Genomic DNA, 288,358 nt, shown 5'->3' on the forward strand with positions numbered 1-288,358 from the left:
GGTTACTTCAATAAACGCTAACCTAAGTGTTGCTATAAAAGTATTTTGTAGGTGTGATTAAAATCCAAAGTCCGTCACATTAAGCAATATCCCAGGTACTCTGGGGTGCCTCATCTCATCGCCAGAAAGGCCTGAAGAGCAAACTGGGACTTCCAGGAAAGAAAAGAAATTCCACCTGTGAATGGCCAGCTTCAACCCGAACCAGAGAGTTCCAGCCTCCCCTTCCTAATGGCCTGCACTACAGAGTTTAGACTGGCCTAGCCAGCCCCCACAAGCCCTCCAATAAATCCCTTCACATATGTCCCTACTGGTTTTTGTTTCTCTAGTTGAGAGCTGACTGAGGCAACATACTTTTTTCATTTTGCCTTTATAATTCAGCAGGACAGGCAATCACTCCAGGCCCACTGATAGGGCTCCACTTTTTTCTTTTTAATGCCTGCATCCTGTTCTATGAGGTGGATGTACCACTACGCTTTGACCGTTTCCAAGCCCAAGGCAGACGCTTTAACCCACTGAGCCATCCAGGTGCCCCTGATATTTTCTTATTAGCCTTTGTCTATTTTACCATTAGTTGTTTACCTCTTTGTTTTCTGTATAGCAAAAATATGATGTATTGTTTATTGACTTGTTATGGTATATACAGCGCCAAAGTTTTTATTTACAAGTAATTAAAATATGTCTTCATTTTAGCTCCCCCCCCCATTGCAGCTTCTTGGTTTCTAATCTTGGTTAAGAAATTCACCAATGTGGGGCGCCTGGGTGGCTGGGTGGGTTACTTTGGCTTGGGTCATGGTCCCGGAGTCCTGAGATGGAGCCCCGCATCAGGCTCTCTGCTTAGCAGGGAGCCTGCTTCTTCCTCTCTCTCTGCCTGCCTCTCTGCCTAGTTGTGATCTCTCTCTCTGTCAAATAAATAAAATCTTAAAAAAAAAAAAAAAGAAATTCACCAATGTTCCTAAAAGAGATGGTAGATGGTATCCTAGATTATCTTAGATTTTTTTAAAGTATTTTATTTATTTGACAGAGAGAAACACAGCAAGAGAGGGAACACAAGCAGAAGTGGAAGAGGGAGAAGCAGTCCTCCTGCCAAGGAGGGAGCCCGATGTGGGGCTGGATCCCAGGACTCTGAGATCATGACCTGAGCCAAAGGCAGAGGCTTAAAGACTGAGCCACCCAGGTGCCCCAAGATTTTTATTTTTATATTTAGGTCTCTTAATATTTTTTTATATCATGTTTACATTAAAAAACCAAGAGACTTTGGTAAATCCTAATCATAAACAAATGAAGACTAATTTGTCCTTAGCAAATTCTTACCCAGTTAAAAATTTTTCTTGATTATAATTATTAGAAACTCCAAAAACAATCTTAAAAGCTTTATTGAGGTGTAAATGACATACATTAAAATGCAGATGTTTAGGGACACCTGTCTGGCTCAGGCAGCAGAGCGCGTGATTCTTGATACTGGGGTTGTGAATTTGAACTCCACATAGAGCAATAAGGGGCCCCTAGGTGGCTCAGTGGGTTAAGCCTCTGCCTTTGCCTCAGGTCATGATCCCAGGGTCCTGGGATCGAGCCCTGGGATCGAGCCCTGGGATGGAGCCCTGCATTGGGCTCTCTGCTCAGCAGGGAGCCTGCCTTCCCCTCTCTCTCTGCCTGCCTCTTTGCCTACTTGTGATCTCTGTCTGTCAAATAAATAAAATCTTAAAAAAAAAAAGAAGAAGTAAAATAAGATATACCTGGCTGTCTCCGTCAGAAGTATGTGCAGCTTTTAGTCTCTGGTTTTGAGTTCAAGCTCCATGGTGGGTGTGGAGAGTACTTAAATAGATAAAACTTAAAAAATAAAATAAAATAAAAATAAAATGCACACACACACACAAAATAAAAATAAAATAAAGTGTACATGTTTAAAGTGAGCAACTATAATAAGCTTTGCAACATGTACACATTCATGAATCCATCACTGCAATCAAAGTGAACATATTCATCATTTTCCAAAGTTTCCTTTTGAACCTTTGCAATTGCTTCCCAAGCCTCCCAGCCTCCCTGCCCCCCAACTACCCCCCACCGCCAGGCAATCATTAATCTGCTTCCTATCACTACTAATTAATTTGTGTTTTTTTTTTTTAATTTTTATTTCTTTGACAGAGAGAAATCACAACTAGGCAGAGAGGCAGGCAGAGAGAGAGGAGGAAGCAGGCTCCCTGCCAAGCAGAGAGCCCGATGCGGGGTTCGATCCCAGGACCTTGGGACCATGACCTGAGCTGAAGGCAGAGGCTTTAACCCACTGAGCCACCCAGGCGCCCCTAATTTGTGTTTTCTACAATTTTATACAAGTGGAATCATGAAATATGTACTCTCTCTCTTTCTAGGTTTGGCTTATTTTACTCAGCACAATTACTTTGATATTAATTTATGCTTTTTAAAAGATTTTATTGATTTATTTGAGAGAGAGGGAGTGAGAGAGAGAGAGATCATGAATAGGGGCGAAGGGTAGAAGGAGAAGCAGACTCCCTGCTGAGCAGGGAGCCTGATGCAGGACTCCATCCCAGGACCCTGAGACCATAACCTGAGCCAAAGGCAGACACTTAACTAACTGAGGCACCCAGGTGTCCCTTAATTTATGCTTTTGCATGTATCAATAGTTTATTTCTTTTTCTTGCTGAATAGCACTCCATTGTATGGATATACCACAATATTTTTACCCATTCATCTGTTAACCGAAAGTCATTTTTTTAAAAGATTTAATTTATTTATTCGACAGAGAGAGATACAGTGAGAGAGAAAACACAAGCAGGGAGAGTGGGAGAAGAAGAAGCAGGCTCCCCACTGAGCAAGGACCCCGATGTGGAGCTCGATGCAGGGCTCTATCCAAGGACACTGGGTTCATGACACTGGGATCAAAGGCAGACACTTTTTTTTTTTTTTTTAAAGGCAGACACTTAATGACTGAGCCACCCAGGCACCCCTGTTAACAGAAATTCTATTCAGTGTTGTTTCTCATATGCAGACCGTTGTTTGAAAGTTGAGAGTAGGCTTTTCTACATATTTTACATTTGTGTTTATTAGCTGTATCGGTTCTTGCATATACAGTAAACAGTGTGATTTGAGAGAAGGCTTTTCCACCCAGAGTACGTTCCTAGGGTCTCTCTCCTATATGAATGTTGCAACATTTCATAAGGGACAGCTTCTACTGAAGATTTTTGCATGTGCACTGTACTTAGGTGTCTCTCAAAAATGAATTTTCATTTGCTATTGAATGTTTTCTCACCTTCCTTACACGAATAAGGTTTATCTGCAAGTATGACTTCTCTATTGTCTAATGAGGCTTGACTTCTGAATAAAAGCATTCTCATACCTACTACATGCATAAGGTTTCTTTTGTACAGATTATTTGATAAATAACGATGTCTCTCGTTTTGGATGAAGATTTTCCACATTTATTACAATCGTAGAGTTTGTTTCCAGTAAGAATGTTTTGATCTTAATGCAGTATTACCTCTAGGCTAAAGACACTTCCACATTGATTACATTCAGGGATTTCTTTCCAGTACAAATCTTCTCAGGCTCTGAGATTTTTTTCACTACTGGAGGCTTTCCCACTTTCTTTATAGCCATAGGCTTTCTCTCCAGTACACCTTCTTTGGTCTCTAATGAGTCTTAGCCTTTGAAGAGAAGCGTTTCCACATTCATAAGCTTTCTCCTTAGAATGATGAGTATGAAGTTTTTCTATTACAGCTGAAGGATTTTCCGCATTTATCGCTTTTATGGGATTTCCTCCCTCTATAGATTCTTAAACGTAAACTGAGGGATGAGATTCGAGAAAACACTTGGAAATAAAAAGGGAGAACACTTGACTACGTTCAGCACACGCATGAATGCACTGTCTCCAGTGTGTATCTTCTCATGATCTCTGAGTCATTGCTTCAGGCTAAAGGTTTTCCACATTCATTATATTCGGGAATTTTTTTTCCATTATGATTTTTTTTTTAATATGTAAGTAGATTTGCGTTGGCTGGAGGCTTTCCAATATCCCTTACATGCTGTAGTTTCTCTTTTGGATTATTCTCAGGTATCTGTTGACATTATATTTCTGAGAGAAGACTTTTCGTACAATGATTACATACATGAGATTACTATTGAGTGATCTTAAATGAGATTACTACAACTAAGCTGAACCATAGCATCCTCATCATATTTATAATAATTCTTGCTTACACAGCTTCCCTCATATCAAAATTTAAGTTATGGCCCCAATTTTTTAGGCTAAGTCTCATTCATAAAGGTGTTTTCTTGAAATAACAATGTTTGATGGAAAGTACATTTCCATTTCATGTATTTCCTGCTTTTTACTGTGACTGTGTGTCAGGGGAAAAGATGCTACTTGACTTAAAGCCTTCATAATGCTTCTCTCCCTGCTTATTAAACTTCCCAGAAGCTTCTTCTGTATATCACCTCCCTTCCAGTTCTCTCTGAACATCCATGACTCTGGCCGTTTCAACTGAAGACAAAATCCAGTTTCGTGACAAGATCTCTGGTAGTCTGGGGCACCTGACTGGCTCCATCAGAAAGGCATACAACTCTTAATCTTGGGGTTGTAAGCTTGAGCCCCACATTGGGTGTAGAGATTACTTAAATTAATAAAACTTAAAAAAAAAGTCTCTAGGAGTCTGGGCCACAAACAAAAGCAGATACTCCATGATAGCAACTTCTTTTGGAGTCATTATTTTTTATTTCGTTTTTTTAATTTAAATAATCTCTAAACCAAATGTGGGGCTTGAAATCATGACCCTGAGATCAAGATTTGCATGCTCCACCAACTGAGCTAGTCAGGGGTGACTTTTTTTTTTTTCCCTTAACATTTATTTATTTTTTTGGGGTAGGGAGGAGCAAGGGAAGAGGGAGAGAAATCCTCAAGCAGATTCCCTACCACAGGGGCTTGATCCCAGGACCCTGGGGTCATGCCTTGAACCAAAATCAAGAGTTGGATGCTTAACCCACTTAGCCACCTAGGTGCCCCAGCCCCTGTTTTTTTTTTCTTTTATTTTCTACTCCATAATAAGTATATTTAATTTTATATAGAATAACATCAGAAAATATTTTCCTGTTCAATTCCTTAGACTTTTCCTTTCAAATCTGACAAATAAACAAACAAAAGTAAGCCCGATATAGCTGCTATTTCATAAATGTTTATAATTCCTGCCATCCACATTCCAGTACGTACCTCACCCCAACACACAGTCTTGTACCCGCCCGGCTTCCCACTCGCTTTATACTCAGTTTCCTATGGCTGCCATAACAGAGTACCACCAACTCGGTGGGTGCTTAAAACAATAGAAATTTATTATCTCACAGTTCTGAAGCCTAGATGTCCAAAATAAAGGTGTGGGCAGGGCAATATTCTCTCTCTAAAGACTTTAGGGAAGAATCCTTCTTTAAACTGTTGGCGGTTGCTGGAAGTCTTCGGTTTTCTTTGGCCTAAAGATACGTCATAATCCATCTTTGCCTTTAAAAATTTTTTTTTTTTTTTTAATTTTTAAGTAATCCCTGTACCCAGTGTGGGGCTTAAACTTACAACCCAATGATCAAGAGCCACATGCTCTACTGACTGAACCAGCCAGGGGCTCCTCTGCCTCTGTCTTTATGTATCTTTCTCTGTGCAGTGTGCATCTATTTTCTCTTCTTATAAGAACACCCATCATTTTGTTAGGGCCTGACCTACAGAGTATGACATTATCTTAACTAATTATATCTGCAAAGACCCGATTTCCAAAATAAGATCTCTGTCACAGGTTTCAGATATGAACTTTGGAGGAGACTATCCAACACAATATAAATTTCACTCGGTTGGGGGGATGGGGTAATGGGGGGGTGGACATTAAGGAGGGCCCTTGGTGTAATGAGCCCTGGGGGTTATATGAATTGATGAATCACTAAATTCTACCTCTGAAACTAATAATACACTATATGTTCATCGAAGTGAAATTTTTTTTAAAGATTTTATTTACTTATTTGACAGACAGAGACCACAAGTTGGCAGAGAGGCAGGCAGAGTGAAAGGGGGAAGCAGGCTCCCTGCTGAGCAGAGAGCCAGATGCGGTGCTCTATCCCAGGACTCTGGGATCCTGACGGAGCTGAAGCCAGAGGCTTTAACCCACTGAGCCACCCAGGCACCCCCTAAAGTGAATTTTTATTTGAGGGGCGCCTGGGTGGCTCAATGGGTTAAGCCTCCGCCTTCAGCTCAAGTCATGATCTCAGGGTCCTGGGATCAAGCCCCGCATTGGGCTCTCTGCTCGGCAGGTAGCCTGCTTCCTCTTCTCTCTGCTTGCTGCTCTGCCTCCTTGTGATCTCTCTCTCTCTCTCTCTGTTAAATAGATAAGTAAAATCTTTAAAGAAAAAAAGATTTTATTTGGGAGAGAGAGACAGAGACAGAGCATGAGTGGGGGGGAGGGGCAGAGGGAGAGGGAGAGGCCGACTCCCAGCCAAGCTGGGAACCTAATACAGGGTTCAGTTGAGATCAAGACTGAGCCACCCAGTTGCCCCCATTAATATGATTTTAAATAAACATTTTTAAAATTTAAAATAATAAATTTCAAACATTCAGTTACACTCACGGTCACCCACAACTGAACCCTGTTGGTTTTTTTTCTGAACAAGATTGAAGCTCGGGGCGCCTGGGTGGCTCATTCGGTTAAGGATCTGCCTTCAGCTCAGGTCATGATCCCAGGGACCTGGAATAGAGCACCAAATGGGACTCCCTGCTCTGGGGGGAGCCTGCTTCTCTCTCCCCCTCTGTCTGCCCTTCCCCCTGCTGGTGCTTGCTCTCTCTCTCTCTCTGTCTAATAAATAAATAAAATCGTTAAAAAAAAAAAAAAAGAGTGAGGGTCTGAACAGCTCTGACCTGGTCACAAACTCCTTGATCCTTTCTCTGAAGTCCACCTAGTTCCATGTCAGTCATCCTCTCTCCTCACAGTGCAGACCTGAAGCCAAATGACTGGCTTATTTATTTTTTTGGACTATCATCTTGTTTAATTATTTTGAACTTACAGAAAAGTTGCAAAAATAGTACAAGAATTACCATATACCTATCATGCAGGTTCTCCATATGTTAACATTTTAGTCACATGTAAATGGAATTTTGTTTCTTTTGCTGAAGTGTTTGAGAATAAACTGCAGATACATTTCCCCTTCACCTGGTGTTTATTTCCTAAAAGTAAGAAAATACTTTCATATATCCATAATACAATGCTCAAAATCAAGAAATTCACATTTATATGATATTATTATCTAATCTACAAAGTTTATGCCAATGTGACCAATTGTTCTCTATACATGTAAAAAAAGTTTTTTCCTGCTTCAGGATTCAAATGTGGGACATTTAGTTGTTCTGTCCTTTTAGTCTCCTTTAGTGTGGAATGGTTCCTCAGACTTTGTTTTTCATGATATTAATTTTTTTTTTTTTAAAGTAGGTTCCATGCCCAAAGTGGACCTTGAACTCAAGACCTTGAGATCAAGAGTCACCTGCTCAACCGGTTAAACTAGCCATAGAGTCCCATGATGTTAATATATCTAAGGTGAATATAGGCCAGTTATCTTGCAGAATGTCACTCGGTGTGGGTTTGCCTATTGTTTCCTTATAATCAGATTCAGGTTATTAATTTTTGGCAGCCACATTGCAGAAGTGAAGCTGTATCTGTCAATGTATCCATGTCCTATTCCTGTGGAAAGTAACTTTACTTTTTTTTTTTTCCAAGTATTTTACTTATTTGAGAGAGAGAAAGAAAGAGAGCACATAGGCAAGCATGAGGGGAGAGGTGGAGAGAGAAGCAGACTCCCCACTAAGTAGGGAGCCCGATTTGGGACTTTGATCCCAGAACCCTGTGATCATGACCTGAGTCAAAGGTAGATAGAACCTTAACTGACTGAGCCACCCAGGTGCCCCCTGAGGATAGTAACTTTGATCACTATGATAGTATCTCTAAATTTCTCCATTATATAATTATCCTTTTCCTTGTAATTATTAAGTATCTTTTGTGGAGATATTTCAAGACTGTGTTGACATCATGCTATCAAATATTCATCTATTGATTTCAGTCTACACCTATAATTCTTGTTTGAGAAATGTTAATAATTGTTCCGGGTGCTGTTAAATGACAGTTTTTCTTTTTCCAGCATTCCTTCTCTTTTGTTCATTTGCTTTCCTTTTTACTCACTTTGTTGTTAACCTTTGTAAACTCCTCACTCTGTTGCCAGCTCTGTGATACATTTAAGAAAGGTCTTTTACGAACTGCATATACAGCATTTTAGATGTTTTTGTTGGCCTAATTATCTGCTACACTGTTGGCAACAGGTGTCAGTCTTCACCTCCCATTCTTTTTTCAGGCAACTCCTGCTCTGTTTCCTAACCCTCCCCCGAAACTGCTGTTGACAATTTATCAGCTACTTCCACTCCATCTTTCCAGATCCACAGGTTATCTGACTGATCTTTCTCTCTTTCTTTTTTTTTTTAAATTTCTTTATTTGAGAGAGAGGGAGAAAACATGAGCAGGGAGAGGGGCAGAGGGAGAAGCAGTCTCCCCATTGAGCAGGGAGCCCGATGTGGGGTTTGATCCCGGGACCTTAGGATCATGACCTCAGCTGAAGGCAGATGCCCAGCTCACTAGCCACCCAGGCATCCCTGACTTTATCTTTCTTTACCTCTCAGTAATAATTAGCGGCAGCTGACTACTACACCCTTCTGGAAACACTTCCTTCTTGAGGCTTCTCAGATACCATCTTCTTCTGTTCTCCTGTTTTAGTGGCCTTAACAATCACTTTTGTTGACTCTTCTTCCTTCCTCCATCTCTAAATTCAGCAGCTCCCAACCGCTTAATCCTGGACCCTCTTGTCTTCTCCATACACATTCTCTCCCTCCCCCAAGCCTTATCAGATGAACTTATCCAATTAGATTTCATTTAACTTTATGTGTTTTTCTTTTTAGTAGGTACTATGCCCAACATGGGGGTTGAACTCACAACCCCGAGGTCAAGAGTCTCATGTTCCACCGACTAAGCCAGCGAAGCACCCCAACCATATGTATTTAAATACAATTCATAGTCTGAATTTGTATCATAGCCTGATAATTGTAATTGTAATTGTAAAGCCTGATAATCCTGAAATTGTATCATAGCTCTGATCTCTCCTTGAATGCTAACTGCCAGTATATTATGTCCAATTGGATTTCTAAAATATATACTTCAAACTTAGCATGACCACAATGGAACACTTATTTTTCTAACCATTTCTCTCCCAATCTTCCCAATTTCAGTGGAGTCATCAACATTCACTTGGTCACACGAGACTCAATTTTTCTTTCTTTTTTTTTTTTAAAGTCTCAATTTTTCAAGTCATTCTCCATCCTCTCCTGTCATCACTAGAAACCCCCACTCCTTTCCATTATCTTATCAATTTGCAAGTTCTGTGGCTTTACCTCCAAAACATATCTGGTATCCACACACTTCTTTCCATTTACACTACTCCTCTTTTAGTCAAGATCACCAATTTCTTGCTTAGAGTATATTGCAACAGACTTCTAACTCCTCATCTCTTATTTCTCCTCCTCTCACCCAACAAGATAAGCACCCTAGAGCAGCCAGGATCGTCTTAAAAAACAAAAAACATTATACTCCTGCTTAAAACGTCCAACTACTTTTTTTTTTTTTTAAGATTTTATTTATTTATTTGACAGCGATCACAAGTAGGCAGAGAGGCAGGCAGAGAGAGAGGAGAAAGCAGGCTCCCTGCTGAGCAGAGAGCCCGATTCGATTCGGGGCTTGATCCCAGGACCCTGGGATCATAACCTGAGCTGAAAGCAGAGGCTTTAACCCACTGAGCCACCCAGGTGCCCCATGTCCAACTACTTTAAATCACACTTAAAGTAAAATAACAACTCTAATACTAGAACATTCCAAACCTTGTGTGATCTGGTTGTATGATCTTACTATCTCTTCTAGTTTTCTTGTATCACTATACTCCTTGCCCTATATTCTAGTAACTCAGGCTTTCTTATTGTTTTTAGTGTGAAAAAAAAATTCAGCACAAAAATCCTTGCCTTAATGAGCTTCCACTCCAAAAATGGTAAGATTTCATTCTTTTTTTATGACCAAGTAGTATTCCTGCATGTGTGTGTGTGTGTGTGTGTGTATCACATATTCTTTATCCCTTCATCAGTGGAAGGACATTTGGGCTCTTAACATAATTTAGCTATTGTTGATAATGCTGCTATAAACATAGGTGTGCAGGTATCCCTCCAAGTCAGTATTTTGTATCCTTTGGGTAAATTACCTAGTAGTGCAATTGCTGGGTCATAGGGTAGTTCTATTTCTAACTTTTTGAGGACCTGCCATACTGTTTCCAGAGTGGCTGCACCAGTTTGCATTCCCACCAGCAGTGCAGGAGGGTTCCGCTTTCTCCACATCCTCACCAGTATCTGTAGTATCCTGTGTTGTTAATTTTAATGGGTGCATTTTTAAAAAAAATTATTCAAGTCTCAAGCCTCAGCTCAAATGTTAGTATTTTAGAAAAGACTTTTTTGGGGATGCCTGGGTGACTCAGTTGGTTAAGTCGCTGCCTTTGGCTCAAGTCATGATCTCAGGGTCCTGAAATCAAGCCTCTTGGCAGGCTCCCTACTCAGTGGGAAGTCTGCTTCTCCCTCTCCCTCTGTTGCTCTCCCTGCTTGCGCTCTCTCGCTCGTGTTCTCTGTTTCTCAAATAAATAAATATGACCGTAAAAAAAAGGGGGTACCTGGGTGGCTCAGTTAGTTAAGCATCTGCCTTGAGCTCGTCATGATCCAGAAGCTCGTCATGCTTCTCCCTGTTCTCCGTGCCTGTGCTCTCTGTTGTCATCTCTGTCTCTTTTTCAAATAAATAAATAAATAAATAAACAATCTTTGACACTCGCATTTTCCTGCTTTACTTTTATTTATTTATTTAAGATTTATATGAGGGGCACCTGGGTGGCTCAGTCAGTTAAGCATCTGCCTTCAGCTCAGGTCATGATCCCAGGGTCCTGTGACAGAGCCTGCTTTTCCCTCTCCCCTTGGCTCCTCCCCCTGCTCGGTCTCTCTCTCTCAAATAAATAAATAAAATCTTTTAAAAAGTTTATTTATTTGAGTGAGAGCTTGCAAGAGTGGGGGGAGGAGCAGTTGGAGCCAGAGGGAAGAGGGAGGGGGAAAAGCAAACTCCCTGCTGAGCAGAGAGTGCCATGTGGGTTTGATCCTAGGATTGTGGGATCCTGACCTAAGCCAAAGGCAGAAGCTTAAACGACTGAGTCACCCAGGTGCCTCTGCTTTACTTTCTTCATAGCACTTATCACCTGGAATTATCTCATTTTCTTCTGTTGGCTCTACTACATACAGTACATATTCAATAAATACCAGTATACCAGAGGAGTGAATTTTACTGAGTATAAATTTAAAAATAAAAATTTATATGAGGGGCACCTGGCAGGCTAAGTCAGTAGAGAGTGCACCTCTTGATCTCCGAGTCATGAGTTTGAGCCCAACGTTGGGTATAGAGATAACTTAAAAAACAATATTAAAAAAATTATGTGAAATGCATATGACTGAGGCTCACTCAAGGCCTTCTGAATAAAAAAATATCATTGGGCTGGGGTCCAACTGTAATATGTGTGCACTCTGAAGTTTCAGACCATTTCTCAGAGTCCATGAGGGTATCTTGTACTCTGCAGTCCAGCTAGCCCCATTTCTCATGTCAATTTCCCCTTTTGGTTTCCTTGACATTTCTGGTCTAGCTGACCTCATTTGGGACCATCCTAATCCATCAGAGAGCATGATATGTCAAATCTCAAAATGGGGAACGTTTTCTCTAGAGGTCAAAGGCTGTAGGAGTGGACCTGTCCAGCCTCTGGCATTGTTTGTGCAAGCACGGGGCTAAAGGGGAACATTGGAATGACTTTCTTAAACAATATAGTCTTTCCTAAGGCAACTGACTTCCGTTCAGTGATGTTACTTACATGTGCCTCATCAGGTCCATTTTGCCTTCTCAATTAAATTCAAGTGTTTCTATGGAGTATTATGCCTCTATCAGAAAGGATGAATACCCACCTTTTGTAGCAACATGGACAGGACTGGAAGAGATTATGCTGAGTGAAATAAGTCAAGCAGAGAGAGTCAATTATCATATGGTTTCACTTATTTGTGGAGCATAACAAATAACATGGAGGACATGGAGAGATGGAGAGGAGAAGGGAGTTGAGGGAAATTGGAAGGGGAGGTGAACCATGAGAGACTATGGACTCTGAAAAACAATCTGAGGGTCTTGAAGGGGCGGTGGGTGGGAGGTTGGGGAACCAGGTGGTGGGTAATAGGGAGGGCACGAATTGCATGGAGCATTGGGTGTGGTGCAAAAACAATGAATACTGTTAGGCTGAAAAGAAAAAAAAATTTCAAGTGTTTATGGATCACTTAATTCTAAGTCCTGTGGCATCTCCCTCCCTGTGGAGGAACAAGAATTGGTCTAGTTATCAAATTGCTTACTACAAAGTAATCAACTGTCTTGAAGTTTTAAAAAGCCAATGTTCTCCTCTTCTTTCCACTTTGTTTCCAGTTTATTTAAATAAACAAAACAGTAAGGAGGACATTGTAGAATGGATTACACCAATTCCCCTCCCACCCTTGGATGTTTTCTGTTCTCAAGTCCTCTGCTTAGTTGGGCTTTCTTCCACTTTTTCTTGGTTAGCCAATTAGTTCAGCAGTTTTATCTCCTTTATCACCATTAACACTGCGTTTTAAGTTGCAAGGTGGGAGGTATTTTTACATGTAAATCTCACTTAATCTTCAAAACAATGTAGCAAGGTAGATGTTTTGGATGGAAAAACTGCTCTCGGGAAGGTCCAAGGGTTCAAGGTCTCTTTCAGATCTAGTTGCCATTCATTCATATTAGGGGTGGCTATCTAGGGTTGGGGATCTTGCTCCAAAGCTTGGGTTCATTTCTGTGCACCTGACTACCCTTTGGGAAGGGAATTTTACGGGATGGTAGGAAGTAGAAGCCTGAGGTTAAGAAATGAGTGCCTGAGTCACTGGTTAATCACTGTTGAATAATGCTTTGTGTTTCTGGAAAAACCTTTCCTTTTCCAGAATGGGAAAAGGGTCGAGGAGCGATGCCGTGAGGCGCTCCAGGGTTTGGCAAGGACTGAGCACGGACAGAGTCGCGGGGTCAGAGGTGGAGGCACCGTCAGCAGCAGGAGGGCGCGGCGGGCGCTGGACACCCAGAAGCCTGGAACCCGAGGCCCAGGAAGACGCGTGCCGACCGGCCGAGGCCCGCGCTGCTCTCGGGTTGGCGCGTAGCATCGGTTCAGCCGAGACTCCGCAGGCAGGTCGGCTTCAGGTGCAAGTCTGTGAAGGCGCCAAGCCGGAGCACGCCCGTAAGCCTGCGGCGCGCTCGTCCCGCCACGTCCCTGGCTCGGCGTCTCAGGACACAGGGCCTCTCGGGTGTGGGGTACTGGCTTGGGCCCCATAAGCACTCCATCCCTGCTACCTGGGCCACCGAGGCCGGCCGTTCCCCACGTCCGCTGCCACCGGACCCTTGGGGCAGGCTTGACCCTGAACGAAGAGTCGGCTTTTCTGATTGGCTTAGAGTACAAACGCAGGCGAGCGCTGCCTGAGACCCGCTCTTTGATTGGGTTTTAAATGAACAGCAGAGCACGAAATAAAGAGGCCTTCAGTCATTGGGCCATTGTGTGAATCTCCTTTTGGCTTTCTCTGCCGCCTGAATAAGCGTCTCAGGATCTTCGTCATGAGTCTTAAATCTGGGCCTGTCAGTTCGCCCCAGCGTTACTCGTCTCTAGGCAGGGCACGGGGTTTACAGAGTTCAACCAATCACATAACGTCGAGATCAGGTTGCCAGGCAGATTATGCTAATAAGGCCCCGCCTTTTATGCTGCTCCCACTCTGCGGCGGGAAGAACCACCTGGAGGTGGCGGGGGGGGTTTGATTTCCATCACCCCTAGGGAGAGAGGATCGGGGACCCGCTGATCTTCCAGCTCCCCTCACCCAACGTCGTGTAAGTACCTAAAGGATTAAGGGAACCGGATAAGCCAGCGTCCAGAGTACCCCATCGACTGGGAGGGTGTTTCGTCTTTGCTTAGTCCCACCCAAAATGGCGCCAAGCTCTTTCCGCGTCTCAGAGCCCGGTCGGGGCCAACCGACCGCGGACCCGGGTGGGGGGGGGGAAAACTGATGGTGGTGGTGGGGGGGAGAAATCCCGGCGGCACCGCCCGATGGTACAGTCCAGCCGGGGCTGGGACAAGGCACCTCACTCGGGGTGGGGGGTCAAACCATCTGCACCTTCTAAGGGGAAAGGGGCAAAACCCCCTAAAGGAGCCCCTTCTGGCGCCGCGTTCAGCGATGGCTTCGGCGCCTCTTGGCCCCTGCCTTCCCCGCGCGCAGCCTCCCCCCTGCGACCCCCGAGTGGCTCACACGCTCCGCCGGCCGCGCGCACCTCTCCTCCCCTGCCCGCGTTGGTTGGGCCGGGACGGCAGTTGGGCGCCCTGCGCGCTCCTGCCGCGGCGGTTGGGCCGGCGCTCGGGGTGCGGCGGGCGGTCTCCGCCGGCCGGGTACCCGGGGGGCGGCGCGGGGGTGGCGGCGCGGCCCGGGGCTCAGGGCCAGGCGTGCCCGCGCGATGGAGGGCTCCCTCGGATGGGGCGCCCTGCTTTGTCTCCTGAGGCCGCGCTGCCCATCTGCCATTGATTGCCCGTTCCCCCAGTCCCATGTTTACAAGTTGGCGTCGGCGGGACCCGGGGAGGCCCGGCTTGGAGGGGCGCGGGGATGGCACTTTTGGGTCAGTCTTGGTAAACAGCGGCCCGGGGTGGGCAGGGCGGAGGCCGAGGCCAACCTGTGCTCGGTGTTGCGTGCAAAGGCGTGAGCCAGAGGCCCTTTGGGGCAGGTTGATGGTGTGCAGGTTCCAGGCGATCCTCAGCTTTCGTTAGCATTTTTTAGTCAGTAGCCAGGTGTTAGGTACTCGACCAAGGAAAATGAACGCAGCGCTCTTGAATTTTGTGTGCGTGCGTGTTTACCCTTGCTTGGCGGTTTTGTTGGATTTCAGTCATTTCAGTCGATGTTTGTGTATGCTTAAGCACAGGAAGGGCTGGTTTTGGTGCTGTCATCGAGGATTAAGTGTGCGACGAGTCCACGCAGCTCAGCCATGTGCCTAATTCTGCACCGTCATCTGTTCAAATCTTGTCCCACGAAGTTTTAACCTCAACAGTACTTACCTTAACAAAAGCCCTCACGACTGTTTTGGGGCCTCTTTGCACGACCCGTTCCTTTGTTATCACTCTACCTTTTGGGATAAGGTCTTTGAAGGCCGGAAGGTACTCTGTTTTTGGTACTGTTCTACCCAGTCTATCCCCAATACCACAATAGTTTCCACGTTGATGAACCATTATTAACATGTTGCTCTAGAACTGAGAAAATTGCCTTTGTTGGGGGGCAAACCCCCGTTTTAAAGCAGTGCTGATTGTATGTTTAGAAGTAACTTCTACATTACTTTTTTCATGAGTTGAGGTGAGATAGTTTTACAAAAGGGGCCGTTTTAAAGTGAATAATATAGGGTTGCCTGGGTGGCTCAGTCTCTTAAGCCTCTTGCCTTTGGCTCAGATCGTGATCCCGTGTGCTGGGATCCAGTCCCTAGGGTGGCTCAGTATCTTAAGCCTCTTGCCTTTGGCTCAGATCGTGATCCCATGTGCTGGGATCCAGTCCCTTACTGAGCTCCTTGCTCAGTGGGGAGCTTGCTTCTCCCTCTGGGCTCCCTCTGCGTGTGCTCTCTCTGTGACAAGTAAATAAATAAAATCTTTAAAAAAGAAATAAAGTGAACAACTTGTAGTAGATGTACATTTTAAAATTTTGGAACAAGACATTCCCACCTTGTGACTCCCCTTAACTGATTTATTCCTTGGCCATCCCACTCTTGACTCTTCGTATTGCAAGGGTGCTTACCTGCGGTCTGTTTTCCTAAATGAATCATTTTTAGTTTCCTAATGTTTTGTAGCACAAGTATCAATGTGCACATCATGTATTGTACATGTGAATATAATCAAGTATGTATGATAGATAAGGCAAAGTTCATGTCTCCAAGGGCCCTGAATGTTTTTTGCTTAGAATATGATGGTATAAGAGATAGCCTATCAATCCAATACAATCCTAAATTGATTGGTACTGCCTGAGTTTCCACTTGTTTAAATTTACTTTTTCTTCCTAGTTTTAACAATAATACATGATCATAGAAAAACAGAAAATATGGAAACAGTATAAAATAAAAATTACCTAAAATTACCAGAGATAATCCTTGCTTATATTTTAGTGTGATTCAGATCTTAGTGTGAATGTGTGTATGAAACATTTTTACAAACTTGGCATCATGATATTTGGTGTTTTTGTTTCTGGTCTTGTTTTTCATGCAGATAGGTACCCTCATTACTTCACTGATAATTGGGTACTGTCTGTACTTTCCTCCATTACTTGAGGGGGTGCATCATGAAATCCTCTGAACTGACTCATTTTATTTTTAAAAACGTGTCCTAATGGGATAGGTTTCTGAGTAACAAGCAGAATTGATCAGATCTGAAAATTATTGAGCTATAATTATAGTTTCCTTAATTTTACATTTCAAGCACTAGTAAACACATCATGACTACATGCTTTCTTTTGGTAAAAGACAAACTATTAAACATGCTGTCATTGCAGTGTTTGAATTGTTTAGTCAGAGTTTGTTTTAAAATTGAATGCTGATGTACTTTGACCTATTACCACCTACAATACATAATCTTCCTCTGCCCCACCTCTTTCCCCAAAGAGTGTCGACACACCCCTCCAGCAATTTGTATGTTTTTTACAAGCAGAGTTTATTGATGATTGTTTAAATTTGTCATAGGTATTTTAGTAGATTAGCAAATGAGAATTTGGTCTGGTATCCAGAAAGAGCCAGTGAGCTAAGAAAAAAGAAGTGTTTGCTATAAGCAAATCTTTGCAGAATGGTGCCTCTAGATAGAATTCTCCTGGAGTACTGTGTAGGGGGAGGAAGGTGAGAGGGGAGCTGCTGACTTCATTGTTTTGGTCATTCTACCTTGAAGCCTTCTTCTCCTTCTGGCATTAAACCGTTTACCTGATTTACTTGAATCACTGCTAAATCTGGCCTCTGTCCTTTTTTTGTTCTCAAGGCTACAACACTATTTCAAGATTTCTGTGGAACATTCTGGACTGGTGCCTTCTCATTTTATTTCCTCCAGCTCCTTCTATGACATTGATACTTCACTCTCAGTACTGAAACATTATTTCCATTCATTTTCCCAGATCCTTTCGTGGTTTACACATTATCTGTGTAGATTTTAAATTTGTTCAAGTTGTGGAAAACATCTGGAAGTAGGTTTTGTTATGTTTTGTTTTTTGATAACTTTGAAATAGTTAGAAAATTCCTTGGCGGTGGTGGTGGTGGGGGTTGGTGGGGGGTGGTGGTGAGGAAATGGAGAGGCGGTGGGGAGATGATGGATAATCTCAAATCATAATTATAGCAAGACTAGTTACAATGTGGAGAAAACAAACATTATAGAAGCAATACTGTGCAATATTTTAAGAACCCCAAGTAGATTGCTGAAAGGTCATTATCTGGTAAAATGGTCCATTATTGTTATTTATTTCCTAGTTGAACTCTTATTTCAACGTTAGAATATTGGAGCTACATGCTCCTTTCTTGACCCCTGTCTTGCACTTTCTAGGTCTCACTCAATGGTTGCAATCCACAGCTTTTTAACTCTTTTGATCTTTAGAAGAGCTATCCCTTAGATCTGTGCAGTCCAAAATAGTAGGCAGTAGCCACATGTGGCTATGGAGCACTTGAAATTTGGCCAGTGCTGTAGGTGTAAAATACTTTTATGCCAGATTTCGAGATTCAGTATGAAGAAACAATTGATAAAATGTTAATTATAAAGTTTATTTATTTAGGTTTTTTGTTGTTGTTGTTGTTAAAGATTTTATTTATTTACTTGACAGAGATCACAGAGAGGCAGGCAGAGAGAGGAGGAAGCAGGCTCCCCGCTGAGCAGAGAGCCCGATGCGGGGCTCGATCTGAGGACCCTGGGATCATGACCTGAGCCGAAGGCAGAGGCTTTAACCCACTGAGCCACCCAGGCGCCCCTTATTTATTTAGTTTTCAAAAAAGATTTATTTATTTGTCAGAGAGAGTGAAAGATCAAGTGAGCACAAGCAGGGAGAACAGCAGGCAGAGGGAGAAGCAGGCTCCCCGCCAAGCTGGGAGCCAGGCTTTAACCCACTGAGCCACCCAGGCGCCCCTTATTTATTTAGTTTTCGAAAAAGATTTATTTATTTGTCAGAGAGAGTGAAAGATCAAGTGAGCACAAGCAGGGAGAACAGCAGGCAGAGGGAGAAGCAGGCTCCCCACCAAGCTGGGAGCCAGATGTGGGACTTGATTCCAGGACCCTGGGATCGTGAGCTGAGCTGAAGGCAGCTGCTTAACCGACTGAGCCCCCAGGCGCCCCAGTTTATTTATTTTTAAGTGATCTCTATATCCAATGTTAGGCTCAAACTCATAACCCTGAGTTCGAGTCACATGCTCTTCCCACTGAGCCAGCCAGGTGCTCTTGAGATATTGATTATGTTGAAATGATAATATGTTACATATACTGGGTTAAATAAATATGTTATTGCAATTTCACCTGTTTCAACTTTTAAAAAACAGAGGTACTGGAAGATTTAAAATTACATGTGTAGCCTGCCTATGTGGCTTGCATGATATTTCTGTTGAACTTGCAGTCTTAGTTTAATAGGAGTGGGGTTTCCAAGTAGCAGTAAGTCCTCATACAATGTATTATCTTTTGGTTCTATAGTTTCATCTAATAGATACGCTAATATGTAGGTGTGTCTGATTTTTTTCTTAGCGCTTATGATTTCACAGAAGCATTATTCTTTTGAAGAAAACCTTAAAGCAACTTCCAGATAATTGAGTTAACTGTTATTGAATTAATATACTCAATCATTTGAACTTAAAATAATAAAATGAAAATTTATCGAACACATAATCCATTAAAAAAAAGTTGAGCTAAGCATAATCAGCTGAATTTTCCCAAACTGGGTCTGCTTACTCATTGATTTTTATAATGTATCATTTTTTCAGAGCTTTAAGGAATACTTCTGGGAGAAAGTTCAAACTGAGAAAATCAAGCTCACTTTTTTTTTTTTTTCCTCCTATGATAGTTTGATTCCAAGTTAGAACATTTTGGACCAGCTCAGGGGACAACTGTCCTTTTAAACACACAAGAGTCATAGCTTACAGATAAAATCATGTTCTTTTTATGTCTGTATTTGAAAACAAATATTTCCTTTTACTACCCTGTATGGAGGTTTGATATGTTGTAGCATTGAACAGCATGGGCTCTGTGGGCAAAGGAACCTAGATTCATAGACTAGACTCAATCGACTCATCTTGGGCCCACTACATAAAGTCTGTAAGCTTATTCTTCCTTCCTTCCTTCTTTCCTCCCTTCCTTTCTTTTTTAAGATTTTATTTATTTGTTTGACAGAGAGCACACAAGCCATAATCAAGGAGAGGGGGCAGAGGGAGAGGGAGAAGTAGACCCCCTGCTGAGCAAGGAGCCCAACGCAGGGCTTGATTTCAGCACCCTAGGGTCATGACCTGAGCCAAAGGCAGATGCTTAACTGATTGAGCCACTCATGTGCCGCCCCCCCACCTATTAAAGATCATATTTATATGGCAGAGAAAGGGTAGTTTCTTTATTAAATCATATAGCTAGTTTTTTTTTTTTTTAAGATGTATTTATTTATATTTTAGGGAGTGAGAGAGACAGAGAGCCGGTGTGGAAGGGCAGAGGGAGAGGGAGAGAGTCTCAAGAAGACTGCACTGTGCTGCAGGCTGAGCACAGAGCCCGGACTCACAACCCTTCAGCGGAAGCCAAGAGTCAGCTGCTCCATGGACTGTGCCACCCAAGCACCTGTCGTTTAACTAATTCTTAATTATTATCATTTTTTAAAAAGATTTTATTTATTTGACAGAGAGACAGTGGGAGAGGGAACACAAGGAGGGGGCATGGGAGAGGGAGAAGCAGGCTTCCTGCCAAGCAGGGAGCCCGATGTGGGGCTAGATCCCAGGACCCTGGGATCACGACCTGAGCTGAAGGCAGCTGCTTAACAGACTTAGCCACCCAGGCACTCTGACTAGTTCTTAATTATTAATGGGGATAATAATAGTACCAGTCTCATTGTCCTGGTATGAAAATGCTTGTTATCAGTGACCACAGTAATGTAGCTGTCTCAGGAACAAAGCACATAGGGATCAGTGGCTCAGTTAACTACCGATTTTGGACCCTCTGCTTTAGCCAAACCAGTCTTCCCACTGTCCCTGTGGTATTCTGGAGTTTTCCGTCATGTTTTCACACCTTCATTTCTCAAATGGAATGTTTGTGTCATCCCCCTGCCCCCACCTCCTCTTCTAGTTCAGTCCAGCAAAATCCCGCCCATCTTTCTCCAGCAGTTGGCTGGTAAACTTTTTTCCGTAAAGAACCAGGGAGTAAATAGTTGTGGTTTTGTGGGCCATATGGTCCCTGTTACAACTGATCCTTCACATCCGTCATGTGAAGCATGGTTGTGTTCCAATTAAACTTTATTTATGAACCCTGAAGTGTGATGTACTGTAATTTTCATGTGTTATGAAATACTCTTTTTTTGGAGTCTTTTCAACTATTTAAAATGTAAAAACCAATCTTAGCTCACAGGCTATACCCAAAACAGGCGTTGAGCCACCCTTGGGCTGTGATCTGCCAGGCCCTGTATTAGAGCAGACTGAAAGCACACATTCTTCATGGCGGTCCCGTTGATCATCGTACTTGAAATTGCTCCCTCTTGTCTCTGAATGTCCTACAGGGCTTTTGTACTGTTCTGTAATAATAGTAGCACTTATTGGGTACTTAATTCATATCATATAGCAATTATTTGTGCTTATTTCTTGTTTCCTAAATATGTTGTAAATTTCTAGAAGTGTTGGATACATTTTAGCCTCCTCATACAGAAATGCAGTACAAGAATGTCTACTGGATTCTAAGATGTTTGGAGGCATAAAGGAGTGAAGGTAATTAATTTTAAGATACTCAAAGTGGTTTCTGAGGTTTTCTTCTCTTCAAAATTTTTATTTTTTGTGTGCAAATCTCTTCTTGCTTGAAGATTTTGAGGTTAGTGTTTTGGGTGTTATTTTCGGAGTTACTACAAACTATGATTATGGGCAACATTATTATGTCCTCTGATGGTGGCATAGCTCTAATACCTTTAGCTAATTGTTGCTTTGTGTTTGACTTAACTTTTTAGTGTTTTCGAAGGCATCTGTTTACATTTCTTCCTTAATGTGTGACATTGACAGAACGGTATTGTAACTACAGATGACAACAAGGAGACAATTTTAGCAAATGATGTAAGAGTGGTGGGAGCTAGGCTAGGAGCAAGGTGTGTGGGTTCTCAATCTCAGGCGATGGTGTGTGTATTAATCAGATTTTAGTCTCTTACTCATTTATCCATCTTCTCTTGAAGTTGATGAATGAAATTATTCAGGATTTTAATTAAGTACTTCATACATTAATAAATATAAGGACCTACAGCCAGTCGGTGTTTAGGACACTTGTTTATGTGACGTGTAAGTTTTCTCAAGTACGTTAAAGCTGTTGAAGTAAGATATGACATAACTATAAAATGTTAATTCTAGAATTAAAACTAAATCATGGGGGGACACCTGGGTGACTCCATTGCTTGAGAGTCCGACTCTTGGTTTCAGCTCAAGTCATGATCTCCTGGTGGTGGGATCTAGCCCCACTTTGGGCTCTGTGCTCAGCACTGAGTGTGCTTCAAATTCTTTCTTCCTCTCCTTTCCCCTCTGCCCTTCCCTGCTCACTCATTCACTCTCTCTAAAATAAATAAATAAATAAATTCTTAAAAAAAAATCTTAAATAAACAACAACAATTCCCCACCCCCTAAATTATGGAGAGCCTGACTGCCTCAGTCAGTGAGGCATGTCACTCTTGATCTTGGGGTTGTGAATATGAGCCCCAGGTTGGGGGTAGAGATTACTTAAAAATATACCCCAAACTGGGGTGCTTGGGTGGCTTAGTGGGTTGGAGCCTCTGCCTTCGGCTCGGGTCATGGTCTCAGGGTCCTGGGATGGGGCCCTGCATTGGGCTCTCTGCTCAGCGGGGAGCCTGTTTCCCCTTCTCTCTCTGCCTACTTGTGATCTCTCTCTGTCAAAATAAATAAATAAAGTTTTAAAAATATATACCCAAAACTAAATTAAATTATGCAGCAGAAATTGTACTTTGAAGAACTTTGTTCCATTAAAAATTTTAAGAACACTTATATTCATATTTATATATGAGTTATCCCAAAGTCTGGTGTCTCATCAAAAAATGTATCTTTTTTTTGAGGGGTGCCTGGGTGGCTCAGTCAGTTAAGCTTCTGACTTTTGGTTTCAGCTCAGGTCATGATCCCGGGGTGGTGAGATTGAGCTCTGTGTTGGGCTCTGTGCTCAGCTGGGAATGTGCTTGAAATTCTTTCTCCCTGTCTGTCTGCTTCTCCCGCTGCTTGTGCTCTCTCATTTCTTTCTTTCTTTTTTTTTTTTTTAAGATTTTATTTATTTATTTGACAGACAGAGATCACAAGTAGGCAGAGAGGCAGGCACAGAGAGTGGGGGGGAAGCAGACTCCCAGCTGAGCAGAGAGCCCGATTCGGGGCTTGATCCCAGTACCCTGAGATCATGACCTGAGCTGAAGACAGAGGCTTAATTCACTGAGCCACCCAGGTGCCCCATCATTTCTTAAAAATGGTATCTTTTTATACATCATTAAAAAATATATATCTTTTTGGGGTACCTGATTGGCTCAGTCAATGGAACATGTGACTCTTGATCTCAGGGTTGTGAGTTTGAGTCCCACCACGTTGGATGTAGAGATTACTTAAAAATTAAAAAAAAATTAGAAATAGGCACCTGGGTGGCTCAGTCATTAAGCCTCTGGCTTCAGCTCAGGTCATGATCCCAGTGTCCTGGAATCAAGCCCCCACATTGGGCTCCCTGCTCAGTGGGGAGCCTGCTTCTCCCTCTTCCACCTGCGCCCCCAGCTTGTGTTCCCTCTCTCACTGTGTCTCTCTGTCAAATGAATAAATAAAATCTTAAAAAAAATAGAAACAATCTTATCTTTTTTCAGATCCATGTTTTTTCACCACTTATAAATTTTAGGACATATGGGACACCTGGCTGGCTCAGCTGGTAGAGCATGTAACCCCATCTTGGAGTTGTGGGTTTGAGTATCATATTGAGTGTAGAGATTGCTTAAAAACAGTATCTTTGAAAAAAAAACTATTGGACTTTTTTTTTTTTTTTTAATTTCACACAGAGAGAGATCACAAGTAGGCAGAGAGGCAGGCAGAGAGAGAGGGGGAAGCAGGCTCTCCGCTGAGCAGAGAGCCCGATGCGGGGCTCGATCCCAGGACCCTGAGATCACGACCCGAGCCGAAGGCAGAGGCTTAACCCACTGAGCCACGCAGGTGCCCCGGACATATATTTTAAGTCTAAGAGAATATGTATAAAAAATACATGTCTAAGAAAGACCTTTACAGAAAAAAAATTCTAAGATTTTATTGAGTGACTCTAAGTGAAACCTAAATAAATGAAGAAGATACACTGGTTCAAGGATTGGAGTTGATATTGCAAGGTGTTATGTAATCCCAGCAAGTTTAAAAAAAATAACAAGGTGATACTAAATTTTTTGCTAATGCCCAAGAAAAGACAAGAGACTCTTGAAAAAGAAAAAATAAATTGGAAAAACATCTCTACTGGAGATCAAGAAGAGCGTCGTAATTAAGACAGTGTGTATTGGCACCAGGATAGGCTAATTGATCAGTAGAACACCATGAGGAGTACAGAAATAGATTCACATGAATTCAGACACTTAATTTATGACCCAAGAGGCATGGCAGATGAAAGACAAAGCAATAAAGCCTTCAGAAGCTAATATAGGAGAATATTCATGACCTCAGTATAGGTCTTAGATATGGAATCTTAAATAAGATGTTGCTTCCATTAATAGAATAATGGGGGGAAGTCTTCAATAGGCATTTCAGAAAAGGAGATAGCCAAACGTCTATTAAATATTTGCATAGTAAGGTGTTCAAGCTTGTTAATAATCAAAGAGATGCAAATTTCAACCACAGTGCCATATTACTGTATACCTAAATTACAGTTGGCAATACCGAATCCTAATGCTCTTGAGCAACAGGAATATTCATATCTGGCTGATAGGAATATAACTTGGTATGACTACTTTGGAAGGCAGTTTGGAATTATCTAGAAAGTCAAAGATATGCAGACTCTGAAGCCCAGCAATTCCCTTGCTAGAGAAATGCATATACATGAGATAAGCAGAAAAGATATTTGAAGCAATTAATTTTCCTGATATGAGTTGATTCAGTTAATGTTTGAGGGCTGCTATGTTCTGTTCTGTACACCCAGGTAGCTTTTGTTTTGTTACAACAGTGAATTAATATTCTTTATATTTCCCTCTCTGCTGAAAATTTTAATACAAATCTCTCATCCAGTCTGTTCTTCAGTTCCTAAAACAATGCTGGCCATAGAATAGGCATTTAATAAATACTATTGTGTTTTTATTTTTTATTTTTTTATTTTTATTATTTTTTTTTTTATATTTTATTTATTTGACAGAGAGAGAGAAGTCACAAGTAGTCAGAGAGGCAGGCAGAGAGAGAGGGAGAAACAGGCTCCTCACTGAACCGAGAGCCCGATGCGGGGCTCGATCCCAGGACCCTGAGATCATGACCTGAGCCGAAGGCAGAGGCTTAAACCACTGAGCCACCCAGGCGCCCCTATTGTGTTTTTAAAAGTTATTTCATTTTTATAATGGGTGCTCTTCACTATGCTTTGTAGTTACCTCAGCTAATCTGGCTATAGACTGATTTGCCTATTTAAATCTCTTTGTGGGTTTGGTAAATTACAACCTCCCCGGGTTCCTTTGGGATCTAAGCCTAACCTAGTGATTGCATCATCCGGTGGGAGGCCAGGGCAACAGGAGCAGATCCAAGCCACGCCTGCGTTCTGGCAGTTTTGCCCAGAAGAAAGCTGTGCAGCGGAGAGGGAAATGATCAAGCTCTGGTAGTGAAAGGGATATCCGTTCAATCCCACTTACGAGCATTATGACCTTGGACAAATACAAATTTCTGGTTGTTGTGAAGATTGAAATTGAGTATTTAAAGGCCATCTCACAATGCCTGGCATGTAAACGGCATAGTTAAAATTGTTCCTATTCCAGTGGTGCTTACTTAAGTACCATTGGATTTCCACAGTACACATTTTCCTTAAGATGGACCGTGCTTATGATGCATTTTAAAATAAAAAACTGCATCCATTAGGGGACTCCAATTTTGTGATCTCCCTTAACCACTTCATCAGTGGATTTGCAAATGAATCTAACATGTGCTCTGAAGGTAGTGTTTGCAGAGAGGTGTGGCTGGATGCCACTGTTTGTGGCTCTGTGGAAGAAAGTGCTAACCGCAGAGTTTGAAGAGTCCACCCATTTTAATTGGAAATATACATATTTTTAGTGTCATATGTCAGATGCGAGAACCCTTGCTTATAGTTATGAGGTATTTATTCCCAAATCAACTGTTTAGTAATGAAAATGTATTAAAATACCTTTTAATTGGAAGTAAGACTTTTCTGGATAAGATACCTTCATGATCTGATGCTTAGCCTGTGGTGATCGTAATCTAGTTATTAACATTTGTAATATACTCTATACTGTTATACTCTATTATAACAAACATCCCACTCTATCTTAACAGCAAGCCTGCGAATTAGCTAAGTCAGATGATGTTATTTCAGTTGTTAAGATAGAGAACTTTTTATTTGCCTCCACATTCAATATTTTTACACTGCACTGTACTTTAAGAAATGTCCTAGCTCGTAGAAGGCAATTCTGTATACTAGACCAGTGGATGCTGGCCTCCTATAGTTAGTTTCATTAAGATGGAGGAACTTGACATTTGAAGAAGGTTGAATTTAGATTATAAGTCTTCTTTTTTTTTTTTTTTTTTTAATTTACTTGACAGAGCACAAGTAGGCAGATGAGAGGGAGAAGGAGACACCCCACCCAGCAAGGAGCCTGATGCGGGGCTGGGTCCCAGAACCCTGGGATCACAACCGGAGCTGAAGGCAGATGCCTAACGACTGAGCCACCCAGGCGCCCCTAGATTATAAGTCTTAATTAATTGCCAGTAAGATGGAATTTTTATGAAGGCAATGACTGCCTCATTATGTCATCTGTCTGGGCTCACCATCTGGTTAATCAAATGCTTGTCTTTGACCATTCTGTGTTTTTTTTTTTTTTCTTTTTTAAAAGATTTTATTTATTCATTTGTCAGAGAGAGAGAGAGAGAGAGATCACAAGTAGGCAGAGAGACTGGCAGAGAGAGAGGAGGAAGCAGGCTCCCTGCTGAGCAGAGAGCCCGAGGCGGGGCTCGATCCCAGGACCCTGAGATCATGACCTGAGCTGAAGGCAGAGGCTTAATCCACTGAGCCACCCAGGTGCCCCCATTCCGTGTTTTATATTTAAATTTGCAAAAGGGGACTTGAGGTGGAAGAAGGAGAACTTGAAAATGAACAGCAGGTGAGACCCTCATTAACCTGTTCACAGAGGAAGTGAATTGGATACAAAAGGAACTACTTTAAACCAGTATCAGTTTGCTGCTTAGCGCTGGGCCAACGCAGTGGCTCAGCCTATTTGAACAACAACAAAAAAGGCTGTGTAGTGTTTCAGGAGTTGAGGTATCGCGAACAGGTAGTTACACTGTTTTCTCTTGTGTTAAATGCATAGTGTTAAGTAAGGAAAAGTTGGGTTGTACAATAATTGCCTGTAACCTATTTTAATATTTTTTTCTCAGTTAAAACAGTAAAGCGCACGAACTTAAAGAAACAGCTTGGTACTTAAAAGTGTGCCTCTTTCCATTCTCCAGTATTTTATCCTAACAAGTTGGGATTGTGATTGTTGAGTCATAGTTACCACCCAGAACCATCTGTAAGAAAGGCTTTCAGGGCTCCAGAACACCCACCTGCCAGTCTCCTACTCACTTGCTGCAATTGCTAATTCAACAAAAGAGCTTGAGATATTTGGGCCAGATAGCTTTCTGTTCAGGTGTGCCAGGGGCCACAGCTAGTATTTGTACCCCGGCCAGCTGTCTTGGGAAACAAGGCCACCGTTCACAAAGGGAGCTAGGGTAGTGTGCTTACAGCTATTTGGAGTTGAAACACAGGGGCGCTCAATGTTACTTGATGAGTCATTTGAAAATCAATCGTTCAGTCTTCACATGTTCCTCATAAATCCATATTTACATCCAAAGTTTATTTCAAATATTCCTCATAAGTGGATGGAACAGATTTGCTTGTTAGCGTGTGGCGAAGAGAAGCTGGAAAATCAAAGACTCGTGAGAGTGATGTGGTTGGCAAGGAAGACCACCTAAATTAACAATCATCTCAGCCTTTTCAGAATTCTGACATAAATACCACAAGCATATTAGGGAGGCTGGTAAGTTGTATATTTTGAGCAAAGGTGTCAGGATTCTTGCTAAGGTTTTGTTCAGTGATAAAGTCTTTTTTTTTTAAAGGTGATGATTTTGAGCACTGAAAGTTTGTGTATGTATGTCTATTAATATCACTAAGTCCCAGTAAGAATTCAGAGCTCTGACTCTTGCTTATTAAAAGGCAGGTCTTGGCCTCATTATAAGCAGTCTCTCATATTACTTCTAGAATGATTTTCTGAATAGTTTTATTGCCATGATAAAAGATTTTTCTTCCCTTGTTGTCCAAGAGTTGGCCTGATCTGGGTGACATCAGAATCACCTGGGGATACTTGATTTTTTTTTTTTTTTTAATAAGGAATGCTTCATGAAGGTGCATGTCATCCTTGTGCGGGGCCATGCCCATCTTCTCCGTATCTTTCCAATTTTAGTACTTGTGCTGCAGAAGGGAGCACCACCTGGGGACATTTAAAAACAAAGACGCCTGCTCTTCCCCTCTGTATCTGCAGCTGATTGAATCAAAATTCTCAGGGGGGTTCCTGGCTGGCTCAGTCTGTACAGCTTTCCACCCTTGATCTCAGGGCCATGAGCTCAAGCTTCACATTGAGTGTAGAGCTTACTTAAAAAAAAAAAAAAAAAAAGATTCCTCAGAGGTAAGGCTCCGGAATTTGTCTTTTTTGCCTAGCTTCCTAGGTGATTCTGATAAAACCAGTTCATAAACTTTGGGCATTGTAATTCTTTTACTTGAAGCCTTTAACAGGCTCATCCTGTTTGAGACTTTTCTCTCTCAGTCACTAGACCCTGAAAATTCCTCAATTCCTCTTGAGTCTGGAACTTTCTCAAGTTGTTTAAATATATATAGAGAGTATTTATATGCTTATACTATATATATATATGTGTGTGTGTATATATATACATACCCCATAATTGTATAATAATATAATATAAATATTATACAATATGCATACTGAAAAGTTCTTGATGTTTATTGCCAGCTTGCTTCCTAGATGTTCTGCATTGATTTAAATGTCCATTTTTTTCTTTTAAAAAAAATGCCTGTATTGAGGCATCATGCACATACCATAAATTCACTCATTTGAAGAGCTTTAGTGTATTTTATAGAGTTCTGCAACAGTCACCAGAGTCAGTTCTAGAATATATTCATAACCCCCAAAAGAGACTCCGTATCTCTTGTCTTAATTCCCCATCTGTGTTCTGCTTCCTGTCTCTATTCATGTGCCATTCTGCAGATTTCATATAAGTGAAATCACTCGATATTCGGTCCTTCTTGACCAGCATCTTTGACTTAGCAGAGTACCTTGCCCCTTGCCCCGTCAGGCCTGCTTTCCTTACCAGGGCCTAAACAAAAACAGAGAGGTCTGAGAGGCCGAGAATCCTGCAGGGCTTTAGGTAATCTCTTGGGACTGAAGAGACAGAGATCCCAGTGGAAGGCAGTCAGAATAGGAGGGCCAACATCCCAGAAGCAAAGAAGACAGAGAGGTGAGCCCGAGATTAGCCCTGGTGTTCCTCTTGAGGCATTTGCTGCTAAACTGTGCTGGTCAAGAGGATAAGGAGGCAAAAGTAACTGAAGAGAAGAGCGGGGACTTTGGTAGCCTCACAGTGCTGGGGAGACAAAAACTGGAATCCAGGGCCCACCAAGGAGGAAGCTCCCCAGGAAAGACCTCAAAGTCTGTTGCGACTTCTAGAAGGTCAGACCAAGGAGCAGACCCAATCTGCAAACCAGGCTGGAGTAGCCCCATGGGATTGAGTGCCCTGTCCTTCTGCAGCCTGTCAGAGGGTAGGTGGATGTGGGGGAAGCTGGCCATTCCCTGTGGGAGAGGACACTATGAGGCTTTCAGGCACCGGTGGTGTTCTGTGCTTTGACCCACCATATTTACTCTGTGACCATCCCTGGAGCTGGATGCTAATGATTTGCGCTCTTTTCCATAGGCTTGTGATACAGTCTGCTGCTTTGAGGTTTCCCTCTAAAATCTTGTGAGAGGAGAACAGAGGACTCCTGACAGATTCTCTTTGAAATTGCCCTCTGATTTTACCAGCCAACCAGCTATTCTTTGTAAAAAGGAAAAGGCAAACATCAAGGTTTCTCATTCTTCAGAACTCACATTGAGTGGTGGTTCCTTTTGAACTCTCAAGGATTTTAATGTAGAATTGTCCGGCTGAGACCCCCAACAAGACTCTTACCCTAGGTTTTACTTTTCTTTGAGGAAGGAGGAGGACTTGGTGCCTGGTGGGAGTAGAAGGGCAAAGGGACGTATAAATGGAGTGGGAAAAGAAGGCCAAAGGGCCCTTTTCAGATCTGCTTGCACCAACTTCATTCCTTGCTTGTTTTTGTGGTCCTCTTTTCTAATTTTTTTTTTTTTTTTTTTTTTTTTTTTTTTTTTTTTTACTTTAGTTCAGTTCTCTTCTGGTTACATAGTATTGTCTTTGGTGATAGCCAGCAATGAATTAGGAAAATTTCTTTTCTTTTTTTTTTTTTTTTTAAAGATTTTATTTATTTGATAGAGAGAAGCACAGTGAGAGAGGGAACACAAACAGAGGGAATGGAAGAGGGAGAAGCAGGATCCCCACTAGCAAGGAGCCTGATATGGGGCTTGATCCCACAACCCTGGGATTGTGACCTGAGCTTAAGGCAGATGCTTAATGACTGAGCCTCCCAGGCGCCCCAGGAAAATTTCTTTAGGATGTATTCTGCAATAGTTTTTAGTCTGTAACACGTCAGTCCTCTCATATTAAAAGTGCTGCTTATTCTGAAAATTTTCTGCCATTGTCTGCTCACTTGCTGAGTTTCTAAAGTTTTTTCTGTTTGCTTTTTTTCCCCAGTGGCTTAAAGTGTTATCTGGTGAGGTGCCTGGCCAGCTCAGTCAGTACGGGATGTGACTCTTAATTTCAGGGTAGTAAGTTCAAGCCCTGTGTTGGGCATGGATCCTACTTAAAATCAATCAACCAACCAACCAAACAATTAAACAATTTTTTATCTGGGGGAATTTTTCTGCAATCTTGAACATTTCATTGTTTGCTTCACTGTTAACACATAGCGAATGTTGGGGTGGCTGGATGACTCAGTGGGGTAATAAGCCTCTGCCTTGGGCTCAGGTCGTGAGCTCAAGGTCCTGGCATCGAGCCCTGCACTGGGCTCTCTGCTCAGCAGGGAGCCTGCTTCCCCCTCTCTCTGCCTGCTTCTCTGCCTACTTCTGATCTCTCTCTCTCTGTCAAATAAATAAACAAAATCTTAAAAAAACAAACAAACAAAAACCACATAGGGGCGCCTGGGTGGCTCAGTGGGTTAAAGCCTCTGCCTTCGGCTCAGGTCATGATCCCAGGGTCCCGGGATCAAGCCCCGTGTCAGGCTCTCTACTCAGCAGGGAGCCTGCTTCTCCATCTCTCTCTCTGCCTGCCTCTCTGTCTACTTGTGATCTCTGTCTGTCAAATAAATAAATAAAACCTTAAAAAAAACAAACAAGCCACATAGCAAATTTTAACTGAACGACATCAGTAGAAATACCTGGAGGACTCTATTGTTATCACTTTCTCATTTTTTTATCATTACCCTGACACCTCTCTGTTTATATGGAAATATTCCGAATCCATAACAGCTTAATGAAAAGCACTTTTTAAATTTGGAAACTAGTCAAAGGCTTATTGTTATTATTTTATAAATTCGTTGAAAGCTTTTATGAAAGTCTGGTTTCCCTGACGATTTACTCTCTCAGAAACCTTTAGTTTCATAGGCGTATTTTCCCCAATTAAAACTGTGTTTATTTTACTTGTAGAGTTAAAAATAATATTTTCATCCTCTGACTCCGCCCTCACTTGTGGGTTTCCAGTAGCTCTTTAGCCTGGGGCAGAGGGACACGCTAGGATGGTGCCCAGGGTTGGCCAATGGAGGGAGTTCAGGCTGGGCAGACCCACACCTGGGCAGGTTACATCTACCTTGTGAAATGGAGGGCAACGCTGCCTTCGCCTCCTCACAGTTGAGATGGAGAGCAAATCAATGGCATCTGCCAGGGCACTTGGATCACCTTGCTAGGCAAGGTTGTAGTATTATTTAAGCGTCTCATTTCCAGTTTTTCTCAGTGTTACCAATTTGTTGTGAATTTTCAAAATTGAGAAACTTACGTGACGGATTATTTAGGCTTCCTCTTTTCAGCAAGAATTGGGAATTTGTGCTGAAATTTCTAGAATTTTGTTATTCGTCCATTGCTACTTCTGCCACCAATTCCTGTTCATCTTTAAGAGCTGAGTCCAGTGTTTTTTTGTCCTTTCTTCTGAGTTCGAAAACTGTTTTGTCCAGAAATCAGTTAAATGTGAAATTTCTACTTGCCATTGCAAATGAGTGAGCATAATAGGAGCCCTTTATTTTTATTTCACTGGCCTAATTTTGTAGCTTTCAAATTTTGTATTACATCTCAGTCATGAAGTGGTTAGCTGCTGTTTGGGACACTCCTTTGTGATTCTGTACTATTGTTTTCTGAATTGTGAGGATACACGTTTTATTTATTTTGAGAGGGAGAAAGAGAGCATGCGTGTGAGTGGGGGCAGGGACAGAGGGAGAGAGAGAGAGCTAAGGCAGGCTCCACGCTGGAGCAGAATCTAACATGGGGCTCGATCTTACAACTCTGAGATCATGACTTGAGCTGAAATCAAGAGACGGATGCTTATCTAACTGAGCCACCCAGGTGCCCCAAAGATATAGGTTTTAGACAACTTCATTTGGGGGCGCATGGGTGGCTCAGTGGGTTAAAGCCTCTGCCTTCACTCAGGTCATGATCCCAGCGTCCTGGGATTGAGCCCCGCATCGGACTCTCTGCTCAGTGGGCTCGGTGGGGAGCCTGCTTCCTCTTCTCTCTCTCTGCCTACTTGTGATCTTTGTCTGTCAAATAAATAAATAAAATCTTAAAAAAAAAAACAAAACCAACTTCATTTGGTTGTTGTGACAGTAAATGAATGTGCATTTCTAAGTGTTAATTGCTTAGACCAGTGACTGGCACATGGAAGGCATTCAACACGTGTAGCTGTCCATATAGCTTGTCCCCATGATTGGCCCCATGCACACTGCTGTTCCTTGGCCACACCCAAGGGGGCTGTGGCAGAACCAGAAGGCAGTGGTTAACTGTAGACACCCATGTGGCTGGTGGGATAGGGGATTTCCCAGTCCTTGCATTAAAAAATACGGTGTAAGACCCAAGACAAATCCGGTCAGGAGTCAGAGATCCAAGAGATAAATCCAGAACCAGAGCCTGGGAGTTTATGAGCTAGGAAATTAGGAGATGGGGCAAAAAGGAGCAGTTCAAATAGGTCCACGGAGTGACTTGTGCTGACGGGCCGTTGACAGGAAACTGAACTGGACTAAGGTCTTCCTTTGTACCCTCTCACCTGGCCACCCTGCTCTCCCTGAAAAAACAGTCCTGGAGGTCCCTTATGTCAGGCAGGTTATTTGTACCAAAGTGGCAAGAATGAGACTGAGGTTTGACTGGACATGGGCAGGAATAGCATCACTGCTAGGACGCCTGGGGGGCTCAGTTGGTTAAGCGTCTGCCTCCGGCTCAGGTCATGATCTCTGGGTGCTGGGCACGGGTGGTAAGGTCAGGAGCGGACGGCCAAGAAAGAATTCTTAAGACATCTCCGGTGCAGAAAGGTGATTTTATTACAGCTCAGAACAGGATCTCTGGGCAGAAAGAAAACCTTTGCTGGGGTTGTGAGCTTTAAGGGCTGATTATATACTGTGGGGCTAGGGTAGGAAAGGACGAAGGGAGGTGTCCAAAGGGACTTTCATATGCTAAAGAAGTACTGGAGGACTGGCTTTTATCAAGCTGTGGTTGTTTTTCCCTCTAGGGAAGCGCTCACAGAAAGATAGTTGAAAGTTTCCCGGAGGAGTATCACGGATCCCACCCTGGAGCAGCGGCTGGGGGCGGGGCCGGGGGTGGGAGTCAGCTGGTGCTTTCTTTCGCCTCTGCTTGCCTTCTGCTCCCTCATCACTGGGCTCGAAACCCAGGTCTCCTCGGCTCTCTGCCCAGTGGGGCGTCTGCTTCTCCCTCTCCCTTTGCCGCTTCCCCCTGCTCCTGTGCTCGCTCGCGCTCTCTCTCTCTTGCTCTGTCAAATCTTAGACCAGTCAGTTGGTCAGTCTTTGGGGAGAGAAAAAAGCAATCGCGGCTGTTTATTGTTCACCTGCCGTGGGCCAGAGACTTTGATAGGCGCTGTACGGGTAGCAGCCTTGGGCAGACTGGCTGTCAGGGATTCCCGACAGGGGTGAGTTGGAGGTCAGCCCCTTTGACCTGAGCTGGGAGTGATTGCTACGCTCGCTCAGGGGCAGGTTCACTGCTGGCTGGGCAGAGGCAGGCCCGGTCGGTGGAGGGCCCAGGGCAGGGTTCATTTTGAAAGGGAGGAGTAGGGGCCCTGAGTGATGGGCTTTCTTCATGGTCTGCGTGGAAAAGGGCACCAGCCAAGTTCCAGGTCCACCCCGGCAGCACTGCATTTCCACTGTGGCCATCTATGCCATATTTTAATTTTAATTTTTTACTTGTTTTTGTGGTAAAATATAATAAAATAAGATCTACCGTTTAACCATTTTAAGCGTACCATTCAATGTTAATAAGTACATTCACAGTGTTGTACAACCATCACCATTATTGATTTTCAGAACTTTTTCATCATTCAATTAATACTTTACGCATTAAACAATAACGGCGCCCAGGCCCCGGGAACCTCTGTTCTACTTCCTCTGTCTATGCGTAGGATTACTCTAGGTTTCTTACGGAAGCGGAGGACTACAATAGCTGTCCTTTTGTGCCTGGTTTATTTCACGTAGCTTCATGTTTTTAAGGTCCCTCAGGTCTCTCTTGAGAGCATCTGCCAGAATTTACTTACTTTTCATTTTTTAAAAAAAATTTATTATTTTTTAAATATTTTATTTATTTGACAGAGAGAGAGATGGTAAGAGAGGGAACACACGTAGGGGGAGTAGGAGAGGGAGAAGCAGGCTTCCTGCTGAGCAGGGAGCCCAATGCCGGGATGGATTCCAGGACCCTTGGGATCATGACCTGAGCGGAAGGCAGATGCTTAACGACTGCCTCTATTTTATTTTTATTTCAATTTCCTTCCTTTTTAAAGCCAAGTAATATTTCATTCTTTGTATAGACCACATTGCATTTATCTTTTCATCTGTTGATGGCATCTCTGGCATTTTTTAGAGCAGTGTTCTGGGCACCTAATCAGGATCTCATTTGTCTGTAAAGGTCATTGTCCCAACTAGACGGAGAATGGTGGGAGCCTATCATGTGTCTCCTCCCCCAACCCAACTGTAAATGCTATGTTTCTTTTACCTTAGGAAATCTTTATCAGGGAATAATCTCCTGTTCTGCTTTCACTACAAATTCTTATCCTGTTACCTCAGAACAATCAGATTCTTTTTTTTTCCTCCTGGACTTTTTTATCTGTCTTCTCTGCCCCACTCCCCTGTCTACTTTGTTGTTTACTTATTCTTAGACTTCTCTTCACCTCCACCCTGTTATTTCCTTTGCTGCTCCTGCCTCCTTTCCACCCAGTCTCTTCTGGGATACTTTGATTTTCTTCTGCATCCTTGTTGCTTTCCTCTTGTCTTTTTTTCTGGCCTTTCTTATTCCCTTCCCTCTTTCCCCTAGTTAATGTCTTCTTGCTGTACCATTTTCAATTTATGGCTCAAAATTCACTCCAATGATTATTTCTCTTATTTAACTTCTAAAGTGTTTACTGTAGTCAAGTGTTCTAAGCATTTTGCAAATATTAACTCACTTAATCCTCTTTACACCTCTATGAAGAAGATCCTATTCCTGTTGCCATGTTACACTGGATGACACTGAGCCAGAGAGAGGTTAGGTCATTTGTACAGGGTTAACCGTTTGTGAAGGGTGGAGCCAGGACTGGAAGCCAGAGGTGTGGCTTCGGCTTCTGGGCCTTGACCTGCTGCCTTGGCCTGAGTGCCTCTCTTTCTAGCTCAAGGGCAGAGGGGGTGTTGTAGTTCAGGGTCAAGTTAAACATAAAAAATGCTTGTCCCGGGGCGCCTGGGTGGCTCAGTGGGTTAAAGCCTCTGCCTTTCGCTCAGGTCATGATCCTAGGGTCCTGGGATTGAGTTCCACATTGGGCTCTCTGCTTGGCAGGGAGCCTGCTTCCTCCTCTCTCTCTATGCCTGCCTCTCTCCCTACTTGTGATCTCTATCTGTCAAATAAATAAATAAAATCTTTAAAAAAAAAAATGCTTGTCCCACCAAGCTCTAAACGTTTAGAAGTGCTATATCTGGATGTCTCATTGTAGCTGGTGCCTAGGGCTATAGAGCAGCTGGGTCTGGGGGTCCCAGACAGACGGGTTTCCACTGCTGGCTGCTGACAAAATCCAAAGGCAGAGAAGCAAGTGGTGGGGAAACAAAGGAATTTATTTCAGTGAGTCCAACACGGGGAAGATGGCAGACTAGCATCTCAAACACTGTCTCCAAAGTGCTGAAATAGTTCAGGTTTATATAAGGAAGATGTGAGGCAAAGGTGAGTGGCTAAGTGGGGGTGGGCAGTGACGGTCAGGTCAGTCATTGTCTTGGGGTCAGTCCTGTGGGGTCTTGCTGGCTCAGGGTAGTCCTTATTGCTTGAGGGGGTAATTTTGCCTGCAGGGTCTTCTGCCTGAGCCCAGAGACTTGCTGGAATGAAGAACCCAACAGAAAGCTTAAGGTCAAAATGGAGGCAGCCTAAGTCCTTTTTCATTGTCTTATATATTCACAGGTGTCTTTATTTAACTTCTATTTTATTCTCTTTAAATCTGTATTTTTTTCAAGTACCATGATTTTAAAAATATCATTTAATCTTAATTGTAGATTAAGAACTGAAAAGATATATAAAATTGAATTATAGAACTGAAAAGCAGTTTGATGAAGTTATTATGTAAAGAGGTCACTGATTTTCCTTAAAACATTTAGTTTTATTTTCTAGCTTTGTTTAATCACTGACTCATAACAGATGGTTCCTTAAGTTTTTATTTCAGCTAAATTTATTTTATTTTAATTGAATTATTAGTAAAATATACTTTTTTATTATCCAGGGAATCAAAATATCGTGTGCAACATAACTTTAAAGGAAATATACAAAGCATTATCCACCAATTTAAATTCTTAGCGTTTGGAGTATAATCCATCCTTAAATTGCTTTCTGTCTTGTACTCCTCTTTACTGTACTGGGATGGTTTAGCTGGGAAGTCAAGGACAATAAACTTAAGGGAAAAAGAGGAAAGCTAAGACAAACAGCTTTAGGCAATGTAAGAAATTCTGCTTTAAAGCCTGTAAATCCTTCCCACTGTCCTCCCAGTGTGGTGGAGGGGTGAGAGCGCTGACAAGTCTCAGGCCTGACTTCTGTGCTGTCTGTACTTGCTGCGTGACTTGAAGTGATTCGCTTTCTCTCTCTGGTTGGTGACTTTGTCATGTATAAAATAGAACTTGCTCCAGATGACTGGTTCTCAACCGCACACCCCCCCCCCCCATAGTGTTCTACAGCCACACCAAGGTGTTCTTTTATTTAAATAAAAATAAAGTATAGGGCGCCTGGGTGGCTCAGTGGATTAAGCCACTGCCTTTGGCTCAGGTCGTGATCTCAGGGTCCTGGGATCGAGCCCCGCATCGGGCTCTCTGCTCTGCAGGGAGCCTGCTTCCTCCTCTCTCTCTGCCTGCCTCTTTGCCTACTTGTGATCTCTCTCTCTGTCAAATAAATAAATAAAATCTTTAAAAATAAATAAATAAAGTATAGAATTTTCTTACATTTGACTTTTACCACCTGAAATGTCATTAACCCTTTGTTGCTATTGCTGCCAATCATCTTAGCCAGCGCCAGGAGGTGGCAACTGAACAAGTGGCCAGAAAAAAAAAAAAAAGTGGAAAGCTTGGGAATATCTAGTCTGCTCAGTTTGATAGTTTTTGAGAAAATTATAAAGTGAGGTTGGATGTGATTTTTTTATATAGCTCACATAATGGAATTATTGGTGCCGAATCATAACACAGGGGAAGTGTTTGCAGTTTGCGGGATGAGAAGCAGTGTAGAATAGTGGCCAAACACACGGACTCGGCAGCCCCACCCTCAGGCTGGGACCGCAGCTCTGTGACTGACTGACGAGCTCAGTTCCCCGGACAAGTCACCGAACCTCCCCCTCTCTCTGTTCCTCACCTGTGCAGTGCAGGTAATGAGTAACAAAACTACTTCATAGGTTATCGTGGGCATGAAATGAATCAGTGCATCCAAAAGTATTTAGAATATGCCTAGCACATAGTAAGGACTTTACAAATATCAGCTATCATTATTCTGTGGTATGAACGAATCTAAGAACATTGATTTCTGGAGCTGTCTCCGACACATATTTGGGACCACGGGCCTGGAATTTCTCTTCTTGTTCTGAAATTTTGTTATTCCATGTCCTAGAATTGGATTCCCTATAATCTTTTTTTTTTTTTTGAGATTTTATTTATTTATGTGAGAGAGAAAGTGAGAGAGAGAGCATGAGTGGTGATGAAGGGCAGAGGAAAATGGAGATGCAGACTCTATCACTGAGTGGGGAGCCAGACATGGGCTCGATCCCAGGATCCTGGGATCATGACCTGAGCCGAAGGCAGACATTTAACCGAATGAGCCACCCAGTTGCCCCTATAACAGCATTTTATAGGGAAATTATATTTATAGCTCAAACTGTTTTCTGGGGTACGCATCTACCTTTGAAGGCAGGTCTGGGCCTTGTTTTCCACCTCTACGTGCAGGTGATGACGGAAGAGCTTGTCAACGTTGAATCCTGGGTGGTTTTAGAGGAGTGGCTTCCTTCAGCACTGTAGGCCCAGGGCTGGTGGGAACCAGGCTGGTGGATGATGAGGGCTATGGCTCAGAGGTGGGCAGTGTGTTGGGAACTGCAGGAACCAGGAGGAGGGCAGGCATTTGGGGAGTCTGGGTGCACAGGGACACTCCATTGTTCTGTGTAGAGCGAACCGGATTGGTGAACTGGCTGGAAAAGTCTGCATTTATCTTTCCTTCTTCCTTCCTCTTACTTTCCAGCTCTGTCACTCTTCTCATGCAGGTGTCACCTGGAGTGACCTGGGAAGTGGGCTGTCCATCTCCCCAACCAGACTGCGAGTTCTGCAGGCGCAGGGTTTTTACTCACCTTTTTGTGTATCTGATGTTCTCACAAAGCCTGAAAAAAATGGCTACCATTTCTTGAATATTCGTCATTATGCTATGTATCCCAAGTATTACCAGGTTTTACTGAATCTGAGATAGTGGTAAGATACATAATTGCTTTATGTATTGTTACAAAAGAAAAGGCCTTGCCAGTTAAACTCTGATACAAGTGCTTTGCCACTTAGAATTTTTATTATATACTTCTTGAAAGAGCTCTTTTAGATTTATTTAGACATAGATTTTTATCACATCACTCTATGCACACATAAAAGGGAAAATGTAAGTGAAATAAATCAATTAAGGTATTTCCCAAATTTTATCACTTTCAGAGTCTGACTCTTCAGAATCACTTTTGACTTATTTCTGTGCCACCAAGAGTGTTGGTGATGCAGTGTTTCTTGGGGCACCTGGGTGGCTTCAGTCGGTCTTTGGCCCAGGTCATGATCTCAGGGTCTTGGGATCAAGCCCCACACTGGGCTTCTTGCTCAGTGGGAAGTCTGCTTCTCCCCTCTCCCTTTACCCTTCCCTACGCCTCCCTAATGCTCTCTCTCTGTCTCAAATAAATGAATCTTTAAAAAACAAACAAAAAAGAGTGTTGGTGTTTCAGTGTCTCTTAAAAGAGGTCATGTTGCTGTCTCCAGGAATCTCCGCCAAGCAGCTAGTACCTATTCTGGGAGTTTTGATCCTGATGTTTTTTCACTCGACCTGTGGCAGGCTAATCTTTCCTTGTATCTCGTTAATGACAGTACATATGGCAGCTTCCTCTGTATCACCGTCTTCCATACCCAGGTCCTTTGCTTGTTAAGGTTATTTTCCCAGTGATGGATATTTGCTTCCCTAATCAGATTTATGCTCAACTGCTGTTCCCATGACTTTCACTTCTAATGCCAAATTATAGTGTAATCTCCTTGAAGACGTTTAAAATGGCAGTTAGACTCAGGGTGTCCAGTGTTGACAATATGCATGACTCAGTGAAGCAAGGACAAAACTAATAAATGGCTGTGCTCAAGGTCACACACAACGGGCAGTGGCATCCACGTCCTGACTGACACCTTGAGGACAGTAACCACAGGACACCACAGTTATAAAATAGATCCCTAGTTCAGAAATGTTTAAAATGTGAAAAAAGAATGCATTATAGGCCTGACAAAATACAGATTGTTAATTCCAACGGCATCCGTGCTGGGCCGATAATTTGGATTTTCACAAGGAGACTGGAGTTTAGTGTGTTTCTTACTAACATCATAGCTATGAAGCACATGGTAGATTTGGGAGAGTAGAATCCAGATTTGTCTGCTTCTAAAGGTCATACTTCCATCTATACAACATTATCCCAGAAAAAATAGACTAGAAGCTTCAAGGAAGCAAGGATTTTTTTTTTTTTTTTATATATACTGATTTTTTTAGGACCTAGAACAGCATGGCATATACTAAGTACTTAATAAATATTTGTTGAATAAAGCCCTTAAAGAGAAGATAGAAAAGCAGTCATGTCCTTCTTTTCCTAGAAGTGGAGTCTGTAACATTTTGGACACGGGATAGAAGCAGGGAGGATGGGTGAGCATTTTCTAGACAAGCTGCAGTTTGTGGTTCACGGTGGAAGAGGCAAAGCTGTAGGAGTTGAAGGACGGTAGGAGTTGAAGGACGGTAGGAGTTGAAGGACGGTAGGAGTTGAAGGACGTCTGTCCGTAGCCGAGAGAGTGTGTCAGCACCAGCCTGTTGGACAACTCTAGGGTGGTTTCTGGACTCATTTTCCTCATCCCCTGTAAATCAAGATCAGCAGGACTCTGTGAATTGTGCAGTTAAAAATAAACAAAAAAGGAAGCCAATGTGATAAGCCTTACTATAAAGGAAGCTTGTGTACAGGGCATTTATATGTGATCAATATGAAATGTTTCGAAAATTGTGATGTGCAGATAGCTCATCTGTAAAATACAAAAGTTGACATATTTGAATACTACTTCGTGTTAGATCTTGTGCCTAGAATTTCTCCATATATCAGGTAATCCCTACAGTAACTCTGGGAGGTAATTACTGTCTCCATTTTCTATGATGATGTTGAGGACTCAGAGAATAAGTGATTTGGCCAAAGTTATACACTAGTGAGCGGTGGAGCCCATCTGGGAGCCGGGGTGTTTAGCTGAGATTCTGCAGATTTGCTTCTGTTCTCTGCAGCTTCCTCTCTAGGCTTAAGGCAGAACTAGACTTTAGAAACCACTTTACACTCTCTCTCTCTCTTTTTTTTTTTTTTTTAATTTATTTATTTGAGAGAGCACAGAGAGGGACAGAGAGGGAGAGAAAGGGAGAGAATCCCAAGCAGACTGTGCAAGGAGCTGGACAGGGGGCTCGATCTCACAACCTGAGTTCACGACCTGAGCTGAAACCAGGGGATGGACGCTTAACTGACTGAACCACCCAGGCACCCACCACTCTACCCTCTTATTTTACAACAGGGATACCGATGCTGGAGGATATAAAGTGACTTATTTAGGAGTGCCTGGGTGGCATAGTTGGTTGTGGGGGTGGGGGTAGAGAGAGAGGGAGACCGCAGACTCCCCGCTGAGTGCAGAGTCCTCGTGCGGAGCTCTATCTCATGATCTTGAGATCATGTCCTGAGCTGAAATCAAGAGTCTTACCTTACTGCGCCACCCAGGCACCCCAGTAAGGATTTCATTTTTAAGCAACTTCTATACCCATTGGGGGGGATGGTCAAACTCACAACCCCAAGATCAAGAGTCATATTCTCTACTGACTGAACCAGCCAGGTGGCCCTTAGACTTGAGTTTTCTTGAGCAATTTATTAAATAAATAATTGCGGAATGTCACACTGGTGTTTTAAGTAGTTTCTTTTTTTTTTTTTTTAAGATTTTATTTATTTATTTGACAGAAAGAGCGATCACAAGTAGGCAGAGAGGCAGGCAGAGAGAGAGGAGGAAGCAGGCTCGCTGCGGAGCAGAGAACCCAATGCGGGGCTCGATCCCAGGACCCTGAGATCATGACCTGAGCCAAAGGCAGCGGCTTAATCCACTGAGCCACCCAGGCGCCCCTGTTTTAAGTAGTTTCATAGGGAGAGAAACTCAATAGGTTTTATAACTATATCTTCAAGAACTACCAAGTGGATAATCGGTAGCACTGCTTTGGATCCCAGACACTATCCAAATTAAAGAAATTAAATTTTCTTTTAATTTTAAATTAAAGAAAACCATCTTGGGTTTCTTTATTTGCTAATGGTATTCTAAAAAAAATTTTTTTTAAAGATTTTATTTATTTGATAGAGACAACCAGAGAGGGAACACAAGCAGGGGGAGGGGCAGAGGGAGAAGCAAGCTTCCCGATGGGCAAGGAACCTGGGCTCGATCCCAGGACTCCAGGACCATGAGCTGAGCCAAAGGCAGATGCTTAACATCTGAGCCACCCAGGCACCCCAGTATTCTAGAATTTTTGAGAGCTGTGACTGGGCGGTATTTCACATCCTGATTCTTAAACGTTTCTTGCAAACTTTCCTATGTGTAGATTAACGTTCTGTTGTTTTGTTCCACATCTGCTAAGTAGTTATCTCCTTTTTTCTTCTCTTTAATCTTGTCTTCTATGGTTTACTGGTATTTTATGCCAGATGTAGTGTCTATGTCCTTATTTGGGAAAGATTAGAAACAGGGTATTTCAGTCTGGAGGCAAATGTCCCATTCCTTCCTGTTTCTACTTACTCGCTCCTACCTTCCTTCAGGTGTCCTCCTCTCGGAGACCAGCCCTGAGCATCCAGTTGGCATTAGGTGTCCTCTTTTACCTTGGCTACTGTGATAGCTTTTTTTTTCTTTTTAAGATTTTATTTTTTTATTTGAGAGAAAGAGTTTGAGAGAGTGAGCGGGTTCAGGGGCAGAGGGAGGGGCAGACTCCCGGTGGATCAGGGATCCTGATGTGAGACTCATCTGAGAACCCTGGGATCATGACCTGAGCCAAAGGCAGACACTTCACTGACTGAGCCACCCGGGCACCCCTGTGATAGCTTTTTAAACACTCCCTACAAGTTACTGAGTACTTGCCACGTGCCGGATCTAGAGTTACTTTTGTGAGCACACACATTCCTTGGCCTGTAGGAACTTAGAGTTGAGATGGAGAGCCAATTTGACACAAAAATGCAATGTGATTGATACCTTTTTTAAAAAGCTAATATGTGAGTGTTTGTTACGTAACAGCCGTTGTACTAAGCACCTCACATGCATTATTTCATGCCAGTCTCTCAATAAGCTTATGATCCCCATTTTCTAGAGAAGGAACAGGAATTTAGAGAACATCTGTGTTTTGCGCGAGGCCAGTTATATTTCAGAATTGCTACCCAAATCCAGGTCCAGAGACCAAACTCTTTTTGTTTTTTCTTTTTTTTAAGGTTTTATTTATTCACTTGAGAGAGAGGGGGACAGAGCGAGCACAAGCCGGGGGTGAGACAGAGTGAGGGAGAAGAAGAGGCCCCGCTGAGCTGGGAGCCCAAGGCAGGGCTTCATCCCAGGACCTGGAGATCATGACCTGAGCTGAAGACAGACACTTAACAAAGACTGAGCTGCCCAGGCACCCCCAGAGCCCAAGCTCTTAACCACTGTGCTTTGGACTGACTGCTGTGTTTTCACAGGTCAGAACACTTCTCCCTGTGTATCCCCTATGCCCTCATGCACTAGGCACAGGGAGGTGGGTGCCGCTGTTGGAGTTTGAGAACTAATAATGACCCACCAGTCAGATGGTGGCTCTAAGTGATTTGACATCTTCCCTTAGAGACTTCAAAAGAATTCAAGATACTAACATGTAAAATGGCCTCCAAGTTATTCATCACAGTGTTGCTTGTAATAGGAAAAGACTAGAAATAACCTAAATGTTTATCCACAGGAGATTAAATAAATTAGTGTGTATGTATACACAGTGAAATGATGCTGTGGGAGGAAATGAAATACAGATAGGGAACAATGTAGAAGGTATGGTGTTTTGTAGAATAAACATGGCTCAGCAGAGATGTTACTTTGTATAGAATTGATAATATGCTGCCATTTGTGGTGGGAGAGACAGAGTATTTATGTATGTATGTATATATTATGTATGTATATATGCATGCAAATTCTGCGCCCAGGCTGGGGTTCGAACTCATGACCCAGGGATCCAGAGTCATGTGTTCTACCAATTGAGCCAGCCACATGGCCCTGTATTTTTGCATGTATATGCGTAGCATATCTCTGGAAGTGTAGACAAGAAATTGATAATATAGGTTGCTTCTGAAGGGTGGTTAAGGGATTCCAGGTACAGAGATTGTCCATACTTTTTTATGCCTTTTGAATTTGAATTTGAAATAATAAGCACCTTCCTAGAAATGAAAATAAATACAAGTGACACTCAGAGCTGTGTATGTTACATGAATGTGTGGGATAAGCCTGCCTTGGTCCTTGTCCCATTCCAGTGCCTGGCATAGTATGCAGTATTTATGCACTTGATGCAATCAGTGAACCAAGTTGAAAAAACAATCTCAAATTCCTATATAGGAAAGATATAACATCTCTTTTGTGGTATTCCTGCTAAAAAAAACATCCTGAATCTAACCATGAAGAAATATCAGACAAATTCAAATTGAGGAATAGTCTGAAAAATAAATGGCTTGTGTATTTTAAAAATGTCAAGGTCGAGGATGACTAAGAAAGACTAGGAGACTATTCCAGAGCAGAGGGGATGGAGGGACATGACAACTGGATGCACTGCATGAAATGCCAGACTGGATCCAGGACCAGAAAAAAAGTTGAGGGGTGCCTGGGTGGCTCAGCTGTTAAGCGTCTGCCTTTGGCTCAGGTCATGGGATCAAGCCCTGCATCCGGCACCTTGATCAGGGGAAGCCTGCTTCTCCCTCTGCCACTCCCCCTGCTTGGGTTCCCTCTCTCGCTGTGTCTCTCTCTGTCAAATAAATAAATAAAACCTTAAAAAAAAAAGTTGTTTCTTTCTCTATGAAGAATATTAATTAGATAGCTGGCAAAATATGAACAAGGTCTGTAAATTAGGTAATAGCACCGTTTCATTGTAACTTTCTGGTTTTGTTCCTAGTAATTTGAGGAAAAGTACTGTTCTTAGGAAATAGGTACTTAGGAATTTAGTAATAAAGGGGCACATGTCTGCAACTTACTCTCAAATAGCAAAAGAGGGAGAAAGAGAAGACAATAATAAAGTAAACATGTAGAATGCTAACATTTGGTAAATTTGAAGAAATACAGGTATTATTTCTACCATTTTCTAGCTATTTTCTCAAACTATTTCAAAATTAAAAACAAAACAAAACCACTTCCTATATGGAACATCTTGTGATTTCATAATATTGAAACTTTTATGTCCTGTTGTACAATTTTGTAGTTTTCTTCATGCGTATCTTAATATTTTTGGTGGCATTTATTCCTAGATTTCTTAATATATTTGTTCCTCTAAAAAAAAAGAATAGCTTTGTTCACGTATAATTCACATACTATGCAACTCGCCCTGAATATCTTTTTATACATGCTTGAATAGTACTCTTATGTAAGGAAGGTATCCTTTTTTAAAAATAACCAACTTCATTAGGGTGTAATTAACACATAATTAATTAATTTTAAAAAGCTTTATTTTATTTTTTAAAAGATTTTATTTATTATTTGGCAGAGAGAGACACAGTGAGAGAGGGAACGCTGGTGGGGGAGTGGGAGAGGGAGAAGCAGGCTTCCCACCGAGCAGAGAGCTGGATGCGGGGCCCCATCCCAGGACCCTGAGATCATGACCCAAGCCGAAGGCAGACGTCCAAGGACTGAGCCACCCAGGCACCCCAAAAAGCTTTATTTATTTTAGAGAGCACACATGCATGTGACATGGAAGTGAAGGGAGGGACAGAGGGAGAGGGAGAGAGAATCTCAGGCACTCAGACACTCTCCACTGAGCATGGGTTCCTGACAGGGGGCTGTATCCCAGGACCTTGAGATCTCAACCCAAGCCGAAATCAAGAGCCTGCTGCTCAATACACTGAGCCACCCAGGTTCCCCTAATTTACGCATATTTTAATTGAATAGCTTGATGAATACATGTATTCCCCATGTAACCACAGCCCCAGTCTGGATACAAGGTATAAAACACTACCACTTATCCAGAAATTTCCCCCATAACTCTCTGTTTATGCATTCACCTGTTGGTAGGCGTGGGCTTTGTTTTCAGCATCCTCTGACGGAGAGGAGAAGAGTCAGTTGTATGTATGCAGGGTGAGTGTATGTGGGGGTGATTTTGTAAGGATTTTGTAAGGTAAGGATGACAATGCTGAGGTGAAGCGGGGACAGGCTCCTCAGCGGCTCAGGAGAGTCTCCCAGGCAGCATGATGTGGCAGTTCCTGTTTTCCAGAGTAAGGGCCAGACATTGGATATTATAGTCTTTTCTTTTATTACAGTCTTTTCTTTCTTTTTTTATGAAGGATTTTATGTATTTTAGAGCGAGAGGAGGGGCAGAGGGGGCAGGGAGAAAGAATCCCCAGCAGACTCCACACTGAGCACTGAGCCCAGTGCAGGGTTCCGTCCCATAGCCCTGAGATCACGACCTGAGCCAGAACCGAGAGTTGGTTACTTAACTGCCCACCCTACTCAGGAGCCCCTCCAGTCTTTCTTTCTTTCTTTCTTTCTTCTTCTTCTTCTTTTTTTTTAAAGATTTTAAAGATTTTTTAAAAAAGATTTTATTCATTTATTTGACAGAGAGAGATATCAAAAGTAGGGACAGAGGCAGGCAGACGGAGAGGGGGAAGCAGGCTCCCCACTGAGCAGAGAGCCCTATGCGGGGCTCGATCCCAGGACCCAGAGATCATGACCTGAGCTGAAGGCAGAGGCTTTAACCCACTGAGCCACCCAAGCGCCCCTCCTTTCTTTCTTCTTTGAGTCTTATTCTGGTTCAGACATTGGAGCATGTGCAGTCTAAGAATATGTTTCTTGGCTTATTTCCATTAATAATGGGGAAAATTCTGACTGGATCTGGGCCAGTGGTCTTCCTTACCTTTGGTGTTCTGAGAGGTTTTACTTTTCCTGTTTATTACGCACGCTGCTTTAATGGGATGGCGGGAGGAGGTATATCAGGCATAGTTCCTCCATTAAACAGCAGATCTCACATGAGTCTTAACATGTCCATGTTTTATCATCATCAGAAGGGAAGATTGATTTCCTTAAAACACCTGTTTTGGAAAAATTTTAAAAAATTTAAAAAATGGAAAAAAAACCCACCTATTTTGGAAAAGATTTCAAGATGTAGATTTAGTGCAGGTTGATGTTTATTAAGGTTTGTGATTTGTTCATTAATTGATCCTGCATTAACCAAATGGGAAACAGAATCTACATTTATATTCACCAGATTGTGGCCCCAAAAATTCAGTCTTCTCTGCCTGCCGTTTTCCTGTTTTTGTGACTTTTATTATTCTGCTGTTCATTTCGCGTAGGTGGTGTAGGAAGTCAGTGTCTAAGCAAGTGTGCACAGGAGAGCTGAGCTGGGCTGTGTCACAGTCAGGCTTGGGTATGAACCTATCACTTACCTGCATTTACTGTCTAGAAACCTTGTTCTCCTCATCAGCAGAACTCAGAGATATACCTGCAGCATTTTTTTTTCTATTTTAGTCTATGTTGTTGACCTTCAGTATTTATTCATTCATCTACTTTTTAAGTAAACTTTACCCCCAACATGAGGCTTGAACTCATGACCCTGAGAACAATAGTCACGTGCTCTATGGACTGACCCAGCCAGGAGCCCCAGACCTTTAGTATTTTTAGTGAGGGTTACACCTACCTGATGAGTGTCTAGAACATAGCAAGCATGCAATACATTGTATTACCATTACAAATAATTTCTCCATTTCACCTTTTTGTCCAGATGTGTTATTTTTTTCCCTTTGTGGTTGAAACTGTAATTTATTAAAATGTATTCCTCTATTAAAGAACTTGGTTCACTTTCTCTTTTTCTTCAGGCACGTTGCAGAGAGGTCTTTCTGTCCTTCATGAACCTGCACGTGGTAGACAGATGACTGTCCTCTGCCCGGTGCTGCTCTAGGTGCCCCGGACGAACGCGGAGCTGTCCAGCAGGGGGAAGGATGGATTCCAAAGATGAGAGCTCACACGTGTGGCCCACATCTGCAGAGCATGAAGAGAATGCACAGGTGAAGAGTGGTCTTTCAGCTTGGGGCTGGTAGCAGTATTTCAGTTGGGTTGGTTTGCTGACAGCTAAAGAAATACCAGCTTCCCTGCAGTGAGAGTAGCCGGGCGGGAGGGGACGTGCAGGACCAGCACAGGTGGAATACGGAGGGTTTTGGCACTTTGAGTGCTCCACCAGTATGGGTCACTATGATTTACAAGGGCTGGGGAACCACCCACAGGCTTCTCTGCCACTTCCGCAACTTACTGTCATGTTTGTTTCACCACCCGGTTTTATTTTATATTCTTAGCGCTGAAAGACTCCAACTGGAGTGTTTCTTTCATGTTACCTAGTATAAGGTTTTGATTCTTCGTGTGTAATGAAGTACAAAGTATGTCTACCGAGTGGCTTTTTCTTTTCTTTCAAATTCAGAATGTAAAGGTCTAATGGCAAGCTGTCCCATCGAGTCAGCCACCTGGAAGGCCAGTCACTTATCCAAATGCTGCTGTGATGGATGATCACGGCCTTTTGGGCTGTGATCACAACCAGCAGCATGTTGTTTTGACTATTCTTAGCAAAGGCAAATGTCTGCTTTTTTGATGTGGATTTGAATTCTGGGAACAGTCCACAGTCATATGGAATCCTGTGTGGCCAAAGTATAAAACTTAATTTTTTTTTCCATTTTATTTATTTTTTCAGCGTAACAGTATTCATTCTTTTTGCACAACACCCAGTGCTCCATGCAAAACGTGCCCTCCCCATAAAACTTAATTTTTAAGCATTGTAATAAATATGCAATTTTAAGTTAGTTTTTCATTAACTTACATAATCTTAGTATTATTATCAAAATCAGGATGTTAACACTAAACACTTAAATATACACATTTATTTAAGTAATATGGCAAATACTGCAATAAATAAAATTAGTTTTCTGGTATGATTTAAAGTCTGAGTCTGAATACTTAAAAAAAAAACGTTCTTGTGATGCTTCCAGCAGGATAACTGAGAATGCTGTTCTGATTCTCATAGAAACCATTTTGAAGACAACTTTCATGTAGCTGCGTATTTTGGTGTATTTTGTTTATGAGCGAAAATGTGGTCCATTGAAAAAACAGGGTCACCATTTCGTAGGTAATCGGATAGTAAACAGCAGAGCTCAACACCCCTCATTGCTCTCCCTCTTCCCAGTTGTTTCTTTTCCTAGCCAGGAACTCTGATTTAGCAAGATACTGTGTGACGGAGCCCAAGTTTCAATGTTAATGCACAAATCTAAAGCCAAAATGTTATCTCGCAGCACTTCAAGCTGTGCCGATTGTTAGAAGTCCAATTCTTGCAGCATACAAACTGTATCTTCACGGACAAATCAAATTTGTGTCGAAGTTGGACAATAGACTTATTTTTAAAAGTTATTTTTAAGTTTAAAAGTAAGTTTAAACTTATTTTTAAGTTTAAAAGTGGAAGTTTGTTTTATTTCTGTTTGATTGCATTTGGTCTCCAGGTTTCTTTCTGGGGATTAAATTTCCTCATATCGTCTTTGGAATCTACTGCTCCCTGCTGGAAAAAACTGAAATAAAAAAAGTTAGGTCCAAAGCCAGGATAGCATAAGAGTAAAGATTCCAACTAACGTTGATATCAGCACATAAATTATTTCTCTCCCAAATGTGTGCTTTGGCCATCTGCTTCCATACCTTCAATATCAGGTATCAGGCTGTGTGCCAAGCTCTAGCCTTCAAGAACTCAAACCTCCTAAGCTGACTATCCAGAAAGCATTTTATAGAATTCAGTTTCTGCTTTCATTCTTGGTAGGTAGAAAATTATTTACCCTGGTGACAACTGAAATAGTTTTCCAAAACCCTTTAAAAGTACTAGTCTAGAATTTTCTGTGTCTTTATCTTGCTGGCAAGGAAGAGTTCTGTAACATTCATTCACTCAGCATATGCTTACCGCCATGCCTCCAGTATAGCCTTGGAGTGTGAAAAAAACATGTAGGAAAGAAAGTGACCTTGTTTTAACATGTCTGAAGAAAGGCACTATTAATTATAAAGCAAGATATTTATCATGTGTTGAGGGCAATTGGCTTTTGAGTTGGCATTGTTTTACATTGCAGAATAATTTGTATTTCTTATTTTGGTAATGTGGTCAACAAGGAATCTTCAGTCACATTTCCAGGATCAGGTGACTGCCCCCTGATGATTCCCCAAAAGAGATGTCTGCATTGGACATTTGGGGCCAAGAAGAGTTTATATCAGTTGCCTGATATTAACTAGCATTTAATCAGTGACAAGGATTCCTTCCTTGGATCCTGTCCCCAAGTCACTAACAGTGTAGATGACTAGGGTGTATCAGTTCTCATTCTCTTTTCACTGGGAATATTTTAGAGATACAGTTGTGGACTGTGCTTGGTCAGCCAGGTATCTTTGTGAGATTGGTTTTGTTCTACAAGGACACTTGCTATATACTTGCTGCTTTCTGCCCCAGGTGCACTTTGTTCCTGATGCTGGAACTGTGGCTCAGATTGTCTACACCGATGACCAGGTTCGTCCGCCCCAGCAGGTGGTGTACACGGCAGATGGTGCCTCCTACACTTCAGTGGACGGGCCTGAGCACACACTGGTGTACATCCATCCTGTGGAAGCCGCACAGGCATGTGAAGGGTTACTGTTTCTAGTTTGTTTGTTAATTGGTTAACTCCCCACTGACTTATGTTTATTTTCTGTCCTCCCTGGGCTAGGTGCTGGTGATGCAAGATATGATTCAGATACAATCTGTGCTTTTCAGGAGCTTATAACTAACTTGGCAGAGGAAGATACCGCTTTATATAAATTAAATATAGTAGGAGGTTAGAGCACTAGCCTCCTCTGAGTTCTTGTCCCAGCAACCATGGACTAGCTTACCAACTTGTTACTTTTCTGAAGTATCAAGAACCAAGTCAAAAATGGCATTTAGTTCTGTATAGCTTAATCACAGATGGATCAATAAAAACATACAGATTATTTCAATGAAAGGTGTAAGCAAAAAGTCCTATTGGCTTATTAATTGCTCCTTATTAATAATTGACTGATTTGTAGGACTATAATAGAAGCAAAGGTAAAAGCTGTGCAGTTAGAACTGCTTTCTCTTATTTTTTTTCTCAGTGACTTGGCGTGTTAGTTTCCAAATGCATGACACAAATAAATATGTAAATGTTAGTTTGCATGTTAGCACTTTAGAATGTAGAGAGAGCTTTTAAATATACTAAAAAAAAAAAAATCCATGCTTTTGTAGTGGAACCTTGGTAATAAAAATTTGCCCTCATGCAATATTTAATCAAGGGGCTCAAATCACTCCCGAGAAGAAATGGGGCCCACCTAATTGAAAACTTCTAAATCTGTATAAATGAAAGTCACCAAGTAGTCAGATGGTACTTTTAGGATGTCTCTACTTAGTTTTAATCCCCTGACTATATTAAAATAAGTTTGGATAGTTTATGTAAAGAATGTCCTGTAGGCAACTTATTATTGTGTTACTGAATGTCTGATTTTTGATAATTTTAAAATTTATTTTATTTTAATAATCTGTGCCCAATGTGGGGCTCAAACTTGCAACCCCAAGATCAAGAGTCACATGCTCTTTTGACTTTTAATAATTTTTAAATAGCAAGTCTAAGAAATCATACAACTGGCTGAAATTCCTAGATGTACCTCTGGAATCAGAACTGAATGATAATTCTTATTCCTCTGGGTTTGCTAAAGGTTTGGGCAGAATATTTTCTGGATTGGTGATTTTCTGTGGTACCTTGATTAAAATGATTTCGAAGATTTTCCTTCTTTAGTTAATTCTGCTGTATCATGACCCAAATTATGTATTTTAATGAGACCTTTTAAGGGATTTTACTGACTTTATGCAGAAATGAATCTATGGAACATTAAATTCAGTTTATTTCCCTTCTACTTTTTTTGGTAATGAGCACGCATTTATATAAATTTGAAAGCTATCTTTGTGTATATGTTAGTCTTCTGTGTGTCTGTACGTCTCCACCCATTTTCACTTAATCCCAAGTCTACTCCTGTGGTACACAGTGTGATGTGTGGACGTATGTGCCCTTGTTCATGCCATGTCTTACATTTTTGTGACATACCTTTTTTAATTAGCTGTGACATTCAACCTCGAGAGATTTTGCTTAAGGGTAAAATTGTCTAGTATGTTAACCAGTTGAGATGGTTAACTTATATAATCTCTTTGGAACCATCTGAATGAAAGGTTTTAGCTAAAAGTAAGATTACTGTCTTTATCTTCTTTATTAATGAAGGATTATTACTAGCTATATGGAAATTAAGTCTGCCAAGAATTGGTGCTTAGCAGTGGGATAATTTTTCCTGTGTAGGCAAACTGTCTAAAGATTTATTGATAGGTTTTTTTCCTGTTGTTGTTTCTTTTGTCTAGACTCTGTTTACAGACCCAGGGCAGGTAGCTTATGTCCAACAGGATGCTACAGCTCAGCAGGTAATGAGTCGCTTTTTTGCCTTTTTATTGTTTTCCATTCCCTGGAATGCACTGCCCCCCTCCAACCACCCCAACCCTCTACACTCTGCGTCCTCTGGTTGTCTACTTCTTATGTATTAAGAATGGTCTTTATTTCCTTTAATGAAAACAAAGCAAAACAATGCTAACGCATTACAATCAGTACATACTGAAATAGTCTGGTAATAAAAAAATGATTTGTCATGGAAATTTAAAAAACAAGTATATTAATAGGATATTGGTTCAAATTCTAAAGAATAATCCTGAAGTTATAAGTGTCTCTTTTTGGAAATTTGGTAACATTTGGGTAGTTTGTCTATTTTAAATGTTGAGGAAAAAATTTCTGCTTAAATGACATACAAATTTGATAGCAATCTTCCTCATTTTAGCTTCTTGAAAAATTGAGATTTTTCTTAGTTTTCTTTTATTTTTAAAAATTTTTAGAAGATTTTATTTATTGATTTAGGGAGAGTGCGAGTGATCTATGGAGGTGGGGGGAGGCGGGCAAGAGGAAGAGAGAGAGAAAATCTCCAGTGGACTCCATGTGGAGCCTGACATGGGACTTGATCTTATGACCCTGAGATCATGACCTGAGCTGAAATCAAGAGTTGGAGGCTTAACTGACTGAGCTACCCAGGCGCCTCCTTTTCGGTTTTCTTTTAAAATGCTTCTTTCCTTTTCTCCATATTCCTAATATATCCTATTTGACTTAGAGGGATTTCTTCCTTGTTTTTTGTCTGGATTGTGAAAGTGATAAGATATAGAAGCTAGATGCCCCTGGTCTTACTCTAAAGGGAGTATGGATCCAAATAAGTTTGATTTCCCTGCTGGCTAGTATGACTGCTATTTAGCTGTACCACTGAGTGTCATGAGTGATTATCAAGAAAATTCCCATTAGCAAGCACTTTGTGCCTTTAAATCTTTTTTGGTAGATGATTCAGATACTTCCATTTTAAAATTTGAAAAGTGGACAGTAGTTCTGTTAATATTATTTATGAAACTAGAGAGAATTCTGAGGAGTCTTTGGCATGTAAGTTACGGTTGAATTTATTCCTGATTGATAGTAATCTGCAATCTTGTGGCGTTTGTGAACTTGAATGAGCATTTGTCTTAATCTGTTTAGGCTGCTGTAATAGAATACAATATGCTGGATGGCTTATGAACAACAGAATTTATTTCTCCAAGTTCTGGAGGGGTGGGGGGTGTCCAGGATCGAGGGGCTGACAGATTCTGGTGAGGGGTTACTTCCTGGATCACAGTCAGCAGGCTTCTTGCTCAGGCCTCATATGACTGAAGGGGCGAGTGAGCTCTGTGGGCTTCTTTTTTTCCTTTTTTAAAAATTAATTTTATTTTTTTTTCTAGTTTTAAGTAGGCTCCACACCCTACATGGTGTCTGAGGACTCCACCTTCAATACCTAATCGCCTCTCAGAGGCCCCACATAATACCGTCACACTGAGAATTAGCTTGCTTTTGCTTTCTTTTCTTTTTTCTTTCTTTTCTTTTTTTAAAGACTTTATTTATTTATTTGGGAGAGAGAGAAGGAACTGGGAGGAGAGGGAGATGCAGACTGTCCACTGAGCAGGGAGCCTGACTGGAGGCTGGATCCCCCGGTCCTGGGATCGTGACCTGAGCCAAAGCAGACACTCAACCCACTGAGCCACCCAAGTGCCCTGAAGATTTCTTTATATTAATTTTAATTTTTCTTTAATTCTCTGTATAGCTAACATATGGTGTTATATTAGTTTCAGCTTTGGGGATTAGCTTCCAAAATGTAAATTTTGGGGAGAGACAGTCTATAGGAATGTTATTTTATTTTAATAATTTTGTAATCATTAGGTATATGCTTAAAAAAGCAAATCATGTACATTTCTGTGAATACTTATTGATCCTATCACCAAGTGATGGATGGGTTTAATTAGTTTTGATAATTTGGCAAGAAAAAATAAAAGGAAATCCCTTTGTCTGTCTTTCATAGATGATTAGTTCATTCACTCATTTTTGGAGTAAATTTTTTTCATAAAAAGTTGAAGGAATACAGAAAAAAAAAGTACGTAACATAGATCCCAAACAAATTCTGCCCAGAAATATCCTCATTAAGTTAATAGCTGGTAACTATTATTCCAGACATAGAACTAAAGATAAGCATGGGGGAAATGGCATTGTGCTCTAAATGCTGTTATTAATCAAAATACGTTGAAATTTACTTGAGTAGAAGAAAGAGAAATTGAGATGAAAGTGAAGGAGGTCGGAGTCATCATGTCCTCTAAACAGCACTGGAGATGGGTCCTGTGTTGTCTTTGGCTCCTGCTGTGATGACAAGGGCATCAGCACCTGGACAGTTCCTCCCACCGTCCTCTTCACTGTTCCGTTGTTAGGTGCATTATTATTGTGACTAATAAATTCATGTCCTGTCCAGTAACCACAGTTATTTAGAGTTTTGCTCCATTCTCTGCTGGCATTTAATTTGTAGAAATCTTGAGTTTAATTTATTTTCCTCATTCCTTTTCTACCTTAGCACCTGCTTGGTACTCTCTTTATCCTTGAAGTTTTACTTTGAAGTCTGATGACTTCACTTGCATATGAATCAGAATTTCCTAGGACAGTATGTGTCCTTCAAACGTATAGGTTAAGACTTTATTTCGGCAAAGTTTTCATCTATCAGATCTTTGAAAATCTTTTCAGTTTCATTTGGTATGTTCACTTTTCAGGAACATCAGTTCCAAGTATATTGACTCTTGGCATTCCATACCTAACCTGTTCTCAATAATCATTTCTTTTTTTTAAAGATTCATTTGTTTTAGAGAGAGAATGAGTGAGAGAGAGAATGAGTGCTGGCAAATGCATGAGTAGGGTGAGGGACAAAGGGAGAGGGAGAGAGAGCATCTCAAGCAGACTCCCCTCTGAGGCCCGAGCCTGATGAGGGGCTCCATCCCAGGACACATGACCTGGGCCGAAGGCAGATGCTTAACAGACTGAACCACACAGGCACCCCATAATCATTTTTTAAAAGATTTTATTTTTCTTTCTTTCTTTATTTTTTCTTTATTTAAATATTTTATTTATTTATTTATTTATTTATTTATTTATTTATTTATTTTATTTATTTATTTGTCAGAGAGAGAAAGAGAGAGAACAAGCAGGGGGAGAGGCAGGCAGAGGGAGAAGCAGGTTTCTGGCTGAGCAAGGACCCAGGTGCAGAACTTGATCCCGGGATGGTGGGATCATAACCTGAACCAAAGGCAGGCACTTAACTAACTGAGCCACCTAGGTGTCTCCCCAGCAGTCTTTTTTATAGCTATTTTTTTTCATGTTATTTGTGTAGTTTCCTTTATGTTCACCGTATTTCTTACTGTTTTTCACTTTTTAATTAACTTATACATACAGAAAAGTGCAAAAGATTGTAAGCATATAGTGCAATGATGTATCTCAGTGAGCATGCAGTAAACATTCCCAGTTCCTGAAAGCCAACCTCAATCACTTCTCCCCAATCACTTCTTCCTTTCTCCTCAAAGAGAACTGCTCTCCTGCTTGCTAACATGATAGATTAATTTTCCGTGGTTTTGAACCATCTGTAAATAGAAATACTTTCCATTTCCTTTCTTCATGGCTTCTCTTGTTCAATATGATGCTGGCTAGGGAAGACCCCTTCCCGTTGTTGGGTGTAGCTGTGGGGTTTTGTTTCCTTCTAGTGTAACTGATATCTAGTATTCAGTTTTATGAATGTACCACAATATACATTCAAGACTGTGATCCTTTCTCCACTTTGTTCTTTGAGAGTTTCTTGGTCCATTGCTTTTCCATAAATACGTTAGAATCAACCTGGAAGTTTCCACAAACGTCCTACAGGATTTCCACTAGAATTTCACTGTATATATGAATCAGATTGTGAAAAACTGTTTATAATTTTGAGACCTCCATTCTGTGAACATGATATATCCATAAATTTAAAATAAAAGTTAAAAAATTGTCTCTAGGTAGAGTCTTACAACATCTTTCAATAGATTTATTCCTAGATATTTGGTGTGTTTTGATGGTATTATAAATGGTATACTTTTTTAAAATTTTCATCTTCTAACTTTTATTTTGAATTTTCTTGATAATTAGTCATGTTGTCTGTGAATACTGACAATTTTTTTTTGTTTTCAATCCTTCCCAAACCTTATATCTTTTAATTTTATGTCTTTTTTGTTCTCTCTTTGGTCTTGTAGCTGGGATCTCTAATACATTGTTGGGCAGAAGTGGTGCTAGTAGGTTTCTTTTTTTTTTTCCTTCTTGCTCTTCGAGGATTTTCACTATTAAGAATGATGTGCAATATAGGATTTTTATAAAAAGAATACCCTTAATCAGCTGAAGAAAGTTCTCTTTATTTCTACCTTTTTTTTTTTTTTAAGATTTTACTTATTTATTTGACAGACAGAGATCACAAGTAGGCAGAGAGGCAGGCAGAGAGAGAGGAGGAAGCAGGCTCCCTGCTGAGCAGAGAGCCAGATGCGGGACTCAATCAGGACCCTGAGATCATGACCTGAGCCGAAGGCAGAGGCTTAACCCATTGAGGCATTCAGGAGCCCCAAGGATTTTCCCTATTAAGAATGATGTGCAATATAGGATTTTTATAAAAAGAATACCCTTAATCAGCTGAAGAAAGTTCTCTTTATTTCTACTTTTTTTTTTTTAAGATTTTATTTATTTATTTGACAGAGAGAGATCACAAGTAGGCAGAGAGGCAGGCAGAGAGGCAGGCAGAGAGAGTGAGAGGGAAGCAGGCTCCCTGCCGAGCAGAGAGCCCGATGCGGGACTCGATCCCAGGACCCCGAGATCATGACCTGAGCCGAAGGCAGCGGCTTAAACCACTGAGCCACCCAGGCGCCCCTATTTCTACTTTTTTTTTAAAGACTTTATTTGTTTATTTGACAGAGATCATAAGTACGCAGAGAGGCAGGCAGAGAGAAGGGGAAGCAGGCTCCCTGTTGATGAGCAGGGCTCCATCCCAGGACCCTGGGATCATGACTTGAGCCAAAGGCAGAAGCTTTAACCCACTGAGCCACCCAGGTGCCCCATGTCTACTTTTTAATGAGTGTTGATTGTTAATGATATTATTATTCATGCATATTGATTTTTGTCAAATTTTTTTCTGAATCTGTTGAGCTTTTTCTCCCCTTTTCTGTTAATAGAGTGAATTATAGTCATTGATATTTATAAATTAAGCCAGCCATGCACTGGAATAAGCACTGCTTGCTCCTTTTCATATGTGTCTGAATTTGGATTTGATGTGCTAATATTTTGTTTAGGGTTTTGCATATTTATTCAGTAGTCCATTGCGTTTTCTGCCAAAGTATTAGATTTCTTTTCTTTTTTTGATTTTTTTCTCTTAGAGTAGCTTCCAAATATCAAATCATTATATTGTATACCAGAGCTAATATAACATGTCAGTTATATCTCATTTAAAACAAAACAAACAAAACAAAGGTAGCTTTCATCTGATTGATTTTTTCTTTTAATGGCACCCTGAAAAGCTATATTATCATCATTGACTGTCTAGTATTCTATTTTAAGAGCTTACTATTGTTTATATTCTGTTTATTGTTTTATATGTATGTTACTTCCTTTTTATTCCTGCTACTGTATAGAACATTGCCATAGATGTCGTATCAGCTTATTCCTTAGAATAAATCCCCAAGAAGAAATGATGGAGACTAGAGGTATTCATATTTAAATTTATTTAAGAGCCAAGATTTTTTATCAAAGTGAAAAAAGATACAACTGTTAAAATCAGGGCGCCTGGGTGGCTCAGTTGTTAAGTGTCTGCCTTCTGCTCTAGTTATGATCCTGGGGTTCTGGGATCTAGCCCCGCATCAGGCTCCCTGCTTAGCAGGAAGCCTGCTTCTCCCTTTCCCACTTCCCCCGGCTTGTGTTCCCTCTCCAACTGTCTCTCTCTCTCTGTCAAATAAATAAATAAAATCTTAACCGTTCCCCCCCCCCCCGTACAAAAAGAAGTGTTAAAATCGAACAGGTTAAATAAAAATCCAGAATCTTAAATCTGAATTAGAATATTAGCATGAACTCATAATATATTTTCTCTTAAAACATATATTTTCTAGTTTGGGCCTCTAAAAATGTTTAGCCAGAGTCATCAGTCCAGTAGCAATGAGCCAGTGTGGTCTCTAGCACAATTTTCCAGTGAAAGAGATCAGGGCTGCTTAGGGAAATGGCAGATTCTAGCTCTGGGGCAGGAAGGCTGCAAGATGTGCCTGAAATGTCATGTCTTATCAGAATGCAAGGAAGTTAGTGAAAATTTCTGGGGTCCTATGGAAAGAACTCATGATCCAGCTTGAAAGGGCCAAAATGAGGCATTTGACCTGTAAAAACAGGAAAATATCTACAATATATTGAAATGCATTAAATATAATTTAAAATTCATACGTTTTTACTAATATTAAGAGAAATAACTCTGTCGATCTTTGAGGATGCTGAGGTACCACCACATTATTAAAAAAACTGGTAAATGATGGGAAGGAATCCAGCCTTTCTCTCTGAATGTTACTCAGGTAAACAATTACTTGATGAGGGAAATTTCTTTATAGAAGCATTCCAACTAATAAATAAAGAGGGGATGACTGGCTTGGAAAATCGCCATTTTTCATTTCCTAATGAAATGGGGATCTAGGCAATGATCATCAACCACAGCCTTAAAACCATCAGGAAAAAGCTGATGAGGCACTTTATAATGGATGGATCAGCCCAACCCTTGGGACGTTGTTAATATCACTAAGAAGAGAGAGCCATTCATTATAGGCCTCCTGGTATTGTGGACCTCCTGGTGTTGTGGACCTCCTCTTGCATTTTTACCACATATGAAGTATTCCTCCCAAAAAACTGAACCTGAATCTGATTGAGTCTCCAGATTCCACTTCCAGCTTGCAGGAAGCCCAGTACACAGAGTGGAACAAGTAAGAGACCCACAAGGATGCAATCAGCAAAGTCTGACTGTGGGAAGGTCTGTAGGACAAATGGCTTATTTCTTCCACATGTAAATTGTGAAGGAAAAGAAGGGGAATGGGAATTTACAGATTCAAGGAGATTTCACAGACATGTCAGTCAGATGCAGTATGTGAACCTTGTTTGGGTCCTGATTTCAACAAACTAACTGTTGAAACAGCAGTATGAGACAGTTGGGGGAAATTCTAACATCTACTAGATATTTGATGATACTAAGGAGTGACTGGGTTTTTAGATACGATGATACATAAAATATGTGAGTTCTTTTCCTTTCAAGATGTCTACGAAGTCATTTATGGATGAAAATACAGGTCAGAGGTTTGTTTCAAGACAACCTAGTGAGGGGGGACATGGGTGGGAGAATAGTTGACATAAGGTTAGCCAAGAGTTGATAATTGTCGAAGCTGAGTGATGCGTGAAATTTATCGGTGCTAGTCTCTCGGGTTGATACATGTTTGAAATTTGTTTTTGTAAATGGGAAAGTTATTTTGATAAGACTTTCTAAATGGCTTTTCAGATGCTGGAAAAATTTACATTCCCACCAACAATACATGAGAATGCCTGCTTCCACTCACCCTTGCCACACTAAGTGTTTGCATTCTTTTAAAACTTTGCCAATCTGATAGGCATTTTGGTGTTTTAATATTAAGGCATGGTTTTAATTAGAACTTTTGCTGCCACTGGCACCTCAAAGAGCCCTTCATCTTCTTTAATCTCTGGAAACAATCTGCTCGTTTCACATTTTGTAGTCAGATAGCTCTGTGAACCCTGGCATTACAAGGCAGTGTAACTATTAGCTTCATACCTTGCCGTACTGCTGTTTCCTTTCAACCAGCACGGTTTTTATTTCTGGTTGCAATAAATACCTCCAAGATTGTCAGTTTATTCTGTGACCTGGAAAAATTCTGGATAGAAAGTTAGAGTGAGAGTTCAACACAGTTGATGGGTACTACTCCCCCACCCCAGCCACTCTCTCCCTGCCTGCCCCCCGTCCCCCCTTAGCTAAAAGTTTCCTATCTTCAATTGCTTACAGTGGTAGCAAAATTCACTTGAAGCCTTTTTCCTATATGCATTCCCTTGTCCTTAAGAAAGGTACTGGCAGTCTCTAGACCTAGAAGCACAGTCTCCCCTTTGTTTGTGAAAGTGAACATGTGTGACTCCCCACACACTGAGAAGGAAATATGCTACACTGGTAATTGGTCTCAGTAGGAATCCAGAAGCATTCTGTGTGTTTGCTGCTGTCCAATGTAGTTTCATATTCCACTTCTCAGATAAATCGTATCCTGAAATGCATTATGTAATTTCAGAAATAATTACAGAGAGTGATATTAAGTGGGAAGGAGAAAGTATACCATAAATTTAACAAACTCATTTTCCCTTTTACCGTGTTTTATTGTGCATGACAAAGTGCACAGGATTAAGGTTGTTGTTGCTTCTTCCCTTCCTCTAAGTGAAATTGGCACACACAGCTCACCTCCTTCCCACCGGGCTGGTGCCTCAGGGGCAGGTGTGGTCACCTTGTTGCTCTGGTATTCAAGGCCTGTGTGATGTTTACCTCCTCCCAGTGCCCTCCTAGACCAGAACGGACTTAACTCCACAGGGCCGTTGTGATGTAGAGGAAAAGGCAGGGCAGAGTCAGAATTTGAATTCATCTCTGTCACTTAGGAGCCGTCTGGCAATCTTGCCTGGCTTCAAAGGAATTTACATACAGGCCTCGCTCTCCAGAAATGTCAGTTGAATTGGATTTATTCATTAAACAAATGCACAAGGCATGCCTACTGTGTGTTAATAAGGTTCAAGCTACCTAGAAATACACAGCGGCAACCTAGACGTGATTATCATGAGCCCCTTTGTCCCTTTCTAACCGCAGCTCACGTGATTTTGGTCTACAGGCAACCTGTGTTTCGCATCAGTTTTTGAACATAATGCTGAAGTGTTCAAGCCTTGTCTTTGCGACAGCCTTTTAGGGGAGTTCCAGCCGGGGTGTGTCAGGGGGAGGTTGTTGGTAGTGTTTTCATGTCAGCTTTCTCAGCAGTGGCGAGAAGCCAGCAGTAACCCTGTCTAACTGCAGTATTTCTAGCAGCATCTGTTGGGGAAAAAAATACATCACAGCTTCCCTGGGATGACTCTGGATTCCTGAATTCCTTCTTTCCCGTTGGCTCTGCAGAGAGATAATGAGTGTGTGTGGAGTCCAGGTGGATATATATGCTTTAGCTTGTTGATGGTGTGGTGACATTCATCACCAACGCTGGCCTGAAATTTAAGTGGCTTAGAATTGAGGGATGAGAACGGAACGGTGCTCTGAGACAGCAGGATAGCTTGGGAGCAGGATCAGGTGGGGGTTCGGGGGCGGGGGGTGCGGTGGCACCCGCGGTTTCATTGCCAGAAGTCTCCTGCTCTTTTCCTTGTTGAGTCTCACTTCCGTGGGTATTCTATTCTGTTTTTATTGACGTTGCAGCGTCTCCCAGAATTGTGTCCTCGTATATAAAGCCTCTAAAAGGCCCCGAGCCAGAGACAGAGAGTCACATGGAAGTCTGGCGCTTGGGTAAAATGGATGCGTGTTTAAACACGTGCACGCTGTTTTGAGGTAACTGGTTCTAGCCGCGCTCCCGGGAGCCCAAGTGTTTCCGATGCCTGGCAGGGGTCCTCAGCTGCTGGCAGGTCCGATTCTGTAAAAACACACAATGCTCTTTCTTCATGGAGCTTAAGAAGCTCTCAGAAGCACAACTGTAAAAGGATTTTCTGTGAATGCAGTAGAGTTCCTTTACACATCTGAAAGGACTGATGTCATTTCCTAAAGGGTCAAATGTATTTCTAGAATGAATCTTCGTCGAGTCCCTGCCAAATGCTCAGCCATCTTGTAAGGTTGTGGAGGACATTTGTGATATCTTGGTCCTTCAAGAACTTATGATAATAATCATCGATTCTTACTAACATTGCTCACTTCCTAAATGCCAGACACTCTACTACTGGCCTCACGTTCGTACTGTATCACTTATTCTTCAGAGCAGCTGATACTGTATGCATTACTGTGTCCATTTTACAGATAAAGAAACTGAGGTTCAGAGCTTCAAAAACTGAGGTTTATCCCCCGCCCCTACCCAAGTGGTGGGGCCAGGATTTTGATTCAAGTTTGTGTGGCTCCAAAGCCCGGTCTACTTCCCTGAGGTGCTGTTGGAGAGGCAAGAAGGGCTCACAGGAAAATCCATACTAATTGAAATCTAGATGGTGATTGGCAATGGATACAAAGCTATGAGGGCCAGATAATACGTGATATGTCGGAATCAAGATGCTAAAAAATCTTGGCAGATTGGAAGAATAGAAAAAGTGATAAAATGAAATACACTGGTGATAAATGAAACCCCCCCCCCACCACACACGCACACATTTAAGTAAAAAATCAGCTATTTAAATCATGAGGAGGAGTAAAATGGTGTGAGAGGAAAAAGGACTCAGGGATTTTAGTGATTTGCCAGTTCAAACTGGGTCAGCAGTAGAACAATGGCTGTCATAAATGCTAATGTAATCTGAAGCCATATTCATTAAGAAATGTGGAATCCATTAAGGAATGAATGAAGACAACAGGATGATGGGGGGGTCTGGAAACTGGGCCATGCGAACATGATTGAATGAATTAGGGGTTTTGGTCTTGAACTATTTGGAGACCTTCGTGTCTTCATGGATTCTGTCTCCCTAGAGGGGGAAGATGCAGGTCCCCCCCACTGATGCACACGGGGAGACCTTGGCCCCGCAGAACTGTCCCTGAACCATCCCAAATGATTCAGGCTGTCCGGTGAGGTGATGAAATGTTGGAGCAGAGGCTGAATGATGTTGTGGATCGGGATTCCAGCCTCTAGATGCTGCAGGGGTCAGAGCAGAGGAGAGTTGGGGAGGCCTGGAGTGGTCACGAATAGTGCGTGGAGAAACTGGACCACCGCCGGGTTTGGAAGATTGAAAAGGGAAGAACATTCTAGGAGAGGGCAACAACATAGGGGAAGATAAAAAAGAATGGAGTAGGCATTTTAAAAACTTGCTTTATTCATTGAACAGGAAAGGGACATGTCTTGAGTATAATTTATGGTACTAATTGGCAGGAGAAATAAGATTAAATAAATGAATCTGAGATCCCATGGAACCCCAAGCCACTTATTCGGGCAGGGAACTTTTTAAGGTGCCATTTATTTTTTTTGCTAATATATTTGGTAAGGTAGTAGTAACCCAATACATGCCCCACACCTTCTCTTATTCCTAAAAGACTAACTTTAGCCTGAAACAAATAAACATCTCTTTCACTTACTTAAAAACTTCAACCTTTCTGAAGTGTGTGAAAGGAGGCTGTTAACCACTCTGGGTGTTGTACCATGTGTTTAGTTTTAAACGCGAAGTGGTTGAAGATAGATCAGATCAATACATACACGGTGTCGTGGTTACCCTGAAAAGGCAGGAGGGACCCCCCGACTTAAAATTAGGTTCAGATGTTGAGACACAATACCACACATGCACTGAGAGGGTGTGGAAAGGTTTTAGAAGCCTCTGGGGAGACAGGGCACACCCCAAAGGATGGAGTACCCGGGTTTTCCTAACAGCTTTCCCAGAGGTGGGGCCGAAACAGCAAAAATGAAGGCGATCCGTTACAGCCTAGAGATGGAAATAATGTCTTCTTCAAGGTCTTGAAGGGAGCTGATGTGAAGACTATCTTCCAACCTTGGGGTGTGTGTGCACGTGTGTGTGTGTGTGTGTGTGCGCGTGTGCGCTGACCGAGAGCAAACGTGTGCTAACTTTATGGTTACTGTTTGTCCAGGCCTCATTACCAGTGCATAACCAGGTGTTACCTTCCATTGAGGGTGTGGATGGTTCAGACCCTTTGGCAACTCTGCAGAACTCTATGGGCAGACTGGAGGCCAAAGAGGAAGAAGATGAGGATGAGGATGAAGATACAGAGGAAGATGAGGAAGAAGATGGTGAAGACACGGACCTGGATGATTGGGAACCAGATCCCCCGCGGCCCTTCGACCCGCATGACTTATGTAAGTATGAGCTGTTCCTGGGAGGGTGTGTGAGTACGGGAACACGGTCAGTGTCGGCTGGGGGCTTCCTGTGTGCAGACACGGTGCTCCTTGTTCTGCACGCACCATCTCCCTCGTCCTCACAACAGCCTGGGAGGGAGGCACCGATGCCCTCGGGAGGGTTCTGATTAGACTGATGAATGAACGGAGGGTGGGAAGAGGCCGAGCGGCCTGCTCTGCTTCACACACACTCACAACAGGGGTGAGTGGTGGCTCAGGCACGGAGCCTGTCTCTGACACCAGCCCTGAGCCAGGGTGGTCAGTTTGTCTGGTCCTCAGATATTCCTGGAATGTTCTCGAATATCCCTGGAATGTCCTGCTGTTTCAGCTTTAACAAGTTGGCTCTGCTGCCTCACCTCTCTCTTCACAGTAACCTTTTAAACAGGCCTGTTATGTTCCACGCATCTGTGCTTTACATTTTCTACATTGTTTAATGCTTTCCAGAGTCTTAGGATGGGGTTGGTAGTGCTCAGTTGTTGTGAGAGTCAGGGTCCAAACACAGGTGTTCTGGCTCCCGTGTGCCCCTGATTAGCCACAACACTTACTGCCTCTCTGTACTGCTGCTTCGGGAGAGGGTGGAGGGTTCCTGCTTCCACCTGCCAAATTATTGCTTCTTTCCATCCATTTTCATGCTTATATGGCAAAGTTTTTATCTCATTTATTTGAGTTACTGACGCTGTTCAGAGCTTCGCAGTTTCCCCGTATATCCGGGACCTTCTGTGTGGTGATGGTGAAGCCTCTTTGCATGGGGCCAGCGCTCACCTCCATATCTAGTAGAGACATTATTAGATTTTTATTTTTTCCTTGAATTCATGAGTTTTCAAGGCAACTCCTTAGTCAAACACCCATACAGTGACTTTATCTTTACATTTTTGGAGAGTTGTAGAAATTGGAAGTACCTGTTTCCCAAGCCAAGTCATCACTCAGCTGGGTAAAATACAGTTGGCTAATTAAGTGTGTGAAAGGTCATGAGTATGATGCCTCTGGGGTCCAGGCACTTCTCTCTGTTTTGTGGCCATTTTTCATCTAGTTCTGGTGGTTAATTTACAGATGGGTGCCCCTGAGAAAGAGGCAGTGAGTGTGGATGCTTAGTGCTCAGGGATTGCTCTGAGAAGGAGCTGAAAATGAGCTCTGTCTGGGCTAGGCTAAGTGTGTCCCTCAAGACAATGAAGGATAGAATGCTAAATTCGTTCATTTTAGCATTACCTTCACACGATATGCATTGAAGTCTCAAATTGTACAGTGCTTTTTCTGTTTGAGTTAGACATGCCTAGACAATGAGGCTTCAGTGACTCTCTGAAGAAACTGGTTAAATGGTATTGTCAGGGTTTTTTAAAAATAGCTTTACTGAGATATAATTTACATACTCTAAAATTCAACTATCTGTCTTATCAGATTTTGTAGCATTTATCCTAATAAGCTCTTCTTTTTCCTTTTTTTCTTTTCAGATCTGTTATAATTGATTTGTAAATTTACTGGGCTACTATTTGACTTAATCTCCAGCAGAGAAATAAGTCACTGCCTGTGTATTATTTTTGGCAGGCACAAGCTAATTCTGCCTGATTTTAGAGGAGCAGGACAGGATTTTTTTTTTTAAGATTTTATTTATTTATTTGTCAGAGTGAGAGAGAGTGAGCACAAGCAGTCAGAGTGGCAGGCAGAGGCAGAGGGAGAAGTGGGCTCCCCGCTGTGCAAGGAGCCTCATGTAGGACTCGGTCCCAGGACCCTGGGATCTTGACCTGAGCTGAAGGCAGACACTTAACCAACTGAGCCACCCAGGCATCCCTTTTTTTTTTTTTTTTTTTAAGATTTTATTTATTTATTTGACAGAGAGATAACAAGTAGGTTGAGAGGCAGGCAGAGAGGGGAAAGCAGGCTCCCTGCTGAGCAGAGAGCCCAATGTGGGGCTCAATCCCAGGACCCTGAAATCATGGCCTGAGCTGAAGGCAGAGGCTTAACCCCCTGAGCCACCTAGGTACCCCTCCCCACTTTTCTTTAAATAAAGATTTTATTTATTTACTTATTTGACAGGGAGAGTGGCGGCAGAGGGAGAGGGAGAAGCAGGCTCCCCAGTGAGTAAGGACCCTCATGCAGTACTCCATCTTAGGACTCTGGAATCAGGGCCTGAGCTGAAGGCAGATGCTTAACTGACTGAGCCACTCAAGCACCTCACAGGACAGGATTTTATTGGTCTATGAAAGCTAGCATATTACAACTGAATGAGTAGTATAATTGTAGGAGTTAATTGAATTTTGGAGTTTGGGGATTTTTCAGGTTAGAACTTTGTCCCCGAGATTAAGTAATGTTGAGAAATTTGACTTTAAGATTTTCTTTCTTTTACAGGGTGTGAGGAGTGTAATAATGCACATTCCTCAGTGTGCCCGAAGCACGGCCCTTTGCATCCCATCCCTAACCGGCCTGTGCTCACTAGAGCCAGAGCGAGCCTCCCCCTGGTCCTCTACATTGACAGGTTCCTCGGAGGAGTGTTCTCCAAAAGGCGCATCCCCAAGCGCACCCAGTTTGGCCCTGTGGAGGGTCCCCTCGTCAGAGAGTCTGAGCTGAAAGACTGTTACATTCATCTGAAGGTAATTTATGCTTTATTGTATAGTTCACTCTTGTTCTTAATAACTTTTAAAAGAGCTTGTGTTTTCCTATGGGTTCTCTTAATTTAATTCTATAACCATTGTTTGCTAGTATTTTTCTTTCTCTGCTTTGTTCTATTTTTTATTTTTGTTTTTTTCTGTTTAACTTGTTTTGAATGGAAACATTCTCTCTCTCACCAATAAATTGGAGGTCAGCAGTCTCATTCCCCTAAGGCATTCTGTGAGTCATTCTGAGAGGTGTTGTTCTTAGGGGCTGTGTTAGCCTGCTAGAGTTGCTGTAACAAATACCATAGACTGGGAGAGCTTAAAGAACAGGAATTTATTTTCTCACAGCGCTGGAGGCTGGAAAGCCAACATCCAGGTGTCAGCAGGGTTGGTTTCCCCTGAGGCTTCTTTCCTCAGCTTGTCAACAGTCTCCTCTCTGTGTCCTCATGCCTTTACTCTGTGTGTGCAGAAGTCCCTGGTGTCTTTCCCTGTGTCCTGATCTCTTTTTCTTGTAAGAACACCAGTCAGATTGGGTTGGGACTCACACTAATGACTTAGTCACCTCTTTTTAACTTAGTTCATGCTTTAAAAGCCTCATCTCCAAATGTGGTCACATACTGAGTGGTTAGGACTTTAGCATATTAATTTGGTGAGGGCACAATTCAGTCCATAATAGGAACTTTGACAACTTTTTCTTTCCTTCTTTAAATTAACTTGACGTAGACTTATGTAATCTGCCGAGTACCAAAAAATTTTTCAGGAAAACCCCTTGTTAATTTTTGAAACAGATCTGTCCTATTGAGTCTTTTGCTAAAGAATAGTTCCCTGTATTGTAAAATATATTTATACCGATCTCTGTTCTTTCCATTTGATGCTTTAGCAGCCCTTGCGCTGTCTGCTTCTTGAAGAGCTACCCTGGAGAACCAAGAAAGGGCAGCAGGAAGGGAGAATCTTTGGGGTGTGTTTTTTGAGAAGTCATTTGCTGTCATGGGGAGGTTTTCCTTAGCTCAAGATCTTCAAGAAGGAATATTACTTTGGGGGCGCCTGGGTGGCTCAGTGGGTTAAGCTGCTGCCTTCGGCTCAGGTCATGATCTCAGGGTCCTGGGATCGAGTCCCACATCAGCCTCTCTGCTCAGCGGGGAGCCTGCTTCCCCCTCCTCTCTGCCTGCCTCTCTGCCTACTTGTGATCTCTCTCTCTCTGTCAAAAAATAAATAAAATCTTTAAAAAAAAAAAAAGAAGGAATATTACTTTGGAAAGAGAAATACGTATCACTAGGCTACTCCTTATTAATGAATGCAGTTGAATCTCTGAAGTAAGCAACTTGTAAGGAACCAGAGAGTATTTTGCTTGCATTTCCTGGCTTATTTATAGTATTTTTTGATGATTAATTAATGAGGAGGATCAGCTGAATCTATATGATGAGATTGGTAACTGGAACATTTTGCCAGGTGATTTTGCTCCAAGTGAGTCTTCAAAGAGTGGCCTTTTCCTTTTACATCTGGCAAGACACAATTCCTGGATCTTTCTAGATGCAAAAGGAAGAATCAGGATATACGGTTAATTTCAGGAGTGGTGTTTCGTATATTATTATATTAATGTATATCATATCAAAAGTTAGGCTTGTTTTTATTTTTTATTTTTGTTTTTTTGGTGTGGCTTTTTACTTTCTCTTTGGTTGCAGGTTTCTCTTGATAAAGGGGACAGAAAAGACCGAGATTTGCATGAAGACCTGTGGTTTGAATTATCTGATGAGACCCTGTGTAACTGGATGATGTTTGTACGTCCAGCCCAGAACCACCTGGAGCAGAACCTGGTGGCTTACCAATATGGCCACCATGTGTATTACACCACGATAAAGAACGTAGAGCCCAAACAAGAGCTGAAGGTACAGTGCTGGGTCAGTGGTACCTTTGTTAGGAATAGTCACCATTTAATGCTTTTCCTCTTCTTCTTTTCTTTTTCTCTGAAGGGGGATTCTTACAAAAATGGTCCTTTCCTTCTAATTCACTTCCTTGTTGAGTACCTGCTATGTACAGTACATTTACAATAATCCCATAAAAAAGTAATGAAAAGTACATGACTTTTGGGTCTGTCAAAGGCCTACATGAAGGCATTCAGCCCAGAAGTAAAGAAGTGGTTGTGTTTGGGAAGCAGACTGGTATTTATGATGGAGTTTGGGATTAAAGTTGGGGTCACTTAATGTTATTTCCATACTCTGAAGAAGAATTAGTTGGAAACAGGAGATCTTATAACATGGAATTTAGAGGTACCAGCTAGATTTCTTTACCTACATGCTTCATTTTACCCTAGGAATTTGATGAACTGACTTCTGATTTCAGGAATATATTCTTTGGGGATAACTCTGTAGAAATTTGTCTAAATATTAACTTTTGATGACATAATGAAAATCCTGTTGTGATTCTAAGGGAAAATTCCTGATATAGTTGAAAAAGAGGCAGGAAATGATTTTATCAGTACATGAACACTGAATTGCACAATGCTGCGATGTGGTGAAAGTGGCAGATAAATACCTCTTTGGGGGAGAACAAAGACCTAGACTTTGTTCAAAAGCTACACAAAACCTGTGTCTTTTTTTTTTTTTTAAAGATTTTATTTATTTATTTGACAGACAGAGATCATAAGTAGGCAGAGAGGCAGGCAGAGAAAGAGGAGGAAGCAGGCTCCCCGCTGAGCAGAGAGCCCAATATGGGGTTTGATCCCAGGACCCTGGGATCATGACCTGAGCCGAAGGCAGAGGCTTAACCCACTGAGCCTCCCAGGCGCCCCAACCTGTGTCTTTATAAAAGGAGAGTCACACCTCACATCATCTGTCCCAATAAATTCTTGATACCGAAGTGAATACTTCTCAGCTGTGGAGGGGAGATTATTTTCTCTCTTAAAAACTATAGAGGTAAAGACAGGTAGAAACAATTAAAGAAGAATGTAACAGTTGAGTGTAATGAACAACCAAAACACTACATGAGAAGGAAGCAACAGAGTGGGATAAATCTTTGTAATACACATTAAAAGGTTTAAAAATAAAAACTGAGTGGTGCCTGGATGACTCAGTCAGTTGAGCCTCCAACTCTTGATGTCAGCTCAGGATATGATCTCTGGGTCCTGAGATCAAGTCTCGTGTCAGGCTCCACGTTCAGCATGGAGTCTGCCCTTACTCCTGCTTGCTCTCTCTTTCTCAAAAACATGACTAAAATCTTTAAAAAAAAAAAAAAAGGAAAGAAAGAATAAAATCTGAGATGATTGGGTTGGGTATCTGACTTTGGCTCAAGTTGTGATCTAGGGGTCATGGGATCAAGACCCATGTCGGGCTCTGCACTCAGTGGGGAGTCTGCTTGAGATTCTCTCTCTCCCTCTGCCCCTCCCTCCCTCAAATAAGTAAATATTTGATATTTATAATAATATCTTTAAAAAGAAAGAATGAAAACTGGGAAAAGACACCTCTAACCTCTCTGGTATCCACATGGACACATGAATACTGGGAATAGGCTTTATTTGGAGGAGAAATCACTAATAAAGAAAGGTTAAAAATTGTTTTAATATTAATAATTTTAAAACCCTTAAAACAACTATGAGTTACTATTTTTTGTTAATTTAAGTTAACAAAAATAAATGGATATAGTACAGTGAATGTGAGGGGTTAAAAAATAGGGACATTTATCACAGAACTGCAATATTTTGTAGAATATTTCTGGCAGTATATAGTAAAAATGTTCTTGGCTGAATAAAACTAATCCTTGAAAATTAGTCTGAGGAAATAATTATAAACAAAGATAGAGCTAGATACATTCTAATTTTGTAATGCTGTGTTTCACTGATCCAAACACCAGTGACTTTAAGATGCACCATTATTTTATACATCATTAAGAGAAAATGTGCTGCTATTTAAGCTAGGTTATAGTGCTTATTTTTATCACCAAAAAGAGTAATTTTCTACTTACTCCAGGAGCTGTGTTAGACTTATTTAGAGATAATTTTGAAACCTTATTGCATTTCTGCATATTTAAAAAGGCACATACAAGCAAAATAAATTGGTTAACATATAAGCTGCCCTGTGTACAGTCTACCTTTTTAAAAACTAAATCACTTTTACTTTGTCGCAGATGTTTGTATTTTGTATATCTGTTGTCTTCTGTGCCATCAAGGTGTTGCTGTTGCTGTAGTATTTTTAAAATAAGTGAACCACTGTTGCCTTTGGGATATTTTTCCAGATGACTGATGGCGTTTCTGCACACGTTTTGACCCTGTGTTTTTCCCACTGACTGAACCCATATGTGTCTTTTTCCTCAATTAAAACACGTCTTTGGAAGTTCAGGGACTTTTGATCAAGTCATTAGGAAGGTTCCTGACAATTTGATGTTTGATGTATTAACAGAGGACCTGCAAGGTGATCGCACCAGCCTTGTATTGCTTAGACATTTGTTTTATTTATTCTGAGGGAGATGGTTTTTTTTTTTTAATCTTCTTTTGCACTGCTTGCCAAGTGTTAACAAGTCATGGAGTGCCAGAGGGGCACCTAACTGCATGAGATGAGAACAATGCAAAGAGCTTGGCCAGGTTTGTGCAGGAGCAATGAGCAATGAGTGAAAGAGAGCCACATCACAGTGATTGCAGAATGCCATGGAGATGGTTTTTGAGGTGTTAAGATATTAAAAATATACATTTTGGAATTGATGGACTAGGGTAGAATTTATAAGAGCAAACTGATAAACTATCTCAAAATCCAGCTATAGGTCACAGTCAATTAGAACTTAGACTCTGTCATAGAATATTATTCCACGCTGAAAAATGAACTCTCCATATAAATATTTCCTCATTGTTAAAATAGTGTTCCATAATAATTATACATGATTAATTCATTTAGTGATTAATATATTGAACTCCTACTGTGTTTCAGACACTTGGAAAAGATAGACCGGTGTCTATGTTCAGGGAACACGTATTCTAGAGGGGAAGTGGGCAGAAGGATGTAAGTGAACAAATACAGATGGCTGAATAAAACAGACTGGGGACACCGACCCCTTGGGCAGTTGAAAATCTACATGTGACTATTGACTCTTCAAAATGTAACTGTTAATAGCCACCATTAACTGAAAGCCTTACCAAAAACATAATAGTTGATTAACACATATTTCGTATGTTGTATGCATTATATACTGTATTCTTACAGTAAAGTAAGCCAGAATAAAGAACATGCTATTAAGACAATCATAAGGAAGAGAAGGTGCATTTATGGTACTGTGCTAAAAAAAAAATCTGCGTATAAGTGGACCCATGCAGTTCAAACCCCTGTTGTTCAAGGGTCAAATGTAATATCAAGTAGTGGTTAAGTGCTCTGAAGGAAGCAGATGGTACAAGAGGAGCAGATAGCAGGAAAGGGACCAGTTTACACATGCTGGGGAAGGGAGACGATAATGAGGCTGGAACAGGATGGGAGGGGCCGGCACTGTAGAAGGGTTGGGGAGGCAAAGGGGAAGAACCCAATAGTCTTAATGGTGGGACAGCTAGGACAAAGGTTGGTGTGGGAAAGCCCTGCGTCTGTTGGAGGAACTGCAAGCAGGCCCTCTTGTTGAAAGGTAGTGAAGGAGAGTGGTAAGAGCTAGAAGAGATCGTGAAGCCCTTTGGAGCCCATCATTGAGCACTGCAGGTTTTTTAGGAGTGAGAAGCTGTTTAAGCATGAGAATGATGAAATCTGATCGTGTTGTAAGAAGCCCTCTATGCTCCTGTGTGAAGAATGGAGGGAGCAAGAGTGGAAAGGGGGAATCTTACTAGGAAACCAACCAGGCAAGAGCTCGTCTTGGCATGGATCTTCGTGGGAGAAGCAGAGATGAAGAAAATCTGAGCACCTCTTGCTGAAGGATGACAGAACACTGAGAAGTCTGAGAAAACTTGTAGTTGTCACGTTTGAGCAGCTGGGGGAAAGGCAGGGTATTTACTGAGATGAGGAAGATGGGCAGGGGTGGGCGTGCAATAGGGAAGCATTTAGAATTCAGTTCTGGACATGTAAAGCTTGAAGTGTGTGAAACACACAGAATACCAGGTAGGCAGTAGAAGGTATGTGGAGGGAACAGATAGGGAAAGCCTGGGACGGAGATACTCATTTAGAATTGGTTGGAAATGGATGTGATCACTTTAGGGAAATATAAGAAGGCCCTGGACTTGGGTTAAGTTTTGAGGAAACTTACAGAGGAAGAAGAGCCAGACGAGACGGAGCAGAAGTAGTCAGTGGGGTAGGAGGGAGGAAGAGACTCAGGAGGGCACCGTTGCATTTGAAATCATCCTCAGGGATCCCAGCAACAGCCGTTGGGTGGAAGCCATGACGATGCCAGCTGTGTAAAAACCCGTGTTTACATACAGATAAAATAACCAGAAGAGGCTATGTTTTACTTTGATGAAGCGACTATTCGTAATTATCTCTTGTGAAGTTGTTCGAATAACAAAAACATTTTTTTTAAACAAAAACAATTTTTTTAAAAAGGAGAAAGAAAACACACGGTGAGTGTGTCTTGGCAAACACACTTCCTGACTGACCATCTGGTGTTAAAGAGATCGGCTCACGGTGCGATTTTGTTGTTTTGTTGTTTGTTTTTCGTGGGTTGTGGGAAGGCTGGGATTGTTTTGTGTAAGCGGGAGAAAGACTGCAAACGCGGGAGGAAGGTGTGCTGGTGCCCTCTAGTTCTTCATGCTGTACTTGGTTTTTGCAGGTGTGGTATGCTGCGTCCTATGCTGAGTTTGTGAACCAGAAAATCCACGACATTTCTGAGGAAGAAAGGAAAGGTGGTTGGGCTTTTTTTCTATTTTCCATTTCTATATGAATTCTAAATTGTATATATTATATCAGTATGCAACCTCCAGTTTTCCTATCTCAATATATTTAAAAGATATCCCAGTAGGTTTGGTTTGGTTTGGTTTTGAGCTACACATCCCTGTCTGATTTGGGGATCAAATGACAGGGACATATTTACATTTTGTTCCTGGGTGGCTGGAAAGTAGTATTTAATGTAATGAAAACCTCCAAATACTAAATTAGAATCTAGACCTGAGGATGATCTCTATCTAGATTTAATCATCTCTGAGGACATTGACAAGGCAGGCATTGACTTTTATTTTTAATGTAAATGTTACTGAAGTATAATTTATGTACAGAAAATGCACATATTGTAAGCATGCAGTCAGATAAATTTTCACAAAGGGAACACACCTATATAACGTGTACCCGGATGAAGAAACAGAATGTGACCAGTGCTCTGGAAGTCCCTCGTGCCTTCTTCACTCTTGGGTGTAACTAACATCCTGACTTCTAATACCATGGATATGGTATGCTCATATCAGACTTCATATAACTAGAATTCTGTATGTTCTGGGAATCTTTGGCTTGACATGTTTGTGAGATTTATCCACATTGTGTGTTATTGTAAAGCGTTCATCCTCATTGCTATTTTGGTAGTCTAGAGTATGGCTAGACCATAATTAATGCATCTCTTTCACTGTAGATGAAAATCTGGGTTGTACAGTGCAATTCTGACACTTACCTGGATTAGGTCACATTGTGCAGGTTCAGGGCTGAGTCTTTCAGAAGACTCTCTTCACTTCAGATACTCAGCCGCAAGCTCTGGCGTTCCCATGCCACATGCATTTCTGACCAACTAACTACAATTTAGGGAGCTAGAACCTCCTGAGGCTTGCTAATTTTCTAGAATGACTCACGGAACTCCGAAAAGTGCTATGCTTATGATTACAGTTTTATTATAAAGGACACATATCAGGACTAGCCAGATGAAGAAGTGCTTAGGGCAAGGTTTGTGTGGGCCCCAAATAGAAAGCTCCCATGTCCCATGTCACCTCTGTGGCACACTGATGTATGGTTACCAGCTCACCTGAGCTGCAGTGTCCAGAGTTTTTATTGAGGTGTCATGAAATAGGCGTGGTTCATAGAACCATTGGCTGCATGATTGAACTTGCCCTCCAGCTCTCGCTCCCTGGCTCAAGGCTCCAACCCTATAATCAGACGGTTTGACTTCCTGGCACAAGGAGCCCCCATCTTGAGTCATTTTAGGAGAAACTCACGTATGGTCAAAGACTACCACGATTGACAAAAAAAGGCACTCCTGTTATGTGAGCTATTCCAAAGACTCAGAGGTTTTTTGCCAGGAACCAGGGACAAAGGCCAGCTGAATTCTTTTTTATACAACAGGGTTGTTTCTAGTTTGGGACTATTTTGAAGAGTGCCACTGTGAACATTCTTACATAGGTTTTTCTTTTAGTGGGCCTATGTGCGTACTTCTGTTGGTGCACATTCAGGAGTGGCATTGCTAGGATTGGGTGTGCTAATAATCAACTTCAGTAGCTACTTTAACATTTTGTTAAAGTAATTATATTGGGCATTGACTTTTAAGTCTTTTTATTATAAAAGAGGCCTTCAGCTTTTGAACCCTGGTTCAGAATCCCTAAGTCATCTGGATGCAGATTTCCACGGTAGCACTTTTTGTCTTTCCAGTGTGGTGAGGCTGTGTGGGCATGTGTGTTGGGGAGATGGGAAACGGTAGTAGGACAGAGTTCAGTTCTTTGATGTCTTACATGAATATAGAAGAAAATAAGATCCTAGAAACTACTCTTGTCAAAGTCTAGCCTTTGATTTTCCTAACAAAAGAGTAATGCAGATAGCAGACACTATGTTTGTGAGCACCGGGCTTCATGAGATGAGAATGGTTGGGACACTGGGCATTTGAGGTCTATTGCTGTCTCTTGGTCATCAGCCATTATGATTTCTCTCCTGTGACTCCAGTTCTTCGTGAGCAAGAGAAGAACTGGCCCTGCTACGAATGTAACCGCCGATTTATAAGCTCGGAGCAGTTGCAACAGCATCTCAATTCCCACGATGAAAAACTGGATGTGTTTAGCAGGTATCAGAACATTTTGCAAAATTGGGTGTTAAAGGTCCAGATTCATTTCCATATTGTCGGTCACCTGAGTGTTTGTTTCTGGGTGTTTCTGTGTGTAGACAGGTAATCAGGTGGGCCGCAGAGGGGAAGTTCTTGTATGTCATTTCCCTTTGCCTGCCCCCATCCTCATCTACTGTTGGTTTCTTTTCTAGCATAATCAGAGTACCCAGCAGTAGGAGATCCTTCCCCCTTAGTTGCCTCCTCTAAGAGATTCTGGGATGGGAATTCTTGAGATAGCACACAGTCTGCATGTCTGATGTGCAAACTTTTTTCAGAAGTAGGATTCCTTCATCACACTAAATCATAGGTTTCATTCCATAGTACAATAAAAATAGATAAGTGAGAATCCTGTAAGTTGGGGTAGGCAGGGGCCAGATCAGGTAGGCCTTATGGGTCATGGTAAGAAATTTGGATTTTATTCTAGGTATGATAAGTCTTTAAAGGGTTCTGATCAGGGTGTATCTGTGATGTGAATTTATGTCGAAATGTCATGCTGGATGAAAATTAAAATGTTACTTGTGCTTTCTTTGGATCAAGAGTGAAGACAGGGAGTCCAGTTGGAAGCTATTTTAATAGTTCAAGTGAAGAATGTGTATTTTGGAATGCGGTGGCACCAATGGGACACCATCAGGGTTGCCATCTTTTACAGGATTCGAAAAGAGAGGAGATGGAATGACACGGTGTTTAGGAAAGTGGGAAAATCCATGTTCTAGGGAAGGACGTATGACTTCCTCCAGTCATACCGTTGAGAGCTCTCCGGAGGTTCATGGTTCATGACGCTAAAGTGAGACCACTAGCATGGCTCTTTGTCGTTGTCCAGTATCATTTGCTGCAATGATGCTGGTGCTGAGCAGCCGGGGAACAGGACGGCACACTGTGGTGGCTTTGCCAACACAGCAGGAGTGATGGGGCAGCAGTAGAGATGGCAATCGAGAGGGAGCGGTTATAGCGGTTACAGTGAATGACTTCGGGGTTTATGTGTGCAAGAAGGGAGAGAAAACATCAAGAGGTTGTAGGACTGCAAACAGGTGACAGAAGGACTACACTGGAGGTGGTGGTGAGATGCAAGGATTGTTGAGTCCAGGGATTTGAGGGTGTGAGCTGGAAAGCGAGAGATAACGTTGGAGTGGCAATGCATGGAACTGAGGTAAGGGGGCGGGGCTCTATACTTACGGAGGGTAACCGGTCTAGGATATGACTATGGGAGCCATAGGAGGAAATGTCTGAGGTGGGTGGAGGGCATAGTGAGAGGGAAATCACTCCCTGTCAGGTGTCTCTAGAACTCTGTTCATGGCTCTGTTATAGCACTTTCTATACTGTGATTTTTTTTTTTAAAGATTTTATTTATTTATTTGACAGAGAGAAATCACAAGAGAGGCAGGCAGAGAGAGAGGAAGGGAAGCAGGCTCTCCGCTGAGCAGAGAGCCCGATGCGGGACTCGATCCCAGGACCCTGAGATCATGACCTGAGCCGAAGGCAGCGGCTTAACCCACTGAGCCACCCAGGCGCCCTCTATACTGTGATTTTTTGGTTTGTGTGCCTGCTGTCTCTATTAGACTTCTGAGGGCAAAAACTGTCACATATAACTTGTCTTTATTGCCTAGTGTGGGGCGTGACACATGGTATATAAAGACATTTGTTGGATGCCTATTAAAAAGAAATTGGAGACCATTAGGAAAATTTGGAACTTTGACTAGATTTAATAATACTGAGCAACTATCAATTTTTTTAAAAGATTTTATTTATTTGACAGAGAGAGAGAGAGATATCACAAGTAGACAGAGAGGCAGGCAGAGAGAGAGGGGGGGAAACAGGCTCCATGTTGAGCAGAGAGCCCAGTGAAGGGCTCTATCCTAGAACCCTGAGATCATGACCTGAGCCAAAGGCAGAGCCTTAACCCACTGAGCCACCCAGATGCCCCACAACTATCAGATTTTTAAGGTGTGATGATGGTATTGTGGAATATACATGTGTATATCTATCTATCTATCTATATGGAATATAGAAAAAAGAGTCCTTGTATTGTAGAGACATATTTGTGGAAATATTTGCAGTTGAAATGATGTCTGGAACTTAGTTCAGAATAATCTAATGGGTAAGTGTGTGGGGGAAATAGTGGGGGTGGGGTGGGGTACAGTGGAATAAAATTAGCCATGAGTAGCTAAGTATTGAAATCAGGTAATGGGCACATAGGGTTCATTGTGTTCATTGGGTTATACATTTATCTACGTTCAGAATTTTTTATAACAAAGAGTCTTTTAAAAATTCTGGAACAACACATAATTTTTGTTAAATTGCTAAATAGATAAGTGGAGAAATAAAACATGATCTGGTCAATTTTACACATACCTCTCACACACATCTTTTTTCTTTTCTTCTCCCTTCCCTGCCCTCTCCTCCCCTTCCCTTCCCTTCCCTTCCCTTCCCTTCCCTTCCCTTCCCAGTATAGTTAACATACAGTATTAGGTTAGTTTCAGATGTACAGTATAGAGGTTCAGCAGTTCCATACAATACTCAGTGTTCATCAAGTAAGTGTACTCTTAATCCTCTCACTCATTTATCTTCTAAAAGAGATTTTAGGGGCACACTTCCTGAATTCCTTTATTGAGGAATTTTTATATGCTAGGAATCTATTAAAGAAGATAAAATTTACTTGGTGTTTACAAGGCATGTTATGGAACAGTTGACTTAGAAATTTGTTTTGACCTGCCAGAAGCTTATAGCAAAACAAGAAAGTTCTTTTGAATCTAGCCACATTTCTTGGAAGGAACAGGAAGTGAAGCACGGGGGAAAGAGGGAAAGAACGGAATCTTTTCTCTAGGAACGCACTGTAAGGCTTTGCGTGTTCTGTCCTGTCTGCATTTCTCACATCATTTCAGAGATATGTTTGTGCTTTCTAAATTTTCAGTAACAAAATGGTTGTCAGTGCTCTGAGTTTTCAGTAGCTCCTTTTTTCTGAATAATTTAAGATATGTCTGGGGTATATAGATGGCAGGGATGAGATATTTAGAAAGTGTATATTACCGGGACGCCTAGATGCCTCAGTCAGTTAAGCAGTCTACTCTTGATCTCGGGCGGTATAATTGAGCCCTACGTTGGACCCTGCATTCAGTGCCTGGAGTCTGCCTGTCCCTCTCTCTGCCCCTCCCCTGCTCATGCACAGGCATGAGCATGCTCTCTAAAATAAATTTAAAAATCTTAAAAAAAAACTTAAAAAAAAAGAAAGTGCCTATTATCAAAATGATTGTTGCCAGTAGAAAAAAGAATCAGGAAAAGTAATAAAATGGAAGGAAATCAAGATTTGGGGCTCATCAGCACCGTCGAGGGAAAATACTTGTTAGGGAGTACTGTGTAACCATGATTGTTTATAACCTAATCTTCTGTCCCCAGAACAAGAGGCAGAGGAAGGGGACGAGGCAAGAGGCGATTTGGCCCTGGTCGACGACCAGGACGCCCTCCAAAATTTATCCGCTTGGAAATAACCAGTGAAAATGGGGACAAGTGTGACGACGGGACACAGGTACTGGGGGGACGAAGAACTCTGTGTTAGATGCCTGCTCCGGGGATTTGGAACTATTACCAGGCTTCAGTACAGATACCTCCTGGAGGCTAATGGTCCTGCCATGTCAGAGCTTGGTGGCTTGTTGATTAGGGGTTGACTGGGAGAAGGCGAGAAGAATGCATTCTCAAAAAACCCAGAACGTATTCTTGAATGTTACAACAAAAATCCCACTTTGTTGCCATCAAGATTTGAAATTGGGGGCGCTTGGGTGGCTCAGTCAGTTAAGTGTCTGACTCTTGATTTTGCTCAGGTCACGATCTTGGATCAAGTCATGATCTCAGGGTCGTGAGATCCAGCCCCATCTTGGGATCTGTGCTGGACATGGAGCCTGCTTAAGATTCTGTCTCTCCCTCTCCCTCTGTCGTCACCACCCCCCACCCCCCGCCACCAAAAAAAGGAGTTGAAATTGCTCAGATATTGTTGGGGGATGCTGTTTAATTAGTTTCAGTAGTTAAAATGGTCTTATTCCAGATGAGTTCTCCTGTCAGAGTCTTTTCCTCATGGAGCAATCTGGAATACCTCTTAGTTTTACATCCTGTGGATAGTTACCTAATCTTGGATAGTTTTCCCAGAAAGAGAATATTTTTTTCTGAGCATTAGGACTCTAGAGATTTAAAAAATATGCAGCAGTTCTAAATCCTAGCTGGCTCTCTAGCATGAGTCTCTAGCTGGGGAAATAATTCCTGGTTATTGCAATTTCAGGACTTGCTACATTTTTCCACTAAGGAACAGTTCGATGAGGCTGAGTCAGCTACTCTGAATGGGCTAGATGAACCAGAACAGACCACCCTCCCCATCCCTCAGCTGCCACAGGAAACCCAGCCTTCTCTGGAGCACGAGCCAGAAACTCATAGCCTACACCTGCAGCCCCAGCACGAGGAGAGCGTGCTGCCCACCCAGAGCACTCTGACGGCCGATGACATGCGCAGAGCCAAGCGTATCCGAGTAAGTGGGAAGCAGAGCTCCTCCTTCATGAGGTGCTACCCTTTCTCCAGTCGACTGGCTTTCTAGGTGCCATGTTTTCCCAACTCACTCACCATCCACTCTGAAATCTTGCATCTAGCCAGCCACACACTGGATCCCCTTATCTAGGAAGAATGTATTAACTACTTCTCCGTGTCTTTGTGTCCTGTGACAGCCTGGAATGGCTGGTCCTAGATTCCATCAATTTAGTGAAGGAATCACTTTGGCTTTTGGCAGCTTCTGGATTAGTATAGTTCGAGTAGGATAGCTCTCCAGATCCCTAACCTCACAGATTGGAAATGGGGAAATAAGTAGGTTTAATTATAATAATTATTTACACTGAAGCCACTCTACTCTGTGCCTAATGATAGCTCTCAGATTAATTTTGGGTACATGAATTTGGTTGTCTACAGTTTCCACGGGAAGACTGGCAAATGTCATTACTCATCATCGCAAAGGGACCCGTGTCCACATTGCTGTGGCAGGTAGAGTTTATACAACCGGGACAGCCTGAAGTTAAGTACCAGGTTCGGGAGTTGGTCCTTGTTACACTTCTGTGGCCTGTGTCTCAACTGTAGACCGTGCGGCCACCCAGCCTCCATGGCCTCCAGGTCAGATGTGTGTTACTCTTACCTCACAGAGAGCACTGGAGCCTGAGTTAGTTCCTGGAGGAGAGGCATGTGGAGAACAATAGGGTTTTGTGGGATAAGCGCATGTGTTGGCCAGTTTTCATCCAGAAAACGATGACTTATACCACTGTCTATGGCAGTGGTATATACTTTTATTGTACTTTATGTGTGGCTAGAAAGTGTTTTTTTGGTATAACTTTCTAGGCCTTACAGTTTAGAGAGATGTGGTTGTTTTGGCTCATGTTTCTTTTGGTCTTCTCACTTGCCTACATGTAGCTTATATTTCTCTTGGTCTTCTTGCTTGCCTGTAGACTGGAAGAGACCTTGAAAAATAGTCTACTCCATGCCTTCCTGTAAAAATACATTTAAACATTTATAGCAATATAATAATGTTGAAAGGTTGTCAGCCCTCTGAGGCTAAGTAGTCTTTATTAGGGTCCTATGATGGAAATATAATGCTTTTGGCTCCATGTATATTCTTTCCAAAGGCTGTGGAAACATATGTAAGTATAGACCAGAAAGGCAAAAAGGTATGAATTAATACCTTCCTAATCCCTCATTCTATAGTATTTCCCAATCTGCATTTTACTCTTGCTCCATGACTGTCTTTTCTGCTTTGGCCGTTCTGGTTTTTCACCAAGTCTGGAGAAATGCTTACAAGATTTAATTTTTTACAGGAAAAAACCCCCATAAAAACAATCCAAAATGAAAGCCCACACATGTAGTGAAGTCGTGGTTGTACGAGCCTAGTGTAGCTCTAACTGTGTTCGTATCCTTCAGTGCATTGGGTGGCTGGTTTGGGTACGAGGTTCCTTGAGTCAAAGCAAAAGCCATGTGCACTTGGCTTTTGGAGGTCAGTCTTAGTTGAGCTCTTGTGTTTCTTCCTCTCACACCTTCTAAAAATTAGGGCTATGTATTTTTTCATCTTTTCTCTCCAGATTGGTAATGACCAACTGAAGGGAAGTCTTCCAATCTCATTGGTAATGTAACTATTTTTCTCTCCTCTAATGCTGCCTGCTCAGTTGGAGCTGCAGGTAGGTTCGTTTCCTGTGTTCCACGTAACAGAACGTTATTGACGTGTTTGCTGACCTGCTGTTCTTTGCAACCTGTACTTGCTAAAACCTGGTGGAATCTACCGTAATTGCAAATCAGTCGATGAATAACTATTTATTTTCAGATAGACCGATGCATACATTGTGGGTAGCAGATTCCTCCTACCCCAAATGAAGGGTAGGACTAAGTGATCTCCAGAATCCCATCCAGTTCTACAACAATTTGGATGGCTTAGGGAATGGTAGTGAGATCTGACTGCATACTCTGCCCTGGCTAGGGACACCATGCAATCTTCCCATGAGTCCTCTCCGCTAGGAGCTTACTGTCTAATTAGGGAGAGAGTGCTCATGTAATGGATCTTAGAGTCAAGGGCTAAATTTGAAAGCATAGCTTGTAATTGCTATAGGAACTGGGAAGTGAGAAAGGCCAAAGAAATATGAGAAGGGGTCAGGGAGTAGTTTGTGGAAGAAGTGAGCCTTAAATGTTCTGGGAGAGAGACAGGAAGAAGTGGGCTGTTTCCAGGGCTCTTGGCCATAGGATCAAAGGCCAACACATAGGCATGTGCTTGGAATGGTTTTGGGACACTGTACATTGTAGCTTGACCCTAGCATGGGGTGCCAGTTGAAGGACGGCGGAGAGTGAGGTCCATTGGTAGGGCTAGCCCACTAAAGGCTTTGAAAGTCTGGTAGAAATAGGCAGAGGAGTGTTAAAACAAACAAACAAACAAGAGCCAAAAAACAAACAGGATTGATTGTTTTCTTTTTGGTATCAAGATCAAAATAATATGAGAAGTGATCAAGAATGAATTTCCTTTAGCTATTAATATCAAACTTCAGAAACATTATAGGTCTTTGTCTACAAAGTATCCATTGTCTTAGAATTCACGTCAATGTGAGTTGAACCCCCACTGCAGATGGCAGCAATCATAGCATTTTGGCACCCAGAATATCTTCTGGACCATATAGTGTCGTGTGCCTGGCTGATGGCAACTCAGGGGTCAGAAGATCTTTTTTTTTTTTTTTAAGATTTTATTTATTTATTTGACAGAGAGAGATCACAAGTAGGCAGAAAGGCAAGCAGAGAGAGTGAGAGGGAAGCAGGCTCCCTGCCGAGCAGAGAGCCCGATGCGGGACTCGATCCCAGGACCCTGAGATCATGACCTGAGCCGAAGGCAGTGGCTTAAACCACTGAGCCACCCAGGCGCCCCAGGGGTCAGAAGATCTGTAATGGATCCATTTGTGCTTTTTCTGCCACTTCTCATGGTTTCTTCTAGCAATGTGTGCCAGCAGAGCTCTGAGCTACACTGCAATGTAGAATTCGAGTAGAAATGGCCTGCAAGTGGGTCAAGGGGTGGGGACAGTTTCAGCGCTTTCTCTGCCTTGTACTGTGTAGATTACAGGAGGATCAGAGGGATATGGTCTTCAGGACTCCATGGGAATTAAAAGGACAACAAGAACAAGGTCTGTGGACAGAACTAAGACTGAGGAGCCCAGTGGCTGCTCAGTGATCAAGTGTCTGAGGATATTCAAACTAATCAGAAATGACAGAAGCCTTACTAGCATAATAGTCCAAAACAAAACCAGGTTCTAGATTTGGCACCCCAAGAAGAGTGGAATCCCCAGTGGGACCAAGAGCAATTGTACATTGTGTCTGCCCTTGGAAACCGTATCGAACTTGGATAAAGGAAATGATTCTTACATGCTGAAAGCACTCTAAATCTTGCATGTCTGAATCTCGGGATAGTATTTGTTTGTTTGCAATATTTCCATTAAGTTTTCAAAGTTGCCCGAATAGTGAGAGCTCTTCTGTGCAATAAATGTTTGTTCAGATAGAGTAAAAAGATTGGATACCTGTCGAACAGGATGATAAAGCACAAGCAGACTCTGTGGCTGACGTGAGGATGGTCTGCTCCTGCAGATCTCTGCAGGTGCTGTAGAAGGATCTTGAAAGAATTCTTTCTGCTTCTTTTTTTTTTTTTTTAAAAGATTTTATTTATTTATTTGACAGACAGAGATCACAAGTAGGCAGAGAGGCAGGCAGAGAGAGAGAGAGAGAGAAAGGAGGAAGCAGGCTCCGTGCAGAGAAGAGAGCCGGATGCGGGACTTGATCCCAGGACCCTGAGATCATGACCTGAGCCGAAGGCAGAGGCTTAACCCACTGAGCCACCCAGGCGCCCTCTTTCTGCTTCTCATATGAAATGCATTTCATTAATTCTGGAGTTTTTATTGAACACTTCCTATGAGCTAAGCTATATGTGAAGGGATCTAGATACAAAGGAGAATATGATAAAATGCAGTCCTGAAGCAGCCTCCATCCACTGGGGAACACAACAGAATTTCTAAGTATTGCCTCAAGATAAATGAGTAGGTAAAATCTCTCTCCTGGCCCCGTGAGAGAACCCGGAGGAGGAAGTTTTCTGTCATATAGTAACTGTGTTCAGAATTTTCACTAAAGAAAAAAAATGATTATTCTGCTTTTTTCTGAATGATTATTTCCCACTAAATTTAGTTTAGAAGCTGCTTCTTGTTGGGGGTTAGGCATTCATTGTATTTTTTTCATTGCACCAATAACGTATCAAGGTCTCCATTAATGCTACAGTTACTATTTCCTTGGTTACGTAGGCATACCCTTTCACAGATACATTTTTTTGAGGAAATTCCCCTCCTCCCCAGAGCTCTTTAGAGCTTTCCCTCTGGTCTTTTGAGGAACCTATGAGTGAGTCTTCATTATAGTATAGCTAAAATATTGATTCTGTATTCCTGTGTGAAAGATGATTCTGTTGATCTGCTCTCAGTAGAGCATGAGTTGTTTTTCCAGTGGTAGTGATGAATTTGCACTGAATATCCATATTTTCTCACTTGGATTCCCTATAACAAGTGCATGAATTTACAATAAGATGGCTAATCAGCATTAGAAGCGCAATCTGTGACTGCAAAAAAAAAAAAAACAAAAACAAAAACGAAAAACACCAAAAAAAAAAAAAAAAGGGAAAATTGAGTAGTCTAGACAGGGAACAAAAAGATAGTCTTAACTATGTTATCATGGCCTTTTAACCAGGGGAACTAACTAGCTACACCAAGAACTTGCCTTCTGCATTTTCTAAGTAGGAAGTGGTCAAATATACACATTCCATTTATAATGTGTGCTCATATATCTTATCTCATGAATGAACATATTCATATAAACCTGTATCCTTCATTTCTCTTTCAAGTTCTCTTTCTTAAATTGAGATATAATTCATGGACCATAAAATTCACCCTTTTACAAGCGGTGTTTAGAATATTCTCAGTTGTGTAACCATCACCACTATAATTCCAGAACATTTTCATCATTCTCAAAGAAACCTTGTCTCCATTGCCTCCTTCCCCAGCCCCTGGCAAGCACTACTCTTCCGTTTTTTTGTTTTTTTTTTATATCTTTTTTTTTTCCTAAACATTTTAATCAAGCTTTGAATTCTTTTTCTCAAGAACTTCAGCGAGTCACATTTGGCTGACTTGCTCCAACCTCATTCAAGCATGTGTGACTCATCCCACGTCACCTCTTCTAAATCTCCAGTCCTTGCTCTGCTCAACTCTGGAATTTGCTTTATCAAACAGATCTTTTATTGCGAATGCTATTTTGGCTGTGACTGACTTAAATTCTTAAAAAAAAAAAAAAAAAGAACCCAAACAAACCCATACATCCATAAATATAGTAAGACATAGAAAAGGTTTGCTTTTCAGAGGGATCTTCTCTGGGGATGGGTTTAATTTTTACGTCTTCTCCAGAAAAATCTTCTTTCCACCGTGTGTCCTGGAGCTTAATGTCTATGAAAAGTCTGACTGCAGAGACAATCTTCTTTCTCTGTAGGTGTGCAAGCCGCCTGCCCGCTTGCCTTCCTCGCTGAATGATCCCGTTTGTGTGTGTCTTTCAGAATGCAGCTCTTCAGCATCTGTTTATTCGAAAGTCCTTCCGGCCTTTTAAGTGTTTGCAATGTGGGAAGGCCTTCCGGGAAAAGGACAAACTGGACCAACATTTGCGTTTCCACGGGCGGGAGGGGAACTGCCCGCTGACCTGTGATCTCTGTAACAAGGGCTTCATCAGCAGTGCGTCCCTGGAGAGCCACATGAAGCTCCATTCAGACCAGAAGACTTATTCTTGCATTTTTTGCCCAGAATCCTTTGACCGCCTTGATCTGTTGAAGGATCACGTGGCCATTCATATCCATGATGGCTGCTTCACATGCCCAACTTGTAAGAAACGATTCCCAGATTTTATCCAGGTGAGTGTCTATTCCTGAGACCCCCCGTACGCTTTTCTTCTTTGGTAAAAGAAACTTGGATGTTTGGAAAATTGAGACTGCCTACCGCCCGCATTTTCATCCCATCCTTGAAACAACTTTCCGGTTGAGAACGGTATTTCTTCAATCAAGCTACTTTTGATAAGCGAAACATCATCATAACCCTTAATTGTCCAAATCAGACTTTGGCATTGAAACATTTAAGTTGTATTACAAGGAACAAATACCCAGATCTGATTATCATTTTTACAAAGTCTTTCTTAATCTTTGCCAGTGCGCTCTACTCATAAAATATAGAGAGCCTGTAGAAGACATGCTCCCATTTCTTGGCCTGGAAACATTTTCTCTCTACTACTGTGGTATCCTGTCTTGCTTTACTAAGGTCATGCATTTTGGAAGGAAACAGAAAGAGTTGGTATATAATATACTTTTGTATCAAGCACTGACCTCCTTCCCTGGACTATATTCTGGAGCAAAATAGGTGAGGATAAATTCCAGAATATTCGTGATTTCATTTGAACGTCAAGTGATGATCTGCTAGTTCTATGTTAGTCAATGAATACTTAAATATAAATATCTAGTAAAAATATTTTCTCTTTAAAAAAAAAAATTACCTAGACAAAAGGAGCTCATGGTTCTGCAGTATGGGGAGCCTTGGTAATTTTGTCACTCCACAACAATTAGAAAAGTGGCTTATGGCAGAATCTAATGGCAAAAGAGACTCAAAAAACAATGAAGCAAAATGTCTTATAGGAATAGTTTGCTACAACTCACTACTTAGCTGTCATTCACGCCTCTCCTTCACGGGTATTTATGGCTAAGGAAAATCAGAGGTCATATTCCTTTATTTAAATTATCCAAAAGTACGGGGAATAAGTCCTGATTAAAGAGAAATGATACTCGTATTGTGTTGTTCTCATAAAAGGGTAATGTATTTTATATCATCAAATTCATGTCTTTATTCTTCAGAACCTGATTTGTTTATTTATTCCAAGATTTTATTTATTTGTTTGAAAGAGTACACGAGCAAGGGGAGTAGGAGAGGGAAAGGCAGATTCCCCTCTGAGCAGGGATCATGATACAGGGCTCCAGCCTAGGACCCTGGGATCATGATCTGAGCTGAAGGCAGAGGCTTAAGCAACTGAGTCACCCAGACACCCCTTTCAGAACCTGATTTGATGGAAAGATGTAAAAGGACCAATTACTGAAAGGGGCTAAATTGCTTCTATACATGTTGGAGGCAGGAAAGAGTGAGAAAGAATCATTTTTTTTATCTTTCTGTGGATAATTTTTTACCAAGATTTATTTAAATCCAGAGGAATTCTGCTTTTAATCTTAAAAAAGGAGAGAAAGAAAAATGGGTCTCATGTGATCAGGGCTTTAATTGAGCAAGTACTCTTTGTTCCTCTTCTTCAAGTTATATGGGAGGTTAAGATTTATAAGGCTTTCTGGCTAGTTGTTTTGTTTCTTTGTGACAGGCGTGCTGTGAATGATTGAGATCAATTATCAGTCACATCTGATTGGGTTACGCCGCAGGGGCCGATGAAAATCCATGGGAATGCGTTTGGCTCCCTCTAGTGTTCATAAGCCGCCATTTGTCCTTTCCTTGGGTCCTCTGACTGACTCGTGTCTTCAACTGCCAGGTGAAAAAACACGTGCGAAGCTTCCACTCAGAAAAGATCTACCAGTGTACAGAGTGCGACAAGGCGTTCTGCCGGCCTGACAAACTGCGCCTGCACATGCTCCGACATTCGGACCGCAAAGATTTCCTGTGTTCCACGTGCGGGAAGCAATTTAAGGTACAGAAGCAGCCAACGGCCTAATGTTCGCAAGGTCACCGAAATTTCGCGGGGCTAAGGATAGGTGCCTGGTCATTCTATCAGTTAATCACCTCCTTACAAAGAGCTGAACTTGGGATGCATTCTGCGTCTCACGTTTGACTGGTTATTATAATAAAATGAGAGGGAAAGCTCACCTTAATGTCCCCAAATAATTAATATAATTGCTAAATAGAGTGATAACCCATCTCCTTAAAAGAATCCAAATGTACAATAAGTGGAACTACATTGCTGTTGAATTCCCAAGAGAACAATACGTTTAGTTACCAAATCGAGAGATTTTTACTAAAAATCTGAGGGACCTATTACGTATCAGAGCCTGGCGATCGAGCCCTGAAAGTCTCAGAACTGTCATCTAAGGAAGGCAGGAGATCTGTGGGATGCCGAACGGCTTGGGCAACTTTGGGGAAGGGTCATGACTCCAGAATTAAAAGAAGACATCATAAGTATTGGTTCCCTGCCTAGACTTTAGAAGAAGCAAGGGGCAAACCCACAGGAGACTCAGGGATAAGAGTTAAACAAGGAAATAGGGAAAGTAGTAAAATATACTTCATTGGGAAATCAGATGGCTCACATTGAATAGAGAAACACTAGTGAGTGTGATTATAGATCATGCTGTCATAGAAACTGGAAAAGAATCAGAAACGGATGCAGAAGGGAGAAACTAATTTTATTTTTTTAAGATTTTATTTATTTATTTGACAGAGAGAAATCACAAGTAGGCAGAGAGATAGGCAGAGAGAGAGAGGAGGAAGCAGGCTCCCCACTGAGCAGAGAGCCTGATATGGGGCTTGATCCTAGGACCCTGAGATCATGACCCGAGCCGAAGGCAGAGGCTTTACCCACTGAGCAACTGAGGTGCCCCTCTTTTTCGTTTGTTTCTTAATTAAAAAACACCACCACCAATCTATCTAAAAGGATCCCTGTCTTATGATGTTAACAGATTGTTCATCCATCCATCCTACCATTTGATATTTGATATTTTTTTATTCTCTCTTTTGTGCCTGATCTCATTTTAGCACCAGGCATGTGAAAAACCTTGCTCCTTTCACTTTCTCTTTCACTCTCACCGGATGTACTAGGATAGGGTTCAAACAGAAACGCATCTAGTTATATAACTAGAGTTATGCAGCAAGAGAGTTTCTTATAGGAATAAGGACATCATAGAAGAAGATAGAGAAGCAAGGATTTGGCAGGAGAGGTTGGAGGATTGGTGAGAAGTCACTAATGCACCCTTCTGCAGCCCTAGTCTGGGCGCACAATGGGCACTTTCCCTGGGAATCTGGGGACCCAGGCACCTTCAGCACGCTCATGAAAGAGAGCCGGTGCTGGCCACGGAGGAATCTTCCTGCCTGTGGCGGTGGACAGGGAGTTGCCCGCGGTGCCTGCTCTCAGCAGTAGGAGCCAGTGAGGGTGAGCGGGGCCATCCGAGCAACTCATCTCCAGCTCCTGGAGCATCCTGGCCCCTGCTTCCCTCCCGTCTTCCAGTCTGGTGTGAGCTTGTCTCCTCGAGAAGACTGAGAACCATGCTAGGAAGGGGATCCGTGTCAATACAGTTAGTTCTCCTTAGCCGAATTGACACAGTATAAAAGCACAACCTATCTACAATTCATTTTTCAGACTATAATGAGTTATTTTTCTAGAGAACAAATTGGATGTCATGTGCCTTCAGAAAAACCCTTTAATTTTAATAGCCTCTTAGATAGATTTCAAAGTGCTTATCCCTTAGAAGTCACCCCAAGGGGCACCTGGCTGTTTCAGTCAGTAGAGCATGCAACTCTTGCTCTTGGGTCACCCGACATTGGGCATAAAGGCTTACTTAAAAAAAAAAAAAAAAGCCACCACAAGATCTGGCTTCCATAATAGAATATATAGAGAGAGTTGTTAACTCACTGTGTTGTACACCTGGAACTGATATAATATTGTGTGTCACCCAAACTCTAGTTAAAAACAGGACCTCCCAGTTACCTGTGCAGTGCTTCCCTCCCCTTTATACTCTGCTCTGCTCAACTATGGGGTTTACTGCAGTGTGGCATGCCGTCTGACTCTCCTGGGGGCTTTGCATCTGTTCTCCTTCTCAACCCACTGCTTGAAATACACTTTCAGACTCTCTCATCCTTCCACCTGGCTGATGTCACTTCATACAGAGGCATTTCTTGATGCCCCCCTCCCCGGATTAAGTGCTTCTCCTCTGTATTCCCATAGAACCCTTAACTTGTGAGCCTGTTGTACTTCTACTGAATTGTAATTGTCCTACTACAAGCTCCAAAAGGTAGGACCTCTTGACTTTCAGGTGCTCTCACTTTAAAGAGGAAATCTGACATGTGCATTGAAAATTGTTACTGCTCCTGGGGGGCCTGGCTGGCGCAGTCGGAAGGACAATTGACTCTTGATCTCAGGGTCATGAGCTCGAGACCCAGGTTGGGTGTAGAAATTACTTAAGTAAATAAAACTTCAAAGAAAATTATTTCTGCTATGTAATAGAGGAAAAAAAAAATGCCATGAGAAGGAGTTGATCTGATTTGGGGTGTAGGTGACACTTGAATTCCCTGAAGGGTGGGGAAGAGTGAGCCTGCTAGAGAAAGGGACGGGAGGAGGACAGGGAGAGGGTAAAGACACTCCAGGGGCATTTTACAGCTGGGCTGAACTAAGGCCCAGGGAATGGGCGTGGAGAAGAGGGCCCATATTCAAGACAAACATCTGAGGGAGAATTGGTAGGACTTTGTGTCTGGATGCCAGGCTGATGGGTGGACAGAGAGAAATTGGGCTTTGCAGCTTGGGAGGCTAGATCCAGCAGCAGATTTGGGCAGGAGGAGAGAGTGGGGCATAATGGATTGGTTTTAGGGCCGTTAGGATGGAAAATGCTGAGAAATGGCCTTCAGCGAATGTGTATGCAGAGCTGGGTATAGGAGGAGGAGGCGGCTTTCAGGCTTATGTAATGATCAGTTACAATAAGTGGGTCCTTTAAAGAGAATGGGTGGGGGGAGATTAGTGAAGACCAGTGCTGGGGAAAAAGTAGAAATGTAACAGAAGTCTGAGGTGTTGAGCTTTATCTAAAGACACTCAGAAATACTGTTATTTAGGACAGGGTTTGTAATCCAGACTTCGCTGCAGAGTAGGAGACCATGAAATTCTCTGATGGGCTTCCTGGGAACAAGGTGGGTGTGGGAGGAGAGAGTGGTCGTGTTCTGTCCATGGCAGCAGCAGAAGGAGGGAAGTGAGGGATCCTAGCGTTGAACTCTGAACTTCGAATGGTTCCCAGTACTCGGTGGGCACTCGGGAAATACTTGTCAGATGAACGTGCTGAAAAAAGGCAGCGGTTAAATAAAAGTCCTTATACCAAATTGTGGGGAGAACTGTTCTGGGGGAAAGGCTCAGAATCTTTATCAGGCCCATAAGAGTTTAATCATGTCCAAGAGAAGAAAGAAATGCTGAAGAAGGGAGCTGGCATGTTTCTGAATTTTTTCCCCCTTGGGATAGGCTCTGCCTGATTTTCTCTCTATGGACTCGTATAAACATGTAGCACTAGATTAGGTCATCAGACTAAGACCTGTGACCTAGACCGTATGCTCCATCCATAGTAGGCAGTGTGATTGTTTACATGGACTTCTAAATCCATAAGATGAGAAATACTTAAATTTATGTGGGATTTGGAAGAGCATCATAATGTTTGTTAAAATGTGTGGGAACTGAGCATACACATGGCTTTGTAAATACAGTATTACCTATCGTTTATTATCAATTTATCTTGTAATTTTTTTTTTTTTTCTTGAAGATCTTGTTTGATGGGAGCAGCAGGCAGAGGCAGAGGGAGAAGCAGGCTTCCCACTGAGCAGGGAGCCCGATGCGGGGCTTGATCCCCAGGGCCTTGGGGTCATGACCTGAGCCTAAGGCAGATGCTTAACCGACTGAAGCACCCAGGCGCCCCTGTCTTGTAATTCTTAATATCAAGTTTATTCCATTATCCTTTGATCTTCTCCATAATACACATAATTTCTTCCTTCCCAAAAGGCAAGGCTCAGTGGAACACACTTATTTGCTAGCAGACAGAGTTTTGCCATGTCCTTGTCTGTTCTAGCACCCTAGCAACTTGGATGCCTCTTGGTAGGCTGTGCTTACTGGTAACTTGTATCGTTTTTTAATCCCTTCAATTAAAAATTTTCTGCCCTCGCTCCCCCATCCCCTGCCTTTTCAAACATTCTCTCTAACTAGAGGAAAGACAAGCTACGGGAACATATGCAGAGAATGCACAACCCTGAGAGGGAGGCCAAGAAAGCTGACCGCATCAGCCGCTCCAAGACGTTCAAGCCTCGCATCACGTCCACGGACTACGACAGCTTCACGTTCAAGTGCCGTCTGTGTATGATGGGCTTCCGGAGACGAGGCATGCTGGTCAGTGCCAAGCGGCTCCCAGACCCACCCGCTTCTGTTTATGGTGATGGCTTCTGTGCAGGATTTTGTGCGAAATTCTCAGTGGGTTTTGTCAGGGGCTAGGGGAAAAGCCAGAAGCACGTGACGCCCAATTTGGAGTTCTTCCCAGTCTCCCTTTGCCCTCCTGTGGCACAGCTCATTTCTCCTGACCTCTTGGGACGAGTCTTTCTCTATCACTTCTTATTACGAGTTTTCTTTTGCTTTACCCTGCTCAGTCTCTGCTCTTCTATTTCATTTCCTTCTCTCTTGTGTTCCTGAACATCCTTTCTGGTGGGGTTTGTCCTTCTCCCCAGTGGCTCCCTTAATGCCTCCCCTTTCCAGATGCGAAAGAGCAGTAGTAGGAAACTGCCCTTCAAAGCAGGGTATGTGCACCGGGTTTGTGCTATCCCCTTTCCCATCATGGAATCCACAGTGACCCTTCAGTGATTTGCTGAATGACTGGTAACTCCTGCTAACCGTGACTGTTAAGGCTTCGTGTCAGATGGGCCTGGAAATGCTGGATCTGGCCACATGCCTTATTGTTTTGGGGCATGGCTTCAGAGGATTCCATCTTCTAGCAGTCAAGACCAGAGCATTTGGTTCGCTTCTCTTTGTAATGGGTTCTCTTTTTCTCATTTGCTTTTTTCCCCTTTAGGTAAATCACTTATCAAAGAGGCACCCAGACATGAAGATAGAGGAGGTGCCGGAGCTAACCCTTCCCATCATAAAGCCCAACCGCGACTACTTTTGTCAGTATTGTGATAAGGTAAAAGGAAGCTATCCACGCTGGAATGCGTCTCCGGGAGCCCTTTGTCTGCATGTACAAATATACTGGGATCTTACAGTTACTCTTAACAGATGGTCCCGTGGCTCTCAGTAGTTTTCCATTCAGATGAGCAAGGGCTACGAGTGCAGTCTCATTTTAAGCCAAATTTTTTTTCCTAAGCATTAGTTGACTTTGTGTTTAACATTTTTCCTTCTCTCTGTGGTTTTGTTTTAAAAAGTAGAGGCTTACCAAGGGCTTAGTATATAAATTCATTTTAAATTCCTAGGCTCCAAAGCGAAATTATTTATCATTCTACTTGTAAAATATATACAGTGGGTTTAGGATTTCTAGAAGATTGAGTAGGATGTGGACAAGTTTTGCAATGGAAGACTGTACTATTTCATCCTTACTTTTGTGCAGTTACAAAAAAACCAAATATACACCTATTGTTTCATTGTAATATTGTTTCCTTACACGATGTAGTTGTGTTAGCTTAAAACTGGGAAACGTTTTAAAGCATAGATTTACCATTGGAGCTACTAGTCACTTATAGACTTGCCATTTTGGAAGATTCTTTGGCATCTAGTAAACATATGAGAGCTTTTGTAGAAAGGCTAAGTGGGATGATCTGGGCTTCGAAACAATTCTTTTTCTGTGACTTTGTATCTACCTCTTAAACTTCAGGGTAAGGGGTATTTTTTATTGTGACTATCTTAGATGTATAAATTCTAGAGAGATGCCTAGTCTATCTACATTATGTTCTTATTTTATATATCCTTCAGTATAGCTGTTCATGTATTTTATTTTGGGCTACCTGAATACCTTTTCTCATTTCTCCTAACAATGGAATTGTTAGAGAGTGTGCTTTAAAGTAAGAATGTGGAACCGTATGCTGCTTTCGTGACAAAGCATTGAATTTGCAGGTTTACAAAAGTGCCAGCAAGCGAAAAGCCCATATTCTGAAGAACCATCCAGGGGCTGAGCTCCCACCGAGCATTCGCAAACTCCGTCCAGCTGGCCCAGGAGAGCCAGACCCCATGCTGAGCACCCACACCCAGCTCACGGGCACAATAGCCACCCCTCCTGTCTGCTGCCCTCACTGCTCCAAACAGTACAGCAGCAAGGTATGGGAAGGGCTTTGAATGCATCTGAATCAAGGTCATTATTGAAGGAATCTCCTAAGAGAAGGTGGCAGTTGGCTTCTTCTGGATTGATGGGGGCTGTCAGAGGTGTTTTCCTAGTTCAGATGGCTAAGGAGCTACTTCCCGAGAATAGGAACTGTAAATCCAGAATGGGAAGAGGATATGTGGAATTTCCCCAGAGTTAGCGTATCTCATACATAACCTGAGCATTCAGTTGGCTTCCTTTTCCCTCAGTCTGCTGAAGGTTTCGTGTTAGAGTAGTTTATGCTCCTGCTTTATGAGCTCAGGTTTACTTCTGTAGGAACTTCTACAGGTTTACTTCTTCTATAGGTTTACTTCTATAGGCTTACTGCTAGGAACTTCCTACTTCTGTAGGAACTATGTAAGAACTTACATGATAGATCTTGAAAAGGGGTTCATTCTTGGTTGTGGGGGGCGGGGAGCTTGTGACTGGTTGCTGCAGGTACTGGGGGGATGAGGGGTTACCATGAGTGAGGTGTGCTGCCCTTGCCTGATGGTGTGGGTCCCATGGGTGTTCAGTTTCTTCTCCTCCTCTTCTTTTTCTCTTGCAAACCCTGTGCTGCTTTGGGAGGAGCACCATACCTTCTTTCTTTCAAGGCAAATCCGGAAAGACTTTAGGACTCTTGGCAGGGTATGGGTTTGAGAAAAAATGGCAAGTAACTAACTCTAATAATGCTTTTTGGTTTTGTCGTAATCTTCCAGACCAAGATGGTACAGCACATTCGAAAGAAGCATCCAGAGTATGCCCAGCTCCCTAACACCTTACAGCCACCACTGACAACAGCTGTGATCAGTGCTACCCCAGCTGTGTTAACCACAGACAGTGCTACCGGGGAGACCGTGGTGGTAAGTGTGTGGTTGGTCAGGGCACCTCATCCCCTTCGGCACCCGTCACGGCTTCCGATGCCAAAGCCATGTCTTACTTGCTCTGTAATCGCCTGCAAAGGTAGCCCAGTATCCCTCAGTTTTCTGCCCAGGGCATTATGCTTACGGCTGGTCTCCTGGTTGGTGCTTTCCAAAACTCTCCGTAGAAGGGGCAGCAAGAAATGTTAGTGCTGCTCCTGTGGTGGGAGACTGTCAGAACCTCTCTGGTAGCTCCACTGGGGCTGACACAGACAGGCAGATGCAGATACATGGGTAATCTTCCAGTATCTTCTCACCTTCGCATTTCTCCTGCCCGAGCTCAGGGCTAATTTGTACAAGCAGTCGTGTCACCAGCTAGTGTGTTTTTTGTGACTTTTCTAGACAACAGACCTTCTAACCCAAGCCATGACAGAGCTGTCCCAGACCTTAACCACAGATTACCGAACGTCACAGGGGGACTACCAGAGAATTCAGTACATTCCTGTGTCTCAGTCGACATCCGGTCTTCAGCAGCCTCAGCACATACAGCTTCAAGTGGTTCAAGTGGCTCCGGTAACATGTTTCTCTTCACCTTCACCAATGTCATATGGCCACTAGCCAATATGGCGGGGCTGGGGCGGGCGGTGGTCAACAAAAGCATCCAGTTCTCAGACCTAGAGCTGGATTCCACGTCACGTGCGTTGCGTCTAAGGTCTGAGTCTAAGGCTTTTGTTGTAAAGCTCTCCTGCCCTCCAGGCTGTACAGGGCTGTGGAATTAGCGGTGTAAGAGATTTCTCTCAAGAGCAGCCTAGCGGTTTCGGGCTGCCATGTATCCTGTCCTCCTGTGCTACCGGGAACAGTCCCCCATGATCTTTCAGAGCCTCTTCTGAGTCTTTGAGTTCCAAAGTTGACTACTTGGTGGGGAACCAGTTTGGTACGTTCCGACTTGGGCATCGAAAGGGAGGTTGTAAAGAATGATCTTCAGTTTTGAGTATCAGCACGTGATTAGTACAGAGGTGTAATTCCGTTCTTTCTACCAGATAATTGGTAGCTCATTCTCACTGATGAGGGAGCTAAAAGAAGAAATCCTCCCAGAACTATTGTTTCATTTAATTACGCTGAGGAAGTGTCTTCAAGGCACAAATGATCAAACCTGTTGCTTTGAACTAATTTGGTCTGAAAATTTTGGATGAATACCAGAGCAGGAAAGGAGGAGTTGCTCCTGTCATTGACTGTCTTTCTCTTCTTTTTCCTATGGGATATTTCTTAACTTCAGGCTTTGGAGGAACCTATGAATCCCTGGGATTGCCTGTGAAGTGTGATGTATATGTTCATTATTCTGGAAAAAGGGACTATACTTTAGCCAGATTTTCAGAGATGTCTGGGGTACCTAAAAAGGGATGGGGACCACTCTTCTAGTGGGTCAGTAGCTGAAAGCAAATTCTCTTGTCAAGGGTATGGCATTAAATTAAATGAAACTTAAGGGAAAAGGACTTTCGATTCCTGAGAGAACTTCTCATTCATCTTACGATGAGGAGCTGTATTTCCCTTTCTGCCCTTTTCTTTCAGAATTAAATAGCATTAGTGGCTTACGTGTTTTAAGTGTAACTTTTAAAAACACTCGTCTTTGCTAACACTAACCAGTGTGGCTTAGGTGTGGGCTCTCTGGGAGCGAAGCCCCGGATGTGAAGTTCATCTGCTCTCCTGCTGGGGTATTGGGGCAGCTGAAGGTTTTCTCTGGAAGGATTTCCCTTCCCCTTAATCAGTATGCTTTTGGTCTTCCTGCCCCCCAGGCCACTTCCCCACACCAGTCTCAGCAGTCCACTGTGGACGTTGGCCAGCTCCACGACCCTCAGACCTACACCCAGCATGCCATCCAGGTGCAACACATCCAGGTCACGGAGCCCACTCCCTCCACCCCCTCATCATCCCAGGTACGTCCTCCGACTGTTCGCCGAGGGCAGTATGGTCCTGGGGATCCGGGAACATTCGTATGAGTGAAGAGACATCATCTTCAGACCTAGGTACCTTGGCTATTGAAATGATACCGTTTATTTTTGGGCCTTCATTAAAGGTCCTGCCTTTGCCTCTGGGTTTTATATTGGCATTATGGGCACACTTGCATTAAGTGATGAGCTTCCCCTGAGCAGAAGGAGCCCTGTCCTTTCAAGGGACAGCCTTGGCCTTTGCTTCCTGTTCTAAGTGGTTCTCTGATAGGATGCAGTTGCTAAGTTGTTCCTTGAATTTTGGAACCGTGACTTTGTGGTGTATTATTGTGTTTGTATGATAGAGACAGCATTGCTACATCCATTCAAATAATATTTCTTACAACCTTACCCTTCGCATGAAACGTTTCTAGGTCTTGCCCTCCAAGCTTGGAGTCTAGTACGGGTATGACGTATATACAGAAGCAAACAGGATGTGAAGCGAAGGTATTTGAACCAGAAAGGACACATGTAGGCCCACTTCTGGTATTCACAGGTTCCAGAACAAGAGGACAAACGAAAGCCTGCATGCTGTGTGTCGAGGCAGTTTAAAGTTTCAAATCAAGCTAACAAACTGTTAAATAAAATATGTTCTTTGCAACTACATGGATGGAGCTAGAGACTATTATGCTAAGTGAAATAAGTCTGTCAGAGAAAGACAGATACCGTATGATTTCACTCATATCTGTAATTTAAGCATCAAAACACATGAGCAAAGGGAAAAAAAAGAGAGGGGGGCAACCCAAGAAAGAGACTCTCTTTTTTAAAGATTTTATTTATTTATTTGAGAGAGAGAGAGAGAGAGAGCAAGCATGAGCAGGTTAAAGGGCAGAAGGAGAGGGAGAAGCAGACTCCCCACTGAGGAGGGAGCCCAACAGGGGGCTCGATCTCACCACCCTGAGATCACAACCTGAACCGAAATCAAGAGTCTTAACTGACTGAGCCACCCAGGAGACCCAACTAACTAGAATTTAAAGAAAAACTTTTAAAAAAGGTATGTTCTGCCTTCTTACTTGATACGTATATTTTCATAATAACAAAATTGAAAAATATATGCTAAGTAACAGTTGATACTAAGTAACATGGTTAGTGCCGATTGGAAATTACTTGCCTTCCTGCCAAATGTATGGGCGGTGCTGGCAGCTGCCAGGCTGGGGCGGGAAGGAGAGAGAGAAGGATTTCTCCCTCCCTTGCTGGCTCTGTGCCCTTCATGCTGCTGTGGAAATCCATAGGATAAACATGCACTTTCTCTGCCTTCCTGTTTACTGGGGGACATTGGGGATGGGAGGCTCTGCTGCTTGCCATCTGATGGCCGCTCTTCTCCTTCTAATGTGAGGTTCAGCAGCTGTGAGGTTTCTGGCACTTTTTCTCGTCCCAGACAGTCACCTCTGTCAACAAGGGGCACTTCTTTCCCACCACCACAGGTATCACACTTTTAAGTTTCTCAAAGGAACCCTCTCAGAAGGTGGTGGCTCAGGGACAGCGTTCCCCAAGACTGCTCTCCATTTCTTCTCACCCAGCCTGCATCCTGTACCTCACAGGGTCTTCTGTGTACCCATGTGGACACCCCAACCCACGTGTCTCAGCTACTTCCACATCCCTGCAAAGGTGATCCCACAGCTACCCCCTTGGTCCCCTGTGGCCAAATACCCTTAGAGGAGCCCACATCCAAGAGAGAGGACCCCTGCAAGATGACAGGCCCAGGCAAGAGACTTGTGCAGGCCCTGAAAGTGGGTGCAGGGCCATTTCCACAGGGAATGGGGGACTCTGGTTCCCAAGTGTCACCTAGAAGGGGACACATATTCCAGGACCATGGTCTAAGGATGGGTCTTGCCTGGGTCTGAGGATGATGTGGCTATATAGATAAGTTCTGGGCTTTCAGAAGAAGGAAAGATTACGTTTAGCAGGGAATCAAGGAGGTTTCTGTGGAAGTGGTGTCTGAGTTAGGTCCGGAAGGAAGGGTATGATTTTGACATGGTAGTTGGGCAAGGCATTGGGATCTGAATACGCTCTCATTGTGAGTAAAGGCGCAGAGGTGGGAAACTGGTACGTTTATGGAAAACTGTTTAGTTTACTAACAGGAAATGATGTTTGGGAGAGACGTTGGGAAGGTCGTTTGGAGCTGGAATCTGGAGACCTTGCAGGACAAACTATGGAGCTTGGGCTCTATCCTGTGGACAGGAATAAGCCTCTCTCTGGATGTCTGCCTCCACACCTGTGTTTATCTCCACTAAGTGGGTGGGATTTCCCAGTGTACTCAGTGGAAATGATGATTTCTGGGCTCTGCTTCAGTTTGTGTTACAGATTCGCTCTGTGACATAGGCAAACTCTTTAGCTCCTCAATTTTTAAAAATCTTAATGTAATTAAGATAATTAGACATTCATTCATTTATCTTTCTAATGAGCTTAGTGAAATTAATTTTTTGGATATTCTTGTAGATAATCCTTGGAAAATGAATTGGGTTTTGATAGTTATGATTCCTTTTCATTAATCCTCTTCTTATTTAAAATATTATTATTTTAGCAACCACACTTTCAGTGTTATCATTCATGCTAGCCAGATTTACTTCCTTCAGTTATTTGTGAGTCTTAACTATATTGGAAGTGATTCATTTTCTACTTGTGCCTTGTCTTTCCCTCTAGGTAGCTGGGCAGCCCTTGAGCCCTGCCTCCCAGCAATCCCAGCAAGGGCTCAGCCCCTCCCATATCCAAGGCGGTGCCTCCACGCCCGGCCAGGCTCTCCAGCAGCAGCAGCAGGGTTCCTCTGTACAACACACCTACCTGCCCAACACTTGGAATTCCTTCCGTGGCTACTGTAAGTCAGCTAGGGATGGGGGTCTAGCTCATGGGTGGGAAATCTACAGTCAAGGGTCATAATTTTATCAGCTTTATAATAAATTTTCTGGGTTAAAGTATCATTAGCCATTTTCTACATTCTGTGGTGCATATCCTTGAACAAGTTTCATGACCAAATGCAAGGCAGCGTTCTGATCTCAGAGAACAACCCATTTCAGAGCCATCAGGAGTACTGCCGGAGAAGGTGTAGGCAGAGGGACTCGATAGTAGAATAGATGAATCTGGGGTACACGGATGGTGGTGAGTCATCTCTTCCATCAACGTTTGTTGAATAGAATCTTTGTATAAGTGGATGTGCTAGACCCTGGATATACAAAAAATTAACATTGACATTCCCGTCAGTAACACCACACAGTAGTAATGTTAGCCAGCTTTCACTAAGCTCTCACTAGGTGCTAGGAATGGTTCTAAACCATGTATATACTACATTCAGTATTCACAACAATCTGTAAATACAGTTGTTATTTGCACTTTACAGATAGGGAAACTCAGACACAAAGTAATTTGGCCAAGGAACCCAGCTAGAGGCTTGGAACTCCAAACCACCACACAGTGTTGCCTCTCCTTATAAGATAGTCTTTCACTCAAAGAGATCATTATCCAGTAGAGAGAGAGAGAGATGAGTGGATGGCTTTCAAAACCCTGAGATTAGTGCTACAGAAGCAGCACTAATGGATCCACAGAATGGATGATGAAGGTCCTAGTAGTTAACAGTTTTGGTGGGAATGGCAGCCTTGGATATGAGCTGGAAGGCACGAGATCTTTATGATGAAGATCTAGAACAGAGGAATAGCTAGATGTTGATAGTAGCAACTAGGAGCAGTAGGGGCTGAGAAGTTGGGAAGGCCAGTGCTGGCCTTCCTCCTACTATTGATTTCTTTCTTTGAGTCTGTCTCCATTGACCTTGATCTTTGGCTGTGTTAAGTGGATTTGGTATGGAATCAGGCTCAAACTCTACCTCCTTGTTATTTTTACAATCTGTTCTCTTAAATTTTGGTCGTCACAATGCGGGCTGAGTCTTGTTTCTAGTTGGGGAAAGACTCCTACTCATGGTAACTACCAGGAGAACCCTGGTAAGTAGACATTTATACTAAGTTTAATTCCTGTGAAAGAAAGGTGAAATGATTGCCATGGGAATAATAGAAAACCTGGAGAAAAGATTCTGGAATTGAAGTTGTTTATTAGGGGAAACATTAAAAATACACAAAAATAGAATAGTATAATGAATGCCTTTGTGCCCATTATCTAACTTCAGTTACCAACTCAGGGCCAATCCTGTCTCATCTGTACTCCCATCATTCTCTTCTAATCCCCCAACTGTATAATAATCTGTATTATTTCATCCATAAATATTTTTAAAAAGATTTTATTTATTTATTTATTTATGTAGAGTGCTCTCAACCAGATTCCTTACCAAGCATGGAGCCTGATGCAGGGCTCGATCTGACAACCCTGAGATCATGACCGGAGCCAAAACCAAGAGTCTCATGTTCAACTGACTGACCCACCTAGGTGCCCACATAAATATTTTTTACAGTGCAACTCCAGTACAGTTATCAAACCTAAAAATACATGACAGTAATTCTTTAATAACCATCAAATATCCACTGTTCGTATTTCTGTGATTGTCTCATAAATTTTTTTTAAAGATTTTATTTATTTATTTGACAGAGACAGAGAGCACAAGCAGGGGAGGGGGAGAGGAAGAGGGAGACAGAGATCACAAGTAGGCAGAGAGAGAGGAAGGGAAGCAGGCTCCCTGCCGAGCAGAGAGCCTGATGTGGGGCTCAATCCCAGGACCCTGGGATCATGACCTGAGCCGAAGGCAGAGGCTTTAACCCACTGAGCCACCCAGGCGCCCTCACCACCAGTGTTATTAAAGCAAATTAAAAACAAAGCTCACCCTACCATCCAGCTGGTCTTTATATAATATTTTATATATATAATATATATGGTCTTTATATAATATTTCCTTCTAAAAGGAACCAGAGCTTCTGGCTTCTGTCTGATTCCAAAGCTGGTGTAGGAAACATTACAGGATGAGCCTACGTCATAAGATGAGCTGGGATCATACCAGCATGCAAGCTGCTGTAAGAGACAAGGGGTCATGTAGAAGAGACACAGAGGCCAATGTGAAGATGCTTCCATTGGCCAACGACAGGATAATCTGAGCATCAGTAAGGGTAACGACCACAACGGCCTGAAATAGATTTACTATGATGCCATTCATGATACTACAGTGATAGTAAGACACACACACATACTGTCATTGGTCACCTTGGATAATATTAGGAAAGAACTCATTATTTCGAAAACTGGTAAATAAAAGAGATGAACTGGGTATTTAAAGCATTTATCCTGCCCTTCTGTGCAAAATGTACCTCAGAGTAATCTATTAGTCAAGGTAAAGATTTTTTCTTTTTTTTTTAAATTTATTTGACAGACAGAGATCACAAGCAGGCAGAGAGAGGAGGAAGCAGGCTCCCCGCTGAGCTGAGAGCCCGACACGGAGCTTGATCCCAGGACCTTGGGATCATGACCCGAGCTGAAGGCAGAGGTTTAAACCACTGAGCCACCCAGGCACCCCAAGATTTTTTCTTTATAGGAGTTTTCTGGGGGCACCTGGCTGGCCCAGTTGGTGGAGTGCATGACTCTTGATCTTGGGGTTGTGAGTTTTGAGCCCCATGTTGGGTGTAGAGATCACGTAAAAATAAAATCTAAAAAAAAAAAAAAAGAAGAAGTTTTCTAAATGATAAGTGAAGAATGATAGAATCAGACTACGACAGCTCTGCAATCCGTAACGAAGCAGAGGAGTAGAGGGAGAAGGCAGACGCCGAACGTCATGTGCCTCCCGCAGAAGTCCACACCACCAGCCAGAAGTATCTTGGAGGGGGAAAAAAAAATGAACCTAAATTTGGTCAAGTCTCCAGGCTACAGGAAAGAAAAGGGATAAAAGAAAGCATCTTAAATGATAATATAGGGATGACAACAGCAAAAACCAAAACATGAGAAATTCTACAGAACAAATGACCCAGTTTCTTCAATACATAAACTGCAATTTAAAAGAGAGAGTATATAGTAAATAAATAAATAAATGTGTCAATAGGATCTAATTAACTTTCATTAATCACTAACAAATATCACTATATTCCTAAAAAAGTAATAAAAGAGAGAGAATACATATAAAAAACAAAAACAAACCCTCAAGGGCTGTCTGGTCAGTGGAGCATGTGACTCTTGATCTCGGGGTCATGGGTTTGAGCCCCATATTGGATGTAAAGATTACTTAAAAAAATAAAATCTTAAAAAAAAAATCCCTCAAAAGACATAACTAATTGTAATGCATGAGCCTTATTTAGAACTCAATTTGAAAAAACCAACCATTAAAAAAAAATTTAAGAGGGGAGCCTGGGTGGATCAGTCAGTTAAGTGACTGCCTTTCGCTCAGGTCATGATCCCAGGTCCTGGGATTGAGCCCTGCATCGGGCTCCCTGCTTAGCAGGGAGCCTGCTTCCCTTCCTCTCTCTCTGCCTACTTGTGATCTCTGTCTGTCTAGTAAATAAATAAAATCTTTAAAAAAAAAATAACACTGGTGGTGAAATAAAAATTCAAGTTAGATTACATTGTGATTAGTAGGCAATAGTGGGTACATTGTCAGTGATTCAAATCCCAAATTAAAGGATAAAAATATTGAGCTAATAGGTAAACCTTTGTAACTTATTCCAAGGTTTTAAAAAAATTATTAAATATTTGTCTTATGGATATTCAGAAGTCATGTTCAGGGGAGATGCATTGATTGTTTCTGATATTTGCTAACTCTGGGCTAACTTCCTATGATCATTCTCATCAGAGTATGGGGAAGTCATATCATAAGACTAACGGCAAGCAAATCTATGGAAAATGTCTCAAAGAGGGATGTGGTCCCTTGCTAGGTATTTGTTTCTACAACTTGTATTAAAATCTGAAACCACTGAAGTATGGATATTTCCTGTTTTTCAGCATCGGAGATTCAAATGATGACACTTCCCCCTGGTCAGTTCGTGATTACAGACAGTGGTGTGGCCACTCCTGTCACCACTGGCCAAGTAAAGGCGGTTACGCCGGTAAGTGACCTGCTCCGGAGGACTTTCCTGTCTGTTATACTATACCAGTCTCCACAAATCCCCATTTCCTACTCCTCAGCTCTCCTTACCTGAGTTAGAAGTACCTCCTCTGTACTCCCTTATTATAGTGTATATTAATCACTGGTTTCCGGTCTGTCTTTTCCCAGCAGACGGTGAATTCCTTGAAAGCTGGGTCTTGGTCTTTACCTCTTGATTCTCAGTGCCTTGCCCAGGAGGCTGGCGTATAGCAAATGGTCAATAAATACCTATGCAATTAATGACTGTAATGAACCTCCTAGATCCATACGTGTACAGAGTCGTAGTTGATCACCCTTTTTACGTGCTTTGTGGGAAGTATTCATGACTATTGGTCCTCAGCTGGGTTGGGAGAGAATAGTAGAATGAATCTGTTATGGAGCTCTTTTAAGCTATTTTAAATAGTCAGCATAGTCCCCCCCCCCCCCACCTTGGGGGAAAAACATTGGCATGAATTATCTTGTTCTATTTAGATTAGGCAGGTCAGTGTTGATTGTATCTGCTACCTGTGTTTTTATCTTCACTGGTTTGTGCTGGCCTGCCTCTAAGTAATTAGAAAATAGTATGTAAATTTAATTAAGAAACATACTCATAAGTGGCTAGGGATATTGGGATGTTCCCAGGGGAAGACTCTTTCCCAAGATGTCTCAAAGAGCAGCAGGGTAGTCTGGTGGCCCCCAAACCTGATTTTTTGCGTCACCTGGGTGGCTTTGCCTCCGGTCATGATCCCATGGTCCTGGGATCAAGTCCCACATCGGGGTCCTTGCTCAGCAGGGAGCCTGTTTCTCCCTCTGCCTACTGCTCCCCCTGTTGTGCTCACGCTCTCTCTTTCTGACAAATAAATAAATTAAAAAAACAAAACAAAAAAACCTGATTTTTTTTCTGCAAAGCATACTGAGAGCTTACCCATTTCTTAGCACACAAACTCACATTAACTAGACTTAGGAGAGATGTGTAAATCCAGAGTAACACTATTGTCTGTGAAAACAATGACTAATGTGAAATGGAAGAGTCTCATAGGCATAATCAGTGAAATTTTTACTCCCTGTGGGACCCATTGATTCTTTACCTTTTTTGGGCCAGGAACTCATTTGAAAACCTGATTATAGGGGCGCCTGGGTGGCTCAGTGGGTTAAAGCCTCTGCCTTCAGCTCAGGTCATGATCTCAGGATCCTGGGATCAAGCCCCGAGTCCGGCTCTCTGCTCAGCAGGGAGCCTGCTTCTCCTGCCTCCTTGGCCTGCCTCTCTGCTTACTTGTGGTCTCTGTCAAATAAATAAATAAAAAATCTTTAAAAAAAAAAAACACAAAACCTGATTATAGCCAAGGATGTTTCCCTCCTCCTGCCATAACACACACACACACACACACACACACACACACACACACATTTAATGTACATTTTCCAGGGTTCATAGAATCGCTCAAGCCTACCTGTGCACCACCTAGTAGTCCATGGACCCCAGGCTGAGAACCTGGCCTCCTCCTGCTTGAGAAAGACCCACATGGGAAACTAAATCATAATCAGAGATTGGTGAGTGTGGACTCTGAGCGCGTGGCCCTAGATAAATCAAATGGGTATTTGTCTCTGACTTTTTTTTCTGGACAGTGCTTGAAAAGGCCACCGCCTGGGTTTTCCTCCGTGACTTCTTTTTTCTTAGCCTATATAGCAGACCGATCACCCTGCCAAGGGACACATTCTTGCTTTAAAAACATTAATTTAAGGAAATAGCTCCACGTCTGTGAAGTTTTCATGATCGGAGGAAAAATAATGATGATGCATGTTTTCATAAAGCTAAATTGATTCAGGGTAAGGGACTTTGTTCTAAGATTGTGTTCTTCTTATACTTTTGAGTGTTAAAATTTCTCTGATTTGATAGTAGCATCTTAAAAATGACTTTTCTTGGCAAAATAAAATTTTGGAATACTTATTATTACTTTTAATTTGCTGGTCTGTGAAATTCTGAAGTCTAGGAACCACTGATCTTGACTCCCTGTCTTGGGAGCCATTCTGCCTCTTTTTTTTTTTTTTTTAAAGATTTTATTTATTTATTTGAGTGAGAGAGAGCATGAGAGGGAGAGGGTCAGAGGTAGAGGCAGACTCCCGGCTGAGCAGGGACCCTGATGGGGGACTCGATCCCAGGGTTCCAGGATCAGGACTCGAGCTAAAGGCAATTGGTTAACCATGCAGGTGCCCCGCCATTCTGTCTCTTTAAGGAAACTTTAAATATCTCTTCTGTGGGGATGCCTGGGTGGCTCAGTTGGTTGGGCGTCTGCCTTTGGCTCGGGTCATGGTCCCCGCATCTTGGGATCGAGTCCCACATCGGGCTCCTTGCTTGGCGGGGATCCTGTTTCACTTTCTGCCTGTGTTCACTCTCTCTCTCTTTCTGACTAATAAATAAATAAAATCTTAAAAAAAAAAATCTCTTCTGTGATCTCTTTTGTATTACTCTTAAATCGTAATAGACAGCAATCTTTATGAATATCTAAATTCTTTTTTTTTTTAATTTTTATTTATCTATTTGACAGACAGATCACAAGTAGGCAGAGGCAGGCAGAGAGAGAGGAGGAAGCAGGCTCCCCGCCAAGCAGAAAGCCAGGTGCAGGGCTTGATCCCAGGACCCTGAGATCATGACCTGAGCCAAAGACAGAGACTTTAACCCACTGAGCCACCCAAGTGCCCCTGAATATCTAAATTCTTAAGAGCGGTACAATAGCCCACGTTTCTTTTGCCACATAGGTCATGATTGTGATGCAAATTTCTGTACCTGGAGCTCTTCACTGTATCATTTGGTAGAACACCTAAGGCGGTCCCTTAAAATACCTTCTCAGTCTATTAACTCTGATTCATTCCCTCCAAAGTACTCACATAGGCGCCTATTTTGGTGTTACCTTGTAACATTTCCTTTCATATTCCTTCTTTTTCTCTCCACCTAGAACCTCCCCCACTCCTTCAAGATTTCACATTTCTAAAGATCTTTTTTTATTCTAGGGTCATTATGTGTTATCAGAAAGTCAACCAGAATTGGAGGAAAAGCAAGCTTCTGCTCTCTCGGCGGGCGTCCAGGTTCAGCCAGCTACACACAGTGACTTGGACCCCCAGACCACCAGCCAGCAGCAGTCCACACAGTATATCATTACAACCACCACCAACGGGAATGGGAGCAGTGAAGTGCATATCACTAAACCTTAACGTCTACCCTTGAGCTTGAATCCAGCAGTCACATCATGTCTTTTCTCATCCATAAGTCTGAAAACTTCCCCAACACTTGGAACTCTTTTTTTTTAAGATTTATCATTCGCACAAGAATTTGGAAACCGTAGTTTTGACACTCTACACACACTGGGGCTCCTTTTATCAAGGTCATCTTTACCAAATTGACTCTTCAAACCCAGGAGCTTCTGTCATGGAATGGAGATCTTTCAGGGGGAAGTGGATTTCAAGGTGGAGAAACTTCGCCTTACTCTTGAGTTGGTTTTTTAACACATTGATAGGCCTTACTTTTCCTTTGTGGAAACATTAAGTGGTGTATCACATTAGTACCAAAGGTGGAGAAAGGATGTGCCAAGTCCATGGCCACTGGACTTCTTCATTCCAAGCCATGGCGCTGAAGGAGAGGGCATTTTATTCAGTCAGAACTACTTCATCTTCTGAGTTTGCATTTTCAGTAATTTAACAAGGGAAGCCTATTGAATATGAAAATAAAGATGATGAAACAGAGGTTTGACAGTGATGTTCTGAAGGAAAAACCGTCGTCTAGATTTTTCTTATTGCTAATTTAAAACAACCACAACAACAACTTGCCTCTTTGGGAAAACTGTTGTTGGGCTACTATTGGTAGTGCTTTGCACAGGCGCCGGCCTTCAGCCACTGAGGCAAGAACCTCCTGTTCTGGTAGGTCTTACCTTATTACTCCACCACGGTAGACACCCCGTAGGAGAAAAGGTTTGTTTGATGTCAGCGGAATTTAAACTCCCACATTAAAGCTTTGCCTCCCATTCTCTGGTTGTGGTGTATTAAGAAGGAGGTGTTTGAGATCTCGGTACCAGGAAAAATTACTAAGATAATTACATATCGATAAAGTGAAAAGCACCAAAACCTTGTCCTGCCTTGCAGGATCCATTTACCGTTCATTGGTACAGGATTAATTCCTTGTTCTTATCAGGTGTACATCCGACTCTCACATCATTCAGTGTATTTTAGTACTTCTCATGCTGTCTTAAAATGAACATTCTTTAAGTTGGGGTGGAAAGGTGGCCCTCATTTTTTTTTTTAACACTTTTAACTTAGACATATTGTAACTCACCTGGACCTTTTGGAAAGATGACCAACTTCACACTTAGGGGAAAAATAAGAATGTGGGGACCATTTATATATCAAGGTAATTATAAGGGATATGAAAGAAATCCAATCTTTATGCTTTTTATACTGTCACTTGGGAGGAAAAAAATCTGCCTCAGCGATAGCTTTTCTTATATGTGTTCCTGTTTGCTGTCTTGTTGGCTATGAATTCAATGGGGAAAATACTTCCCTCCTTTTTACTATGCGTTCCAATTGTACACATAAAACATTGAAGAAATCGGTATGTATTTTAACAATTTTTTGTGACATACTAACACATTTTTAGAGCAATTATCCTGTGATGGAACTTATTACTCCTGAACAGAGAGACCTAATTTCAATTTCAAATGAAGTTAGCTAATCTGTTTTATTTACATTTCTGGGTAAAAACTGGTTCTATAAACTAAGAAAGTATAGTAGCTTCTTTATGGTAAAGACACCTTTTGGAAAAAGAAACGATTCTGTCGAAATAACTTTACTAATATGTAGATTTTGCACTTTATTTTTGAGACCTCATTTACTTAGTTATCCCTGAAAATCTGGGCACTAAGGGAGCTTGAGAAAGTTACTTGGTAAATGTGTAGAAACTAAGGATGGACTCTTATCTTTGGTAACAAAGATGTAATGTTGATGTTTTCCATAGAAAATATTGACCCTGAGTCACAAAACAGCGCCTCTGGGTTCCATAGTCCTGCAGTATAATAACTGTAAATATCCCAGTGTCCAGTCTAGAAAGACTTGCTAGGTGAAGAGTATTAGACTTTGCTAAAGGTCCAGTTTAATTTTTATACCTTAAATCTGGCCCTATTGGGTCCTTTTTAATTTGAACGAGCAAGGTACTTCCCCTTCCCTCAGGAATAACTTATTGATTACAAGAGAAAACTATCACTGAACGGAATGTTCATTTTATGCCAGTTATTTCAAGTTGTAAAATACACAGAAGAAAATAGTTTGGAAGGACTCTGTTTCTTTCTCATCTAAGTTTTTTCTTTTTCTCTTTTTGTACTTATGTGGAATAAACAAAAGATCTAAAACCAATTTGTATATTATCAACCAGAGATGCAGGCGGCCGTCAAGCCAAACAACACTTCTCTAAGATCAGGTATTCTGCACGTCCATTCCAAGTTAATAGATTTTTCAAAAGGACTTGGATTTGAAGAGGTGGTGGATTATAAGCCATCCGAAGACCAATACGAAAAAAAAAAGTATGTAGCCAGTGTTTACATTGTGGCCTCTCTTAGGACATACTGGCACTCTAAACGTCAATCAGTCCAGTGTGAAAGTTTTGGCGTCGGTTACATACAGATTTTACATTTTTATTGTTTGATTTGTGCTCACATAAATAGACATTTCATCATGTAAAATTCCTATTATTCTGGAAAAACCTATTGCTTTGATCTTCTTGAATTGTTTTCTGATTTGGAATTATCCTTTCAAAAACCCTCAAGATATCTAGGGCTAAAAAGCACTTCATGAGATGCTAAGGTTGACCCACAGGTTGAAAATATTGACCCTGTCCTGTTATTTAAATGTGAACATTTAATGTACATTCAGTGAGTTATAGTGTTAATAGTCTTGTGCTACTCAGCAGGTGTAAAAATTAATAAATATTTTTTTTTAATAAACATCTTCCTTGTTCGTATGTGTGAAGCTACAAGAACTACTGGGATTGTTAATTTAAGAAAAAAGATTTTTATTTATTTTAGAGAGATAGAGAACGTGCCTGAGTGAGCTGGGAAGGGGAAGGGGCAGCTGGCTCGGGTCTGAGCCAGGAGGCCTAGTGCAGCTCTATCTCAGAGCCCTGAGATCTGACCTGACCCGAAATCGAGAGTTATCTCTCAACTAACTTTGTTCATTACAATTTATAATGTTTTGACTCACTCTTCGGTTGATGCTGGTCTGGTCAGAGACATAATGTAAGGGAACTCAGGGATGACAACTATGGAATGGTGTTCCCCTGTCCTTCTAGTTGGTGTTTTCTAATTGAAGAACCTCCGGATGGTCTAACAGGTAGGAACTGAGGGCTGGTGGGCACTGTTTTCCAACAAGGGAGGAACATTAGTTTGACCTATCAGCTTCCCCGACACATTTCCATCCAATCGAGAGACCTGAGGACGGTCTCTGCACGACCTGGTGGGAGAAGCTGTGGATTAAGTAGTCTGAAGCTGTTCTAAATAAGACCCAGAGAATAAGAAAGGGACCTAGATTCTTTTTTTTTTTCCTTAAAGATTTTATTTATTTATTTAAGAGAGAGATTGAGAGAGAGCACGAGAGGAGGGAGGGTCAGAGGGAGCATCAGACTATGAGAGGAGCAGGGAGCCCCATGCGGCACTTAATCCCAGGACTCAGGGGCGCGACCTGAGCGGAAGACAGATGCTTAACCGACTGAGACACCCAGGATGCCCGGGGCCTAGATTCTTTTTATTTATTTATTTATTTGATAGAGATCACAAGTAGGCAGAGAGGCAGGCAGAGGAGAGGAGAAAGCAAGCTCCCTGCTGCAAGTTCCCTGTTGAGCAGCCCAATGCGGGGCTCGATCCCAAGACCCTGAGGTCATGACCTGAGCTGAAGGCAGAGGCTTAATCCACTGAGCCACCCAGGTGCCCCCTAGGGCCTAGATTCTTAACAGAGGTATGTTATCGAGTTTAATTTTAAATGTATTTCTTCGACGTGTTTATACTTTCTTTCCGAAGGTCATGGGCCCAGGGACAGGAGGAAGATACGGGGATACGCAGGGGCACAGGCTCCTGTGTTTTCCTTCCTCCCTGAAACTCAAGAAACTGCAGTTTCCGTAACTGTAAAATGGGAATAGTGCATAAGAGCAGACAGCTGTAGTACAAAGATAGGGGCTAGAAAGTGCTTAGCATAGTGCCTGGTACAGAGTATACTCTCTGCAAACGCTGGCGAAAAAAATTGCATTCACCATTCATGGGCCTCAGTTCGCGTCCAGGTAAAGACTACCGACACTGTTCTTTCTGAAAAAGCTTCTACGGCAGGTGAGACCATGGGCCGCGTGAAAACTGCAACTCAAACCCCGCAGCGCGGGCTCGCACCGCCCCAGGCCCCGCCCCGCGAAGCTCCGCCCCCGGCACCCTCCAGGTCCCGCCCCGCGCAACCCCGCCCCTTCCGCCGCCGAGCCCGGAGCGTGCACGCACCGAGACGCCTTGCGGGAGCGAGCGCGTCCGGGAGCCCGCGGGCCGAGAAGCGCTGCGGGTTGGGAGACCCGCGCCTGCGACTCAGGTGAGGGCGGGCCCAGGACGGCGAAAGGGTTAAAGTGTAGCTGGGGAGCGGAGGGAGGGAGCGGCTGGGTCTCGGAGGATCGCTGCTCCTGTGGGCCTGGGGCAGGGGAGCGGGCGCTTTGGGAGCTGGGCTGTCGGGTGGGTGGGGGTTAGGGTTAGGCACGGTGTGGGGGAGGGGCCGTGGGGCAGAGGTGCAGTTTAGAGGGGCGGTACCCCGGGCTTGGTCAGGGCGGGGTTGGCTGGGGAGGGGTTTAGTTGCTGGGGCGGCGGATTTGGAGCGGGCGTTTGCTCCGGAAGCAGCCCAGGGTTTAGCTTTTGCGTTGGGGAGGGTCCAAGAGGCAAGGCTAGCCCAGGTGCAGAGGAAGGGCCATCGCGAGACACCCTCCCGGTCCGATACGGAGGTTCAGGACGCCGCAAGACTCAGAAATCCTTGGCTTCCGGGGTTTCAGTCCTCTGGCAGCTCCCTGCTTTTTGTGTTTTGAGATCCTATTCAGAATAGTAGGGCAGAGGTTGCCACTCGAATAGATTAAATTTAGCTACACATCCATCATAGTTGAAGAAACTTGTGAACAAGTTGTGAAACAGGGGTGATCCTCCTAAGAGGCAGAACACTGGCTTTGCGGTTACTGCCCTGTTCTATGTCAATTCTGTGAAGAGTGCCTTGCTCTAAGCATCAGGTTGCTTCTGCCAATTTTTCTCTTTTAAAGTTTTGTTAAACTCATGCGCCATGTGCTTTCTCACCTGCTTCAGTTACTTAGGCACCAGCAACATTCAGGATGTTGTCATTCCCCATGTACTGAAAGGTGATGGGGCACAATTGTTTGGAGACAGTCTGGTTTGTCCAACACGAATCTTCCTGCAGTATCTGTACATACATCTGAAATCTCTAAAAGATAACTTGAGATAATTTGTGGGAAGATGCTTATTTTAGTAGTGGTATTACAGCTCTGCTTTTTATCATTTAAGAGTTTTGGGATCAGAAGTTGTTACATTACTGTGTTTCTGTGACTGCATTAAGTCATATAAACTGTCATCCACCTGGAGATTATTTATTGTAGGATTCCAAGATTGGAAATAACTGTACAGAGGACCTGGTACAACTCCCCTTTGTCTTACAGATAAGGAAATTGACACCTGGCAAGGTAAGAATTTTGCCTAAAGTCACCGAGATTAGGCTAGAAGTTTGGCATTTTGACTGTTAAGTCGGTTTTGTTTTTTCTTTCCATTTTATTGTGCTTCTTAGTCCATTTGGTAGGAATAGGAGATAGAATTGGTTTAGCAAATGTTTGTAGAGTGATTGAGTTCATACTCCTTGTGGTCCTGTTAGTTTAGTTCAGTCCTATGGCCTCAGCTTCACAGCTGATTCAGGCCATTAGCCTAATGAGATGCTTTCTGAAGATTTTTTTTTTCTTTTTTAAAGACTTATTTGAGAGAGAGAGCGTAAGTGGGAGGAGCAGTAGGAGAGGGAGAATCCAAGTGGATTCCCCGCTGAGCATGGAGCCGGACACAGAGCTTGATCTCACGACCCTGAGATTACAGCCTGAGCAAAACCAAGAAGAGTTGGACCCTTATCCGATTGTGCCCCCCAGACAACCCTCTGAAGATGTGTTGATACGTACATTTAAGACCAGCAGTGTTCATTTATTACAGGAGGGAAAAAAATAGCATTATATTTACATGGTTACAAATACCAGATGGACCTTTAGTTGGCAGATTAGCTACTAAGTTTACTGGTGGTGTGGTCAAATGCTTGGAGACTCCAAGTTGTTTTGTTTTTGTTTTTTTTAAGATTTTATTTATTTGTCTCTGAGACAGCGAGTGAGGGAGAGCACAAGCAGGGAGGGCAGGCAGAGGGAGAAGCAGGCTCCCTCCTGAGCAAGGAGCCTGCTGTGGGACTCATCCCAGGAGCCTGGGATCATGACCTGAGCTGAAGGCAGATGCTTAGACAGCCACCCGAGACCCCAGAGTTTATGTGGACTAAAGTCATATTAACATGCTCCCCTTTCAAAATTGCAATCGACAGTTTATATCGGAGGTGTAGTGTTAAGAATGTGTGTTTGTAGTCAGGCAGACCTGAGTTTCATTCATTCATTACTGCTGAGATTGGGCAAGTTATTTATCTACTTTGATCCTCAGTTTTAGTATCTGTAGAATAGATCTGATGACCCTGTGTTGCACAGTTGTAGGAATTAAATGAGATGCACGAAAGGCCAGGCACTTAATAGGCCCTCATTAAATAATTTATTGTTAGTGTCTGAGCTTTACTAGTCTATATGGTTGATTTTTTTCTTCATGAAAGCACAACAAAGAATTACTAAAAAAAAAAAAGCAATAATTGTTCAAGAAATTATTTTTTAATTATTATCTTTTAAAGATTTTATCTATTTATTTGAGGGAGGGAGAGAGAGAGCGAGCGTGAGCAGGGGGAGGGAAAGAGGGAGAGGGAGAAGTGAGCAGAGAGCTTGATGCAGGGCTAGATCTCAGGACCTGGGGATCATGCCCTGAGCCGAAGGAAGATGCGTAACCGACTGAACCATCCAGGCACCCCAAGAAATTATCTTATGGTAGAGAGATTATTGTCCTGAGAAGTTTTAAGTTATGAACTCTGATCTGTTTATCAGTTATCTGTTTAATCTCTAAGTCTCACTTTGCTCAAGTGTAAAATGAAGGTATCAGAAATTCTGCAGATTTGGGAGTTACTGTAGAAGCATTCTGAGCAGCAGGAGACCTACTAGAAAAGGTTTGAAGATTGAGATGCGAATGCAGTGGTAGAAGAGAGAAGAGGCGTGTAGCTGTACTTAAGGCAGGAGGATAAATTATTAAAACTGGACTTGAGTTTGACTATTTTCTGGGCCAGAATATTTTTTGAAGGAGTGGATCCCAGACCCCTGGGATTCCTACTTTTCTATCTGGAGGTATGACTGCATATATTTGTCTAGATTTTCTTTGGAACATAAACAATGGACTCCTTGGACCATATGCTGACCGATCCCCTGGAACTGGGTCCATGTGGAGATGGCCATGGCACTCGTATTATGGAAGATTGCCTCCTGGGGGGCACCAGGGTTAGTCTGCCCGAGGACCTTCTGGAGGACGTAAGTAGTAGCAGCACCACCATCTTCTTTCTGTCACCTTGCCCGTAACCGCTCTCCTAAACCTTTTCCACACACTGAAGGTTTTCAGTCTTTTGTGTACCCTTTGGTTTCATTTTCAACAATGCAGCCAGAGTGATCTCTCTCACTTCTTTAATGTAAAGTCTTTAATAACGTGTTCAGAGAAGAAAGTATAAGCTGTATACTGAAGCCCTATTTTTAACCAGATAATTCTGAGCAGTTAACAAGAAATTAGGTATTTTAAGGATAGAATTATGGATGTGTTTACATTGAATTTGTTACCCACATTGCAGATCGTGAAACAAAATCCAGGCATACTGTATCTGTCCATCAAGCAAGTAACCTCTAGTCAGTTAGTAGTACATGTCCTGGGATGGGATATCCTTGTGCTTTTGGCCCCTTTCACAGGCAGGCTATGTAATCATCATCATCATTAAGGCGGCTCCCACTTACTAAGTGCTCATTATGTGTAAAGGCATTGTGTATGCCAAAAAGTGTATTTATTTACCTCCTTTCTTTTGCCATTATCACATATACAGACAGGTGTAGGGTATCATATCAAGCATTCATTTGTACATCATTCAGGTTTAGGAGATAATTGCATTTAGTCCTCTACGGTTCAGATTTTTTCTTTCCTAATATGTCAGACATTATAGATAAAATAATGCCGCTATTTATTCTCTCTGCCACCTGAAGTAACAACTACTGAAGTGACATATATATCCTTCCCATCCATGTTTTCTTTGCACACTCTTTCAGTTAAATCTCTTTCTGTTACTCATTTCGTCAGCAAACACTTATTTTATTACATACCTACTTGGGCAGAATTGAGACACAGGAATAAAGTGGTGTGCGAAAATAGACTTGCAGGGGGACAGTTTGGACACTGAGGTGCTCTCAGTACATGTATACAAGAGATGCCTAGTAGGTGGTTAGAATTCTGGGTTGTCTCCTGCTTAAGCCCTTTGGTGGCTCTCCATTGTCCTTAGGATAATGTCACAAGTACTTAACATGTTTTTAGGTCCCTTGCTCCTCTTCTGTCTGCTGCTCCCTCTCTCTGCGTCCTTGCGCTAGCTGTGCATTGCCTCAGCTCTCTTCATTATTTAAAAAAGTGGACTGTATCATATAGAAGAAGAGTATATAAAATCCATATAAATAAAACACCAATAAAACAACCATGTAGCTACAAGAAGTAGAACGTTGCCAATACCATTCAGGCCCCCACAGGTAATTGGGATCCTTTCTTTTATATTAGTTATTCTTCTGTTTTTATGGTTTTGCTCTGGATTTTAAAATTTTGCTTATTTATCTTTAATCTCTGTGCCCAGCGTGAAGTTTGAACTCATGATCCACATGCTCTGCTGACTGAGCCAGCTGGGTGCCCCTGCTCTGTTGGATTTTTAACGCTCCAGCACTTTTTTTTCTTTTCTTTTTTTTTTTTTTTTTATCCTTTAACTATCTTAAATGGCACTTTTTCTGGTAGGTGTTCTCTGACACCTTGGGTCTGGGACAGGGGCTTCTTCTGTAGGCGTCTGTGCACTTCAGCTCTTCTTAAGTTACACTGTAATCGCTTGTCTTCCCCCCCGCCCCGGGAAATAAACCGTCTAGCTTAGTACTCAGCACATAGAAGGTACACAGTATATAACTGAGCTGAGATTGAACTCCGTCCCGCCGCTTGTCACTCTTCGCAGGTGACTCAACTGCTCTTCCTCTCCTCCTGTGTTAACTTTTTCCTGCCCCTCATCTTAAGCTGAATTCAGATAGAAATGGTTTCCAAATGAGATTCTCTCCACTGAGGTTGTTTTTCCTTTGGGTTATTATTTACTGTTGGGTATAAGATAGTGGTTTAAATGTTGTTGTTAATCTCTAAGATTTGAGAATTGAATAAAGATTGATGACTTTTTTTGTTGCTGTTAAGATTTTATTTATTTGTTAGAGAGTGCGTACACACAAGTAGGGGAGCGGCAGGCAGACGAGAAGTAGGCTTCCCACTGAGTAGGGAACCCAAGGCAGGACTCGATCCCAGGACCCTGGGATCATGACCTGAGCCCAAGGCAGGTGCTTAACTAACTGAGCCACCCAGGCATCCCAATAACATTTTGGTTTAAACAAACTTAAAAACTTGGGTATAGTGATGGTTGCACAACAATGTAAATGTACTTAATATCACGTACACTTAAAAATGGATAGAATGGTAAATTTTATGTCATGTATATTTTACCACTCAGGGAAAAACTTAAAAGTTTTTGTTTTTCTCTTGCTTACTTGTCTGCTTTTCCTCATTGTCCTAGCCTGAGATATTCTTTGATGTAGTCAGCCTCTCAACATGGCAAGAAGTATTGAGTGACTCTCAACGTGAACACCTCCAGCAGTTTCTGCCTCGTTTTCCTGAAGACAGTTTTGAGCAGCAAAATCAGCTCATCCTAGCCCTATTCAGTGGGGAGAACTTCCGCTTTGGGAACCCTCTGCACATTGCCCAGAAGCTTTTCCGAGGTACGTAGGTTGGCATTCTTTTTTTTGAGAGGAGTGAAAGAGAAGGAACACGTTCACTTATGTGAATACTGCTTTCTTCATTTGTTGTATTTATTTTCATGTACTGATACTGACTCAGAACCCAATTGTGTGCAACACTTTGCATAGGCAATTCTTTTTTTTTTTTTAAAGGTTTTATTTATTTATTTGATAGATCACAAGTAGGCAGAGAGGCATGCAGAGAGAGATGGGGAGGGGAAGCAGGCTCCCTGCTGAGCCACCCAGGTGCCCCAATTCTTTTTTTAATAAAAATTTTTAATTTACACAGGAAATACATCAATCATAAGTGATCTGTTGTAAAATGAACTTAACTGTGTAACCACCACCTGGATCAAGAAATAAAATATTACTGGTGTCATATGGGCACCTTTTTTGAGTAGTCTTTAAAAAAATTTCGAAACAGTTTATCATTTGCTTTTCCCTGCATACAGATTTGTGTATGTGTTTGTGTGTCACACATACATACACTTCTTCTGCAGAAAATGTGATACTTCACTGTCAGGCACTTCAGCATGCATGTATCTCTTAACAAGGATGTGCTGCCATGTAATCACAGTCCTGTTCTCACACCCAAGAAAATTTATACTGCACAAATACCATAGAATATCTCATATTCAGATGTTGTCAGTGGTTTCCTAAATCTCCTTTATGGTGGCCTTTTTTATTTTTTTTCTTTTAAGTTCAGATCTATTCAAGTTTATGCATTGTGTTTGGATTTCATGTCTCTTGGCTTCCTGAACCTAAGGCCCTCTGGCTTTTTTTGTCTTTCAAAAAACAATTTCTTTTTTTTAAGTGTGACTGACATGAAATATTATATTTTTTTCAGGTGTACCTCTTGATTCTCTATTCTTTTTTTTTTTTTTTTTAAGATTTTATTTATTTACTTATTTGACAGACAGAGATCACAAGTAGGCAGAGAGGCAGGTAGAGAGAGAGGAAGGGAAGCAGGCTCCCTGCTGAGCAGAGAGCCTGATGTGGGGCTTCATCCCAGGACCCCGGGACCATGACCTGAGCCAAAGGCAGAGGCTTCAACCCACTGAGCCACCCGGGCGCCCCAATTCTCTGTATATTCTGAAGTGATCCCCATGATACATCTAGCTACCACCTGTCGTCATACAATTTGTTACATATTATTAACTATTTTCTGTATGCTGTACATTGTATCCTTTTGTCTTATTTATAACTGGATATTTGTAGCTTTTAATCCCCTTCTCCTATTTTGCTTATACCAACTCCCACCCCCCAAACACAAGGCAGTCATCACATTGTTCTCTGTATCTGCTGAGTCTGTTTGTTTTTTTGGTTGTTCATTTGTTTTTCAGATTTTATATACAAATAAAACTATGATGCTTGTTTTTCTCTGACTTAGTTCAGTAAGCTCAATACTCTCTGGGTCCACCCATGTTGTCTCAAATGACAAGATTCCATTCTTTTTTTAGGCTGAATAGTAGTGTGTTATATCTATCTGTAAACTCTTTATCCATATAGTCATCTTCATCCATTCATCTGTGGATGAATGTGTTACATTGCTTCCATGGTTTGACTCGTGTACATAATAGCGCGGTGAACATAGGGATGCATGTACACTTTTTGAATTAGTGTTTTCAGTTTCTTCAGATAAATACCCAGAAGTGGAATTGCTGAATGGTAGTTCTGTTTTTAATTTTTCAAGGAGCTTTATACCATTTTCCATAGTGGCTGCTCATTCCCACCAACAGTGCACGAGGGTTCCATTTTCTCCACATCCTTGTCACTTGTCATTTCTTGTCTTTTTGATAATAACCATTCTCACAGGTATAAGGTGATACGTGGTTTTGATTTGCAGTTCCCTGGTGATGAGTGATGTTGAGCATCTTTTCATGTGCCTGTTGGCCATCTGTATGTCTTCCTTGGAGAAATGTTTGTTCACATCCTCTGCTCATTTTTAATTGGATTATTTGTTTTTTTGATGCTGAATTGGAGTTCTTTATATAATTTAAGTATTAATTCCTTACTGGATATGTCATTTGCAGATATGTTCTCCCATTCAGTAGGTTGTCTTTTTGTTTTTGTTGATGGTTTTCTTTGCTTTCCTTTGTTTTCTAATTTGATGTAGTTCCGTTTGGTTTTGTTTGTTGGTTTTGATTTTGTTTTTGTTTTTTGCTTTTGTTGCCCTTGCTTGAGGAGAGAGATCCAAAAAAATTCTGCTAAGACTGGATCCCAAGAGTTTACTGCCTGTGTTTTTTTCTAGAAGCTTAGGATTTTCATTCAGCCTTACTTTTTTTTTTTTTTTTTAGGATTTTATTTATTTGAGAGAGAGAGCACAAGCAGTGGGGAGAGGCAGAGGGAGAGGGAAAGACAGACTCCCTGCTGACTGGGGAGCCAAAGGCTGGGCTCTAGCTTAGGACTCCAAGATCATGATCTGAGCCAGAGGCAGACGCTTAACCAGCTGAGCTTCCCAGGCGCCCCTTACATTTAAGTTTTTAATCCATTTTGAATTTATTTTTGTTTGTGGTGTAAGAAAGCAGTCTAGTTTTATTCTTTTGCATGGAGCTGTCCAGCTTTGCCAGCACCATTTATTGAAGAATCTCTTTCCCCTATTGTATATTCTGTCTCCTTTGCTGTAAATTAATTGATTATATAACCGTAGATTTATTTCTGGACTCTATTCTGTTCCCTTGATCTGTGTGTCTCTTTGTGCCAGTACCATCATGTTCTGATTACTGTAGTTTTGTAGTGTAGTTTCAAGTAAAGGAGCACGATCTCTCCAGCTTTGTCTTTCTCAAGATTGCCTTGGCTGTTTGGGGCCTTTTGTGGTTCCGTACAAAACACACTGATATTTTTGAAGAGTCCAGGACACTTGAATTCTAAAATGTCCTGCTTTCTGGGGAATTGTTTTGTTTCCTCATCATTGCATTTGGCTTAAACATTTTACCAAGAATACTAGGTGGGAAGTATTACTACTTTCCCATCATCATTTCAGGAGGCATATGAGGTCAGTTTTTCCAGTGTTGGTAATGATGCATTTGATTGCTTGGTTAAGTGGTGTCTGCCAGACATACTCATTGTAACAGTACCTTTTTTCCTTCATAATTCAGAGGGAAAATGTAGGATGATACTTTTTCCCCAAAAGCCTTTGTTTTACTCAGTGGTTTAACGTCCATTAAGATCCTTGCCCTGAGTCAGTTATTACATTGGGGATTGCAAAATGGTTTGGGGCCACTATTAAGCCACGGTCTCCTCTCTCTCCCAGGGAGAGCAGCAGAAGAGGCCTCTTCTCCCCTTTCTGGGGTGACTACTTTGGCAGGAGGCCGTAAAAGTACAGCATATCTCCCTGAGTTTTGGAAAATTGGACACGATCGCTATGAAAGCCTGGACAGGACAGGCTTATCGTTGCAGAACTTTTATTGTCTCTGCTTGTTTCAAACTATCTTTCCTTCCTTTAGTGAGGTACTGGTTTACCAGCTGCGTAGCTGGCAAAGGTGTATTTCTCTACAGCAGGGGCCTCAGGTAGGAGTAAAACCATCTCTTCCGATAGAGCCTGCCTGCTTTTGGTGGGGTTGTGACAGGGACCTTGTGAAACGTATGCCTGGACTGCTGTGCTGGGATGTTTCCCCCCACAGCAGTGTGCTGGTGTGGTGAGGATGCAAACAAGGAATGTCAAGACGAATTCCTGTGCGTTTCACTCTGAGCGCAGTCATATTTTGTTCTAGTGTTGCTGTAGACAGCTGCATGACCGTGCTTACTCGTGTTTTTTCACCTTTGGTTAGCTTTCCCGATTCTGTTTTAATTTTTTCCTTAAGTTCCACATGCTTAGCAAACTCTTGCTTCCTGCTTCATAAAGGATCTTCTGTCATAAACTCCCCCACTTCCTACTTCCAACCTATACCCCTGCTCCCTGTTTTTGTTTCCATTCCGACATTCTTTACTTGTCTCTGAGGAGGAAGGAGTTTTGTCTTCTGTTTGAGATTAACCTCCACTCTTGATCCTTTCATCTTTTACCTCCTCTGGTACCTACATTTTCTTCTCTTCATTGTTTAACAAGCTGAACTGCCCCCTTCAGATCAAAGATGCATGTAGGAGAACACGTCCAAATAAAAAGGGCCTCTGCTGATTACCACATGGCAAAGCATCTTAAATCTGACTGGCAAACTGCTCCATCAAGAATGAATACTTATATACGGACACCCAACCATTTCCACATCTGAGCCTAAGATCCACTCAGAGCCACAGCCACGTGCCTCGAAGATTACTACACAGGTCCACACCTCGGGGCCATGAAGCCTGGTGCCCCATTCATCCATCAGGGTATCTGGAGGCCTGTGTGCTCTCGCACGCAGAGAGTTTCTGACATTCTTTACTTGTCTCTGAGGAGAAAGGAGTTTTTTCTTCTGTTTGAGATTAACCTCTGCTCTTCATCCTTTCATCTTTTGCCTCCTCTGGGACCTCTTTTTTCCTCAGTTAACCATCTCTTCTGTACTGTGTATTCACTCCATTTCACTGTTCATTCCACTGGCTCTTCTTCAGCCTACAGATGTGTTCAGGAGTCTCACACTAAAAAATAGTCCTTCACCATCTGTTCCCTCAGTTGTCCTCTGTCATTTGCCTTTTTATCTCCAAGCTGGTTGAAAGACATCCATAGCTGTTCCTTTCAGTCATTCTGCCCCTGTTCCCTGGGGCTCTTCCGTTGTTACCTCACAGACAGTGCTCTCACTAATGCCACCAGTGACCTTTCTTACCTTCAACATTTTTACTTTTAGATTTCAAAGCTACAGAAAGGTCACAAGACTTTATAATGGACATCCATATACAGTTGACCCTTGAACACTGCAGGGCTGAGGGGCGCCTGCTTCCCACTCAGTCACAGGTCCATGTATAACTTTTGACTCCCCCAAAGCTTACCTCATAGCCTGGTATTGACTGGAAGTCTTATAACAGTCTATTAACATGTAATTTACATATTGTGTTTATATGTGATACATACTGTATTTTACAACACATATTTAAGCTAGAGAAAAGAAAATGCTAATACGAAAATCATAAGGAAAATATATTTACAGTAAGTACCATAAAAAAATCCACATAGAACTTGACACACAGGGTTTTAAACTCATGATGTTCAAGGGTCAGCTCTACTCTTCATCAGATCCACCAACTATTAACATTAACATCTTGCCACATTGGCTCTCATCGTTACTGTAGATTATTTCTGACATTTTTTTTGCTGAACCATTTGAGAGTATTGCACAGACATTGCAACCCTTCATTTTTCAGCATTAATCTCTGAAGAATAAGAACATTTTCTTACATAACCACAAATGATCAAATTCAGAGATACTACAAGTACAAAATTTTTCTGTGTTTAAATTCTGTATGTACATGTAAAATGTAACATAGATGAGCCGTTGCCTAGTTATATCACAGCTCACCAGTGAGCCTTTTCCGCGCTCCTTGTCTCTTTTTAGTGAGCATGTAATTTCCAAACCAGCAGATGCTTTTTATTTTATTTTTTATTTTTTAAAAGATGTTTTTATTTGAGAGTGGGAGTGTAAGAGCACATGTAGTGGGGAGGGAAAGAGGGAGAGGGAGAATCTCAAGCAGATTTCCAGCTGAGTATGGAGCTTGTTGCGGGGCTCACTCCCATGACCTTGAGATCATGATTAGAGCTGAAATCCAGAGGTGGACGCTTAACTGACTGAGCCACCCAGACACCCCCAGCAGATGCTTTTTAGTTCTCTATTTGCTCCGTGCACAGTATCACATTTTATTACTATTATTTTAGCAAGCTCTACACCCAATATGGGGCTTGAACTCGTGACCCCGAGATGAAGAGTCTCATGCTCTACCAACTGAGTCAGCCGGGTGCCCCTGTAGAGCCCAGCGTCTGCTGTCGTGGGCACTTTCTTCATCTTGAGACTTTCCTCCCTTTTGCATCAGTGACTCTTCCCTGGCCTGGATCTCCTCCTGGTTTCTGACACCCTAGCCCCCACACCCACTTTCTCTGCTAACCCCTGTTCCACTCACTGGTCCTGTCTGTGTTACTGCTGTTGAGGCACCGTTCTTACCTCTGTACTTGCCTGCTTTCATTCAGTGTCTCTTCACTGCCGACTGCTGGGCTGCTTTAGCAGCCACCTCCACACAGCTGCTACAGCGAGCTCCTTAAAACCTCCCTTCTCAGAATACTTAGCAGTTGCCTTCACTTGAAATAAAATTCAGTGTCTGCAGGGCTCTATGTGACCTGGCCCCTGCCACTTATCCCAACTTCATCTGGTTCTACGCTCTCCTTTCCTCACTGTTTAACTAGCCCACTGCCAACCAATAGAAATGTTATATGAACCGGGGCACGTGGTGGCTCAGTTGGTTAAGTGACTCTTGATTTCAGCTCAGGGTTGTGAGATCGAGCCTGGCATTGACTCCCTGCTCAGTGGGATGGCTGCGTCTCTCCCTTTCCCTCTGCTCTTCCCCCCGACTTGATCTCCTTCTCTCAAATAAATAAATCTTAAAAAAAAAAAAAAAAGAAATATGTGTGTTCAAGTTAAAATTTTCCAGTAGCTGTGTTAAGAATCATAAAGAATCAGTTAATTTTAATGAGACATTTTGATCTATTGTAATTATTATTAATTTCTTTCCTTTTTTTTTTTAAAAGATTTTATTTATTTATGTGATGGAGAGAGAGAGAGAGAGAGGGAACACAAGCAGGGGGAGTGGGAGAGAGAGAAGCAGGCTTCCTGCTGAGCAGGGAGCCCGATGTGGGGCTCAATCCCAGGACCTGGGATCATGACCTGAGCCAAAGGCAGATGCCCAACCACTGAGCCACCCAGGTGCCCCAATATTTTCCTTAATACGTACAAAATGTTTTTTTAACAGAGGCATGGCATTTAATGGCTTTCAAAAAGTGGGGGAAACTAAAGACTGAAGGAACATAACTTCAAAGAAGTGCAGAGGCAAAAAAGATACTCAGTTTTTATATATCAAACAGCATCAGTAGCATTCAACTCTGGGCTCGTTTCTTGAAGGTCACATCCTGTTTCCCTGAAGCAGGCAGCATAGCATGGTGGGTAAGACCTTGGATTGTGGAGCTGGATTACCTGGGTTCACACCTGCTTTCCCCTTTTATTAGGTGTGTGACCTTGGACAAGTTATTTAAATTCTCTATCCCTCAGTTTCTTCATCTGTAAAATGAGGATTTAGTAGTGCCTTTTATGGGGTGGTTATGAAGATTAAATGAGTTAATAGACACAGGGTCCTTATATAGTGGCAGTTGTCAGGGGCTGTTCTTTTTTTTTTTTTAAGATTTTATTTATTATTTATTTGACAGACAGAGATCACAAGTAGGTGGAGAGGCAGGCAGAGAGAGAGGAAGGGAAGCAGACTCCCTGCTGAGCAGAGAGCCCAATGCGGGGCTGGATCCCAGGACCCTGAGATCATGACCTGAGCTGAAGGCAGAGGCTTTAACCCACGGAGCCACCCAGGCGCTCCAGTCAGGGGCTGTTCTAAGTAAACATTTGCTATTATTAGTTATGTTGGATGGCATTAGGGTGGTTGGGGCAAAAAAGAGAAACACTGTGTACTTTAACTTCTCATTTTATCGTTCTGAGATTAGCTTTTCAATCTTTCCCTCTCAGTTTTCATCATGGTCTATCTGCTCAAATCTGTTATGTCCAAAATAGACCTCTCCTCGAACTTTTTATCTCAGATGATGGTATCAGCTTTTCATCAGGGTACCATGCTTAGTTGACCTCCGTGTGGCCCCCATCCTGCTCCAGGATCTGAACTATCAGCTGGTTTAATCCTTCTCCCTCAGGAATGTATCTCAAGTCTCTACTTCTGTTCATGTAACCACTGTTTTACTTACTAGTCGCTAATAGGTGTCAGACATTCTTTGAGGTTCTGGAAATATGGTAATGACTTTACATTCTCATAGGGAAGAACATGATAATAAACAAGAAAATACTTATGGGCATTAAGTACTTTTAAGAATGAGGAGGGTAATGGGACTAGAATGATAGGAAGGAGCTCTTTTAGATAAGGTAGTTAGCCAAGGTTTCTCTGATGAGATGGTATCAAGACAGGGACTTAATGAGGGTAGGATGACCAAGCTGTGAAAATGCTGGGTGTTAGTAGGAAGCCTTGCATGTAGAGGAATTTTAAGTACAAAGGCCTTGAGAAAATAGGGTATGTAGCCTATTCAGGAAAAAGCGTGGAGGCCAGTGGGGCTGAGATAGAGGGAGCAAAGAGAAGACCTGTGGAAGATGAGGCCACAGAGAGCCTAGGACACATGAAGGGCCTTCCAGGCTATCTTTCATACCTGGGCTTTTATTCTGAGTGTGAAGGGAAGCTGCCATCCTCTCTCACCTAGACCCCCTGCAGGAGTTTTCTTTCTTCTCTCTTGCTCCCCACCATGTCCTTCTGCTTTAAACCCTTCAAATTATTCCCGTTGCACTTAGGGTAAAATACAGCTCCACCCGTGCCCTTTGGGTTTCTGTGTGGTTGGATCTCTGCCTGCCTTCCCAGGGCGTCGCCCGCTACCTCAGCTGCAGACCACTTTGCGTTAGTCATACAGACATTTCCTCCAGCTTTGGGACATGCAGAGTCCTTGCTTGCTTCAGATCTGCCTTAGCATGGGCTGTTCCTTCTGCCTTTCCCCCATTTTTACTTCTTACTTTTAAATTCCCATTGATTTTCCTCCCAATTTTTTGTTTTGAAAGTTTTTAAACATATGGAAAAGTTGGCAAATAGTATTACAAACGTCTGTGTAACTTATTAATATTTATCAGTTGTTAACATTTTGCCATAGTTGCTTTATTTTATGTTCTGTTCCTTAGAGATCTCTTTCCCGAATATACCCCTCCTCACTCTCGGTAGTTGCTTCAAATGAATTCCCCAGAGTACTTAAAAAGAGTATCTATCTGTTTACCTGCTTATTTTCTGCCTCCCACGGACTATAGACTCCACATACACAACAGTCATCTCTTCCTCTCCTGTCCTGTCTTCCGGTATCTAGCACCTTTTAAGCACATGTTAGATATTTGTTGACCCGTATTCACACGCAGTTGTGCCTCCGTTCTTCTCAGACGGACACTTCAACCCGGAGGTGGTCAAGTACCGGCAGCTGTGCTTCAAGTCCCAGTACAAGCGCTACCTGACGTGCCAGCAGCAGTACTTCCACAGGCTGCTCAAGCAGATCCTGGCCTCCCGGAGCGTAAGTAGTGCCGGCCCCTGCGTGTGGCACGGGGACGCTGAACGCGCACATCTCATCGCTTCAAGAAGTGGTTCAGATACCGCATACCGGCGATAGCAGTAAGAAGAAAATGGGGCCGATAAAGCCACCACACAATTAGGCTGTATTGGCCTTTTTTACTCATTTTAAGATGTGGCCTGGTTTCAGAGATGTGAAAACATGGAAAAATGGTATCTCTTAAAACTGATGAAATATTATAGCTTCAGTCTTTAGCAAGGTCAGCAGATGGCTTTGAGATCCATCGTGGGTTGTTTAGGAGAAGCAGGCTGCTGCACAGCTGGCGTGCGAGAGCACACAGGCCTCCAGATACCCTGACGGATGAATAGGGCACCAGCCTTCATGGCCCTGGGATCTGGACCTGTGTGGTAATCTTCGAGGCACGTGTTGTAGACTTGAGGAATGCACCAGAACAAGCTTTGGGTGATGACGTGTATGCCCATCTGCTCTCTTCCTAGGACCTCCTGGAGATGGCCCGACGGAGTGGCCCAGCCCTTCCCTTCCGCCAGAAGCGCCCTTCACCGTCCCGTACCCCTGAGGAGCGGGAGTGGCGGACCCAGCAGCGCTACTTGAAAGTCTTGAGGGAAGTGAAGGAGGAGTGTGGTGACACAGACCTGTCATCTGATGAAGAGGGTGAGTGTCTGTGGGCACTTGGAGAAGCTGGGATGTTGGATTTACACCAGCAGCTTATTGTTCAGTTGGAGCCAGTGGTAGCCATTTATCTCCCGGGAAGGAAGCTATCCCGGTTGTCTCTCTTGGGGGGAGGTGGATGATGGGACTCACAACTCCTTAGTCTTTGGGCTCTGAGACATTTCTGTTAGGTGGGGTGTGACTGCATACCTTTTTTACCCTTGATGCTTAAGTGGCATTTGAGTTTAGATGAGATGAATCCCTGCATGGCAGGGCTCTCCACAGTAGGCCTTCTGGTCCTATTGTGCCACTTGAGAGAACTGCTTTTCCCCTTACAGGAGAGTAGTAGTGACTGTTGGCCTGCTGCAATGCGACCCCATCACTCTGTTGAAGTCTCTCTTCCTGGAAGAGCCGTTTAAATGACCTAAGTGTGCTCCAGTTCGTCTGGAGAAGGGTCAGAAAGGAATGGTGGAACCCTGGCCTCCATGTTGTTGGCTTAACCTTGTTGAACCCAAATGGCCACTTACCCAATCTCCCCTATTGGAGTCCACAGCCACGTTGGATTTACAAGAAAAATTTTCTTTTGAAGATCTCAGCTCATGGCTTCCGAGCTCTCCAGCGCGTTCTCCTAGCCCTGCGGTGCCCCTGAGGGTGGTGCCCACGCTTTCAACCACGGATATGAGAACTGCAGGTGAGAGCTGAGTGATGCTGTGGACGCTTTGAGAGAGCGGGACCTAGATCTGAGAACTCCCTTACGGGGAGGGGGGCACTGGATTCTTACCTGCCAGGGAATGAAGCAATGTTCCTTAGAAGTGGGAGATTAGAAGTTTCTGTACCATTCCACTTTTCTCCGAGTAGGTAGGCCTTCCTTCCTTCCTTCCTTTGTTTTGAAGCTTTACCTTAGGAGCTGATCAGATGGTATTTTGGGCTAAAGAGAACAGATTCTTAAAATAGCAATATTTAGGGGCAGTTCAATAATAGAACAAGAGAGGTAATCAGAGCCATAGCAGTTTCTTAGAATGTGAAATTGGAGAAGAACTTTTAACTGGGATGGGAATCAAAGAAGACAGTTAAGAATTTTTGAGGTGTTTTAGGAGCCGCTGAGATCATTGTTATCTGTCAACGTAGAGAAAAGCTGAAGAGTTGATCCTGTGACTTATTTCAAGATTGTGTGTGCTTATAGTACCTACGAGTCAGAAGGGACACTCAGAAACATGTTACTTTGAGTATCACAAGTGACCAGAAAGACTTGATTTTGAGCATCATGCTAGTGAATGACCTAGTCCATATGGTTTGGTTCATTTTCTCTCAGATAAAATAGAACTGGGGGACAGTGACCTGAAGATAATGTTAAAGAAGCACCATGAGAAGCGGAAACATCAACCAGTAAGATTGGGTGGGGTGGTCAGTAGTGGTTTTTGGTCTAACATCTTTGGATTGGCGTTTGGGAGATGAAGGTAGTTACCATATCAAATATCTTTGGATAGGCTTTTAGGAGATAAGGTAGTCACCATATCATTTATGCTTCCTTTTCTTTCATTGTTGGGGAACAGGAGCCACCGTAGTGGCTAACACCAGCAATATGAGAGGAAGACAGATGCTTGACCTAGTGTCTGATTTATATGGTATATGAATCACTACATATATTTTACCTGTGTTCAGAGAGGTTAAGGAGCTTGTCCTTGGCCCTACTGCTAGGAAGTCAGGAGTCAGATCCTGTGTTCTTCCCACTTTTTATTCTCTGTTACTCTGCTGAGTCAAGGTGATGCCAGTGCAGCCAAGCCAGAGAGCAGAGCTCCCCTCCAAGAAAAGGCAGGGAGGTGGGAAGCGTCCCACATTGGAAATCAGCAAATCCCTTACCTTCTCTGAACCGCATTTTCAGACTATAAAATATAGTGATATTTAATAAGCTTGTTTGAAGAGCACTAAAATAAGGAATGCAGAAGAGCTTTATAAACTAAATGTCATGCAATAGAAAGGTTGGAAGTGAGTTCTGTGCCCCATTATGAAGGGGAGTAGTTTTTGTCTCCATATATATATATATATATATATATATATATATATATATATATATATAATGTGTGTGTGTGTATATATATATATATATATACACACACACACATTTTTTAAAAATTTTATTTTAAAGATTTTTATTTTTATTTGACAGAGATCACAAGTAGGCAGAGAGGCAGGCAGAGAGAGAAGGGAGGAAGCAGGCTCCCCACCGAACAGAGAGCCCGATGCGGGGCTCGATCCCAGGACCCTGAGATCATGACCTGAGCCGAAGGCAGAGGCTTTTAACACACTGAGCCACCCAGGCGCCCCATACATAGACATTTTTTTTTTTTTTAATTTATTTATTGGACAGAGATCACAAGTAGGCAGAGAGGCAGGCAGAGAGAGAGGAGGAAGCAGGCTCCCTGCCAAGCAGAGAACCCGATGCGGGGCTCGATCCCAGGACCCTGAGATCATGACCTGAGCCGAAGGCAGAGGCTCTAACCCACTGAGCCACCCAGGCGCCCCTACACAGACATTTTTAAAGATTTTATTTATTTATTTGACAGACAGAAATCACAAGTAAGCAGAGAGGTAGGCAGAGAGAGAGGGGGAGGCAGGCTCCCTGCTGAGCAGAGAGCCTGATGTGGGGCTCAATCCCAGGACCCTGAGATCATGACCTGAGCCTAAGGCAAAGGCTTTAACCCCACTGAGCCACCCAGGTGCCCCTCCAAATATTTTTAATTCAACATGATTTCCTCAAGTGTGCCCAATATCTGATTGTATCTAGGTAAATTGGGAAAATAATCAGCAGTTTTAGCTTCTTTTGGGGGCCTGTATAACAAATCTTTGAATATCACATCCAGGATCATCCGGACCTTTTGACAGGGGACCTCACTCTCAATGACATCATGACTCGAGTAAATGCTGGCAGGAAGGGCTCTCTAGCAGGTAAAGATGTCCTTTTTAGGTGTATATCATCGGACTGTTGTATTACGTTACATGGGCTTGTCTGTGTGGCAAAAATAAATGAGACCACAGCTTTCTTCTTGCTGATAGCTTTTGTTTAGTTATTGCTTCTTATGGACTTACAGGTGGAAAATGAGTATAAGATCAGTACACTACATCTTTGGCTGTTTAATAGGTGTTAAAATTAACTTGTGAAATCTCAGAAACAAAAAATAACTCAGTGTCTTATTACTTAAGACTTTTTTTCCCCATCTACTGGTGGGTGTTTGGAAACTAGCATTTAGATGGGACCCTCACTTCCTGATGTAGAAAATGCAGTTCTGTGATTTGTGTTGCCTTTTCTTCCTAGCCCTATATGACTTGGCTGTCCTTAAAAAAAAGGTTAAGGAAAAAGAGGAGAAGAAGAAGAAGAAAATAAAACTGATCAAATCAGAAGCAGAGGATTTGGCTGAACCCTTAAGCAGTGCTGATGGGATCCCACCTCTCTCCCAGGCCTCTTCTCCGCTGGCTATACCTGCTATCAAGGAGGAGTAAGTGAGCAACAGAGATTCCTGCTCAAGGGTGAAAGGTGAACCCGCGGTTTACCCAGCACTGGTGCGTGGAGGAAGCCTTTGCATGTTGAATCTGCAAGACCAGAGTTCCAGGGGACCTGCTAGGGAAAGCATTTGGTGTGGTCCTTTATTGAACTTTTGTATAACTGTTCGAGGGTTTGGAGGCCTCAACCATCTGGGGATGTGTTCTTGGTCTCTTCAGTTGTTCTTACATATTTTTTCCTTCCTTAGGCCTCTTGAAGATCTCAAACCTTGCCTTGGAATCAATGAAATATCTTCCAGTTTCTTCTCTCTTCTGTTAGAGATCTTGCTGCTAGAGGGGCAAGCTAGCCTTCCTATGGTAAGAGTTTTGGAAAGGTCAGATGTACGTTAGAGTTTTCAAATTGTAGAAGACTGGCAGTGTTCAGCTGGAGAGGAATTACAGGTTCCTCTCAGAGCTCTGCAGCTCACTTGCTCTGCGACTTGTAGATAGACTCTAGCTTGCTCGGGCGCGTCTGCAGGGTTGCTGGTGTGGAATAGAACTCTGACTGGCTTCTGCCTTTGTGTTCCTTTAGCTGGAGGAACGGGTTTTGGATTGGCAGTCCTCTCCAGCCAGCTCCCTCAATAGCTGGTTCTCTGCGGCCCCCAACTGGGCAGAGTTGGTGTTACCAGCTCTGCAGTATCTTGCTGGGGAAAGTCGGGGTAAGATACTTTCTTCCTTAGGGTCAAGTATCCGCCCCCGTTTAATTCATTTTCCTGTAAACTGCAACATTCCTGGTTAAATCCTTGTGGTTTCGCCTACTGCTATGCCGTGGGGGTCTCCACTGTCCTGATCCACTATGAAACATTCAGAAGTTCTCTCGGGGCTCAGGGACCACAGTTATTCGGTGTTTTGCGCTCTTTCTGACCTGTGCCGCTTGTTCATGTGATCCATTTCTTGGCAGCCGTACCTTCCAGTTTCTCTCCGTTTGTTGAATTCAAAGAGAAAACCCAGCAGTGGAAATTGCTTGGTGAGTAATTCATTCTGCTCATAGCAGTGGGTTTTCATCCTCTCCCAACCTTGCTTAGCTGCTTTTGCCTTCCAGTCCGTACAGCCCAATAGGATGTTGAGGACAGCAGTATTAAGCCTTACTTTACTCAGTAAAAGAAGCAAAATATCTGTAAAAAAATCCTTCGTGACTCCTTGGGTATCTCAGGGTCTAAGTTTCACCCTTCCTCTGGATTTTGGCTCCCCCAGGTTGGGGTGATGGCCTTTCTAGGACAATGCACTCTGGTGCTAGCTGGGTTTATATCCGTGGGGCTATTTTACAGTAGGACCCATAGTCGTATTAATTGCACCTGTTCTTGTAGATTAACCTGCAATAGTGTAACTATTTTTCTTTCCTAACAGTGGGCTTTGCTATTGAGGATAACGTGCAGGATGTCAGACAGCCCTGAATACACTATTTCCAAGTAGCAGGATTGTTTTTTTCTTTTTTAAAAGTCCCACTTACTAAGTTTTAGTATCATGTATCTGAAGCACTTTGATGACTCTTAACAATGATGGTGATCAGAGGAAAATTCCATGTTGATTTCCTACTCACTAACCTTTCTCTTTACCCCCTAGAGTGGTCTGTGAAGGGAGAGGAGAGAAGGTTTAAATGTAGTAGATTAATTTATTCCTCATAATGTTTATTTGGCTTTTAGATGTCAGGGATTATGTTAGGTGCCAGAGTATATAATGAACAAATATTCATTCACATGAAAAAACAAACATATACATTCTGTGAGGGGCAAGTACCAGAAAGATGGAAGTTTATGACAAGGTGTTGGTGTATTCTGCAGAGTTGGGAGGACCTTCCTGAGGAAGGAACATTTCAGCAGAGATGTTAATGATGGCTAGGAGGGAGGGAGGCAGACTGAGGGGAAGAGCTTTCCATGTGCGGGAAGCAGTATGGGTCAGCCAGAGAAGACTGGATTCAAGAAAATCACACAGGCCTACGTAGAGATGATGAGAATCTGGAGGCGAGGAGAGAGAATGGACAAATTGAGAAAGTTGTAGGTGGTAAAAGCCATACGACTTGGTTATGACTGGTTGTGGGGAGTAAAGGGAGAGTGCTGTCAGGCATCACTTCTAGATTTGTGCCTTGTGGTGAGGCTGCCATTCATTGTGGTAGGCAGCTGTGGAGGGTGACGGTGGAGATCCTGAGTTTAGTTTTGGACGTGCTGAGTGTGAGCTGCCTTCGAGGTATTTAAGTGTCGATCTTGAGTAGGCAGTGTGGGTGAGAGGGAGTAGAGAGTGTGGGTTTAGAATCCAGATGGGAGAGTCAAGGCAGGGAGTTGTTGGCATATCTACAGTAGTCAAACCCAGAGGCATAGGGAGGCAGTGTGAAATGAGGAGAAATGAGAACCTTTGACTAGGCCTTCAGAAGCTCCAAGGCAGAGCAGGCTGAGCAGGAGAGCATATGCCAAAGTGACTATAGACTTGGGGGGAAACCATGAAATAGTTGGATCTTGGAAGTCAGGGAAGGACCCAGTCAGGAAGTGGGGAGTAGTCATTAGCCTTGCTCATCCTAAAAGGTTCAGTAAGATAAAGCCTATGGATTCGAGGACATGGAAGAACTGATGAATTTCTTGTAAGAGTGATTCCTTATCAGGATGGGGCATCGAGGACAGTGGGGAGCTGAAGGCAGCCCGTGATTGCTACCTGTGTTGCTCTTTCTGACTCTGTCAGCCTACTGGTGGCTGGAAGTCAGACTGAAAGAGGACCTATGCCTGGGATGGCAGACCTTACAGAACCAGATAATAAGGATTTTAAGCTTGTGGACCAGATGGGACAGGTTTGCTGACCTGTATGTAATGTACCCCTTGGAAATCTGCGGGTGCTACCAGTCAGGGCTTCCTTTTCTATAGTCAGATAAATATTGACCCATCATACCTCTGGTTAAAGAGACGATGAATCTAAATACCTTCTTAGAGCTTAACAGGGGAGGGGGGATGATCATAAGGGGAACTTGTGGCCAAGAGAGGCATTTTTTTCAGTGAGAGAAACTCTAAGTGTTGATGTGGAGAGAGGGAGATTGAAAATGCAGAAGAGAAGGGAGAATTCACCATGAAAACGCCCGAGAAAGAGGGAAAGGGATTGGCCTTGGTTGACAGGAGAGAGTGCCGTTCTTACTGTGGGGGCAGGTGGTGGACACCCAGCAGTCGGCTGGCGGGCTATGTTTTTAAAAGTTCCCAGGTGATGATGCTGTGGATGGGGCTGGGGTTGAGGAACACTGCATTAGGCATGTGGAGGATAGAGGAGTTTTAGGTCATGACAGAGTCCGTTTGTGACTGTGGGAGTGAGTGGCTGGGGTGCAGTGGAGGGAGGAGGTCCTGTGGACAGAACCACAAGGTTTGCATATTGGCTGTACTGTCCATCTGGATGTGCTAGTTGCCCAGTGTGCTGGCAGGAAGTGTCATGGTAAGGGGCCAGGTGAGCCAGTGCTCCGTGAGAAATGACTAGGTCAGTAGCTGTAAGAAGCAGGGGGCAGGGTGGAACCGGTGGATGGGTGATGGTAAGAGTCTTGGGGACCAGGCCTTTGTTTTATTTTGATTTTCCAGAAGAGCTGGGGAGAGGTAGTCTGGCAGCAGTGGTGGGATGGAAGGAGGAACTCTGCTCAGAAGGGCGTGGCTGTGAGAGGATAGGCAGCCAGTGCACCCCAAGGTAGACTGTGGAGAAACAGACTTCACACCCAATAAGGATGTGGAGGGAGTGGTTGAGAAGAGGATTAGGCTGTGGGGAAACGGACTATGAAGGAGCAATTCTAGAAGGCAGAGGAGTAGAGGAGTCTTTCCAGGATGAGAAAGTGTAGTACTTTCTGGGGACAGTAGGACTGTGCCTGACGAGGGAGAGCATGTTTGAGTCTTCAGAAGTGTCATCTCAGCTGCTTTGAGAAGGGTGAGCCCTGGGGGGGCTGCATTCTTCCCACAAGCAGACCCAAGTGCTGGTGGTCTCTGGCTTCTAGCCTGGGCAGGAGTCATAGGGACTGTCCTGTGATGGGTGCTTCCGTAGGAGACCGAACAAAGTAGTAGGTGAGGAGGGCACAGAGGGACGTGCTTATTTCTCTAGGTGAGTCAAGGGGGTCAAGCTTTTCTCCTGCCTGAGGGCCTGCTTATTGCTGTACCAGTTGGTAGAATGCTTCTGTTGCCCCACTATGAGAAGAAGCCTTTTCTGACCCCACAAAGATAGGAAAACTTCCCTAGGGTAAGCTCTCATGATATTTTTTGTGATAACTTTCACTTTGAGATTTTATTAACATGTATTCTTTTCTTACTTGACTATAAACTGTGAGAACAGAGACTGAGTTCACTGAGTAACCCTGCCTAGCATGCAGTGTGTGGCGTGTGGTGGCTGCTCAGCAAGTACCTGGGGAATGAGCGGTTCATCAGGAAGCATCAGAAGTGTTGGTCCAGGCAGACAGTGAATGGAAAGCAATACAGGCTGAGGTGATAGTAAGTGCAAAGGACCATTACACCATAGGTTCTGATGGGTTCTTTCTCTGGCATAGATACAGCAAGTAAGAACAAAGTGGGATTCTGAGTAATACCTTAGATTGTTTTATTATTATTATTATTATTACTGTTGTTATTATTTGCCTTTTTATGTTTTTGATAGGCCAGGCCCAAGATAATGAAAAGGAATTAGCTGCACTCTTCCAGCTGTGGCTGGAAACCAAAGACCAGGCTTTCTGTAAGGTACGGTTTTAAAGAAATAACCAGACTTTTCCTGTTGGATTTTTAGAGTCCTTAAATTAGCCAAAATTCTTTAGTCTGTTTACCTGTTAATGTTTCTTCTTTCTCCAGCAAGAAAATGAAGACAGCTCAGATGCCACAACACCTGTTCCTCGGGTGTGAGTATAATACTTTAATGGGGGGTGGTAGTCCATGAAACTATAGTTTAAGATCTTGCCATGGTTTTGGTGACATTTCTTAGTATGTTAGCATTGTAGCGAACTAGGTGTCCCCTGATTCTGACCTGCCTTAACATACCTGAGAAGGGTAACATGCTCCCATCAGTAAGAATGGCTTTCCGAGCAAAGGATTCTGAACTGGGGAGAGGATTGCACAGTAGAGGCTCTGAAGAGCTTGTGTTCCACCTTGTCGGAGGGCATAGTCCTTTCCCTGAATTCTCCTCAGTTCCCATTTGAGAAGGATCTGATCTTTCTTATTCTGCCTATGAAGAAATTGAGGCATGAGTTAAATGACTTGCTGAAGGTTAGTGACAGGACCTCATCCAGAATTTAGGCCTCTTGACTTCTAATCATGAGCTCTTTATATCACATCGTTTTCACATGATTGTTTCCAGTTCGATGTGGTCCTTTTTGTCCTCCCCCAACCCCCACCCCACCAAACCTTGTTGAGATACAGTTGACATATAATATTGTGTAAGTTTGAAGTATACAGCGTGTTGAATTGATACATGTATATATTATGTATTGATTACCATAATATTAGTTATATTTATTATGTCACATAATCATCAGTTCATTTTTGTGGTGAGAATTCTCATTTAAGATCTCTATTAGCAATTTTTAAGTGTATGAAGCCGTATTGATAACAGTAGTCATTTTGCTGTACATTAGATCCCCAGAATGGACTTCTGTTCTAACTGGAAGTTTATACCCTTTGACCAACCTCTCCCCATTCCCCATTTCACCCATCCACCACCCCTTGATAACTGCCATTCTCCTGTTTCTGTGAGTTTGGCTTTTTTTAGATTCCACATATGTGAGATCATCTCTGACTTATTTCACTTAGCATAATGCCTTGAAGGGCCATCCATATTGTTGCAAATAGCAGGATTTCTTTCTTTTTTATGGCTGCATAATATTCTGTCTTATTGAGTATTATATACCATATTATCTGTGCCTATACATCCATTGATGGGCAGTTGGGCTGTTTCTGTGTGTAGCTATTGCAAATAATGCTGTGATGGACATAAAGGTGCACATACCTTTTTAAGATCGTGATTTCATTTCCTTCAGAAATACACCCAGAAGTGGGATTGCTGAACCATGTGATAGTTCTAGTTTTTTTTTTAACCTTTTTGAGGAATCTCCATATGCTTTCTGTGTAGTGGCTAAAGCAGTTTACATTCCTGCCAGCAGCGCACGATGGTTCTCTGTTCCCTGCATCCTTCCTAATGCTTATTTCTTATCTTTTTGGTAATAGCTGTTCTAACACTTGTGAGGTGGTATCTCATTGTGGTTATGATTTGCAAATATTTCTTCCCATTTGGTAGGTTGCTTTTTCATTTTGTTTTTTCCTTTGCAGTGCACAAGATTTTGATTGAAATAGTCTTACTTGTATATTTTTACTTTTATTGCTTGTGTTTTTGTATCATGTCTAAAAAATTGTTGCTTAGACTAGTGTCTAGGAAGCCTCTTTCATGTGTTTTCTTTTTTTTTTTTAAACATTTTTTTTTTTTAAAGATTTTATTTTATTTATTTATTTGACAGAGGGAGATCACAAGTAGACAGAGAGGCAGGCAGAGAGAGAGAGGGGGAAGCAGGCTCGCTGCTGAGCAGAGAGACCGATGTGGGACTCGATCCCAGGACCCTGAGATCATGACCTGAGCCGAAGGCAGCGGCTTAACCCACTGAGCCACCCAGGTGCCCCTCATGTGTTTTCTTCTAGGAGTTTTACAGTGTTAGGTGTTATGTTTAAGTCTTTAATCCATTTTGAGTTAATTTTTGTGAGTGGTATAGGATAGGGTTCCAAATTCAGTCTTTCCCATGTGGCTATCCAGTTTTCCCAACACCATTTATTGAAGAGACTGTCCTTTCCTTCCTGAGTATTCTTGGCTCCATTATCAGATACGGAGCCAGTGGTTTGACTATATGCACAATGGTTTATTTCTGGTCTTTTGATTCTGTTCCATTGGCTTATGTGTCTGTTTTTATGCCAGTGCTATACTGTACTATTTTGACTATTATAACTTTGTAATAAAGTTTGAAATCAGCAAATGTGATGCTTCCCAGTATTGCGGTGGCTATTTGGGGTTGTTTGTGCTTACATATAAATTTTAGGATTGTTTTTTCTATTTCTGTGAAAAATGGTATTGGGCTTTTAATAGAGATTACACTGAATCTATAGGTGATTTGAGGTAATTGGACTTCTTATTTATTTTATTTAAAGATTGATTTAGAGAAGAGCAGTGGGGAGGGGGAAAGGGAGAAAAAGTCCCAAGCAGATTCCCTGCTGAGGGCAGAGCCCAAATCATAGCTCTTGTCATGATCCTGAGATCATGATATGAGCCAAAACCGAGTCAGATTCTCAACCGACTGTGCCACCCAGGTGCCCCAGTAATACAGAAGTTTTAACAATATTTTTCTGGTCCATGAATATAGGCAATCTTTTTGTTTATTTGTGTGTATGTGTTTTTTTTTTTTTTTTTTTTTTTTTTTTTTTTTTTTTTCAGTTTCTTTAATCACATTCTTGTAGTTTTCAGTGTACAGATCTTTCTCCTCTTTGGTTAAATTTATTTCTAAGTATTTCATTGCTTTGATGCTGTGGTGTGGTTCTATAGGTCCCTGAGCACCAGCACAGAGGGCCAGCCTGAATATGGCAGAACTATTGTCTTACATAACAGGGGTATAGAACTCAGTTTCTCTTGGGAGCAGAAAAACCGTTCTTGTCATGTTACAAATTTGAAGTCCTTTGTTCCTCTAAGGCTGAATTTTTTTGTTGCCATTAGATGGAGTTTACTTAGCAACAGTACTGAAAACAGGTAAAAATATCAGCCTCTTTCTCACCTACCTAATTACTTTCTGGATTTCTAAGACTCAGGTAATTTTTGGAAATACAGGAGTTTACTTGGTAGGGTCTGGAAAGTGGACTTTTTGGCCTTTGCAGGAACAGAATACTAATGAAGGGACATTTTTTTCATGGTGCAAAGGACTGGTTCTGGGTACTGGAGAAGGGGTGATGGATACAGAATTCTTTATGTTCCAGAAGAACTGACTATGTGGTGCGGCCCAGCACGGGGGAGGAGAAACGAGTTTTTCAGGAGCAGGTAAGGGATTGCTAGTACCTACTGAAAATCCTTTCATCTATGGGACCATGCAGAGAAAGCTCTGAGCCTGGCTCTCCTTGAGTCCATATTCTTAGAGGAAACTCACACCCTTAACCTTAGATCTTCTCCTGGTTGAGATTGTTTGCTGGGGTAGAATTGGTGTGAAGAAAACAAATGAGAAATGTTTTGATGGGCTTTTCCTCTAGACAGCAGAATACTCTCTCTGTCCCTTTGCTAGTGAGCTCTTTGGAGATCAACCTTTTCCCCCTGTGTTTGGCTCAGTATTCCTAGTGCAATACCCTGTTTCCTTGTTTTAGTCTCTCCAGGTCAACCCCTTATTGTTGAAAGTGTTAGAACTCCCTAATTGTGACTTAGGAGCCTTGTATCTTTTCTCTTGGTAGGAGCGCTACAGATACAGCCAACCTCATAAGGCGTTCACCTTTCGCATGCATGGCTTCGAGTCTGTAGTGGGGCCTGTGAAGGGTGTTTTTGACAAGGAGACCTCACTCAACAAGGCTCGGGAGCACTCCCTGCTGCGCTCTGACCGGCCTGCCTATGTCACCATCCTGTCTCTTGGTATGTGCCATTTGTCTCTTGTCAGAGATCCCTTCTTTCTGTAATCAGCTGTCTCCTCCGCCAATTCCCAGAAGGGCTTTGAGGGTCAGATCAGTTTTAGGAGGCCTTGGAGTTTGGGACACGAAGGGGGAATTCCGTCCCCAGAGATCGATGTGGGAATCCATGATTCTCCCCTGAAGTCTAGGCTCACGTTTATTTTCATGTAGAAATTATTCACAGGTCAGCTAAATAGTTAAGTGTGGGAATTTGCTTTCTCTAGACTGAGTGTTTTAAAGATGAGGTTTTTAACTTTTTTTATGCCATGAAGCTCTTTGGTCTGGTAAATTCTACAGACGCCACCTCAGGATTTGGTCTTTAAATGCGTAAAATGAAACACATAGAGTTACTAAAGAAAATGGTCCTGTTAAAATATTTATTAAAATGTTAAATTTGTGATGCAGAAATATGTATGTTTTTATCATGATATTAAATGACAACCCTCAGCAGCAGGTCTTTTATCTCCTATGATTTTCAAATAGTGTTGAGTGGAAATGATGCTGTGATGTGATAATGGAAATACCTGACTTCTGATCATATCACTGCCAACATAAGATTTGTTACCTTTGCTCATAATTGAAGGAAATGCTATATTTCAGTCAGATGTGGAAAATTTTTTCTCACCTGAATTTACGGATGTTAGTCTTGGCTGAACATATGAAGACTGTAGGACACTGTCCCCTTATTACTGTCATACTGGGTGATAATGCCGGGTCTGACTAAGGCTGAGGCACTCCTCCTCAGTGAGCTGCTCTGCATGAGAGCAGGTTAGAGGACAGTGCTCTTCAGTGGCAGCCATGCTTGACTCTTGGACTTTCCATTTTCTGATGCCATCAGTTCGAGATGCTGCGGCCCGGCTGCCTAATGGGGAAGGTACCCGGGCAGAGATCTGTGAGCTGCTCAAGGACTCCCAGTTTCTCGCTCCAGATGTCACCAGCACGCAGGTAGGATGGAAAAGAGATCGTGTTTGTTTTGTTCCAGAACGGATTTAAGAAAACTTACAAGGAAACATTAAATGTCATGGGTTTTTTTTGACTGAATGAAGAAAAGGAAAGGAAGAGGTCCTGAGAAAGGGGAACAGTGATGACCTAAGACCCTGTGGAGCACAGATTTCACTTGCACTTCCTTCAGCTTCTAAGGCTTCTTGGTTCACTGCTCCTTCGGGGAGCAGCTCAGTCTCTCAGGAGTCTTGGAGTGTTGCTAGGTGCTGCAGTGAGCCTTCGGCAGTATGGCCAGCAGGCCGGAGAGGGTCTGTTTATCACCTGCAGCTTAACACCTGGCGATTTGCCTCTGGTGTCCGAGTCTGATGGGTCCCTTTCCCCTTTGCTCTGGTTCTCAGGTGAACACAGTGGTGAGCGGAGCGCTGGATCGGCTGCATTATGAGAAAGACCCGTGTGTGAAATATGACATTGGGCGAAAGCTGTGGATCTACCTGCATCGAGACCGGAGCGAGGAGGAGTTTGGTGCGTTGAGGCCCCAAGCAGACTAGGGGTGCTTCTGGCTTCTTGCCCCAGGGCCATGACACTTCCCAGTGACATTCAGGCAGGACCTAGCCCACTGGGGAGGCCACCAGCTAGGGCTTGGCTTTAATGAAGCTGCCCTACTTACTGTGCTGAGGCTTACCACTCTTGTTTACAGAGCGGATTCACCAAGCACAAGCTGCTGCAGCTAAAGCGCGGAAAGCCCTTCAGCAAAAACCCAAGCCCCCGTCCAAGGTGGTGAGTGACCTCTGAGGGCAGCTGCCTTAGTGGTGTCGTGGTGGGTGGCGGTGAGGCCTGCCTTGAACCGCAGTGCCGTGCCATCCCTTGGTGACTTTGGTTAAACTGCGCCCGCATTTCTCCTCTGCCTGTAGAAATCTGGTAGCAAGGAGAGTTCACTGAAGGTCCTCAGCAGTGGTCCCTCTGAGCAGAGCCAGATGAGCCTCAGTGACTCCAGCATGCCACCCACCCCGGTCACACCTGTGACCCCCACCACTCCAGCTTTGCCTGCCACTCCGATCTCCCCTCCACCTGTGTCATCAGTGAACAAAAGTGGCCCTACTACTGTCTCAGAACCAGCTAAATCTAGCTCAGGGTAAGGTCCTCCATTTTTTCCTCCAGCTTTCTCCCTCTAAAGGCCTTTCGGATGCCTGGCTTAAATTGTTTGGTTTTTGTCATGTTCCCCTCCACCCCCCTCATTTCCCCATCTCCTTGCAGTGTTCTTCTGGTGTCTTCACCGACAATGCCACAGCTAGGAACAATGCTTTCCCCGGCTTCCAGCCAGACTCCACCAAGTTCTCAGGCCCCCGCCCGTGTCGTGAGCCACTCTGGCTCAGCTGGACTGCCCCAGGTACGGGTGGTGGCCCAGCCGGGCCTTCCCACTATGTCTCAGCAGTCCACGGGGCCCACACAGACTCTGCCCCAGATGCCGGCGGGACCACAGATTCGCGCTCCAGCCAGTGCTCCACAGACCAAAGTCGTGCCCCAGGTAAACAGGGACAGCAAGCCTGGACCCCGCCATGGTCTCATGAGTCCAGTGGGCAGGCTGGGGAGGGACCAAGGAACCTGACGCAGCAGCTCATTTAATGTTCACAACCGAGTAAGCATGACTAATAAGTTGTGTTTTACATGGTGGGAATCAGAACTTCCGAGAAGTTTAGTGATTTACCCAGGATTGTAATGTCAGGACACTCGTGGAGGTGGGATGTGATTCTAAATCTCAGGCTCCTTCCGTTGTGCCTTTCATCTTAGTTATGCCACTAACTAGTTGGGTAATTTTAGAGAAGAGTCTTACCTCCTGCCTCAGTTTCCTTTACTCTAAAAGGGGTATAATATTTGTTCTCATTGTGTAGGAATAAAATGGGAGGTTCAGCGTGAAAGCTTTCTGAAAATTAAGACACCACACAGATACAAGAATTTTATAGTGTCTGCTTATGAGTGTAGCGAGCCTTAAGCAGTGGTAGAGTACGTGTGCTCTTAGAGGGACACTTCTGGCTGGGGGCATGCTGGAGGCAGCTTGGTGGGCTGGGCTGCATTTCAGTGTCTAATCAAGCTCTTGGTCTCACACTTGAACTAGACAGTTATGGCCACTGTTCCAGTCAAAGCCCAGACTGCGGCAGCCACTGTGCAGCGTCCTGGCCCCGGGCAGACGGGGCTCACAATGACCAGTCTCCCTGCCACAGCCAACCCTGCGAGCAAGCCAGCCACGAGTTCTCCTGGAAGCTCTGCTCCAAGTGCTTCCACGGCTACTGTCATTCAGAATGTCACAGGACAGAACATCATCAAGCAGGTTGGTGGAAATCTCTGGGTCGATTCAACGCCTTTGTCCTAAAGCAGGACTGTTGGAGAATTTTAATGATTTGTAATCTTTGATCTTTAGCTCACAGCTATTTCAGGGGTGAGTTCCCTGGTGCAGTCTTTGTAGATGCCAAAGATTTCTTCTGTTTCTTTTCCGTATAATTTAGCAGTTAGTAGTTTCTGGATTTGGAGTAGATGTTCCATGAATTTATTTAATGACAATCTTGGGGTATAACATATACTTTGTTGGTGTTTTTGCTTATCTCTGATAACAGTAGGATATATTTGTACTTTCCTATTTGTGAATATGCAAGGATGATAATTGAATTTTCAAAGAATTGGTAAATAGTGGGGCACTTGGCTGACTCGGTCAGTGGAACGTGTGACTCTTGATCTCAGTGTTGTGAGTTTGAGTCCCATGCTGGGTACAGAGATTATTTAAAAATAAAATCTTTTTTAAAAAAATCACAAAAACCACAAAGAATTGTTAGGCATAGTAACAGTGATGTGCTTTTCATGTGCCTGCACTGTGCTTTTATAGGTAATTTAATTACCTATAAATTTTTCAGTGGCTCCCCACATTAAAATTAAAATCAAAGTGTGATGTGATTTAACCACAGCTAACTTCCCAAGCAATTAAATTAAATAAATAAATTAAATAAATAAGTTAATTAAATTAATTAAATTAAGTAATTTAATCCTCATAATGCCATGGGATAGGTGCTTTTATTATCCTTCTTTTATACATGAAGAAACGGAATCATCTAATGGTAAAATAATGTCACTGTTTTCATTGAACAAATATTTATCAAGTGCTTTTTTTTTTTTTTTTTTTAAGATTTTATTTATTTATTTGACAGAGATCACAAGTAGACAGAGAGGCAGGCAGAGAGAGTGAGAGGGAAGCAGGCTCCCCGCGGAGCAGAGAGCCCGATGCGGGGCTCGATCCCAGGACCCTGAGATCATGACCTGAGCCGAAGGCAGCGGCTTAAACCACTGAGCCACCCAGGCGCCCCTATCAAGTGCTTTTTTTGTGCCAGGCAGTGTCCAGAGTATTGGGGATGTAATGGTGTATTCCAGAGACCGAATCCCTGCCTTTGTGGAGCTCATCTTCTCATAGAGCTAGGGGGCAGAGCTGCTTCTGGGACAGGTGTAATAGCTAAGGAGAGCAGTAAACGGGAAGGGACAGAGAATGACAGTGTGCCATTTTAGCTAAGGCCATCTGTGCAGGCCTGAGGGGATGGCATTTGGAAGAGGGATGAAATGAGGTTAGAGAGTGTGCCTTATTTGGATTATCTGGCGACAGCATTCTAGGCATCAGGTGAAGTAAATGAAAGTGCAGGGAATCCGTTGTTTCCACGTCATATGCTTGAGGAGCAACAGGAAAGCCATTGCATGTGAAACTTAGTAAGCAGGTGTGAAATTGTTCGAAGGGGGTTGCTTGGGAAGTTAGCTGTGGTTAAATCACATCACACTTTGATTTTAATTTTAACGTAGGGAGCCACTGAAAGATCGTGGGCCAGAATAAGTTGATTGGTTTATGTTTAAAAAGCTCTCTGGCTGTTCTGTAGAATGGGCTTCAGGGGACAGGAATGGAAGCAGGGAGACTAGGAGGTAGTCGCGGCAGTCCAGGAAGATGGTGCTGGCTTGTGTGCATCATCCCTGGAGGTCGGAGAGGTGCTGGGATTCTGGGTATAGGGTTGGTGGTCGAGCTTGTGTGATTCTCCGGTGGACAGATTAGGGGGTCTGTTGAAAGAAGGGATTTGAGTGTGTCCCACAGCTTCGGGCTTGAGTGATTAAGTAGATTGTGATATCATCTCCCGAGCTTGAAAACACTGAGGTGCAGATACTGGAATTCAGACCTAGAGAATAGTGTGTTTATGAAGTCAGCACCTCTATCGGCTGTGAGAGTGTGAGAGACGTGAGGCTGCAGGCGGATCACTCTCTGCTTGCTTGACTGCACCAGTGGATTGGTGGTTGTTTGGGAATGGGTTCAAGAGAGAATGGAAGGTGAGGAAGTAGAGACAAGGAATGTAGGCAGTTTTTCAGCAATTCTGTTTTTGAAGAGAGCAGAGAAGTGGGGGCTGGGGGGGGTGTATGTGGAGTAAATGAAGGTCTCTTGCTTTGTAGGTTGAGAAATGTTCGAGCGTCTTTGCATACTGATGGCAGTCATTCAGTAGAGGGGGAAATGCAACGTAGAGAAGGTCCTTGAGGCTAGAAGAGTTCATGTGTTACACATGGGACGTTGACCTTAGATAGGAGTCGGTGTATGAATCCATGAAGTCTGGCTCCAAAGCCCATGCTGTGTACCACTGCTGCCATTGTCTGCTCTCGAAATTAAAGGTCATCATAACTGTAAATAAAAGACATTTTTGAAACAGTTGGGGAAATGCAAATATATATTATTAGATACTATTTATAGATGATTATTAGGTTTTAGTAGTTGGGTGTGTTGGGGTGGGGGCTGTGGCCTAATATGTGATCTGTCTTGGAAAACGTTCTGTGCGCACTTAAGAATGTGTATTCTGCTCTTTTGTGTTGGAATGTTCCATATATGTCTGATAAACCCATCTGGTCTAATGTGTAGGTGATTTTTTTACTTTAAAAAACAAAGTCCTTTTCTAGGTTAGAAGTGTGTACAGAAATATTGATCAGTAAAATGATATAGTGGTTTACTTTAAAATATTCCAGCTCCTCTCTCCACCCCCCCCCAAAAAAAAGGAAAAGTGGGGCAGATAAAATAAGATTGGCAAAGTGATCACTTTGAAGCTGGGTACATGGATTTGTTATACACCATTCTCCGCTTTTGTAAACGTTCACCAGTTTTCAAAACAAAAAGTTTTGAAAAATATCTGAAGCACACATCCCCGGGAAATGGAGGTTTGTCTCATTACTTTCCACAAGCAGCCTAGCACCGTGGATCCCCTTGTCAGTGCTCTTTCTTCTCTCTCCAGGTGGCCATCACTGGGCAGCTCGGTGTGAAGCCCCAAACGGGCAACAGCATTCCACTCACAGCCACTAACTTCCGTATCCAGGGTAAGGATGTCTTGCGTCTGCCGCCCTCTTCCATCACCACAGATGCCAAAGGCCAGACAGTTCTGCGAATCACTCCGGACATGATGGCCACATTGGCCAAGTCCCAGGTCACGACAGTCAAATTGACCCAGGACCTCTTTGGGACAGGAAGCGGCACTGCAGGCAAAGGCATTTCTGCTACCTTACACGTGACTTCCAATCCGGTCCATGCCACGGAGAGCCCTGCCAAGGCCAGTTCAGCCAGTGCCCCTTCGTCCACTCCAACAGGTACCACCGTGGTTAAAGTGACTCCTGACCTCAAGCCAACAGAAGCCTCAAGTTCAGCTTTCCGCTTGATGCCAGCACTTGGTGTGAGTGTGGCAGACCAGAAGGCGAAAAACACGGTGGCTTCTTCAGAAGCAAAACCGGCTGCCACGATCCGCATCGTGCAGGGCCTGGGAGTGATGCCCCCCAAAGCAGGCCAGACCATCACGGTTGCAACCCATGCCAAGCAAGGGTCCTCAGTGGCCAGTGGGTCTGGAACTGTCCATACTTCAGCGGTGTCCTTGCCCAGTATGAATGCTGCTGTGTCCAAGACTGTGGCTGTGGCTTCTGGGGCTGCCAGCACGCCCATCAGCATCGGGACAGGAGCCTCTGCAGTGCGGCAGGTCCCTGTCAGCACCACGGTGGTTTCCACGTCCCAGGCTGTGAGTAACATGGGGAAGAATAGCCCTTCTGCTTAGGGAGCTTCTCTTTTTTTTTTTTTTAAAGGTTTTATTCATTTGATAGATCACAAGCAGGCAGAGAGGCAGGCAGAGACAGAGGGGAAACAGGCTCCCCGCCAAGCAGAGAGCCTGATGTGGGGCTCGATCCCAGGACCCTGAGATCATGACCTGGGCTGAAGGCAGAGACTTAACCCACTGAGCCACCCAGGCGCCCCGGGAGCTTCTCTTTTTAGAAACGGAAAGTACACCCACTCTGTATTGCTTCGTTTGACCCAAACAGGCTTACTTCCTAGTAGGCTTTTTAAAATTTCGAAACAACTTTATGAAGTAGTATATGTGTTCACTCTTATAAAGGATAAAACAGTACAAAAGTGCTTAGAGTAAAAGATAAAATTTCTTCAATCACCCTCTACCTCACTCTTCATGAGGGCTCATTACTACTGGTATTTTGCATTTATCCTTCAAGTCCTTTTCCTGAGCATTTTCTTGCAGTATGTACACATAGTTTGAAAAGAAATCCCTGTGAGAGACCTTAAATCTGTATCCTGTTCTGTGCTTTGCCTTACTTATTTAAAAACATATCTTGGGGATTATTCTAGATCCCCTGTGGATATTGATAGCATTCTTTTTACTGATAAATGGTAATCCTGTATCAGTGCATATTCGTATTTTACTTTGCTGAGAAGGAGTGTGCTTGGACCTCTGTTGCGTTGAAGACCAGTGCTGCGGTGAATGCAGAAAAGCATCTGCGGAGTGGAGTATGCTAGAAGGGGGCAGGGATACACACAGAAAGCTTTGTTAACGGCAGTCATGCATCCAAAAAGCTCACACCACCTAGTGTAAGGCAGCTCTCCTAACCGATGCTGGGGATCCTGGGATTTGTTGTTTTAACTTTATCTTACTGGTGAAGAGAGTTCTTCTGTTTCATTTCTGTGATCTTTAGAGGAGTTGGGCATCCCTTTTGCCATGTGTTGTCCAGGGATGAATAAATCTTTGCCAGTTTTCTTCTGGGGTATTTGGCTTTTTCCCGTTGTTTGAGGTGGCTCTTTATTTCTTCTGGTTGTTATTCTTGATATGTGTAGAAAATACTTCCTTCCAGCCTGTCATTTTTTAACCTTGCATATGGAGCCTTTGCTCTACAGGTATTTTTATCGGTTTAGATCTATCAACATTTTGTTTTATGGTTCCTGGGTTTTGGGTCTTGTGCTTTTCTTACTCCAGGGAATGAAGATATTAGCCTTCATTTTAATAAAATATTTTCAGGGTTTTAGAAAAAGTATAGTTGATAAAGCATTTGAAATATGTTCTGTGAATGGCATGTCATAGAGATGTCATTTTATATTTCTTACTTTATTCTAACATCATTGACCAGTTTGTTCCTTACTCACTAACTTGAAATACTACACTTATCATAAAGCAAATTCCCATATCAACATAGGTGTGTTTCTGGGTGCGTGTGTGTTTTTATTCTTTAGTCTGTGGAGAAGGAGCATTCTTCTGTAGAGTGGGGTGCATATGCACAGTATAAAACACAGTTTTACTTTTCTAAATAACATATTTAGTAAATCCTCAGGAATTTGGATAAAAGTCAGAGTGGTGGAGGAAGGAGGACATTAGTAAAACCAACCAGCCAAAAAACCCTGAAATATAGTGTGGCTTAAGAGAAAATATTTATTTAGGTTCTCATATCACAAAAGTTAAATTAAGGAAGCAAGAAGACAGTGTGTACTTGATCCACTTTTGTTTCTTTGAATCCTTCTCCTAACACAGAAACTTAGTAAGCCCGTGGCATCTACTCCGTCATAGCCCAAGAGCCTATGAGGGGCAGGAAGCATAAAGCAGTGATTCTTTTCCGGGTCTAGTCAGCGAGTTAGGCTAGTTCACAAAGGGACAATTCCAGCTGGTGTGCTGGTGGTCTGAAAGGTTGAAAGCAGCTAAGTCATTCTTTTTTTTTTCTTTTAAGATTTTTATTTATTTATTTATTTGTCAGACAAAATCACAAGTAGGCAGAGAGGCAGGCAGAGAGAGAGAGAGAGAGGGGAAAGCAGGCTCCCCACTGTGCAAAGAGCCCAATGCGGGGCTCGATCCTGGGATCCTGACCTGAGCCGAAGGCAGAGGCTTTAACCCACTGAGCCACCCAGGCGCCCCAGCTGAGGCATTCTTAAGAAAATAAAACAATAAGTAAATCCACCTGGAGGTACCATCTCAAGTTATTCTCTTGTCTGTTGACTTCGTTGAGCTTTCTGATGGGCTACAACTTGTGAATAAGCTGGAGATTGGTATGGGGACCTGTGACACACAGTTTTGTACCTGAGTGCCTGGCTTCTTGAGAAATAGCTTGCCCTTGGGAAGTGTTGATGCCTTTTCTGAGTATTCCTAATGACCACCCCTCTTGAATCTTTTTTTTTTTTTTTAAGATTTTATTTATTTTTTATCAGACAGAGAGCACAAGCATGGGGAGCAGCAGGCAGAGCAGGCAGAGGGAGAAGCAGGCTCCATACTGAGCAGGGAGCCTGATGCAGGACTCGATCCCAGCACCCTGGGATCAGGACCCGAGCATGACTGAGCCACCCAGGTGTCCATTGAATCTTTTTTTTTTTTTTTTTTTTTTTTTTTTTTTTTTTTTTTTTAGGATTTTATTTACTTATTTGACAGACAGAGATCACAAGTAGGCAGAGAGGGAAGCAGGGGCAGGGGAAGCAGGTTCTCCACTGAGCAGAGAGCCCAATGCGGGGCTCGATCCCAGGACTCTGGGATCATGACCTGAGCCAAAGGCAGAGGCTTTAACCCACTGATCACCCAGCCACCCCTTGAATCATTTTTAAAAATCAGATTTACACAAGATTTTACTGTGTTTAAATTTTATTACCAGTCAAGGGTTAAGCAGGCACCCTGAACATCGGTGATGCAGTGAGCTAATCTTTGCCATCCTGAAACGCAAAGATTCTAGGCCTGTTCACCTTCTACTTTGTTCCTTTTTGGCCTTTATTGGCTTTGTGGTTGGACTTTTCACTTGGTTGAGTTTATTATTAATATCCCTTAACTAACCTCTCTTATCTCTGGGAGAGAGGGAAAGCACCTGGAAAATGTGACCGGTTCCCAATCTAGCATGCCAGGCTATGTGCACCGCGCCAGTGAGCCTGCGTTCCAGGGAAGCAGGACTGTGCACTTTAGTAACTGCCGCGTGCCTCTGTCCTTTGTCATACTTCCTGCAGATAGTAGTTGTGTGCCAAGTATTGGGAGGTACACGGACGATTGAGAGCCTACCCTCTACGGAGCTCAGACTCCTACTATGTTTAAGTGAACACGAAGTTTCCCTTTGCAGTTTAGTACACATGTTTATGCTGATGGCAGTGGTTATCTGTGTTTGTTGCTGCTTTAGGGTGCGTGAAGGAGGATGGTTAACGTCAGATGAGACCTAAATAGAATATATGAATACTTACTACAGCCTGTCAGCAGTTTTAGGAGAGCAGCTTGGGCCCACCCCTCAGAAATATTGGGCCCCTGCAGAGTACAGGAAATGAGAGCATCGGGGGTGCTTGCTCCTAGTTGGTGGCCCAGTAGGTGACAGTTGGTGGTTTTTCTTCCCTCCTATGCCGTGAGCCTGATTTCTTTTTTTCTTTAGGGGAAGCTGCCCACGAGGATCACAGTTCCACTGTCTGTTATTAGCCAGCCTATGAAGGGCAAAAGTGTGGTCACGGCGCCCATCATCAAAGGCAACCTTGGAGCCAAGTAAGTGCCGGAGTGAAGGGCAGGGCTTCCACATGACTCCCTGCCACACGGGAAGGGCAGCTAGTGTTTCTGGGGCTCTTGGATATTTCTCCTTTGTTGTGCTCATTAACATATTTATTGAGTACCTAGTATTGTTTTTAGGTGCTGGGGACACAGCTGTGATTAAAACAGACAAAAGGCCATGCTGTTTTCAAGCTTACATTGTAGGGGGAGGAGTAAAATAATGGAGTAAAATACCATGTAGCGTGGTGAGACGCACTGTGGAGAAAAAAGGAGGGGGATGGGAAGTGCTGGGATGGGTTGGGTTGGTGCTGTGGCTCAGATGGCAGTTTGCAGTATGGGTGTTAGGGAAGGCATCATTTTGACGTTGAGCCCTGTGTTACGGTAGTTCAGAGGAGGAGGACTTACCTGGGGCCTTTGTGTGGTCCTGACCTAAACAGAGATAAGGGGCATGATGAAATCAGATAGTCTCAAGACAGCTGTCTCGGGGAAGAGTTTCTTTTCTGGAATGCACACTTCCCTGGAGTCCTGTCCATTATTTCTGCTGATCTGGGTACAGTGTCAGAGCCGTTGTATTCAGAGCGCTGAGGGCCTTGGGGCTTTATGGAAGCCTAGAAGCTAGGAGAAAGGTGATCTCACCAGCTGGTTTCCATTTCAGTCCAGAATGCAGGAATTTTCACAGGACTGCAGATCTCCCTGTTTTCCTTAAGCATGCGGCCTGCTTCTGGGTCAGAGGTGACACCCTGCCTATCATGACGCCTCATCCCCGCTTTCCCTCCACAGCCTCAGTGGGTTGGGCCGCAATATCATCCTCACCACCATGCCGGCGGGTACTAAGCTCATTGCTGGCAATAAGCCTGTGAGTTTCCTCACTGCCCAGCAGTTGCAGCAGCTTCAGCAACAAGGTCAGGCCACACAGGTAAGGGCCAGGCGAGCGAGCTGTCGGCCATACCAGGCTTCCCTCCCTGTCACTGTTTCTTTGCAGCTGAGGGGCTCATCTGTGACCTCCTAACCGGACCTTCTGTCTTTGTACACAGGTGCGCATCCAGACTGTCCCCGCATCCCATCTTCAACAGGGAACAGCTTCTGGTTCCTCCAAAGCAGTCTCCACTGTCGTCGTGACCACAGCTCCATCTCCTAAACAGGCACCTGAACAGCAGTGATTCAGGGAGAGAGCGATGGCGTCTGTGCACGCACGCACGCACGCCCGGTCTGCCCTCCTTGCTGAGACAAGGGGAGCAGGGAGGCAGCGGCGTTCTTCTCAGCTTGTCTGGTTGGGGAAGGCCGGCAGTGGCATGACGGCATCGTGGCCTGGAATATGCCGCCATACTCCACGGTGGAGCACACCGAGAAAAGTCCCCGCCAGACTTCCCAGGGCTGTGTGGTTGTGATCGGGAGAAGCTCCTCTGTCAGGGTTGCGTGAGGTCATTGTTGTGCCACACGAGCCCCAGTTCTCTTCCTAAGAGCCAGACACCAGGGGCAGGTTCATAGCCGCAGAGTGTGCAGACCGGCAGGAAGCCATGTTCTCTGTGGGGATTGGATTTTCTAGCTTCTGCTCTTCTCTGTGACTAGTGGTCTAGATAGGAGTTTTGTGTCCAGAAATTTTTATGTAACTTATTTTTTTAAAGAACCTGTTGTACATCTTTATCCAATAGAAACTTGGGCTTTAGCCCTCTCCCCCTGCCCCTCAAACTGAGGACTTACTCTTGACCATAATGAGAGAATAGCAGAATTCTTAGTAAGTTGGTGGATGATGTGATCACTACGTAGTAGTGGGGAGGCTTTAAGGTGGACAGGAACCCTAGGGAGCGAGAGAGTGCGGGTTCCCCGAAATGGTATGAATTTGGCAGCGCCTCATAAAGATGAGGCATCAGGATCTTGATGTTGTGGTCCTTACCTTCACCTGCTGACTTTGTCCTCTTTGTCAAGCCTGTTCAAACCAAAGTCCAGAGTCAGTGGACAAAGTAGGCAGGCGCCAGCAGAAACGCTGCTATCACAGCTCAGACGTTATTACGGTTCAGAGATGATACATTTGCTTTGCTCCAGAGCAAGAGTCTGCAAACCACAGCCTCGGGGCTGGCTACCTGTTTTTGTAAATAAAGTCTTATTGGAACACAGCCCGTGGCCATTTGTCTCTGTATTACCCATGGCTGCTTTCAGTGAGAGGCAGACCTGAGTCATTGCCATAGAGTCTATGTGGCCCTTAAGCCTAAAATACTTAACATCTGTGGCCCTTTAGGTAAAACTTTGCTGACTTCTGCTCCAGAGTAGAGACAGCAAGAAGAGAGTGGTGTGTGTACCCTGCAGCTCGGTCTTGGAGAGGTCAGCTGGGATTTACCAGTCTTTTCATCCTGGCTGTGTCACCAAGCTCTAGGCAGGGCTCTGAACAATACTGGAAACTGTCAGAAGTAATTAAAGCCCTGGTTGTTAACAACATAGGCCTCTTTTGTGTGGGAGCAGGGGTTGGATGGTGGAGCTTTCCTGCAGGGTCAGAGCTTCCTTGTCTCTCTTGAGAGTGTCCAGATTATTAAAAACGTGTCTTTAATCTGTGGAAATTCAGTGATGAACTTTTATGTGGTCTGGTGAGGAAGTGGAGTTAAGGAACAGAAAATTTCAGCGGCCTAGTTTAGAGAGGGTTGCTCGGTGGTGCTGAGTGACGAGATAGGCTACAGAGGTCAGAGCGGCTGGTGGCTTTCTAGACATCACATTTGATTCTTGAAGCAGTTCTATAAAATAGACATTCTTCTCCCTCTTCTGACTTCTCATCCTTGTGACAAATGGCGAGTCTGAGTTGAGGTTAAAGAGAAGCAAGATGTAAATCCAGTCTTCTGATTCTAAGTCAAGTATCCTTTTTGCTGCCTTCCTGGGGGAGGGTGGCTGTGATGTGTCATGCTGAGAAGTGGCGACAGTTGGGAGTAAGGGTGGTAAGCCCAATTACAGGGTGCCGATGTGAATTGGCTAAAGGGTGACTGAGCTTTTGCTGGTAATCGGGGGCTGGCACAGAAGTCAGACTAGGAAAGGGGAAAGGTAGGGACTGCCAAGAAGGAGAAAAATGGCCTTTTAGCTGAGTGGAGGAGAGGGCATCTGTTTTTTCCAGTCCTTCGATATTTGCATGCCATTGTTTCCTAGAAGAGTCCATGTGACAGTTTCTAAATGAGAAAATGGTAGACGTTTGAGGGACCCTGTCTCAGGTATTTATTGCTGGTTAAAACACACCCTTCCTGAAGTTACTTAGCAAGTGATTGCAGGAAAGTAGTTTGGACGTTCAGCCCCAGGCCTACCTCCCTCTTTTGTTTACTAAAGTCACCCAGCCGTGTCTGTCTCCTTAGTGCCTGGAGACCTCCACCTGTGTGCTCAGAGAACAGGGACATTTCAGGATGCTAGGGTAGGCCTGGGTCCCTGGTGAGTACGATTCGGTACGGCCTGGCCAGTCGGTGGAGTGCTGAGGAATGGCAGCCCCTGCTGGAGTTGTTGAAGGAATGGTAGCAGCATTTGCATCAAACATGGTTCCTTGGATACAGACCTCAAGGGTCTTGTAGAGATGTGGGAGCTATGGTGGATTCTTTGGGGGAACACGTCCAGAAGAACTTGTGGGAACAATTGAGCCTGTATACCTAAGGTTCAGAGGTTGGTACAGTTATTCAGACTGTGTGCCTAAGACTGACTTTGGTGACTAGCACTGTGATGGGTTTGTATTTTGATACCACTTCTAAGATTTTTCTCCGGGGTAGATGAGTTCCATGAAGGTGCCGTGAAAGGGGCATCACAGTAATCAGTGTTTCCTATCTGATCTTCACATCTCAGCCCCTCACTCTGGAGAAAATACTACATTTCCTTACAGTGTGCTGCACTGTCGTCGCCCCTTCCATCCGCAGTGGAGATCTTTACATGCAACTAACACTGTAAGTAGGTTCCTTACCCCCATGCCAGTCTCTAAGGAAAGAACGTGTTTTATGTTTATTGCCCATAACGGGTCCTCCAGTACTTACTGAATGGATGTTTGGGTTCCTGCTTAGCAGACAAACGGAAGTGGATCCTGAAAGGCGACCCTCAGGTTCTCTTCTCATAATTAAATCCCAGTTTCAGGTAGCTAATTTTTAACCCCTTAGTTGTGAACTCAGTACTGAAGTGCTGGCTAACCGTGGGAGGTCAGCTCTCACGTAAGTGCATTTCTGCCAAAGAGCACACAGTGCTTCATGTCGAAGATCTCTGCCTTATTTGTATGAAGTAGTGGTCGTGGGGGAGGGGGCCCTCTATTGAGAAGTAAGCTCGCTTTGTAGTTCTAAAGGCTGGCTTTGCGACTTTGTAGCTCTGTGACCTTCCACTCATCAGCTTCTCTGCAGAACCAAGTGTGCTTCCATTACACATGGTTGTGTACATCACATGGGAGACAGTGCCTTTTAGAATGTGGGGAGTGCTGTACACACAAATGGTACTGTTGGTCTGGAAGACCTTTCCAGCTTGTCCTAGCCCACTTCTGTCAGTTTGTGGAACTTAACTCTCTGTGTTCCTTTGTGCTTTCGTGACCTTTGTGCTTCCTGTTCTCTATGCCTGGAATGTGCTTTTTCTACAGGGTAGACTCCCCATCTCCTCCCCTCCCTCATGTTTCACGGTAGTTGCACTTACCCCTTATGGCACCAGTCACCCTGTAGGTAACTGGTTGCATATCTCTCCCATTAGACTGAATTCCTGGCTGGACAGGTATCTCAGTGATCCTTCCAACCATTTCCATGCTGGTGCAAAGCAGATGTTTAATAAATATTTGTTGAAGGAAGTTAAAAAACAAAAAAAAAAACCCAAAAAACATCCAGAACTAACATTATAGTGTTGAGACTTTACATTACTAGTTCAAGATCCACATCCTCTGTAGGATTCTTACCCTCTATTTTCAGCTATATTTAAATTCAAGGTCTTCAGTAACCTGCCTTTTTCTCTCTACCTCATTATACAGACTTCCTGTTAGCATCTTCTTATTAAAGGAGTACTTTTGAGGACCCAGAACATCTATGTTCCAGCTCTCAGCTGGGCCACTAGCTTCCCGATTTAAAAAAAAAAGTCACCTTTGGCCCAGTGTCATCACTTAGTAGTATTGCAGTATTCTGGAATATTAATGGTTAATTAGGAAATGTTTAACAAGTAACATTTAAAGTACCAAAGCTTATGAATTTTTACTTAAAAAAATATGTGCTAGAATTGCATCTTTAAAATAAAGGCAGTCTTGTTAATCTCTGCGAAAAAAGTACCTGTTTTCTTGAGAGAAAAAGGAACAATTTATCAAAAGCAGTATTTTCTGCTGGATTCATATCCTGGATTCATCCATGAGGCCACATCCTATTCTGAAACTTTCAGAGTCTTTGATTTCTCTTCATACGGGGACATAAATAAGGGCTTGTTGCTTCATTTTTCTCTATGAAGGATACCATAGCAACAGGGACCTTAGTTTAATGAGAAGGTATGAATATATAGACCCTTAAGAGCAGACCACAGCAGGCACTGAAAGGGAGATGAGCTACCTCTTTGCACACTCTGGCATGTTGTACTCAGAGGGGCACATCCACCCTGCACTGGTGATGGGTGGCCTCCTCTCATTCCTCATCCGAGCCGCTCAAGAGGGCCGTCTGGTAAGTGTGATCTGACTTCAGCTTCTGAATGCCAATGATTTCTCCTCCAGGCCTTTTTAACCGGGTCAAATGGCTGTAACAGAGCAACAGTAAAAGCACACGACATTAGCTCTAAAGTCCCTTGTTCTCTCAACCAAGGACATTAAGGCATCCGCTGGTTCTTAAAGCATTTTCTTTACATGTCTGTAAAATACTGTGGCTTTTTGCATCTCTCACTTCTTGGACACTGTTCATTGGTATATGACTAATAATATTTAATGGTTAATGTCATAACAGACAAAACATAGGTCTCCTGTCTCCCACTTTATTGTTTCACTGGCCAGGCAGTAGAACTAAAGGAAAAGCGCTGACTTAAGCTCTCTTCTGTTTGTGGGGTGTGTGTGTGTGTGAAATCTGTCTGCTTTGGGGAGGGAGATTGGAAACTAGAAAAAATGAGGTGCAGCTACAACAACTAATTACTAGCATACCCCCAAATCACTCGCTCCACAGTTCAAGGCCATGTCTGCTGCTGACTCTGTGGGTGACTTCGATCAAGTTACTAAGTCTTTGAAGCCTTGGTTTCCCCATCTGTAAAACCTTACAGCACATACTTCATAAAATAACGAGGATTCACTGGGATACTAGACACGCGGTTCTTACCGCAGGGCCTGGGACAGTGAGTGCCTGGGAATGGTCAGCTATTCTAGTAACCTCTGACGAGCACTTGAAAGTGCGCCTGCTGTTACGGCACAGATTGCCACATCTCTGGGAAGGAGGTGGGGCAAATCCAGCAATAAGGTGATGGGTTCAAAACAATGGCAGAGCGGTGTCTGCAGTCCAGTACTGATGCCAAATTCAGAGTTTTCCTTTCACATCACAGCCTTCAAGTCCATCAGAACTGCCTTGAAAACCTGGGTCTGTTGGGTTACTATGAGCAGACAGTCCTTTAACTTCTCAGAATCTCATCACCCTCATCCGCAGCACTGGGCAGATAGTTGGCTCTCAAGAAGTGGTACAAGTTAGCACTGCTTAGTTATGGAAGCTCGGTCACTGGAAATAAAAATGTAGTGTAATAGATTTGGGGGACAAGAGGTTGTTAGGAGGAAAAAAACTAGACAGAAGTTGTCTTCCCTTGGACTTACCAGAAAACGAGCGAGTAGCCGATGGCCACAATGCAGAGGGCAGCCAAGTAGTGCCAGCAGAAGCACATGGTGACAAACATGAGGTTTGCATGATCTTCCTGGTCCCATTCCGGTCCTCCAAAAGGTGGGAACAGCACAAACCCGATCTGGTGGGTTATACAGAGAAGCTGGCCTTAGTTGCTCCTGAGAAGCGAGCTCACTGCCTCCCCACACTCCCCCCATTGTCCGTATCTCCCCCACTAGGATCTCCCCCACTGACTCGTCTTCCCCATACCTATACCGGAGGCAGAGAAAGACCTTTTCGCACGGGAGGATTACTCTCCTGGGTTTAGCATGAGCTTATTTAAAGACAGCATTTCAGGATGTCCATTTCCGGTGAGCGGGCAAGTGGAGCCTGTAACAGTGTCTGCGCCACAGGGCAGATGGGGCGATCTTTAATACGCTCCCTCTGTGCTGCGTGGTTCTGCCTGTTAATCCATCAGTAAGATGCTACCGGATGAAATGACTTGGATGAAATGACTTAAGGGGGGGGTAGGCGTGGGAAGACAAGTTGCCCTGCAGAGCCCTTCCTGTGCTGGCCTGGCGGGACCTGCCTTACACTAGCTCAGCGTGGCTCCTGGAATCCATGCGTGTGAAGAGCACCGTTTTGGATAATTACCTGCCAGAACCAGGTGCCCTGAAGAATAACGAGACTGGTTCGGAAGAGCTGCAGCACGATATTGTCCCGGAGGATCACCTCTATGAAGATGCTGAAGGCTCCTCCGAACACGGCGCACAGCAGGAGAGAGTGGATGTGCTGGTCCAGGGGTGGGCGGTTATGGACGTGGTAGTAGAAGAGAAAACCTGCACAAAGCAATTTCAGTCACCACAGGATCGCTGCTTTCTGCTCCGAAGGCTTCATCTGCACTGTTCCCGTTCTAGAATGCCTTCCTACACCTGCCTCAAAGCTCGATCTTCCGGCAGTTAGGAAGTCAGCTGATAGAACATCACAGGGCTACAGCAGATTGATTTTGTGTTACATACGAAGTGGATCTGTGCTGCAAAGGGTGGATCCTTTAAGTAAATGCCTTCATGCAGATGCGTAGGTGAAACACGTTGCTGATTTGTGACAGACTGTGCGTGTGTACTAGAAGTTCAGCTTTGCCCTCATTCAACCTTTCCACCCCCCCAACTCTTCCTGAGGTACAGAAGTAGGAGAGGTTGTTGGATTACAAAATGCTTTTTCCTTATCCCGGTTAGTGTGAGTCCTGTCGGGAGATGGGGCCTAGCTGCTGGGTGGGTCTCCTTAGGGTTGTGATGCAGTCCAGACAGGAACACACTCCAGGGTGGGAGGTGCAGTGCAGTTTCTCTTCCCCAAGCAGAGGGGGTTCTGATGCGTGGTGGCATCCGGCCAGGTCGGGGAGAGCTACTGTGTGTGTGAGTGTGGATGTGCACACGGGCAAGCGTGATGGGGGAGGGGCTAGGGAGTTTGTGCACTGAGATCCAGAAACTTGGGCTAAAAGCCTCATGGGCGCCTGGGTGGCTCAGTGGGTTAAAGCCTCTGCCTTTGGCTCAGGTCATGATCCCAGGGTCCTGGGATCGAGTCCGCATCGGGCTCTCTGCTCAGCAGGGAGCCTGCTTCCCCCATCTCTCTCTGCCTGCCTCCCTGCCTACTTGTGATCTCTATCTGATAAATAAAGAAAATCTTTTAAAAATAAATAAATAAATGTTTCATGTTTTCATGTGCTGTTTTACAGACCATGTCCCCTGTATCATCCAGAGCACAGGACCAAGTCCTATTCAGGTTTCTGAAGTTCAGAGATTGGGGCTTTCTGGGGGAAAGTTACTATATTTGCAGTATTTCTAGTCTTTCTATCCTGCTCCGTCATAAACACAATTTGTCAGTCTCTTGCTTTGTTCTTTCTCCCATCCGCACCACTAAGTTACCTTCGGTGAATGTCGCCACGGCCATAACCAGTCTGTCCAGCCCCAGGGGAACATGGCTGACGAGGCAGGTGAGCAGATCCACGATCCCGGAGACCGCGAAGAACAAGTACATGGTGCTGTGCTGCCAGTTCATTAACTTCACCCACTCGCTTTCGTGGTACAGGTGGAGGTGGGGCCCGTCGGGAACAAACTGCTCTGCCAGGATCCCTGTGGGGGATGAGAGCGGAGCATGAGAGGGAGGAGGAGCTCAACACAGACGAAAACACCTGCAGGTCACGAGTGAAGCTGAGACGCGGGGGAAAGTGGCCCACACTTCACTGGGCCTCCTCTGCTCCCTCAGATGCAGCTACTTCAGAGTAAAATAAGGCATTTGCCAGGGAACCTGTGTGGACCTTTGTTCCTTTGGGGGTGGGGTGCGGAGAGAAGCAGCAGTAGAAACAGCCACGCAGGTCCCCAGGATATTTGTTTGGTGACTGAGCTGAAAGCAAGGCACAATCACTTCAGTGAGAATGTGGCTGATGCATTAACCTTTGGGCTAAGTGAGCGGTGAAGGAAACCCCGGAACGAAACCATTAGGTTGAAAGTAAGGGGACCCGAGCAGAGACACACTGGTGGTAGAGACAGTGGAGTGCGCCTGAGGGGGAGAAGCAGCTCCCGGTGCGTGTTCATCAGGGCAGTCTTCGAGTGAGTGGTTTTCCTGAGCACAGAGTGAGCTCTGTGAGCTGTGAGCCCTTCCCGTGGCTTTAGGTCTCCGTAACCTAAACACTGGGAGGCATGTCACCGGGGTTTCAGTGTCTTACGAGAGGCAACCCTTTGAGACAGTGGCTCTAGTTCTTAGCTCTCCTACTTCATCATCTGTTTGGAAGGCAAAAGATTGGCCTTTATGCCCGGTGCCCAGAATGTTCTTGGGGCCTAGAATCATGCTCCATGACAACATTCTGGACCCTGTTCCCCAAAAGTTTTTCTTCCCCAAACATTTTTCCCTTAAACCCAGCCCCTTCCCAAATTTATATGTGAAAGGTCAAGGAATTGGTGGCAAGGACCGGGGGAAGAAGTCCCACTGACACTGGAATGGGAGCTCTCGTGAGGGCAGGGACTCTGGTTGGTTCCCCACTGTATCCCCGAGACCTGCAATAGTGAGTTCCTGCTGGGTAGGAGCTCGGGAGCTCTTGTTGGATGAGCAGTGGTTTTACCCAGCGAAGAGGCCCAATACTTTTCTAGCTCTTTTTCTAGGCAACACTGATGCTGTCCTTAGCATTTAAGCTGTGTAGTTCCCGTCACTTCTTGACTCCAGAAAGACGAGATGCCCAAATGACTGCCTAGGGGATGGGAAAACCCAGCGGGGCTGGCAAAGCAAGCTAGGTGCCTCCGCTCACTCCGAGAGGGGCTGCTGGTGTTGCTGCAGCTCCTTCTGAGACGCTGTAGCCGTAAGATGAGAAGCAGCAAAACGCAACTGCAGAATGAAGTCCCGTTACCCCTTTGATGGGTGGATCCCGAGGAAGAACACTTTCTACTGTTGGCACTGCGGGCCCCTTCTCATGTGGCCACGAGCGGAGTGGAAGGGATGACGAGTCACTGTGGAAGTGTGTGGGTTTTGCTGGAACGGGCACAGTAAAGGAAAATCCCTTTGCAACAGCCCTCTGCTGGCTTTCTCCAGTCTCTTCCACTGCCTCTCTTACTAGTCCTCTAGCATAAAGTGTCTGTCTGTGATTGCTTGAGATAAGGGGGTGGAGGATATGCCAAGGAATTGGGTGGTAACTACTCTTGAGATTCTAGAGGAGAGACAACTGGAAGGAAAGATGATTTTTCTAAACTCCATTTAGTACTTCCCTAATTCATGTACATGAGCTTACTCTATTATTTTTTCTATTATTTATGTTTTATCTCATTCATCAAGTAGGTCTTCTATTCCTACAACTAATACATATGTCCTTCTAGGGCAAAGAATGTTTATTTGGTAGTTTTTCACAGCGCACTATGGTGTAAAGTGCTATTAACTATTAACACTGACGAAGCTCGGATCACGATAGATACTATAAAATATTTAGTGGCGCACTGAAAATCCTTGTTTTGTTAACTGCCAGTGGAAACATTCCATTTCACAGAGTCCAGAAAATGGGTTAAAGTTGCTGGGTGTGGTGGGGAGATCCCCTGGACCGGATGACCCCCTTCTTACCAATGACTGAAAACAAGGTTCTGATTGCGGCTTCAATGATCTCGAGACGCTGTTGGTAATGAGTCAGTCGGCTGCTTTTCCCCTTCTGGTGAAAGTATATCAGTGGGTACTTCACTGACCACCACAGCCCAACTATCAAGAAGAAACTCCCTGGGAGAGCATGGCCCTTAAAGTTCGCCATCGTGTTCTCTGGCACCTAAGAAAATAGGGGACAGCTGTCATGTGGCTGAATGAAGAAAACAGAAAAGGATATTTTGGCAGGAAACACAATATGTGACTGAGAATTCCAAATCATAAGCCCAGTGAAGAAGGCCCCCCTCACTCTCATGGGCAGGCGCCCAGCAGACAAGATTTCAATGGCATAACATGAAGGCTTATTTTATGAGAATGACGATTCCAACCCTGGCCGTCAGGACTTCCACCCCCGAGCATGGGCTGCATGGTCTGTTTCACATCTGATGCCCTCACAGTTGAGCTTCCCACCCTTCCTTAAGAACTTTCCCAAGCTTTAAAAAACCCTTATCATTAAAAACAAGTCAGACGGTATTTGAAAGGCTTCTAATGGAAAGGAACAGCCCTGTAATCCATCCCTCCTCACCCACTAGTGAAATCACTCTAAACCCTTTCCACTATTTCTTCTGGGATTTGCCTGCAGGATTCTCGTGAATTTGCGCAGGCTGCCATTTGCTCGTTCATCTCTGTGGGGCCTTGTCTGCCAGCTTCCCGGAGCTCTCCCTCCTCAACCCTCACGTTCACCGCAGTCACATGATGTTCATTTGCTTCAATCATCAGTTTCATTATTATGACTCTGTCGATCCAAAGTCCTTACCACGGCTGATAAGCCTTATGTGATCCCAGCTATCCCTTTGACCTCTCTGACTCACCCTTCCAGCCCCGCCCCATGGGATCCCTTCCCAGGCCTCCATTCCCAGGCACAGACAGCTCCTGCTTCAGGGCTTGGGCTGTTTGTTATTGCCAGCACGCTTTCCACAAAAAGCCAACAGGTCTCCCTTCATGTTTCTCAAGTCTCCATTCAAATGTTACTCTGTTCCCAGACTACTTTGTGTAAAGTAGCAGGCACGTCCCATTTTTCAATCCAGGTATACCTTTTAAAAAATGTATTCATTGTATGTTTATTATTTACAGCTAATAACTACCTACCAAATGCTATCCAGGTATACTTCTAAATTTTCTTTAGAAAGCATGGATCACTATCTGATATTACATATTGATTTTTTTTTTTTAAGCACCCAGCTCTATCCACTGGAATGTAAAGTCCTTGAAAGTCGGGATTTGCTCTTTTTTGTTATTGCCGTTAGCCCAATGCCTACAGAGGGGCCTGAGTAAGCACTCAAGTATTTGTGAAACAAATACATGCTCATCCAAGTAGTACATTACAGGGTATGTTTTCAGCATTTTTTTTTTTTTTTAAGAGCTGTTGTAGGTTTACAACAAAATTGAGAGTAAGGTAGATTTTTCACACAGCTTTTGCCTGCACACATGCATAGTCTCCCCCATTATGGATATCACTCACCTGAATGGCGCTTTTTTTTATTACTCTGTTAGTCACCATGCTCCATCTCATCAGATACACCAAACTCATCAGTTTTTTGATGTAGTGCTCCCTGATTCATCGTTTGTGTATAACACACAGTGCTCCATGCCATCTGTGCCCTCCCTAATAACCACCACCTGAACAACCCATCTCCCCTTCCCTTTAAAACCCTCAGTTTGTTTTCTGGAGTCCACAGTCTCTCATGATTCATCTCCCCCTCTGATTTCCAACTGCTTCATTTTTCCCTTCCTTCTCCTAATGTCCTCCATGCTATCCCTTGTGTTCCACATATAAAGGAAACCATATAATTGTCTTTCTCTGATTGACTTATTTCACTCAGCACAATCCCCTCCAGTTCCATCCATGTCGATGCAAATGGTGGGTATTCATCCTTTCTGATGCCTGAGTAATATTCGGTGATTTTTTTTTTTTTAACCAAGGATGAATCCACACTGACACATCATAATCACCCCAAGTCCACAGTTCACCTTAGGGTTCACTTTTTTTTAATTAAAGATTTTGTTTATTTGAGAGAGAATTGCAGGTATTGGGTGGGGGTGGTGGGAGGGGCACAGGGAGAGGGAGAAGCAGGCTCCCCACTGAGCAGGGGGCCTAATTTGGGCCTCCATCCCAGGACCCCAGGATCATGACCTGGGGGATCAAGACAGACGCTTAACTGACTGAATCAGCCAGGTGCCCCAAGGGTTCACTCTTGATGTTGTGCATTCTGTGGGTTTGGACAAAAGTATAATGACATGTATCCATCACTATAAATATCACACAGTATTTTCACTGCCCTAAAAGTTCTCTGTGCTCTGCCTGTTCCTCTCTCCCCCCTCCCCCACCCCTGACACCACCCCTTTTTACTGTCTCCACAGCTTTGCTTTTTCTAGAATGTCGAAGGTTGGAATCGTAAAATATGTAGCCTCTTCAGATTGGCTTCTCTCATTTAGTAATATGTACTTTTCTTTTGTGTCTTTTCATGTCTGGATGTACCACAGTTTATCCATTCACCTACTGTAGGACATCTTTTTTTTTTTTTTTTAAATATTTTATTTATTTGACAGAGAGAAATCACAACTAGGCAGAAAGGCAGGCAGAGAGAGAGGAGGAAGCAGGCTCCCCGCGGAGTAGAGAGCCTGATGCGGGGCTCCATCCCAAGACCCTGGGATCATGACCTGAGCTGAAGGCAGAGGCCTTAACCCACTGAGCCACCCAGGCGCCCCCTACTGTAGGACATCTTGATTGCTTTTAAGATTTGGGAATCATGAATAAAGCTGTTACATCTGTGTGCAGGTGTTTGTGTGAACATAAGTTTTTATCAACTTCGGGTAAACACCAAGGAGCGAGACTGCCGGATCGTATGGTAAGTGTGTGTTTTGTAGGAACTGCCAAACTGTCTTCCAGAGTGGCTGTACCACTTCGCGTTCTCACTAGCAACATAGGCGGCTCGCCAGCATTTGGTGTTGTCGGTGTTGTAGACACTGAATTTGGCCATTCTAAGAGGTATGTAGTAGTATGTCATCATTTGAATTTGCAGTGATCTGATGACATACTATGATGGGGAGCATCTTTTCAGGTGCTTATTTGTATATCTTTGGTGAAGTGTCTGTCAAGGCGTTTGACTCGTTTTTAATTTTTTTTTCTTCGGTTTTAAGAGTTGTTTATTTTGGATAGCAGTCCTTTATCAGATGTCTTTTGCAAATATTGTCTTCCAGTCTGTGGCTTGTCTTCTCATTTTCTTGATTTTGTCTTTTGCAGAGCAGAAGTTTTTAATTTTAACATTATATAATTATATATAGGAAACAAAGTTAGTTGCCAGAGTTATCATTATTATAGGAATCAAATGAGACAGTGTATTATAAAGTACTTTAAAAAGGATGTTACAAAATGTTTTTATAAACATTTTTATAAACATTAATTTTAGGGGTGCCTGGGTGGCTCAGTCGTTGGGTGTCTGCCTTCAGCTCGGGTCATGATCGCAGGGTCCTGGGATCGAGCCCCACGTTGGGCTCCCTGCCTGGTGGAGTCTCCCACTCCCCGTACTTGTGCTCTCTCTCTCACTGCGTCTCTCTCTGTCAAATAAATAAATAAAATCTTTAAAAAAATTATTAATTTTAATGAAGTCCAACTTACCAGTTATTTCTTTCATGGATTATGTCTTTGTATCTAAAAAGGCATCACCATACCCCAGGTCATCTAGTTTTTCTCTTATATGTCTTCTAGGATTTTTATAGCTTTACATTTTACATTTAGATCTACGGTCCATTTTGAGTCATATTCTGTGATGGGTGTAAGGTCTGTGTCTAGATTAATTTTTTTGCAAGTGGATATCCAGTTGTTCAGAGCTATTTATTGAAGAGACCATATTGCTCCATTGTGTTACCTTGGCTATTTTGTCAAAGATCAATTGATCAGGGTCTATTTCTGGGCTCTATATTTCTGTTTCATTGATCTATTTACCTATTTCTTTCCCAATACCACAGTCTTCTGATTACTGTAGATTTATGGTAAGTCTTGAAGTTGGGTCACGTGAGTCCTTTGTTCTTTGTTCTTCTTCAATGTTGTGTTGGCTATTCTGGGTCTTTTACCTCTCCATATAAACTTTAGGATCAATTTGTCTATATCCATGAAATAACTTCCTGGGCTCTTTTCTTCTTTCTTTCTTTTTTAAAGATTTTACTTATTTAACAGAGAGAGCACAAGTAGGCAGAGAGGCAAGCGGGGTGGGAGGGGGAAGCAGGCTCCCTGCTGAGCAGAGAGCCCTATGCGGGACTCTGTCCCAGGACCCTGGGATCATGACCTGAGCTGACTGCAGAGGCTCAACCCACTGAGCCACCCAGGTGCCCCAATTTGCTGGGCTCTTGATTGAGATTACATTTAATTATCAGTTGAGTCGGGAAGAACTGATATCTTGACCATATCAAGACCTTGTCTTCCTATCCATGCACATGGAATATTTCTCCATTTATTTAGTTCTTTCGTTTCATTCATCAGAGTTTTGTGGTTTTTTCCAAACACATCTTGTACTTATTGTGTTAGTTTTACACCTAAGTATTTCTTTTCCGGGGGTTGCTAATGTAAATGTGTTTTTAATTTCAAATTCCTCTTGTTCTCTCATACCTTTTTTGTTCCTCTGTTCCTTATTTACTGCTGTCTTTTGTGTATAACATAATTTGGATGTACTATTCTAATTCCTCTTTTCATTTTTTTTTAGCTATAGTTTTGAAAATATTCTTTTCTAGTGTTGGCTCTAGAAATTACAGTATGCATCACTGTCTACTTTAGGTTAATACTAACTTAATTCTGGTAAAATATAGTCATTTTGCTAATTTATAGCTCCATATCCTATCCCGTTCATCATGCCATTGTTGAGATATGTATTAATGATGAAGAAATATAAATTTATGTATATAACATCTATGTTATAAACCAACAGCATTACAATTATTGCTTTAAATAGTTATTTCAAAAAACTACTTAATAAGTTTTTAATTTTAATTCCAGTATAGTTAACATATGTGTTATGCTAGTTTTAGGTGTACAATATAGTGATTCAATACAAAAATATGTTTGCATATCCTGCTTGTGCAGAGGCCATGTTAATCTTCTCTGTATCATTCCAATTTTAGTATCTATGCTGTTGAACTGAGCACTAAACAGTCTTATATTTTTCAGGAAATAGAGATGGATATACAGCCTTTATATTTAATTACATATTTACCATTTCGAGTGCTCTTCATTCTTTCCTGTGCATTTGAATAACACTTTAATCTCATTTACTTCGAACATGAAGGATATCCTTTAATATTTCTTATAGATCAGTTCTGTTACCAATGAGTTCTTTCTGTTTTGCTTATCCAGAAATATCTTTATTTCATTTTCATTTTGAAAAACAGACTGGATACAGAAGTCTTAGTTGGCAGTTTTTCCTTTCAACACTTTGATTATGTCATTCCATTGGCTTCTGGCTGATGAGAAATCAGCTATTAATTATATTGTTATCCCCCAGGGAGTTACTTTTCTTCCTGCATTCAAGTTTTTCCTCTTATCTTTGGCTTTCAGCAGTCTGACTCTAGTATATCTTTTTGTGGTTCTTCTGTGTTTTGTTTTGCTTTATTCTTTGATCTTGGCTGAGTGGCTTGGGTCTGTAGTTTAATATTTTTCATCAAACTTGGGAAGTTTTCAGCCATTAATTCCTCAGTTATCTTTTCTGACTCCCCCTCTCTCTGCCTCCCCCTACCTGCTCATTCCCTTGTTTAACTCATAGAGCCAAGGATTTTCAAACCCCCAGTCACCACCCTAAACTGCATCTGTTTCTCCTGGCAGAAAAACTACTTGTTTACAAAGCTAGCTCCACATTACTTCACAGACCTGTACCCCTGGGACAAATAATACATTATGTGTCAACAAAAAAAAAAAAAGGAAAAATAAGTCATTGACTGAGTGGAGGAGATAATGGCAGCAGCCTCAGGCAAACAGCCCATGGCCTCCAACTGTTTTGCCTGAATATATAGTAGCTTTTCAAAAACAAAAGCTGCTATTGGGAGTTTAGCTGAATTACCCCGTAATACCGCTCTCTCCTCCACCATTTTGTGTGGGCAGGTGGCCAGCAGAGGCCTTGAACTGGCATGAGCCCGTCCTGTGAGCATGCCCCAGAGATCAACTGCAGAGTCATGAGTACACGGAAGTTCCTGGTACCACTACCCCAGGGGTGTGTCCCCACCCCAATCCCCTCTCCACCCTCCCCACTCACACCCCCACTCACCCAGGGCTTTCCCTGTGTGCACTCCTTAAATAAGACTTCTGTGAAGCTTACCAAATCCTGTTCTTTCTGATTGGAACTGACCAGTCCGGGCCTAGCCTGGGAATCCCAGGGGCTCCACTTCTGGATATGTGTGCCAGGTCCTGTCACACTCTCTACCTGCGCTCTGCCTTGACCTCCCCATGTGGTCCCTTAAGGTGTGACTTGCACCTTCTCCAGGACCTTTGAAAAATACAAATCTCTGTTTCAATAGTAGTCTTTTGGCTACTATTGAACAGAGACTCACCATCAGACGCCCCAGGACTCATACTTAATAAATGTCAATTTAACAAAGTCACAACAGTGTCTTGATTCATTGTCTGACTTTGGTCAATTTCCAGTTCCTGGAAATGGCTAGTTTTGACAATTTTTTCTAGCTTTATACATTTTTTTGTTTGTTTTTTGCAGAAAGAAATTGCCTATCTATTCATGCTTCCATTACTGGAAGTCTCTCTTCTCATTCTTTTTAAACCCTGTATTGATCAACATTTAAAAAAAGCCTCCATTTTCATTTAATGTTCAACACAGGTCCCCTTCATGATCAAGCCTGTTCTACTCCCTTGTTTTCTTAGCCAGAAGTGCAGAAAAACCAGCTCTGCAAATCCTTCCTGTCCTTCACCATTTTTTGAGGAGCAGTACCCTGAATGAAGGCAGAGAGTCCTTGTCTGTTCACACCAGTTTGTCAGGCTTCACCCTCCCTTTTTACCTGGTTTTGGATTTACATCAGTGAATGCAGGGCCTGCAGCACGTCTGTAGACACTATTTCTTTTTTTTTTTTTTTTTTTTTTTTTAGATTTTATTTATTTGACAGACACAGATCACAAGTAGATAGGCAGGCAGAGAGAGAGAGAGGGAAGCAGGCCCCTGCTGAGCAGACAGCCCGATGCGGGACTCGATCCCAGGACCCCGAGATCATGACCTGAGCCGAAGGCAGCGGCTTAACCCACTGAGCCACCCAGGCACCCCTGTAGACACTATTTCTATACTTACTTACGCTACTTGGAAAGCTGAGTACCTTGAGTTGATGAGGGAGAGGAGCAGGGAGGTAGATTTCTTCCAGCAACCAATTATTAGATTACCTTACTTGATTAGCTACCTCATAGGACATGCAGTAGAGATATAGTATAGGTCAATTTCAATAAGGAGGAAAAAGGAAATAACTAATTTCAAATTAAAAAATAAAAATTTAGACTTCTAATAATTTGGATAACACCATTCAAAGAGGCTAAGTCCCTGAGGAGTTTAGCTTTAAAAAAAAAATTTTTTTTAAATAAATTAAAAAGCAGATGTTTAAGGGATAAGTCCTTTAGAATTTTACTCTAAAATACTTCAGCGGTACCTGGGTGGTTCAGTCAGTTAAGCGTCCAACTCTTGATTTCAGTTCAGGTCCTTTTTTCCCTTTTTTTAAAAGTCAGCTCCACAGGGCTTGAACTCACAAATCTGAGATTAAAAAAAAAAAAAAAAAAAATCTAAGAAAAACCCACAGAGAAAATGTCAGAAAGTGCTTCTGCAAAGACAATCTTCCTTTCTTATTTTAATATATTTGCTCTTTTTTTGATATTGCACAAGATACAGTGCGAAGGGAGGGCTGAGTGTTTTGGAGAAGTAGTAGCTTTAAGTTAAAGCTGACAGCTGAGAAGACTTGTGGTTTGGGTACCTTTTCATGTCCTGTCTAAGGAGATCACTGGACAAGGAACATCATTTGCATAAGAGGTTTGACATGCTTTTCCTTGTCTTCCTTATCTTTAACCATTTCCCTCCTCTACATTCTCTAATTTTAATTTGAGATAAGTGAAATGGAAGACAAGTTGAAGATGTCCAGAAGAGAAAAAAGAGGGAAGAGTAGGGACGAGTGGAAGACAGGGAAAGAAGAGGACTGGAGAGTCAGAGAAGTAGAGGGAGTGAGCAGAGGAAAGGAGAAATTATGCTTGATGCAGTTTGCCTGTAGTTAAAAATAAAACTTGATATGGTGTCTTTTGTTTCTTTTTTTTTTTTTTAAGATTTTATTTATTTATTTGACAGAGAGAGATCACAAGCAGACAGAGAGGCAGGCAGAGAGAGAGAGAGGGAAGCAGGCTCCCTGCCGAGCAGAGAGCCCGATGCGGGACTCGATCTCAGGACCCCGAGATCATGACCTGAGCCGAAGGCAGTGGCTTAACCCACTGAGCCACCCAGGCACCCCGATGCCTTTTGTTTCTTAATAAAGCCCATATTTTCCCTTATTTTAGATGAAGAAAGTGGGAAAGGATGTATTTAGATGAGTGAGAGAATCAAAAATAAGAAAATCGAATTTTATTTTCTTCCTTGAGTGGCTGGGCTTAGCAACCAGCACTATCTAACATTAGAACTAAGGACTTGGCATTCATGGTGGTGGGGGGGGGGTAAGAATTAAAGCCAATTTCTCCCAATTTGAGATGACAGGATACAAATATATAGATTACCAAATATCAGAGAACCTGGACCTCTTCTTAGTTCTAGCCATCCATTTGACTTAGTAAATTATAGTTTATCTTCACCATGGGCAATTATGTAATCATTAAACAGAATGAATTAGAGCTATACCAGCTGTACTGGAAGGTTTTCCATGAGAGAGTTGGCTGAGACAAGCATGATGGAAAAGAATACTTATAATATGACCCATTTAAAACAAAACAAAACAAAACAAACAAAAACAAATATTTTGAACCATTTGGAGCAACAGAGGTACTGTCCTGCATATGTGTATTATATATGTGTACAGGTATATGGTTATATGAACAGGGAAAGCAATATGGAAGGGTACTTTGAGGGTATGTAACACTATATATTAAGTATGTCTGGCTCTCTGTCTTCTGGGCACATGGTATGATTGCATTTTCTGGCCCCCTGTGGTTGGGTGGGGTCTTGGGAGTTGCGGGCAGAAGTGTTAGTTCTGGGCAGAAACATGTGATTGCCAGTCCAGAATCCCCCAGAACACATTTCCCTTTACCAGTAGATTCCAGAGTGAGGAGACATGGAGCAGAACCCCAAACAAGCCATGATGAACACATGGCATGAGAAAAATAAACATTTGTAATGAGCCACTAAGCTTTGCGGATTGTTTTTATCCAGCATTACCTCAATTGTTATGAGTCATACGGATATACAGGGTCAACATGTTATAGGTAGGACACTCAGGCTTTTGCAGTTTCTTTAAAAAGATGTTGGAACGCTTTACTATTTCAAGGGAAGAAGTTACGATGTCATGAAGAATGGCAGAATTTGGACCAAAAAGTTGCGAAAGACAATTTTGGCAAATTGTATCTGGAACTGTCCTGACTCCCCTCTTGTCTTTCTGATATCAGATAGACACATTTTCTCTTTCGAAATGGTGCCTGAGTTCTTCAACCTCCACCCTACTGCCCTGCCTTAAAAGGCTGCAAAATTAAAATTCAAGCAAGTGGGGATCTGTTTGTTACATTGTAAGGTTAACGTCTAGGGCCATTTCTCCAGCCCCCCGCTGTGTTCTTAACAGGGGCGATGTGTCTGTGGATACTTTTGGTAGTTGTCACAGCTGGGGGTGATGGCGGTGTTGTTTGCATCTAGTGGGTAGAGCCTGGAAGTCCTGCTAAGCGTCTTGCAATATGCAGGACACCCCCCATGACAAACAATTCTGTAGCTCAACTCTCAGTGATGCTGAGGCTGTGAGACCCTGAGACCATGATCTATTCTAGGCCAGCTCCCTATCTTGCTTATTTTCTGAAGGAAGCAGAGATCCAGCTGCCTTTATTTGTTGTGTATGTCACCACTTATTAGAGTGTTCTACCTTCAAAACTGCTTATGGGGCATAAATTCACTTTCTTAGAAATCATCTCCCTTGCTTTCCATGATGCTCTCTCTCTCTCTCTCTCTTTTTTTTAAAGTAACAGCTTTATGGAGAGATAAGTCACATACCATTTTCACCTACAGTATAAAATTCTATGAAGTTGTACAATCAATCACTACAGCCAATTTTAGAACATTTTCATACCCACAAAAAAATTCCCCTAACCCATTAGTGACTCCATTTTCCCAAGTCTTCTTCCCTAAAAGCCCTAGGGAACCACTAATGTACTTTTTATCTCTACTAATTTACCTATTCTGGAAATTTTACATAAATTGAGTCAAACAACATGTAGTCACTTGAGACTGACTTTTTTTTTTTTAATTGTTTGTTTGTTTAATTGCTACACCCAGGATGGGGCTTGAACTCACAACCCCAAGATCAAAAGTCACATGCTCTCCCGACTGAGCCAGCCAGGCACCCTTAGACTGGTTTTTTTCTTTTTGCATCATGTTTTCAAGGTTCACCCACGTTGTGGCATGCATCGCTACTTATCCCTTTCTATGGCTGAATATTTCATTGTGTGCATATACCGCATTTATTGGTTTGCTGGGGCTGCTATAACAAACCACACTGGGTGGTTTAAAAGAAAAAACAAAATTTATTTTCTCACAGTTCTGGAGGTTAGAAGTCTGAGATGGACGTGTCGGCAGGGTTGGTTTTTTTCTGAGGCCTTTGCCCTGGGTTTGAAGATGGCGCAGCTTCACATTTATCTTCGCTTGGTATGCACCTGTGTCCCCTTCTTATAGGGCAACAGCTAGATTAGATTAGAGCCCTCCCTGATGATGTCATTTTAACTTAGTTATCTCTTTAAAGACCATGTCTTCAAATATAGTCACCTTCTGAGGTACTGGAGGTTAGGACTTCAACAACATATGAATTGGTGGGGGGTGGGGAGCACAATTCAGTCTATAACACCCCATTTTATTTATCTGTTCATCATTTAATTCACAGTTCCATATACTTTTATAGATTTAATTACTAAACCATTACAAAAGACAACTCAGATGAATCTGTGAAGACACTCTGAAGGTTTCAACAACTTTGCTAAGTGTTTCTGCTTTGTGTTCCTGGGACAGTTCTTCCTAATGAATCCGAAAGTCACCCTCATATGGTTCTAGAAGTCTTAGTGCTTTCTTGCTATTTCTCTTTTTCTTTTTTCAAATAATAGCTTTGTTGACATATAATTCATATGCCATAAAATTTAGTACTTTAAAGCATATAATTCAGTGATTGCTGGTATCTTCACAGTTGTGCAACCATTACCACCATCTGATTTTAGAACATTTTCATCAACCCAAAAGCCATCATTCCCCATTTCCTCCCAATCCCTCTGACCCTGGCAACCACTAGCCTCCTTTATGTCTCCACGGGTTTGCCTATTCTAGATATTTCCTATAAGTGTAATCATATATCTCTGCCTCTTTCACTTAGTGTGGTTTCAAGGTTCATCCAATCTTGTAGCATGTATCAGTGCTTCAGTCCTTTTTATTGCCATTGTTGTTGTTTCAGAGGGAGAGAGCGAGAGAGTGCAAGCAGGGGGAGGGGCAAGAGAGAGGGAGAGTAACAATCCTCAAGCAGACTCCCTGCTGAGCGGGGAGCCCAACTTGGGGGACTCTATCTAATGACCCTAAGATCATGACCTGAGCCTTTGGAAACCAAGAGTTGGATGCTTACCAACTGAGCCACCCAGGCACCCCCATTCCTTTTTATTGTTGAATAATATTCCATTGTACAGATCTGGCATATTTTGTTTAGCCATGCATCTGGTTTTTAAATTTTAATCTTTCAAAAATCTTTAAAAATATTTATTTGAGGGGTGCCTGGGTGGCTCAGTGGGTTAAAGCCTCTGCCTTCAGCTCGGGTCATGGTCTCAGGGTCCTGGGATCGAGCCCCACATGGGGCTCTCTGCTCAGCGGGGAGCCTGCTTCCCCTTCTCTCTCTGCCTGCCTCTCTGCCTGCTGTGATCTCTCTCTTTCAAAATAAATAAATAAAATTTAAAAATATATATTTATTTGAGAGAGAGAGAGCACAAGAGAGCGAGCACATAGGCAAGAGAAGCAATAGAGGGAGGGAGAAGCAGGCTCTCTACTAAGCAGGGAGCCTGATGCAGAGCTGGATCTCAGGACCCTGGGATCATGACGTGAGCTGAAGGCAGATGCTTAACTAACAGAACTATCCATGCATCCCAGAAGCTTTTGATTTTAATGAAGTCCAGTTTACCTATTTTTTTCTTTGTTTGTGCTTTTGGTGTCCTAAGAAACCATTGCTTAACTCAAGAACATGATGATTCACTCCTGTGTTTTCTTCTAAGATTTTTACAGTTTTATTTCCTACATTTATGCCTATGATCCATTTTAATTAACTTTTGTATATGGTGTGAGGTCATGATCCAACTTCATTTTTGCATATCCAACTGTCCCAGCCATCTGTGAAGAGATTCTTCTTTTCCCCTTTGAATTGTCTTGGTGCCTGTCCATTTACCTTTCTACTCTTGAAAATGGATTTTGTCAATCTTCAGAAAAGGACCTTGACTACAATAAGGTGAAACTCTGGGGAAGAAAGAGAACTTCCAACTCTTATGGCACATATATTAAATATTTTAATAGAGTGTGCAGAGTTATGACAATGAAAGGAGGACTCTGACTCACCCCGCAAGAAATAGGAGAAAGATTATAGAGGGAAGTGTCCCTAAAACTTCCTTGAAAAACAGGTAAGCATAGGTAGGGTGGATACAGTGCCAGGCAGAGCAAACAGTAATGCAAAGGTGAAGAAGCTGGTGCAGCGAATCATCCATATAGTCAGAGTTGAGGCAGGTAATGTTGCTTACTCTCTTCACCCTGCCATTCCCACCTTCTTTACCAACAAAGACCAAATATCACTCTCTTCCATGGATCGAATCCATTAACCCTTGAAATTATCTCAGATTGGAAATGAACAAAGCAGTATACTTCAAGTCAAATAAGTCAAACCTTGGGGTCCTGTGTGCCCAAGAGTCTCTGGAAAGGATATGAACCAACTCACAAATGGGCCTGAGGAAGGTTAAGTTAGAAAAGATGCAAGTCAAGTTTTATATTAGTTCGGGTGCATTAAATTTCCCAGATTTCCCTAAAGGAAACTGGGTTCTTACATGTTCCTTTAAGGGGAAATATAGTCACATAATAGAAAGAATATGAAATATGGAGTATAGATCCTTCTTTTGCTACTCCTGTTGGTAAGAGCTTGCATAAGTTCCCTCACTTCTCTGGATTTCAGTACCCTTTTTTCCAAAACAGGGACCTTAACAGAAGCATCTTGTGAGGACTGAGAGTTTCTAGCAGCTAACTAGAGTGAGTGTTTAACAAATGTTAGTTTCCTCTCTTCTCTGGTATTCTTATACTTATTCCCACAATTAATGGGGGCAGAAACCTGGGCTTCTCTCTTAGGGGAAGTATAATTATTGAACTAAGGCTGTTGTCCTTTGCCTTTAGTACCTATTTCTAAGTGGGGAGGGGGGAATCATATGCACATTTAATGATCCTGGAGAGGGTAGCCGTTGAATATCTTTTTTTTTTTTCAAAAGGTTTTATTTATTTATGTGACAGTGAGAGAGGGAACACAAGCAGGGGGAGTGGGACAGGGAGAAGTAGGCTTCCCACCAAGCAGGGAGCCCGATGCGGGGCTCGATCCCAGGACTCCGGGACCATGACCTGAACTGAAGGCAGATGTTTAACGAATGAGCCAACCAGGCGCCCCCGGTTGAATATCTTTTTAATAGGAATGGGATGTGTGTTTGGTCAGTAGGCAAGTAAGTTATGGGGAGGATATAGAATATTACTTTACTCCACGACATGGTTTTTATACTTTTTGAATCTATGCTTGCCAACAGAAATACTCAGATGGCTTCTGGTCTGAGTTTACTTTGGAATATAACCAACCCTACCTGACTCAGCTTTCTGTTTCTCTGCAAATAACAAGCTTAATACCCCTCCTTCTTCTGTGAGCTGCTTGGTAGTAAAATGCAGAGAAAGCAGAAGTACAGAGATGAAAGTTCTCTGTGCCCACAGCTGATGTGACAGTGCTTTAGTCCTGAACTTCAGGCAGAGTGTACCCCTGCTTTACGGTAGTCCGAGAGCCCTTACGTCACTCTGGAGGCCATCACTCTTTTAAAATTTAATAGCTACTACTGTCACTGTTATTTTCTCTGAAGGTGGGTAGGTGGGTCCTTGGAACAACTGGTCAGAAGGCATAAGACCAGAATAAGAATCTGAACCTTGTTTTGGCATGAGTTCATGAGCTATGAAACAACATTCCATGAACAAGAGCTCAGTTACTTTCCAGCTAGTTTGATTTCTAAGCAAAAGATGGTCTTAGTCCTGCTTTCTTTCTTTCTTTCTTTTTTTTCCCTTCATGTGATCCCATTAACTAGAAGACTCTGTGCTGGGTGATGAAGAAATAATAAAATGAATAAGAAATGACCCCTCCTAAAATTTGTATAGACCCACAAAAGATCCTGAATAACCAAAGCAATATCGAAGAAGAAAAGCAAAGCTGAAAGCATCACAATTCTGAACTTCAAGTTATAGTACAAAGCTGTAGTAGTCAATAGAGTATAGTATAGTCATAAAAAAAGACACAGAGATGAATGGAACAAAATAGAAAATCCAGAAACAAACCCACAATTATATCATCAATTAATCTTCAATGAAGCAGAAAAGAATATCTACTGGGAGAAATACAGTCTCTTCAGCATTGGGAAAACTGGATGGCAACATTCAAAAGGATGAAACTGGACCTCTTTCTTTCTTTCTTTCTTTTTTTTTAAAGATTTCATTTATTTATTTGACAGACAGAAATCACAAATAGGCAGAGAGGCAGGCGGGGGGGTGGGGGTGGGGGAGGCAGGCTCCCCACAGAGCAGAGAGCCTGATGTGGGACTCGATCCCAGGACCCTGAGATCATGACTCGAGCTGAAGGTAGAGTCTTAACCCACTGAGCCACCCAGGCGCCCCTGGATCACTTTCTTATACCATACACAAAAATAAATTCAAAATGGATTAAAGACCTAACCGTGAGACCTGTAGCCATAAAAATCCCGAAGAGAGCACTGGCAGTAATTTCTCTGACACTGGCCATAACAACTTTTTTCGAGATAGGTCCCTTGAGGCAAGGGAAATGAAGGCAAAAATAAACTACTGGGAGTACATCAAAATAAAAGCTTCTGCACAGTGAAGGAAACAATCAGAGAAACTAAACCGCAACCTATGGAATGGGAGATGATATTTGAAAATGACATATCCAATATATCCAAAATATATAAGAACTTATAAAACTCAACACTCAAAAACCAAATAATCCAATTAAAAGTGGGCAGAAGACATGGGCAGACATTTTCCAAAGAAGACATAGAGATGACCGACAGACACATGAAAATGTGCTTATCATCACGTATTATTGGGGAAATGCAAATCAAAACTATCATGAGATATCACTACACACCTGTCAGAATGGCTAAAATCAACAATACAAGAAACAACAGATGTTGGCCAGGATGTGGAAAAAAAGGAACAATTATGCACCGTTGGTGTGAATATAAACTGGTGCAGCCACTCTGGAGAACAGCATGGAGGTTCCTCAAAAAGTTAAAAACAGAGCTGCCCTATGACCCAGCAATCGCACTACTGGGTGTTTACCCAAAGAATAAAAAAATACTAATTCAAAGGGATACATGCACCCCATGTTTATAGCAGCATTAAATAAGTACAATAGCCAAAATATGGTAACAGCCCAAGTGTCCACTTCATACAAGTGATGAATGGATAAAGAAGATTGGTGTATATATATATATGAAATATATATTTATTTCTTGTATGTATATATATTTATATACATATATGTATACATACAATGGACTATTACTCATCCATAAAAAAGAATGAAATCTTGCCATTTTCAGTGACATGGGTGGGACGACAGAGTATTATGCTAAGCAAAATAAGTCAGTCACAGAAAGACAAATATTGCATGATTTCACTCACATGTGGAATTTAAGAAACAAAGCAAAAAAAAAAGAAAAAGAAAGGTGAATCAAGAAACTATAGACTCTTGGGATGCCTGAGTGACTTAGTCAGTTAAGTATCTTTGGCTCAGGTCATGATACCAAGTTCCTGGGATCAAGCCCCGCATCAGGCTCCTTGCTCAGTAGGGAGCCTGATGCGGGGCTTGATCCTTGCTCAGTAGGGAGCCAGCCTGCTTCTCTTTCTGACTGCTGCTCTCCCTGCTTGTGTTCTCTCTTTCTCTGTCTCTCTGACAAATAAGTAAAAAAGGAAAGGAAAGGAAAAGAAGGGAAAGGAAAGGAAGGAAGGAAGAAAGGAAGGAAGAAACTATAGATTCTTTTTTTTTTTTTAAAGATTTTATTTATTTATTTGACAGAGAGAGATCACAACTAGGCAGAGAGGCAGGCAGAGAAAGAGAGGGGGAAGCAGACTCCCCGCCGAGTAGAGAGTCTTATGCGGGCCTCGATCCCAGGAACCTGAGATCATGACCTGAGCTGAAGGCAGAGGCTCAACCCACTGAGCCACCCAGGCGCCCGAAACTATAGGTTCTTTTTTTTTTTTAAATATTTTATTTATTTGACAGAGAGAAATCACAACTAGGCAGAGGCAGGCAGAGAGAGAGGAGGAAGCAGGCTCCCCGCAGAGCAGAGAGCCCAATGTGGAGCTCAATCCCAGGACCCTGAGATCATGACCTGAGCCAAAGGCAGAGGCTTTAACCCACTGAGCCACCCAGGCGCCTCGAAACTATAGATTCTTAACTATAGAGAACAAACATGGTTACCAGAGAGGAGGTGGGTGGGGGATGGGTGAAATAGGTGATGGGGATTAAGGAGTACACGTGTCATGATAAGCACCAGGTGATTAAAATAAAAACTTAAAAAAAGAAAAGACCCCTATCTTTAAGGAGTTTATAATCTAGTAGGGAACTAAATACTTGTGAAAGTTTGAATGTCAGGAAGTATATGGATTGTAATCCTCTAGTCACAGTGGGGGCTGGCATTACAGCTGAGCCTTTCTTGATTGCCTCTTTCAAACTGTCATGAAAATTAGGCAGTCTTACTGGAATCTTGAATTAAAAACTGAAGAACATATCTGGGCTAAGTTCCATGATTTCTCAAGAACTAATAAAGAACACTGGCCTCTGAGTCAGCTGACCTGGGTTCTAGTCCACGTTTTGTTATGAACTTACTTTGTGACCTTGAGCAAGATATGTAACCTCTCAGGATCATAGCTTCTTTGTTAAATGGTAATTTGGAAGAGGCCCTCTCCATGTCTTCTCCTAGTTCTAAAATCACTTTCCATGTTTGCTCCTAACACAACACAAAAACTGAAGTGAAACATGAAAAGGACAGAGGAAGTTCAGACATGAACATGGGGGAAAAATGGAACTGAAGTTGTGGATGTGACCAACGAGGACAAGCAGTCACTTCAGTGTACATTAGAGCAGGAAGGACATCCCTGGACTTTAAAGGCTGGCTTATTTTTTAAGCACCAAGGAACCATTTCTCATGTATTTTTCCTTCCTTCTGTACTATCAGTGAACGTGTTCGGCATTTACATCAATGAACAAGATGGAGGCTGGACCGTCTACTGCACTCAGCAGCGCTTCTGGACACATACAAGGTCTCACTCCCATTTCCCATAGACTTGTGTCTGAAAACTCGTCCCTTCCCTCAAACCTGCGTTCACTTGACCCTGGGTAAACTTTTCCTCTCATTCCATGAACACAATTGAGACTACAAGGCACCGATCACCTCAATTTCCTTTTCCTCACCTATGAATTCAAATCTATCCACACCTATTCTTCTCAAATTCACCCCTCTGATAGGCCAGTCTTCCGTCTGTGTCCTCTGGGTCTACTTCTATTACTCAGGAACTTCTCTCACTCATTGTTGCCTTCTTCCTTCCAACTATAACCAGGCACAAGGCTTTTCCCACACAAAATAACAAAAGAAAACAGGAAAAAGAAACAAAAATCTGCTTTGACCCTGGATCTCTGAAGAACCAGTGTACCTCTCTTCCTATTTACTATTTCAAACATAAAAATAACATAGCTAATGTATGTAAGGAGTTATAAAGAGTAACTTAACAACTGTCCGATGACCCAGCTTAAGAAAGAGAACGTTACTAACATCCTTGGAGCTTCCTGTTGACACATCTTGATGGCTTCTCCCTGTCCTCCCTCTTGAGAAATAAGCATCATTTTGAAATGTGTGTTTAACATTCACTCACTTTTGTTTTACTATATACTACATATTACTACGTATTTACTATGTATATTATCTCCAAACAAAATACAGTTTTACAAAATTTTTAACTTTATATATGTATATATTTTCTCAAAATATGTGGATCTTTTTCTACCATCTCCCCTAGTCCAGAGCCAAAACACTTTGATAATATGTCTTATAGATAATTAAAAACAATTTCTAATATTAAAATTCTTTGACAAGTCAGTAATTACTGAAATAAATTACCACTTACATGAAATTTTCTTTGGATAGAAAGGAATTTTGATGGTTTTGTGTAATACAATCAAACATTGTCAAAATCATTTAAATTTCTTGGAAAAACTTGGAAATACAACTGCTTTCTCTATTTATTGCTCCTCCTTCACCACCATGACAATGAAATGATTCATAGATGTCACCAAATGTTCCTCATACTGTTTCATCAATGAAATCTTTAATATATCATGTGATAGACCTGTCTTCTGTTCTTGTGCTGCTCCAGTTGAAGATGTCACTTAGTCACTTAATTTCGGAATTAACCTTCTGTTTTTGGCTTTCATGATACTCTTCTATCCTGACTCTCTTCATCTTCTATAATCTTCTTCCTCTACTTTGACTTCCTCTCTTTTGACTCCGGTCCTGTCTCTTAAACACTAGCAGACTTTGGTCCACTGTTCTTCTATATATCTTCTTCTTGCAAGAACACACACACACCCATAGTTCAATAACCACCTGCACACTGATGACTCTTATCTCTAGCCTTGACCTCTTCCCTGAGTTTCAGACTCATATATCTAACTATCTCCTGAACCAATACACACATACATAAACATACAGATTCTTCTTAGACATCTCAAAGTGAACATGTCCCAACCTGAATTCATCATCTTCCTTCCCCATCAATTTGGCTTCTGTTCTGTATCTCAAACTCAGGTAACAGCTTAACACTGTCACTCCTAAAGTCAGATTCCTAAGACTCATCCTAGACACCCTTCATCCCCCACTCTGCCCCGCCGTATTCCCATTTCACAAGAGACTAAAATACTCTGCTTATTTTGTTTCTCCAAATTTTCTGGTGTTCTGTTTTCTTTCTGTTCCTACAATAGTCATCTCATTTAGGCTCTCATTGTCTTTTGCTTTGACTAGTGTAATGCTTATAATCATCCCTTCCATAAATCCTCCTTCCACTCTGTCACCAGAGTTATCTGCTTACAGATCTTACAATCTGACTACACTACTATAAAATTTAAAATATTTCATTGACTAACCACCACACCGACGTAATCGGCCCCTTTGCATGGCATATACCCAGAACCTGGCTCTTAGCCTGTCCCTTGAGCCTCATTTCCCGTTTCTTCCCACCACAAACCTTATAGTATACACTTTGTTCATGTTATTCCCTCACCTTTTTCAGTTTTACCATAGTATCTTACACATATCTTGATTTTTATCACTTAGCTTGTCATATGAAAATTACACATTTACATGCATTACTCATGAGATCATACGTACCTCAAGAGCAGAGATCTTATCTGCTTCACCTTAAACTTCCCATGGCTTAGCACAAAACCTGCCATATAATAATAGTTCTTGATCTGAACTGAACTGATTCACCGTAGCTGTAATCCTGAATCATGAGGAAACTAGCTCCTAAATCCAGTCATTAGTAAGGCTGTGGCTAACATTACTTTTGCATGTGATTTTTAGAGCTAAATGAGTCCTTCAGAGATCATCTTGTACTATGCCTCCTAGACCCATGTTAAGCCAAAATATAACTGGAATCACATGGTTATCATCCTGGAGTACCAATTTCACTTCAAGATTTCAGAGAAAATGATTTTCAAGTTAAAACAAATAGAGATGTATTTTGGGGTAGCATATACTTTTTTAGCATTAAGAGAGATTGTAGCTTAAGCCATCCTAATTTCATCCAAGACTCCATGCTATGAGAGTACAAGTTCTGTGGTGAGTGATAGTGTTTGAGAGATGCTAATCTACCAATCACTGTTTTACAATGATCTTGTAGTTTAGCTCTTGTTCTAGAGCCTTCCATATAAAAACAAACAATCCCAGTGGGAACAAGGCAAAGAAACAATCCCAGCAATAGCCAGAAGAGAGAGATTCTTCTTTCTGCAACTTGGGTTAGTTTAAAAAGATGTCTGCCCAGTAGTCAGGGTAGGTCTTTTGAAATTAGTACGTCACTGTGCTTTCTGCAAAATATACCAGAGGGCAGATGAAGGTAGGGGAGAGGAGGCAGAAAAACAGCATTAGAACAGAACAAAGAGAAGGTCTGGGTCAAAGTGGGGGCCAGATCAAGGAGTGGGAGGAAGCAAAGGACAGTATAAATGAGGCATGGAACATGAGGGGAAAAAAGCATTCAAATAGAACGGTGGTTCAAGATGGTACCAGACGTAGGGTGTTTGGTGATGACCTAAGAAATTATTACATCTTCAGTAAGATGATATGCGGAGTTCTTACCCCTGGAAATTATACCTGGAGTCCTGGTAGAAAATCTTCCCAGTCTGTTTTTCAACACATCTACACATCAAATTTGAGAACGAGATATCACCTTCCAGAAAAAGTGACATAAAAAGATGCAAAAGAAACAGAGGAAACAGCAAGGGGACCATTAGGAAGGGTTAATTTAAAACAGGTAATTGGGGTGCCTGGGTGGTTCAGTTGGTTAAGCAACTGCCTTTGGCTCAGGTCATGATCCCAGGAATCTGGGATCAAGTCCTGCATCAGGCTCCCTGTTTAGCAGGGAGTCTGTTTCTCCCTCTGATCTTCCCCCTCTCATGCTCACTCTGTCTCACTCTCTCTCTTAAATACGTAAATAAATAAAATCTTAAAAAATAAATAAATAAAATGGGTAGTGGGGTTGATTTGATTCAAGCAACATTTACCTAGGGCCTCTTGTGTATCAGCATGGTTCTAGGTGCTGGAGAAACAGAGATACCAAGGTTGGGCCCCAGCCTGAAAGGGCTTTGCAGTTAGTTGTCTTTAAAGGTACCTGAAAAGGAAGATCCAACAGTAGAAAATCTGGTATCTCATGCCTAGGTTTTCCTGTGAAGACGTCACTGAAAGCTAAATCAGTGAACCATATTATCTGGTGACTTTATGTGACCTAAAACTTTCCTAGCAAAGAGGAGTGCCGAATCTGCCCCAAGTTTGGGTTATCACATATCAGGCTGAGCAAAGAAGGAAAATAGTATGGATTTGGAGAGTGACTTTCAAGGGCAGAAAATTTCCCCCAAATTCTGTAACTAAGACATTCTCTAGCTGTGTTAGAAAAATATTTTCTCAATATAACCTCTTAAAGAAAAATACTAAGCTAATTATAATTTTCCGTCTTAGTTAAAACCTTCTTCTAAATGACCTGTTAAGAGGTCATTAAGAGGCCACTCAGTTCTGAAGCATCTACCTTCAGCTCAGGTCATAATCCCAGGGTCCTGGGATCAAATACCACCCCAACCCCTTGCTTCTCCCTCTCCTTCTTCCATGCTCATGCTCTCTCTAAAAAAGAAAAAAAATATATGTATATCATATATACGATGGTAGAAATGTAAAAATTTAATGTGAGGATTGGAAGACTTATTAGAACTAAAAGATGAGAGGTTTTTTAAAAATAGAAATAGAAAATTGGGGCGCCTGGGAGGCTCAGGGGGTTAAAGCCTCTGCCTTCAGCTCAGGTCGTGATCCCAGGAGATGGAGCCCAGCATCCCATCGGGCTCTCTGCTCAGCAGGGAGCCTGCTTCCTCCTCTCTCTCTCCGCCTGCCTCTCTGCCTACTTGTGATCTGTCTGTCAAATAAATAAATAAAATCCTTAAAAAAATAGAAATAGAAAAGATAAAATTAAAGGGCAGACTCAAGAGATCCAGCATCTAAGTAATTTAAGTTGCAGAAAGTACAAGTTGCTGAAAGACAGAACAGAGGAAATTATGCAAAGAAGAAACCCGAGAACTGAAGAATATGATTTTTAGATTGAAAAGGACTTTAAAATACCCAGAGCAATGACTGTGGTGGTGGGGGGGAGCCAAAGCCAAAATCAACTAACATCATCATGCCATAGCAGAACAGGAGGAATGAACAAAGGAAAACCCTACAACCTTTCAGAGATAAAAACAAAATACAAGGGATCGGAAATCAAAATGGCATCAACTTCTCAACCAACCTATTTAAAGACAGAGGAAAATGGAGAAACGTTTTCAATATTTGAGGGGAAGTTAATTCCAGTTAATATCCTATATTCAGCCAAACCATCAATCAAATGTGAAGGAAGAAAAGTGACATCTTGAATGTACAAAGTATGAAAAAATGGCAAGGTCTTGTGGGGCCTGCATCTTGCATAATTTGGGGAGCCCACTTTAAGAAAAAGTCATCAAGTTACAAATACAAAATTGGGTGTGGATATGAATATTTGTTTAGATTGAGAAAAGAAATAACAACAAATGGGAACCTTGGAGGCTCACAGCTCTTGCTTCTAAGATCTCTTTAAAAAATGTGCCACAGGGGCACCTGGGTGGCTCAGCGGGTTAAAGCCTCTGCCTTCGGCTCAGGTCATGATTTCGGGGTCCTGGGATCGAGCCCCGCATCGGGCTCTCTGCTCAGCAGGGAGCCTGCTTCCCTTCCTCTCTCTGCCTGCCTCTCTGCCTACTTGTGATCTCTGTCAAATAAGCAAATAAAATATTAAAAAAAAATAAATAAAAATAAAAATAAAAATGTGCCACAAATGCTCCCTGATGGCTACCTGGCTTTTCCTCCCCATGGGTCAACTTGCAACAGGTTGCAGCCCTCACAGAGGCCCTGTGAGCTTCAGTACCTTCAGGACAAATCCACCTCATCCTCCACATGCCCTTTCTCAGGAAGTTATGCTCCAGCAAACTGAGTGAGAAGGCATGTATTAGAATCAGAATCCAGTACCATCAACAAAATGGCAGTCAGGGGAGCTCCCAGGGTAAGAAGGGACTCAGAATAACCAGTCCCAGAGAATGGGGTAGGGGGCCCCTGAGCCAGGATGCTTCCAAGAAAAGTAAATCAAACTGACTACTTACTTAATGCTTTATTGGGAGGAACTTTACCCTCCTGTCAAAGTTTGAGTCAGAATTGTAGTGAGTGTTCAAAAAACTCTAAGCAACTGAAGAAGAGGTAGCAATGACTAAGTACAGGGGATAGAAAAATCTTGTATGAGAAAGGAAGTGTAGAAACCATGGTTTATCACACAGCTGGGTTGTGAATAACATTTACAGAGTCATAATAATGTAAACACTAAACATTGCTATATCAAAAAAATTAGGATATAACTATATTGAGACCTTGTAAGAAAGGGAAGCAAATGTGGTAAAGAAAAATGAGGGTGTAAGGGAGAGATCCTTATCCTCCCAGGCAGGATGTCAGTAGATACTATCCAGAACTGGGAAAAGAAAGAGAAACAGCCAGTATTAGCATGTTATTTGGGAGTATGGTGGTAAATGTGATAGAAACAGCTGAAAGCACTGAAAATAGTTGCCTCAAGGGAGGTAGCTCAGTGTAGACTTAGTAAGAACCTTGTAGAACTTGTGACTTTTAAGACTACATATTTATTTATATTGACCAAAATAGAAAATTAAAAAAGAAAGTAATAGCTTCAAGAGGAATGAATGAGCCAGAAAAGACTTCGGAAATAAACTGAAGGTGCCTCTTCTAAACCACTCCCCAATTCAATGTTTTTCAAATTGTGATCCTGTGACCACCTGCATTCAAATTATCTGGAGTGCCAGTTTATATAATTCAGATTTACAGACTCATCCCAGACCTAAATAATCAGCATTTCTTGGGCTGGACCTCAGAATCCATAATTTTAAAAAGTTCTCTACAACCATTGCATTATCTATCGCTTTTTTAGTAAACCAAAGAACAACAAAAAGTAAAAATAAAACAACAAGAATAATCCATGTAGAAACAAAGAGTCAATGACTCATAAATCATACTATGGCAGGTATTGCTAGTTGTTTACCCAATATCCATTCTCCTCTTCTTCCTTAAAAGAATCCCTACTTTGTTGTATTGGCAACATGGTCGGCTAAACCACTAGACTTGCTCAGGCTCCCTTACAGTAAGGAGTGGCTTTGTGACTTAGTTCTTATATGAAAGAGGTAAAGAAATCTATTGGGTAGAGCTTTCAAGAATGATCTATTATTATAAAAACACAGGTTCAGCTGGCACACACCTTCTGTCCTTCGTTGTGCCCCTTTTTCTGGTAAGCCCTCTCTGAAAAGAAGAGGTGCCTGTCTCTCAGTGAGTAGGAAAGCCATATTCTAAGGATTGTGTTACAGGAAGACAGAAGAAACTGGCCCAGTCCCGAGCTTCTCATCTTTAGACATCTAGCTATCTGAGAAAAACAAACTCCTCACTATTGTTACTGTGGTGAGATTTTCTGTTACTTGTAGCTGAATGAAGTCCTAATGACATCTTATACTTGTTCAAATGTTTATTTGATGGGTATTGAACACATTTTGTTGAGCGCCTACTATGGGTCCTGTGCTTAGAATAACACAATGCACCAAACCAATTAGGTTCTTTCCCTCATGGAATGTGGAATCCAGTTAGAGCTGAAGAATCTACAGATATTTGAGTCCAGGATTCAGAGGGGCTATGGTTTGCTATCACAGACACCAAAGCAACAGAGTACATCAAACTGAACAACTTGATTTATATATCTAGGAAATCCTCAAGGGACCACATGCTGGAAAGAGTCTGAACACCAGGAGGCCTAACTTTTAACAAAGTAGGTTTGGGTACTTGCTTAGTTTTCCCTGTATCTCCCCTTGCTCTTTGAAAAAACTAAAAGATTGGGCTTGGTAATATTTCAGGCTATGCTCAGCTCTAAAATATTTTTGCAGTTACACTGAACAAAGGTTCGCACGAAATCTACCAAACAAGAATGTTTCTGAATTTAGATTCTAAGAGTTCAAGTCAGAGACTATATTCAATAAAAAAGTCAGGAGAAACTATCACAAATAACTCCCCATCCTCAAATTAAATGAACAAACAAAAAGACATCGTGTAGGGTTCTGAGGTATTATGGAAGAAGTTCTGGTTTGAGCCCTGGCCCTGCCACTTACTAGCTAGCTAACCCCAGGCCAGATACTCAGTATTATAAGACTCACCTTCCCCATTTATGAACTAAGCAATTACTCTTTCCTCACACTGCTGCTTATGGAAATCACCTTGTACACTGTAAAGCCCCCTTATGATGTGATACCAGCAAGATATCAATAACGGCTCATTACATCTAAATCTGCAAGGGAATACATGAGTATGCTTTGGTATTTTCAGTTTAAATTCTTCCTCACATAAGGCGGGTACATAGTTTTGAGTTTCTCTGTCCCTTCAGGAGTGCAGCCTGTGACACAGAGAAAAGATAAGACAAAGACAAAGATCTAAAATTCAAATCACCTCTAGCCCCCAGCAAAGGTTTGGGGGACAAGACTGGTTAAAAGGAAGGCTGAGTGTGGGGATTACAGGACTTACTGGTTCCTCTAATTGTTCCTACTGGATATTGTGTAGTACTGTGCATGATCTAGTTTTGGTCTTGCAACCTGTCTCTAGAAATAAATACAGATGTGAAATCTGTCTCGTATACATCCATTAGTTGATGACACAGTGGTGACTTCCACTCTCTTACTCGCAATTATAAAAAGTTTTGCAATAACAGGAACTTGGCTATGGGAGCGGTTGTACCTATGGTAAAACTGCCCTTATCCATTTCCAACAGGCAAACGCGTTTAAGGAAAAGAGATAATCCTTTGATTATAACCAACATAAGTAATATCTGTACTTTGACCCATTAAGCATGGCAGCCGATGTTAACTTTCAAGTTAGCAGATGTCTGTCTTTCTTTTTACTCCTTTTCTCTATCTCACAGTGCCATTTGCTAAGATGAGGCAAGAGACACAACCAAGGACACACTGGGGCACACCCCAGATAGAATCACTGGTGTCAAACTCCAGCTTTGATAGATTCACCGGGGTCATCACAACCACTGCCCACCAGAAGGGTGAGGGAGGAATCCACAGAATACAAGGAAAACCCCGTTGCATGAGGTAAGTAGCGGTACTGTCGCTACCTCCCATGGAAGAAGTGAGAGGAAACCAAAGTCCCTTCAAAGGAAATTGAATGCGTGGCTATCCTCACAGCAGAACTAATAATGCCCAACCAGAAGTAATGCTTCCCTTCCGCTTACATCAGGCACTCTCCCTTGTAAAATCAAGACACCATATTCAATAAGGCCTTCATATCAATTCCACGTCTCTTCCAGAAACTCCAGGAGCACAGGGCAAGCACAGCCTCACGAAGCGGAAGAACCTTCAGCCAAGAAGGGCGCCGCCGGAAGTGACGCCCGACCGCGTCTTCCGGTTTGTTGTGACTCTCCTCCACAGGGTTTGACACCAGCAAACTCCAGACTGTACCGAACAGGTTAAGTAGTACACGTTTCTTAGAACAATAAGCCGTACTACCTATTAAAGTGAATGTAAAGACCCAGATAAGATTCTCACGCCACTTTATGATCCCAGTAACCACTGTTGGAGCGGTGGGCGGGGCCGCCGGGCAAACGGTCAGGGATGAGGAGGAACATGGCAGCTGTGAAGGGAAAGGCCGAAGGGCATGTGGGGGAAATGGTCGCTTCGCAGAAGAGGTGGCTGTCTAAAATTTTTTCAAAGATCTATTTCATGAAGTGACGGGTTTCCCTTTCTGAAGCGCAAATCCTTCTTACATCTGGGGCTGGAACGTATCTCCAGAGGTTAGCCTCTGGACCCAGACGGGTCGCCTGAAACGATGTTTGGGTCCAGTGTAAACCTCCCCGAGCCCTGCTCATCGCCCTCCCGCCCCTCCCCACGGAGGCCGCAGTGGAAGCCAAGTCACGACTCAGGGAGCCCTGTCGGCCGGTCGCCGTTGTTACTGAATCCTGGGCTTCCTGGCTCGCGGGGAGGCTCCGGCTCGTCGTATTTGTGGGCAGGCGCTCACGAGGCCGTTCGGTAGGGCGTTAAGTGCCCGCGGCGACGTGGGACCGGCCGGTCTCCGGCCCGAGAGGAGCCGTGCGGGCGGGGTGTCCTCGGATCCTGGGACCCGCGGGGCGGAATGGACGGCGGGGGCTTCGCACTTCGAAGCTCCTCTGGCCCAGCCGCACGGTCTGCCTCCCGGATCAGCTGCCCCAGCCCTGGGCCGTCCGGCCCCTCCGACTCTCCTGCCCGGGCCCCCCCACCCCGCCCCATCCACCTCGCCGGAGGCCGCGTCCCCTGGCCCGGCCCGCTGGCCGTCCTAGCCCCCAGCCCGCAGCGGCGACTCACCTGCGCCGAGAGCCCCGGAGCCTTCCGCTGCCCGCGTCGAGCGCCGACTGCCGCAGCCACCCGGCAGGTGCGAGCGCCCGGCCCGGCCCAGGCAGCGCCGCCAGCCGGCCCTCCCCACCCCTGGCCGGCTCTCCCCGCCCTCGCGGGCGTGCGGGGCTTCCCGTCCCAAAGCCCGCACTTCCCTCCACGCCCCTGACACTCCCGCCGAGGTGCTCCCAGGCCCCAAGACACGCCCTGGGGTGTGCTCGGACGGCGGCCGGGTCCTGGGCACCGGAGGCGGACGGCGAGCCACCGTGACCTCCTATGATGCAAAGCGCTTGCAGAGCCTGGGAGGCAGCGAGGCTTCGGAGCAGAGGCTGTCGCAAGAAGGCTGTTTACCGAGCCGGCAGTTGCGGTGAACACACCGGCCACCTAGTCACGGATCTCCCTGCAGCAAAGGAATGCTGTGGAGTCATATCCTGGACCAGAGTCCGATTTTCTGGTTTTAGCTTAGGGTCACACGCAGATCGGCCGCATGTTAGATCCGCACAGTTCCAGGCACTGGAGAAAGAGCTGCGAAGGAGAAAGCCCCTGCTGGAACGGGCTCGCTTCCAACGAAGAAATGCGCGACTTTCTTTGTAGTATCATGTGGGCTCAGTGCCCTCATTTGTAAGGGGTTGACCTCGTAGTTTCCTTCTCTTACTCATAACACCTTGCGGAAGTCAAAAACTTCCCCCTTAGCAAGAGCTAAGGCTCCACGTCAGACCTACCGATCCGAATCTGGGAAGGAGTGAGGGCAAAAGGACCTGTTAAAAGTTATCTAGGTGACCTCAGGAAGTCAGGGTTGAGAACCTCGCTTCTAGATCTCTAAGATGCCTTCCAGCTTGTTCTGTTGTCAGTGCTGGAAACCAAGAAAGGCTTCATGGACAAGATGGTCTACGTAGGTTTTAAAGAAAGGCGAAGGATATACAGGAGCAGGGCGGCAGAGGACGAGATCCCAACTACAGCTCTTTTGATCAAATAACCTTTCTTTTCTAGAAAGTCAAAGGAAGGCGCTTCTGAGAATAAGGCATCAACCTGAGCAAATCTTTCCTCTATGAGACAGAGTGAATGAGGCCTGATGGATGATAATGGCAGAGAGGCGCTGCTATCAGTTAAAAGGCTAATTGAGCCTCGCAATTCAGATGGATAGTGTGCCAGCCCCAGGAGCTGGGAGAGCTCCTCTTTTATTTCCGATCAACTTGGGAATTTAGTTAGTGGCCAGACCTCGTCTTGGCACTTGCTCACATCCATTGTTTTTGAAATGGGTGAGAAGGTGGAATCCTGGATGTCTGTTACCCTGGGAAACTCTGTTCCCTGTCGCTAGAAGATCCCTGCAATGGTCAGGCTTTCTCTTTAGTGATGTTTTCCTCTAAGGCTATGGGGACGAAACAGATGTGTGTCCTTTCAGTTGTAGTTACTGCTGGGTAGAGATGCTTCTTAACATTGAAAAATTGGAACTAAGAAAATTATATCTGCCTCAAATTATAATATCCAAGTGCCCAGACAAACTAGTTTTTGCAAATTAAGTTTGACCGTCTTTAACTTGATCTGTACAAACAACACAAATCAAGTAGCTTCAGTCAGTTAACAAAAAAATAAGCAATTAATATATCAACAGCCATAAATTAATACAAGAATAGCTACCAATTATGATAAAGCCATTTAATATAACAATGAAACAGATTAGTGTCTAGAAACAGATCCAAGTGTATGTGGGTCTTGATAAACACAAGGATGGCTTTTGAATTAAATTCAATGGGAAATTGTTTGCTTTATAAATACTGGGGACATAATGGACTGTTCTTTTGGAAGCTCTTATCACAGACTTGACCATTATCTGATCTCCCCTGGGCCATCATGATACTAATAGGGCACATGGACACCTGGAATGAGTATCTTTTTTCCCAGTCTCCCTTTTAGCTAGGATGGGTTATATGACTAAGTTCAGGACAATAGGTAAGAAGCGGAAGTGTAGTACAGGCAACTGCTGGGTGGAGTCTAGAAAAGAAGGGGATGTGTCCATCCTCTCCCCTGTGCTGTCCTGCTGACCGGAATGTGGAGGTGGTAGTGAGCCACCTTGGAAAATGACTGGTGGAATAAGGGGATGAAAAAAGGCTGGGTTCCGTACCAGTCCTGAAATGCCTGTCTCCAGGTGGTTATGTGAAAGAGACATAAAATTATATCTGGTATAAGTCCCAGCAGGTGGAGGTTTTTGTCATATGCAGCCAAATCCATAACCTAACTAATGCAGAGCATCTTTCCTCCTTGCTTTAAACCACAAATAAACAAAAGTTGAGGGTAGATTAAAGAAAGATCTAAATATACTATTTACTTTGCCCAGTAATTGCAGTTTGAAGGCTCCATTGTATGGAACTGATACTTCATATGAACCTTAAAGATTTGGACCACAGCATTATTTATAATAGCAAATGTTTGTAGTGTGGGAGTGGTTAAATCCGGCATAGCATGACCTTTTATGATATAGTGTGCAGTTATTAAAAGGATGAATTTGAGGGGCGTCTGGGTGGCTCAGTGGGTTAAAGCCTCTGCCTTCGGTTAAAGCCTCCCAGTGGGTCCTGGGATCGAGCCCTGCATCGGGCTCTCTGCTCCACAGAGAGCCTGCTTCCTCCTCTCTCTCTGCCTGCCTCTCTGCCTAGTTGTGATTTCTCTCTGTCAAATGAATAAAATATTTTTTAAAAAAGGCTGAATTTGATTTGTATATAGGGACCAGGAAAATAGTCATGGTATATTGTTAAACTAAAAGAGTTTGCAGAGGGGCGCCTGAGTGGCTCAGTGGGTTAAAGCCTCTGCCTTCAGCTCAGGTCATGATCCCAGGGACCTGGGATCGAGCCCCGCATCGGGCTCTCTGCTCCGCAGGGAGCCTGCTTCCTCCTCTCTCTCTGCCTGCCTCTCTGCCTAGTTGTGATTTCTCTCTGTCAAATAAATAAAATATTTAAAAAAAAAAAAGAGTTTGCAGAGTGGTATGGGATTTGTGCATGTGTGTGTGTGTGGTAAAATATACAAAACATAAAAATTACCATTTTAACCATTTTAAATTATACACAACAGTGGTATCAGTTACATTCACATTAATGTACCGTCATTACCACCATCTATCTCCAGAGCTTTTTCATCATCCTATACTGAAACTCTACACCCATCAAGCAGTAACGACACATTCCTCAGTCCCCCAGCCCCTGGAAACCACTTTTCTAGATTCTGTCTATGAATTTGACTACTCGAGGTATCTCATAAAAGTGGAATCATACAATATCTGTCCTTTTGTGTCCAGCTTATTTCAATTAGCCTAATGTCTTCAAGCTTCACCCATGGCATAGCATGTATCAATTTCTTTCCTTTTAAAGGCAGAAATATATATGACACACACTACATATAATAAGCTACATTTTGCTTATCCACTCATCTGTCAATGGACCTTTTGATTGTTTCAACCTTTGGCTATTGTGAACCATGCTGTTACAAACCTTGGTATACAAATAACTCTTTGGGTGCCTGCTTTCAATTTTTTGGTGTATATATCCAAAAGCAATGTTGCATCAAATAGTAATTCTGTTTTTTTGAGGAACTGCCTTACTGTTTTCTGGAGCAGCTGCACCATTTTACATTCCCGCCAGTAGTACACAGGGCTCCAATTTCTACACATCCTCGCTAACATTTGTGTTCTGTTTGTTGATAATAGCCATCCTAATGAGTACAAAACTGAATGAATGTGTTTGATTTGCATTTCCCTAATTATTAATGCTTGTGAACATCTTTTCATGTGCTTATTGGCCATTTGTATATATCTTCTTTAGAGTTATGTCTGTTGCTCATTTTTGAATTGGGTATTCTGTTGTCATTCACTTCATTTGGTATTAATCTTTTATCAGATATGTGATTTGCAAATATTTTCTCCCAACCTGTGGGTTGTTTTTTTACTCTGTTAGTGTCTATTGATGCAACAAGCTTTAATTTTGATAAAATCCAGTTTTCTATTTTTGCTTTTGTTGCCTGTGCTCTTGGATATGATGTCATATCCAAGAAATCACTGCCAAATTCAATGTCATGAAGATTTCCCCCTATGTTCTCTTCTAAGAGTTATATAGTTTTAGCTCTTAATGTTTAAATCTTTTATCCATTTTGACTTAATTTTTGTAAATGGTGTTAAATAAGGATATAACTTCCTTCTTTTATCTGTGGAAATCTAGCTTTCCTAGCACCATTTGTTGAAAAGATTATCCTTTCTCCACTGAGTCATCTTGGCATGCTTGCAAAAAAAAAAAAAATAATAATAATCACTTGATTTTATATGCATGGGTTTATTTCTGGGATCTCTATTTTGTTACATTGATCTATATGCTTGACTTTATGCCAGCACTACACTGTTTTGATTATTGTGCGTTTGCAGTGAATTTTAGGTCAGGAAGTATGAGTCTTCCAAATTTGTTCGTCTTTTTCAAGATTGTTTTGGTTGTTTGGGATCCTTGAATTTCCAATGAATTTTTGGATGGATTTTTCTATTCCTGAAAAAGAAAATCTTTCGGATTTTGATAGGGATTGCACGGACTCTGTAGATTGCTTTGGGTAGCATTAAAATCTGTGGACACAAGACGTCTTTCCATTTCTTTATGTTTTCTTTAATTCCTTTCAACAATGTTTGGTAGTTTCCAGTGTACAAGACTGTCACCTTCTTGGTTAAGTTAATTCCTAAGTATTTCATTCTTTCTCAAAAAATATTTATTTATTTGAGAGAGACAGAGAGAGAAGGGAGGGACAAACGCAGCGGGAGAGAGAGAATCCCAAGCAGACTCCCCGTTGTGTGCAGAGCCTGATGTAGGCTTGATTCCACAACCCTGAGATCATAACCTGAACTGAAACCAAGAGTAAAATGTTTAACTGACTGAGCCCCTCAGGTACCCCAAATATTTTATTCTCTTTGGTGCTTTGGAAATAGAATTGTTTTCTTAACTTCCTTTTCAGATTTTTGTTGTTGGTGTATAGAAATACAACTGATTTTTGAGTGTTGATTTTGTATTCTGCCACTTTGCTGAATTACTTTATTACTTCTAACAGTTTATGTGTGTGTGCGCATGTGTGTGTAACAGGGTTTTCTAAATAAAAGATCATATTATTTTTGAATAGAAATAATTTTCTTTCTTTCTAACTTTTCTTGCCTGATTGATCTGGCTAGAATCTAATATAATACTGTGTTGAAAAGAATGGATGAAATGAATGAATAAGAATTAAAATGAGGGGCGCCTGGGTGGCTCAGTGGGTTAAAGCCTCTGCTTTCAGCTCAGGTCATGATCCCAGGGTCCTGGGATCAAGCCCCGCATCGGGCTCTCTGCTTGGCAGGGAGCCTGCTTCCTCCTTTCTCTTTCTCTCTGCCTGCCTCTCTCCCTAACTGTGATCTCTGTCAAATAAATAAAATCTTAAAAAAAAAAAGAATTAAAATGAGTGGATATGAATGGGAAAAGTGAACATAATTTTCTTGTTCTTAATCTTAGAGGAAAAGCTTTCAGTTTCTCACCACTGAATATCCTGTTAACTGCGGATTTTTCATATATATGACCCTTATTATGTTGAGGTAGTCTCTTTCTATTCCAAGTTTGTTGAGTGTTTTTTTGTGAAGGGGCATTGAATTTTCTCAAATGCTTTTTCTGTTCATTGAGATGATCATATCAAGTTTTCTCCCCTTTCATTCTGTTAATGTGGTATATTACATCCATTGATTTTCTTCTTCTTTTTAAAGATTTTATTTATTTATTTGATATATAGAAAGAGACAGCCCGAGAGGGAGCACCAGCAGAGGTAGTGGGAGAGGGAGAAGCAGGCTTCCCACCAAGCAGAGAGCCCAAAGCGGGGCTCGATTCCAGGCCCCTGGGATCATGACCAGAGCCAAAGAAAGACACTTAACGACCGAGCCACCCAGGTACCCCTCAGTTGATTTTCATATATTGAACTATCTTGCATTTCATGAATAAGTTTCATTTGGTTATGTTATATAATCCTTTTGAGATGTTGTTGAATTCTATTTGTTAGTATTTCATTAAGGATTTCTGCATCAATGTTCAGAGTGATATTGGTCTGTAATTTTCTTTAATTGCAGTGTTTTTATTTGGTTTTGGTATCAGGGAAAGGCAGGCCTCATAAAAATGAGTTAGAATGTGTTTCTTCTGCATCAATTTTTGGAAGAGTTTGAGAAAGATTGGTGTTAGTTCTTCCTTAAATATTTGGTAGAATTAATCTGTGAAGACATTAGATCCAAGATTTTTCTTTGTCAGGAGGATTTTAAGTCCTGATTCAATCTTTTTAAGAGTTAGGGGTCTGGGGTGCTTGGGTGGCTCAGTCTGTTAAGTCTCTGACTCTTTTTAGAAAATTTAAAAAATATTTTAAAATTAATTTTTTATTTTTTATTAACATATAATATATTATTAGCCCCAGGGGTATAGTTCTGTGAATCTCCAGGTTTACACACTTCACAGCACTCACCATAGCACATACCTTCCCAATGTCCATAATCCCACCATCCTCTCCCTACCCCACCCCCCAACCCTGGCAACCCTCAGTTTGTTTTGTGAGATTAAGAGTCTCTTATGGTTTGTCTCCCTCCCGATCCCATCTTGTTTCATTTATTCTTTTCCTACCCTCAAGCACCCCACGTTGCCTCTCAACTTCCTCATATCAGGGAGGTCATACGATAATTGTCTTTCTGTGATTGACTTATTTCGCTAAGCATAATACCCTCTAGTTCCATCCACGTCGTGGCAAATGGCAAGATTTCATTTCTTTTGATAAGCCTCTGACTCTTGATTTTGGCTCAGGTCATGATCTCAGGGTTGTGAGATAGAGCCCGAGTCAGGCTCCGCATTGGGTGTGGAGCCTGCTTAAGATTCTCTCTCTCCTTCTGCCCCTCTCCCCCTTTAAAAAGAGAGAGAGAGAGAGAGAGAGAGAGAGAAAGGAGTCTGTTCAGGTTTTCTATTTTTTATGATTCAGTCTTGGTAGATTGTGTGCTTCTAGGAATTTGTCCATTTCATCTAGGTTACTGATTGTTGGCCTACGATCATTCATAGTACAATTGTTCTTTTATGTTCCTTTTTATTTCTATAGAATAGGTAGTAATTTTTCCCCACTTTCATTTCAGAATTTAGTACTTTTGAGGCTTCTCTTTTTCTCTCAGTCAGGCTAGCTAAAGGTTGGTCAGTTTTGTTAATCTTTTTGAAAAACTAACTTTCAGTCTCCTTGATTTCCTGGTCTCTCTTTTATTGATCTCTTGGACATAATTTTTATTACGTCCTTCCTTCTGCTACCACTGGGCTTCTTTTCTTTTCTTTCTAGTTCCCCGAGTGGTTTAAGCTAGATTGTTAGTTTGAGATCTTGATTTTAATGTAAGCATTCCTAGCTATAAATTTCCCTATTAGTATCTTTCTGTTGCACTCCATAAGTTTTAGTGTGTTGTTTTCATTCTCATTCATCACTAAGTATTTCCTAATTTCCCTCATGATTTCTTCTTTGACTCACTGAGAATTTAAGGGTGTGTTGTTTAACTTCCCACAAATTTGTGAATTTTCTCATTTTCTTTCTGTTATTGATTTCTAACTGCCTCCTCTTGTGTTCAGAGAAGATACTTTGTATGATATCTGTCTTTTAAAATCTATTTAGAGTTGATCTGTGGCCTGACATATGGTATATCCTTGAGAATGTCCTATTTGCCCTTGAGAAGAATGTGTATTCTGTTCTTGTTGGGTGAAGCATTCTGTATATGTTTGTTATATCCAGTTTATCTTTTCTTCTCTTTTTGTGTGTTGTTTCATTCACAATCATGAGGTTATGCTACATACACACACACAAGTGCAGGGTGTGTGTGTTACATGTATGAGTAGAAAGGAAAGTGTGAAAAGCTACCTTGATTACCTCATGAGAATAACAGCACTGGGCCAGAGACAGAAGTTTTTCAGAAGTGTGCCCCAAGCTAAAGGGCTGGTGGGGGTGAGGGAATTAGACTGGGTCATATGTGATGACCATCCCAGTCGCAGCCTCAGAAGCAGTGGAGCTGTGGGGACCAGTGTTTGCTCCACTCATCCTTTTGCAGAAACGGCGATCAGTCAGGGCATGAAAGGAACCCCTTGATGGATTGGACTGAAGAGAAGGATGAGTGCCTCAAAATGGACAGCACTAGACATCTCTTGTGCAATCCTTCAGAATCATCTCAGTCACACTTCTCAATTTAGTTTCGGGTGTGGTGAGCAGTTCAGCTGAGTTTTGACAGAGGCTTCGTGTAGGTACGGTCACAGAACACATCCTTCCTGGTTGTGCAATGGTCTCTTGCTTCCTGCCTTGGAGCTTTTTTGAGACTTGCAGGATGTAGAACATTGGCATGACTCCACTTGGGGGTCATGAATGTGCAAGTGGGAATTTGGGAAGAATAAATGCCATGAAGCCATTCTCCATCAAGGGGAATAGTATCTAAGCAACAAATGCTTTCCCTTTTTGTCCCATGGGTGGATTTTTAAAAAAAGATTTTATTTAGTTATTTGAGAGAGACAACACACAGGGGGAGTGGCAGAGGGAGAGGGAAACGGGGAGCCCGACATGGGGCTCGATCCCAGGACTCCAGGATTATAACTTCAGCCAAAGGCAGATGCTTAACCGACTGAGCCACCTAGGCAATCTGGATAGATAGTTCTGATACATATTTTTAAAAATTCCTCAAGAAGTACCAGTCAAAAAAGTCCCAGTGGCCAACTTGTCCCTCCTTCCTGAGACACTCCCCTCTCTGCGACACTTCCTGCTCTGGAATCGCCTGCCTGAATATACTACTTGCATAAAAACTTTTTCCTCAGGCTCTGACTTGGGGAAACCTAGGTAAGAACAGGAGCTTTGTCAAAAGGACAAGGAAGCTAGCTTGAAGGGACACTCTAAAGATGGGACAAATTGAAAATCAAATAGATTACCAACCATTTATAAAAACATAGTGATATTCAAAAGAGAAAGATAAATAAAAATGTTGGGTACTAGGGACGCCTGGGTGGCTCAGTCAGTTAGGCGGCTGCCTTTGGCTCAGGTCATGATCCCAGTGTCCTGAAATTGAGTCCAGCATCCGCCTCCTTCTCGGCGGGGAGCCTGCTTCTCCCTCTGCCTCTGCCTGCCACTCTGCCTACCTGTGCTCTCTCTCTCTCTCACTCAACAAATAAATAAATAAAATATATTTTTTTAATATTTTATTTATTTGACAGAGAGAAATCACAACTAGGCAGAGAGGCAGGCAGAGAGAAAGGAGGAAGCAGGCTCCCCGCAGAGCAGAGATCCCGATGCAGGGCTCGATCCCAGGACCCTGGGATCATGACCTGAGCCGAAGGCAGAGGCTTTAACCCACTGAGCCACCCAGGTGCCCCTAAATAAAATCTTTTAAAAAAATGTTGGGTAGAACACCGCACTGGTTACCAATCCCAGGAGAGAACCCTAACTGCATAGAGGATAGCAAAGCTCATCACAGTGTCAATTACCCGGAATAGCAATCCACACATTCTGCCCACTGCCTCTTGGTTTCAGAGTCAGCAAGGAAAACACACATTGTAAAGCACTGGGCAGAGCAATGCTTTACTCACACAGAGAAGAAATAGATCGAAGAGTGTGCCCCTCTAGCCCTGGCAGCCAACGTAGGGCAACTGGTCTACATGCACCCCCTCACACTAGAGCAGAAGGACCCCAGCTCCTCTGCCGTAGAGCGTGAGAAACTGAATGCTGGGGTGTGCCTGAGGGGCATTGATGCCGTCTCAAGCAGAGCAAAGGAGCAGGTGTTCCCTGAAACAGGGACAGGTGTTTCTAGATAAGGCTGGAAGCTCAGCCCAGCAGTGTGGGGTTTCTGTCTCGTGGGGAGGAAGTGTTCCAGACCTAAGACCCATCCTTATGGGGCCTTGAGGGTTGAAAGACTGCATATGAGACTGCCTTTCTGAGCCTCCCACCCCCGATCCTCAGCCATCCACTGAAACAGCAGATGAAACACATCAAATCCAGCAGGACCTTTGCCCACCTTGAATTGGGAGGTGAAATCTGGTCTTATGGGGCCACTAAACCACCTACTAGACGGATGTGGTTTGTTGCCTCTCTGTCATTTTGAGACAACACTTTACTAGAGTTATTAGGAGAACCAAACCCAAGAGGATGGCCAGGCCTTCCTGGAGGACTGTCCTCAAACAGGAACCCCAAGTGTTCGTGTTATTTCAACTAAACACATCAAGGTCTACGGGGATCTGCAAGCTCATAACCATTCCATCAGAGCCTGGATTTTCTAGTTTGGTTTCTACATTCTCTGAATTATTGATATTTTACACAGCAAGAGGCATTGGCAACAGCACGGATACCGCCCTGTTCCATCACCTCCACGTCTCGTGAGTTCGCGGAGAATAGCGTGGGGAGCAGCGTTAACTATCTCTGCCATAGTTAATGACATACCATTTTTTTTTCCAGGGCATGTGAGCCTTTGCCAGGTATGAGGACACAGTCAGCAGAATGGAACAAGTTGTCCAGTTGTTTTTCTAGTAGTGTCTCTGGAAACCCTGCAGTGTGGCCCAGTTGTGGGGCCCTTCCAATTTAGAGTATCATTTTGTAGCAACACCCGAGAACCCTGAAATTCCAAAGAGAAAGCCCCCCTCTGAGGGTGACAAGCACTTCATAAGCCAGTATACCCCTCAGAGAATATCTAACTCAGAGGAGCACATGTCACTCTGGTCAGGGAGCACTCGTTAGAAGAGTCTTTAGACCAATTGTATGAAGTTCATGGCTGGTTTAACTGCAAGTTAGGTGGCAAAGTAAAGTTGCCTGATGGATGACGGTCCTCTACTGTCAGTGCTTTTAAAGTCTGCCTCTTGCTCAGTGTCTATGTTCCAGGAAAGCTTCATGGATGGTGTACTAGGTACCCTATGGATCTGAACCTGCACTGAGGGAGTCAGCCACCGACCAGAACCACTGATGGCTTGGGACCACCATCAGAGGAGCAACAGGCCACGTGTGGACTGTTTGAGCCTGGGGGGAAAGGCTCAAAATATGTGGGTGGCAAATCCAATAACATTTCGAATCTCCCTCTTGGTTGGATGGTATGTCCATTGGCAAGAATCCCAAGATTGTACTTTGTCCTTAGTCTTGCCATCTTCCAGCATCATTACTTGGGCCTTTGCATTTTGCTGCATCTCAAGTGGGCTTTCATGTCCAGTTCATTGATGTATCCATTGGGCTACTATTGTTACTCCTTGGGCGCAAGCTTCACTAGTATGAGAGTTCATTCATGTTCCATTTTAAAAAGTCCTTTGCCATGAGCATTACTATATATTTTTCCTTTCCAGGCAGCAAGCTGCTGATGTTCTTGTCCCCGCACAGGGAATCCCTTAATAGTCCAATCATTCAGTTGCCATTCTCCCGACCAGATGGCTAGGCCATTGACAATGACCCACAAGTTGGTGAAAATGTAACAAGGGCTGGTGGTATGGGTGGCCTGCACAACCATCACCACAACCATCACTGGAGTTCAGCCCACTGAGCAGAATGTCCATATCCAGTCCCAGTCAAAAGATGACCACTATTGGCTAAATGGTGGCCACAGCTGTGATGACTTTGTCTGTCTTTAGTTTTGCAGAGTCACCAGTGAACCATGCACATTGTAAGGAGGCATATCTTTGAATCTTGGGTGCTGAGTAGCCATGGAGGTAAAGCAAAGCGTTCCCTGTGGGTTGCTCAACCCTTCCTGGTGAACTGGCTTATTCATGGAGGCTATTGGTCCCTTGGGGCCGTGGCTAGGCCTCACCTTGGATATACCATTCCTACTTAATTGAGCTCTATTGAGCTTGTCCAATTTTATTGGTGGAGTCTGCAAGCACCCAAGCAAGAATGGGCAGTTCAGGTCACAGAGTCATAGGTGGTGCTCTGGCTCTGAGATGTTTAGTCTCTACCAGTGCTGGAAAACAAACAAGGAGTTGCTCTTCAAAAGGATAGAGAGGGCACGTATTGCATGGAGCACTGGGTGTGGTGCAAAAAGAATGAATACTGTTACGCTGAAAATAAATAAATTAAAAACAAAACAAAACATTCTAGGGGGAAAAAAGAGTGTATCTGGTGGCTGCCTTAGGCAACTTAAGGTCCAGAATCCATGTGGCCAGCACCCCCTAGTGGAAGTTTTTTGTTGCCACGTACCCTAATCAGCATGTAGGGAGGCTGTGGACACCTGTGGTGTCTAGGCTCTGAAGGTCCCAAATGCAGCGGCTGGGCCACAGTTGATGAGCTTTCTAGACTTGCTCCAACAAAGGGCCTGATTCAAAACTGATAGCCTTATGGGTCACCTTAACTAGAGGGAACAAAAGAACATCCAAGTGGGGTACATGCCGTCTCTAAGACCCAAAAAGTTCTATGAGATGTCAGACCCCCTTTTTAGTAGTGGATGCCCCCAGAGTCAACAATTCCTTTACTCTCTCAAGGGTACTTCTTTGGCTTTGTGCCCAAGTGACCCCTAGGAAATGCACCTGCTGTGTTGGGTCCTGTACTTCCCCTGACCAGCTGCTGCTCGTCAATGCACCAATGACTCACCGAAGTGTTACCCCTCCTGCATTTTGGTGGACTTTCCCGCTAAGATATCATGGATGTAATGGATGGCCAAAACACCTGTGGTGACCTGGGTTCGTGGAAGGTCAAGTCCCACCCCAAGTTAGCATATTGAGCATATGAGTACCTGTCTGCCATGGGTCACCTCATTACCCCCAAATGTCATTAATTTTCAGGTCCTTATGGCACCAGTATCCAAGAGCCCCATAAAAGTCTCGATTTTTCTCTTTTCCCTTTTTATCCTGACAGAGGGACAGGGCCACTGACCTCGGCCCCATCCTTGACTGTGCCCCCCAGACTGAGACATTTGGGTCTGCAGTGTCTCTTTCTCAAATAGAAACACCAGCCACGCTGCAGGATATTACCCTGGCCTCTGTCTGTATCTGTCTTCCAGTTTTTGTATTTCATTTTCAGAGATCTTATTTCAACAGTTTTGTTTTTAGCGATGCCATCAGTGGTTTGGCATTGAGTGAAAACAGGTCTTATGTGAAGCCCCAAAATGAGGGGGACTAGGTGGAACTCCCCCCACAGGGCTCCCTTACTTCCCTTGGATATCACCAGTAACCCTGTTGGTTCACAACCTTGGGAGCCTCCCAGACAAAATCTGAAACTGGTCACCATACCCGGAGGGCAGAAAGAGACTAAAGAGGCAGGCCATTCCAGATTGGTAGATGGCAGGTTTAACAAGCAAGGGAACTTAAAACATGAGGCTTGTCTTGGGCAGCTACGAGATGAATAGAGCTCTATACCTACCTACTGAATCTTAAGTTTATGTAGACGCCTTACCTGAGTTTAGTCGTATTTACTATCCAAATGGTCTCAAAACTACATCACTCTATCTTTGGCTATATCCACTATATCCAAGGCTATATCCTTGGGGCAGCTTCTGGGAGCTGGAAAGCTGAGCAGGATGCACATTCTAAGGACAGGGAGGGGATGAAGAGCCTCCATTGTCTGAGTCCAGCTTGCAAGTCAACCGGCAGTCATGTCATCTCAATGAACTCCCCTGACAGACCTTTGGGATACCATGGGAGTTGGCTGGTGGTGTGGCAATGCAAGGGCGACCAAGAGCCAGCCTATAGGTGTTCTTAGGACCCACCTCTTGTATCTCTGCCCTCATCCATTGCACCAGCTCAGTCCTATTGACAGGGAGATTATCTACATCCCATTTATGGCCATAAGGCAAAGGGAAGCAGCCCACGATCCTTGAGGGGCCGGCACCACCCCAGGACAATGCAGATGACAAGCCCTTGTGCTTACACCATGCCACGGTTTGGTGACCCTGCTCACTGAGCCAGACTGTCAAGCAGAACACAGTGAGGGGAGGACTCCAACTACCTAGAGGATAGCAAAGTTTATCACAACGCCAGCCACCTGGAGTAGAAGTCCAGATTCTCTGCTCACTGCATCCTGGTGTCAGAGGCACCAAGGAAAACAAAGCCAGCAGAGCACTGGATGGAACAATGCTTTACTCTCACAGAGAACGAAACAGCACAAGGTCAGTTCCAATAGTGTGTGTGGGTCCCCCGTGGCCACCAAGGTCCCCCTCCATTCCTGACAGCCATTGCAGGGCAATAGGTCTGTAGGCGCCCTTCTTGTCCAGAGTGGAAAGACCCCCAACACCTTCCCATGTTGCCTGAAATCATGAATGCTAGGGGTGTGCCTGAGGCCATTGACACACATGTTTAAGCAGAAGAAGGCTGTAAGCCTGGCACAGTGTACAGGCTCCGTGTCTCTTGGTAAGGAAGTGTTCCAGGCCCAAGGCCCATTCTTAGGGTGCTGACGGGGGATTGAAAGACTGCACATGAGATTTCCTTTACCAATGAGCAAAACTAGTGAGTTTTGGAGGTTGCTGGAGTGCTAACTCATTGGTAACTAAAGGGAAGGAATTAAGTATGTATCCTGCCTTTCTTCTTCCTCTTCCTCTTCTTTTCTGCCTCCTCCTCCTTCCCCTCCTCCTCCTCCTCTTCCTTTTTCTTCCCCTTACCCTCCTCCTCCTTCCTCTTCCTCTTCTCCTCCTCCTCAACCTCCTCCTCCACCTCTGTCTTCTTAAAAAAAAAATCTTATTTAATTATTTTAGAGAGAGAATGAGAGCATAAGCAGGAGGGGCAGAGGGAGAGGGAGAGAGAGAATCTCAACCAGGCTCTGTTCTGGGCTTCCAATGTGGAGCTTGATCTTGCAACCCCGAGATCGGGCCCGAGCTGAAACCAAGAGTCAGACACTCAACCAACTGTGCCACCCAGGTGCCCCTATTCTGCCGTCCTTATATGAACTGTAAAGCAGAGAAATTAGATAGTTTTAGAGGATGCAGGAGAGTATTTGCAGAAAAATTCTATCTAGGAAGTACAGAATGGATGATAGAATTAGAAAATTACCATTTGGCTTTTTTTTTTTTTTTTTTTTTTTTTTTTTTTTTTGAGAAAGAGTGAGAGAGAACAAGCATGGGAGGGACGGAGGGGCAGAGACAGAATCTTAAGGAGGCTTCATGCCCAGCACAGGGAGGAATGGGGAGGGCCTTCCATCTCATGACCCTGAGATCGTGGCCTGAGCTGAAATCAAAAGTCAGAGGCTCAATTGAGTGAGCCACCCAGGTGCCCCACCATTTGGCAATTTCTAATGAGACAATTAGGTAATCATCATTAATAAATAAATCTAACACAATATGTCCAGATATCTACCCAGAAACCTATAAAACAGCACTGAGAGAGTTGAAAGAAGATCTATGTAAAAGAGAGATATATCATGTTCACACTTTGAAAGACTCAGTATGATTTAATTTTCTCTAAATTGGTCTATAGAGTCAAAGTGATCTTAATCACTCAAGATGTGTGTGTGTGGAAAACAATAAACCGATTTTAAAACAGACAGAGAGGGGCGCCTGGGTGGCTCAGTGGGTTGAGCCGCTGCCTTCGGCTCGGGTCATGATCTAAGGGTCCTGGGATCAAGTCCCGCATCGGGCTCTCTGCTCAGCAGCGAGCCTGCTTCCCTCTCTCTCTCTCTGCCTGCCTCTCTGTCTACTTGTGATCTCTCTCTGTCAAATAAATAAATAAAATCTTAAAAAAAAAAAACAGACAGAGAAATGCAAAAAGGGTAAGAACTGCTGAGACAAACTTGAAGAACAAAGCTGAAAGACTCATGTTATCAGATATCAAGACTTACTACAAAGTTGCAGTGAGCACGATAGTATGGAAATTGGCACAAGAACAGACCAATGAACAAAAAGAACGGAAAACAGAGTCCAGAAGCTGACCCACGCATAATCAGTCACTTGAATTATGTCAAAGTTTGCAGTGCACTGGTGAAAAGGATAGTCTTTCAATAAACAGAGCTGGGTCAATTGTACACCTATACAGAAATGTTTATACATTGACGCCTCCCTCTCACTGCTCCCCAGAATGGATGACAGTGGATTGGAGATCTAATTGTGAAGGGCAAAATAATAAAGACTTCAGAAGACAATATGGAAAAATATCTTTACAACCCGGGGAATAAGAAACTATTTCCTACAAAGTGCATAAGAAAGCACCAATTATAAAAGAAAAGATTCATAAATGAGACTTGATTATAATTAGGAAGTTGTGTTTAGAAAAGGACAATGTTAAGAACCTGAAAAGCCACAGATGGGAAGAAAATATTTACAACATGTATTGATAAAGGAGGTGTATACAAAATATACAAATAATGTCCTCAAGTCGGTGAGAAATAGGCAGAAAACACATTTAAAATGTAAACAAAGGAGGGTACCTGTGTGGCTCAGTGGGTTAAGCCTCTGCCTTCCGCTCAGGTTATGATCTCAGGGTCCTGAGATCGAGCCCTGCATTGGGCTCTCTGCTCAGCAGGGAACCTGCTCCCCACCCCCCACCGCCTCTCTCTCTGCCTACTGGTGATCTCTCTCTCTGTCAAATAAATAAATGAAATCTTAAAAAAATATATAAATATATTAATTAGCCACTTAAAAATTAAATAGCCACTTAAAAAAGAGGAATAATATTAAATAAAATATGTAAAAATTCCAAATTTTTTTCAGTTTTATTGGGCTATGATTGCCATATAACATGGCAGTTTAAGATTTACAATGTGATGACCTGATATGTGTATATTTTGGGAAATGTTTATCACAATAACATGGTTAACACATCTGTCACCTCACATAATTGCCATTTTGGGGGAGTTGTTGTTACAGTGGGATCATTTAAGATCTATGCTTAGCAACATTCAAGTACACAATACAGTGTATTTATTATAGTCCCCATTCTGATACTAGATTTCCAGAACTTACTCAACTTATAACTGAAAGTTTATACCCTTGCACCAACATCTCCTCATTTCCCCCACTCCCTAGCCCCAGGCAACCACCCATTTACTCTCTAGTTCTTTGAGTTTGGATATTTAGATTCCATATATAAGTGAAATCATACGGCATTTGTCTTTCTTTGTCCAACTTTTTCCACTTAGCATTATGCCCTCAAAGTTCATCCGTGTTGCAAAGAGCAGAATTTCCTTCCTTTTTAATGGCTGAATAAAATTCCATATGTAGAGAGATATATATATAGACAGATTGATATATCTCCTGTTTTCTTTACCCATTCATATGTCGATGGATTGTTCCCATGTCTTGGTTATTGTGAATAATGCTACAATCTACATATCTACACAGAGATGCAGGTATCTTGATCAGACAGTGATCTCATTTTATTGGGGTATACACCCAGGAGTGGGATTGCTGGATCAGATGGTAGTTCTATTTAAAACATTTTTCCCATACCTATTCCTGTGGTAACTGTACCAACTTACATTCCCACCAACAGTACACAAAATTTCCTTTCCACAACCTCACCAATATTTGTTATCTGTTGTCTTTTTGACATTAGCCATTTCAACAGGTATGAGATGACACCTCATTGTGGTTTTGATTTGCATTTTTCAGATGATGAGTGATGTTGAGCATCTTCTCATGTACCTGTTGGTCATTTGCATGTCTTCTTTGAAAAAAAAAAAAGTCTATTCAAGTCCTTTGCCTATTTGAAAATCAAATTGTTGTTTTGTTTTTTGTTTTTGTTATTGAGTTGTATGAGTTTCTTAAATATTTTGGATATTAATTCCTTGTCAGATATATGATTTGCAAATAATTTCTGATTCCATAAGTTTTGTTTTCATTTTGTTGATTGTTTCTTTCGCTGTGCAGAGGTTTTTTATTATTTATTTATTTATTTTTAAATATTTTATTTATTTGAGAGGGAGGAAGAGAGAGAGAGAGATGAGCAGGGAGAGTGTCAGAGGGAGAGGGAGAAGCAGACTCCCCGCTGAACAGGGAGCCCGATGTGGGGCTCAATCCCATGTTGCTGGGACAATGACCTGAGCCAAAGGCAGATGCTTAATTGACTGAGCCACCCAGACGCCCCTGTGCAGAAGCTTTTCAGTTTGATATAGTCCCACTTACTAATTTTTGCTTGTGTTGCTTCTACTTTTAGTGTCACATTCAAAAAAATCATTGTCAAGACGAGTGTCAAGGGGCTTTTCCTCTATGCCTTCTTCTAGGAGTTTTAAGATTTCAGTTCTTACGCTTAAATCTATTCAATTCCTTTTCCCATTTTGAGTTAATTTTTGTGAGTGGTTTAAGATAGGGGTCCAATTTCATTCTTTTTCGTATGAATATCCAGTTTTCCCAACACCATTTCTTGGAGACACTGTCCTTTCTTCATTAAGTATTCTTGGCACTGTTGTCAAATATGAGTTGACCATAAACACAATGCTTTATTTCTGGGCTCTTGATTCTGTTCCATTGGTCTATGTCTATTTTTATGCCAGGATCACACTCTTTTGATCACTATAGCTTTGCTGTGTACTTTGAAATCAGAAAGTGAGATGCATACAACTTTGTTCTTTCTCAAGATTGCTTTGAGGACTCATGGTCTTTTTTGATTCCATACACATTTTAGAATTGGTTTTTCTATTTCTATGGAAAAAACCCATTGGACAGATACAGATAAAGATAGAGACTGCATTGAATCTATAGATGGCTTTGGATAGTATGGACATTTAAACAATATTAAATCTTCTAATCCATGAAAATTAGAGATTTTTTCACTAATTTATGTCTTCAGTTTCTTTAATCAAAGCCCTATAGTTTTATAGAACTTTCAGCTCTTTGGTTAAATTTACTCCAAAGTATTTTTTTTTGATGCTATTTTGAATGACACTTTTCTTGACTACTTTTTCCCAGATACTTTGTTGTTAGTGCATAGCAAGAAACACAATTTTTATCTTTATGTTGATTTTCTATCCTGCAATTTAAATGAATTTATTAATTTTAACAGTATATTTTTTTAAGATTTTAGTTGTTCATTTGAGGAAGAGCGAGAGCAAGAGCAAGAACAAGAGAGAGAACAAGAAGGAGCAGGAGGGAGGGGCAGGAAGAGAGGGAGAAGCAGACTCCTCCCCACTGTGCAGGGAGCCTGATGCGGGGCTCCATCCCAGGAGCCCTGGATCATTACCTGAGCTGAAGGCAGATGATTAACTGACTGAACCACCAGACGCCCAGTTTTAAGTCTCTTGGTGGAGTCTTTAGGATTTTCCACAAGACTGTATTATCTACAAAGAAAATATTACTTCTTTTCTGATTTTGATATCTTTTATGCCTTTTACTTGTCTGATTGCTGTGGCTATGACTTCTAGTACTATGTTGAATAGGAGTAGTGAGAGAGGCACCCTTGTCTTGTTCCTAGTCTTAGAAGAAAAGCGTCATTTTAGGGGTGCCTTGGGTGGCTCAGGCATTAAGCCATTAAGCGTCAGCTCAGGTCATGATCCCCCAGGGTCCTGGGATCAAGCCCCACATCAGGCTCCCTGTTTGGCGGGAAGCCTGCTTCTCCCTCTCCCACTCCCTCTGCTTGTGTTTCCTCTCTCAGTGTGTCTCTCTCTGTCAAATAAATAAATAAATAAATAATTTAAAAAAAAAGAAAAGTGTCATTTTGCCTGCATTATTCCATCCCCCAAACCAGTATTGATCAGTGCCCAGAAGGAACTCTCCAGCAAATTCTCTCCTCCAAAATTAATTATCAAACTGGACTAAATTGTCAAAACAACCATTCCAGGGCTCTGGAGTTTGACCAAAGGCATATGACTAATTTAGAGGTAGTTATTAATGAAATGCTGAACTTTGAATTAAAACAGTAGGTTCTGGGGCACCTGCATGGCTCAGTCAGTTTAAGTACCTGACTTCAGCTCAGGTCATGATCTCAAAGTCCTGGGATGGAGCCCTGTGTTTGGGCAACCCACTCAGTGCGGGGGTGGGGGGGTTCTTCCGCTTGTTCCTCTCCCTCTGCCTCTTCCCAATGCTCATTCTCATTCTTTCTCTCAATAAATAAATAAAATGTTAAAAACAAACAAACAAACAAACTCCAACGAACAGTAGGTTCTGTGATTCTCTTACCTGAAGCTGCTCCCATTTCTTCCACCTTCCACCTAAGTTTGTGGGATATTCTACCAAGGTGTTCAAACAGTGAAAACCCACAGCTTCACCATCAGAAGGGGCTCTCTTGGTTTTGAATAAACATAGAAAAACCCACGCCTAGCAGGACTGGAAATAATAGGATCTCGGGAGCAAACAGAGAGGTAAAACCAGTGGCTCAGCTAGCCCGAGGTTGTAGTCCCAGCTGGCATTAACAATGAACTGGGGGACTGGCCAAAAAGGTAACAGGAAGATCTGGGATATGAGACAGCCATAAGGTCTGGATAAGTTTCCACATGTTGCACAGGATGGACCAAGGAGGACCCAAGATATCCATACCAACAGCATGATTAATGAGAGAAAAAGTTGAGAAATTGGACATGATCAAAATGAAAAACTCAAAAGACACCAGTGAGAAAACGAAGATGAGCCACAGACTGGGAGAAACTACTTCCAAGTTATGATTCTGATAAAGTGCTTTTATCTAGAATGTACTAAGAAGACTTACAATTTAATAATAAGGAGATCCAATTAAAAAAACTGGCAAAATGATTAAAAAGACATTTCACCAACAACGATATATGAATATTTAAAAGCCCACAAAAACAGGGGTGCCAGTGTGGCTCAGTTGGTTGGGCATCCAGCTCTCAGTTTCAGCTCAGGTCATGATCCCAGGGCCCTGGGATGGAGGCCTGTGTCGGCCTCCATGCTCAGCGGGGAGCCTGCTTGAGATTCTCTCTCCCTCTCCTTCTGCCCCTCCCCCTGCTCATGTGCTTTCTCTCTATCTCTCTCAAATAAATAAATCAATCTTTAAAAAATAAATAAAAACCTATAAAAGGATGGTTAGCAAAATTAGAACTAAGAAAATGCAAATTAAACCATAATGAGATACCAATACACACACTAAGTTAGATTAAAAAAAAAGGAACCCTCCCAAACCCAAGTGGATATTAATCAGGAGTAATTGTGGAAATAAAAATAAAATACAGAAAATAGTAAGAATTGGGGAGGATATGGATAAACTGGAACCCTCGTATATTGCTTATAGCAACATCAAGCAGAACAGCCACTCTGGATTACAATTTGGAAGTTTCTTAAATGTTAAACAAATTTATCATCTGACCCAGAAATTTTAACTCTTGGCTTTATACCCAAGAGAAATGAAAACATGTATCCACACAAAGGCTTATATGTAAATTTTCATAGTAGCATTATATGTAGTATTCAAAATTGGAAACAATTCAAAGTCAGTCCACGGGTGAATGATAATATGTTACGTCTATAAAATGGAATCCTACTCAAGAGCGGGAAGAAATGAACTACCAAAATAAGCTTCAATAATATAAGCTTCAACATGTATGACTAAAAACTATGGTGAGTGAAAGAAGCTAGTTAGAAAAGACCGCATACTATATGATTCCATTTATAAGAAATGTTCGGAGAAAACAAATGTATAGAGATTGAAAGCAGATGAATGGTTGGTTGCCTGGGCTGGAGTAGGAGCAGGGGTAGGGACTGATGGCAGTTGGGAAAGATGGAATATTCTGGGACAATGGAAGTTTTCTCCAACTGAGCTGTGGTGATGCTTGCACATCTTCTTAAATTTACTCAAAATCATTGAATTGTGCATTACAGTTGGTGGATTTTTGAGTAAGTTATATCTCAGTAAAGATATTAAAAATCATAACCCACCATGGGTTCGGGGTGGAGAAGTACAGATGAAGCAAGATTGTTGAAGCTGGATGATAGGTAATAAAAGTTCATTACACTATTCCTTCTACTTCTGTGTGTGTTAACAAATTGCATAATAAAATGTTCTAAAAAGCTGAGGGCTAGCCCTTACTTATGAATTAAATTTGAGAACTTACACTTTCTGATTTTATTAAAAATTTTTTTTTAAGATTTTAATTAATTATTTGACAGAGACACAACGAGAGAGGGAACACAAGCAGGGAGAGAGGGAGAGGGAGAACAGACTTCCTTTGGAGCAGGGAGCCCGATGCAGGGCTGGATCCCAGGAATCTGGGATCATGACGTGAGCCAAAGGCTGACGCTTAATGACTGAGACACCCAGGCAGCCCTATGTTTTGAAAATTTTTGAAAAAGATTTTATTTATTCATTTGAGAGAGAGAGAGAGCGAGAGAGCACAAGCCAGGCAGAAGAAGAGAGAGAAGCAGACTCCTGGCTGAGCAGGGAACCTGATGCAGGAATCAATTGCTGGACCCTGGGATCATGACATGAACCTAAGGCAGACACTCAACCCAGAGAACCACCCAGGCTACACTTTCTGAATTTAAATTTTAATATGCTAGTTAAGACAGTGTGCAACTGGTGTGAGTATAGATGTATAGATCAAGGGAACAGAACTGAAAGTCCAGAAAGGAATTCTTACATTTATGCTTAATTCATTTTAGACAAAGACAATTTAAAAGAGAATTAACAAATAGCCTAGTGGAACAAAATAGAGAGCTCAAAGATAGACCTACCTGTTTATATAAACTTGATACATGACAAACATCGGTGCCACAAATCAATGCTTAGTAGATGTTCTTGGAAAAATTGGCCCATGAATAGAAAACTAAAACTGCATCCTTTCCTTATCTTTCCCTATTTATAGAGGTGGACTTCAGATGTACCAAAGATCTAAAGGCACATTCCTAAAAAAGTTTATATAACAATATCTTTATGGCAACTTAAGACCACAAAGCACAAAGCAGGAAGCAAAAAAATTTAATGGATTTCATTGCATCAAAATCACAGATATTTATTAAATGAAGGATATGGGAGAATATATTTGCCATATCTAAAACTGACAAGAGACTATTAGTCTCTAACGATTAGCTAGAATATACAAACAACGCTTGTGAATCAACAATGAGAAACTCAACAGAAAAATGGACAAATGATATAAACCATAATTTACAGAGAAACCCAAATGAAAAGTAATAAAGAGGTACTCTAGCTCATTAGCAATTAGAAAAATGTACTCTGTATTAAAAGATTGGACATCAGATTTGCAAAAATTAGAAATCACTATAATGCTAAAAAATGTAAGAGTGTGGGAAAAATAAGAACCCTCCTGCATTGCTGGGGATGTGGTGACATTGGTACAGTTTTCTTTGGAAAGTAGTTGTAGTATTGGGTCAAATTAAGCATTCATATGTTGCAGAGAAATTCACATGCAGACTCACAGCAAGGCATGTATATAAATGGTCATTGTAGTTGGAGACAATTAGACAATGCAGTTGATACATATTAGGGAATGCTGTGTGCATTAGAAGCAACAGTGAAATGTATGTAACAACAAGGATATGTTGTAAAAACGGTGCTGAGTAAAAATAGTAAGAAATAATACAAGGTCTATACAGTAAAATGCCCTTTCCATCACCATCAACATGGATGAAATACGAAATTTAGAAGATACATACAAACACATTAAATCATTAAATACGGAATTTACTTATTTTTTACTTTTTTAAGATTTTGTTTATTTATTTTACAGAGAGACACAGCGCGAGAGGGAAACAAGCAGGGGGAGTGGGCGAGGGAGAAGCAGGTTTCTGGCACAGCTGGGAGCCGGATGCAGGGCTTGATCCCAGGACTCTGGAATTAAGACCTGAGCTGAAGGCAGACGCTTAAGGACTGAACCACCCAGGCATCCCAATATGGAATTTAGAAGACACATAAAAAACTCGTTTGAATATTATGTATAATGCTACTTGAAAATCATAGTTAACAATGAAGGTGAAAACTGGGGAATGGGATTCATTCAATCATCCTCATCCGAGATCCAAAGGTGGGAACAGGTGAGGGGGAAAATCATGTATGAGAACATCTTCAGCTGAGTGGTTATTTGGCGAGAATATAGGGAGAAAATAGGGAGAAAAAGAAGGGGGAGGGATCTGTATTGGTTTTATCTGTATAGTTTAATTTTTTTAAAAAAGTAGATAATCTATTCCATAGCCTCTGTATTAGTTAAAGGCATGATCAAAATCATGGACTCTGGTTGTAGATGATCTGAGCCCAAACCCAAATCTGCCAGTTATCAACCGTGTGACTTACTTCAGCCTTCAGGACTCAATTTCTTCAACTGCAAAATAGGAAGGATGACAGTATCTGCCACACAGGGCTGATCTGATTACCAACATATGTATTTCATATGAGAGTATGTACATATGTGCACGCCTCTGACGGCTTGGCACACAGCCGTGTACTGTAAGTGTTTTCTGTGCTTTGAGAGATCTAAAGCAAAAAGGACAAAATCTAAGCATCCATTTAGTGGCTAGGCATAAGCTGGGGTGTGTTTAAGTTTTAGTTTAAGTATTTAAGTTTTTGTTTTTGAAATATTTTTTGTTAAAAATGAAAACAGGAATATACTTACCAAGAGAAGGAAGGAACACACACGCAACGCAGGAAGAATGGAAAGGAGTCGAGAGCGAAGCAGGATTTGAAACCTTGAAGCTTAGAGAATTCCCCAGGAGCAATCTGTCAGTTGGCCTTTGGTTGTTCTTTCCTTTTAACAACTTTTTTGTTTATTAGCACCAAAAATCAGGGAAAGGAAATCTGCCAATTCTGTAACCTTGAGGCAGCATCCGTTGCTAAAAGCTTTGATGAGGACGGAGTGTGGAATCTTAGTTAAAATACAGTTCTTTGTGTTCATTCGAATTGATTTTTTTGGTGGATCAATGGATAGATTTTCCCCCCAGACCGCCCTCTACGCTTGCTCCCCTAGCCCCGCCCTGGATATAGGTCATAGTTCCTGCTTATTTGCATACCTGGTAATATTTGATTGGACTCCAGACATTGTGTGTTGTCTGTTATCAGTTGCTTTTTTTTTTTTTTTTTAATTCCTTTAGATTTTTATGGGCTTGGTTTAGAATGCAGTACATTATTTGGAAAGGGTTGTTTTTGTTTTGTTTTGTTTTGTTTGAGGCTTGCTTTTAGGCTCTGATAGGACAGGTGTAACCCAACTTTTCATCAAGGGCCAATCTGGCCCAATGGAGGCACTATGCTTCTGAGCCCTGTGTCAGAGGGTTCAGGTGACAGGCAGTCTTCCCACCCTGGCTAGTGGGGGAGCATTATTTCTGGCCCTGTAAGATCTCCCCAGCTTGGTCTGCCTCTTCCTCTCTGGTGTTCCTTCTGCAGCCTTGGAGGTTTCCTTCCACACGCAGGACCCTGTAGAGTTCAGCTAAAGATTCCAGGGACGCCCCTGCAGATCTCCAGAGCTTTCTCTCTGCAGTTCCCTCGCTGATGCTTTGCTAACACATTTTCCTCACCTTGCCCGCCTCCAGCTCTGAAACTTTCTCCTTAACCCAGTGAGAATGCAGGGCTCTGTTTTGGTTTCCACTTTCTGCGTCCAGTCTGGAGACTCTCCAGTGGTGAGCTGGGGGCACTGTTCGGGATCACTTCGCTTGTTTTTCTTCTCTCTGGGGTCACTGACCTGTGCTGGCTGAAGTACAACATCCGAAAACTTTTGTTTCACATATTTGTTCCAGCATTTGGTTGTTTAAGGAGGGAGCGTGAATCCAGTCTCTTATTCCATTGGGATTGAAAGCTGAAGTTGAACATTGGTTTTTGCTAAATAGTTTCATCATATTTAAGAAGTTTCCTTCTATTCCCATTTTAGTTAGTGTTTTTATTAGAGCTACTATTAAATATTAAGAAACACGGGCACCTTGATGGCTCAGTCATTGAAGCCTCCAACTTTTGGTTTCGGCTCAGGTTGTGATCTTAGGGTTGTGAGATTGAGCCCTGCCATGGGCTGCCTGCTCAGTGCAGAATCTGCTTGAGATTCTCTCTCTGCTCCTCCCCCTGCCATACGCACATGTGCTCCCTCTCTCAGATAAATAAATAAATCTTTAAAAAAATAAATATGGGGAAACAACTTTCTTTGCAATTATCTATAAAATCATGTAGGTTTTCTTCTTTAGCATACAAATATGATGGTTTATGTTGCTAGGAGTCCCACTGTTGAACAGCTCTCATATTACTGAAATGAACCATTCTTGGTCATGTATTATTTTTATTAATAAGAAAAACACTGATAAATGAGCATTGTGATTGAAAGTCCTGGGATGACAGCATGTCAGCCTATGAAAAATAAATTTTTTACTCCATTTAAACTATTTAAAAATTCTGATGGGCTCTCTGGCATTTTAGGGGAGTCCTTGTTACATTCGGGAGCTTTCTTAGGGTCTCTTTTTTCATACCTTAGGCTTGAAGTTGTCACCCAGTGCCCTGATGCTCTTTTCAGTTTTTTCAATATTTTTCCCCTCTGTGTTTCCTTGTGGATGGTTTACATTGCTCTGTCACCAAGTTCACTAGCCTTTTCTTTTTCATTGTATAATCTGCTCTCAACCCAATGCAGTGTGTTTTCATCTCAGAATTGTAGTTTAAAAAAAAAGGGGGGGGTGCCTGGGTGGCTCAGTTGGTCAAAGGTCCGACTCTTGATTTTGGCATGTGTCATGATCTCAGGGTCGTAAGATCGAGCCCCACATTCAGCTACGCCCTGGGCTTGGAACCTGCTTAAGACTCTCTCTCTTTCCCTCTTCCACTGCCCCACCCCTGCCTCTTGAAATTAAAAAAAATAATTTCTTAAAAAGAATTGTAGTTTTATTATCAGAAGTTCAATTTGGGTCTTTTTGTTTCTTCCACATCTCTGCCAACATGTTCAGTCTCTCCTCTAACTTCTTGAACATACTGGAAATGCTTATACACAACCTGTTTCAATGTTCTTGTCCACTAATTGTATAACCTGTGTTGTTTCTGGATTTGGCTTCGTGTTTGCTTTTTCTCTTCATCATGGATGGTAGTTTTGTGTGTTTGTGGGTTTTTTTTTCCATGCCTGGTAATTTTCAATGGGAGGCAAAACACTGTACATTATACTTGTTAGGTGCTGTATCTGAAAGAGAGTGGGAGACTGAGGGTCTGGGTGGCTACCAGCTTGGCCGAAGAAGCTGGCATGAGGCTGCCTCCTGGGGATGCTGCAGGGAAAGAAGGGAAAGTGGGGCTTCCTCTTCTGGAGCAGCAGCCTCCAGTCCCCGCTCTGGCCTGAGGCACCCACTCCCGTGTTAGGGACTAGCTGAGGGGCTGCATTCAGGCCAGAGGAAGTAATGGTGACTAGAAGGGTCCCAGTGGGAGTTTCTGGGCCCAGCTTCAGGACACCATAGGGCTCAAGGCTGGGTGAGGGAAGAGATTTTAGTATCAGTAAAGTGAGTCATAGGAGAGGGAGGAAAGCAGCTCTAGCAAAGAGAGGAAAAACCAACTGACCAGAGGAGGTAAGCTGATTGCAAAGAAGGTTGTTGGTAGTGTCTGGAGGCTAGAGGGACCTTTCTCGAAACACCCAGAAACTCTGATAAGAAGTGCCAAGGCTGAAAGGAAACTGTATCTTGCTGTCTTTGCTGGGGTGAGTTCCAGACAGAGGCCCTGCTGTTATTCAAATGCCATTATTCTTGTCAACCATAGTCTCTGCTTTTAACTCTCTAAGGTTAAGGAACTTAGAGAATATCTGGTGTAGATGAAATAAATTTCTGAAATGTTAATTCATAGATATGATATATTAATACGTGAATATCTAACAACAAAGGCTTGAGAAATAGAGTTTGAAACAAAATGATGTTAGGCAACTTATCTCTGCCTGAAAGTCTGTGGACACACACGAAGTCCCCTATTGTTGTTTTAGGATGTACTTATTCTTTTTAAAGTTTATTTATTTATTTAAGTAATCTCTACCCCAACACGGGGCTCGAACTCATGACCCCAAGATCAAGAGTCTCATACTTCTCTGGACTAAGTCAGCCAAGTGCCCCAGCACGTACTCATATTTTGACCGAGATCAATGAAATGCATAATGCCTGAAGGTCACCCATGAGAGTAATACTAGTTTTGATGCTTGTCTATGCGGATTGAATATTCCTAAACATTTTGTATTTCTTTTTCATTACCGTGTATTTTCTGTGTTCCACTTACATCCCTGCTTTCCCCCCATGAGAATGTCAGCTTTTCAAGGGAGCCTGCTTTGTAGTTACCACGTGTGGAGCGATTGCCAAGTGGACTAGGCAAGTGGACTACCAAGTGGTCTAGTGGATTACCAAGGCACCTGCTGTGCCTTGTGCTGCTTCCCTCACATACTCTTCTAAGAACCCGAGTTTCTTACGTTTATCTCCATTTTCAGGTTTAGGAAACTGAGGCGCAATGAGGTTAAAGTAAGCTGCCCCAATCCATATGGCAATTAAAACTTGAACTCTAAAACTGTCTTACCAATCTCTGAATGCCCTGCACTTAATGGAGTGAGGGAGGCATAGTGCCCGACACTGAATGACTGACGAACGCTTGTTACAACGTGTCGCTGTCACACGGTGAACACAAGATGGCGCTCGAGGCACAGCCACGCTGCCTCGTCAGCGTGAGACGATGAATTGGGCTTCGTTGTGCTCGCAGGCTGGGTCACTTCAGTTACTAGGACAGAACTTCCAAAATCATTGACTAAAACTGAAGTTAGAAAATGCAGACGCTCTTGGTACTATTTTTTCTATTTTTGAAATGGGAGGATTAATTCTGTCACTTATCTTCAAAGAGCAGAAATGACAAGGTTATTCATAAATATTTTGTATATATGGGTGAGGGGATCTGATGGCATTAATGAAATTATGTTACTCCCAGGCAGTATGAGGTCGAGGACAGAGAATGGTGACATGGAACCTTCTTTCCTTAAAGAAGAAGATCTGCCTCCTTAGCCCCATGCAGGATTATAAATAACTCCCCGGGAAGATTTTTTAGGGCCTACAGGCACATATGGTCCCCTTCGCATCTCCTGCTTGTCTCCTTTCCCAGTGATTCACAGCAGAAATTTCCACAAATAAGAATGAAGAATAACTGTATGATCTTATATTCTCTGAAGATAGTTATTGGCTCCATCCATTAGCCTTGTTTATCTGAGTGATTCTATAATCATTTCCTAAGGCTCTTTCCCATCATTTTATTTTATTTTTATTTGTCTTTCCCATCATTTTAAAGAAGTCTGGTGCTTTTCTGAACAATCTCCTTGAGATCTGTACATGTGTCGCAGTACTACAGTTGTTTAGGAAACACGCTCCATCCACTGCCCATGGCCACGCTGGGTGTGCTACAATCGTGGAATTCAATCAAGTCTGTATCAAATTTGAGCTTGCTTCCCTTTCTTTGAAATATATTTCCCAGAACTGTAACCCCATTCCAAAATATATACCCAACAGAACTGCATGCATATGTTTACCAAAGGACATGTTCTAGAATGTTCACAACACCTCCATTCCTAACATCTCCAAACTGGAAAGTACCGAAATGCCCACAGTGGAATGGATGAACATAGACTGTGGTGTAGTTACTCCCTGATATACTGTACAACAATGGGAATGAATTAACTACAAACACACACAAGAAGAATGAATCTCATAAACTTACGCTGAGTGAAAAAAGCCAGCCACTAAAGTGTACATATTGTATGATTTTACTAGATTAAAAAAAAAAAAAAAGGAAAGTTAATCTGTAATGTTAGAAGTTAAAATACTGGTTGTCTTGGGGTTGGGGGCATGGAAATGGAATAGTGACAGGAAGTGGGGCTGGGGGGCTTCTGGGGTTTTGTAAAATTCTGTGTTTTGTTCTGAGTGCTGGTTTCCCTGGTGGGTCTGCTTGGTGAATATTTATCAAGCTGTGAGTTTAATGACTTATGTATGTTTCTATATGTGTGTTTTATAAAATTTACAGATGTTAAAAAGAAAACCATAGGCCCCAAATGGAGTCGCTCAATGTTAAGGGCCCCACGTCAGCAAACCAAAACATAATACCTAACCTAACCTAAGTACAGATTCAGTCCTCCCCATGTAACCTTTGACCAGTCAACTTGGGATTTCCTGGCCAGCACTAGGAAATTTACTGATAGACCCTTTCCATTCCCCTTAGGAGAGTGACTTTGCCTAAAACAATGGGTTCTTTGCTATTAATATCTTTCCCCCTAGTTCCCTCTCTACCTTTAAACCTTTCCTTTACTGCAGCTTAATGGGGCTCCTTTCTATTTGCTAGATGGGATGCTGCCTGATTCATGAATCATTCAAAAAAGTCAGTTGGGTTTTTTAATTACTCAGTTGAATTTTCATTTAACACAAAAAATAAAGTAATATACAGTCATACATAATTAGAATCCATTCAGGGCTAGTTTGAAATTGCACTTTATTATTTATTTATTTTATTTAAAAAACTTTAAAAACAAAGATTTTATTTACTTATTTGGCAGAGAAGGAGAATGAGAACAAGCAGAGGGAGCAGTAGGCAGAGGGAGAAGCAGGCTCCCTGCTGAGCAAGGACCTGAGCTGAAGGCAGACACTTAACTGACTGAGCCACCCAGGCACCCCTGAAATCACTCTTTAAAGAGAGCCAGTGCTTAGCATAGACCCTATATGATATTTAAGAATCCAGGCCTTGATTCTGGTCATCTTCTGAAAACAATAAAGCCAATTTTAAAGAAAGCTATTTCTATGTCTTTACAGTTGTTGAAAAGAAAACCACAGGCCCCAAATGGTGTCACTTAGGCTCAGGCAGCAAACAAAGACTTAATGCCTATCCTAAGTGCAGTAGGAATGCAACCTTTAATCAGTCAACACGAAAAATCCTGGCCAATACTAGGAAATTTACTGAAAGACCCCTTCCTCTCCCCTAGGAGCACAGCCTTGCCTAAACAATGCATTACTTGCTAATAAACTCTTTTCTTTTTTTTAAATACCCTCTCTTTACCCTTAAAAACCTTTCTTTTGTCTCAATCAGTGGAACTCCCCTCTACCTGCTAGATGGGATGCTGCCCCTTCACAAATCATTTAATAAAGCCAATTAAATCTTCGAATTTACCCCATTGAAATTTTTTTTTTCTTTTTTAACACAGTCCTTGTGTATTTCAGGGATGGGAACTGTAGAGATCAGTTTCAGATTCATCCTTCGTGCTCCTCCATGCTCTGGTCATCCTTTTGTAGAAATGCAGAAGTCTAGGCGTGAGAACTCGTCAGCACAAACAGCTGGCCATGCTTCCCTCCCGGCGGTCACTGTGCCATTGCCTTCCTGCATTGTTCTGGGTCTCGGCAGTACAGACCTTCCAAAATAACCGTGCAGTTGTCAGCATCGTTCGGGAGGCTATTTTGGAAGCTTGGCTTAGCTTGGTGATGTGAGGGCATCCAGGAAGGGCCCAGCTGTCAGGAGGCCCCGGGATGTCAGGGAGCTGGGGGGTGGAGAGGAAGCCCCGGAATCTCGGGGATTGGGCTGCGGGAGGTTCCGAGGGGCCCAGAGGTAACACGCTCTCTGACAAGTGTTCAGTCTTGGTGTGGGGGACCGGGGAAGGAGGAGGAGAAAGGATGGGGAGGAGTGGGTTGGAGGGAAGCTGGGGAAGGTTACTGGAGGTGGAGGAAGAGAGGCAGAAGAGAAGAGTGGCCTGCAGAGGAAGGGGCAGGGGAGTGACGACTGTGTTGAGGGGCACTAATGGTGTTTTGACAGACTGTTGAGGGAGAGCTTCCTATAGCCCGGGAGAACTTGGGGACAGCTGTGAGGAACTTTCCATGGGATGAGAGAAGAGTAAGCAGGAGCGAGGGGGTGTGATGATCAACGGGCAGCCTCAGGCGGAACTGGATGACATCTTGCCATCGTCAGCAGCTTCATCGGTGGTCACCGTCACAGCTTCAGGTTCTGTGGAAATGGCAAAAGCAGGTCTCCAAGGTGTCGTGATGGAGAAATAGGGAGGGTTCTCGAGGGACAAAAATGCAATCCTCCTATTTAAAAATTTCTCTTGACCTCACAGCCTGTAGAAACAGCATATTATGGGTTAAAAACTCCAGTTTCACTGGTCCCCGCACCCCCATGAATGACCTCACGGGATCTCCAGACCCTGCAAAGTCTACACCAAGTGTCTGGTGTCCTGGGATATTGTGATTCATAATAAGAAACACATATTTGGCCTTTGTCCCCATTTCTGGCCCAGGACTCCTGGAACTCTTGGGCTGTCTTGTGACAAGAGAAATACAGGTGTATTTAGGTATGTTAATGGGATGACTTTTGGAAAGCCCCTAAATGACCTAAGAATGTGGGGTGGTCGCTAGGGGGATCAGTCAGGTGACTACAGGGTTGGAACTTTCAGTCCCCCCACCCAAGGGGGAGGGGCTGGAGATTGGGTGCAGTCACCAATGACCAATGATTTAATCAATCAAGCCTGTGTATTGAAGCCTCTATAAAACCCCAGACAGATGAAGCTCAGACAGCCTCTGGGTTGGTGAACATGGAGAAATGCTGGAGAGGGCCTGGAAGCTCTGAGCCCCTTCCTGCATATCTGGCCTTTGCTTCCCATCCATCGGGCTCCTCTGACTTATATCCTTTTATAATAAACTGGTCATCTAGTAATTAAAATGTTTCCCTGAGTTCTTTGAGCTGCTCTATTCAATTAATTGAACCCAAGTTTAGATTGTGGGCATCTCTGATTTATGGATGGTTTGGTTGTTCAGAAGCCACAGGTGACTACCTGGGTTTATGATTGGCATCTGAAAGGAGAGAGTGTTGGGGATGGCCTTGCAGGACTGAACCCTTAACCTGTGGGATCTGACGCTATCTCTGAGTAGATGCTATTTCTGTGTAGACGCTATTTCTGTGTAGACACTATTTCTGTGTACACGCTATCTTGGTGTAGAGAGCGTCAGAATTGAGTTGAATTGTAAGACACCCAACTGGTGTCTAAGAATTGCTTGGTGGTATGGCAATCCCAGCACCCACCCCCCCCAACCTTGAAACTGGGTTCAGATTCCAAGTTGGATATGGTGACCAGACTCTTAGGTCCTATAGGAGCATTTCATGAGTTCACGTACAAATTAGCTGCCCCAGGACAGCAGCTACACCTCCGGGTCTGGGTGCGTCCCTGCACACTGAGCATGAGTTTTATGGCCTTGTCCCAGCACGGCTCTGCTGGGCCCAGCGGTCAATGTGTTATGCTGCTCTGCAGGGAGCCTCTCTCAACCTGGACTTTCAGTTTAATAGAAGGGCTCCCAAGAAGGGATGCTTATGTCTCAGAATTCTGGAGACTTCCAGGGAAGTATCTCCTGCTGGGCTCAGAATGCTCTAACCCGGGCTCTGTTCTGGGTTAGTTTGCAGTGACCGTTTCTGCTTTTCTCATAATGAGTTGCAGCCCAGAAAACTTCTTAGCAGCTCCACCCTCCACTCCCTTAAAAGACTGGGCACCCCCAGAGATGCACCGGACTCACCTGGACCCCAGCAATGGACTCAGCCTCAGTTTAAGCTCAGATTCCTGCTTCCTCTAAAGGCCTGGTCTCTCTGGGTTTATCTTTGGACTTTGTTCCACTTGTCTCCTGCCCCCCTGTCTGGGCCTGTTCTCCCTACCCTGGTGTTTGAGTCACCTCTCCTTACCACCTCACAATTGAGAAAACCCTTGTTCTCGGTTCCTTTCTCTCAGAATTTTCATGCTTTCAAAAGGGCCAGGGACATTCACTCATAAATGCTCTCATAAAATATCTCTCATAAAATATGCTCTCATAAAATATCTCACCTAATAAGAAAATCTAAAGGAGATACTACCCTCTTACCCTGAGCTCTCCATCCCAGCCCAGATAAAGGAGCCTCTATTTATAGTTGACACGATTCTGTATGTAGGAAATCTCAAGGAGTCTGTAAAAATCTTCCTAGAACTGGTAAGTGAATTTAACAAGATTCTAGGATATAAAGTCAATATATATAAAAAAATGAATTATATTTCTGTATACCAGTGTATGTCAGGGTTCTCCAGAGAAACACAACCAATAGGATGTGTGTAAAGAAAAAAAAAATATGGAGTGTGTGTGTGTGTGTGTATTTCTCTAGTCTCCCTATGCGTGTGTGTGTGTGTGTATATATATATATATGTGTGTGTGAGAAAGAGCGAGAAAGAGATTTAAGGCGTTGGCTCACACAGCTGTGGGGGCTGGTGAGTTTGAGTCTACAGAGCAGGTCAGCAGGCTGGTGACCCAGCAAAGACATGGCGAAAGATTCTCTGGAGGCAGAATTCCTTTTTCCTTGGGGGATCTTAATCTTTTCTCTAACTGGATGAAGCCCACTCCAACTCTGAAGGATGATCTGTTTTATTCAAGCTCTAGGGATTTAAATGTTAATCCCATCTAGAAACTACCTCGCGGGGACATCAAGAGACTGGTGTGTTTACCCAGTACTGGCTACCATGGATGGCCTAGCCAGCTGGACATAAAATGAATGATCACAACCAGAAATAATGATTGGAAAGCAAAATTAAAAAACAATACCGCTTAAAAAGCTCCACAAAAATGAAATATGTAGATAAAAATCTCACTGCAATGTTGGTGAAAGAACTCAAAGACCTAAATAAATACAGAGACGCACTGTGTTCATGAATGGGAAGATGTAACGAAAAAGTAAAGTCTGCCGAAATTGACCTATAAATTGAACACAAGTCCAGTCAGAATCTCACCACGACATTTTGTTGGTATAGGTTTTAAAATTTATAAAGAAAGGCAAAGGATTAGAATATCTCAGACAGTTTTGAAAAATAAGAACACTGTTGCAGGAATCGCGCTACACAATTTTAAGAGACACCAAGACGCTACCGTCATCAAGACAGCATGGACTTGCAGACGGACACACGCTGATGGGTGGAACAGACTAGAGTCCAGAAATAGATCCATGCAAACATGGCCAGCTGATTTTTGACAAAGGTACAAAAACAGTTTGGGAGAGAAAGGATCACCTTTTTTTTTTTAAATTTTTATTTATTTCTTATTTTCTTATAAACATATAATGTATTTTTATCCCCAGGAGTACAGGTCTGTGAATCGCCAGGTTTACACACTTCACAACACTCACCATAGCACATACCCTCCCCAATGTCCATAACCCCCCTCCTCCTCTCCCTACCGCCCCTCTCCCCAGCAACCCTCAGTTTGTTTTGTGAGATTAAGAGTCACTTATGGTTTGTCTCCCTCCCAGTCCCATCTTGTTTCATTTCTTCTTCTCCTAACCCCCTAACCCCCCATGTTGCATCTCCATGTCCTCATATCAGGGAGATCATATGATAGTTATCTTTCTCCGATTGACTTATTTCACTAAGCATGATACGCTCTAGTTCCATCCACGTCGTCGCAAATGGCAAGATTTCATTTCTTTCGATGGCTGCATAGTATTCCATTGTGTATATATACCACCTCTTCTTTATCCATTCATCTGTTGATGGACATCTAGGTTCTTTCCATAGTTTGGCTATTGTAGACATTGCTGCTATAAACATTCAGGTGCACGTGCCCCTTCGGATCACTATGTTTGGATCTTTAGGGTAAATACCCAGTAGTGCAATTGCTGGGTCATAGGGTAGTTCTATTTTCAACATTTTGAGGAACCTCCACGCTGTTTTCCAGAGTGGTTGCACCAGCTTGCATTCCCACCAACAGTGCAGGAGGGTTCCCCTTTCTCCACATCCTCGCCAGCATCTGTCGTTTCCTGACTTGTTAATTTTAGCCATTCTGACTGGTGTGAGGTGATAGCTCATTGTGGTTTTGATTTGTATTTCCCTGATGCTGAGTGATGTGGAGCACTTTCTCATGCGTCTGTTGGCCATCTGGATGTCTTTGCAGAAATGTCTGTTCATGTCCTCTGCCCATTTCTTGATTGGATTGTTAGGATCATCTTTTCAATAAATGATATTAGAACAACTGGACCTCCAAAAGCAAGCAAACAAACAAACAAACACCAAACATAGAAAAGAGCACTGACCTCACGGCATTTCCAAAGGCAAAAATGAGATCAATGTAGACGACTGATCTAAATGTAACGTGGGAAAGTAAAACTTTCAGAAGAAAACAGGAGAAAACCTGTGACCTGCGAGAAAGCCTGTGACCTGAGGCTGGGAAAGCAGTTCCTAGACAGGATACAGAAAACATGGTTCAAAACAAACAAAAACCCGATATATTGTTCTTCATCAGAAATAAAAACCTTTGTGAAAGATGCTGTTAAGAGAATGAAAATACTAGATACAGTCTGGGAGGAAATATTTGCAGATCACACGTCTGTCATAGGACTTGTAGGCAGAGCATAAGAATATAGATAAGCACGCACAATTAAGTTAACATCATTATGTATTAGGGATTTGTAAAGTAAAGAGACAAAGGTAGTATTAAGGTACCATGAAGCCATAAGACAGCACTACATGCCTAGACTAGTTAAAATAAAAATCACTAGTAATATCAAGGGCAACTTCACTTTCATACATTTCTGGGGTGGGGGGGTGAGGAATGAAAAATGGTACAGCCATTCTGGAAAATGTGTTGGCAGTTTCTTATAAAGTCAATGTACATTGACCAACTCCCTAGAGAAATTAAAACTTATATTTACATAAAAAGCTGTATATGAATGTTTACCAGTGTTCTAGTCGTAATTGTCCCAGCCTGGAAACACCCCAGTGTCCATCAGTGGGTGAATGGATAAACAATTGTGGTACATCTACATAATGCACTACTACTCAAGAAGAAAAAGGAATCAACTATTTATATGTGCGACAATCAATGACACTCCAAGGTACGATGAGTGGAAGATGCCGTTCCAACAGAATACATCTTTTATTGCTCGTTCGAAGGCCACCTATATGCAGTTTTTGAAAAGACAGATAGTGAAGGAGAATAGACAAATGGCTTCCAGGAGTTAGAAGTCTGTGTGTGGGGGAGGGCTGTGATTGTAAAGGCAGGGTGTGAGGGAATTTTGTGGGATGATGGCACTATTTCGTATCCTGATGATTCTAGGGCTCTTTACATGTGTTAAAATTATGGAACTGTATACAAGAGAATCTCTTTTATGCTTTAAAAAATGAAATTAATAAAATTGTAGAAGATGGACAGTGCATTATGATGTAGGTCTCCAGTTCCTTCTCACTAAGGTGAGGCCGAAAGTCTGTTATCTGTGTCTCTACTGTAAAAATTCGGCTTTGTATACGAGGTCCATGTATTTTGATTTGGATTCTTGCTTTGGATCCATTATGACTGAACAAAAAGGCTTCTTACATTCTCCTTCTCAACCCCAGGAAGCTGCCGACAATCTTCCCCTCTCAACTGAGTGCCCAACAGAGGCTCACAGCTGTGTTCCTTTTCACACTTTGATAGTGGAGATTTCCCTCTCATTTACTGAGGTATACTTCTAATATGGTGTAATACATAGGTATTATTTTCTTTCAACTTTATTTTTTTTATTATGTTATGTTAGTCATCATACAGTCCTTCATCAGTTTTTGATGTAGTGTTCCATGATCGATTGCTTGAAAATACAGATATATTAGTCATATAGTTTGATGAGTTTTGACAAAGGTACGAAGGCACAGTGGTATGTTTGTAAATGTTTAAGAACTGGTTCTCTGGTGGAATAAAAAGCCCCTGCTTTGTAGTATTTGAATTTCTGTGGAATGAATACTTTAACCATAGTGAATTCCAAGCTACAGATATCAACTGGCAGCAAGCTTCCTGAAAATGTGACAATCAGCGTTCTCAATGTTTCCAGTGGGTTCCAGCACGGCACTGACTGTACCTACCTGTGTAACCATCACTGAAATTAAGACTTAAAACCTTTCCATCACCCAGAAGTGCCCCCTGGTTGTCCGTCCCCATTCCCATCCAGTGCAAACTACTGTTCTGATTTCTACCAGCACAGATTAGATTTTTGTATTCTGGAACTTCATCAAAATATAGCGTATGCATATGTGTGTGTGTACATATTTTGAGGGGGGGTGATCTGAGCTTTTTTTCCCCTGAGATTTGAGATGTACCCAGATTGTTGTGTTTGTCTGGTTGTTTGTCCTTTCTCTTGCCCGATGGTATTATATTGTATGGAGAGACTACAATCTGTCTTCTTGTTAATGGACATTTGGGTTGTTGCCGGTATTGGATTTTCCTGAGGAGTCTTGAAAGTAGGAGGTTTTTCTATTCTTGACCAAGATTTTTCTGGTGGAAAGAAGGGATGATCTCGGAGCTTCATATTTTATTGCTCATAAGCATCTCTAAAAATGTCTAGCATGTGGCAGACATTGTCAATAAATGTGAGTGGAATCTCAGTTTGGTTGAACTCTGTTTCTAGGCCCTGTGACCAGAAATGGATTTTTTTTTTTTTGAGAAGCATCAGAATTAACCACTCTAGGGAAAAGAAACTTTAGACTACTTAAAAAAATACAGATATTCTCTCTTCTCTTTTTGATACATCCATTTCAGGAATATTTTGCAATTCTTACAATGGGGGAAATGTCTTTGTTAGATATTTTATGTTATGGTTTCGAAGCTTATTTTTCATACATAGTACCTGATTTACTAATACACATTTCATTTTTAGCTCTGATACATTATTTCATTTAACTTTTTCTGTAACACACGGCAAGGACCCCGGTCTTTAAAGTTTGGAAAACTAGAGCTCCGAGATATGAAGTAACTTTCCCAAGTTCACAAAGCTAATGGAAATTTGATACCGTTGTCTGACTCCAAAATCCATGCTTTTTTTCACTGCATGAAGCTTGCTGCCCTATGTTCACAACTCAGTATTCATAGACAGCATTTATTATTGAAATAATGACCGCCCATTTTTCTCTGATTCCCGTTGTTTCAGTAAGCGAACCATCTTGTATTTTCACTTTCCTTTTCCGTGTCACCAGTACACTTTCGATAAGCCCAATACTGCCTAATTTAAATAAGCAAATGAAAACGTACCTCCAGAAAAGTTTGTTGACAAATCCCCATGTTACAGAATGTTCAGTAGGTGGCGCTGTTTCCACGCTATTGCAATGACCTCCGCACGTCTTCGCCACTAGGGGGTGCTGTCCCGCTCCTGGGGACGTTATTACTGCTAAGGGCGCACCCTCTGACTCTTGCTCCCTAGAGCAGACACCAGAACTACCAAATCAATCTCAGCATATTCTTAGTGTGTCCATACAGCCGGAGCGATTATATTAATAGTCTTCTGGACCAAGTTTAATCCAGAGACAGGTTCACGTTCAAATCTCCTGGAAAAGTACAGGACTGTGCAGAGCTCCCCCACAGCAGCCACGAGGCAAAAATCCATCTCCTCTCCTTTGCTCTTCCTTTCCAAGATATACCTCTGGTCCCACACAGCCCAGCTCCAAGACAGTTTCACAACAGTATTCTCTCCTGGCTTCTGAGCTTCTTATTACTCTGAAAGGCGAGAGGACACCAGGGTTTGAAAAGGTGGAGGCATGAAAAGGCATTCTGAACAAGCCATACGGAATGAGCAACAGAGGTGTGCCAGCTTCACCCTGGCATCTGTCTGTCAACGGGAGCCTGTCACTGAGGCACAAAACTGGATCCTAGGCATATGCTATCCTTAGCACAAGTATGAGTTTCTTTGGCAAATCTTTCTTTTCAAGGGTGAAAGGAACGCACCTCCTTATCTCTGTTCTTGCCACGTTAGCACCCTGGGACTCTCATCAGAGATAGGCAGGACCGGGAGGCAGGAGGCTGGGTGACCTCCATTGGCGGTGAATGCTACAAGCCAAGGTTATCCCTTCTGGAACCATCTTCTCCAACGGACCCTGGGCAGAGAACAAGTGGCTGAAGGCTTACCAGCACCTTACCCCCTTAAGTGATTCTAGCTGTGAGGGCAGCGATTTCATGGAGTCCAAATCTCTTTTATTTCCCTGCATGGGTTTTCCACTTCCAGAAGTTCCTCTCCCTCAGGCAGGAGCAGGAGGGAAGAGGGAAGACCCAATGTTGAAAATGAAAGGATGTGAATCTGGTAGGGTTTGAGACAATCTGCATCAGAGGAGGAGTGGATGAAGGTTTGGGTGGAGAGGAACCAGAGAAAATCCTTCCTTAACTCACTTCTTAGACCTTTGGCTGCGTCTTCGGTGCCCTGTGCAAGGCCAGGATGTTGGTAACAGAGCAGGAAGACCTGATTTTGAGTCTCTGACCAGTCACTTATGTTTAGTTTGAGTACAGACTGAGGTTAGTTTTCTCCTTTGTGGAATATGGACAGCAATTCTACCTATAATTTTGCCGTATTAAATGAGATAGATCTGTATCATCTATACCTATAAAAAAGGCCATTAGTATAGGGCCTGGCAGTTAGCTGACACGCAAGGAATAGTGGGGGTCATTATATATCTTTACCCTCAGTTCAGTAACTTTGTTCACTTAGAGAACGAATTCAGAGACCACACCTCCTACTACCCAAAAGCAATCACACGAAAAAGATCACCATACTTTCGGCCAGTTAATATTTCTGGCATAAAAAGTACTGGGATAAGCACTGTGGGCAGAAAGGATGAAAGAGTGTCATTGAACTTGAGGCAAAGTCAGGTGTGTGAAGCGCCAGCCCTGCAGGAGGAACGTGCTCTGTGCTTCCCTGTGGAGGGCCGGGTGCCTGGCTTTGTGGTCCCGTGGACCTTCACCCCTGGGCCAGTCTCCTGAAGGTCTGGGTTTTACTAGGGCCGGGCATTTCCTTTGCGAGGGCGGAAGCCTCATTTCTTCCCTTGAAGAATTCCAGACCATTTGGACCAAAGAAAGGACTTAGGATCAAGTTCTTGGCTACTTCGGAAGGAAGTGCTTCTAGGAACCGAATTAATGGAATAATTCTTTCAATCCTGCCCACACTCCAGTATTAATTTTCACTGTATTTCGTCCATTGTCGCCCTTGCTGTGCCGTTCACAGTGCCCTGAACGTACGCTCGATGTGAACACCTACCTTCTCTTCAGGATTTCCGAAAGCCCTCCCTGTTCCATAATGCTGGATCTAATGATTCCCTCACCGCTGACTCCCTTTACGGTTGTCCATTCCCAGAAACCCGAAACTTTGTTGGCACATTATCTCCCTGTGTCTTCTAGGCTCTCCTCCTAGAGGTCACATTTGCCTCCACATCTCCAGCACGCAGCCCGAGGAAGAGCCCAGCATGTGGGAGTTATTCAGTACCAGAGTGAATGAATGAAGGAGAAAAAGTACATTCCACTTTACAAAGGATTTACATAAGATAGAAATTTCCAGGAGTGCCTGGGTGGCTCAGTGAGTTAAGCCTCTGCCTTCGGCTCTGTCATGATCTCAGGGTTCTGGGATTGAGCCCCACACTGGGTTCTCTGCTCAGAGGGAGCCTGCTTCCCCCACCTCTCTGCCTGCTGTTCTGCTTACTTGTGCTCTCTCTTTCTCTGTCAAATAAAAGAAAATCTTTAAAAGAAAAGATAGAAATTTCCATAAAAATCAAACTGAGCCAATGCCTCTTTCAACCACCCTGACATTCTACGCCTTGGACAACTGGTCTGACTCTTCACTCATTGTTGCTCTATGAATCCATGAATATATGTTAACATTTAAAAATAGTTACCAGAGCAAGAAGTTCACTTTTACTTCATATATGAAGGCTCTTAAATAGTTGCTACCTTCCCCCCCAACTCATGGGAAGCGGCTTCTCAGGCTGCCAGGCAAGGTTGTTCCTCCCAAGTAGAGGTGGTCAAGGGTCCTGGCTTGGGCTGGGGTTGGAAGTGTCTCTGGTGGTTTGGGGCGTGGCCAACTGGGATTGGGCTTTAGGGGCAGGGCTCAGGGGTGTCAGGTTAATCTTTTTAGCATTAGAAGGTTTGAAAAACAAAGGCTTCGGCAAGGGGCAGGAGGTGGGGTGAGGGATTGCTCTAACTTTTGGGGTGCCTTTCTAGGGTAGAGAGAGCTCTCCCCAGTTTTGGTTTGGTGCACGCGGGTAGGGATGCACCCAGCAGGAGACTCCGAGGCTCGTTGACAAAGCCCTCTTTCCCACCTCCCCCAATCCATGCAGAGGCAGGAAGGCTCTCTGGGGGGCTGGTGGTTAAGGGGGCTGTAGTCGGTGTAGCAGAGGGAAAAGTTGACTTGTCAAGAACTGAAACCAGAGCTGAGACATTGGAAAAAAGCTCGTTGCTTTTTCTGCTGCCGGTCGTTACGGATTGAGCTGCGGTAAAGATTCTGGGCTCTAGTTGCCTTTTTCTGGAAAGCATGTACTTCCTCCACTTCTTTGACCTCATCTGCCTCTCCCATGTCCAACGGGGTTAGCTGTCCTTCTGTGGGGCATGTATAGAACCTGGGTTATGAAACCAGGCCCCTTGGGTTCAAATCATGGCTTTGCTTCTTAGTAGTTGTGTGACCTCGGGCAATTTACTTAACTTCCCTGCAACTAAATTGTCTCTCCTATAATGTGGGGTTCACCTCAAAAGGTGGTTGTGAAAATTAAGCAGATCAATAGATGTGAAATGCCTACAACAGTATTGGCACCTAACTGGTACCCAGGAAGCATCAGCCATTATGACTCCCTTCCCCTTTCCCAGCCTCTCCCTTTGATGTGGTCTCTGTTCAGGAGGTACACGTGGATGCTCCTGTGGAAAATACTGTGGGGAGGCGGAGGGAGAGACTGGGATTAGATGTGGTCTCTGCCCTCAAGGGCTTATGCTGCGGGAACTCGGAGACAAAAGCAAGATGCCGAAAGTAAAGAATAAGTTTGTGCTAAAATACGTTCTGCTGATGCATGTGCTCAGAATTCAAAACAAAGGGAAGTGCGGGTAGAGGGAGGGCTTCATGAAAGAAGCAGAACTTGATCTGGGTCTAACAGAAGGTCGAACATGGAAATCGGTTTTATGACTTCCTGCCATTTACAGCTCTGGACTGTACTGGCCTCTAAGTCAGTAGGGGAACAACTTCGACCGCTTCGCTCAGGAACATCCCCATGAGACTGGTTACCGAGTAACTCACATGTTGCGTTTAGCCACTGCTGTCTTTTGAACTGGGGAAAATGTGAAAGGTTTCAGGATTCTCCCATTGCCCAGAATGCCCTAAGAGCAAATGGTCCAATTCTAGGGTTCAGCTTCCCCCCGGGTTCCCTCTACACCGAGGCTGCAGATGACCGACTTCCAGGGTTAGTAAATTCCATGACTTGGGAGCTGCCCTTGCTCCCCTCCAGAAGTCTGCAAAGCCTGAGGCCTTGTATTAAAAGAAAAACACTCATCACTGTGCATGCAGACCGGAGAAAGGGGATTGTCACCTTGGAGGACACTCAGTTACTGTTCACCTTGGAGCCAGGGACACATAGTCCCACGATCTCCATCTCCTTCTGGCTCTATCTTTAGCTTCTGGGGAGGCTCAAGTGAAGCTAAGTCAATTTCGGTGACTCTGGTAGTTAGGGACCAGCTGGTGGGAGTTGCTGTCTGACCCCAAACTCAGGGTGCCTGAGACTCATGGGAGGAGCTTGTTGAAGTTACACGTGGTGGGACCTCATGCCCAGCAATTCCGAGTCAGCAGGCCTGGGGTGATGCCCACAAGTCTGCAAATTTCACAAATCTGATTCTGCAGAAGGTGGATCGTGGACCACACCTGGTGAAAAACAGAGACTCCAGCTAATGGGGCGTTTGGCAAAGGATGCAGAGGAAGTGACCTAACAGAGGTGGAACAGAGGGAGTGATTGTGAATGGTTCATAAACTGAGTGAAGTGGACATTAATTAAGGGAAACTGTCAGATTACAGGCTCAAGAACCCCCATGGGATTGCCAGCTGCATTCCAAGGAAGCTTCCTGTCCTCTGGAATCACCAACATGGAGATGCTGAGGTTGGGGATGACGGGGAATGGTGGTTGGAGGTCAACCCTGCTTTACCTGGAACACCTTCACTTTGATCTACTTTTACATATGTGGCTCTTCATGTAAGAGACCATTTGAAAAGTGGCCATTGCTAAAAGAAATTGAAAAATCACAACCTAGAGGCAAAGTTTCTGTCCTTGGAAATTCCGTAATCTCCTTGAGAAACTTTTGGAGCAATATCCCATCACTTCTAGAGTGATCTGTTTGCAAAAGCGGGACAACGTTGGACAGGATGCTTCTGTATTTCCTGTTTCTTCTCTCCCTTTAAATCACTTATTCCAAGTCACCTGGGTGGCTCAGTCGGTTAAGTGTGTGCTTTTAACTCAGGTCATGATCCCGTGGTCCTGGGACTGAGCCCCTCATCGGGCTCCCAGCTCAGTGAGGCGTCTACCTCTCCTTCGTCACCTTCCTCTTCCCCTGCTCATGATCTCTCTTTCTCAAATAAGTAAATAAATAAAATCTTTAGGGGAAAAAAAAAAGTCAGTTTTTCCATAGGTGTTTTTGTGTTTCAGATCCATGTGAGAACCTCTGAAAGCTTTGGGTCTTTCCTTAGAGTGCGCATATGCTCATACCTGTGAACTTCAGCATTCAATTTCAGTGGGTCTCTTGAGCTCCTCGAAGCCCATCCATGAGTTTGGTGATTTTTATTTCATTATTATTATTTGTTAACAGAAGTTTCAGCAGTTCTTTCCCCCCCAAGTCTTCTTAGGTAGACCATAAGTCTCTTGAGCGTGGGAATTGTTTATTTGCCACAACAGTGGTCTGTAATGTGTATAGGCAAGGTGATCCATTGCAGTAAAAGAAGAAAATTTAGAATTTCTACTTATTGTCAATCCTACCCAATTTCTACTTATTTTCAATCCTACCCAATTTTCTACTTATTTTCAATCCTACCCAATTTTCTGTATCAACTTCTACTTTTTTGTATGTTCTGTAATGCTCACTATGTTACTAGGTCATATTATTTAAATAAACAGCTAGATCGGAGGTGCCTGCCAAAAAAATTTATTGATAAGGACACCTGATTTTAAAAGTTTGGAGTATTCTGCCTTGCAGAACTTGCATGTTTTTTTGAAGCTTGTTCTGAACATTCTGTTGGGCAATAAAGATACACCAAAAAATTTGTGTCGGTCGTGGAGCTTATGGTTTAATCCTGAACATAGTAGGTGCTTCGTTGTGAAGGGAGGAGCTGAGATTGGGTCCGGTTCATTGGACTCCAAGTCAGGAACTATACGATGAGTTCATTATTTTGACAAGGGTCTCCTGACGAGTACGTAGGAAGTACCTCTTCATATTCTTTGCTTATGTCGCTGAGATTCCTGGCCATTGTTTCTAGGAAAAAAGGAATGCCTAAGCTGGTATGGAATGTCGAAGGGAGTGCCAGATTTTATAATCATATTAGGTAGAGAGGTGCTATTTGACAGTTCTAGAACTTCTACAGAGCAAGAACTCAGGTAGTGGCAGTCTCTTTGGAAGTACAGAGCTCGGAAACTTACTTAGCAGTTCCATTCCTGTTACTTAGGCTTTGTCTTAGGGAAATGATGGAGATCATGGGATGAAGATGAGCAAACCTGCTATTCTTAGTGCTGCCTCGAGATCTCATGAGAAACTGAAATAAAGTTTTGAGGAAAAGGTAGCAAACCGGAGAGACAGGGCCAGAGGGAACAGGAGAACTGAGCTGAGGGCAGAGCATACCAGCCCTTCTGAGGACTTCGCAGTGGGGGATCCAACCCCCAAAGAGAGTATTTCTCATAGCAACTGCCAGACTGGACCCATCTCTCAACAGCTGTCCACCATTTATTAGTGGGACTCAGCTGAAGCCAAGGGAAGGGGAAGGGAGAGCAGACAAAAGGAGAAAATAAAGTTGTGTTAATTACCAGTCCATTTCCATGATGCAAAGGTGACCCAGTCTGTCATCTCCTTCCCCATGACTGGTGTTTTGTCGGGTCTGACATTTGCAGCGAGTGCTCCCAGCCGGGCATCTGTTGCCACCATTGCCATGGAGACAGCAGCTGCAGCAACATGTCCTCTGAGAATGTGCTGCCCGAGGTTTCAGGAACCATTTTGGAAGCATTTGTCCCGACAGTGCCTGCTAATCTCCCTTTCATTTGTAATTATTTTATCGCCTTGATTCTCTGCTTTGGCATTGTTCCCAAAGCTAACTCTGCTCCCCGACACTGGGGTCCGTGGGGAGGTGTCAGCCACCCTGGCCCCGTCTGGGTGGAGATGAAAAGGAAGTGGAAGGGAGAGACTTGCTAGGAGCGTGGTGTCTTCAAACGCGCCCTGGCTCCTGTAGGCAGCCCTGGGAGGGCCCGGACTGATTGAAGTAGCCCGAATTATGAAGCCCAAAGCCTTTGAGGCCAGCCGCCCCATCGAAGCCAAGAATAATTGAACAAATAGTTTATCTGGCTAACCAACAGCTGTAGAGCCTAGGCGATTTGGAGAGGATTAGGAGCGAGCAGTGAAAGGATACTCCCACAGGGTCCTTCAAATCCTCATCCTGAATTCTACCAACGAAGAACACATGTTGAAACCCCGGAGCTGCTTTTTAAGTCTGTTTTTCTCCCTTTCCATGGGACTCTGTTCAGTGCTTCCAAGAATTTTAAGTGGCCCCGACAACCAACTTTGGGGTTCCTGCTATGGGGTCCCGTTCAGTCATCTCCTTTGGGTCCCCCGAACCTCGTTTCACCCGAGACTACCTCAGATTCATGTGGAAATTCTGATCGCTCTGGGAGATGCCCTAGGGTTGCTGCTTTTTCCTGAAGCCTACATTGCTGGCAGCTGTTGTAATGTCGAAGTCCAGTACCAGGGCCAAGTTCAGGTTAGGATGAAAGGAAGTTATGAGGGTGGCTGGATAGAGAGAGAGGACACAGGAATCCCCAACCTCGTGTGAGAAAAAGCTGGAAGCAAAAAAAGATCCAAACAGACCCAAGATTACATTTTTTTTTTATATCCATGTAGATACTTGGATGAAAATTGGGGAGAATTTCTATGCTAAAACCTTTGTAACCTTGGGGTGAGTAATGTGTTTTTAACTATGATTCAAAATCCAGAAATCACACAAGCCATAAGAAGACTGAGAAATTAAACAATATAAAAAACACCACATGGCAAACACACCTCTCGCGAATATGATTAACTAGGAAAAATATTTGTAATTAGGATCATAGGAAAGGGCTGATCTTCCTAACAGATTAAAAAACTCATGGACACCAATTGGCAAAGACTAAAAATGCAAAAAAAAAAAAAATGGGTGAAGGATGTGAAGTTAGTTCACAGGATAGAAGACAGAAAGAGTTCCTAAATATATAAAGATGTTCAGCTTCACTCACAAAAGTAGCAACGCAAATTAAAATTACTCTCAGATACCATTTTTCATCTATCAGATTGGAAAAAGTCCAAAAATGTAACAACACACTGTGTTGGTGTATCTGTGAGGAAACAGAGCTCTCTTAACAGTAATGTTGGCAGGTAAAACAGAGACTAATTTGGCAATATCCATCAAAATTGCATGTAACCTTTGACCCAGCAATAACAGTCTTAGGGACTTGCCGTAAAGGAAATTGCATACTTGCACAATGACATGCAAAATTATGCCACTGGACTTTAATAGCAAATGATGGGAATCGATCCACATATCTGTCGAGAGGGAAATGGCTAACTAAATTATGCTTCTGCCCTTCAAGGCAATACTATACAGGTATGAAGAAGAATGAAGGAGCTAGTAGCTAGGAACTGATTTCCAAGGTGTATTAAGTGAAAAAAGGGAAAATGCAACGGGGTGTACACAATGTGCCGTTTTTCCTATAAAGAAGGGAGCAAATAACATATGCCTTTGTATTACTTTAAGGGGCCTGTGGGAAAGGATGCACTAGTAACCCTGGCTGTGGAGTGGGGAGCAAAGAGATAGTAAGTGCGGTGGGGGTGCCTTTGCAGTCTACCTTTGTTGGGTGAATTAGTTTTGGACTCATGTCCTACCTATCCCCAAATGAAATAAAACCGCTTCGTGTAAAAGACAAAGACAAAACCCAGGGAGAAAGCAGTCCCAAGCCAACAATAGGGACGGCACAACAGCTGCGTTTGGGTGAATGCAGCCGGGAATGCGCCCTCAGACTCTTCACAGGGGCACGCACCCCACTTAGGCTCTGCGGAGCCAGTGCCCAGGGACAGTGTAGCTCCAGAGACACTCCGGGAGAGTGTCCCCGGCTGAGCTCAGCACCCCCCACGTGCCACCTGGCTCCTCACGGAGGCCATCCTATGACACCAAGGACTGCAGACCTGGAGAGAACCCCCTGGGGTGTGAGCAGCCGGCTTGGAGTGGGCGAGGGCGCTCAGCATCCAGTGAGAACCGCTGATAGGGCATCTACAATATGGAAGCACTGGTCAAGGTGCTTTACTAATATGAACACATTTAGTCTTCAGGGTTAACTGCATGAGAAAGACTTTCCAGCATCCCCAAGGTAGGATAGGGAAACCGAAGCTCAGTGAGCGTCAGCAACTTGCCCCGCTTCGGGCGACCGGACTATGGCAGAGCCGGGATTCCAAACCAGACAGTCCGTAAGGACCCCACACACGACGCTGACTTTCATATTCAAAATTGAGGTCAAACTCATAACGCATAAAATGAACCATTTAAAGTAGTACAGTTCAGTGGCATTTAGTACATTCACAGGGGTGTATATCCATCACCTCTTTCTGGTTACAAAACACTTCACACCCCAGGGACGCCTGGGTGGCTCAGTCGGTGAAGCGTCTGCCTTGAGCTGAGGGCATGATCCCAGGGTCCTGCTCTGTGGGGAGCCTTCCTCTCTCTCCTCCTCTGCCTGCCGTTCCTCCTGCTTATGCTCTCTGTCTGTCTCTCTGTCAGATAAATACATAAAATCTTAAAAAAAATCCAACGCCCCCTCAAAACCACTTCCCACCCCAAAGGAAAACTGTCCCCATTCACAGTCACTCCCCGTTCTCTCTCCCCTGCCTCTGGAACCCCCCTGATCTACTTTCCAACTGTAGGACTTTGCCTCGTCTAGACATTTTCTATAAATGGAATCGTGCAATGTGTGACCTCTGTGTCTGACTGTCTGACTTCTTTCACTTAGAAAGGTTGCGAGTTTCGTCCGTGTCTGTATCAGCACCTCGTTCCTGGTTACGGCTGAATGACAGTCCATTGTACGTGTCTGCCACATCTGGTCGGCATTCATCAGTGATGGACGTTTGAGTGATTTCCAGTTTTTGGTGTGATTGAATAGTGCAGCGATGAACACTCCTGTGCGACGTTTTCTCGAACACCTGCTTCAATTCTTTTGGGTATTATGATGCCCATAAGGAGACTCCCACCTTCCTAAGCCTTTACCTTACCCTTTACACTAGTCCTTACCCTTTCTCCTGGACAAAAGCAAGGTGGAGAGTAGAAAAGTCGTCAGATCACTGAGTAGGGAAAAGCCTTTTCTGGGGGGAGAAAAGTGGGAAGTTCAAGTTGAAAGTGGAGACTATACTCACTCCCCAAAGCCATTCGATCTCCTCTTGCAGGAGGGGTGCAAGGGGGTTGGAGGTTTCCTGCCTGTGTGATGGAACAAACCTGCTCAGCCCGAACTCCATTCATTGCCAGGGGTCTCCTGGGGCCTCTCTCGGCAGCTCTGAAGTTTAAGTTGTCAGTCCCCCTCCCGCCCTGTCAGAGGTAATCCCGTGTCAGAAGCTCAGCAGTAGAGGGGTGTCTGGGTGGTTCAGTCCGTGGAACATCAGAGTCTTGATTTCAGCTCAGATCAAGATCTTGGGGTCATGGGATCCAGCCCAGAGTAGGACTCTGAGCTCAGTGGGGAGTCCACTCCAGGATTCTCCCTCTGCCTCTCCCCTGCTTGTGCTCTCTCTAAAAAATAAGATAAAATGAAATCGATCAACTAATCAATCAATCAATATTAAAAAAATTTTAAAAAGAAGATGGACAGTGGAAAAGTAGCTTCTAAATGTATGGACGGCCCCTCCCCTGCACCCCACTGCCCCCAGAGTCTTGGGAATCAGGACATCTCCTTCCATGTTCCTTAAGGTTCTACAGTTATTCTTTCTATATTTCTGTCTTTTGTGAAGTCTGTCATTAAAGCATCCTTTGTCTTCCCCTCCATCTTTTGGGGCTGATCAGTCTCTCTGGCTGGTCCCCATTTTCTCATTTGAATTTCTTCATACCCCGTTTTCACCAAGTGGTCCAGAAAAGGCCTGCTTGGGTTTTGATTGGATTGGAAGGAAGTCGGACACAATCACATTGTCCTTGAGTCCAGGGCCTCTCTCCACTCTTGAAATTTCAAATCTTTGCTAAAAACTTCTTTCTCCTTTCTTTTTTTTATTATTTTTTTTTGAGTTTGCCTTCACCACACCTCTCACGTCTGCCCTTGTCCTCTTTCTTTCTTCTCTGAAGTTCTGGAACAAAAGTCATAAGCTGGTGACTTTCAGGTTAAATCTGACCTCAGATATGTTTTTAAACATGTTTAAAAAATGCTTTTAAGGAATCCATCAAAATCCTTGAGGAGAATGCAGGCAGCAACCTCTTCGACCTCAGCCGTAGCAACATCTTCCTAGGAACAACGGCAAAGGCAAGGGAAGCAAGGGCAAAAATGAACTATTGGGATTTCATCAAGATCAAAAGCTTTTGCACAGCAAAGGAAACAGTTAACAAAACCAAAAGACAACTGACAGAATGGGAGAAGATATTTGCAAACGACATATCAGATAAAGGGCTAGTATCCAAAATCTATAAGGAACTTAGCAAACTCAACACCCAAAGAACAAACAATCCAATCAAGAAATGGGCAGAGGACATGAACAGACATTTCTGCAAAGAAGACATCCAGATGGCCAACAGACACATGAAAAAGTGCTCCACGTCACTCGGCATCAGGGAAATACAAATCAAAACCACAATGAGATATCACCTCACACCAGTCAGAATGGCTAAAATTAACAAGTCAGGAAATGACAGATGCTGGAGAGGATGTGGAGAAAGGGGAACCCTCCTCCACTGTTGGTGGGAATGCAAGCTGGTGCAACCACTCTGGAAGACAGCATGGAGGTTCCTCAAAATGTTGAAAATAGAACTACCCTATGACCCAGCAATTGCACTACTGGGTATTTACCCTAAAGATACAAACATAGTGATCCGAAGGGGCACGTGTACCCGAATGTTTATAGCAGCAATGTCTACAATAACCAGACTATGGAAAGAACCTAGATGTCCATCAACAGATGAATGGATCAAGAAGATGTGGTATATATACACAATGGAATACTATGCAGCCATCAAAAGAAATGAAATCATGCCATTTGCGACGACGTGGATGGAACTAGAGCGTATCATGCTTAGTGAAATAAGTCAATTGGAGAAAGACAACTATCATATGATCTCCCTGATATGAGGACATGGAGAAGCAACATGGGGGAGTAGGGGGATAGGAGAAGAGTAAATGAAACAAGATGGGATTGGGAGGGAGACAAACCATAAATGACTCTTAATCTCACAAAACAAACTGGGGGTTGCTGGGAGGAGGTGGGATTGGGAGAGGGGGAGCGGGCTATGGACATTGGGGAGGGGAGGCGAACCATAAGAGACTATGTACTCTGAAAAACAACCTGAGGGTTTTGAAGGGTCAGGGGTGGGAGGTTGGGGCAACCTGAGGGTTTTGAAGGGTCAGGGGTGGGAGGTTGGGGGAACAGGTGGTGGGTAATGGGGAGGGCACGTTTTGCATGGAGCACTGGGTGTTGTGCAAAAAGAATGAATACTGTTACACTGAAAAAAATAAATAAAATGAAAAAATGCTTTTAAAAAATATGAGCTACTATTGAACAGTTGGGGAATTTTTCACAAAAATCCAGTTATCTAGCTTCCCATAAAAAATTGGTGGGTCCAGCCGTGCCAGGCCTGTGCTCCACTGGGGAGCGAGCAGCTGACCCCGCGTGGTGGCTGCCTTTGCAGGGTCTTGAGTTCATCAGAGACCACCACGACTCATACAATATACACCTGTGAGCCTCTCCTGGCCCAGAGTCCCTTGTTTTATTACCTTCCTGACTCATCTACTATTCTATGTAGAACAGAATCAAATTACTTTAAAGATTTGGGTAAAGAGGGTTCTTGGGTAGCTTAGTCAGTTAAGCATCGAACTCTTGATTTTAGCTCAGGTTGTGATCTTGGGGTTGTGAGATCCAGCCTCCTTGTCAGGCTCTGCAATGAATGTGAAGCCTGCTTAAGATTCTCTCTTTCCTGGGGCGCCTGGGTGGCTCAGCGGGTTAAAGCCTCTGCCTTCAGCTCGGGTCATGGTCCCAGGGTCCTGGGATGGAGCCCTGCATCGGGCTCTCTGCTCAGCAGGAAGCCTGCTTCCTCCTCTCTCTCTGCCTGCCTCTTTGCCTACTTGTGATTTCTCTCTATCAAATAAATAAAATATTAAAAAAAAAAGATTCTCTCTTTCCCTCTCTCTGCACTACCCCCTGACTTTCTCTCTCAAAAAAATTAAATAATAAAATAGAAACTTAAAAAAAATATTTTATTTACGTATTTGAGAGAGAGAGTGAGCACGAGTGGGAGGGGCAGAGAGAGAGAGAGAGAGAGAATCCCAAGCAGACTCTGCAGAGCACCGAGCCTGATGTGGGTCTCGATCACAGGACCCCAAGATCATGACCTGAGCTGAAACCAAGAGTCAGATGCTTAACCGTCTATGCCACCCAGGCACCCCTAAAATAGAAACCTCTTTAAAAAATTTGGGTAGAGAATTATAATCTACTCTGGACAGATACCTTTACTTTTTGGTGAGTTCCCAGATCCAGCCAGGGCACCAATCAGTGATTTATTGTGCTGGGAGAATGGTAGGAGCTAAGGAAACACTGCTGGGGTTTCAGTGACTTCTACGTTCATTTTGCATCTTCTGTTAACTTGCAAGATATTCAGTGAAAGGTTGCACCAGTATGTAAAATGCTCATAAAATCGAGCCAAGTGTAATTGTTGGAGGGGAGACACCTTCTCGCAGATTCAGGATGGCTTCCCTGGATGCTGACAGAAGAGAACAGAAAACATCGCCCGAGATGCTCAGTGTTCACTCTGTCATAAACTCAATGCCCGGAACACCTGGGGAATTAAGAAAATCCTTCATTAGAAACATAACATTGTAACTCCTAAATCTGGAAGGAGCAGAAGGAATGGGAGTGGCGGTGTTTCAGGAAAGGAAGAGGGCAGAATTTTAGAAAGAAGAATGTTCACGAGTGTGGGGGCCTGTTCGTGTGCATGAGTGAGCCAGCGTGTCAGTGTGAACGTGCCCAGACGGGAAACTGGGTCCTGGGAGTTTGCACATGAGGAAGGGTGATTCTACACTCATGTGTCAGAGTGAGGAGATTTCTCTTGCCTTTATTCCTCTTTTAAGATGTTTCCAGAAGGCAGAGTATTTACGAAGTTTCCACAGCTATTGTCAACCACCTTGATTCCTGACTGAGGAATCTGTCTGTCCAGACTCCCCTCACTTCTTCCCTCTTCCTCACTTTCCAGGGTGTCTGGTCGCACAGGAGAGATGTATTAATTCAAAAGCATTTATTGAGATCCTGGGTGTCATCTGGAATTGTTCTACAAACTGGGGATCTTGGGACAAAAAAAGGCAGAGGAGGCCAGTGCTCTCGTGAAGCTTTTGTTTCTGGTGCGGGAAGACAGACAATAAAAATTGACATAAAACCACAAGTAAGTAGGATGATTTCAGGGAGTGTAAGTGCTGCGCGTGAATGCAGCATTGGATGGGGGTTGGTGGAGGTCCTGCACGATGACCTGGCTGCCAGGCAGGGATCTGGGGTGAAAGGAAGTGCAAAGGCCCGAACAGTGAGAGCAAGCTCCATGTTCTCTGATGCAGCAAAGCAGGGGGGCTGCCCTGGAGCAGGCTGGGATGCCCCCCGTGGGCTCAGCGGCAACAGGTTCAGGCTTTATTCTAATTGCAATGGGAATCCATGAAAGATTTCAGGTAGGGAGGGATGTAGCTAGATTTATATTCCAACTACTGCGGAGATAAGCACTAGAAAGAGAAAAAAAAGTATACTTTTCTTTATGTAAATTAGAAATAAAAACTGAGACCTTTCGAAAAGGGTTAATAAAAAATAAATTTGGGGGCTCAGTGGGTTAAGCCTCTGCCTTCGGCTCAGGTCATGATCTCAGGGTCCTGGGATCGAGCCCTGCATTGGGCTCTCTGCCCAGCAGGGAGCCTGTTTCCCCCTCTCTCTCTGCCTGCCTCTCTATTTGTGATCTCTCTCTCTGTCAAATAAATAAAATCTTTAAAAAAATAAAAAAAATTATAAACACATTGTACGTTCACTTAGATGAAATGATTTTTATATAAACAAAATAACTATGTGTTCCAAAGCAACGACCCATTAACAAGAAGAGTGGTATTGTTTTATGTGTTTGCAACTCATTCTAATGTTTGGCTTAAAAGCAGACTGTTGATTTTTCATGCTGGCTTCTGAGCCGAATGTGTTGTGAAGTGTTATTTTAGCGGACATAGAGGGAAAAGGTATGGTTTCACAAAAATACGTAACTGTAAAGAGGAGAAGTATTTAAGAGATAATTATGGATATTTTTCTACATAAAAAATTCATGCATAGTCATTTCTGGAAGGGCGGTGGCCATATGGACGCTGAAACCATGTCAATGAATTTCGCATTCTGCTGCCTTAAAATCTATTGGTAGATCTTCACTCATGCATGATTTGGTAACGCCATGCATCGGCCATTCGGAAAATAATGACTCACAGAGTTATGCAGATCTTCCAAGGGTTGACAAATTTCATTTTGTGAGATAAAAAATCTCCTATTGTTAATGACCCACTGACTTCACTGGAAACAGTCTTTATGGGCAGGGAAGCTGTCGAGTGTACAGTGGTATATTTTCCAGAATTGTAATTTTTGTTTGAAATGTTGAATTTTATCATTGGCAACATGATATGGCTCAACTGCTTTCATTGAAGCGACTGGCTCATTTACTCTATTTTTTTTTTTAACGAAAACATCTCTAAATATCTGTGTCTGAGTAAGAGGAATTAGTCAGTTACCCTTTCAAGTAAAAACGGCATTCCATGAGAAAAGCAGCTAGTTCATCTCATAATACAAAAACCCTCAATTGCTTTATCCTCTAGTCCTCTAGACGGGGTTGTACTTCGTTGTGCTACAGAAGCGTTCTATGTACAGTGCGTGACATTTTAAAAGGTGTGCACTCAAGGGTTGAGATTTAATAAAATCAATACTTTTGGGACACCTGGGTGGGTCAGTGGGTTAAGCATCTGCTTGGGGCTCAGGTCATGATCCCAGGGTCCTGGGATGGAGCCCGGCGTCGGGCTCTCCTTTCCGCGGCAAGTCTGCTTCTCCCTCTCCCTCTGTGGTCTCACTTGCTTTCGCTCTCTCTCAAATAAATAATCTTTAAAAAAAACCCCAATACTTTGTACTGTTTTGTCAGGACATTCTCAGGTGAAACTAGCACTTTCTCTCCCTGTGAGCACCTGGAGAAGAAGGATACAGTGAAGCTAGGAATATTTGCTGTTAACGTCTCGATTTGTGCTAAGACACCAGCAGTTTCGTCCACCAGTGCAAGTGGGAACACAGTGGAAAAGACAGTATCTTAGTATTATTTTGAAAATAGTTTTGACCTCACAGGCCCCCAAGAAGAGTTTTGGAGACCCCTCAGTGGTCTGTAGATCCCACTTTGGGAAACACTGCTCCCGATGACTGAGTGTTCACACTACATAAACGTTTAATGTCTTGACTCACAGTTGCATTGTATTAGAAAGCCAATCTGGTAAAGGTAGCCTGCACCACATGTGATAAAGAGAAAGTCTCCTTATGGGAAAGTCTCTTGCCCCTGAAAAACCATGTCTACTCTTTTATTTTATTTTTTTGAAGATTTTATTTATTTTTTTTTTTTGAGAGAGAGAGGGAGAGCGAGTGGGAGTGTGGGGTGAGGGTCGAGGTAGGGTTTGGGGAACAGAGGGAGAGGGACAAACAGACTCCTCATTGGGCGAGGAGTCTGACATGGGGCTCGATCCCAGGGCCCTGAGATCATGACCCGAGCTGTTGGCAGATGCTTACTGACTGAGGCAGCCCTCGATTCTTCTCATTGAACAGTTATCATTTTGCTGCACATTAATTGATATTAAATTCACAGTTCGCCCTCTTTTTCAAGCCCTATTATCTCCCCAGCATATTGACAGTGATTCAAGGGGTGATTGATAAGGTTCGTCTTATTTCAGACCCAGCAGAAGTGGGGTTGAGCTGCATCCGACTCGAGGACAGTATCTGAAAACATCATTGTACCACATACGCAGGTGCCAGAAAATGTCTGTCAGTTAGTATTTCTCATTTCATAGGATTATTAAGTTTAACCAGAATATTTCAGGTGTTTCATTATGTGGATGATTGATATCTGGTAAGAATGAGGTTTTGCAGTGCTGTTCCGTCTTGCACAGTTTTGGGAAAGAGATTCAGGCGGAGTTCTGGTAAGCTCCCCCACAAGAAGGACATTGGCTCTCGTTTGGTATTTTAGACCTCTGCTTCCTCGCTGTGAAACAAACTTTCAGTAATTCCCATTACAGTCCTTCACCGCTATTAGAGAGGGAAGGAAAGCGAACTTGTGTCCACCCCCCAGGGGTTTGCTTGGCTGACTCTCTTTGAATTTACTGTGCATGGGTTTAGAATGCTGGGGGCAGGGACACTGGGGGGGACACCGGGCCAGTATTTTCACCATCTCCCCTCTTCAAGATCTTCTGGTCAGTTTTTCATCTGTAAGTGTAGATTTCTGGGCTAGAGGCCTCCTAACAGTCCTTCCAGAAATGATGCCTAGTGATTTGGGGTGATTGCCGGATGCCAGGGATCCAGGCAGAGGACCAGAGGATTTTTCGAAAGTACTCACTGTCATCTCTAGGGGGCGTGCCAGACCTCCTTACAGCTTGGAAAGCGAAGTAGCCGATTCCCCCACATTTTCTCAATGCTTCTGAGTTCCTCCGTGGGAAGGAATTTACTGCTAGTTCAGGAATGCGAGGCTGAGCCGGTGAGCCGATAAGAAAAAGTGACGACAGCAGGTATTTGGTACGGAAGTACACCAGGCAAATCGGTCTAGTGAGAACCCCAGCTAGGAAATGAACTAACTGAAGGCTGATACTGGACAGGAGCTGGGGGTGGGGGTGGGGGGAGCAGAGGAGCGGAGACGCACCGCGGTTCTGAAAATGAGTGTATGTTTTCATCTAGCACATATTTATTGACCCAGGGCTGTGCTGGGTGTCGGTAAAGCAGTGGTGGGCTGCGGAGACAGACTAGGCCGGCTTTCGTCACGTGGGAAGCCAGCCAGGACAAAGGGTTAATGGAGCTTGGGACGGGCTAAGTTCAGACAGATGTTAATAGATAGCAGGAGGGTGTAACCTGGCGCGGGGATCAGAGATCTCCTGAGGGCTGCAGACTGTAAGGTAAGCAGGAGCGTAGGGGTAGGTGGGAAGCAGAGGGGAGGAGGGCGTGGGGAGGGAGGGAAATCGCATCCTGAAAGACCTGGAGGGGATGGAGGCCTGTGTGTAGGGGAAAGTGGAAGGGGGTAGAGCCTGGCTCCTGTTGAGAAATGAGAGAAATGAGGCTTGAATGTTTGGGAGGGTCCTGATCATGTTAAGGAGACTGAACTCAATCCTCAGGACGGTGGAAACCATTGGAAAGTTTCAGGGAAGGGACCTGGGGGAGAGTTTTCTAGCCAGAGTGGCCAATGGGTCGAGAGGGTGCAAGACTGCAGGCTGGGGTACCAGTGAGGAGTCGGGGGGGGGGGGGTGCTCATGAAGAGGAGAGGTGAGGGGACTGCAGGAGTATGGAGAGCAGGGGAGGGAATGGACACATAATTAGAAGACAGGCACACTGGGTTGTAGCTGAAGAACTTAGGGGGATTTACCCCCAAAACATGGCTTCACTGACAGACTAAATTCATCATGTTCTGTTCCCTTCGAGCAATAAAATGTGGGAAGACATCTGCTTCCTGTGGGACCTCCTCCTGCGCAGACTCAAACGGCTGCCTCTGGGTGGACATGTCCTGTCACTCTTCCTGAGGGGCCCTGTTTGCCTCACAGCTAAAACATTCTGGACCTTTCAGCCTTAAAGATAAAGATGACACTCAAGCTGGCCAGTAATTAATTAATTAGTTAATTAATTAATTAATGCGATGGAGTCTATTCCTAGGGAATGGTTGCAAATCCCCCCCCCCCCCCCATTTAGGAAACACTTTCTCCTTTCGTGATCTGTCAGTGGGCAGCCCAAGACAGTGGCAGAGCGAGGGAGTCGCTTGGAGCCTCCTCCTGGGAGGAGGGAGGGTGTGCCCCTTCTGGTCAGAGATACTGGCCAGGTGTTCCACAAAAAGCCTCAAAAGTGAAGCCAACAGAGGGGTTCGGAGGCTGGGGCCCAGGTGCGGGACGGGGTCAGAGGGCCGGTGATGGGTCTTCTAACAGAGCGTTTTCCATCACATACTGAACACGCTGCTCCTTGTCTTCTTGCCACGCAGGAATAAAGGGCCTGTGCTATGAGGGCAGAGGCCTGAGCCCCAGCACCCTTGAGCTCATTGGAGATGTGATTCTGGGAGCCTCCGGGGAGGGAGGGTGCACCCCGTAACTCCAGAACTGCCCAGATCTCCGGACGGTGACACACTCGGATCTGACGGATGGCTGGTCTCCTCTCCTTCCCCGCAGCGCCTGTGACTACAGGTGTGTAGGGCTGCAGAGGGGACACGGAGCTAATGCTGTGACTGAGCGCCATTTCATCCTGGGAATTCTGCAGAACATATACAATTTACTCCTGAAATGTTCTGGTCAGGGTCTCCTTCATGGAGTTATTCAAGAAAATATTTATGGAGTGGCTACTATGTGCCACGCTCTAGCATCAGGGACCACATCTGACAATAAAACAATGACACTTTGCAATGAAATGATGACACTTCTGTTACAGAGAGAGAGGAGAGATAGTAAACACCAAATACAGTGTTGTGAGCCTTTTGGAGGATGTCAATTCCAATCCGGTTCAATCCATTCAGGAGGATCCATCATTTTCTCTTGACGTCAGGTATGGTGAGAGGGCCAATGCCCTCAGATTCTCAGTCCTTGTCAAGAAACCTGACTTGAGGGGCACCTGGGTGACTCAGTGGGTTAAAGCCTCTGCCTTCGGCTCAGGCTCAGGTCATGATCTCAGGGTCCTGGGATCCAGCCCCGCATCCGGCTCTCTGCTCAGCGGGGAGCCTGCTTCCTCCTCTCTCTCTCTGCCTGCCTCTCCGCCTACTTGTGATCTCTCTCTGTCAAATAAATAAATAAATAAAACTTCAAAAAAAAAAAAAAAAAGAAACCTGACTTGGTGGACATGCTGTGATTGCTGCTCAATTTGGAAGATCTCATGATGTGCGGAGAAAGAGAGCAGAGTCAGTGGGTAGATGAGACATTGCAGGTGAACTGACAATACTGACTCCATCTTGCTCAGATTCAGTCTCTCAGTGACCTCTCCTGGGGCTACGTGTCACAGACCTCTTGGAGATTAATGCATATGCTTTAGAAATGCCCACCGTGGCTGGGATGGGAGGAAGCTTGTTTTGGCCTCCCATGAATCTTGGAGATGACATAGTCTTTCCCCTTCTTGATGCACACATGATACCCTAAGATCGAATTAAAAGTTAGCTGTCAGTTGGGTGTATGCATGCCCTATGAGGTGTGTGTGAACCCTTCGATCTCATTACAGTGCCCTTCTTTGTGTCCCCTTGCTCTAGAAAATCTGTGGACGAAGGTCTGGGTTTTGCACGAAAAACCATCCACTTGCAATGGATTGTCCTCTGCCCAATCCCCACCCCCCGTCAGTAAGTTACCCTGAATAAAACTCTGTCAACTGTGTGAGGTGGCCTGCTTCATCTTCTCGTCTCACAGTGCCCTCTCTGTTTGGGGGGTACTTTAATGTCCCTCCTCCACCTCCTAACAAGAGGGCACAGAGTAAATGAGCAGGTGATAAAGAAGGTAACAGAGAAGAAAAATAGAGTCGATCAAGCACAAGTTTCCGATCATCTATAAAGCTCTACCCAGAGGAGCTGCAAATTTGGGAATGGGTGTCAGGGAGCTGGGGTAGTCACCTCAGAGCTAGGAAGTGCTACAGCTGGGAAGGTGGGAAGGGCATGGCTGAAGGGACCGCTTATTACAGGATTAATGTTCCTTTGTTTTCGCTTTGCCAGTCGAAAATGTAGGGAGAAGCCTGTGGTTCTTCCTTCAGTGGGCTGGGGTTGTAACTGACCAAGGGACACAGGTGCTTAGAAATTCCTTGACTGGGTAAATGGACCAGGCAAAAGGCTGAGCAGGGGCCCTCATCTTGAATGTTTCAGTCACGTGGGCTCTACTTTGTTTCCTCCTGACTTTGGAGGCATGGATTTTTCAGGGTTTAGTTTATTGTCAGTGAAGCGAGAGTCAGGGGCACTTAGTAAACCTCTTCTTGTGTTTGCTAATAATTATCACCCAATTCATAATGGGCTCTGCAATGCTCCTACTTCCTTTAATTAATTTGTCCTGTATTAATTATTGGGGTACTTTATTTTATAAGGGTGATGACTAACCCAGCCTGGCAGGTTCAGAACTGCCCTGTTAGCAGTTGACTGACAAGGGCTTGGTCTTCCAATTTAGCCCAAATCCATTCAGGAGGATGCATCATTTTCTTCTGACATGAGGCGTGGCAAGGGAGTCGGTGCCTGCCAGGGAACCTGGCCTCTTGGGGCAGAGATCTTGTCAGAGCTCAAGCTGCTGAGTTGGGAAGGTCAGTTCTGCTTGTGACTTCTGCAGGGGGTGAGCCAAGCTGGCCAGCAAGTAAAAGCCCATGGGCTGAGGGCCCCACCTAGAGGAGTGTCTTCCAAGGCAGCATAATAGACAACCTTCAGACCAGAGGCCCTTTTACTGGGAGCTTCTTACCTTGATGATCCTTCAAGTTCTTCATGGAATGGGAGGCTATTTCTTCTAGCTTTTTGGTTCCCCTAAGCACTTTCATGAAGCTGTTCTTTATCCATCTGAGTCTGTCCTATGGTAGTTACAGTCCGCCCCAACCCTCAGCGGTTCTGCATTTGTATTCCAATTTTATTCTCAACTCCTATTTGAAATGTTACGTCCTTGAATTCACAGTTGTGCTGGAGATGTGTGATTCGGTGTTGATCTTCAGTCTGGAATATGTTCCAATGCACAGACCTCTCCTGCCCAGACTGTTGCAGTAGTCTCCTGATGGCTCTGGAATTCGGGCGGTTCTGCCTCCACACATTCACCCATTTTGCTTATTCCCTGGCCTGTCACGTCTCAGACTCATCCTCAGACTTGTCCTCTGCTTGAGCCCCCCATCATGGTCTTCCTTAGATGTTCCTGTGAAGCCTTCCTACCTCATGCCTGCTGAATTCCCCCACCCTCTTCCCGGAGTACCCTGCATCCCAGAACGGCCCGAGTGGCAGTCTTGGCCCTCCAGCCAGCTCTCTCTGGAACACGAGGCCCGCCTCGAGGCTGGGAACTCGGCCTTATTTGTCCATATAATCCCAGGCCTGAAATAGGAAATGAGTTCCTACTTCCGCAGAACAAAAGCAGGAATAAAGCTGGAATCTCCCTCCTTCCTTTGCTTTAATCCACACGTATATCATCTAAAAACCAAGCTGTGCAGTTCTTAAAAACCTATGCCCTCTTTGGAGAAACATAAAAATCTCTTCTTTTTCTTTAATGTTAGGGAGATTTCAAAACAAGGCAGATGTTGTTATTCAAGCAAAAGAAAGCAATGGCATTTTGAATATGCTCATCCCGTCCACCTGCGCCGCGCTCAGCGCGCCGCGCTCAGCAGGGACTGTGATCCTTCCAGTCCGCTGTGACTCTACAGCCCTGCTTGGGCCCCGGGGGGGGTCAATGCCCTGCACGTTTGCTGAAAGTCAGTTGGTTTTTGGCACTTTGGCCATTTGGCAGTTGGCTCTCAGCGAGAGGCGCCACTGCCTCGTCAAAGGGCGAGACACCCTGGTGGCAGGAAGATCTAAAGATCTAATCCATCCACCAGCCAGGCCCCTCTCCCACTCTCCCAGACCCAAAGGATCTCTGCGGCAGTCACCTGGGAAAGGCACCTTCAGAACTTCTTTAAGCCTGAACTCTGCAGCTCCGTGGGCTGGAAGCTACTTTTCATGTCAGCCTTGATACCTTCATCGGTATCGGCTTTAAGCCGTTTCCTTCCTGCTGTGCCTGAGAAGATGGAAGAAAAGTAGCATCTATTTGTGCAGAAGACATTATGGCTTCTGAGGACGCACGCCACGGAGTGAAGTTGCTTTGATAGTCGGCCACGTGGCAGGTGTGTGTGTGTGTGTGTGTGTGTTTGGGGTGGGGTACAGGTGGCGGCTCAGTCTACCCGAAGGGTTGTTTTACTTGTCCAGATTTATGAGGGAGATTTTAGAAGTCATGGGGAGGGGTGAGCTCTGATATCAAAGTTAATGAAGAGAGTGAAGATAGGGAGATCGGACGTCAAAGTGTTGGACAAAGTGCAGATCGTGCAAGAAGGAGGCGGGAGCCAGTGGCTGGGTGTGGGGTTCATAATGAGGGTAATAGGAGGGGATGGGACTCGGCCCCCCCCCCCGGATAGGCGACAGAGATTCTCACTTGCCAGAAGGAAGCTGAGGTTGCGGTGTCTGGAGCAGAAACCCAGGTTTGGGAATTTGGGGAAGGAGCTGGGGACGAGTGTGTATGAATGAATCCGTAATGCTGCCTGGCAAGAGGGTATCTCCTTGGGGCCGGGAAGTGTTGTCCTAGGCTGGGTTGAAATGGATGAGTCACTCTCTTCCAGAGTGGATCTCTAAACTGTATTAGAAAATGTTCTGGAAAATCCTTTATCTGGGGTCAAATATTTTGTGTCTGGTCCTCCTGCCGTCCCTCCATCCCTCACCTATTGGCGTCTGAGGGGCCCTCATCTCTGGGCAACCTCGTAGCCTCCCTCTTGTCTTTCTCTGGGGCGCTGCACTCAGGGTCGATTAACCTAACAGATTAGGCTCCAAACAAGGGGGATGAGACGAGCCAGAGCTGCTGGGTCTGGTCACCAGCTGCTGCCTTACTAACTCCGTAGTCCTGCTGGGTCTGGACTTTTCTCTCCTGCAATGTGGACAGCATGCTGTCTCACCTCCCCAAGCTGCCCTGTTAGCAATCATGCTGAGCGAGGCCCTGCAGCTCTCCAGGATGCAAATTTGTGATTTTTATTTTTTGCCAAGCCTCTCACATCAGCTCCAGTTTCATAACCTCAGTCAACCCACCCTCTCCCCTCCCTTTCCGCACGTACGGAGTTCTCCTCTCCAGCCCAGACGCACACCTGCGGGAAGACTTGGCATGGAGTCCTTCCCATCTGTCACCACTTCGAATAGCTTGAGAGTGCTGATGACAGATAAAGTAATTGCAGAGCATACGAATGACTTAATATTTGATGTGTTAAAATAATTTTTTAATGCCAAGCATTTGTATAATTTATAGCTGGAATCTACAGTTTTTTCCTCGTGCTCCCCACTTTCCACTTGGTGGCTCTCCACTGGAGCGGCAGGAACATCGTCTCCACGGCTCTTGTTTGCACTTAGTGTATTACAAGAGGAAGTGGAGAGTCTTCCGCAGCCTTGACGATGCCTGTTGATTTCCCAATCTCTAGGCCTTCGCCCTGTCCTTAGCATGTTGAGGTGCTGAAAATTACTCGGTGGATGCGTTGTTAAATAAAAGTTGGAGGTTCATTTCACAGCTGTTTACTGAGGACTTCTATGTGCCAAACACCATGCTAGGCAGTAGAACACAGCAACAAACAAGGCAGACATGTCCTCTGCCCTCAAGGGTTTTATAGTTTGCTGGGGAAGATAGATGGACGAGGGAGAGTGGCAATGCATGTTGGCGGCTTCAACGGAGAAAATGTAGGCTCTTGGGAACTCAGGATATCAAGAGCTCACCAATCTAGAGGTAAGGGAAGAAACTCCTCGAGGCAATGAGTTAACTAGAAGAGCCAGTGTGGAGTTTGGGCCAATTGGAGAGAAGGGTAGAGACAGCCTACATGCAGGTAGGATGCCAAGGCAGAGGATGGTTTGTTTGAGCCCCTAGAAGACACTCATTACATCTAGAACTTGGGTCAGCATAGAGGGCGAGGCTGTCGTAGGGGGCAGAGGACAGATCACAAGTGACCGTATAGACCATGTTAAGGAGGGGTTGATGGTTTTAAGCAGGAGGGTGACATAATAAGATTTTTCTGCTAGAAAAGCTCCTGTGCTGAGACCATCAGAGAAGGGTGGTCTGGGAATAGAGCCAGTGGAGGTCTTCATCACCCCGACTCTGAAAGGACATCCTGGTTCAGATTTGGGCTTCGGGGTTAGGAGACACAATGAAAGAAATTGGCTCACTCTGTTCAAAAAATTATTTTTTGAACAGAATATTCTCAGCTGGTCTCCTTTTTGCCCTCTCCTTATTTCTGTTCCTTGAATGCTTCATTACCTATGGGTGTGGATGATCCTGCAACTGTAGGAGGACAGATGGGAAGAGTATGGCCCCCAAAGGGGTAGGCATCTCTCTGGTGTCCTGCTCCCTTTCCTTGGCTGAAGGCCCCCCAAAGCCGCCAATATGTGCTGGAACCGGCGGCACGGGCTGGCCAGAGCTGAGAGCTGGTTGTAGAATGTCTTCCCAAATCCATGACTGGTCACATCACATTTGAGTTTGACCTTGGCTATGGGGGGTGGGGTGGGGGAGAGTTAGAGCATCAAAATCAAGCAGATGCTGCTACAACTCAGGACTCTCATTTTTCCCAAAAAGCTGGTTGTTAAACCTCGAGCAGCACACGGCTGCCCGGGGCTCACTCATGGAGACGCAGGCTAGCCGCTGGAAGCCCTGATGGAGAGGGGCCTCTGTTGTTGCTACGAGCAGCGCGTGGTGGCCTAGTCCTCTGTAACCAAGACAGGTCCTGTCTCTGCATCTCAGCGAGGCTGGTTTTGAACTCATCCCTGAGTTTGAATCGGTTGCTCTTGTCCTAACCTCCTCCGTTGTCTGGGGTGAAGCTGATTCTAAAGACAGCATGACAAGGGCACTGGGAGGAGAGTAGCAGGTGTCTGCTTGGACAGCCTCCCTTGTGTCCACCTCCCCAGCTATGGGCTGGCACCTCGTTCTTGCACTTGTGTAAATCCTCACGCGTGGCCATTCTTCAGCCTAGGGCTGACTTCCTCATCCTTCCTCTGGTTCTTTCCTCCAGTGTCCACTTGAGATGAGTATTTATGTGAATAGGGAGGCGGGGAAAGTATGACAAATTAGTTTTGCTCATTACTTAGCACTTGGAAGGTGGCTCGTAGATGACATAATCAGCTTGGTGTGATGTGAGCAGTTCTGCATGTGGGATGAGAAGACCTGGGCTCCAGTCCATACCTTCCCTCTGACCAGCCATGTGACCGCAGCAAGTTCCCTAATGTCTTTGAAGTTCAATTTCCTTATTTGTCAATGGGGATGATGATCATACCTACCACGGAATATTATTCTGAGGATGGGAATAAAGTATATCATCAGTATATGTTAATTCCTCTTCCTCTTTAGAGGGCTTCTACCATTAGAGTGGTTTTTTAATATATGCAATTCACATGTTTTCTCTGAAGAGATAATGGAGTGTCAGCCTTGAGGACACACAGTCCCAAACTCGCCCACACTGGCCCAGGAACAATGCCAAAGTCACTTTCCAAGCGCCTGCTTTGGCTACAGTCCAAGGACTGTTGGTCACTCAATGCAAGAGCCAGTCCCTTGGCCTCTGGAAAGATACCGAGCAAAGGGGACCACACAGGATTGGATGGAACTTTTCAAAAGTCCCCAGAGATTACATTGTCATGGTAGGACTATGGGAACCTTCTTGTTGCTCAAATTTTCCATTCTTACTTGTGCAACTGGAGGTTGTCCTTTACTAGCTGCTGGTGGGGGGCAGGAAGGAAGAGGTGGATTCGGCCTTAAGGCCTGTCATCATCTCGGTGGCAGGGGGAAAGCTGACCCTCGCTCAGGTTGAGTATTGTCCCCTTGTCTCAAATACCACCATATCCGTCTTCCCAAGGTCAAGTGTATCATTTCCTACAGGGTCTCAAGAGCATCACAGAGCAACACATCCTTTGAGGATTAGGACAGGTGAAGGGATTTAGCCCAGTCATCAGGTTTTGCCTCCTAGTGAGGAGTGAGGGACAAAGGGATGGGATAAGACCTTATTACTCAGGGCTTTGCGACGCATCCCATGACAAAACTCGCGGCTCTCATCGTCGTCATCTTTCCAATCTCTCATCATGTTTCTCCATTAGCCCCTGCCTGAAACTTTATCTCCCATTTGGGATCCTCATCCCAAGTGATTATGTATCTCCTTGAGGCTTCCAGAACCCACTGCCTCCGCCATCAGCTGGGTCTCTGGGTCTCTCATCTGCTTTGTCTCCGGCTCTGCATGGTTCCAAAGGGAGCGTGCTTGGGCAGGAGGACAGTGAGCCCTCCAACCTCTGCTGTATGAGAGATGTGTGTTTTTACTCTAGTCCTTCCAGAGCCAAACTCTGCATGAGAAAAGTAGAATCCGCTCGGGGATGATGAAATGAAAGGTTGGAGTTAGTGGTGGTGGAGCGAGAGGGATTACAGAAGCAAAAGCACAGAGAGTTCAGTGTTAGTGCAGACCTCAGAGTCTGTAGGCAAGAAATCCACAGGAGAAACACCAAGTGCCAATCGAAGGGTGAAAACACACCAACCTCGCTAGTCATCAAAGAACGCAAAGTAAAATGGAATAACAAGACTTCTTGGAAACTAACCTATGGGAAAATAGAAGTACAAAAGGAGGGATGCACAAAGATGTTTATTGCAATACTGTTTGTAGCAGTGAATAACTAGAAACGACTTAATTGTACATGGACAGGGGAGTGATTAAACAGGTCATGGGACATCTCTGCAATGAATACTGTAGCAGCTACTAAAGCAACAAGTCCCGAATAGGAAGATGTCCTTGCTACATTCAATGAAGACAGGTGCTGAACAATTTGTATAGTATGTTTCTGTTTGTGTAAAACAATTCTTTCCATGCAGACTGCTGTGTGTGTGTGTGTGTGTGTGTGTGTGTGAAGAGTGGAGGAACATACTGAACTATTAAGAGTAAGTATTTCTGGGGATTGAGACTAAGGAGGAAGTGTGGAGGAAACAGTTAATTGTTTTTATTGAGATATAATTGACATATCACATTATGTTAGTTTCAGGGCTACAGCATAATTATTTGACCTTTATCTTATGATTTGGTATTTGTATAACATTGTGAAATGATCATCACAATAAATCTGGTTAACGTGGATCACCATACAGAGTTACAGAGCTTTTTGTCTTGCGCTGAGAACTTTAAAGATCTGTTTTCTTAGCAGCTCTCCAATATCCAACACAGTATTTAACTTTAGTTATCCTGCTGTACATTGTATTCCCATGACCTGTTACCTTATAACTAGCCTTTTGTACCTTTTGACCCCTTCACGCCTTTTGGAGCTATGCATTTTAACTTTGTGCACATTTTGTTGTTTGAATTTTTGTAATAAAGCTTAAAAAAGGTATTTATAGAACAGACTATGTAACATCATCTTCATACCATTCTCAGAGCTAGGAAACCCAAACCTTTTGCAACTTGGAGCATGGTCTGGCAGGGAGTTAGGTGTAGTGATGGTGTTATCCCAAGCCCTCAGAGAGTGGGCAGGTAGCCTCTGGGAGCTTGTCAAGATGTCACAGAGCCTTGTCAAGATGACAAGGATGACACTCGAAGGAATGGAACAGGAGAGAGGAGTCTGGAAAGAGCACAACTGGAGACATCAGGATTCCCTGGAAGGGTCGGCAAGCTAGTGAGGCCCGGGGAAAACAGAGCCAGTCATCAGAAGCACAAGCAGGAACCCGTCCCCGGCTGGCATCAACGGATTCCGCTACTGAGAGTAGCTCCGTGTTTACTCCCAGCGCGTTCAGATGAATCCCAGGGGCGGCTGGGTCCTGGCGTCTGGGTGAGAGTCAGATGGTTCCAGCTGTAGAGAAGCAGGGCTGGAAGTCTCTGAATGAGGCACAGCCCCACACAGCTGTGTCCTGGCTGGCGATGGATGTCCCCACCTCCCGCTCGGAAGCCTGGTGGAGCCCTAGCCCAGCTGGGTCCTTCCTGAAGTGTGTGCACACTGGCTGAGGGGCAGGGCTGGCTGCTGGAGCCTTGCCTGTGACCCCAGGAGACTGCAGGAGACAGATGTCGTGTCCTATGGCTGCCCAAGCCCCAGGAAAGGTGGCCTCTGGTGGGGGGGGGCAGGGGGCTGCCCAATCCTGCTGCCTCTTCACTGCCCTCTGATCATTGTCTTTTAACCACGGGGCTGGAGGACTCCATGCAGCGGAAAGTCAATAAAACAAGCCAGTGTTTCTCTCCTTGGCACCCTGACAGCCTCCGCACCGTGGGAACCCGGCTCCAGGAGTCTCGAGCAGGAACAGGCCTCCTACCAGGTGCTCAGCCTAGGCCAGCCCCTGCTGTCAGTGGTCCTGGCACCCAGAGGGTCCTGCTCCACAAGTTCTGGAGGTTCTCTGAGATGGAAGGGAGGGGTCAGAGCTGTGGGGACAGCAGCTTTTCTGTGGATGAGTCCCCTCTGAGCCTCACCATTCTTCTTCTTCTTGCCTCCACGGGGCCCCAGAAGATGCAGGGAGAGAGCACTGGAAAAGGAGTCAGAAGGCGGACTCTGAGTCCTGGCTTGATCTTTGTTAGCTGTATGGCCCCGGGCAGGTCATCAACCTCTCTGAGCCTCAGGTGGCACACCTGTAAAATTTAAGTTAAAAGTCCATCTCCAGCCCAGGGTTGCTGAGGATGGAGTGTTTGGGAGTTGCGAGGCTCTGGGGTCCCACTCAGCCCGCTCGAGTCTGTTCATAGCTTGCTCACCCCTCATACACAACATAGCATAGTCGTTACGCCAACTTTCTGTCTCCCCCCACTGGAGAGAACACAGAGAGAGGGCTTTTGCCATAATTTCTGTGCTTAGAACAGCGTTTGGCATAGAGGAGATGCTCAGAACGATCTGCCGAGTGAATGAAGGGTATCGTTTCGAGCCCTCAGAACAGCCCAGTGAGAGGAGAACCAGGAACCCGAGACATAGGGAAGAAACCCATGTTCATGAAGTCACACAGGAGCATGCGGTGGGGCCACTGTTCGGATAAGGCAGCTGCACCCTAGAATCTGGACGAGCTAGTTCTCGAAATGAAACGGAGCCCATGAAACTACGGTCTTAATGTAGTTGCCTACACTGTAAGTTGCTGTATAAATGCAAGATCAGGTTAACTGGGCCTTTCATTCACTTGGTGATCTAAAAATACCCTTCACTTTGGAACAGCAAGGCAGCCTCCACCCTTGGCCCTGCCCCCTCTTTCCCCCCTCCCTCCCTTGCCCCCCCTTTAAGGTAGCATGGTCAACTGTTGACTTTTTGCTGGTATTTGTTTTGTATATTATCCATAGCCAATCTTTAATCCAAGACTGATTTGCCCAGACCACCCAGCACATTTCTCCGCCACCTCCCGCCACCGTCAGCTGGTGCGGAGTGTGCTCAGGAGGTCACGACTACATTTTTATTGCCAGCCTGAGCCAAGCTTGGTCAGAGAGTGAAAGTCCCAGAAGAGGCATGTTGCATTCTAAAGCCAAACCAATTTCAGAAGTATACTTTGCTCAGATATAGTCCTACTTCTTTCATTATCCTTGTTACCTAAGAATTAATTGTCAGTCTTTAAGAAGGTTTTACATGTAATACGTACTTATGATAATCTGTTCCTCTCCCATCACTAACTTCCACCCTTGCTGGAGCCTAGATTGTATCTCCAGAGCCCAACTTGGACTTCACCCTATAACTTCTTCCTCTCATGCTTGCCCAGACTGCTGGTCCGCGTCTGCTTCCTGCTTCCTTCCTGGGTCACATACCCCAGGGTCCTCCGCATTGTCAAGGCATGGGCGTCCTGTTTGGGAACCGGTGGGGTTGACGAAGGAGAGAGTGAGGGGGTTCATTGGGGGTGTTGGAGAAGCAAGTATAGGAAGGAGAACAGCCAGAGAGAATGTCTCCCTCCCAAGCTGAGTTCTCTGTTAAACCGCTTGCTTCCTTCTGTTCTTTCTTTTGAAGATTGTTGATGTTTCCTTGGTGGTCATAGAAGAAGGCTTTCCATGGGGGAGTGGTGTGGAAGTAGGGTTCCTTGTCTTCCTGGCAGGGAGCAGGTGGGCATGCAGCATCTTCCTGGGAGCAGGTGTCCATCCTGGTGTGTCCCGAGGGGAACCTTGGGATCTGAAACCCAGAGCAGGCGACGGTAGGAAAAACACAGACTTTGGAGTCAGCCTGGCATTGAATTCAGGCCCTACCTTTTCCCAGGTGTGCAATATTGGTGGTCATGGACCGTTTCCGAGCCTCAGTTTCCCCATCTGTAAAATTGCACAAAATGGCCTGTAAAATGCCCAGCAAAGAGTGTATCTGCATTATTACAGTTATTATAACCGTACCCACAATGGAAGAAGTTTGCTTACGAGCATTTCCCTTAGAAAGAGAAGGCTGGTTTGTTGGGGGAGATACTTTGCTTTGGAATAGAAGCTGAAATTTAGGGGCATTTGGGCTCAGGTGGAATGTGCTGCACCAGCATGGGGAGGGCTTGTGCCTCATGCTGGGGGGCTGCTGGAGGCAGTGCATGGAGGGACTCCACTCCATAGCTGCCTCCTCCATGGTGAGTTTCTCTGAATCCACAAGGTGCTTGTAGGGAAGGGCATTTTTTGTGGCAGCTGGGGATTGGACTCACATCTGGGTTGATGTGGGGTGGAATAAGCACCAATAAGGGACCTGGAGACAGGAGATTCTTGAAAAGGGGGCACAGGAATTCACAGACACTGTGGGAAGGACCGTGGAATCTTGTAGCCCAAGGAACTGGAGTTAAGATCAGGTTCAATAGACCGTTTACAGGCTGGGAGTTACAGTGGACATCTTGTAACTTACTAAGCGCATCATTATCATTGTCCTTATTTAGGAGAGAGAAACAGGTTTAAATTAAGTGCTTTGCTCAGTCAAGGTCACATAGCACCAATAGTGACAAAACCGGTCTTAAATTCCCTGTTGCTTGCTTCCAACCGTGGCTGCACCCTCTTGAGCCAGACCACCTGTCCATCATGAGAGGCTTGCAGTCTCAGGTAACAGATGAGGAAATTAATCTCAGGGCGTTGCACAATCCGCCCAAGGTCAGTGGGCTCTGCAGGGCGCTTGGAAGGGCCAGAGGGTGCCAACTTGGAGCAGGCCACTGGCTGGGAACCACAGGGTTGTGGGGGACCATTTTCCTTTTAGACAAATTACTTCACTTCTCCAGGATGATTGGTCCTCCTAATCCTGTCTGTTAATTGCCCTCCAGTTTCACTCTCTGCGCATGGACTAGGAGGACTAAGGCTCTGGAGTCCTGCCTCCACACTCCTGACTTCCTGGCTGAACCTGTTTCATGCTCGTGGGGCCTAGGTCACACTTCAATGCATAATCTTATCCATCAAGGCTAAATTTGGCTGTGATCAAATAATTGCTGAACACTAAGTCATCAAAAGATCATTACCAACTCCAATTATTGATGACTAAGAAGGAATGCTCTAGGAAGAGAGGAATCAGTTACATAATTGAACCCTCATGGAGGATTTAAAAAATAATCCTGTGTATATACAATTGTCTTCTTATATCAGAAAGCTTAACACCTCTATCCGATGTCCTCCTTGAAGCCGTGGAAACCTCACTGGCTATGGAGATAAAGACAATTACCCCAGAATGGCTCTAGGGGAGCTGAGAGGAGTGGGGTCAGAGTAAGAGGCTGGGCAAGGGGATGGGGACCTTCTCCTGCCTTCTAGATCAGTATGTATCTAAATTACACTGTCAAATGGTCATCAACTAAATTCTCCGACTCGGGCAGGACAAATGAGGAAAGGTGAGGGAGAAAAGAGAAGGAGGAGGTTCCCCCTAATGGCTCTCTTTTAAAGGAAGGTGAACAACAGAGAGAGAAGGTATAGGGTGGCAAAATATTGGTGGCATAAACATTTTTAGAGGACTGGGGCATAATTTTATAAAGCTTGGAAAACTTGAAGTAGCACCCAGCATTAATAGGAATGACTTAGTGATTGCCCAATGCCCACTTGCTACCTTTAGCATCTTTGGCATTAGGAAAGAAGTTAGCCTTGCTAAGCCTGCATTCTGATCACACAAGGAAGTTGCTTATGTGATTTCCCCCACTCTGAGCACCAGGACGTCAATCCTTTATGATCAAGTAGTGGCCATCCAGGGGCGCCTGGGTGGCTCAGTGGGTTAAGCCTCTGCCTTCAGCTCAGGTCATGATCCCAGGGCCCTGGGGGATCAAGCCCCGCATCGGGCTCTCTGCTCAGCAGGGAGCCTGCTTCCTCCTCTCTCTCTGCCTGCCTCTAAGCCTACTTGTGATCTCCGTCTGTCAAATAAATAAATAAAAATCTTAAAAAAAAAAAAAGTAGTGGCCATCCAGACTAAGAAGATGACAGAAAGATTTGTCAAGAGTAGCTAAGCCCACTCTCGGACTAGGCTTCAGTACAGGCAGTGGTTTTCTGGAACCAGCACTGCCCTCCGCCCCCCACCACCCCACACCTCGACCTGATTCTGTTCTTGGTGATTTCGCTTTGGTTGCTTACATTGGCCACAGTGGGAGTATTTCTACCATGAATTGGCAAACATACAGGGTTTTCCCTTTGCTGGAGAGCTGGTTTAAAAATTTACTAGGAAGACAATGAGAATGGCTAAAATTAAAAAAAAAAAAATCAACTAGCAATACACCTACGGGAATTGCTAAAATCAAAAACACCGGAAAGACCAAACGAGGGTGTGGAGCAAAAGGAACTCTCATTCACGCTGGTGGGAATGCAAAATGGCCCAGCCAGTTTGGAAGACAACTTGGCAGTTTCTTGCAAAGCTCACCGAAGTCTTATCCTCTGACTTCCCCACATAGGGGGCTCCTAGTTATTTAATAACCCAAATGAGTTGAAAACTTAGGTCTATGAGAAGACCTGCACACAAATGTTTATAGCAGCTTTATTCATAATTGCTGAAACTCAGAATCGACCAAGATGTCTTTCAATAGGGGAACAGGTAAACAAACCTTGGAAAACAAGAGGTTGGAATCCATACCACAGCACATTACTCAGTGATACAAAGAGATGAGCTATCAAGCCAGGAGAAGGCAGCGAGGAATACTGCTTTCCTCATATGGGGAATCCAGGGATGTAAAAACGTTCATTGAAAGTTTTTGAAACTTTCATTCAAACGGTTCATCAAATAGAATTTGAAATATTCATTGAAATATAATTTGCATATAATTATCTTTATTTAAAATGTACATTTTGCTGAAATTTGACATATGTTTATATCCATCACCTCACAAGTTTCCTTGTGCCCCTTTAAAATTCCTCTTTCCCAACCAAGATGCCCTTCAACGGATGAATGGATAAGGAAGATGTGGTCCATATACACAATGGAGTATTATGCCTCCATCAGAAAGGACGAATACCCAACTTTTGTAGCAACATGGACGGGACTGGAAGAAATTATGCTGAGCGAAATAAGTCAAGCAGAGAGAGTCAAGTATCATATGGTCTCACTTATTTGTGGAGCATAACAAATAACATGGAGGACATGGGGAGATGGAGAGGAGAGGGAGTTGAGGGAAACTGGAAGGGGAGATGAACCATGAGAGACTATGGACTCTGAAAAACAACTAGAGGGTTATGAAGGGGCGGCGGGGGAGTGGGGGGGTTGGGAGGTTGAGGGACCAGGTGGTGGGTAATGAGGAGGGCACGTACTGCATGGAGCACTGGGTGTGATGCCAAAACAATGAACACTGTTATGCTGTAAATAAACAAATAAAAAGAAAAAAAAAAAAGAAAAAAAATTCCTCTTTCCCACCCCTGTTGATCACTCTTATGCAACCATTGATCTGTCACATAGATTACATAGATTAAATGTGTGTGTTGTGTGGTATATGGTGTGTGTGTGTGTGTGTGTGTGTGTGTGTGTCTCCTCACCACGGAGGGGTGCTGAGAACAGGGATAGCCCAATAGCAGTAAGCAAACTTAGAGCTCAGATCTTACTTTCTAAATTCCATTCTGCACTGAAATGAGCCAGGCTTCCTGGGGAAATGACGGATTGCATGAGTGTGGCAGAGAAAGGTCATAATGATCCTGGAATAGTGTGCTGTGCTAGAAAGTAAGGAAGTGCTCCGAGAGAGATAGAGACAGAGAGGACATCAAAGCCAGCCCGCAGGAGCTCCCCATGACCAGAACGGGCATAATGTGAACACGAAAATGAATGATGCTAGTAATCGATTATAACTCACTGAATAAAGTAGAATCCATGAGTCTGTAGTGTGTCAATATTTAAGTGAATAAATCAGTGAAGGGAAGAGAAAGCTTTTCTTTACAGTGGGATGCCAACTAACACACTTAGAAGGAATGATGACATTAGAATATCGCCATTCGGCAACCGTCACATCGGTTAATTCAGCCAAGAAACATCAATGAATGTTAGAAGTGGTGGGTGAAGGTTTGATAAAGATTAGGGATTTTTATAGCCTCAAATAGTCTCATACCTACAAAGGGAAAAGGAGCAACTTTACAGTGGAGAAACCTGGTAGACGCTGCCTCACCAAGGATTTAGAGTGTCGGCTTTAATAAGGCACGCTGTAGTGACAAAACTTCTAGGAAAAGGCAAGAAGGACTCCACGTCGCTTCCTTGTCGCTTGTGTCAAAAATGCATCACCTCAATCTCAATATGAGGAAACGTCACACAAATCCAAATGGAGGGGCATTCTACCAGATGAAGTCATACAATCTTCAGAGGTGCCCCAGCTGCGGAGGTCAAGGGCAGCTGAGGAAATGTTCCAGGTTAAAGAGGAATCAAATGACGTGACAGCTAAAGCAATGTGCTATCCTGGACATTACTGGAACAACTGGCAAAACTCGAATGGGTGTGGGGATTTGATGATAGTAATGTAAATGAATTAGTTTCCTGATTTTTACTCACATTGTTATTATGTAGGAAAGTGTCCTTGTTTGTGGGAAATACATACTAAAATGTGAGTGCTATTTTTGGAACAGAACTGACCATTCTTTGACTCAGTTGCCCCCTGGTTCTAGCATTGCATGATCTCCAGCCCTCTTTTTAAAATTTTTAAAAAATTTTATTTAAATTCAGTTAATTAAGATATGGGGTATTATTACTTTCAGAGGTAGAGTTCAGGGATTCATCAGTTGCGTATCACACCCACTGCTCATGACATCACATGCCCTCCCTAATGCCCACTCCCCAGTTACCCCATTCCCTCACTCCTTCCCCTTCCAGCAACCCTCAGTTTGTTTCCTATAGTTAAGAGTCTTTTATGGTTTGTCTTCCTCTCTAATTTCATGTTGTTTTATTTTTCCCTCCCTTCCCCTATGATCCTCTGTTTTGTTTCTTAAGGGTCTGTTCCTTCCCTTCTGATGAAGGTTTCTCTGAGGGTCCCGCACTGGGAGCAAGCCCAGGTTCTCTTGGTATCGAAGCCAAGGACTATTTGAAGAACAATATGAGGGTGGGAAGTAGAGCAACTGAACTTTGTTCTATGCCTGGGACTTCCCCTACTCTTGCTAGAGTGTTGAAACCAGGAAACTTACTAACGCTATCTCTATTATATCAACATGGCTTTAATATTAATGTGTGGTGGCTGGATTGAGTTAATTTTGGGAATTCCCCATTGCTACAGACATGATCCCCAGAAGGATTTGGCCATAGGTTAGAAGGTAATTAAAGCTATACTCCTCACAGGCACAATACTCAGCAATCAGATTGTTGCTTCTTAAAGCTGTCCAAAATCTAGCTATCTCAGTTTCGTATTTATACATTTCTTCAGGACATTTTATAGAAATTAACCTATCATCAAATACAAAAAGCCTGTGTTGGAACCTGGTGATCTTCGTGTGGGTGAGGCAGTAGAACGACAATTCTTTGTGCTCTTACAGTCACTTGGCTTTGTTCTCTGTACTCAGGCTACCCTGTACCCACACAGCCCTCTCAGAACCTACTGATAATCCTCCCTGTTAGTGACTGGGTAGTGACCTCATTCTTGAGATTCCACCCCTTGCCTTTATTTTCTCATTAGTTAACTTCAGGGCCCTTCAACTGGCCTCTAAACTGGGTAGACCAGTTATCTCCTAAATCATCTGCAGAAAAATACTATCGCCTGTCCTCTGCACCTGCCTCTCCCTCCAGCCTCACCTACCCTTCCTTCAGTCACATTCCTTACCTCTCCTCTATGAATAGTAATGAAATGCTGGGTCCTAAAAAAATGGTTTAGATTCCAGCACGCTCAACTGTACTCTGTTCAGCCCAGTCAGGATGACTGTGGCAAGACCCAGTCCTTTCGGAGACTCAGTAGCTATACAGATTCTGTAAGTGAGCCATCGTCCTTGACAGGGCTGGAGCCAGAACTCTCTGACTAGTGTTCCTTATGTTACATTGCACCATCCTCTCCCAGTTGAATGACCCTTTCCTGGGGGTGCGCATGACCTGTACAGAGATAACGCTGTTTTCATCCCCAACTTTAGAGAGCTTGCTCTAGTCAAGGCTTTGTGAAATATGAGAAATGCAGTTGCCAACTCAGCAAATCTCTTTTCAAGGGCCCCTCTAAATATGCAAGCAGGGATGACGGTGAGAGACAGTCGGGAGGAGAGCCTAGTGTCTCAGGGTTGGGGGGAGCCCTTTACAACGTGAGAGAATGCAGAGCCAAGAGGAATGAATTGGGGGATTGTGCATCTCTCTGGCTATAAACCGCCTCCTCAGCCCCATCTCCCTATAAAAAGTGATTTGGGATAGATGCTGGAAAACAGCCTGTGTGGACTCAGGGAAAGAAACTTTTCATGACATAATGATTTTGGACACAATCCCATTACACTGGTGCCCTGTGGCTGTTTTTTCCATGAAGGCATTTCACAATGCATGATCTCCTCTTTGGGAGAAAGAGAGAAACCAGATCATGGGGACCTGAGTTGGGGATAGATGAGACATGACTTCGTTTTCTTTCAGCACTTATGTGTAGTAAGGTGCTCCCTTAATATGGAGTTTCCTTGAGTAAACACTAGGAGGTCCTTGGCTTGGCCCTGCTGTCTTTAGCAGTCCTGAGCTCTGAACGAGTTGGTTCTGGATGGAATACAAGGAAAATATCTTATGGAAAATAGAACCTTAATAGGCTGATTAAACAATAGCATGGGAGTAGCTATTGCATCAACCACCATCAAAGGAATGGAAAACCCAAATTCACCAAGCAAGACTTTCTTCTTACTGTCGTCTGGTTGGCTCTGTCATTTGGGGTAAGAGGAAAATCTGTAAGACATGACCAAGGTGTTTCCCCTAGAATGTGGTCTAAGGCAGATGGGACTCAAGTGTTCTGCATTGGGGACCCCAGATGAGAGTCATAGTGTCCTCTTCATGGTTGACTCAGATAGATGGGGTAGTGAGCAGACACCACCGTGGAGAGAGACCATCCTTGACTCAGAGTCCCTAGAATCATACAATAACACATTATCCTTCACTGATGCTTAATAGCTGACAGAGCGTTTCATGCATTGTTGCATCTATAGAAATCCTGTGAGCTTCACAAGACAGACACTCTATCTGCAATTTGTGGCCAAGGAATGAAAGATTCATAGAAGTTAGGATGTCTGTCCAAAGCCGCACAGCAAACAAATGGCAGAGTCGGTCTGGAACTCAGATCTCTTGATGCCATGTTGAGTGGGCTTGCCAAAAGCAGGGAGAATATGCTGGCACTTGAGGGATGTTAACAGACTTACCTGTCTAATAACCTTTGTCTCCACTGCCGTGCCTTGGAGCTCAGTATTCCCACCATGGACTCATTCTTTTAGGTTAAGGCATTGTCTCCAGCAAAGCCCCTCTGGAGGCAAAATGTAGGTATAAGAGATTATGAATTCCATAAGACTTCGGGTCATGGTAATGCCTTAAAAAGATTTCTCCATGACATTTATGCTGTGTTGTGGTGACAGGATCTCTCAGAGGTACAAACCTGCATTTAGCCCTTAGCTTCTTGCTTCTTCATGTGTTTTTCTCTCAGAGCTGGAGAGAAAAGTCCGTGTGGGGGTGCCTGGGTGTTGCCGGCAGCTGAGCATTGGACCCTTGATTTTGGCTCGGGTCGTGATCTCCACTCTGGAGATCAAGCCCCATGTCCGACTCTGAGCTCAGCAGGGAATCCGCTTGAGATTCTCTCTCTCTCCATCTGCCCCTCCTCCTTGCACTCACACTTGTTCTCAATCTCTAAATAAATAAATAAAATCTTTTTTTTAAAAAAAGGAAACAGAAAAATCTTGTGTTGTGCCCTGTTCTTGGGCCATCTTGGGCTATTTGTTATTTCATGGATACACTTTCGCATTCTCAATTTCATACCTTGATTCAAGCAATTGTTTGCCTTCCTTGCCATAGTCTTTCTCTTTGAGTATGATGAGGGCTCTGTGAGCCATAAAAGGCCATCTCAAAATGCCATCTTTGAATATTCTGAAACTCTTAATGTTGTTCCTGACAGTGACTGTGGATGGAAGTTTGGGTGGGGCTTATTGGAAAGTTTCTATTTACTTTGGCGCAACCCCTGAGACCTTGGTAGCCTTGGGATGCTGGTGACTTTCTTGGAGATGGGCCAATACTTTATATGACAGACACAGTTGAATTGTGCTAATGATGTGGAATGATTGTATCAGGCCTTTAAAGGACATGCGGGATTTTTGAATTGTTCACTCCACTTTTTCTACATCGGAAACACATGATTCTGTGCTATAGTCCGGAGTCATCTTTCCTTTTGGGCAGTGCCCAACTCATAGTGAGAGAGAACCAGTGGTACCTGGAAAAGGAATTTAGATAGGATATCGTCTTTGATGCTTACAAGGGAGATGCCATAATTATGTCAAATTGTTATTATCTTCCTCCCCCTCTTCTTCCCTCTCTTTAAAAAAAAGATTTATTTATTTGAGAGACTGTGCACATGTGAGCAGGGTGCGGGGAAGGAAAAGAAGAAGAGAGCGAGGGAGTCTTAAACAGACTCTGCACTGGGTGCAGAGCCTGATGTGGAGCTCCCTCTCACAACCTTGAGATTAGGACCTGAGCCAAACCAAGAGTCCCACGCTCAACCCGCTGTGCGCCCCCCCCCCCCAACCAGGGATCCCTTCCTTGTCTCTTAACTGAGAATGAAGACTTTTTATTCAATCAGCACGACAAATAAGGAAGTGTCTTCACTATTTTCTAAGCTAGCGAGTCCCAATCCTAGCCCACACCCACGGGTTGGCTAGACAAGAATTAACTGGGAGATTGTTATGAGCCCAACCGTCTAAGCCCCACCTGGAGATTCTGATTTGGTGGTTCTGGGAAGGCGCCCAGGACCCTGAATTTTTAATAAGCTCCTCCCACCCCTCCACGTGATGCTTAGGCTCACACAGGCTCGGGACTACAGGTCTAAGATTAGGGCTGTAAGCCCCTCCCACCGGTCCCCTAGGGCTAGCACACGGCCGCACCCCAGAGGAGGTGCTAGCTCCCCTTTGGACGGTGGCCCTGAAGCTTGGGGGAAATGCTGCTCTTGCCGCCCTGTGTGGTGGCCATCTTCACTGGTGAGCAGGAAGGGCTGGTGGGGCTCCCTGGCCCTGTATCTTTTGGGATACACAGATCATTTCCCCTGCTCCGAGACTTCCAGTACCTTGAAACAAACAAGATTTCCTCAGAAGAAGCAGAATCATCCCACTCGTCACCAGTCCCTTAAGTCAGACCACCACGAATTGAAATCTGTGACCTCACACCGGTACCTCCAGCTCCACCCCCAAGCTGCAGAGTTCATCCCATGTTTGTCCATCGCCTGGTTTTGAACTTCCTTTGCTGTTAGAGAAAGACTTGGTGGGGCGCCTGGGTGGCTCAGTGGATTAAGCTGCTGCCTTTGGATCAGGTCATGATCTCAGCGTCCTGGGATCGAGCCCCGCATCAGGCTCTCTGCTCAGCAGGGAGCCTGCTTCCTCCTCTCTCTCTGCCTGCCTCTCTGCCTACTTGTGATCTCTCTCTCTGTCAAATAAATAAATAAAATCTTAAAAAAAAAAAAGAAAGAAAGACTTGGCGCCCACGACCTTTAATATGTTTACTTATTTGATCAAGGGTCTGCATTAACAAATCTCCTGTTAGCACCACCATCCCCCTCCATGCACGGTGGCTTTTTGACCTCAGGCAGGCTCTGGTGTCCTCTGCTGGTTTGTCCCAGGGTGTAAATCTCTCTTCTTTCTGCCTGGGCGCCAACACTCCATGCTGGTCCGCGGTTGCGTGGACACTCTCCTCAGCTGCTCCGTGGGGCCATCCCCATGGAGATGCCCCTCTTTACCTGTCTTGGGCTCTACCACTGCTGCGTCAGGTAACCCCTACAGGGATGCCTTCTTCACCTTGCTTGGGCTCTGACTCTTCCATTTTGGGCCATCACACCCTCATTCTCTGGCCCTGGAAGCCTATCTTGTTCAGCTCCACTAACAGATTTAAGATTGACTTGTTCCAGTAAAAGAGGGAAGGGCGAAGAGGAAGAGAATGACCAGAACCTTTTGATAGCAGAGATCCTACTTTATTCTTCAATGACTCCTGTGACTGACAGGGTATTTTCCACAGAGCTTTCTTCCTAGAGAGAGTCAGCCTTTGAAAAGCTGGTCTATAGAGGCAGCCAGGTGAAGTGAAGAACACCAGGCTCTGGAATCACCTAGAATCTGGCCTTGATTCTTTGAGTGACGACCTTTAATGCCTCAGTGATCTTGTCTCTGTGAGGAGAATGACTGTACTGACCCCACAGAGCTGTATGAGGATGAAGTTCGTCAATCCGTGTACAGTGCTTAGCAGAGATCCCAGCACAAGGTAAGCAGGCAAGAAAAATGATCTGTCAAGCAGTATGGAGCCCCTTTCCTTCCCTGTGGAACGAATTGCTGGCTGCCCTCAAGGGATCCTCCCAGCTCAGTATTATAGTATTCTAGCCTCAGTTTACCTGAAGAAACCAGAGGGAGGGGTGGAGAGTCAGCACGTTGGAATTCAGGCCGCTTCCGGAGTAGGCAAAGGGTGGGGTCTCTGATCAGAGTTCTAGGTCAGGGAACTGGAGCCAGAGGACCACACAGACAATGATGATAATGAGTTCTCAGAGTCACTTAGTGCTCTACGGTTTGCAAACATTGTCTCAGCGTGTCCTCTCATACAATCCCTACGTCAGCCTTAAGGAGGAGGTATTTTTTCAGATGAGATCCTGGGGCTGGAAAAGGTTAAGTGACAATACTCCTAAGTAGCAAAAGTAGCAGGGTTGGGACTCAGTGAGTGAGGGCCGGGAAGTGCTTGTGACATGGACCCACAGGGTAGCTACGTGGCTTTCCAAGAGTGACAATTCCAGGTGCTGATGCTCTCACTGACTTTTCCTCAGCTACTCTGCCAGAACCCCTCATCTCACCTCTAGGCCCCTTGGTGTCCACACAAGTGCTTGATGTATTTGATACAGAGCCAATACAATGACGGCCCTACCCACCGGGGCTTAAGTTCTCATTTCAGAAAACAAAGGAGACAAACCAGTAATCAACAGAACACTATTGTTCGGGTCGGAAAAGGGCACTGAGGGGCAAGGATGACTCAGGCATTGGGATGGGGAAGTCAGGCTGGTTTAATCTAGGAGAACTTCCTAGAGGAGGTGCTACAATTGACTTATGATTTAAAAGAGGGGGAAAATGTAGTAGTTGAGGCTGAAGGAACTAAGCCATCTAAAGCGTCTTCCCTCCCTTCCTGACCTCCCCATCTCACCTCCTACGGATCTGATAGTTCTGCTTCTGGTGTCCTGAAGGCCAGCTCCCTGACAAAAGCCAGTAAGAGATCTCAGGATGTCTGACATCCCTAGATTGAGGCCTGGAGAGAGATGGTGTTCCTCCCCAACCCTGTCATCAATCTTGCTCAACCTCTTTTGCAAATTGAGAGTCTCAGCAACTAGGGAGGAGATGTGAGAAGGAGTGTTTGCAAACTCCCCAAGCTTTCTGGAAGAAAGAGACAGTGTTTGTGCGAGGCTCTCCTGGACGTCCCTGCCGCAGCACTGTGCACTCCCATTCGGGCGCTGAACCTGGGGGCTGGGCAGGACGGCCGAGCGTAACCGCTGCACACCACCGAGCGTTGGCAGGAACAAGTTTCAGCAGGTGGTGGACAAAGGCCAAATACCTCCGGGTTCCAATGCAATAGATGATGGAAGACCAATTAATTTTTTACAACGGGAGAAATAGCTAAAGGATGAACAAGCATTAATTATTTATTGAATTGCTGTCTATGCAAAAAGGGGAGAAACTGCCCTGTATGGGGAAATTAATCTCTCCCATCATCTCAGCTGCTGGTTGCTATCTGCCTGTGTGTGGAGGTCAGGCAATCTTCTCCAGGCAGTGGGTGAGATCATTTAGGAAGCAAGGAGGAACTTTTACCAGTTTCTTTCAGGGTTGTGAAAAAGCATAGAAATCTAGGAGTTTCCACTTTTCCATCTTTCAGTCGTTCTAGCCCCTATATAGAAAGAACAAGCCCCAGAACCTGACCTTCATCCCAGGCCTGCAGTTCAGGCCCCCAGAACAGGTGGGGGGGACAAACAATGGCACGTCACAGATGGCCTGGGCAGCCAGCTGGCCTTGGGCACATGGGCTCAAAATGGAGGTCAGGGAGGCATGGGAGTTCCTCCTTTGACTAAGGACAGACCTGTGAGTCAGTGGCTGTTTTCAAACAGATGTGGGGTTTCTGAACTATCCCTCTTTTGTCAGAGGAAATTGCTGAGCTATGTGAAATATGATCAGGGAGCCGGGTCTCTCTGTCCTCCCAGGCCCAGTGAGGGAGGACTTGGGGTGAAGATGTGCTGGGAAGAACTGGATTGCTTGCTGGGCTCTTGTCCTTCACCCCATTTCCATCCACCACCAAACTGAGCTCCAAGTCTTTTGTTCTATTTCTTGACTCCATCCTCCTTCCTCCAGTCCCACTGCCATGTCCTACTCCGGGCCTCCCCAGTCTCCTACTTGGACTGTAGCAATAGCATCTTGCAGACTCCTGCCCCTGGATGCTTCTCTCCAGGCCTCTCTGTCATGCTGTCATGAGATCATCTCTGTAAAAAGTCTGATGGTCTCACCTGCTCCGCCTAAAATCCTTCCACAGTCCCTTGCTTGATATTCTCGAGTGGTCAGGAACCTCTGGTCTTCATCCTGTCTTGCACTGTCTGGCAGGTGCCTTGAGGTCCTGTAAGCTCTGTACTTGTCCTTGGGACTCTGCACCTCTTCACAGATGGCTCCACTCTGCCCAGAACACCCACACCGCCACCCCATTGTGTGAAATTCCTACTTCTCTCTCAAGACAGCGCCAGTCTTGACATTATGGTGAGGGGTTGGAGGCTTTCTTTGCGGATGTGGATCCCGGGTGATAAGCTCCCCAGTAACTATATCATTACAATTGGGAGGAATATGGTGAAGGAAGACACCTGTGCTCTGACAGCTTGTGATAACGGAGGCCCCAACATAATCTGGCCAGAACACGCATCCTAAGGGAGGGGCGTTAATGGGACTTGTGTCCTTTAGGGCATGGGTTCTATTCCCATGAGGGGAGAAACTTCCATTAGTTCTTGAACCCACCCATCCTGCAGATAAGCCCTCTGACCACAAGGGGGCCTGGTGGAGCCTGGCCAGGCCTGAACTTGTCCCTCCTTGGGAACATGGGGCCTGATGGCACCACACAGGGCCTTGGGAAGAGCTCTTCTGAATGGGCTAGTCCTGGCTTTTGGAGATGACTCTTTGTGGGGGTGGCCCCACCTACCCTGGGACTTCTGTATTTAGTCCCGTTATCTCCCCCAAGGTCACCAGGAGGCATTTGCTCACAGTCTCTCCTGCATTTTCTCCAAATCTGAAGCCAAGTGAGATAGAAAATTCATACCTGGAATAACAGACTATTTGTGGGGGGAAATATTTCATTTCCAGGTAGTGGCCCTGCGATAAAGCACTGAGTTTCCCTCTCCAGCAGCTGCAGCCGTCTCCTTGGCCATGTAGGAGGGAGCCAGACATCTGAGTCCCTTGTAGGTCAGGAAGGGCTCCTTGTCCTCGGGTCCTGGCTGCCTCCCCCCAGGGGCTGTCTCAGATGGGAAAGAACAGGTGAAAGCAGTTTTCCCAAACCTGACATGATTCAATATTTGCACATATTGCAAAACAATCACAATAAGTCTAGTGAACATTCATCACCATACATAATGGTGAAAAATTTTTTTCTTGTGACGAGGACTTAAGATCTACTGTCTTTGCAACTTTCAAGTGTGCAATATAGTATTATTAACTATAGACACCATGCTGTACATGCATTCCCCAGGACATAGTTATTTCAAAATTGGAAGTTCATACCTTTTGACCACCTTTATCTGTTTCTCCCACCCCCTGCTTCTGGCAGCCACCGTCTGCTCTCTGTACCTGTGAATTTGGTTTGTTGTTTTGTTATTTAAAGTCCCCATGTAAGTAAGATTATACGGCATTTGTCCTCCTCTGTCTGACTTATTTCACTTAGCATAAGGCCTCATCCATGTTGTTGCAAAGAGCAAGATTACATTCTTTTTTTCTAGCTCAATAGTATTCCTCTGTATTTATAGACCACATCTTCTTTATCCATTTATCCTTTGATGAACATTTTGGTTGATTCCATATCTTGGCTCTTGAAAATATAAACACATGGGGTGCATATATAACGGGCATGCTTTTCAATTAATATTTTTGTTTTCTTTGGATAAATACACAGAAGTGGAGTTTCTAGATTGTATTTTTGGAGGAACCTCCATACTCTTTTCCATAGTGGCTGTCTCAATTTACTTTCTCACCAGCAGTGCACAAGGGCTTCCTGTTCTCCGCACCCTGGTCAGCATTTATCATCTCCTCTGTTTTTGATACTAGCCATTCTAGGAGGTGTGATGTGAGATCTCATTGTGGTTCCAATTTGTATTTCCTTGGTGATGAGTGATGCTGAGCATCTTTTCATGTGCCTGTTGGCCATCTGGATGTCTTCTTTGGAAAAATGTCTACTCAGATCCTCTGCCCATTTTTTAATGAGATTGTGTGGTGTTTTTGCTCTTGAGTTGTAGGATTCTTTGTATATTTTGGATATGAACCCCCAATCAATATAGGATTTGCAAATATTTTTTCCCATTCAGTAAGTCGTCTTGTTCTTTGTCGGTGATGTTCTTTGCTGTGTCAAGCTTTTCAGTTTGATGTAGTCCTACATGCTTATTTTTGCTTTTGTTGCCTTTGCTTTTGGAGTCAGATCCCCAAAAGGCCAAAGTTAAATAGCTTACTGCCTCTGTTTTCTTCTAAGAGTTTTTGGTTTCAGGTCTTACATGCAAGTCTTTAATCCATTCTGAGTCAATTTTGTGTATGGCATAAGACAGTGGTCTAATTTTATTCTTTCTCATGTGGCTGTTTAGTTTTCCCAGCATTTACTGAAGAGACTGTCCTTTCCCCATTGTATAGTCTTGGCTTTATGTCGTAAATTAATGGACCATTTTGGCATGAGTTAATTTCTGGGCTCTCTCTTCTGTTCCATTAATCTTTGTATCTATTTTTCATGGCAGTACCGCACAATTTTGATGACTATAGCTTTGTAACAGAGTTAGCAATAAGGGAGCATGGCGCCTCCAGCTTTGTTCTTCTTTCTCAAGACTGCTTTGGCTCTTTGGGATCTGTTGTGGTTCCATGCAAATTTTGGGATTGTTTGTTGCATTTCTGTGAAAAATGCCATTGGAATTTTCATAGGGATGGCATTGAATCTGTAGATTGCTTTGGGGAATATGGATATTTTAACAATACTAATTCTCTCAACCCATGAATACAAATATCTTTCCATTTGTTTGTTTCTTCTTCAATTTCTTTCATCGATGTCTTACAGTTTTCCATGTACAGGTCTTGTCACCAGCACTTGGGACCTCTCTGAGGTGGTGCCAGCCTTTGTCAGGGACTTGTTTTCCCCGAGCTATAGGGTGTTTCCAACAGCCTCCTAAGCAGGGAGCTGGGAGTGGACACTGTCCTCAGCTCCTGCCCTGGAGGGTGGAGGGAGCCAGGTGGCTAAATTTAAAAAGCAGGTGTATCATTTGGTAAGTTTGATAATCAAATCTTTGGGGGGAAATTTAGAAAGATAAGTCAATGTACAGGACATGCACACTTTAAAAGCTCATTTAATCATTCGTTCAGCAAGTACTCGTTGTATTAGGCCTCCCATAGATGCTGGGGTCACAGAAGTGAACAAAATGCATGGTGCCGCCCCTTGTGGAGCTGACATGCTGGTAGCAGAGGCAGACAAGTGCAGGAAGCCTCCTAAGTAAGGACATTGGAGGGGCGGTAGGCAGTGAGTCCTGAGAAAGAAGAGAAGTCGGACTGGGTAGGAGGAGTTAGCGTGGCAGAGGGGCAAGGGGACTGGTTGAGTCATTAGATGAGATCCCAGAGAGGACTTACTGAAAGGTGAGAGTTTGCCAAGCCTTGGAGGAGATTGGGGAAGGATGTGGAGCGGGCCTGGGTGCTCAGTGAGCAGCTAGTGCAGTGGGGTGGAGGGAAAAAGGAGAGAGGAAGGAGAGGAGACCAGAGAGGTTTGGAGTTGAAGGAGGGAAAGCAGATCATGTAGGAGCTTTGGAGGCCATCCTGAGGACTTCAGCTTTGACTCTGGGAGAAAAGGGGAGCCACCGGCGGCTTTTGAGGCCTGACAAGATGGCCCTGGAGAACTTGTTCCAGTCCTGATGCAGCCAGGCGTCTGCCATGACACTTGGACAAATCAGGTAACCTCTTTGGGGTGTACTTGCATTAGAGGTGAGAAGAGACAGTTGGATTGGGGTGTTTCCAGGGTCTGTTGTAAACTCTGGGGTGTTAGGTGCAGACCACAGCAAGCCAACTCTTCCCCAGTGTTTCTGTCCGCTACAGAAAATGTACTGGTTTCCTGGCTAACATTTCCTGTTCTTCACTCTCCTTTTCCAGTTTGCCCCACAGGCAAACCCAGGTCCCCAGGTGCATCTGGAAGTGAGAGCCAGTGGCCCTGGGAGAGATGGCTGAATTCCTCGCCTCGCCCATGGGAGCTGAGTACAGCTGTCTCCAAGGCAATCACTTTTCCTGGCTGGGACCAACGATAGAGCATTTTCCCAGGGTGAGGCACACCCATGGTCTGCCCCCAACAACCCCTACCGGGCTGGCAGGATTATGAGAGGGAGAGGAAACAAGCGACAGGCCTCAACAGGTCCCACTGGGAGGGGAACAGGAGGCGGCAGGCAGTGTCCTTTCCTGGGCAGGGTGGCAGAACCGTGGTGCAGCATCAGTGAGAAGGCTGGGGCAGCCTGCGTGTCACTCTGGGGGTTACAGAGACAAATACCTCAGCCGGGAGAGACCCTCCTTCCACGTGTGGTTGCCAAGAGCACCTGCCAAAGACTGTTTTGATGCGGGATTGTCAGAAGGGAGGAATTTCCCTTTTCTGAGCAGAGGGAGTATGAAAGGACAAGCAAAGGTGTTCAGAGTTCCTTTCTCCCCCCAGTCTTCTTGCTCTGGGGGCAGACCATCTCCACCTTTGGTTCCTTGTCCCTGCCACCGCCAACAAACTGTCATTTCTGTTTCTCCTCCATTGCTGGCTTGTGGGGTCCCCGTTAGCCAGGTTTCCAGAGCTGGAAGTAATAAAAATGTCATCCAGCCAACAGTTTTGGAACTCCTGGCTCTCCGTGGGCATGGCTGCGAGGCCTGCAGGAGAAGGGAGTCAAACTCCAGGAACAGATTAAATGCTCTGAGTCTGGACTAATGGGTCCATAGCGTTCCAAAAGCAGAGGCCAACATTTCTGCAAGGGGCATCTTTTTTTAAAATCAGGTTTATTGAGGTCTCATTTACATGGACTAAAATTGATCTATTTAGGTGTACAGTTCAATGAGTTTTGACAAATATAAATCGTCATGCAACCACTACCACAGACAAAATATAGAATATTTCCATCATCCCAGAAGGTTCTTTCATACCCCTCTGTATTCAATCCTTCACCCCCTGCCTCTGCCAGGAGTGTTTTCCCTGAGTCATATAGTATCATATGTTTCCTTTTCTCTAGATGTCATCGTGTCTGTCTTCTTTCAGTCGTGCTTAACGTTCTTGAGAATCATGGGTAATTCTTCCTCTCACTGCTGTGAAGGACCATCACTTCTTCTTCTTCTTTTTTTTTTACTTTTTATTGAAGTAAATCACATATAACATAAAATTGGCGCTTTTAACCATTTCAAGGGTACAATTCAGTGGCATTAATTGTATTTGCATGCTTTGCAACATTCACCACTGTTATGAAATATTTATAAAACTCTTCCTCACTCCAGACAGAAACTCCACGCCCATTAAGCAAGAGCTCCTCATGGCCCCTGTCACCTCAAATCCACTACCTGTTTCTTTGAAGTTCCTTATTCTACACATTTTATATAGGTAGGATAGACAACACTTGTTGTCTCTGGCTTATTTCACTCAGCACAATGTCTTCATTCAAGTTGAAGCATGATCAGAATTTCATTTTTTATAGCTGAGTAATATTACATTGTGTGTGTGTGTGTGTGTGTGTGTGTGTGTGTGTGTATGTGTGTGTGTATCACATTTTATTTATCAGTTCATCAGTTAAGGGACATTTGGATCATTTCTACCTTTCAGTTATTGTGAATAATGCTGCTGTGAACATTGTCATACAAGTACCTGTTTGAGTCCCTCTTTTTTTTTCCTTTTTTTTTTTTTTTAAAGATTCTATTTATTTGACAGAGAGAGAGAGAGTGGGTGCGTTCACATGAATGTGGGGGTGAGAGGGAGAGGGTGAAGCAGACTACTCACTGAGCAGGAAGTCCGATATTGTGCTTGATCCCAGGACCCTGGCATCATGACCTGAGCCGAAGGCAGACGCTAAACTGACTGAGACACCCAGGTGCCCCTGAATCCCTCTTTTCAATTGCTTTTTTTTTTTTTAATATTTTATTTATTTGACAGAGAGAAATCACAACAAGGCAGAGAGGCAGGCAGAGAGAGAGGAGGAAGCAGGTTCCCTGTGGAGCAGAGAGCCCGATGTGGGGCTCGATCCCAGGACCCTGGGATCATGACCTGAGCCGAAGGCAGAGGCTTTAACCCACTGAGCTACCCAGGCGCCCCTCAATTGCTTTTTTAAGCACACACATTGGAATGGAACTGCCAGGTTATATTGTAATTCTGTGTGTAACTTTTTGAGGAACTGCTAAATTTTGTCCGCAGTGGTTGTATCATTTAACATTCCCACCAGCAAAGCATGAGGGTTCCAATTTCTCTGCATTCTTGCCAACTCTTTTAGTTTCTGTAAAAAAAAAAACCATTATGGCTGTTCTAGTAGATGCAAAGTGGTGTCTGATTGCGGTTTTGATTGCAACCTAGAGACTAATGATGTTGAGCATGTTTTCATGCGCCTATTGGCCATCCATGTATCTTCTTTGGGGAAGCATTTGTTCAAGTCTTTTGCCCATTTCTGAATTGAGTTGCAGGAGTTCTTTATATATTCTGGATATTAAACTCTTACCAGATATGTCATTTGCAAATATTTCCTCCCTTTTCATGGGTTGTTTTTTCGTGGTCTTGATAGAATCTTTTTACACCCAGAAGTTTTTTAATTTTGATGAAGTTCAATTTATCTATATTATTTATGGAGAATAATATTTTTAAGATGCTGCTGAATTTGGTTTTATAGTGTTTTGTGAAGAACTTTCTCATCTTTATTAATAGGGAATATTGGGCTGCAGTTTTCTTTTCTTGTGATGTCTCTATCTAGCTGGGTAATGCTGACCTCATAGAATGAGTTGCCTTCATTTTTGGGGGGCGACTTTGAGAAGGACTGGTATTTATTCTTTTTAAAATGTATGATAGAATTAATCAGTGAAGGCATCTGCTTTTTTTTTTTTCAATTTCGAGGGTTTAATTACTGATTGAATTTTCTTACTAGTTTAGGCTTACTTAGAGTTTCTATTTCCTCATGATGCAGTTCTGGTAGTGTGTCTAGAAATTTATTTCTTTTATTTTTTTAAAGATTTTATTTATTCATTTGAGAGAGAGAGTGTGAGAGAGCATGAGTGAGGGGGATGGGCAGAAGGAGAGGGAGAAGCCAACTCCGCCCTGAGCAGGGAGCAGGACATGAAGCTCAATCCCATGTTACATTTCAACATACGAATTTTGGGGGCACACAAACATTCAGTCTGTAGACAGCCTGTCTATGCCTTTTGGTTGGGGAGTTTAATACATTTACATTTAAAGTAATGACCGATAAGAAAAGGACTTGCCCTCTGCCAGTTAATTGCTTTCTCTATGTTTTATATGCTTTCCCCTCAATTCTTCCATTACTGCCTTTTTTGGTATTTAGTTGATTTTTAATTTTTTTCTAGTACACCATTTTGATTCCTTCCTTCCCTCCCGCCCCACTTTCTGTATATTTTTTGGTTATTTTCTTTGTGGTTGGCTTGGGGATTACAATTAACATTTTAAACTTTAACAACCTAGTTTAAGTAATACCAACTTAGTTTCAATAATACACAAACACCTGTTCTTATACATTGTTGTCCTCCCTTTATATTGTTTTCACGTATTATATCTTTATAATTATTTGCTCATTAGCCTAGATTTATAATTTTTAATGATTTTCCTTTTAAATCATATAGAAAAAGAGAAAAGTTACAAGCAAGAAATAAAATAATGCTGCCTTTTATATTTACTTGTGTAGTTACCTTACAAGTGTTCTTTTTTCTTCATATGGATTCAAATTACTACCAAGAGTCCTTTAACGATTCTTCTAGTAACTAACTTCCTTAGCTTTCATTTAGCTGTGGATTTCTTAATTTTCCCTTCATTGTTGAAGGATAGTTTTGTCAGGTATGAAATTTCTAGTTAATGGTATTTTTTCTTTCAGCTCTTTTATGTACATATAAATGAATAAGTAAATAAATAAAATATAAATATATCATATACTCTGTGTTATATAAATAAATATATATAGGGGCACCTGCGTGGCTCAGTCCATTAATTGTTTGCCTTCAGCTCAGGTCATGATCCCCAGGTCCTGAGCTTCTGGCTCAGTGGGGAGTTTTCTTCTTCCTCTTCCTCTCCTTCTGCCCCTACCCTGGCTTATGCTCCCTCTCTTTCTCTCAGATGAGTAAATAAAATCTTTATATATCTATATACCTCTCTATATCTCTATCTATCTATCTCATCTGAAAGCCTTCTGACCTCCGTGGTTTCCAATGAGAAATCAGTACCATTAATCTCATTGAGGGTCACTTGTATGTCATGAGTTGCTTCTCTGATTATTTCAAGATTCTCTTTGTCTTTGTCCTTTGACAATTTGACTTTAGTGTTTCTTGGTGTGGAGCTCTTTGAGTTCAATCTGCTTGTAGCATGTTGAACTTCTTGGATATGTAGATTTTTATAAATTTCATCAAATTTGGAAAGTTCTCAGCCATTATTTCTCCCAATATTTTTTTCTTCCACCCTTCTCCTTCTAGGCTGTATGTCTGATGGTGTCCCATAGCTTCTATTCACTTCTATTATTCTTTTAGCTCCTCAGACTGGATAGTTTCAACTGTCTTATCTTCAAGTTCATTGGATCTTTATTATTCCTACCAAAATCTGTTATTAAATCCCTATAGTGAATTTTTATTTCAGTTATTACATTTTTCAACTGCAGAATTTCATTTGGTTCCTTTTTATAATTTTCATCTCCTTACTGACATTTCCTACTTGTTAATACATTGCTCTCCTGATTTCTTTTAGTTTTTGATGGTTCCCATGGTTCCCTTTAGCTCATTGAATATAGTTTAAACAGTTGATTTAATAACTTTGACTACTAATTTTAATATCTGGGCTTCTTCAGGTATATAGATTTTTGTCAAATTCTTCTTTTTCTGTGAATGAACCACATTTTTTCTGTTTCTTTGTATGCTTTGTAATTTTTTGTTGAGAACTTGATATTTTGAGGGTTCTAAGGTGGTGACTCTGAGAATCAGATTCTACCCCTCCCAGGATTGCATTTGAGGCCTTGGTCCTCCATTTGTATAGTGACTTCCTAGCTGTTTTTGTAATGTCTGTATTTCTTATTGCATGTGGTCACTGAAGTTTCTGTCCCATTATCTCTGTGTCAGCCTGTAACATAGCAGAGATTTCCTTGCATGTCAAAGTTTAGTAGCCTCTCCATTCATCAAGCATCCTCTAGTTCCTTGACCATTGCTGTGATTTTGTCTAGAGGTTATGTTCTTTATTTTTTTAAGTTCTTATTTATATTAAGTAATCTCTACACCCAACTTGGGGCTTGAACTCACAACCCTGAGATTAAGAGTCATATGTTCTTCCTGCTGTGCCAACTGGGCACCCCCTTCATAGGTTATATTTTTATGACAGAAATTAATAAACCAAGAAGGTAGTCACAAGTCAAGGATATTTAATATTTCCAAATATACTCCCAAAATATTGTTTTACCAATTTAGATTCCCACCAGTAGATTATATGTGCCCATTTTGCCATCTGCTCACCAACATCAAGTATTATTTTAATTTTTTAATCTTTGCCAATTTGAGAAATGAGAATGATGTTTCATTGTTGTTTTGATTTTAGGCTACTTGTTTATTAGGAAGTTTGAACATATTCTTTGGTTATTTGTTTTTATTATTTTTAATTGCTATTTCATGCTTTTGGTCAGCTTGAGGGTATCTCTCTTTTTTAATTCCTTATTCATTTATGAGTAGAAACTCTTTTCTAAAAGGCCATAATCCCTTTGGAAAAAAATTAAAAACATTAGAAGAGGTTATTTGGTTAATCGTGTTGCAAACATTTGCTCTTTATATGGCAGAAGTGAATTGGAATTCCTACTTTACATATGTAAGAAAGTAAGGATCCTATGTGGAGTAAACATCTAAATATAAAAGTCCTAAGTAGGAGCGCCTGGGTGGCTCAGTCAGTTAAGTGTCTGCCTTCGGCTCAGGTCGAGATCCCTGGGTCCTGACATGGAGCCTTGAGTCGGGCTCCCTGCTTGGTGGAGAGCCTGCTTCTCCCCTTCTCTTAGACCACTCCCCACTGCTTGTGCTCTTTCACTCTCACACTTTCATAAATAAATAAATAAATAAATAGCCTAACTACAAAGCTAATGAGAAAAATTTTCGAATAGATTTTTGACATTGGGGTGGAGGAAGGACTCTCAAAACACAATACGTAAATAGGGAAATAGAGTTATTTGAACACATTAACATGAAAGATTTCTGTTCAATGAAGGATGCCATGAGACAGTCACAGGAAGCTGAATTAACTAGAAGATACTTTCTATGACTAAAAGTAACAAAGGATTAATATCTGGCCTATCAACCAGAAAAATACGGACACCCAAAAGAAAACTAGGAAAAGCATATCCATAGGTAACACACAGAAAAGGAAACTTGACTTACCGATAGGTACAGATCTTCCTCGATTTATGATGGGGTTCCATTTCAATAAACCCATTGCAATTTGAAAATATCATAGTCAAAGTTGCATTTAAAGCACCTAACTTACTGAACATCATAGGTTAGCCCAGCCTACCTGAAACACAGCCAGAACACTTACATTTGCCTACAGCAGGGCAAAATCATCTAATACAAAACCAATTTCATAATAAAGTGTTGAAAACTCATGCAATTTATTGAATCTTATACAGAAAGTGATGAACAGAATGGCTGTAAATATGCTGGTTGTTGACACTTGTGATTGTGTGGCTGATGGGGAGCTGCCCAACATCTCGAGGTACCATACACTGCTAGCCTGGATAGAGATCAAAATTCAAAATTCAAAGTATGGTTTTTACTGACTGAATATTGCTTTCTGACCATTGTAAAGTTGAAAATCATAAGTTGAACTGTTTTAAGTCAGGGACTGTCTGTATATAAAAAGACACTTTATTTTACCAGTAATGAGAGAAACGCAAACCTAAAACAAGAATAAGGTGATACTTTGCCCTCGTTTGATTGGCAAAAACTATGAAGCCACCTACTAATAAGTGCTGGTGAGGATGTGGAGAAATCGAAACCCTAATGTACTGCCGGTAGAAGTGTAAATTGGTGTAGCCATTTTGGAGAGCTAGCTTTCTTGAACTTCAGTGTTCATACACCTGCACCAAGCAGTTCCTCAGTAGAAAAGCTCACACATGAATGCAGAAGGAGACCTCAAGAATAAGTTTATCACAGCGCTGTTTATTTTTTTTCCAAACCCTAGACAGTATTCCATCATATACATATAATGCACTTTCTTGCTACTAGTTAACCCTAGTCAGATCCATAAGACATTCCATCTCTTTGCTACCTTTAACTTTTAAGTTTATCTCCATACCCAGTGTGGAGTCAAACACAACCACAAGATCAAGAGTTGCACACTCCACTAACTGAGCCAGCCAGGTACTCCAAAAGCATCTCACTTAGTGTTTTATCTGCTTGTCCACTATTGTGCATTCAGTGTTGACCCGTAGGGGACAAATGCATGTTCCAATCCTATGGAACCTCACTTGGAAAAAGGGTCTTTGCAGATGTAATTAAGCTAAGAATCTTGAGATGAGATCATCTAGCACATCAAGTGGGCCTTAACCCAATGACAAGTGACCTTATATGAGACTCCTGGGAGAGAGACACATAGGGAGAAGGAGGAGAAGGTCACACAAAGACAGACAGAGATGGATTAGAGTTACTCGGTCACAAGCCAGGGAATGCCCAGAGCCTCCAGAAGCCGGAAAGGGTGAAGAAAGATAATCCCCTAGAGCCTTTGGGAGAAGCACAGCCTTGCCAACCCCTCGATTTTGGACTTCTGGCCTTCAGAAATGCAAGAACAAATACGGGTTGTTTTAAACCACCCGGTCTGTGGTTAGTTGTTACGTGGTGATTTGCCCTAGGAAACTAAGACATGCATTTGGCTTCTTTTCCCTTTATGGTGTCACCGCTCTCCCAGTAGAAGAGCAAAGCCAGCTTCCGCTTAGGGTCCCAAGCACGATGATTTCTCATTTCCTGTGTTCACAGGGTCTCATTCTCCACTTAGGCTTCCCAAAAGCTGAGGTTGAAGGTGATAGAAAGACATGGCGTTAAATTAAATGGAATCACAGGATGAAATGTTACACTCTGTTTATTAATAAGGTTAACTGGTCAAAAAGAAAGTCTCAGTTTGGTGGGAATAGGCATATAACCTGTAGCACCAATCTCCCTTCATGAGAGAGAGACAGAGCAGGAGTTAGCCTCAGCTCTTTGAAAGCTGGCAACAGGATCTGGTTAGATAGTAATTACATTGTTTGGGCTTCTCTGAATTTATTTTCATGCTTGGCCATCTTCTACTTATTGTAAGTGATGCCAATTTTTCTTTTAGGCCTATAATAGCAGCTTTCCTTTATAAACAAATGAATCTAAATTGAGACGTGAGTGATTTTAAAGAAACATATTAAGTAAATAACAGTAGAGGTAATACACAGATATGGAAACGTCTGCGAAGGTGGGAAATACTATATTATGCCTGGAAGCTTATCAAAGTATTTTTTCCTTAGGGAAGTTCCCTCTGTAAGAAGAATTCTGATGCAAGTACTTGTCCATTTCTGAACTGTTATGATTCATCTCTTGGTTGACTGTGTTTCATTTTCATTTATTTACAAGAAGGGCTCATGGATAGTATGTTCCCTGAATTTTTGTATGTTTCACATTGCTCCTGCCTCTGATTCACAGTAATGCATTATGGACATTGTTCTACCATCTTCTTGCGTTAAATGCTGCCTGATTCTCATTGCTCACCGTCCTCGTCCACCCCACCTCCCACCAGTATCAGTGGATTACTTTTTGTTCTTGGATACCCAAGACCGGTTCCTCTTACTTTGAAGGGTAGCAGATTCATCAAGACACATCTCAGAGTTGAGCATTTTGTATCACTTTTTCCCAGACCCTAATGTACTTCTTTCAATTTCCTGCCACAATTCTTTCTTCCTTTCTAAAATATTAGGGGGCACCCGGGTGGCTCAGTGGGTTAAGCATCTGCCTTCAGCTCAGGCTCAGATCTCAGGGTCCTGGGATCCAGCCCTACATTGGGCTTCCTGCTCAGCTGAGAGCCTGCTTCTCCTTCTTCCTCTGCTTGCTGCTCCTCCTGCTGGTTTCTCTTTTTCTAATAAATAAATAAATCTTTAAAAAAATTAGTAAATAGTTTTTCTATTTAATGTGTTGTAGTATTTCCTCCGGGGACATGAATAATAGTATTTTGGATCATTATCCTCTGTATCTTCCTCCTAACCACTTCAATTTTGTTTTTTTCCTTTGCATTTTCTGTGACTAATCATAGATTCTTCTGGAATGTGATGGATTTAGATTTAGATATGTTCATTTTGTTCCTTGCTGCTTCAGAGTTGTTTATTAACTATGTAATTGTTATTTTGCTTCTCAGTTTGTTCTTGGCTCTGTGGTGACCATCATTCATCTCATTTCATTTTCTCATCTGATTACTTATTTTTGTTTCATAGGGTTTATGTTTTTCTTTTTTTTCCTAAGTACAAAACACTTGTTTTGGAGTTTTTCCATGCTTCTTAGGGTTGTGTTATCTTCCAGAATGGATCCTTCATTACCCGTTTACACTAGGTTTCTTCCTTTCTGTTTTTGCATAGTTGCAGTGAATTTTATTCTTTAAAAATATGTAATATAAGCAGCCCTATCAGCCCATCCCATTTGCCTGGATAGAGTGTGAGTTAGTTTTTCTTGATGGTGCTCATCTCCACGTGTCTGAGTCCTTTTGTTTTTCTTCAATATTGTTTCTATTCTTAGAATATTTCTTATCCTTATCAAGTTACTTAAACTTTCTGTCTCCCTTTCAACCATCTATAAAATGGGAATATTATAATAGTAGTACTTACTTTACAGGTTGAGCATTAAATGAGCTATAAAATGCATGTGCATGTCAGGGTGCCTGCCGTACGCTAAGGGCTAACATCCAAGGGAGAGGGCTTTCACTTCCCCGCCTTCTAAGTATTGGGTGCCCATGCCAGCAAGGAGTCCTTAGACTTTTTCTCTACCTACACTCTCTTGGGGATCTTATCCTCTATTGTAATGTTGATATCATTCACAAGCTGATGACTGTCAAGCTTCAGACTTTAGTTTGGAGTTCTCTCCTACCCTCTGAACTTGTATTTCTTAATACTTATTTAACATTTCCACCAAGCGTCCCATAGACATCTCACAGTTAATATGTTCAAAATTGATCTCCTGATCATCAGTACCTTTCTTTCCCTGAATTCACTCCCCCACCCCCCACCCTGTAGTCTTCACCATCATTGTTAATGATAACACCACCCTTTCATTTGCTCAGGACAAAAACATGGGAATCATCCTTGACCTCACATTCAACTCAATCCTTCAAAACAGAACCCAGAATCCTACCACTTGTCATCACCTCCACAAGCAAGCACTGCCATCAATCACAGGCATCACTGTAAATGCCTCTACTTCTGCGTTCAACCCTCACTCCCCAACCAAGTCTATTCTCAACACAGTAGGGAGTGTGATCTCATTAACATTTAATGGAAACAATTTCAGTCCTCTCCTAAAGCCCCCTAATGGCATTTTATGTCACTGGGAGAAAGATAAAGCCAGGGTCTTTACAAGATTCTGTATGATCTGACCCTAGCCATTTCACTGAGGAATAGATGTGTAATCTTATAAAACTCTTCTTCATATATTAAGATGATCATGACTTTTAAAAATATATCAATATGGTAAATTATATTGACTCACTGTCAGATGTTAACCTAACTCTGCATTCCTGGTTTAAACTCCACATGATCATTATCTATTTTATGTATCAGTGGATTCTACTTGCTAAAGTGTTTTTCACTTTCTAGTTCTTAAATTAGCAGCTGAGATCATTAGGGACCTTTATGTAGGCATTTAGTACTAAATATTTCCCACCAAGTACTGCTTTAGCTGAACCCCACTCTTTGCACATATTTTTTTTTTTCACTTTCATCCCATTTAAATGTTTTCTCAGTTCCCTTTTGATCTATTTTACCCCATGGATTATTTACAATTCCATTAGTTATTTTCCAGATATTTGGGGATTTTCCAGAAACTTTATATTATTGATTTCAAATTTAATTCCACTGTGGTCAGAAAATGGTGACTTGAGTCCTTTTAAGTGTACTGATGGTCCAGAATACGATACACAGTTGTAAATGTCGACAAGAATGTGTGTTTTGGAATTATCGGGTGGTATGTTCTATCAATGTCATTTAGGCCAACTTAGTTGAGAGTGTCATTCAAGTCTATATTCTTATTCATTTTTGCCTACTTGTTCCCTCAATTATTGAGAGCGGGGTGTTGAAATCTCCGAGTACAATATTAAACTTTTTTTATTGCTCTTGAAATTCAATCAGTTTTTCTCCTTTATGTTTAAAACCTTGTTATTAGGGGAATAAGCATTTAGGATTTAATGTAACCTTCATGAATCTTTACCATTGTGAAATGACCTTCATTATCCTGGTAGCATTCTTTGCTCTGAAATCTATTTTTTCTGATATTAATGTACTTACTTCAGCTTTACTTTGATTAGTGTTCATGTGGTTTATCTTTTGTTATTCATTTACTTTTGACTTATGTGTGTCTTTATGTTTAAAGTAGGTATCTTGTGGGCAAGATAGGTATCTTGTGGATCTTCCTTTTTAATTCAATATGACAATCTCTAATTGTCATAACTGATAATCTTCTAACTGAATTGTTTAGACAACTTACACCTAATATATTTATTTATTTGAGTCTATATCTATCATATTGCTATTTATTTTTTAATTTATCCTTTTTTCCTCATTCTTTTTAAAATTTTCTGTCTTCTCAAGAACCACTTTTTAGGATTCCACCTTATTTTCTCTGTTGACTACCAGCTTCAATTCTTTGTTGTATTATTGAATTTCCAAATTATCAGCAACTATATTTTCAAAATTCGACTTTTTCTTTTTTTTATTCTCTCCTTCTGGGGTCCATCCACCAACTGTTGGTCTTCAAAGTGTTTATTACTGGCAAGCATCATTAAGTACATAGTTTAGTTCAGCTGACATTTTAAAATTAAGGCTTTCTCAATAAAAGAAGTAGTACATTGATTTAAATTTTGGCATAAGCTCATTTTCTCATAGCAGACTGGTCCTTTGTGCAGCACGGTTCTAGATATTGTAGAAATAAGCACAGGGGCAGCTCCATCTTGACAAGGCCATAAAAGCCACTGAAGCTTGTATGACACGACTGAGCCTTCAAGACAACTCACCGTTCGTCAGCTGGTTGAATAGGAAAGAACATTTCAGGTGTTATAATTGTCTTGAGGACAGGGACCTTGTCTTCTTCATCTTGGTGGCCTCAGAACAGTGCCTGAGACATA

At 43.2% G+C, this 288,358-nt stretch overlaps 3 protein-coding genes, 1 non-coding gene and 1 pseudogene across 8 annotated transcripts; 2 read left to right on the forward strand and 3 right to left on the reverse strand.

The window, feature by feature from the left end:
• Positions 1 to 12,608: 12,608 nt before the first annotated feature.
• On the forward strand, positions 12,609 to 110,488 carry PRDM10 (PR/SET domain 10). Of its 2 annotated transcripts, XM_046016870.1 has the most exons (23): positions 12,609 to 14,054; positions 47,802 to 47,990; positions 50,444 to 50,608; positions 52,388 to 52,447; positions 64,264 to 64,489; positions 66,872 to 67,113; positions 68,799 to 69,002; positions 73,837 to 73,909; positions 75,918 to 76,035; positions 79,465 to 79,594; positions 80,339 to 80,581; positions 82,251 to 82,262; positions 86,195 to 86,542; positions 88,204 to 88,359; positions 92,611 to 92,790; positions 93,464 to 93,574; positions 94,498 to 94,698; positions 95,440 to 95,583; positions 95,983 to 96,153; positions 97,374 to 97,514; positions 100,209 to 100,380; positions 104,421 to 104,524; positions 107,551 to 110,488. In XM_046016870.1, exons 2-23 carry the CDS (start codon positions 47,925 to 47,927, stop codon positions 107,749 to 107,751), a joined length of 3,468 nt encoding a protein of 1,155 aa, XP_045872826.1. In that variant the 5' UTR covers positions 12,609 to 14,054; positions 47,802 to 47,924; the 3' UTR covers positions 107,752 to 110,488. The 2 variants fall into 2 exon arrangements, with proteins under 2 accessions (XP_045872826.1, XP_045872827.1); XM_046016871.1 differs by lacking the exon at positions 82,251 to 82,262.
• On the reverse strand, positions 27,991 to 28,096 carry LOC123950139. The gene has a single exon (XR_006820143.1). It is a non-coding gene; the product is annotated as a U6 spliceosomal RNA (small nuclear RNA).
• Positions 110,489 to 112,044: 1,556 nt separating the features above from the next.
• On the forward strand, positions 112,045 to 153,575 carry NFRKB (nuclear factor related to kappaB binding protein). 3 transcript variants are annotated; one of them, XM_046017405.1, is made up of 27 exons: positions 112,045 to 112,140; positions 113,198 to 113,281; positions 115,079 to 115,234; positions 117,544 to 117,745; positions 126,838 to 126,965; positions 127,460 to 127,634; positions 128,185 to 128,322; positions 128,944 to 129,017; positions 130,493 to 130,577; positions 130,945 to 131,125; positions 131,378 to 131,486; positions 131,701 to 131,827; positions 132,070 to 132,135; positions 135,765 to 135,844; positions 135,953 to 135,999; positions 139,103 to 139,163; positions 139,565 to 139,739; positions 140,613 to 140,719; positions 141,115 to 141,238; positions 141,414 to 141,493; positions 141,628 to 141,848; positions 141,971 to 142,241; positions 142,830 to 143,042; positions 146,005 to 146,772; positions 150,416 to 150,522; positions 151,306 to 151,441; positions 151,560 to 153,575. In XM_046017405.1, the coding sequence occupies exons 3-27, from the start codon at positions 115,100 to 115,102 to the stop codon at positions 151,683 to 151,685; spliced, it is 3,936 nt and encodes a 1,311-aa protein (XP_045873361.1). In that variant the 5' UTR covers positions 112,045 to 112,140; positions 113,198 to 113,281; positions 115,079 to 115,099; the 3' UTR covers positions 151,686 to 153,575. The 3 variants fall into 3 exon arrangements, with proteins under 3 accessions (XP_045873361.1, XP_045873362.1, XP_045873363.1); XM_046017406.1 differs by having other exon boundaries at positions 139,106 to 139,163; XM_046017407.1 differs by having other exon boundaries at positions 128,221 to 128,322.
• Positions 153,576 to 155,664: 2,089 nt separating this feature from the next.
• TMEM45B (transmembrane protein 45B) lies at positions 155,665 to 189,292 on the reverse strand. 2 transcript variants are annotated; one of them, XM_046017408.1, is made up of 7 exons: positions 189,159 to 189,292; positions 169,065 to 169,165; positions 161,367 to 161,562; positions 159,191 to 159,397; positions 157,923 to 158,107; positions 157,265 to 157,410; positions 155,665 to 156,216 (listed from the first exon to the last, which is right to left on the reverse strand). In XM_046017408.1, exons 3-7 carry the CDS (start codon positions 161,545 to 161,547, stop codon positions 156,108 to 156,110), a joined length of 828 nt encoding a protein of 275 aa, XP_045873364.1. In that variant the 5' UTR covers positions 161,548 to 161,562; positions 169,065 to 169,165; positions 189,159 to 189,292; the 3' UTR covers positions 155,665 to 156,107. The 2 variants fall into 2 exon arrangements, with proteins under 2 accessions (XP_045873364.1, XP_045873365.1); XM_046017409.1 differs by lacking the exon at positions 169,065 to 169,165 and having other exon boundaries at positions 189,159 to 189,283.
• LOC123950148 lies at positions 166,485 to 166,577 on the reverse strand (annotated as a pseudogene).
• Positions 189,293 to 288,358: the final 99,066 nt, after the last annotated feature.

Source organism: Meles meles, chromosome 8, assembly GCF_922984935.1.
Source record: "Meles meles chromosome 8, mMelMel3.1 paternal haplotype, whole genome shotgun sequence".
In the NCBI taxonomy this organism is placed as follows: domain Eukaryota; kingdom Metazoa; phylum Chordata; class Mammalia; order Carnivora; family Mustelidae; genus Meles; species Meles meles.

Excerpts from the sequence above, each read along its gene's own strand:
- PRDM10 (XM_046016870.1), top strand. The coding sequence starts at position 47,925 with ATGGATTCCAAAGATGAGAGCTCACACGTGTGGCCCACATCTGCAGAG. Across the intron at positions 88,360-92,610 it reads CGTGCGGGAAGCAATTTAAG|AGGAAAGACAAGCTACGGGA; the intron begins GTACAGAAGCAG and ends CTCTCTAACTAG. Across the intron at positions 96,154-97,373 it reads AAGTGGTTCAAGTGGCTCCG|GCCACTTCCCCACACCAGTC; the intron begins GTAACATGTTTC and ends CCTGCCCCCCAG.
- TMEM45B (XM_046017408.1), bottom strand. The coding sequence starts at position 161,547 with ATGGCGAACTTTAAGGGCCATGCTCTCCCAGGGAGTTTCTTCTTGATA. Across the intron at positions 159,398-161,366 it reads AACCTTGTTTTCAGTCATTG|GGATCCTGGCAGAGCAGTTT; the intron begins GTAAGAAGGGGG and ends CATCCCCCACAG. Across the intron at positions 158,108-159,190 it reads CGTGGCGACATTCACCGAAG|GTTTTCTCTTCTACTACCAC; the intron begins GTAACTTAGTGG and ends TGCTTTGTGCAG.
- NFRKB (XM_046017405.1), top strand. The coding sequence starts at position 115,100 with ATGGACTCCTTGGACCATATGCTGACCGATCCCCTGGAACTGGGTCCA. Across the intron at positions 128,323-128,943 it reads CACGGATATGAGAACTGCAG|ATAAAATAGAACTGGGGGAC; the intron begins GTGAGAGCTGAG and ends ATTTTCTCTCAG. Across the intron at positions 150,523-151,305 it reads AAAGGCAACCTTGGAGCCAA|CCTCAGTGGGTTGGGCCGCA; the intron begins GTAAGTGCCGGA and ends TTCCCTCCACAG.